Below are 273,701 nucleotides of genomic sequence, written 5' to 3'. Positions count from 1 at the left end.
ACAAGTGCGAAAAGTGGTTTTTCCAACACGAACACAAGTGCGAAAGTGGTTTTTCAACACAAACACAAGTGCGAAAAGTGGTTTTTCCACACTAATACAAGTGCAAAAGTGGTTTCCTGCACCAACACAAGTGCGAAAAGTGGTTTTTCAACACGAACACAAGTGCGAAAAGTGGTTTTTCAACACTAACACAAGTGCGAAAAGTGGTTTTTCAACACTATCACAAGTGCAAAAAGTGTTTTTTCCACACTAATACAAGTGCAAAAGTGGTTTCCTGCACCAACACAAGTGCGAAAAGTGGATTTTCAACACTAACACAAGTGCGAAAAGTGGATTTTCAACACTAACACAAGTGCGAAAAGTGGGTTTCCTTCACTAACACAAGTGCGAAAAGTGGTTTTTCAACACTAACACAAGTGCGAAAAGTGGTTTTTCAACACTAACACAAGTGCGAAAAGTGGTTTTTCCACACTAATACAAGTGCAAAAGTTGTTTCCTGCACCAACACAAGTGCGAAAAGTGGTTTTTCAACACTAACACAAGTGCGAAAAGTGGTTTTTCAACACTATCACAAGTGCAAAAAAGTGTTTTTTCCACACTAATACAAGTGCAAAAGTGGTTTCCTGCACCAACACAAGTGCGAAAAGTGGTTTTTCAACACTAACACAAGCGCGAAAAGTGGTTTTTCACCACTATCACAAGTGCAAAAAGTGTTTTTTCCACACTAATACAAGTGCAAAAGTGGTTTCCTGCACCAACACAAGTGCGAAAAGTGGGTTTTCAACACTAACACAAGTGCAAAAAGTGGTTTTTCAACACTATCACAAGTGCAAAAAGTGTTTTTTCAACACTAACACAAGTGCGAAAAGTGGCTTTTCAACACTATCACAAGTGCAAAAAGTGTTTTTTCACACTAATACAAGTGCAAAAGTGGTTTCCTGCACCAACACAAGTGCGAAAAGTGGTTTTTCAACACTAACACAAGTGCGAAAAGTGGTTTTTCAACACTATCACAAGTGCAAAAAGTGTTTTTTCCACACTAATACAAGTGCAAAAGTGGTTTCCTGCACCAACACAAGTGCGAAAAAGTGGTTTTTCAACACTAACACAAGTGCGAAAAGTGGTTTTTTCAACACTATCACAAGTGCAAAAAGTGTTTTTTCCACACGAATACAAGTGCAAAAGTGGTTTCCTGCACCAACACAAGTGCGAAAAGTGGGTTTTTCAACTCTAACACAAGTGCGAAAAGTGGTTTTTCAACACTATCACAAGTGCAAAAAGTGTTTTTTCCACACTAATACAAGTGCAAAAGTGGTTTCCTGCACCAACACAAGTGGGAAAAGTGGATTTTCAACACTAACACACGTGCGAAAAGTGGGTTTTCAACACTAACACAAGTGTGAAAAGTGGTTTCCTTCACAAACACCAGTGCGAAAAGTGGTTTTTCAACACTAACACAAGTGCGAAAAGTGGTTTTTCAACACTAACACAAGTGCGAAAAGTGGTTTTTCCACACTAATACAAGTGCAAAAGTGGTTTCCTGCACCAACACAAGTGCGTTTTCCACACTAATACAAGTGCAAAAGTGGTTTCCTGCACCAACACAGGTGCGAAAAGTGGTTTTTCAACACTATCACAAGTGCAAAAAGTGTTTTTTCCACACTAATACAAGTGCAAAAGTGGTTTCCTGCACCAACACAAGTGCGAAAAGTGGATTTTCAACAATAACAAGTGCGAAAAGTGGGTTTTCAACACTAACACAAGTGCGAAAAGTGTTTTTTCAACACTATCACAAGTGCAAAAAGTGTTTTTTCAACACTAACACAAGTGCGAAAAGTGGATTTTCAAAACTAACACAAGTGCGAAAAGTGTTTTTCAACACTATCACAAGTGCAAAAAAGTGTTTTTTCCACACTAATACAAGTGCAAAAGTGGTTTCTTGCACCAACACAAGTGCGAAAAGTGGTTTTTCAACACTAACACAACTGCGAAAAGTGGTTTTTCAACACTAACACAAGTGCGAAAAGTCGTTTTTCAACACTAACACAAGTGCAAAAAGTGTTTTTTCCACACTAATACAAGTGCAAAAGTGGTTTCCTGCACCAACACAAGTGCGAAACGTGGTTTTTCAACACAAACACAAGTGCGAAAAGTGTTTTTTCCACACTAATACAAGTGCAAAAGTGGTTTCCTGCACCAACACAAGTGCGAAAAGTGGTTTTTCAACACTAACACAAGTGCAAAAAGTGTTTTTTCCACACTAATACAAGTGCAAAAGTGGTTTCCTGCACCAACACCAAGTGCGAAAAGTCGTTTTTCAACACTAACACAAGTGCAAAAAGTGTTTTTTTCCACACTAATACAAGTGCAAAAGTGGTTTCCTGCACCAACACAAGTGCGAAAAGTGGTTTTTCAACACTATCACAAGTGCAAAAAGTGTTTTTTCCACACTAATACAAGTGCAAAAGTGGTTTCCTGCACCAACACAAGTGCGAAAAGTAGTTTTTCAACACTAACACAAGTGCGAAAAGTGGTTTTTCAACACTAACACAAGTGCGAAAAGTGGTTTTTCAACACTAACACAAGTGCGAAAAGTCGTTTTTCAACACTATCACAAGTGCAAAAAGTGTTTTTTCCACACTAATACAAGTGCAAAAGTGGTTTCCTGCACCAACACAAGTGCGTAAAGTGGATTTTCAACACTACCACAAGTGCGAAAAGTGGGTTTTCAACACTAACACAAGTGTGAAAAGTGGTTTCCTTCATGAACACAAGTGCGAAAAGTGGTTTTTCAACACTAACACAAGTGCAAAAAGTGGTTTTTCAACACTAACACAAGTGCGAAAAGTGGTTTTCCACACGAATACAAGTGCAAAAGTGGTTTCCTGCACCAACACAAGTGCGAAAAGTGGTTTTTCAACACTATCACAAGTGCAAAAAGTGTTTTTTCCACACTAATACAAGTGCAAAAGTGGTTTCCTGCACCAACACAAGTGCGTAAAGTGGATTTTCAACACTAACACAAGTGCGAAAAGTGGTTATCAACACTAACACAAGTGCGAAAAGTGGTTTCCTTCACTAACACAAGTGCGAAAAGTGGTTTTTCAACACTATCACAAGTGCAAAAAGTGTTTTTTGCACACTAATACAAGTACAAAAGTCGTTTCCTGCACCAACACAAGTGCGAAAAGTGGTTTTTCAACACTAACACAAGTGCGAAAAGTGGTTTTTCACACGAACACAAGTGCGAAAAGTGGTTTTTCAACACTAACAAGTGCGAAAAGTCGTTTTTCAACACTAACACAAGTGCGAAAAGTGGTTTTTCCACACTAATACAAGTGCAAAAGTGGTTTCCTGCACCAACACAAGTGCGTAAAGTGGATTTTCAACACTAACACAAGTGTGAAAAGTGGTTTTTCAACACTAACACAAGTGCGAAAAGTCGTTTTTCAACACTATCACAAGTGCAAAAAGTGTTTTTTCCACACTAATACAAGTGCAAAAGTGGTTCCTGCACCAACACAAGTGCGAAAAGTGGATTTTCAACACTAACACCAGTGCGAAAAGTGGGTTTTCAACACTAACACAAGTGTGAAAAGTGGTTTCCCTTCACTAACACAAGTGCGAAAAGTGGTTTTTCAACACTAACACAAGTGCGAAAAGTGGTTTTTCAACACTAACACAAGTGCGAAAAGTGGTTTTTCCACACTAATACAAGTGCAAAAGTGGTTTCCTGCACCAACACAAGTGCGAAAAGTGGTTTTTCAACACTAACACAAGTGCGAAAAGTGGTTTTTCAACACTATCACAAGTGCAAAAAGTGTTTTTTCCACACTAATACAAGTGCAAAAGTGGTTTCCTGCACCAACACAAGTGCGAAAAGTGGTTTTTCAACACTAACACAAGTGCGAAAAGTGGGTTTTCAACACTAACACAAGTGCGAAAAGTGGGTTTTCAACACTAACACAAGTGCGAAAAGTGGTTTTCTGCACCAACACAAGTGCGAAAAGTGGTTTTTCAACACTAACACAAGTGCGAAAAGTGGTTTTTCAACACTATCACAAGTGCAAAAAGTGGTTTCCTGCACCAACACAAGTGCGAAAAGTGGTTTCCTGCACCAACACAAGTGCGAAAAGTGGTTTCCTGCACCAACACAAGTGCGAAAAGTGGTTTCCTGCACCAACACAAGTGCGAAAAGTGGTTTTTTCAACACTAACACAAGTGCGAAAAGTGGTTTTTCAACACTAACACAAGTGCGAAAAGTGGTTTCCTGCACCAACACAAGTGCGAAAAGTGGTTTTTCAACACTAACACAAGTGCGAAAAGTGGTTTTTCAACACTATCACAAGTGCAAAAGTGGTTTCCTGCACCAACACAAGTGCGTAAAGTGGATTTTCAACACTAACACAAGTGCGAAAAGTGGGTTATCAACACTAACACAAGTGCGAAAAGTGGTTTCCTTCACTAACACAAGTGCGAAAAGTGGTTTTTCAACACTATCACAAGTGCAAAAAGTGTTTTTTGCACACTAATACAAGTACAAAAGTCGTTTCCTGCACCAACACAAGTGCGAAAAGTGGTTTTTCAACACTAACACAAGTGCAAAAGTGGTTTTTCAACACGAACACAAGTGCGAAAAGTGGTTTTTCAACACTAACACAAGTGCGAAAAGTCGTTTTTCAACACTAACACAAGTGCGAAAAGTGGTTTTTCCACACTAATACAAGTGCAAAAGTGGTTTCCTGCACCAACACAAGTGCGTAAAGTGGATTTTCAACACTAACACAAGTGTGAAAAGTGGTTTTTCAACACTAACACAAGTGCGAAAAGTGGTTTTTCAACACTATCACAAGTGCAAAAAGTGTTTTTTCCACACTAATACAAGTGCAAAAGTGGTTTCCTGCACCAACACAAGTGCGAAAAGTGGATTTTCAACACTAACACAAGTGCGAAAAGTGGGTTTTCAACACTAACACAAGTGTGAAAAGTGGTTTCCTTCACTAACACAAGTGCGAAAAGTGGTTTTTCAACACTAACACAAGTGCGAAAAGTGGTTTTTCCACACTAACACAAGTGCGAAAAGTGGTTTTTCCACACTAATACAAGTGCAAAAGTGGTTTCCTGCACCAACACAAGTGCAAAAAGTGGTTTTTTCAACACTAACACAAGTGCGAAAAGTGGGGGTTTTTTCAACACTATCACAAGTGCAAAAAGTGTTTTTTCCACACTAATACAAGTGCAAAAGTGGTTTCCTGCACCAACACAAGTGCGAAAAGTGGTTTTTCAACACTAACACAAGTGCGAAAAGTGGGTTTTCAACACTAACACAAGTGCGAAAAGTGGTTTCCTTCACTAACACAAATGCGAAAGTGGTTTTTCAACACTAACACAAGTGCGAAAAGTGTTTTTTGAACACTAACACAAGTGCGAAAAGTGGTTTTTCCACACGAATACAAGTGCAAAAGTGGTTTCCTGCACCAACCCAAGTGCGAAAAGTGGTTTTTCAACACTAACACAAGTGCGAAAAGTGGTTTTTCAACACTAACACAAGTGCAAAAAGTGGTTTTTCAACACTATCACAAGTGCAAAAACTGTTTTTTCAACACTAACACAAGTGCGACAAGTGGATTTTCAACACTAACACAAGTGCGAAAAGTGGGTTTTCAACACTAACACAAGTGCGAAAAGTGGTTTCCTTCACTAACACAAGTGCGAAAAGTGGTTTTTCAACACTAACACAAGTGCAAAAAGAAAACCACTTTTCGCACTTATGTTAGTGTTGAAAAACCACTTTTCGCACTTGTGTTGGTGCAGGAAACCACTTTTGCACTTGTATTAGTGTGGAAAAAACACTTTTTGCACTTGTGATAGTGTTGAAAAACCACTTTTCGCACTTGTGTTAGTGTTGAAAACCCACTTTTCGCACTTGTGTTGGTGCAGGAAACCACTTTTGCACTTGTATTAGTGTGGAAAAACTTTTTGCACTTGTGATAGTGTTGAAAAACCACTTTTCGCACTTGTGTTAGTGTTGAAAAACCACTTTTCGCACTTGTGTTGGTGCAGGAAACCACTTTTGCACTTGTATTAGTGTGGAAAAAACCCTTTTTGCACTTGTGATAGTGTTGAAAAACCACTTTTCGCACTTGTGTTAGTGTTGAAAACCCACTTTTCGCACTTGTGTTAGTGTTGAAAAACCACTTTTCGCACTTGTGTTGGTGCAGGAAACCACTTTTGCACTTATATTAGTGTGGGAAAAACACTTTTTGCACTTGTGTTAGTGTTGAAAAACCACTTTTCGCACTTGTGTTAGTGTTGAAAAACGACTTTTCGCACTTGTGTTGGTGCAGGAAACCACTTTTGCACTTGTATTGGTGTGGAAAAAACACTTTTTGCACTTGTGATAGTGTTGAAAAACCACTTTTCGCACTTGTGTTAGTGTTGAAAAACCACTTTTCGCACTTGTGTTGGTGCAGGAAACCACTTTTGCACTTGTATTAGTGTGGAAAAACACTTTTTGCACTTGTGATAGTGTTGAAAAACCACTTTTCGCACTTGTGTTAGTGTTGAAAACCCACTTTTCGCACTTGTGTTGGTGCAGGAAACCACTTTTGCACTTGTATTAGTGTGGAAAAACTTTTTGCACTTGTGATAGTGTTGAAAAACCACTTTTCGCACTTGTGTTAGTGTTGAAAAACCACTTTTCGCACTTGTGTTGGTGCAGGAAACCACTTTTGCACTTGTATTAGTGTGGAAAAAACACTTTTTGCACTTGTGATAGTGTTGAAAAACCACTTTTCGCACTTGTGTTAGTGTTGAAAAACCACTTTTCGCACTTGTGTTAGTGTTGAAAAACCACTTTTCGCACTTGTGTTGGTGCAGGAAAACACTTTTGCACTTGTATTAGTGTGGAAAAAACACTTTTTGCACTTGTGATAGTGTTGAAAAACCACTTTTCGCACTTGTGTTAGTGTTGAAAAACCACTTTTCGCACTTGTGTTAGTGTGGAAAACCCACTTTTCGCACTTGTGTTATTGTTGAAAAACCACTTTTCGCACTTGTGTTAGTGTTGAAAAAACACTTTTCGCACTTGTGTTAGTGAAGGAAACCACTTTTCGCACTTGTGTTAGTGTTGAAAACCCACTTTTCGCACTTGTGTTAGTGTTGAAAATCCACTTTTCGCACTTGTGTTGGTGCAGGAAACCACTTTTGCACTTGTATTAGTGTTGAAAAACCACTTTTCGCACTTGTGTTAGTGTTGAAAACCCACTTTTCGCACTTGTGTTAATTTTGAAAAACCACTTTTCGCACTTGTGTTGGTGCAGGAAACCACTTTTGCACTTATATTAGTGTGGAAAAAACACTTTTTGCACTTGTGATAGTGTTGAAAAACCACTTTTCGCACTTGTGTTAGTGTTGAAAATCCACTTTTCGCACTTGTGTTGGTGCAGGAAACCACTTTTGCACTTGTATTAGTGTGGAAAAAACACTTTTTGCACTTGTGATAGTGTTGAAAAACCACTTTTCGCACTTGTGTTAGTGTTGAAAAACCACTTTTCGCACTTGTGTTGGTGCAGGAAACCACTTTTGCACTTGTATTAGTGTGGAAAAAACACTTTTTGCACTTATGATAGTGTTGAAAACCCACTTTTCGCACTTGTGTTAGTGTTGAAAAACCACTTTTCGCACTTGTGTTGGTGCAGGAAACCACTTTTGCACTTGTATTAGTGTGGAAAAAACACTTTTTGCACTTGTGATAGTGTTGAAAAACCACTTTTCGCACTTGTGTTAGTGTTGAAAAACCACTTTTCACACTTGTGTTGGTGCAGGAAACCACTTTTGCACTTGTATTAGTGTGGAAAAACCACTTTTCGCACTTGTGTTATTGTTGAAAAACCACTTTTCGCACTTGTGTTAGTGTTGAAAAACCACTTTTCGCACTTGTGTTAGTGTTGAAAAACCACTTTTCGCACTTGTGTTAGTGTTGAAAAACCACTTTTGCACTTGTGTTGGTGCAGGAAACCACTTTTGCACTTGTATTAGTGTGGAAAAACCACTTTTCGCACTTGTTTTATTGTTGAAAACCCACTTTTCGCACTTGTGTTAGTGTTGAAAAACCACTATTTCGCACTTGTGTTAGTGAAGGAAACCACTTTCCGCACTTGTGTTATTGTTGAAAACCCACTTTTCACACTTGTGTTAGTGTTGAAAATCCACTTTTCGCACTTGTGTTGGTGCAGGAAACCACTTTTGCACTTGTATTAGTGTGGAAAAAACACTTTTTGCACTTGTGATAGTGTTGAAAAACCACTTTTCGCACTTGTGTTAGTGTTGAAAAACCACTTTTCGCACTTGTGTTGGTGCAGGAAACCACTTTTGCACTTGTATTAGTGTGGAAAAAACACTTTTTGCACTTATGATAGTGTTGAAAACCCACTTTTCGCACTTGTGTTAGTGTTGAAAAACCACTTTTCGCACTTGTGTTGGTGCAGGAAACCACTTTTGCACTTGTATTAGTGTGGAAAAAACACTTTTTGCACTTGTGATAGTGTTGAAAAACCACTTTTCGCACTTGTGTTAGTGTTGAAAAACCACTTTTCACACTTGTGTTGGTGCAGGAAACCACTTTTGCACTTGTATTAGTGTGGAAAAACCACTTTTCGCACTTGTGTTATTGTTGAAAAACCACTTTTCGCACTTGTGTTAGTGTTGAAAAACCACTTTTCGCACTTGTGTTAGTGTTGAAAAACCACTTTTGCACTTGTGTTGGTGCAGGAAACCACTTTTGCACTTGTATTAGTGTGGAAAAACCACTTTTCGCACTTGTTTTATTGTTGAAAACCCACTTTTCGCACTTGTGTTAGTGTTGAAAAACCACTATTTCGCACTTGTGTTAGTGAAGGAAACCACTTTCCGCACTTGTGTTATTGTTGAAAACCCACTTTTCACACTTGTGTTAGTGTTGAAAATCCACTTTTCGCACTTGTGTTGTTGCAGGAAACCACTTTTGCACTTGTATTAGTGTGGAAAAAACACTTTTTGCACTTGTGTTAATGTTGAAAAACCACTTTTTGCACTTGTGATAGTGTTGCAAAACCACTTTTCGCACTTGTGTTAGTGTTAAAAACCCACTTTTCGCACTTGTGTTAGTGTTGAGAAACCACTTTTCGCACTTGTGTTGGTGCAGGAAACCACTTTTGCACTTGTATTAGTGTGGAAAAAACACTTTTTGCACTTGTGATAGTGTTGAAAAACCACTTTTCGCACTTGTGTTAGTGTTGAAAACCCACTTTTCGCACTTGTGTTAGTGTTGAGAAACCACTTTTCGCACTTGTGTTGGTGCAGGAAACCACTTTTGCACTTGTATTAGTGTGGAAAAAACACTTTTTGCACTTGTGATAGTGTTGAAAAACCACTTTTCGCATTTGTGTTTGTGTTGAAAAACCACTTTTCGCACTTGTGTTCGTGCAGGAAACCACTTTTGCACTTGTATTAGTGTAGAAAAACCACTTTTCGCACTTGTGTTAGTGTTGAAAAACCACTTTTCGCACTTGTGTTAGTGTTGATAAACCACTTTTCGCACTTGTGTTGGTGCAGGAAACCACTTTTGCACTTGTATTAGTGTGGAAAAACCACTTTTCGCACTTGTGTTAGTGTTGAAAACCCACTTTTCGCACTTGTGTTAGTGTTGAAAATCCACTTTTCGCACTTGTGTTGGTGCAGGAAACCACTTTTGCACTTGTATTAGTGTGGAAAAAACACTTTTTGCACTTGTGATAGTGTTGAAAATCCACTTTTCGCACTTGTGTTGGTGCAGGAAACCTCTTTTGCACTTGTATTCGTGTGGAAAAACCACTTTTCGCACCTGCTTTAGTGTTGAAAAACCACTTTTCGCACTTGTGTTTGTGTTGAAAAACCACTTTTCGCACTTGTGTTTGTGCACGAAACCACTTTTGCACTTGTATTAGTGTGGAAAAAACACTTTTTGCACTTGTGATAGTGTTGAAAAACCACTTTTCGCACTTGTGTTAGTGTTGAAAAACCACTTTTCGCACTTGTGTTGGTGCAGGAAACCACTTTTGCACTTGTATTGGTGTGGAAAAAACACTTTTTGCACTTGTGATAGTGTTGAAAAACCACTTTTCGCACTTGTGTTAGTGTTGAAAAACCACTTTTCGCACTTGTGTTGGTGCAGGAAACCACTTTTGCACTTGTATTCGTGTGGAAAACCACTTTTCGCACTTGTGTTAGTGTTGAAAAACCACTTTTCGCACTTGTGTTAGTGTTGAAAAACCACTTTTCGCACTTGTGTTAGTGTTGAAAAACCACTTTTGCACTTGTGTTGGTGCAGGAAACCACTTTTGCACTTGTATTAGTGTGGAAAAACCACTTTTCGCACTTGTTTTAGTGTTGAAAACCCACTTTTCGCACTTGTGTTAGTGTTGAAAAACCACTTTTCGCACTTGTGTTAGTGTTGAAAAACCACTTTTCGCACTTGTGTTAGTGAAGGAAACCACTTTCCGCACTTGTGTTAGTGAAGGAAACCACTTTCCGCACTTGTGTTATTGTTGAAAACCCACTTTTCACACTTGTGTTCGTGTTGAAAAACCACTTTTCGCACTTGTGTTAGTGTTGAAAAACCACTTTTCGCACTTGTGTTGGTGCAGGAAACCACTTTTGCACTTGTATTAGTGTGGAAAAAACACTTTTTGCACTTGTGTTAGTGTTGAAAAAACACTTTTTGCACTTGTGATAGTGTTGAAAAACCACTTTTCGCACTTGTGTTAGTGTTGAAAACCCACTTTTCGCACTTGTGTTAGTGTTGAAAAACCACTTTTCACACTTGTGTTGGTGCAGGAAACCACTTTTGCACTTGTATTAGTGTGGAAAAAACACTTTTTGCACTTGTGATAGTGTTGAAAAACCACTTTTCGCACTTGTGTTTGTGTTGAAAAACCACTTTTCGCACTTGTGTTCGTGCAGGAAACCACTTTTGCACTTGTATTAGTGTAGAAAAACCACTTTTCGCACTTGTGTTAGTCCAAACGAGAGGTCAGTCCAAACGAGAGGTCAGTCCAAACGAGAGGTCAGTCCAAACGAGAGGTCAGTCCAAACGAGAGGTCAGTCCAAACGAGAGGGCAGTCCAAACGAGAGAGCGGTCCAAATGAGAGGGCGGTCCAATGAAAGAAGGGATCCAAAACGAGAGGGAGGTCCAAACGAGAAACGAGGAGGGCAAAATGCCGGCCAGCCAGTTCTTTTATTGGCTGTCTCGTGATGTCATCGGTCCTTTTCACCAACCCCCACAGGTCACCGCTACATTGTCCAGCTCTCCACCAATGCCCGCAGGCCACCCTTCCGATGTCATTGGTGTGCCCTGCCAATCAGTCCTCTGCTTCCCTCTCAGCCTTCCCTCTCAGCCTTCCCTCCACCAATCCGCGGGAAGCTTCTTGCCCCGCTCCTGGCCAATCACCAGTCCTTCCTTACTTTCGCCTTTTGTTGGTCGACTCCTGCCCAATAGCAAGTCCTTCTGGGTGTGGCTCCTGGCCTGCCTGTGCTATGTGTGTTGCTTGTCAAGTTGGTGATGTAGCTGGCTGCGGTTCCATCAGTAGTGCCCCGAACTGGCTTCCGGTGAGATTTATTATTATTTATGTTGTAGATAATGGGCCTTCCTCACTAGTGTCTATGTTGCAGTGACAAAAGAGCCAAAGGATAGATCACATGGGGTAAGACTTTCAAGGGATAATTTGCCCTTATGCCCTAATCTAGTAAACAACCCCCGCCCCCTTGTGACAGTGACGAATATACACTTAATCCAACATTCGGGATAAACAGGTCCTCTACTTATTACATGGGGTGATTCTTCTTCTTCATGATAGTCGGAGCATGATACCTACACAGATCTACCTGATCTGTATATCACTCTACCCCAAAATTCATAAAACATCCCCCCACCTGGAACCGTAGCCCCTGCTAGGTTCACTGCAGGCGGTACCATTCCAGTCTTAACACTTACTGGCTCACACTTAATTAGCCTATTAAATAAATCAGGAGGGCTGTGGGAAGTGAGCCGAAGCTACCTACCTATGCTCATTAACATGCTACCCCCTTAAACAACCATGCATTTCAAATATGTACAATCATTGAAGTTTGTGCCTAACTTCTGGGGAGGAAGAGAAAAACAACACTTAAACCTAACTTAACCACAACCCTCAACCAAAAAACTTGCAAAAACCCCAATAAACATTTGTACAACCACTGGTTGACCGCATCCCCCGGTGGATGCCTCAGGACTCAACGGTACCTGTGGGGCCATCCCAATGCGCCCCAAATTTCCACAGGCCCTGTCCTGGTGTTAGAGGTGAGTGACATGTCTCGGTGGATTTCGCCCACATTCATTCAACACAAACCCATAACCACTCACACATTCCAAAAATCATCACAACACAAGAATCACAACAAAGCACTTATTTCACCCCCCTTGCAGGACCATGGCACAGATGTCATACACATGTGTGTGTGTTTCTACTGGGCAGCAGGGAGGTACCGCATGAGCAAGATGGTGGGGGCGCTTCAGACTGTGGTGCCCGCAGTCCTAAAAATAAGTCACCCGACTTACAACTACTTCACTCCCCCCCTCCCCCCCTTACCTCTTGGCCCATGACAGCCAAACAGCTCCTTGCGCTGTCATCCTGCCGGTGGGCGTCTCCACACACCAGGCTCTGTTGCCTCTGGCTTCCTTGCAGCCTCACGGGTCGCCGGGAGTCTCTCACCCCAGGGCGCCCAATAAACCCCACCACCGACGGGCTCCAATTTCCAGACACCACTGGCTGCCAGGGGTAATCACTGCAGAGGGGGGCCGCACTCATCGCTCCTCCAGAGCTTGATCCGTACCTGCAGACACACACACACACCTTCCCCATCCACAAAATCCACAAAAACATTTCCTCCCCCACTGCCATTCAATTCTCCACCACATATTTTCGTGCAGGGATGGTCCCAAAAATATGTTTCCAACAGTTGCTGCCGTGGCATGCTTTCATGTGAAATCCCCAATTCACATTTCACCAACACATTTCAATAATCAGTCACTCATATTTCAATTTTCATCCTCCACGACCACACAAAAACACAAAACCTCCACATGAAAACAAACGCCACCCACAAGACTGTGTGTCCACACATTCCATTCCCTCACCAGCCATGCCATCACTATCACCCGCCCCCTTCTCCAAATTACATGTCCCAAATTTCTCAAGCAAGTACTGAAGCCTGGGACAGTAAACATCAAGGCCTTACCTCTACGTTGATGTGCAGGTATTTGCAGGTTGGTTGGGTCCAAGAGTGCCATCCACTCTACAGAATCCCAAAATTTATCCCATTGGACCAATCAAATTTCTCCAAATTGCACATTTCTCCCTACTGTACTGGCAGGTATGTGGATCTGCCTCCAACAGTGATCTGTACTACATAACTACATGTGGCCACGACAGCTCTGCACCTCAACCGTGCAAGGGTCATCGGGACAAGCTGAGCAGTCGAAACGTCAACATGGCCCATGAATGTCCATAAGGGTGTGACCCACCATCCATCCTTCGGCCCCCTGCGAGGAACACAGCTGCTCTATCCCCAGCTGGCCAATGTGGTGAGCATGGGCACCTGCTGCCAACACAACCATTCCCCAAAAACATCGGCCCTGCGGGCAGCGGTCACAGAGCGTGGCATCCACATCACGTCACCTGCACCGCCCACATCCCCCAGTCCACACAATTGCAGCCCCCAGTGCCCACCCACACTTGACCACGCCAAGGTCTAGCAGACAGCCATGCTCCACCAGGAGACTCACCGAGAAGACATGATACACACACCTCGGACACCCATAGCACCACGTTGACCCCCAGACTACCCAACGACATCCCCACAACTCCGCATCCCAAATATCGGTGCAGTTGCCCCCATTGCCAGTTGAAGGCTGTGTCCTGTTACTCTATCAATTTTATTCCCATTCTCCAACACTTTGGTCTAACACACCTGGATCAATAATAGTGCCGCTGCTGTCAGTGTCCACCTTGGCCTCACAAAATTCACCCTTAAATTTACATCTATCCCTCAGATTACACATGCCAAATATTTTTCACATTTTACTAATCTCACCAAAGAAGGGTGCTTCTCCATACACCTGCCAGCCGAGCATGGCCCATGTGCTCGGCTTGTTACAAATTCCCATTCAGCAATCCCATGGCTCTCTTCCCAAGCTGAGAGTCCACAAATCACAGTGAAACATCTGTGGAAGATTATTCTCACACAATCATTTTCCACAAATGCCCCAATTGTTGTCCAGTAGACCATATCCATCCCTGTCCATGCGGTACGACCCGCGTCCATAGACCAGCACAGCATGGCAGGTCAACACATGCTGGCTGTCCCAGAGTCCCAGAGTCTCAGGGAGAGGGTGTCAGGTCGATGGCCAGGCGGTCACCACATCAGGCCCATGTTGGCTGTCCACGATGCCACCACTAAAGCTCGACCTACAAAACCTCCCCCTAGTGGTCCTCATAATACGCCTTCCCAGGCCTGTGAGAAACGACCTCAGCCCCCCCTAGTGGTCTTAACCCCCACCTGGGTCTGGTGACCCTGCCGGCCCGAGACACTCGCTCAGGCAGCGCCCCAATGAACAAGGGATGCCACATTCCACCAGACCCCCCATGGGGCCCAGGTCGCACCATGACACACATTGTCAGACCCCACATCCCAATCTCGCCAGCACAGTCCCCCCCCCCCCCCCCCCCCCCCGCTGGCTGGCATCACCAAATTTCGAAAGGGGCACATTTTCCCCGAGGCCATCCCCAATGACCTCTCCTAGTCCAAATTCCACAGCCCGGGAACCAACTCCCACCATGGCTGCTCCAAATCCAATTCCAATTTCCATTTGATTTTAAATTTTCTTTTAAAAATTATTTCTTCCTCCCGTGCCAAACCGCAGCTGCAGGTAACAACCCCCTCCTCAGGTTGTTCTGCCCCTGCCTGCAGCTGTTCCAAATTCCCAACGGGGACCAGATCCTCCGAGGCTCTATTTCACGACGTTTCGGTATCCAAATCCAACTCGGAGCCAAAACACATCCAAAACACAAAACACAGCCAAAACACAAAACACATCAGAGCCCTACTGGGTATCCAGTTTCGGAGCCTCTGGTGCCCAATCATTGTTCGTGGTGAGGGTCCCCTCGGTCACTCTATCCTCATCAATAGACTGACTCACCTCAACCCCCAAGCTCCCTTGGGCCTGGTCAACCTATCCCTCGATGGTACTGTCACAGGTATTCAGCCGCTCCTGTCCAAATTCATTCACATCATCATCACACTCAATCAGTTCTGGCCCCCACAGGCCATCATCAATAAATACCCGGTCCAGCTCCGTTACACGGATCTCCAAGCTTGTTACGCCCTGTTGGTGTGTTGCAGCATCCAAACCAGCCCGATAACCTTCCAGGCCTTCATGTAGCAAACATTCCCCATTTAAATTTGCACACTCCCCATTTACCTCCAAATTTCTTTCCCAAACTTCCCCATTTCCTTTTGAGTTTTCCCAATGTACCTCTTGACACTCCCCATTTACCTGTAGACACTCCCCATTTGCCTGAAGACACTCTCCATTTACCTCCAATTGTTCATTCCTCTCCCTTATTTCATTCCCCTGTTCACTCATTTGTTCATTCATTCCCTTTATCTTAACTTCCAACCGATCACTCATCTCATTTATTTCCTTCCCCTGTTCACTCATTCATTCATTCATTCCACATGGGGTTTTCGTTTCTTTAATCTGGGTATCCAATCTTTCACTACCGGCATCACTTTCCTCTTTCATTTCATTGATTTCTTTACTCATTCCCCTCATAATATCACTCATGCCCCTTAATAATTTTAACATGGCCTGGAAAGACATAGGACACGTCTCCTGGCCCAATCGCTTTGGAACAGGGGAGGATCCACCAGTATGCTCCACCCCGTCTATCTCCAGCCCACTTACAACGCTCCCAGCATCTTCGCTCTGCCCTTCCATAGGACACACCCCCTCCATCCGTCGAGAGGAGGTCGTTCCCCGCGCGTATTTTACCTCAAACTATTTAAATTTAACGACGCGCCGTGTGCGTCCTTCCCACTCCAATCGACGAGAAAAAATATATACAGTCACGTGAAAAAGTAAGTACGCCCCATGTAAAGTTTTGACTTTTTCAACATACAGCTATTTGATCTTCATTTCAACAATATTGATAGATAAAGGTGATATAATATAACAAATATCATGAAACATTTACATTTTGTAGTCCATTGTATAATTTAAATAAACATAGGGTAGGTGGGGGTAATATGGTCCCCCTAAGCCAAAGTCCCGATAGAGACTATACAAATAATTAAGGAATATTTCCAAATAATGGTTTATTTAGACAACCAGACAGACGACATCCCCGTGCAGTTTGGGTTGAATAAAATCAAAGACATATGATTGAGGGGACAAATAATAATATGCCATCAGTGTCCATATTCCCCACGTTGTTTGGAATATGGACCCCCCATTGGGGTAAGATGTACCGCGGGTCCATATTACCTCAATGTGGTAAGCCCAGTTTCTTTTCGACAAATGTTCCCTGGGACAAATGTTACTTTCCGATTTTTCAGTGAACAACAACCTTAGCGACACTCGTCACAGACGAAAGCACCTATACCCTCATAGTCAGTTTCGTTTTCGTGGGCCCATTGCTTGCATTCACTGCAATGGATCCAAGAAAACTCAGGTGGATCAACAAATAACTCATTGCAATATATGCAGTAGAAATTAGCCTTTACTTGGCTTTACTTTAAACACAGCAACACAGCCTTTTTAAACACAGCCTTTACTTGCCTCTACCTGCCCCTACAGTGACCAATTACAAATTTTATTCAAAAGAATTAGGCATAACAATAAAGGTCAGATTTGTACATCGTGGAATTACGTTGAAATTGCGTTGATTACGCTTTTTCGGGGCGAGTTAAATCTCCGACAGTGCATAGTCACTGTCAGATTTTCATACAGAATCAAGTGTACATGTTATCGGCTGTTAACAAACAGCCGATACTTGACGGCTACTTGGACCATGCCTAGTTTTGCTTAGTCACATATTTCGGTGCAGAAAAATTTATTTGTTTCAAATTTTGACAGTGAACATGCTGTTTTGTGGACTTATTCGATAAGCTTCCTGTGTGGGGAATATGGACATCGACCACGGGGAATATGGACATGGGTCCATATTAGACACTACCAAAGGGTCCATATTCCCCACACCATGCCTCTCGATCATGTCAGCATGCCCAGTACATATGGGCTGGGATGGAGTTTTCTACACACAGTGGTGCTGTAGACAGCTCTCACGTGTACTCAGCCATGGACACCACTCCTCAAACAAGCTAGTGACTACATGTACATACACAGTACTGCATGCTTATGAATTGTAAAATTTGAGATGAAAACTTTTGGAAGTTTGCACTTACCATCATGAAAGAGATTGAATCGACTGCAGTTGTTCACTTGCTGGTCGGCCATACTTGTTTATCCTGTGATATGGAGACGAGGCTTGATGCAGTGCATCATGGGAAATTCAGTGGGGTCCATATTCCCCCGGGGTCCATATTACACCCACCCACTATAAATGCAAATTTCACATGTGGAAAAAGTAAGTACACCCCATTAAATGTTTAAAAAAAAATGTTTTTAACATATGTCTGGCTCCGGAAACCCAAAAGCACTCTTCTCGACAATAAACAAACTCCTCCGCCCCCTGAACACCACCACCCAGTCATTCACAGTAGACAACTGCATCTCCTTCCTCTCTTTCTTCCAACGCAAAATTGACAACATCTACAACAGCTTGACCACCGCCGCACCCGCTCCCCCTCCAACCACCTGCCCCCCCTTGTCCTGCCATCCCCTGTCTCGGTTCTCCCCAATCTCTCCTACTGACCTCTCTGAACTCCTCATAGGAATGAAAACTGCCACCTGCACTCTTGACCCCATCCCCTCCAGCTTTGTCAAAGCCTCCCTCCCTGCTCTCTCTCCACTTATCATTGCAACAATAAACTCCTCCCTGTCTACAGGCATCGTCCCACCTTCCCTCAAAATTGCTGCTGTTACCCCCATTCTAAAAAAACCTGGTCTAAACCCTGACACCCTAAACAACTTCAGACCCATCTCCAACCTACCCTTTCTGTCAAAAGTTTTGGAACGCGCTGTAGCCACTCAACTCAAACATCATCTCTCTGCCAATAACTTGTATGAAACATTCCAATCCGGATTCCGCTCCAACCACAGTACTGAAACTGCTCTCCTCAAAATCACCAACGACCTTCTCCTCTCCTCTGACGCTGGCAACCTCAACATTCTCGTCCTCCTCGACCTCAGCGCTGCCTTTGACACCATCGATCACACTATCCTCCTCACCCGACTTGAATCCACCTTTAACGTCACCGGCACTGCCCTCTCTTGGATTAAATCATACCTCTCTGACAGATGCCAGTTCATCTCCATCAATAACTGCAAATCCCCCACTGCTCCCCTCCCCCAAGGTGTCCCCCAAGGTTCAGTTCTTGGCCCCCTCCTCTTCATCCTTTACCTGTCCCCGCTCGGTCACTTAATCCGCCGTCATGGTCTCCAATTCCACTGCTTTGCCGATGACATCCAGCTTTTCATCTCCACCAAGTCCGTCTCCACCGACACCCACTCTATCCTGACAAACTGCATCACTGAAATAAAATCCTGGCTTCAAATCAACTTCCTCAAGCTTAACTGTGATAAATCTGAAATAATCATCATTGGCCCAAAAACGCTCACAAAATCCACCCATAACTTTGCCCTCAACATCGACGGTATCCCAGTATCCACCTCCCCTCACATCCGGAATCTTGGCGTCATCTTTGACCAAACCCTTTCCTTCGACAAATACACTAAACAGATCACAAAGTCAGCCTTCTTTCACCTGAAAAACATTGCCCGTCTCCGCTCATCCCTCTCCTCCACGGCTGCAGAAACCCTCATCCACGCCTTCATCACCTCCCGTCTGGACTACTGCAATAGCCTCCTCTATGGTTCACCCTCAAAAATCACCAATAAACTCCAATACATTCAGAACTCCGCTGCCCGTCTACTCACTCATTCCCGGACCCGTGACCACATCACCCCCGTCCTTTACAAGCTTCACTGGCTCCCCATCCCCCAGAGAATCCAGTACAAAATCCTCCTCTTGACATACAAAGCCCTCCATAACCTGGCCCCATCCTACCTGGCTGACCTCCTCTCCAGACACACTCCCACCCGCAACCTCCGCTCTGCTGGTACCAACCTCCTGACCCCCTCCATCCGGACCAAATTCAGATCCTGGGGGGACAGGGCCTTCTCCATCGCTGCTCCCACCCTCTGGAACTCACTACCTCACACCATCAGAGACTCCTCCTCACTCACCACATTCAAAACATCACTAAAGACCCACCTGTTCAACGCTGCATTCAACATTCAACCCACAGCATTTAACCCCTGACTATCTCTTCTCCTTCTCCCTCCTTTTGCTTTAAATATTTCCCTATTGATTCTTGTCTTGTCTTTTTGATTCTTGTCTTATATATATGCCGTATATCGCTGCTGTTTGTTTTCTTGATTCTTGTCTTTTTGCAATTGTTGTTTTCATGTATTGTTATGCATTATGTTTTCCACTCTGTCAAAGCGCCTTTGGGCTTCTGGAAAAGCGCTATACAAAATAAATGAATTATTATTATTATTATTATATGTGGACATATCAATATTTGACCTTCATTTAAACAGTATCTATAGATAAAGGTGACATATAAAGGTAAATATCGGAAAAACGAAGGTGATGGCAAGTGGTAAAGCATGTGGTGAGGTGGAAAGAACTGGGAAGTGGCCATGTGCTGTGTGCAGGAAGGGTGTCGGAGTGAACTCCATTCAATGTACAATGTGCGCTGAGTGGGTTCATCAAAAATGTAGTGGTCTGAGAGGGTCATTTACCAGTGTGGCAGCTACATTCAAATGTAAGGTGTGCACAGAGGGAGCTGCAGATGGAGGAAATGTTGAGTTGGATCTTGGAAATGGCGTGAAGCTGGAAGGTGTGAAAACATTTTGTTACCAAGGAGACATTCTGAATGGAGAAGGTGGATCAGACTCGGCAACGGTTGCTAAAGTGAGATGTGCATGGAAGAAGTTTCGGGAACTGAGTGGCGTGCTGACGAGGAGGGGAGTGTCCTTGAAGCTGAAGGGAAAGGTGTATGCTGCATGTGTGAGAAGTGTTATTATTTATGGGAGCGAGACATGGGTAATGAACGTAGAGCAGCAACGAAGGCTGGAAAGGGTGGAAATGTGAATGGTTCGGTGGATGTGTGGAGTATTGTTGAGAGAGAGGAAGACAAATGATGAATTGTGAAAGATGATGGGAATAGAATAGAATATGTGATGGATGCTGTGAAGAGAAACAGTTTGAGATGGTTTGGTCATGCGTTGAAGAAGGATGAAAGTGACTGGTTGAGAAGAGTGATGGAAATGAATGTAGAAGGAAGTCGAGGACGGGGAAGACCGAGAAAGACTTGGCTAAAGATGGTCGAAGAAGAAATGCGGGCAAGGCGGTTAACAAGGGGAGATGCAGAAAATAGGGCAAAATGGAGAAGATTGTCATGGGGACCGCAAGGCTAACCCCCACTCTTGCAGGGAAAATAGCCTTAAAATGCATGTTGTTGTTTGTTGTATAGATAAAGGTGATCTAATTGAACAAAAAAAAATGAAAAATTGACTTTACAATAATTTATTCAACAAAAATTTAACAGAGATGCCATTTCCCTCTGTCGAAAAAGTAAGTACACCCTTGGCTCTAATGGGTGGTATTGCCCCCTTTGGCAGAAACAACCTCAAGTAGGCGTTTCTTATAACTGTCTACCAGTCTCTGACATCGACTGGGAGAAATTTTTGCCCACTCCTCCATGCAGAATTATTTCAGCTGTGCGATGTTTGAGGGGTTTCTTGCATGCACAGCTCATTTCAAATCCCCCCACAACATCTCAATGTGATTTAGATCCAGGCTTTGACGTGGCTATTCCAGAGCCCTCCATTTCTTTCTCTTCAGCCATTCCTTGGTGGATGTACTGGTATGTTTCGGGTCTTTGTCATGTTGCAAGGCCCACCTTCGGTTGAGCTTCAACTCTCCAACAGATGGCCTCACATTATCCTCAAGCACCCTCTGGTACAATGAAGAATTCATCGTGGATTATATGACTGTGAGATGCCCAGGCCCTGATGCAGCAAAGCTGCCCCAAACCATAATATTTTCACCAGCATTCTTTGCAGTTGGTATCAGGTTCTTGTGGTAAAATGCTGTCTTTGGTTTTGGCCAAACATGTCTTCTGGTACTGTGGCCAAATAGCTCTACCTTTGACTCATCTGTCCAGAGCGCATTGTTCCAGAAGTGCTGGTCTTTGCCTAGGTGTTCATTGGGAAACTTTAGTCTTGCCCTAATGTTCTTTCTGGACAGCAAAGGTTTCCTTCTGGCACACCTCCCATGTAGATCAAATTTGAGCAGCCTCTTTCTAATGGTAGATGAGTGCACTTTGACATCAACAGTGGCAAGAGCTACCTGTCGGTCCCGCGATGACATTCTGGGGTTCTGAGAGACTTCTTTCAGCAACTTGCGGTCTGTTCTCGGGCTGAACTTGCTGGGGCGGCCTGGCCTGAACAAGTTGGCAGTTATTTGGAATCTTTTCCACTTGTAGATGATCTTCCGGACAGTCGAATGATTGATTTGAAATTGTTTGGAGATCTTTTTAAATCCCTTCCCAGACTCGTAGGCATCTATAACTTTCTTTCTGAAGGCCTCAGAGAGCTCTTTTGATCTTGGCATGGTGAGGCCGCACACTTCAACAACAAAGAGCAAACCAAACTAAATGTCTGATGTTTAAATAAGACAGGTTCCCCCAAGATCCTCTCTAACGATGTTCTAATCATTTGCACCTGAGCTGGTGCACCTGATTCTAATTTTAGGTATTTGAAGTGGTGATAAATGTAGGGGTGTACTTACTTTTTCCACATGCGAAATTTGCATTTATGTTTATTTAAATTATACAATGGACTACAAAATGTCAATGTTTCATGATATTTGTTATATTATATCACCTTTATCTGTCAATATTGTTGAAATTAAGATCAAATAGCTGTATGTTCAAAAAGTCAAAACTTTACATGGGGTGTACTTACTTTTTCACGTGACTGTATATATATCGCCTCGGTCCGATGAAAATTTCAAATCCAAATCCTCCACTCTTGACACCAAATTTACTGCAGAGGGTTCAAATCCCACTCCTCGACAACATTTATCAAACAACAAACAACAACATGCATTTTAAGGCCATTTTCCCTACAAGAGCGGGGGTTAGCCTTGCGGTCCCCATGACAATCTTCTCCAACTTGCCCTATTTTCTGCATCTCTCCTTGTTAACCCCCTTGCCTGCATTTCTTCTTCCACCATCTTTAGCCAAGTCTTTCTCGGTCTTCCCCGTCCTCTACTTCCTTCTACATTCATTTCCATCACTCTTCTCAACCAGTCACTTTCATCCTTCCTCAACACATGACCAAACCATCTCAACCTGTTCCTCTTCACAGCATCAATCACAGGCTCTATTCCCATCATCTTTCGCAATTCATCATTTGTCTTCCTCTCTCTCAACGATACTCCACACATCCATCGAACCATTCGCATTTCCACCCTTTCCATCCTTCGTTGCTGCTCTACGTTCATTACCCATGTCTCGCTCCCATAAATCATAACACTTCTCACACATGCAGCGTACACCTTTCCCTTCAGCTTCAACGACACACCCCTCCTCATCAGCACGCCACTCAGTTCCCAAAACTTCTTCCATGCACATCTCACGCTAGCAACCGTTGCCGAGTCTGATCCACCTTCTCCATTCAGCATGTCTCCGAGGTAGCAACAACAACATCTCGACAACATTTATCGAGGTATCAAAAAGTTTGTATCCCACTCCTGACACCATTTGTCACGTGACTCCCCTTTGGTTAATACCGGGGAAATCACAGATACCCAAATCATGTTTTATCGTGGGGACTTATCTCAACTCGGCTGGGGTGTCAGGGATTGTCAGGCCCCAAGCGCAGTCCGGATGCGGCTCCGGTGTTGGTGGGAGTAAGGCCGCCCGGTTGTTGGCGCGAACTAGGCCTCGACACATGATTGTTCCGCACGCTGCTCGGGCAGCATACGCTGCAGCGGCAAGTCTCGCTTGTATGCTCGTCGCTCGCACGTGAGGTCCCTTACGTGAACGCAGGGAAGGAGAATCGTCAGCGCCCCATCGTCTACACCGTCCGTCGTCGCCCAACAAGCAAGGGTCCAGGGTCAAGAAGGTGATCCAAACGAGAAGCGATCCAAAAACAAGAAGGCAGTCCAAACGAGAGAGGACAAAATGCCGGCTAGAGAGTCGTTTTATGACTCATCTAGTGACTTCACCGGCACTTTTCAACAATGGCCGCGTCACTTCTCTCTGGTGTCATCAGTCAGTCGCCAATCAGTATGTCGCTTCTTGCTCCCTTCCTTCCACCAATCCGACGGGAGCTTCTTGCACTGCCCCTGGCCAATCACCAGTCCTTCCTTACTTTAGCCTTTGGTTGGTCGACTCCTGCCCAATAGCGAGTCCTTCTGGGCATGGCTCCCAGCCTGCCTGTGCGATGAGTGTTGATATGCCCGTTTGTGATGTAGCTGGCTGCGGCTCCATCGGCAATGCCCCGAACTGGCTTCCAGTGAGTTTTGTTGTGGGCGGAATTTAATTAGTGTGTGTGCTAATGGGCCCTACTAATCTACGTGTCTGTGTGCGTTGCCATACGGGACAATGGATAGATTACAGGTCTCACGAGCAGGGGAATTGGCATAATCCCTACTCTCGTTATCACAAGGATCAACCTTGTATGGTCACAAAGATACACTTGCGCGAACAAACCACCTTAACAAACTTATTACATGTGGGGTTCGCTATCACGATAATCGGACCATGATACCTACACAGATCTACCTGATCTATATATCACTCTACCCCAAAATTCATAATGGTAATCATCAGAATTTATACAAACAAACAAAAAATACTTATTTTGGGGGAATACCTCACCCACCGTCTAGCGAGTCAGGAACATGGCTTGGAAACATGGCCTTTTAACATCATAGACGACCTTAGACCCTGATTTTTTTCATGCCGTGAACAAACTTTGGTGCATCACGGGTGATGCAGATTGTGGTCAAGTTTCATCGAAATTGCATGTGTAATTTCTGAGAAGAAAGCAAATACCTATTTTGGGGAGAAATCCCCCCTCCCGTACACACCAAAGGGGATTTTTTTTTTTGATGCCGTGAACATATTTGGGTACAGCATGGGTGGTGAAGGATGTGGTCAAGTTTCATTGAAATCATGTGTGTAGTTTCAGAGAAGAAAGCAAATTCCTATTTTTGGGGGGAGAGGGGGGGGGTCAAACGTGGATCCACTTTGACCCCCACCCCCGGTAGTTCCCTTCGCTCCCGATTTTTTTTAATGCCGTGAACAAACTTTAGTCACAACATAACAAATATCATTTGTGCCAAGTTTGATCACAATCCCATCAGCGGGTTCGGAGAAGAAGTTGCAAATGTTTACGGACGGACGGACGGACTGATGGACTGACGGACGAATGGACTGATGGCCGGACGAGACGCGCCATCGCATAAGCTCCCCGGAACTTTGTTCCAGGTGAGCTAAATATTGACTATCCTCTAGGCCTGCTTCCATTTGCGGCAGGCCACTGGGTGCGCACAGAGCTCAGAGAACACAAAGACGTCTTGTCGGTTCATCACCGGGGATGGCATGTAGAGTTCTAGGAGGCTGGCCACGAACGACCAGACACTCCTGGTGATGGGGCAGTCCCACAGGAAGTGCTGGACAGTTTCATGCCCTGTGAATTGGAGTCGGGGATTTTGGACAGAAGTGTTCAGGTACCAATGGTACTGAAACACCCAGACCGGTAGATACAATCGTGGTCACCCTGGCACGTGATGTTTTTGTGGGCATTTAAATAAAAGGGAGCCAAAACAATCCAGTAAATATTTTCGGGGGTACATGCCACGAGAGGGTGTATGTGACTCCTCCACTGCTTCAGTGATTTGGCCAGGGTCAGAAACAAGGCCTCACCAACATATCACTGAAATCACCATACTGTTAATGGCGTACAATCCAGTTCCGGTATGATAAACTTGTGTTTTACAAGTGTTGTGATTGTGCATTTTTGGAGTAGTGCACGCATGTTATTTATACAATTTTTTGGAATTACGTGACTCGAGTGCGTGAGTAACTGTGCGATTAAATTTTCGCACTGAACAACATGAAAATGGGTTCGCGATAAAGCCCGGATTCCGGCTAGATTGCCTTCCCTCTTCCTCCCCTCCCTCTCCTTCACTTTCCAGAAACCCTCCATGTTAGCATCGTGCAGGTAGTGATGTGTTTCGTATTTTGTGCGTGAATTGTGCCGCTGTAATAAGCGTAACCCTTGCAATCGGGACTGGAAAGCATCCGTGGATTAGAAAAGTTGGTAGTGCGAGCAAAAGACAGAAGAAGGCCATCACTGTTGGAGTAATAAACATAGGGGGCAATACCCCTGGTGCTCACCTGGTGGAAAAAAACAGTATACTACACCGACTAAAGATATTTTAAACCAATTTGAATGGTTTCTAAAAGACAGAGCAGCATGTAGAATCACACTAACATAATCATAAGACTTTAAACAAACAAACAAAAAAAATACCTATTTTGGGGAGCAACCAATTGCCACCCGGAGACTATGAGGGTGCATAAAGGAGCGCCGATTTGATTCATGCAGCTGCATGAAGAAGTAAATGCATTTTAATCTATATATGTAGAGCACCCTTTATATGAACTTTTCTAGAGCATTACTTGGTTCTTCATAAGAACACAAGGGTAGTGCAGCATGCACACGATATTTTTAAAATGTCCCTTATTTTCTATCATGTGGCATTTTCCAGAAGCCATGGAATCTCCCTTCTTTTCTATTCTTCAACATTTTCCACAAGCTATGGATTGTCCCTCTTTTATTTAGTTTGCCACATGGGACTTACCACAGAAAGGGTTCTTTTCTATGCCCCTGGCATTTCCCCCAATAATGTCTTCCATTTTCTATGGCCACTGCAAGTGGCCATCATAACAACGGATGAAAAAATACATGGAGACATCACATACATCAATTATATTACACAAATTAAAAACCAACCTATTTCCTGTGGTCTGTAAGGGTGTCCTGCCCGATACTGTAAACCATCTCTCCCATTGCTCGTCATGAAATACGGTATCAATCCAATCCTGGACAAAGAAACTAATTTGCTGCCATTCTTTTTGTGCCTTTTTCATTCTCTCAGAACGCAACTTCATTCTATATTGATTACTACCGGAGTCAGCATTTTTCTCTGTCCAACTTTTTGGGGTTTGCCTAGGTGGAATTTGTTTCGAAAGCCATTAATTAGATGTATTGGCCGATGTATATTCCAAGTTTCAGCTAGTTTCAATCCACAGCCTTTGAGATATGAGCGCCAACACATTTCGGGTGAACGGATGGACAGACACCACATAAACGGATGGACAGACAGACTGATAGACACCAACATTGATTCGAGGGTTTTCCTTAATAAAACTCAAAAATGCAGAAACGAACGTTGCTGGAGTTTGGAACATATTACCTCGACGTACAAAGCATTTACTTCTGAAATTTGCAGATATCCAGAGGAAGCCGATAAACTAATTTTCAGTCCCTATGGTATCAACTTATATTAATGCATATACATAGGTAGTAGCTACATGCCTGGCGGTTGTTCACTTATATTCAATCAGTGTTAATTAACGTGTTGTACATCACTCACTACATGAACATTGTGAGAATAGTCTCATCCAGTGTGGCAATAAGCATTTCTAGGCCTACGAATAGTATTTGCAATGTACATCCGGAAACGACAATTCTGAAGTGATTCTTCACCGTTGAGAAATGGGGCCAAAAACAATATAGGCCGAAAGCATGATATCTCAAAACGTTGTGGATGGATTTGCACAAAACTAGGTGGCCATGGTTTTCTGGAAATTTTAGGAGCTTTTTAGGAAAAACTTTAGGAATTTTTTAGGAAATTTTAGGAAACCCAGCAGGGAAATTTTAGGAAAATTTTTAGGAAAAACCCAGCAGGTTTGCTTTTCTTAACGGTATCAAAAATCTATTTTTAAAAAACCCAAAAAACACATTCAGTTCTTTGTTTATTCCTTAAAAATCAATATAATCACATCAAAGAAAAATTTTTTTTATTTTTATTGTGTTGACCTTGAAAGAGGAAATCGCACAGTATGTGGAGACAATGTGCAAGGATCGGGATTACGCATTGCAGGTGCAGATGGCAAGAATACAGCCCCTCAAAGCAAACCATGAATTGTTGAGTCCAGTAAAGGTAAGGTTGTGTGTACTGGAGCATGTGCATGCTGTAAAAGGATGCATACCGAGCTTTGGGAGAATAAATAACCTGAGGTTTCTTGGTGTGTCGAGTGTGCCAGCGTGAGTGCAAAGGAGTTTCGGGAGCATGCAGAATGGAGTAGATGAATGAAGGAATGAGTGAAGAGTGAGCATCAGATCAGACGGCAGAAGCGACGAGCTGGACAGATAGAAGGAATGAGTTCCCCCTGTGCAGGACACCGCAGGGATCTGGGTCATTCACCACGTATCGGTCCCTCAAGGACAGGCATGCTGGATTCAAACCATGGCAAGCAAAATGATGCAGTTGACCCCATCTGACGGAAGGAGCGACCTGAGGGAGTTAACCCAAAGACCCTCAAGACCCTTTCAGATTCCCAGACCAATCCCTTTAGACCCTTAGACCTCAACACCATTTAGACCCCCTGACACTCTCCAGGCAGATCAGACAGCTTGAAGTCTTGACCATTTAGACGTTTAGAGCTTTAGACCACTTGGACCTTTTTAAATTACAAATAAATAATATCACCAATGTTGCACAAATAAATTTGTCCAAATAAATGTTTGCATTATGATTCGTGTAAATCATGACAACACAGAAACTCATGCACAACAACACAACAAGTCTCTCAGTCCATGTCATTATCCTCAGATAAAAGAAGCCTGGGCCTCTGTGGTGACGTGTGATGAGATTGTCGCGAGCCTATCCTCGCTCGTATACAGTGCCTTCAGAAAGTATTCACACCCCTTGACTTTTTTCACACTTTGTTTTTGTCACTTGTTTTTGACACATAAAACCCGATAAAGACAAAGTGCGATTTTACTTTTAGAAATTTTCACAAACTAATCACAAATCTCAATCACAATCGCAGCACTTCACAAATCTCTGCTTTATGGGAGAGTGACCAGATGGAAGCCATACCTGAAAAAAAGGACATTACAGTACACCTAGAGTTTGTAAAAAGGCAAGTGAGACTCTTAGAGCATGAGGTAAAAGATTATTTGGTCTGATGAGACTACAATTAAACTCCTTGGCCTGAATGCAAAGTGCTACGTCTGGCGGATATTGAGCAAAGCTCATCATCCATTTAACATCATCCCTACCTTGAAGCATGGTGGTGGCAACATCATGCTGTGGGGATGCTTTTCAGTGGCAGGGACTGGGAGACTGGTAAGGATAGAGGGAACAATGAATTGAGCTAAATACAGGCAAATCCTTTCGGAGAACCTGCTTCAGAGTGCAAAAGATTTTAGACTGCGGCAAAGATTTATGTTCCAACAGGACAATGACCCCAAGCATACAGCCAAAGCAACACTGGAATGGCTTTAGAACAAGAATGTGAAAGTCCTTGAGTGGCCCAGCCAAAGCCCAGACTTGAATTCCATTGAGAATCTGTGGAAAGACTTGAAGATTGTTGTTCACCGACGCTCCCCATCCAACTTGACAGAGCTTGAGGAAATCTGCAAGGAAGAATGGGAGAAACTCCCCAAATCCAGATGTGCAAAACTGATGCAGACATACCCAAGAAGACTCGAAGCTGTAATCACTGCCAAAGGCGCTTCTACAAAGTATTGCCTCAGGGGGTTGAATACTTAAGTAAACTAGATATTTCTTTAATTCATTTTTAATTGTTTTGTTAAAATTTCTAAGAAAATAATTCCACTTTGACATTATGGGGTATTATGTGTGGATTTCTGACAAAAATTCTCAATTTAATCCATTTTAAATTCACGCTGTAACACAACAAAATGTGAAAAAAGTCAAGGGGGTATGAATACTTTCTGAAGGCACTGTGGGTATATATATATATATATATTGTTACTGACGCGGCTTAGATGTTATTTACCGAGCGGTTTGGTATGACCACGTCTGCACAAGTTACCCGATTATACCCGAACGTTGACTAATCGCGCTACGCTAGATCAATGAAGGAAAAGACACACGGCTGGGATTAAAATGACACGACACCAGGGATACGGTTCTCAAGACCTCCGGAGGAGATTATATTAAGGCGGAAGGTTAGATTACAACTACAAGAGGGACATCATAGAAAGACAGGCACTTAGACACACTTATATTATTCCCGACAGACCACAGATAAACAGGACAAAAACTGACTCACACGGGGATTGATGGCAAGGAAAGCGGGTATTCGATGGCCAGCACAAGGTGCACCTTGTGCTCAGGGACAGGATAGCGCGGCCCAAAAGATGCAGGAGGTCTCTCAGCGCTCGGAGGTGGCTCTCTTGTCTTCTCAAGCTCGGGGCGCATCTGACGTCACGTCCGGTAAGTGGCTGTGTATATCCGGCGGGGAGTGACACGCCCTCGACTCGTTAGCTCCGCCCCAGATGGAATCGGCTCGTTGCTTCTCATTGGGTGCATGCGGGGGGGTTACCGGCTCCGCCCTTGACGAGGGGCTGACAGGGAGCCCCTTCGTGGTAACCCCGTGGAGCGCATGGTCATGGCGGCTAACCGAGCTGGTGGGAGGACGCACACTCCCCCCGCGCGCCGTGGTTGTAGTTGTTGTTGTAGCTGTAGTTGTTGTTGTTGTTGTTGTTGTTTGGGGAAGAAGATGGAAGGAGGTATGGGAAGGTCCTAAACTCACTACTGGTGCCATATAATCACATTCTGGTGCAACGAAGAGTCATAATTAATGGAAACGAGTCCTTAACTGACATAGACTAAGAATAACTAGCAAGATGTCCGAAAGTTGTCTACGTGAGATGCGGTGGACCTGGGCACGACATTTAATGGGGGAAAAAGGGGAAGGTCGGTTCTACAGAGTGTTGTTTACAGACAATGGGACTAGGGAATGGGGGATTGGGGATAGTTGGGGAGTATTGGGGAAATAGGGGAATATTTACAAGCGGATATGGAGGCCAAATTCCATATTCGCAACATTGCACCCTTCTCTACCCTCGGGGCGTCCCGACCCGATAAATTTTTACCTATTTTAGTGTGGCACTCAGATGTAGTTCCCTCTACTATTAACTCTACCCTGAGTGCGACAGTTTTACAGATATTCACAAATGAGTAAATATGTCCCCCTGCGACGTTGCACCCTTCTCCTCACAGAAACACACCCACAGGATAACCGAATCCGGAAAGAATCCTCAAACTAAACATACAGCCGGTAGGGAGCATTATTTACACAAGACTACACTGATATTTACACTACGATCCAGGACCTGTTTTTGGAGGAACACATGCAGATGTTATGCATAGAGAGAGCACGCATGCCAGCATCGATACACCAACCCACGAGTGCTCTGTGGCCTACGGCCTTTAATAATGTGCAGAGCACCCCTTCCAAGCATCAAAAGCACCACCCCATCATGTACAGTCAGCACCATCCGGTGCACCAATAAAGTGTCTATAAATCACCGGTGGTGTCGCAGCCGGCCGATGTTCTGCCGCTGGTCTTGCCTTCATGTGGTGCACTTGGCCTTCTTACTTCTTTCAAAAATAAAGAAAGGCGCCAACCGCGTCCATTTCTGTATTGTGGCCGTCAGGGGCCAACTATAAGTGGTTCACCTTGTATGGCATAGGTGCCACGTTGACCCATAGGTCCATCCATGGGTGGTGCTTGGCTGCAAAAGAACTGCGGTCCTTTGTGGGTGGCCACAAACATTGCGGTCCATATGGTGTATCGATCCAAGCAGCAAGCAGCGAAAGTGCAGGCCCACAACTGCGAAGCCAGCACCTCTCTCTCCTCTCTCTCTACCCCAAAGCCAGATCCTCGGAGGTGGGAGACAAAAGAAGCAGACAAGTGAGTAAGGTGGTAAGGGCGCAAAAGTGCACGCAATACAAGATGATGCACACTGGGGGCACATGGGAACCAGGTGAGACAGGTACGTTCCTATCGTATGCCCCCCCCCCCCCACCAGGTAACCTACATGGCCCCTCCCTTACCCCTTACTGCATCCACAAAACACAACACTACCCATAAACATCTACTTTACAAATCAACAAACGTCCCTACTGTCTTCCCCGTTCCTCCCATAAACCAAATTCGTCTTCTCTCCCTCCTAACCAATCAAATTTGCCATTTTCAACTCTCATCAAAATTTGCCATCTCCAACTCAACATCATAATTTGCTATCACCAATTCATCATCAGTCCCTCCTAGGGAGGGAGAGATGGAATCACCCCAATGTCTCATCCACGTCGTGATGCGTCTCACAAATCCTCACAGCAATCCTTACTTCTGCAACACAAACAAAGAAAACACAGGTGTGGAGTCATCATCATCACCACAGGTAAGTGGCTGCGTATGGTGCGACAGGTTCATCAATCCTAACTATTTCCTAAATGACTTTAACAACTTTACACTACCCGGGGTCTTTCTCCGGCCAAACCATTGGCCCTCTTACACTATGGGTTCTAAAAACCAATTCCCATTGGCCAAACTGTGGTGCTTTTCAATTTGGGGTCTCACTCCCCCGATTCATCTCCCGGTGCCCTCGCACAATTTCTGGGCCGCGACGTGTACCTCTCCCAGTGGGTCTACCCACCTGCACACCTCCACCACTGCAGTTGCCTCCGAGCTTACCTGCTCCTTACCCTAACCTAACTACCTGGGGAAGGCCCTCTGGCGCTCTCCCCACTCGGTGCCCTCTCTGGCACTGGGCTACCCGGGTCCGTCCTCCGGATCCTCGGGCCCCATCCACAACTAACGGCTCCCAGAGCCCACCTGCGGCCTCACCTGGCCGACATCCTCACAGTGGTGGAGTGCCCAACCAACTACACACACTAACAGGCTACACGCCCAGCCATTTCCACGACACTAATGCACCCATCCACAACACCATTCTGCAACCGCACCACAAATGCCAATATCCAACCACAATTTACCTATACCCTCTACCTAACACTTACACTACCCGCCCCGGGTACTCGTGAAAGGGGTCCACTCTTCCCCCATCCACACCTTCGCACCATGCACACCACTCCGTACCACTTACTCCAACTCTCTCCACACACCTGTACTTGCACACCTGTGCTCTCACACCTGGTGCCACCTGCACCCTTCTCTCCCCAAGCGCATTCGCGCTGATCCACAACACTCATTACTCACACACTGCTCCACACACCTGTCCAGTTGCACACCTGTGCAATCACACCTGTTCAATCCTCACACAGCATCATCTCATCTAACTACTCCCTTCTGAAACTTGCGCTTCCCAGTCGTCCCTTTAAACTATTGCGCTCCCACGTCATTATCATCCACACTAATCTACCTGCGTCCCCACTACAGGTATCAGTCACTAACTAAACTTAACGTCACCTAATGTCATCTTTCTAGATCCCTACAATATAACCTAACCCACCCGGGCTAGTTTTCACTGCCGTACACCCCATAAGCTATTGCGCATTTGCCCCACTATGGGAAGGGTGGCAGGGATGCCCCCCTTACCCATCGGGTCCATCGCTCACTACCAATTTTGCACATCAAATTTCAACAAATCAAAAATTTGGCCAATCACTACCCATCATCTGCCAATCACTACTGCCAATCCCTTGCCAATCATCAAATTTTGTTTTTCTCTAATTTTGGGTCCAAAACACTAACCTCATCACCCAGTCTACTCACTAATGCCTCTCGGTGCGCCAATTCCTGTCCAAAGCCCGGCTTTGTAAAGCCGAGCAATGAATGCGGGTTGTTTGGTGCCAGCGGCTGGATACATCCCGCATTCGGTGCAGGGAAGGAGGTTTACCCGGGCCGAGATCCCACGCACCATCTCGGCACGGAGCCATCCCATGGCTCGATCTCGGCCTGCCGGAATGCCTCAACAAAAAGTGGTCGCCATGACGACCCTTCCTATCCAGCCGCCCGCTCCGCCTAGTGGAGCACGGACGCGGCCGTTCAAAGCGAGGCCCAGCACGCACCGAGGGCCCGATTCGGCTATAAGTCGTTCTAAACTCTACCCCGTCTAACGTCGATGCTTCACCTGGACGTTTACACCCCGCAGCCCGTTCCTTGCTCACACATCCAGCCGTGCCCATGCTCCTCGTACCTTTCCTTACACACCCAGGTACACCCATTCCACTCACAGCCTTGGTCACACACCTGACCACCGAACACTTTGGCACACATTCGTTGCTCGCACACCTCACCAATACACCGCTTCGCGCCCCCTCCTCGGTCACCTCCTCTGTGACAATCACAGGTGTTCCCTCATTCGCACACCCAACCAAGTGCCTCACCACCAACTCCAGCGTGCATTCCCACTCACGCTCTACCATTCCAGGTGTGCATCCTCGCTCACCTGTCACAACCAACTCACGCTCCTTGTCACTCTCACTACTCTCACCACCACTCTTGACCACGCACTCACCCTTACTCTTGACAGCGCACTCTTTCCTCATGCACCCGTCCGTTACACACCTTTCTCACGCACACTCTTGCGCACACTCTCCCGTCACACCCTCTGTAACACTCACCACAGGCATGCATTCTTCCTTGCCTTTGACAGCGCACTCTCTCCCCATGCACCTGTCCGTCACACACCTTTCTCGCGCACACTCTTGCGCACACTCTCCCGTCACACCCTCTGTAACACTCACCACACCGCGCTTCCATGTGCCCCCTCGCACACGCGCTACGACCGACTCACTCTCGCCAGCACCCTCACTCCTTGGCACGCACTTTTTCCTCACACACCCCAGAGTCGGACTTTCTTGCACACCTCCTTTTTCGCACACCAGACCTGTCGCACACTTCACCAACGGCCTCTCACGAACACCCGGGTCTATCTCGACCCCCAAACTTCTTAAATCCCCTGGCGCATCATACGCACGACCATATTGGTCACCACTTACACCGGGTCCTCTTCCTCTTCGCTTCTCCTCCATCACCTGCGAATCCCTCATCCGGTTAATGAGCACATCATCACGATCCAAACACAGACTTCGGACCAATTCTTTTATCTCCTCTTTTATCTCTTTCTTATCCCCTCTCCGTCGCTTCTTAATTTCGCTCATCCCTTCTTCCACTTCTTCTAATTTGTGCTTCACCTCTTTTATTCCCTGGTATGTCTCCTCAAGCTCGTCCTCCAAGGCTACCTTGACCGTTTCCATGTGCGTCCTCACCTGCCGGTCCTTCGTCTCCATTACCTCTATCACCTCGTCCAACCTCGTTGTCAGTCCCTCACGTACCATCTGACATTCCCTCTTCGTCGCTATCAAGTCATCTTTTAGTTCTTTCTGTGTCGCCTTTAACCCTCCTAATACCGCAGTGTTCCTTTGAACCTGCTCCGTTAGTCCTTTTTGTCCCTCCGTCAGCTGTTCCACCTCCTGCGTCAGGACCTCTATGCCCCCTTGTAACTTTACAGTCCCCTTTCTCACCTCCTTCTCCATGTGCTCCTTACAGTGCCTCACCTCCTCGTGCACTCCTCCGACCTCCTCACCCACTCCTCTTCTGATCTCCTCTCCCATCACTTGCATCTCCTGCATCTCCTGCCCAGATGCCACCCTCATCTGCTCCTTTTCCTCCCTGTGAGCATCCAGTTTGGTTTCTACCCCCATTCTGACCCCCTCTATCTGCCGCCCCATTTGGTTAACTTCCCTTTCCGCTAGGTCCCTCATGTCCCTCAATTTGCCTTTCATGGTGTTTTCTAACCCCTCTAACCCTTTTTGCATCCCTTCCATTTGATTCTCTTGAGCGGCCATTCTGTTTTCTACCCCCATTAACCCCTCCTGTATTTCCCCTAATCTATTGTCTAATTTCCCAAATTTCTCGTCTAATCCCTTAAAATTATTGTCTAATCCCTCACCGGTACCCCTTGCTTCGTCCCTCATTACCCCCAATTTGCCTTCCAATCGCTCACTATTAGCATCCATCCGGTTCCCCATTAACCCCATCATTCTGCTTTCCATTTCTTCGCTATTCTTGTCCATAAGGGCCTTCATTTGTAGAAAAAAAAGGTTCAAATCCACCAGGGGCGCTGCCACGGTCGCGGGCGTGGACGCCGTGGCCATCTGCGAGGCGCCATTTTGCGCGCCCGCTACTTCGTGCGTGACGGCGCTATTTTGCGAACCTGCTACCCTCGCTGCTTCGCTCTCCTCGCGTCCCTCAATTTGGTCCTGGACCGACCCTGCCTCACTCTCCACTACCGGGACCCAGCTGTCTTGGTCTGCCATAGCGCGACTTTCAAAATTCGGGTTTTTATTTTCGTAAAACAAATTCAAATTTCGCCGTTATAATTTCGCGCGGGAAACGCGCTCCGAATCGATTCTACTACAAATTTGGGCCTAATAACGCGCGGGAAACGCGCTCCGAATCGATTCTACTACAAATTTGGGCCTAATAAATTTAGTCCCGGGTTCGAATTCCACTCCTCGACACCAATTGTTACTGACGCGGCTTAGATGTTATTTACCGAGCGGTTTGGTATGACCACGTCTGCACAAGTTACCCGATTATACCCGAACGTTGACTAATCGCGCTACGCTAGATCAATGAAGGAAAAGACACACGGCTGGGATTAAAATGACACGACACCAGGGATACGATTCTCAAGACCTCCGGAGGAGATTATATTAAGGCGGAAGGTTAGATTACAACTACAAGAGGGACATCATAGAAAGACAGGCACTTAGACACACTTATATTATTCCCGACAGACCACAGATAAACAGGACAAAAACTGACTCACACGGGGATTGATGGCAAGGAAAGCGGGTATTCGATGGCCAGCACAAGGTGCACCTTGTGCTCAGGGACAGGATAGCGCGGCCAAAAAGATGCAGGAGGTCTCTCAGCGCTCGGAGGTGGCTCTCTTGTCTTCTCAAGCTCGGGGCGCATCTGACGTCACGTCCGGTAAGTGGCTGTGTATATCCGGCGGGGAGTGACACGCCCTCGGCTCGTTAGCTCCGCCCCAGATGGAATCGGCTCGTTGCTTCTCATTGGGTGCATGCGGGGGGGTTACCGGCTCCGCCCTTGACGAGGGGCTGACAGGGAGCCCCTTCGTGGTAACCCCGTGGAGCGCATGGTCATGGCGGCTAACCGAGCTGGTGGGAGGACGCACACTCCCCCCGCGCGCCGTGGTTGTAGTTGTTGTTGTAGCTGTAGTTGTTGTTGTTGTTGTTGTTTGGGGAAGAAGATGGAAGGAGGTATGGGAAGGTCCTAAACTCACTACTGGTGCCATATAATCACATTCTGGTGCAACGAAGAGTCATAATTAATGGAAACGAGTCCTTAACTGACATAGACTAAGAATAACTAGCAAGATGTCCGAAAGTTGTCTACGTGAGATGCGGTGGACCTGGGCACGACATTTAATGGGGGAAAAAGGGGAAGGTCGGTTCTACAGAGTGTTGTTTACAGACAATGGGACTAGGGAATGGGGGATTGGGGATAGTTGGGGAGTATTGGGGAAATAGGGGAATATTTACAAGCGGATATGGAGGCCAAATTCCATATTCGCAACAATATATATATATATATATATATATATATATATATATATATATATATATATATATATATATATATATATATATATATATATATGTCAGCCATTAGGGTTTAAACCCCATGACTCAATTGATCATAAACATCTGAAATTATATATCGTGCTTCTGAAAAACTGATTTGAACTCAGCTGCAGGCAGAGGCGAGTGGACAAAATGTGGTTTCGAGGCTCGACGTGCAGGGTGGATCCTTAGCCCAGTAAGCAAGTCCTTGAATGTATGTGCCAAACAGTAGATAATATGCTCGCGACCCACGTATAGGGAAAACATGTCGCCAAACGCCTTCTTCGCAAAGGGAATAATTAATTATATATCTTTGTAGTTTCTAGTATGTCTCCTAAAAACAAAGACGTAACCAACCTCGGGAGAAATATAGACATTACATATCCTCGATTGTTATTGTATTCAGCACGTGTATCCAATCATTCATCTACCATTTAGCCTAGTGTATGAGAATATTTACTTCGGGCTGCGCTCGGGTCTGATATGTTTAGATAAAGAGCCAAAAAAGCTCAGCCCATCCAATGCTTACATCTGTTTGTCTAAGTTTGGCCTTCTGTAGGAAGGGACAATGGGAGGTGTTGTCGTTATGGCCCAGGGTTTGCTATGTCTTTAGCGCAGATTCTTGTCTGATATTTTGCTATAAATGAAATGACTTTTTGCTTATTTTTCAGCGAGTGTCTTAAGGAATTGCCCGCTGCGTGTTAGGCGGTGCATTCTTGAGCCTCGCTCCACACTGTGTGTTTGTAATCGATCCCATTAAACATTGTTGCTCTGATTCTTCTTCTTCTTCCTTCCCTTGAGGTCTTCGACCGACAATTTTGGTGTCAGAAGTGGGATCATCCAAGTGTGCAGACGAGGTGGATCCTCACGTTCCAGGTCGGGAAGGAGGCCTGCCGGCACCTAATTTGGGTTAGCAATTTTTGCACATCGAAATTGAAGCCTCCTGCCTTGCTTTGGACGTGTGGACCTCTGTCGGCTGTACCACCTGGCTTGCATTCCGAACCATATTTAGTTTAAACCAGAGCAGCAGTGGGTAATGAATCGATTATACAGGGCGCCCGAGATAAGGAGGGATATCCCTCAGGTAAGCTTCCTGCGTGGGAAGCAGGTAGACCCATATGTGGGTGATAGATAATAGGTGTTAAGTTACTCCGGCGTGAGAACTGCGTTTAAGGTTAGGAATCGGGGGGCGACCCGATCTTAGGACTACCAGGAGGGACTAGCCCAAGAAAGGTAGGACGATGAGTATTTTAAGTTAAGCTACGCACTGGATGTGTTGGAGTGAGCACAGGTATTTGTGTATAAGGGAATGAATGATCTGTCATTGCAGCGTGTATTTGTGTTTATGGTGTGAGTCATTGAAGTGTGTCATGGATTGACAAGGGGTTCCCCAAATTGCCTACGGGCGTTGGGCAATCCGGATGAGTAAAATTGGGAGTGAAAGTCAAAAATGATAGGCTGTCAACCGACTGGGTGTTTATTCAACGGCATGGCCGGGGCTTGTATTTGGCCGACATGGGATGGCAGAATGCGTTGAATGAAGGCAAGAATGACATGTGATGCTGACGTGAGTCCAATCGGAAGGATGGATGGTTATGGTTTCACCCGGTCCGTTTATCTGTCTGTCTGTCTGTCTGTGAATGGAAATTGAACTGGACTTCGACATAAGGCAGGTGGGTGATCACCTGCTGTGAATTGTGGTGGAACATTTGTGACGTCCCCTAATACGAGGGGACGAATTGGTTTGTAAATGTGTTGTGCAGGTACTTTCTCTGTAGGTAGCTAAATTCTACCTGGGATAAGTTCAGGTGGAGAAGGGGAGTTGTCTCTGATGCCTTGCTCCACGGGGCAGGAATATTGTTGTCAAGTCTCATGTAACCTTGGTTAACGTATATCTACGGACAAGAGCTGCACTTTATTTTAGTAAGTGACTGGGAAAGTTTGTTTTAAAAGGTGCCAGCGGAGTTGTTTAGAGTTATGGAGGTCACAACTCGCTGGAACCTCTTTATTTATGTTTGGCTGACTTACATTGGCTAGTGTATGAGAAAAGGGGGCCTGAAAATGCTTTGATTTTTTCGTGGATTGCCCATTGGGCATGTTTAGGATTTAATAGAGTGGTGGAGTTCTGTGAAATATGATGACGTTGTCTTATGGACACTTTGTGAGTGGCTAGACACGTGCCTGAAAAGGGAAATTGTATTCATAACTCATGTGGGTTGTGTCTGAAGAAAAGGTTTAAAAGGAAGTGAGAAGAAGGTCATGGAAAGTGCAAAGATGATTGGAGTGGAAAGTCGAATCAGATGGATTACTTGTCAATGACAGGTGACTGCAGGAATTGATGAGAAAGTGGAGGAAAAGGTTATAAAAGTTGATGGAAAAGACAAGAAATAAAGAAAAGTGGTTAGTTATGGACTGTTGTTTTGTGATAAGAAGGTGATTGGGGGCTGGTGAAGATTGGATCACGGCTCTGCAGACGAGGTGAACAGAACTCCACCAGGTATGTGGGAATCACATCAATTAAATTATTGCTCAAAGGGAGGTGATAGAGCAAAATGAAGAAGATTGTCATGTGGACCGCAAGGCTAACCTCCGCTCTTGCAGGGAAATGGCTTTGGGAGGCTAGTTGTTGTTTTTGGTAGACTCTAGGTTCTAAAACCTAAGGCAAAATGCATAGGAGGGTAAAATTGGTGATTGCGAATGGAGATTAGTTAGAGAACTTGGAGACGATTTCGTTATTTTTCAGATAATTTTTCCAGTGGGTTTATACTGGTGTGAAATTCGCGTATCTAGGAAGGAAGGGAAAAAAATGTCCAGGTATTGATAGGATAGCAGTGACAATTTATACAGACTCGGCATACGCACACGGAGTGGTCCACGACAAAGGGGCCATATGGAAAATGAGAGGGTTCCTCACTTCAGCGGGAGCACTCATTAAAAATGGGGACTTAGTGCGAAATCTGCTTCATAGTATTATGCTTCCACGTGAAATAGCTGTAGTTAAATGCCGAGGTCACCAGCGTACAGACGACGCTGTGGCCCGTGGAAACGCCCGAGCCGACGAAGACGAAGCAGCAGCACTAGCGGCAAACCAACAGGTTGGGTATAATATGCCAGTAGTTACGCGCAAACAGGGCGCTAAAGCGACCGCCCAGACAGACGTTCCGACATCCGCACCTTCAGAGTTCGATGTAATACAATTACAAGCCGCGGCCTCAAACGTAGAACATCAAGATTGGATTAAATTGGGAGCTCAGCGCCCTGCAGAAGGACAAATGTGGACGATTAATGACAAACCCATGGCACCGCGAGCTTTATTGCCATGGTTGGCACGCATGGCGCATCAAAATGGCCATGTGTGCCATAGGGGGGTGATGAGGCAGGTCACTTCCACCTGGGCAGCACCAGGCCTTTCGACTGTGGTTACCATGGTCTGTCGCTCGTGCGCTATATGTCAACGGTATCGGCGCCAGTGGATATGGCAGCCCTTGAATTACCTATCATGGATGACATGCTTCTAAAGTTTTGCATAGGTTTGTCCCATGTGGCACGCAGCATACATGAACGCGTTCGGGAGGCCCTGCCGGAGCCAACAAGCAAGCCTATCCACACCGTCGAGGCAGGAGATTAAGTGCTGGTGAAGCATTTCACCCGTAAGACTGCGCTCGAACCAAGGTGGACGGGGCCATACCAAGTTCTTCTGATCACACCAACAGCGGTGTTTTGTGAGGGCAAGTCGTCCTGGGTACATGCCACACATTGTAAGTTGGCCATACCCACAAACACAGACACCTCAAACGCACCACCACAGATCGAGGATGCTGCACCACCGCCTGTTAGGGGTGGCAATCACACTTAGTTTAATATACTGCTTTGCCAGCACTGGGGACACGAGGGCATGGGCGAACACGGAGACATATGCATATGGCGACCAAACCGTTAAGGTCTACCGGCAGAGAGTTATCTGGGGTCAAAGGATAAATATACCCTGCTGCCATGTAAAGGAAGACGTATGGACACGGATAATGTGGAGGGCGTTGTACACAGACTCACATGGAAGGAAGACAGGTTTTGCTGCCCTCAGTCGTCTGAAGCAAGCGCCACGACAAGGCAGCGCACCAATAGTAAACATGGCCAGGCCAGGTTACAAATGGGGAAAGGACTCGAACAATTTAACCACGCATGTATTACTGAACAGCGGCACTACTCTGATACTACAATGTGAATTCATGACGTCACAGACCCCCTACGACTATAGGCCACCATGCATCTCATACATATTAATTCCGCACCGACGGATCGAAAGCAGGAAAAAGCCAAAGGAAAATACGTATTGGACAGTGACCCGTGCAATGGCGAAGGTACAGAACCGATCACGTTGTTGGATGTGCATGCATTTTCCCCACACCAGTACGACAGGGATAGAAATGGTAGTGCTGCCCCTGTCCCTACAAGATATGTGCTCAGGACCCTTGCGTACCCCATGTCTGACCACAACCTTGGAACTGATAGGCCCAAAATCCCCAGCAGTGTGTTCCCGGGAGTTTCGATATACCCCACCCATTAAGCAGGCTTTGTTAGACAAACCACCTGATCCAGTCTGGGTGACAGAGCAAAAGGGACGGGTGTGTCTTATAGGAAAGGGACACGTTCAGATGGGAACCTCGGAATGTACCCATACCCTGCCATCCGACACCAGAGGGAGAGAAAAGGGAGGCCCCCTTGTAATAACCATAGATGACCAGGCCCAGCATAACGTAACCAAGCTAACCATATCTTGGGGAACACCAAGCGCCACCCGCGTTGAGATCGGTAAATGCATGGCCTCGGCCCTTATCCCACCCCATGGAGTAATGTTTATTTGCGGAAATAAAGCATATCCATACTTACCCGACCAGTGGGGAGGGACTTGTTATCTGGGATCCATTTTTCCCAAGGTAAATTTGGTAAATCATGTATTATTAGATGTAGGGAAGATGATTAAAAGGAAGGTATTTTCGGAAATTGGTGAAAGTAAATATGGCATTTGAATTTCCAGACACGACACAGGAAATGCGGCTATGAATAAGCCAACCATCTGAGAGATAAGGTAACTAAATGCCAATTAGTGGGACGGGGGGCTAGGAATTTGACCATGGTGTGTGTAAGAAAGTATTTTACAGGATGGAAAGTGAAGAAGCCGCCGACAACGACTATGGTTCTGACCACAAAGGCCGTCGACCTGAATGGGCCCTTCAACAAGGCAGTTGTGACCAGCGCTCCAGAAAATTGTATTGAATTTTGTGATGACTGTGATACTTGTGTTGATCCCATGTGGGAACTGGCTGCTGCCTGTATTGATTTTTGTGATGACTGTGATACTTGTGTGGCAAGAGGAGGTGGCTTTAGGGATCTATGATTCCTGGCTTGAAATCGATGAACCTATTGATGCTTGGAATTCTGATAATGATGATTTTAGTTGGGATGATTATACCTGTGATTTAGAAAGTGTAGATTCTTTTAAAGGTTATTGCTATTATGCCAGCAGTAAGGAGCGGATGGCAAACATGTATCCGGAAGAACCACCCTCACCACCACTTACACCACCCAGCAATCACATGTACAAAGCTTGATGGCATTGGACGTCGATTGTTTGCCCTAATTCGCGAGGACCACGCCTGCATAAAGAGGGCCCCTAAATCTGGCTGGCAACCGGGTCGCACTTACGCCGCTGCGAGGGTGGATTCGGAATCCGGCCGGGCGGCAGCAATCTCTTACCCAGGCGCCGTCGTCGCGAATTATGGCTAACAATTCATACGTTGAATGTTAGACGGCCAGTTAGGGCCGATATCTTTCTTGAGCATGCGTGACGCTGTGTCGTGCCTGGCATGTGACTAATTGGGATGCTGACCACTGGGGTATACGGTGTCTTTCCAAGGAGTTGTCTTGTAAAGACAAAGGAAGGAACTGTCAGCCATTAGGGTTTAAACCCCATGACTCAATTGATCATAAACATCTGAAATTATATATCGTGCTTCTGAAAAACTGATTTGAACTCAGCTGCAGGCAGAGGCGAGTGGACAAAATGTGGTTTCGAGGCTCGACGTGCAGGGTGGATCCTTAGCCCAGTAAGCAAGTCCTTGAATGTATGTGCCAAACAGTAGATAATATGCTCGCGACCCACGTATAGGGAAAACATGTCGCCAAACGCCTTCTTCGCAAAGGGAATAATTAATTATATATCTTTGTAGTTTCTAGTATGTCTCCTAAAAACAAAGACGTAACCAACCTCGGGAGAAATATAGACATTACATATCCTCGATTGTTATTGTATTCAGCACGTGTATCCAATCATTCATCTACCATTTAGCCTAGTGTATGAGAATATTTACTTCGGGCTGCGCTCGGGTCTGATATGTTTAGATAAAGAGCCAAAAAAGCTCAGCCCATCCAATGCTTACATCTGTTTGTCTAAGTTTGGCCTTCTGTAGGAAGGGACAATGGGAGGTGTTGTCGTTATGGCCCAGGGTTTGCTATGTCTTTAGCGCAGATTCTTGTCTGATATTTTGCTATAAATGAAATGACTTTTTGCTTATTTTTCAGCGAGTGTCTTAAGGAATTGCCCGCTGCGTGTTAGGCGGTGCATTCTTGAGCCTCGCTCCACACTGTGTGTTTGTAATCGATCCCATTAAACATTGTTGCTCTGATTCTTCTTCTTCTTCCTTCCCTTGAGGTCTTCGACCGACATATATATATATATATATATATATATATATTATAAAGCTCTTTCGAACCACTGACTGACTAATTGAATGACTGCTATTCTAATGTTCGGTACCTTCCGGGTATCGTCGAAAGCTGAAATTTGGTAAGCCGACAGAACGAGGCCTGTACATTGGGAAAAAATCACAGAACCATCGGAAAGAATCTGTAAATTAAAATTTACGTTAAAAATAACCTTCAACTCATTCGTAAAAAAAACAAAAACAAACCTCAATCGATATGTAGCATTTGAAAATTGCAATTTCTATAATTGTAAGCTGTGAAATAAACATGACAATAATGTTCTTGAAGGAAAAAAGAAAAGTGTCTGTAAATGAAAAATTACATTAAAAACCGTAAAAGCGCCCGTTATAAAAACCCCAAAAACCTCAATCGATATCTGGCATTTGAAAAGTGTGATTTCTAAAAGTGTAAATTGTGAAATAAAACCCTTAATGAATGAAACTTTACGTGGAAAACTGTAAACGCGTCCATTAAAAAAAGACCAGACGCCATCAGGAGACAGGTTTGAGAGTTCAGTCTTGAGAGTAGAGAGATTTTGTTTCCTGGTTCTCCTGAGGGTAGACACACTTGTTCCAAGCTTTGTTGAAGGAAATGAGATTGCCTTTTGTTGGATTTGCCTTCCATTAGGCAAAGTAAAGTTGTTTCAGGGCAACTGCCTCCACAAGATTCAGTGTACCATGGTTGGGAGGAAGGGTATGACAACTGAAGACGAGATGGGATAAATCTGTGCATGAGAGAGAGCAATTTACTTTGGAAGAATTCCCAGGATGAGTTGATGTCAGAGGCAGTAGAGATGGGAGACCAGTCCAGAAGTTTGATGGCTGCTTGAAGACCATGCCAGTCGGCCTGAGTGAAATGCCAGACTCGTCGACGCTGAGGAGGCTCTCTGAGAAGAGCAGATGCAGATCGGGCAGAGGGCAGATGTCCACTTTAACAAGCAAATGATCAGATGAACTGATTGGAGCAGAAGAAGAACAGCAGATATTTGGAGGGAAGTTCATCATAACCCAGTCAAGAAGATATGATGTACCATTGGCTGAGATCCAGCTCGGGAAATTGACAGATTGTGTCAGTCCCAATGAGTCGCAGAAGTCCTTTGCTGAAGTGCCATGGCTGGTGCGAGGAGTACCTACACCCAGCCAGCTGGCATGATGATTGAAGTCGCCACATATGAAGAAGTGAGAGTTGGGATGAGTGGACAGGAGGTGGTCCATTTGATCAGACAGGGAGTTGTCAACAGCGTCATCACTGTTTGGTGGACGGCACAACACACAGATGAACAAAAGGTGGGAGCGGAGGGGGAGCCATAGCCAGAGGTACTCTTGGGGGTCTGGGGAGAGAGGGTAGTGCAGGGAGAGTGAGGAAGACAGTTTTTGATAAAGATAGCAACTCCACCACCAGGACGAGACTCAGGTCTATCATACTGGAGGAGGAGGGAGTAATCAGGGAGAGATACGAAGGAGTCAGAGACATCTTGAAGGAGGAAAGTTTTTGTTAAGCAGATCAAGTGTGGTTTGTCAGAAGCAACCTGTATGGAGAGATCAGTCAGGTTTGAGCAGATGTTTGTGGTTCTCACCGTTAACGAAGAGGGAGGTAGAGCATCGGATACAGGAGAGGGGAGGGAGGGGGGGGGGGGTACACTTTAGGTACACTTTGTGAATGTCGTACACTTTAGGTTTACCAACCAATTTTTTTTTTACTACTTCGCCAATGTGGTGTAACTATTCGAGCTAGTCAGGTTCACTATGTCAATAAATTATATTTCGTTCAAAATCATGGTAGATTAGCAAACCTATACATTTTTGGAAAGGTTATAGCATAATGAAACTAAAAAATCAATGTTTACATTTGGAGAGATACCTGTATGGCGGCCATTTTGGATTTTCAAAATGGCCACTGTAAAATACATATTTTGTTCTATTTCTGCCTCTAATTACCCTAAAAACTTTTTAAAATATACTAAACCTATATTTTCATGGAAAGGAATCCAATGAAAGTATCAAATTAGTGCTATGGGGAATGGTAAGACACGAATCAAAGGTTTTCAATTGCAAAATACTGTCTTTATATTCGCGATAAGTTGCATAATCAAATACATGTTATCATTTTGTACAGGCAGTTAATAACATCAAAATGTGTCACAATAATTCATATCACCAAACATACACAGGCAGTCAGCAAAATCATATATATACACATGCAGTCAGTATAACTTCACATCTACACAGGCAGTCAATGACAAAATATACACAGGCAGTCAATGGCATCAAACATACACGATTACAGAATATGCCATTTAGAGTTCGTCATCACTGTCCTGTGTGTCGTATCCGACAATATAGTCCGCATCGTTTTCACAGTCCGTTCCACACAAGCAAAGGTCGGTCAAATTGATTGGCAAATCGAATTGGTCGAATGGTCGATCGAATCGAATTCGATGAATCGAATCGATCGAATTGGTCGAATGGAATTGGTCGATTGGTCGAATTGGTCGAATCGAATTGGTCGGAATTGGCAAATGTAAACATTGATTTTCAGATTTTCCATGTAATAACGTTTCCAAAAATGTATAGGTTTGCTAATCTACCATGATTTTGAACGAAAAAACATAGTGAACCTGACTATACTGCTCCGTGCAGTTTGTGACATTTCTCATTTTGATTCCAATTATATTCGTCGCTTTGTGGATGGGTTTAATCAAATGACAGAAACATTAGCATTTCCCAACCCCCCCCCCCCCTCCCACTACCCATTCTCCCCAACTCACAACCCCCTCCCACCACCCGTTCACCCAACCCCTCTCACACACCCATTCACTCCAATCCCCACCACCATTCACGAGATGCCTCCACTGCAGGGTTGCCGTGCGGAAGGGACTAGATAGGTGAATGCCAGAATTCCTTCTGGTGAACACCTAAGATAGTCCAGGTGTCCGATGAACAACCCAAGTGGGAGGCGTACATATTCTGCCCGGTGTGGGTGAAAACCCACTCCCGGACTTAAGGCTCCTTGAGGCGCACGGCCACAGGGCCCTTTGCCATCATTGTCGATGTTTTGACGAGCACCATGCGCAGTGTTCCAGGGCGAATCAAATACAGTATTCAGTTTTCATTCATGAATTCCCTTGGAGTTCCCTTCGTAAAAATGCAAAGTTTTGGGCCACTAGGTTTCATCATTTTGGAATTCTGGAGAACACACACACATACATTGACATTTATTATTATGGATAACAGATAGATCGATAGATTTGAGCTTCAGATTCTTTCATTTCAACATCTGTCCAGGCCATAACGTTTTTACCAATTGAGCTTTTGTCATAAAATTTTCAGCAAACCTTTATTCTGACAATAGAGAGAATACCTAGTAATAAAATTGTACACCGCTCCTTTCCTATTCCATCTCCAGGCGCTGCATGACGTCACCGTCGGGAACCGAATGGGGCCCAGCGATGACGCACGCTTAAAGGGAGTACTCAGTTTCTTTCTTGTTTACTTGTTTTCCTTCCTGCTTTCCTGTTTGTTTGCCCGAGCGATATCTCAGCCATCCTTTGAGCTAGGAAGCTGAAATTTTGGCACAATAGTGAGCATGTGCTTTGGCAAAAACAGTATTTTTTTGCTTTTTGATAAATCAATTAATTGATTTGTTACTTAATTATTATCGATTAATAAAGTACTTATTTATTTCCTTTCTCATCTGGGCAATATCTCAGGCACCTTTTGAGCTAGGAAGCTGATATTTGGACACGTTAATGACCAAATGATTTGGCTGCAAAGGGTATTTTTGATTTATTGATTAATCAATTAATCGATTAATTCTTTAATTATTCGATTTATGGCTTAATTAATTAATTTCTTTAAAGTTACAGATTCGGATGAAACGGTGGTGGTTTAGGTTTTCTTTGAGGCAATTGATAAATAATTTTATTATTTTACCATTATTATTTATTTATTTTCATTATTAATCACTTATTTATTTTGTTTCTCATCTGGGCAATATCTCTGACACCTTTTCAGCTTGGAAGCTGATATTCGGACATGACAGTGACCAATTTATGTGGCTATAAAGGACATTTTTGATTTATTGATTAATCAATTCATCGATTTATTATTTATTTATTTATCAATTTATTAATTATTTTTTCGAGTAATGACTTATTTAATTAATTTTCTAAAAGTTACAGCTTCGGATGAAACACTGGTGCTTTTCGTATGCTATTGTTACGTTTGTAGGGGGTAGGCAGTGATCACCTTAGTCCAGGTAGAATTGCATAGGTAGCATGCTCCGAATGTCATGAAGCCATCTTGATGTACATAAGTCAGGCCGTATGTTGTGTAAGCGTGTATCTTCGTTCCCATCACGAGGGTGGGGTTTTGTTAATTAGTTAGCGATTATGGGTAATTAATCCCCTGTATGTAATGACCTCTGTTATTTTTCCTCTGTTCCTTATGACACCAGCAGCACACACACCGAGACAGAAATCGCACATCGATAACATTAAATAATAGCAACCGGAACAAGACATTCAACTACTGCTGGCAATGCCAGCCGCGACATCGCAAGACAAGCAGGCAGGTCCGGGAGGCTACGCCCCGAAGAGCAGTGATTGGCCCGGGATTTTTTTTTTTTTTTTTTTTTTTTGTATACAGCGTCGAGGCTCGTGAAAGAGCTAACATTTATCAAACAAACAAATCAAACAAACAAGCAAACAAAGTATATAAAAAGGGGAGCGGTCGACAACATGGGGAGAGAAGGGGAGGAAGCACACAAACACAACATTTGAGAGCAGGGACATCGGGAGATGTTTTTGGAGGGAGAGGGCCTGGAGGGAGGCAGGATAGGTATAAAACACAAGGACACCAAGGACTTCCAGGAAAGAAGTCAAAAGTAACCTCAAAAAAGTGGATTTGGGGTGAAATTAGCTGGGGTAGAAAAGATCAAGGTTTTGGATTGGGGAAGATGAGATTTTTATTTTTATTTTTTTTGTATACAAGATCGAGGCTCGTGAAAGAGCGAACATTAATCACACAGAAAGACAAACCGACACATAAAACATATAACATCGGGAGCGGTAGACAAGATGGGGAGAGAGGAGGAAGGACACAAACACAACATTATTTTGAGAGCAGGGACCGAGAGATATGGAGACATCGAGAGATCTGTGGGAGGGAGAGGGCATTGGGGGGGGTGCATGGGAAGGGGGGGGTGGGAGAGGTATAAAACATATGGACACTGCCAGGACTTCCAGGAAAGAAGTTGGAATTTCAAACAAGGTGGATCTGGGGTGAATTAGCGGGGGTAGAAAAGATCAAGGTTTTGGATGGGGGAAGATAAGAGATGGTGGTGAACAGCTGTTTTAAAGACCTGGAGGGACGAGTGGGATTGAAGGGAGTGAGGGAGTTTGTTCCAGAGGCGGCAGAAAAGAGGTATGAAAGAGTGAAGGTGAGCAGAGAGCCGAGATTTCGGCAGTTTAACCATCAGGGGTTGCTGGCAGATCTTGTGCGACCTGTAGGAATATTTGGGGGACAGAGCACAGAGAGAGCTGGGGGTGCAAGGCCGGGGAGGAGTCGGTAGAAGACAGAAAGACCACCTACCTGCCTGCGGTGAGTGAGTGAAAGGCCCTCAGAGATAGCTTCATCGCGGGAGATTCCAATAATTCTAAAAGCTTTGGTTTCGCCAGCGTGAAGCCGAGCTAGGTGTGAGGCAGGAGCACCGGCCCAGAGGGGAGAACAGTATTCCATTGAGCTGCGGATGAAAGCCTTGTATGTGGTGAGGAGCTCAGGTGTGCCGAGGAAGGACTTCGCACGAAGGAGGATGCCCAGTCGGCGACTGGCTTTGGAGGCCAGCTTGGAAATGTGGTTTTCCCAAGAAAGATCATGGCAGATAGTGAGACCCAAAAGCTTGAGCGACAGAACTTCTTGGAGAGGATTATTCAGAAAGTAGATGGGAGGGTTGTCCAGTCGGGCTTTTCGGAGAGACATAGTAAGAGTGTGAGATTTGTCAGGATTGAAAGACATGTTCCACTTGTTTGACCAGTCTGTGATTTTGTCCAGGTCTGCAGAGAGTGAGGAGGCTGCAGACTGCCGATCTGAGGTATGAGGAATGGAGCGGCAGAGAGTGGAGTCATCAGCAAAGAGATAGAGAGGATTTTCAAGAGAGTCAGAGAGATCATTGATGAAGACCAGAAAAAGCACAGGGCCCAGAACACTGCCTTGGGGAACTCCAGCCTGAACAGGAAGAGGAGATGAGAGAAACCCATTCAGGGCCACACGTTGATGACGACTAGAGAGGAAGTCCGCCAGCCATGCATGGAGATTTCCATGGATACCAAAGGAGGAGAGTTTGGTGAGCAGAGCGGGGTGCCAGACCGTATCGAAGGCACGTGATATGTCGAGGGAGACAGCTCTAATTTCCTGTTTGGCATTGAGGACCTCCATCCATTGTTGAGACAGCAGAAGCAGCATGTCCAGAGTAGAGTGACCTGGTCTGAAACCAAATTGATGATCAGAGATCAAGCCATTGGAGAAGAGGAAAGATTTCATATCTGAAGCAATGATGGATTCCATGACTTTGTTGATAATTGGGAGAAGGCTGATTGGTCTGTAGTTGCCAGGATCTGTTTATGCACCTTTTTGTGCAAAGCGGTGATGTTGGCTGATTTCCAAGCAGATGGCAGTTGATCTTGAGCAAAAGAGAGGGTGAAGAGAACAGAGAGAGGGAGTGAAAGAGCGGAAGAACAGGATTTTAGGACCCGTGGGCTGATGCCGTCAGGTCCAGTTGCAGAATCAGAGTCGAGGGTTGACAGAAACTTTTCCACCTTGTCAGGCAGAAAGGTCACGGAGTCCAGGAGCAGCTGGGTACGACTGGGTATGGTGGGTACAGAGAGGGATGGGTTTGGGACACAAGATTTAGAGGCAAACACAGAGTTGAGGCATTCAGCTTTTTCACGTGCGGAGTCAGCTGTGTAGCCATTTGAGGTAAGGGAGGGGATGGAGGGGGAACAAACACCAAACTGGTTGCAGAGACCGGTTGCAGAGAGAGAAACACCGGTTGCAGAGAAAATGGATTTTAAAGGGAATAAACCAACAAAAATGTGGTAGAAGAATAATAGATGGGTCAATATACGATGTTTCGAAGAGCATGTGTGGTGAAGCGGTACTCTATGGTATCAACTTTGGACATCTCGACAATGTTCAGTTCAGAAATGTTTTGCCTTTTGACAAGATGCATCGTCTTCCTCCCTGGGGTCAAAGTAGCAATCATGCCCATCCCGTGGAATGTACCTTTCCCTTTTAATGGATGAATGAACTGTCGCACGCACCCTTCGGTTAACACCAGGGCTCGCGGATGGACCAGAACGGATTTACTTGAGGCGACGACCAAACACGGATTCGGCTATAAAACGCGGGAGGAAGAAGGAAATTGGAAGCTGCTGTAAAAGCGCATACCTGTGGAAGGCGAACGAACTCAAACGGCATACGATTTGCAAGACCCCTCCATTTATCACTACTTCAAATACCTAAAATTAGAATCAGGTGCACCAGCTCAGGTGCAAATGATCAGAACATCGTTCGAGAGGATCTTGGAGAAACCTGTCTTATTTAAACCTCAGACATTTAGTTTGGTTTGCTCTTTGTTGTTGAAGTGTGCGGCGTCACCATGCCGAGATCAAAAGAGCTCTCTGAGACCTTCAGAAAGAAGGTTATAGATGCCTATGAGTCTGGGAAGGGATTTATAAAGATCTCCAAACAATTTGAAATCAATCATTCGACTGTCCGGAAGATCATCTACAAGTGGAGAAGATTCCAAACAACTGCCAACTTGTTCAGGCCAGGCCGCCCCAGCAAGTTCAGCCCGAGAGCAGACCGCAACATGCTGAAAGTAGTCTCTGAGAACCCCAGAATGTCATCACGGGACATACAGGTAGCTCTTGCCACTGTTGATGTCAAAGTGCACCAGTCTACCATGAGAAAGAGGCTGCACAAATTTGATCTACATGGGAGGTGTGCCAGGAGGAAACCTTTGCTGTCCAGAAAGAACATCAGGGCAAGACTAAAGTTTGCCAATGAACACCTAAGCAAAGACCAGCACTTCTGGAACAATGTGCTCTGGGCAGATGAGTCAAAGGTAGAGCTATTTGGCCACAGTACCAGAAGACATGTTTGGCAAAAACCAAAGACAGCATTTGACCACAAGAACCTGATATCAACTGAAAAGCATGGTGGTGGAAATATTATGGTTTGGGGCAGCTTTGCTGCATCAGGGCCTGGGCAGCTCACCATCATAGAATCCACGATGAATTCTTCATTGCACCAGAGGGTGCTTGAGGATAATGTGAGGCCATCTGTCAGAAAGTTGAAGCTCAACCGAAGGTGGACCTTGCAACATGACAATGACCCTGAACATACCAGTAAATCCACCAAGGAATGGCTGAAAATAAAGAAATGGAGGGTTCTGGAATGGCCAAGTCAAAGCCCGGATCTAAATCCCATCGAGATGTTGTGGGGGGATTTGAAACAAGCTGTGCATGCAAGAAACCCCTCAAACATCGCACAGCTGAAAGAATTTTGCATGGAGGAGTGGGCAAAAATTTCTCCCAGTCGATGTCAGAGACTGGTAGACAGTTATAAGAAACGCCTACTTGAGGTTGTTTCTGCCAAAGGGGGCAATACCACCTATTAGAGCCAAGGGTGGACTTACTTTCTCCACATGCGAAATTTGCATTTATGTTTAATTAAATTATACAATGGATTACAAAATGTAAATGTTTCATGATATTTGTTATATTATATCACCTTTATCTATCAATATTGTTGAAATGAAGATCAAATAGCTGTATGTTGAAATATGTTGAAGAAGTCAAAACTTTACACGGGGTGTACTTACTTTTTCACGTGACTGTATAAGAGATGTCTGTCTGTGTCGCCATTTTTCTCAGAGATGGCTGAACAGATCTTCGTCAAACTTTCAGAGGTTCATCAGTGAGTGCCTGGGAGTGTTTTAGGCCAAAAAAAAAAGATTATGAAAAAATTAACTCAAAAACAAAATTTTGTTTTTTTTGGAGTTTAAATAAAAATAATTGCTTGATAGTGCCTAAGCGTTTTAAAATTAATGACAGTTATATACAAGTACACATTCGCATAAATAAATAGAAAACAATCACCAGACATTTGGATACAAATAAATCAAACAATTCCGGAAGTGTACGAATTTGGTAGTACGGCTTCTTCTTCTTCCTGTTCGGCATCACACAACTCAGAAACGAGATGAACGCCACATTGACGAGCATATATTTAACGAAAAGGTGATGAACCCCCTTCCACCCCCCCTCCCTCCTCTCCTTCCCCCCTCCTCCCCTTCCCCTCCCCCATTCCCCCCTTCACTCCACCCTAACCCCCCTACTTCTCCCCCTATACCCCTTCCTCCTCTCCCCCCCCCCGGCCGGCAACGCCGGGTACTTCTGCTTGTTATACATAAATGCACCAAGTTTGAAGAAGATCCCTTCAGCCATTCTCAAGTTATCACGGTAACGAAAACCTATCATGGACGGACGGACAGATAGACAGCTGACGGACAACCGACAAACATCATGCCTCCGGCGACTTCGTCGGTGGAAGCATAAAAAATAAAATGCTGCATAAATAATTCAAAATTCTCCAGGCACAGTGCAATGTTAATTGGTCAAGTCATTCTCATGTTGTTAACCAAAAGTGTCACCACTTGGCTGTTTACTATCAAGGGAACTTATCTTGTAGATTCTTAACGATCTTCATGTTCCCAACACGTGAGTATATAAAGTACAACAACTCGGTGCCTTGCATTGATGTGGAGGTGCGGTGGTGAAGACAAGATTCGGATCAGCACCAAAACTCAGGTGAGGTGATAAGTTACTTACCTGTAATGAGTTTATACATATTCTTACATAATTGTATGTAAAGATAAAGAAAGGTCACAAAATTCAGCCAAATAACAATTTTACGTTTAACTAGTAGCTACAGAATACTAACATTTTAATACTTTCGTACATTTTGTCTTTCCGCAATAGAATATCATTTACACTCATTAAAGTTCGGCTTACTGTATGTACATTAAAACTTGTTCAAGGATTCTGCCTTGATGGATTCTGCTTGAAACAATAGATAATTTAATGATACCGATTAATTAAACACATGATCTGCTCCAAACTGGGTGGTGAGGAGTGTGGGAGAGGTATTTTAAACATGGCTATTTACACATGTAAACAAGTATGGTGAACGAGAACGACACTCGGTAACTAGTATGGTTAACTGCAACGACACTCGGTAACTAGTATGGTTAACGAGAATGACACTCGGTAACTAGTATGGTCAACTAGAACGATACTCGGTACCTCGTATGGTTAACTAGAACGATACTCGGTAACTAGTATGGTTAACTAGAGACACCCAGCAACTAGTATGATTAACAAGAACGGCACTCGGTAACTAGTATGGTTAACTGGAACGACACTCGGTAACTAGTATGGTTAACTGGAACGACACTCGGTAACTAGTATGGTTAACTGGAACGATACTTGGTAACTAGTATGGTTAACTAGAATGATACTCGGTAACTAGTGTGGTTAACTAGAACGATACTCGGTAACTAGTATGGTTAACTAGAGACACCCAGCAACTAGTATGATTAACAAGAACGGCACTCGGTAACTAGTATGGTTAACTGGAACGACACTCGGTAACTAGTATGGTTAACTGGAACGACACTCGGTAACTAGTATGGTTAACTGGAACGATACTTGGTAACTAGTATGGTTAACTAGAATGATACTCGGTAACTAGTGTGGTTAACTAGAAATACACCCGGCAACTAGTATGGTTAACGAGAACGATACTCGGTAACTAGTATGGTTAACGAGAACGACACTCGGTAACTAGTATGGTTAACTAGAAAGACACCCGGCAACTAGTATGGTTAACTGGAACGACACTCGGTAACTAGTATGGTTAACTGGAACGACACTCAGTAACTAGTATGGTTAACTAGAACGATACTCGGTAATTAGTATGGTTAACTAGAATGGCACTCGAAAACACATATGGTTAACTCATACAGTACTCGGTAACAAGAATGGTTAACTGGAACTGCATATATGTATGTATGTATGTGTGTGTATGTTTGTGTATGTATGTGTGTGTGTGTGTGTGTATGTATGTATGTGTGTGTGTATGTATGTATGTATGTGTGTGTGTGTGTATGTATGTTGGGTTTCATAAGGTGAAACGAAACGCTCCCCTGTCTCAAAGTATCCACCTTCATGCATGCGTGTGTGTGTATGTGTATATGTATGTGTGTGTGTATGTATGTGTGTGTATGTGTGTATATATATATATATATATGTATGTGTAATCGGCCCTTCAACCTCGATACGGTCAGCCAAGGTGGGCCAGGAAGGGCACATACGCCTCCACATGCAGCAACTCCACCGGGATGCGTACACACCCCACCCATATATATGTATATCTATATATATATCTATATATATCTATATATATATATATATGTGTGTGTGTGTGTGTGTGTGTGTGTGTGTGTGTGTGTGTGTGTGTGTGTGTGTGTGTGTGTGTGTGTGTGTGTGTGTGTGTGTGTGTGTGTGTGTGTGTGTGTGTGTGTGTGTGTGTGTGTGTGTGTGTGTGTATGGATATCGGTATGGATATATGTATGCATGCATGTATGTATGTATGTACGTACGTCCTGAAAGAGAATATCTATATCACATATGAGCTGTATCATATATGAATGTATGTGAGCTAAAATATCATATTTATGGTATTTACGGGGACCTCCGTTTTACTCGGTCGTGGACAGGTACTTTAGCTCGTAATGATGACATAAATCATCCAGGAAAACAAATTAGAGACCGACGGTGGCATGTTGGTGCATCATTTCGAAACTGTTAAAATCAGTTGTATATTAATGATCACCACAATGGTAACATCTATCTATAATTCCAGTAATCTCTGTGTGTATGTGTGTGTGTATGTATGCGACAACGATTTCTCGACAACTACCGGTCCGATATACTTGAAACTTGCCAGGTATATTGCTGGGGACCCGAGGATGTGCCTTTTCAAGGTTTGAAATTAATCGGACAAGTACTTACCGAGCTATGGCGATTTAGCCGTTCGCCGTTCGCTTTGGCGTTGCGAATGGACCAAACCATTGCATGTAAATAGAGGGGGGGGTTCTGTGGTCGTTGCGAATGGACCAAACCATTCATGTAAATAGAGGGGGGGGGGGGGGATTGTCACTGTACTCGCAAGCCGTTCGCCGTTCGCTTTGGCGTTGCGAATGGACCAAAACATTTCATGTAAATAGAGGGGGGGGATATAATTTTAGATATATATATAGTACGGGCATATATATAGTACGGGCATGCCCTAGTTTTAAACAAATAGCACTGCGACTGCACCTCATCTCACATCATCCTGAATACATCGTTTGTGTTCATCGTGCCCAACATTATCTCACGTAACCACAAACTTTAACTCATTCGCACAGGAATGGTTGTTATCTTTTGGTTCTCTTTGTGGATTGATTCACATTTCATATCTCGGTGAATTTTGTGGAGTGCAGTCTGTGGAATGAAAAACTAGTGCAACGTGAAGAGTTCAACATTGTTGTGGAGGAACTTGTGGTTGCATTATGCAGCCTGTAGCTGCTGGTTGCATCATTTTCTGGAAATGCGGCCGTGCTGCTGATGTGGTGTTCATGTACACTGGCAGACACCCATCTCACCAGTAAGCTGGTGCCTCTCTACAGTGCGTATCAAAAAAAGGTAATCCGAATTCAAGGGGTTAATATGCAAAGGTTATTTAGTTTGATAATTTACATGTGGTTTACCAATTATGAGGAGATCCTCAGCTTTCCATTGATGCCTTTCATGCATCATTGTTGTCACACATGACCGAGTACATGTTCATTGAAAATGAGAAGTTCAAATCGCATTTTTACAAGTTTGGCTAATTGGTGCAAGACAGTTTGAAATGGACGCATTACAAGTCGACTGCCAAGTTGATTATGTAAAATTGCTAAGCTGGTCTGGTAATCATCAGTTGCGTCATCCTTTGTTTAAGATGGGCCTACAGTGTATGGGTTTAGAGACAGTCCGAGTCATTGAAAAGATGGTTCAACTTACTACTGAAAAGCGGACCTTCGTGGTTGCATCCTTTCACCAAACTGGAAGTTTGCAGCGAACCAGTGATGCGTTCAGGAAACGTTTCCCAGAACGGGAGCCTCCAGGAGCCAAAACCATCTGGGCGAATGTTAGAAAATACCAAGAGCATGGCACTAGCCTCAACCGTAACAAGGGGAATTCTGGTGGAAGGCGCACTGGGCGATCGGAAATTAACATTGCAGCAGTAAGGCAGTAAGTTTTGGAGCATCCTAGGGATACCAGCGCAAGACGAAATGGGATGGGATTGCCTTCGGCAACATTCAGCCGAATCACAAGACTGGACCTCCACCAACATCCATATCGGATTCACATCCGGCATCAACTTACGCCAGGGGATTTTGCCAGGAGGCTGCTACTTGCTGGATGGTTGATAGCACGTTGCAAAGCAGATGTCAATTTCCTGCGGTATCTTGTTATCGGCGACGAAGCTGCTTTCGCCATGGACGGCAAGGTCAATACCCATAATGTTCTTGAATATGCACCGACAGGACAACCCCCGGAATTTAATTTTGACACCAACATGAATCGACAAAAGTGGACTGTTTGGTTGGGACTTTGTGGAAATGGTCATTTTTCTTTCAAAGGAATGTCAATGGTAACAAGTATCTGCAGATGATCAATGATGAAGTTTAACCGCAACTGGAGGAGAACGTTGAGCAACAGGTTCATGGTGTCTTCAGATATCTCTGGTGGGCCCAACACGGCACCCCAGCACATCGTCTTATTGCTGTCCGAGATCGACTGAGGGAACTCTTTGGAGACCGAGTCATCGCCCTCAACCATGCAGTGGAATGGCCGCCAAGATCACCTGACCTCACACCATGTGATTATTTCCTTTGGGGACATTTAAAGAACAAGGTGTTCGTAACTTCTCCCCGTGATCTTGACGAATTGCAGGGCCGTATTCGACATGAAGTGGATGCTTTGCGCAATGACCCGGCTATGGTGAGACGAGCAGTTCAGGGCATGCCCCACCGCTGTGAGCTTCGTGTTGAAAGGGGAGGTGGACATGTTGAAGGTGTGGGTGCATAAAGGCCAATAATGCCTGAGAAAAGTTCACATCTGACGTTCATTTTGCACCAATTATACTGACTTGCATCGATAAGCCAAACTTGTAAAAATGCGATTTGAACTTGTCATTTTCAATGAACATGTACTCGGTCATGTGTGACAGCAATGATGCATAGAAGGTATCAATGGAAAGCTGAGGATCTCCTCTTAATTAGTAAACCACATGTAAATTGTCAAAATAAATAACCTTTGCATATTAATCACTTGAATTCGGATTACCTTTTTTTTGATACGCACTGTACAACCAGTTATCTGGTACCCATTTTGCCGACCTCGGAAGGATGACAGGCTGAGTCAACCCCACCTGGCGTTAATTCAACGAGATTCTAACTCAGGGCCTTAGGATCCCAAGCCCGCCACCCTAACCATTAGGCCAACACTAGGTATACCTAGCTCAAATAAAGCAACCGGTCATTCATTTCATTGATAATTTTTCCAGTAGCCCAGGAGCATTAGCCAAAAATGAAGGGGAAGCCTATAAGAAATTAGTAGAAAGCTGATTTTTTTTGCACAGAGCTCCAGAATGTTATGTGGATACCCACAGTACAAAGTCCCACGAGTCCCACCTTGTGGCATTTTCAAAATTCAAGATGTCCGCCGGTTAGACAGAAAATGCATAAATTGCAATAACTTCAGCCTAGAACCTCATAAAAGTATACTTTTTATGTCTAAATATTGAAAATGATATCTTGTGGATGCAAGGCGGGGTGTGGAAAACGATGCACTTGCTACAAGTCTGGTCTGGAGTGTACCCTCTTGTGTACTGTTTGTAATGGCCATAATTGCAAAAACTCTCGGGACATTGATTGAGAGGGTAATAACAGTGTTTAAGTCAGGAATAAAAAAAGTGACATTCAGTTAACACGGTACTGTCCAAAACACTAGAATCAGGTTGGGATGACTGGGATCAAAGAGTTGGTCAGCTTTTGTGTCGTATTGTAATTAAATGTCAAATCACCATGTGTTGTTGACCTCTTGCAGGCCTTGTGGTCACAATGTGAAACATTTTGCATTAAATAAAATAATAGCAAATTAAACTTATCATGATTTTGATGTTTTTTTGCATTACAGCAGCGGCAATTTTGTCAGCCATCTTGGATTATATCTACATATCATTATCCGAGGTCACTGAAATATATTCTGTTAAAATCCTAGTGTGCTAAAACATATATTTAGCTACGAAAAGTACACTTTTAATGAGGTTCTAGGCAGAAGTTATCCATATTTATGTATTTTCCATCCAACCGGCGGCCATCTTGAATTTTGAAAATGCCACAAGGTGGGACTCGTGGGACTTTATATTGTGGGTATCCACATGGTATTCTGAAGCTCTGTGCAAACAAATCAGCTTTCTACTAATTTCTTCTAGGTCCTAACCTAATGCTCCTGGGCTACAGCCTGAAAAGATTTTAACCCACAGATATAACAAATTGAAACATGAATAATGCAACATAAACTTGGAATTTTTGTCTTTATAGATTAAGCGACATTGACATCAGGGTACTTGTTTTGAACATCCACAAAAGTACCATGGAGGAGAAAAATGAAAAAACTTCAACTGGATTCCACAAAAATGTGAATCAGACTGATCCGTACATGTACCCCATGTTCATCACCCTGGATGCCTCTTCGTTCCCCCATGAGGGACCCTGGAGGGTGATCATCCACTCCTTGGTACCTCTGGCTCTGTTCGCTGTGATGTTAAACCTGGGGGTGCTCGGAGCCTGCGTGATGCGGCGTTTTGATAAATCCATGGTGTTTTACATCGCACTTTGTGTCATCGCAAATGTACTTTGGAGTTTTGTGACAACCTACACCTTTGTACGTGGTCTCTTGGTTGTGAAAAGACGTATATACTTTGCAGTTTGTCTCATTCACGTGTACTTCATTGATTGTATTGCTCTTTCTCAATTCCTAATCCAGTGGTTAATGGATATCGACAGATACTGGGCCATTATCCACCCATATTCACATGCTGCTTGGACTGTGAACAGAAAGGGAATGATGTTTCCAGCCTTCTGTGTCACCACCATAGCAATTACAATTTTGTGTAATCCCATTTTTGCATCACATTTGCATTTCTGCAAAAAAGAATTGAGAATTTCAGAACCGTTTTGCATGATGGGATTTCTCTTTAAAATCTCTTGTGGAGGAAAAACCGTTGCAAACATAATTATTCTCATGATCGCATACTCTGTGTACATATTATCAACCACTACAATCATTTTCACCTCCTGGAGAATCATCAGCTTGTGTAGAAAATCCAGTTCAAGCACATTCAGGAACAAGGCCCTGCACACGTGCTGCACACAGATCATGGTGTTTGTTTTGAAGGTGGGATCAAGGCTGGCATTTGTGATATCGGTGAGATTAGAAGATCATAGTTCTTCATTCCGATTAATCCTCTACATCCTTTGTTTATTTACATCACCCTTAGCTGATCCGCTCATCTACGGCTTGAGGACAAAAGAAATCCGACTGCCCCTCATTCACCTTTATCAACGATGGAACAAACACTGTTCTTTATTTCCTGTTGTGAAAAAAAACCCAATTATGAAATGACGAATATAAAATAACTATAACTAAATGATTCTGTGATGATACAAACTTTCATCAATGTCACAAAGAAACTAATTCTGAATGAATAGTTTGATTTTCCTTGTAAAACGCTTTCCCAGTACAAGTCTCAAAGCCATAATATTGGACTGACAAAGTTCGCTGCTGTTCACCTGAATAAGAAGCATAAGCAAGTCGTTTAAAAATATCTTGATAAATACTGATCGTTCAGTTAAAGCTGAGCCATAAAAATGTTTCTCATTGTCGCAGCAGAATAAATAATTGTAGATGGCAGTTTGATGTTCACAAAATGATTGAATAAACTTTAAATCCAACATTTAAAGGTGATACAAACATAAATCAATGTGTATATCCCTCCAGAAATTGTTGTGATGAATAGAATTCTGAGAAATGGTTGTGTTGTGCTTTCAAAACAAATCAATGAAATTTAGGTTTAATTGAAAAGACACAAAATAAGTAGTCCAAGGATAAAATAGTTCAGTTCCAATGACATTAAAATTATAAAAAGGAATATATATATATTTTTATATACAGACTTGGCATTTAATATGGAATTTTTTTTTTTTTCTTGACTTGGGTTTACTTTCTTAACTCAGTATATCAATCTGGTGAGTTTCTTTTACACTTTGGTGATTTATTTGTTAAAAGAACCATATCACTGATTGTCTGTCGCAGCAAGAAGTCAACAACAGGATTATATCACAGGTGGCGTGGCAAAATGTACGGAAGGTGCATTTGATGATTGGCTTCACAGTCGGGTATACAAGGGTTGTTGCGTTCTGTATTAGTGGAAAACAACTGCTGCACGTCTCCAAAAGTTATTGCCGCTTCCTCTGGAGATGGTCCGTCAACTCGACAATGCTGTTTGTCATGGAGTGGTGGCTTTACGAAATTACGGCATGAAACAGCGTGCTATTGCTCAGCATTATGGCATCACTCAAGGTCAGGCTTCAAAGATCCTGAAACGAAATGCTCAGAGGGGTGTCCCTACTCCAATACTGAGGACAGGACGTCCCCGCAGAACCACAAGGAGGGATGATCGCCAGCTGCACCGGTTCGTCCGCAATGGCCGTACCAAGTCAGCTAATCGGCTTAGGGCTGAGTGGCAGCAACTGACAAATGTGCCTGTATCCAGAAAGCTAGTCAACCAACGACTGGTTCAAGCAGGCTGTCGTGCCAGGCGTCCCCTGAGAAAGCCACGCCTGACCAGACAACACCACCAGCGCCGATTGCAGTGGGCCAGAGAGCACCGTCAATGATGCAGCCAAGACACTGGAATCACGTGATCTTCAGCGACGAGTCTAGATTTCTGGTCTATCGTCAAGATGGCCGCGTCCAAGTGCGCAGACAATTGCTTGAAGCCTACAACAAAGATTGTATAGTGCCAAGATTCCAAGCTGGAGGTGGTGGGGTGACCATTTGGGCTGCTTTTCATGCAGGGGGCAAAACTGACCTGGTTGTTCTGAATGGAAACCTGAACCAGCAAGTACAGGGCCATTCTGGAAGAAACATTGCTTCCATTTGCTCGTGCAGCCTTTCGAGGAAACTTTATCTTCCAAGATGACAATGCACGGCCTCATCGTGCTCGCATGATCCAACACTTTCTTGCTGACCGTGGTGTAGAGCATATGGAGTGGCCTGCCATGTCCCTGGATATAAATCCGATAGAGAACTTGTGGGCAGAATTAACGCGTCAAATCGACCACTTGGACCAGCAGCCGACCTCTGTGCATGAATTGCAGCAGGCTATTGTCACTGCATGGCAAGAGATTCCTGTCCAAACCTTGGCAAATCTCGTGAACGGCATGCCTCAACGTGTACCTGCTCTCCTGAATGCTCGTGGGGGTTACACGAAGTACTGAACTGTAATTTTACTGTCCGTAATCCTTGTCGTAATTTAACTTCTTTTTTTCTTTTTTTTTGTATACAAGGTCGAGGCTCGAGAAAGAGCTAACATTTATCAAACAAACAAATCAAACAAACAAGCAAACAAAGTATATAAAAAGGGGAGTGGTCGACAAGATGGGGAGAGAAGGGGAGGAAGCACACAAACACAACATTTGAGAGCAGGGACACCGGGAGATGTTTTTGGAGGGAGAAGGCCTGGGAGGAGGCAGGATAGGTATAAAATGCAAGTACACCATGGACTTCCAGGAAAGAAGTCAAAAGTCACCTCAAAAAAGTGGATTTGGGGTGAAATTAGCAGGGGTAGAAAAGATCAAGGTTTTGGATTGGGGAAGATAAGAGATGGTGGTGAACAGCCGTTTTAAAGACCTGGAGGGAGGAGTGGGATTGAAGAGAGTGAGGGAGTTTGTTCCAGAGGTGGGAGAAAACAGGAATGAAGGAGTGAAGGTGAGCAGAGAGTCTTGATTTTGGCAGTTTAACCATAAGAGGGTTGCAGGCAGATCTTGTGCGACCTGCAGAAATATTTGGGGGACAGAGCCCAGAGAGAGATGGGGGAGCAAGGCCGGAGAGGAGTCGGTAGAAGACGGAAAGACCACCAACCTGCCTGCAGTGATTAAGTGAAAGGCCCTCAGAGATAGCGTCATCGCGGGAGATTCCAATGATTCTGAACGCTTTGGTTTCAACAGCGTGAAGACGAGCTAGGTGTGAGGCAGGAGCACCAGCCCAGAGGGGAGAGCAGTACTCCATTGAGCTGCGGATGAAAGCCTTGTATGTGGCGAGGAGCTCAGGTGTGCCAAGGAAGGACTTCGCACGACGGAGGATGCCCAGTCGGCGACTGGCTTTGGAGGCCAGCTTGGAAATGTGGTTTTCCCAGGAAAGATCATGGCAGATAGTGAGACCCAAAAGCTTGAGTGACAGAACTTCTTGGAGAGGATTATTCAGAAAGTAGATGGGAGGGTTGTCCAGTCGGGCTTTTCGGAGAGACATCGTAAGAGTGTGAGATTTGTCAGGATTGAAAGACATGTTCCACTTGTTTGCCCAGTCTGTGATTTTGTCCAGGTCTGCAGAGAGTGAAGAGGCTGCTGACTGCTGATCTGAGGGATGAGGAATGGAGCGGCAGAGAGTGGAGTCATCAGCAAAGAGATAGAGAGGATTTTCAAGAGAGTCAGAGAGATCATTGATGAAGACCAGAAAAAGCACAGGGCCCAGAACACTACCTTGGGGAACTCCAGCCTGAACAGGAAGAGGAGATGAGAGAAACCCATTCAGGGCCACATGTTCCTTTCGACCAGAGAGGAAGTCCGCAAGCCATGAGTGGAGATTTCCATGGATACCATAGGAGGAGAGTTTGGTGAGCAGAGCCGGGTGCCAGACCGTATCGAAGGCATGTGATATGTCAAGTGAGACAGCTCTGATTTCCTGTTTGGCATTGAGGACCTCCATCCATTGTTGAGACAGCAGAAGCAACATGTCCAGAGTAGAATGACCTGGTCTGAATCCAAATTGATGATCAGAGATCAAGCCATTGGAGAAGAGGAAGGATTTGATATATGGAGCAATGATGGATTCCATGACTTTGCTGATAATTGGAAGCAGGGTGATTGGTCTGTAGTTGCAAGGCTCTGTTTTTGCACCTTTTTTGTGTAAAGCGGTAATGTTTGCTGATTTCCAAGATGCTGGCAGATGACCTTGGGCAAAAGAGAGGGTGTGCTCGTGGGGGTTACACGTGGGCAGAATTGCCCACGTGTAACCCTCTCTCTGTGCTAACTAACAAAAGCACAGAGAGAGGGTGAGATAGAGCGGCAGAGCAGGATTTTAGGACCCGTGGGCTGATGCCTTCTGGTCCAGTTGCAGAATAAGAGTCGAGGTTTGACAGCAACTTCTCGACCTTGTCAGGAGAGAAGGACACATAGTCCAGGAGCAGTGGTGGGTTTGGGACTGGGAAAGGTGGGAACAGAGAGAGATGGGTTTGGGACACAAGGTTTTGAGGCAAACACAGAGTTGAAGCATTCGGCTTTGTCACGTGCCGTGTCAACTGTGTAGCCATTTGAGGTAAGGGAGGGGATGGAGGGGAACAAACACCAGAAACGGATTTGACCAGACGCCACCAGGATTTGGAGGAAGGAGACAGGTTTGAGAGTTCAATCTTGAGTGTGGAGAGATCGTGCTTCCTGGCACTCTTGAGGGTAGACACACACTTGTTCCGTGCTTGGTGGAAGGAACTGAGATTGCCTTCAGTTGGATTTGCCTTCCAAGAGGCAAAGGCATGTTGTTTCAGGGCAACTGCCTCACCACAAGATGCAGTGTACCATGGCCGGGAGGAAGGGTAAGACAACTGAAGAAGAGATGGGATAAATCTGTGCATGAGAGCAGTTTGCTTTGGAAGAATTACCAGGAAGAATTTATGTCAGAGGTAGTAGAGATGGGAGACCAGTCCAGATGATTGATGGCTGCTTGCAGACCGTGCCAGTCAGCCTGATTGAAATGCCAGACTCGTCGGCGCTGAGGAGGCTCTCTGAGAATGGCCAGAGAGATGTCCACTTTAACAAGCACATGATCAGAAGAACCGATTGGAGCAGAAGAGGAGCAGCAGACATTTGCAGGGAAGTTAGTCATAACCAAGTCCAGAAGAGAAGATACTCCATTGCCTGAGATCCGGGTCGGGAAATTGACAGATTGTGTCAGTCCAAATGAGTCGCAGAAGTCCTTTGCTGAGGTGCCATGGCTGGGGAGAGACGTACCCACACCCAGCCAGCTGGCATGATGACAGTTGAAGTCGCCACATATGAGGAAGAGAGAGTTTAGATGAGTTGATAGAAGTTGGTCCATGTTGTCCGACAGCGAAATGTAAATGGAGTCATCACTGTTTGGAGGACGGTACAGAACACATATGAACAAAAGGTGGGAGCGGAGAGGAAGCCGTAGCCAGAGGTACTCCTGGGGGTGGGGTGGAGAGAGGGCAGTACAAGGAGAGTGAGGAAGAGAGTTTTTGATAAAGATAGCCACCCTACCACCAGGACGAGGCTCAGGTCTATCATACCGGAGGAGGGCGTAACCAGGAAGAGATATTAAGGAATCAGAGACATCGTGAAGGAGGAAAGTTTCTGTTAAGCAGATCAAGTCTGGATTGTCAGAAGCAATCTGAATGGATAGATCAATCAGGTTTGAGCGAAGGCCCCAGATGTTTGAGGTCCATACCGTTAATGAGGAGAGAGGGGGAGCATCGGGTGCAGGACAGGGGAGGGGAGGGGTAGGGTCAGATGAAGGATGAGTGGGGGAGGTAGGAAGAGCAGTTGATAGTGTGGCAGAGATTACAGAAGAGTTAAAATCCTCTTTATCTCTTTGCTGATGACTCTACTCTCTGTCGCTCTATTCTTCATCCCTAAGATCGGCAGTCTGCAGCCTCCTCACTCTCTGCAGACCTTGACAAAATCACAGACTGGGCAAACAAGTGGAACATGTCTTTCAATCCTGACAAATCTCACACTCTTACGATGTCTCTCCGAAAAGACCGACTGGACAACCCTCCCATCCACTTTCTGAATAATCCTCTCCAAGAAGTTCTGTCACTCAAGCTTTTGGGTCTCACTATCTGCCATGATCTTTCCTGGGAAAACCACATTTCAAATCTGGCCTCCAAAGCCAGTCGCCGACTGGGCATCCTCCGTCGTGCGAAGTCCTTCCTTGGCACACCTGAGCTCCTCACCACATACAAGGCTTTCATCTGCAGCTCAATGGAATACTGCTCTCCCCTCTGGGCTGGTGCTCCTGCCTCACACCTAGCTCGCCTTCCCGCTGTTGAAACCAAAGCATTCAGAATCATTGGAATCTCACGCGATGAAGCTAACTCCAAGGGCCTCTCGCTCACTCACCGCAGGCAGGTTGGTGGTCTTTCCGTCTTCTACCGACTCGTCTCTGGCCTTGACACCCCCAGCTCTCTCTGGGCTCTGTCCCGCAAATATTCCTACAGGTCGCACAAGATCTGCCTGCAACCCTCTTATGGTTAAACTGCCAAAATCAAGACTCTCTGCTCACCTTCACTCCTTCATTCCTCTTTTCTCCCGCCTCTGGAACAAACTCCCTCACTCTCTTCAATCCCACTCCACCCTCCAAGTCTTTAAAACAGCTGTTCACCACCATCTCTTATCTTCCCCCATCCAAAACGTTGATATTTTCTACCCCCACCCCAATTCCACTTTTTTGAAATACCAACTTCTGTCCAGGAAGTCCTTGGTGTCCTTGTGTTTTATACTTCTCCCTCCCCCCCACCCCCCTTTCCCATGCCTCCTCCCCCCGGGCCCTCTCCCTTCCACACATCGCCCTGCTCTCGGATGTTGTGTTTGTGTGCCTCCCCTTCTCTCCCCATCTTGTCTTCCGCTCCCTCTTTTTGGGTATTTTGTTTGTCTGGTTGATTTGTTTGTGAAGTAAATGTTCGCTCTTTCACGAGCCTCGATTCAGTCTACAAAAAAAAAGAAGAAAAAAAAAGAAGAGTTACACGAAAGGGAAGGATGAGGAGGACGAAAGGTTTGATGGTGATGGGATGAGGCACAGTGAGGGGTTGTTTGAGGGGGGTGCAGAGGAAGGTCAAAGGTTGGGGGAGGTGAAGGTATGAGATAGAAGGGAGACGAAGTGGGGAGGAGGCAGCTTTGAGAAGGAGGTGTGAGGAGGGAGAATTTGGGAGGGATGGTTGGGGGGTAGATTTGAAGGCGAGGGGTTGTGGGGGAGTTTTGAATGGGAGGGGCAAGGGGGGAGTTTAGGAGGGGAAGGGCAAGGGGGGAGTTTAGGAGGAGAGGGGCAAGGGGGGAGTTTAGGAGGGGAGGGGCAAGGGGGGAGATTTGGAGGGGAGGGGCAAGGGAGGAGATTTGGAGGGTAGGGGCAAGGGGGACGTTTAAAAAGTGAATGATTAATGAAAGATGAACATTTATAACAAATTGGGTTTGTTGTGATTTTCAAGTTAGCGATCCGTTTAAGAACGATGGAGGAGGGGTGGAATGAACGAGAATTTAGAGCATGGAGTGAGAAAGAATTAGAAGAGATTGAATATTTTTTTGAAATGGAATGCATTGAAGAGGAAATTGAAAGGAGCCTTTTAAATAGGAAGAAAAACAGCGTGTTGTAATAAACCAATGAATAAAACACTGAAGGGGAAAGTTTAAACATATTTAAACAGAACCGTGAAGAACAATCTTATATTCACAAAAATACCACCAGGGAGAGGGAACCAAGAGGGACATCACGAGTCACTTGAACAGGGCAAAAGGTGGAAGGCAAGGGGATAATGGGGGCGGGGCGGGACAGCGCACATGGACAGAGGCGCACGATTGAACAAAAGCACATGAGGAGAAAGGGAAATGTTTTTTTGGGGGGGGGTGGGGGGGCTATAACGTCAGACAAAGAGAAGATGTTTGGTGAAGTTTGGGGAAGAAGGGAAAATCAAAAAACCTAGCAAAACAGCGAAGGAAGGAACAAACTTCGACAGGGGAAGCCTGAGGCTGCAAGGCCTCACTCACGACGCGGCAAACAACAACAACAACAACAGGCATTTTAAGGCCATTTTCGCTGCTAGAGCAGGGGTTAGCCTTACGGTCCCCATGATGATCTTCTCCATTTTGCCCTATTTTCTGCATCTCCCCTTGCTAACCCCCTTGCCCGCATTTCTTCTTTGACCATCTTCAGCCATGTCTTTCTCGGTCTTCCCCATCCTCTACTTCCTTCCACATTCATTTCCATCACTCTTCTCAACCAGTCACTTTCATCCTTCCTCAACACATGACCAAACCATCTCAACCTGATTCTCTTCACAGCATCCATCACAGGCTCTATTCCCATCATCTTTCGCAATTCATCATTTGGCTTCCTCTCTCTCAACGATACTCTGCACATCCACCGAACCATTCGCATTTCCACCCTTTCCAGCCTTCGTTGCTGCTCGACGTTCATTAGCCATGTCTCGCTCCCAAAAATCATAACACTTCACACATGCAGCATACACCTTTCCCTTCAGCTTCAACGACACTCCCCTCCTCGTCAGCACGCCACTCAGTTCCCGAAACTTTTTCCATGCACATCTCACTCTTGCAACCGTTGCCGAGTCTGATCCACCTTCTCCATTCAGCATGTCTCCTAGGTAACAAAATGTTTTCACACCTTCCAGCTTCATGCCATCTCCAAGATCTAACTCAACATTTCCTCCATCTGCAGCTCCCTCTGTGCACACCTTACACTTGAATGTAGCTGCCACACTGGTTAATGACCCTCTCAAACCACTACATTTTTGATGAACCCATTCAGCGCACATTGTACATTGAATTGAGTTCACTCCGACAACCTTCCTGCACATAGCACATGGCCACTTCCCAGTTCTTTCCACCTCACCACATGCTTTACCACTTGCCATCAACTTCGTTTTTCCGATATTCACCTTCAGACCTTTTGTCTCCATACATTCCTTCCACTTGTTCATCTTCTCCTTCAGTCCATCCATACTTTCCGCAATCAACACCAGATCATCTGCACACAACAACTCCCACGGTAAACCCTCCTTTATGTTCCGAGACAGCACCTCCATCACAGCTACAAATAGTAGTGGACTTAGTACCGACCCCTGATGCACTCCTACCTTCACCTCAAACTCACCACTGTTCCCGTCCTTCGTCCTTACAGCTGTGCGCGCTCTTTTGTGCATTGCCATCACTACTCTGATCAACCATTCCTCCACTCCTAACTTCCTCAATGCCCATGTCACTACTTCACGTGGAACCCTATCGAATGATTTCTCCAGATCAACAAACCCAAGAAACAACTTCTTCCTCTTCTCCATGTACTTCTCCTGCTGCACAATAAAAAGCACGTGTGTCGTTCCTCTTCCTGGCATAAATCCAAACTGCATTTCGTCATTCTTCACTTTCTTCCTTATCCTCCTCTCCAACACCCTTTCCAATACCTTCATTCCATGCTCTAATAACTTTATCGCTCGATCCGAGCCACAGTCCAGTGGGTCACCTTTCCCCTTGTATAGAGGGACGAGGGTACTCAGTTCCCAATCCACTGGAATGCGGCCTTCTTTCACCACCAGATTACAGATCTCTTTCATTCTCTTCACACCCCAACTTCCTGCTGCCTTCAACATATCTCCCACAACTCCCATCGGCCCTCCCGCTTTTCTACTCTTCATTGCTTTTATCGCTTCCTCAACTTCCTTCTCGGTTATCTTCTCTACCGGTCCTAAAACTGGGTTACTCTCCATGTTGCCATCCCATTCCTTCTCTGCATTCAACAGTATTTCCATATATCTCTTCCATCTTCCTTTAATTCCATCTGGGTCCACAACGATTTGTCCCACTTCATCCGTCAAGCAACTCAATTGCGACGCGGCAAACAAACGATTAATTTATGAAAGATAAACACCGAGAAACTTCCAAGGGGCACACTAAGTTCACACACCGAAAGATAAATAGTTTCGACAAAATACAATTGTGAACAGACTTAACTTTGAAAACGTGGAGACCGTGTGGAGCTTCAAAAATCCCTGCCGTCATCTCCAATCCTTCCTTCTCCAGGGAAGGTTTCAGTTTTCCTTCCCCCTTTTATTCGGGGAGGTTCCACACCCCCTCGGTCGCTTGCTGGTGGTGTTCCCGATCCGTCCTTGGTCACGTGGGCCTGTTCCTTTGGCCACGCCTTCCTGCTCATTAGTAATGGCTTCCCTTAACCACACGAAGGTTTGAAATCCTGCCTTCTCTCAACGCATATTTGGTCTCTATTATTACACAATGGGAAGGGGCTAATCTTTACATTCAATAAAAAATAACTAACTACTGCAGGCTACATGTTGTCGTGCAATTAACTATAGGGGTTTGCCTTTATGGCAAAACCGCAACAATATATACATGTAACCCAGTGTTACCTGTCGCATGGTCGGATTGTAGGTGACGAAACCAACACCCCTCACTGGTTTTGCGAGTGGGGAGGGTGACTGACACTCTGCCAGGACCAAAAACAACATCTGGCAAAGGGCGGATGAGCTCCCATTGGGAGCCAACAGCCACCCAGTAAGGAGATGGTGTCTACCAAAAGACACCCATCTTGTTTGGACCGGTTGTAGTCATATAAAAGACTTTTAAAATGGTATGTGCTACTTCCTTGCTTGAAAAGGTCGAGCACGGACAATCCCCTTCAGTTGGCATGCATGTGCAGGAGGAAATTCCTTTTGAGGAAATGCCCCGCTGAGTATGGTGAGAAAAGCGGCACCATTGTTCTGACGTTGCTGGTACCTAAAGTATCACGGGAAATGACTGTGACGGCACTTCCCCCAAGCTCGGTGGCTGTGTTAAGTGTTTGTCTTGTCAGTATATCTTTGTGTGTGTGTGTGTCAGTGTGTGTCAGTGTGTGGCAGTGTGTGGCAGTGTGTGGCAGTGTGTGGCAGTGTGTGGCAGTCAACGTCAGCTCTATTATGAGCTTTAGCCCATGTCTAAAAATAAATAAATAAAAGATTAAAGAACATGTTGGGCTGTAATGGAGTGAATGAATGAATGAATGATCGTTTTAAGGCCATTTTCCCCGCTAGAGCGGGGTTAGCCTTGCGGGCCCCATGACAATCATGGTTCCCTGTTTGAGGCAATGTTTTTATGGCTGGATGCCCTTCCCGACGCCAACCCTTAGTCACCTCTTACGATGCGCAGGGATACGGTGTACCTATTCTAAACCGGGGTACACACCGGGATCATTCATCCCAGCAAGCTGGTACTCAATTTTCCGACCTCGGAAGGATGACAGGCTGAGTCAACCCCCCTGGTGTTCATTTAGCGAACGACCGGGATTCGAACCCAGGATCCTAGGATCCCAAGCCGGCACCCCAACCGCTAAGCACCACTCACTGTTGAAGCCATGACCGGGAGAAATCACATATGATGCCCCAAGACATATGTTACAAACCTTATCCAGTACACACACACACACAATCTGGTGCCCACAAAAATCAGACATGCAATGTGATACATCATTCATGCATAAAGATTCATTTAAGCACATTGAAAGCAAAAGATCACTGCGGCCTAGGTAGTGGACTACTTTGAGGCCAAACTAGTGGTCTGCTCATGAGCATGGGATGCGTTAAGCAAAGAATGCCTAAAGGATATCAGGTTTCCTCCAAAGTTATTTCAGTCCAGTGTTGAACAACAGAAGGGACTGTTTAAAAAGGTAATTATACGTTGGATGGAATTGACTGCATAGTCTGTGGTTATAATAATTTTTACTTCTGGGAGGTGTGCCATACGAAACGCACTGATAAACCATTTATACACCTTCACACTACGTTTGTCGAAGGTAGAAGACCTCCTTGGGTGAAGGGGTGTGGGGGGTGGGAGTCGCAACTTCCTTCATATGTCCCTTTAAGTCGCTGAAACTATTTGTATGCCCCTTTGTCCCTCTGGAAAGTTTGGTTGAGATTGGTTAAGTAACAACCAAATGCATCACTGTCAGTCGGACATCCCAGCCAGCATGTCCAGCTGGGGCCCATATGAGTCCTATGTGGGCTAACTTGTGGGTCCCACGTGTGTTTCCCCACTTAGGCCCCAGCTGGATTTGTCCACAGGCTCCACCCAGGGGCCAACTGGGTTGCCCACGTGGGCAGTGCATGGGCTTTTCATGGGCTATCCCACATAGGCTGGACATGGGATTTGCATGGGTTATACATGGATTTTTCTTGGGCCTCAGGTGAATGTAAATGGGGGTGTAAATCAATCCTGCATTCGCTACAACATCACATCTGCTTTCCTGTCAGTAGAAATATATAATGGAGTGTATTTTTTGAGAGGCTTTTGCTTGAAGTGAACTTAAAGAACATCCTAACTTGGATCTGTCAAAACAAGCTAATAATGGTAAATAATGTAAAAATTCAATGGTGTTCCTGCGCCATTTGATATATCTTGGAACATCTTGCTGTGGTATTCCTGCTTCCAGAATACCAAGGGTGTGAACCTCTGAAAGCTTGATGAAGATACGATCCGTTAACCCATCCCTGAGAGAAATGGCGACGCGACAAGACAAGACACGACACACACACCTCTCTAATAGTATGTAGGCCTATAGATTTACTAAAAATCAAACTTTCAACCCTCTATATTTAACCACCATCCGAAGTATCATAAAATTGACGATTCGAGTATTATCGATCGACATCAGGGTCTACAACATGGCTGCTGATTGGAAACTACAATGTTTCTCACAACGGAATGATTCACTTCAGGCAACAACAAACTCACGTTTAAAAACTGTTGTTGAACTGGTCTCGATAACACGTTGGCAGCCAGCTGCCATTTTTTTAAACTTCTGAAACTAACATTAGCTTGGCCCACTTGGGACCAACACAGGGCCCAGTTCAAAGCCCTCTCAAAGACCAGTTCAGGTCACCTAACCGACGAAAACCCACGTAGGCCACAACCAGCTTTGTACGGTGGGATATGACATCAAAGAGGGTCGTTCTTGTTGTAGAATGACATTGGCAGCCCAGATGAGACCCATGTGGAACCCAGTTAAAAAACCCTTAAAAAACCAAAACCCACCTTCACCCATCTAAACCACCTATTTCCCAGCTGGGCCCCAGCTGTACATGCTGGCTGGTAGGTTTCCTTCAACTCGGAATATAATGGAGATTTATGATTATTTTGACAAAATAAGAGGATTCTGCATATAAATTATTCAAACAAGTATGACACATAGTAAACTATTGTTTAAAAATAAATACCACAGAAAAGATTTGAAATTCTCCAGGCACAGGGTAATGTTAATTAGTGAAGTCATTCTCATGTTATTAACCAAAAGTGTCACAACTTAGCTGTTTCCTATCAAGGGAACTTATCTTATAGATTCTTAACGATCTTCAAGTTCCCAACACGTGAGTATATAAAGTACAACAACAAGGTGCCTTGCATCGATGTGGAGATGCGGTGAAGACATTCAGGTCAGCGACTAAACCCAGGTAAGGTGATAAGTTAATTAAATGGCATTAGTTTATAAGGTTTGATTAATGGTTGTTGTATAATTTTTTTTGAAGATAAAGAAAGATAACAAAATGTATCCAAAATACAATTAAATGTTTAAATAATACACAACATGACCTTATAATACCGTCACATGTTTTGTGTTTCTTCTTTAAAATAACATCAATGAAGAGTAAATTAAAACCTGTTGTAGAAAAGGAGCTGTTGCGTACAACCGAGAATTTAATTACACCGATTAATCAAACTCGGTCTCATCTCAGTCTCATCATACCTGCTCTCACCTGCGTTGTGAGGGGATGGAGAGGGAAACTTAAACATGTGTGTTCATGCCTGCAAACAAATATGGTCAATAAGTCAGAGTTCCGGAATAAAACAATCATTGGTAAGACATGATTGGGATTAATTTAAATCTGATCAAAAACAAACACTCAAACTTGTTGAAAGGTAAATATTTGTTTTGTTTAACTAAGTTTATGTTCAGTTCTGCCTGCTCACAGACAGTCAGATGAGAAACATTTATCTGCCTGAGGTTTGAAATATACACACTTTTCAAGTAATATTCTGACATCCTTAATCAAAAAACAAGGGAAAGTCTTTTCAGTTGAGAAAGTGCTGATGTCAATAAACATGTAAAGTGCTCGAACACAACCAACATTTTCAATTATAACATCATCGCTTTGTGCTTACAACTAAATATTACATTTAGGATAAAAAAAAATTGAAGCATTTTTCATTTTAAAATAAAACTTGTATTCTCTATCTCTTATCACTCCTTCGTCAATAATTTCCTCCACGATAAACCTCAACCACTGGGATGCTCAGAGTGTAATTAATATAGAAATGCACAAAAAAGAAAACAAGGAGCGGATACTGCAGGTCCCCTGCCTATTGGGTGGTATCAGGAATACATCTGTGTGATATTAAAGCGAAATGTGCTATGATTTTTGGAATATCGCACCCACAAGCCAAGTTACCGAGGCGTTTTAAAAATAGAGCATTTGCACCAAATAATGCTCGTCTTATGTTGTTGAATGAAATGATAATGATATTACATCCAATGATCACCACCACTATATACCCCATAGCATTAATAATGCAGACATAATTAATTTAATGCAATAATGACACAAATCATCCATGAAAACAAAGTATCGACTGAAATTTGAATCTCAGAAACCTAATTTGTGTTTAGATAAAGATAAGAAGAGGTGATCAGGTGAGAATACAGGTATACATCAAGAGCAGAATACTTGAAAGAGAAGATCACAATGTAATCAGGAACATGGGAAACGGGATCACGTTGGTGATCATTTTGAAACGCTGTCAAAAATAATTGTATATTAATGATCACTACAATGTTAACATTATAAACAAATAGCACTGACTGCACCTCATCTCACATCATCAGGAATATATAATTTGTGTTCATTGTGTCTAACATTATCATACATCACCAAAAGATTGAAATCATTTGAAGGAATCTTTGTGGAACGCTTTGCATCTTCTTATAATAATAATAATAATGCATTTATTTTATATAGCGCTTTTCAGGAAGCCCAAAGACGCTTTGACAGAGTGCAAAACATAACGCATAGCAAAACATAAAGACAATTGCAAAAAAAGAAGAATCAATAGGGAAATATTCAAAGCACAAAGGAGGGAGAAGGAGAGGAGATAGTCAGGGGTTAGATGCTGTGGGTTAAATGTTGAATGCAGTGTTGAACAGGTGGGTCTTGAGTGATGTTTTGAATGTGGTGAGTGAGGAGGAGTCTCTGATGGTGTGAGGTAGCGAGTTCCAGAGGGTGGGAGCAGCGATGGAGAAGGCCCTGTCCCCCCAGGATCTAAATTTGGTCCGGATGGGGGGGGTCAGGAGGTTGGTACCAGCAGAGCGGAGGTTGCGGGTGGGAGTGTGTCTGGAGAGGAGGTCAGCCAGGTAGGATGGGGCCAGGTTATGGAGGGCTTTGTAGGTCAAGAGGAGGATTTTGTACTGGATTCTCTGGGAGATGGGGAGCCAGTGAAGCTTGTAAAGGACGGGGGTGATGTGGTCACGGGTCCGGGAATGGGTGAGTAGACGGGCAGCGGAGTTCTGAATGTATTGGAGTTTATTGGTGATTGTTGAGGGTGAACCATAAAGGAGGCTATTGCAGTAGTCCAGACGGGAAGTGATGAAGGCGTGGATGAGGGTTTCTGCAGCCACAGAGGAGAGGGATGGACGGAGACGGGCGATGTTTTTCAGGTGGAAGAAGGCTGTCTTTGTGATCTGTTTAGTGTATTTGTCGAAGGAGAGGGTTTGGTCAAAGATGATGCCAAGATTCCGGATGTGAGGGGAGGTGGACACTGGGAAACCGTCGATGTTGAGGGCAAAGTTATGGGTGGACTTGGTGAGCGTTTTTGGGCCAATGATGATTATTTCAGATTTATCACAGTTAAGTTTGAGGAAGTTGATTTGAAGCCAGGATTTTATTTCAGTGATGCAGTTTGTCAGGATAGAGTGGGTGGCGGTGGAGATGGACTTGGTGGAGATGAAAAGCTGGATGTCATCGGCGAAGCAGTGGAATTGGAGACCATGACGGCGGATTAAGTGACCGAGGGGGGACAGGTAAAGGATAAAGAGGAGGGGGCCAAGAACTGAACCTTGGGGGACACCTTGGGGGAGGGGAGCAGTGGGGGATTTGCAGTTATTGATGGAGATGAACTGACGTCTGTCAGAGAGGTATGATTTAATCCAAGAGAGGGCAGTGCCGGTAATGTTAAAGGTGGTTTCAAGTCGGGTGAGGAGGATGGTGTGATCGATGGTGTCAAAGGCAGCGCTGAGGTCGAGGAGGATGAGAATGTTGAGGTTGCCAGCATCAGAGGAGAGGAGAAGGTCGTTGGTGATTTTGAGGAGAGCAGTTTCAGTACTGTGGTTGGACCGGAATCCGGATTGGAATGTTTCATACAGGTTATTGGCAGAGAGGTGATGCTTGAGTTGAGTGGCTACAGCGCGTTCCAAAACCTTTGACAGAAAGGGTAGGTTGGAGATGGGTCTGAAGTTATTTAGGGTGTCAGGGTTTAGTCCAGGTTTTTTCAGAATGGGGGTAACAGCAGCAATTTTGAGGGATGGTGGGACGATGCCTGTAGACAGGGAGGAGTTTATTGTTGCAATGATAAGTGGAGAAAGAGCAGGAAGGGAGGCCTTGACAAAGCTGGAGGGGATGGGGTCAAGAGTGCAGGTGGCAGTTTTCATTCCGATGAGGAGTTCAGAGAGGTCAGTAGGGGAGACTGGGGAGAATTGAGACAGGGGATGGCAGGATAAGGGGGGGCAGGTGGTTTGAGGGGGAGCGGGTGCGGCGGTGGTCAAGCTGTTGTAGATGTTTTCAATTTTGCGTTGGAAGAATGAAAGGAAGGAGATGCAGTTGTCTATTGTGAATGACTGGGTGGTGGTGTTCAGGGGGCTGAGGAGTTTGTTTATTGTAGAGAAGAGTGCTTTTGGGTTTCCGGAGCCAGAGTGGATAATTTGAGAGTAGTAGGCGGAGCGGGCGCGGGAGAGGGCATCTTTATAGTGTTGTATGTGGTCCTTGTAGGCCTGGGAGTGAACTGTGAGACCTGTTTTATTGCGGAGTCTTTCAAGTTGGCGAGCACGAGTTTTCATTAGGCGGAGCTCAGGGGTAAACCAGGGAGCAGAATGGGTGAAAGAAACTGTTTTGGTTTTTATAGGCGCAATTTGGTCAAGGCAGGAAGAGAGAGTGTGGTTGTAGTAGTCAGTGAGGTCAGAAGGGGTGTGGAGGTCAACGAAGGGAGAAGTGGACATTTTTTCAGAGAGGGTCGATGAGAATGAGGCAGGTGAAAAAGCGTTTAGCTTACGGAAGTTGATAGTGCGATAATGCCTTGGTGCTGGGGTGGGGATGTTGATGGTCAGAGTGATGGCTAGGTGGTCAGAGAGAGTGAGGTCGGAGCCAGAGAGATGGTGCAAAATTAGTCCAGTAGAGCAGACAAGGTCCAAAATGTGACCACGGTTATGGGTAGGAAAGTTGACATGTTGAGTGAGGTTAAAGCAGGTGAGTAAATCAGTGAAGTCAGTGGTTAGCGTGGAGTCAGTGGAGTCCATGTGGATATTGAAATCACCAAGGAGGAGGATTGAGGGGGAGAGGGAACATAGCTGGGTCAGAAAGTAGGAGAAGTCAGACAGGAATGATGGGTGTGGTTTGGGAGGGCGGTAGACAACAGCCATGACTGACTGTGTGTGACCAGAGAGTTTAAAAGCCAGGTGTTCAAATGATGGAGCAGATGAGATGGAGATGAGGTTGGTCTTGATGTCTTGTCGGTGAATAACGGCAATTCCACCACCTCGGCCCTCCGAGCGTGGTTTATTGATGTAAGAATATCCATTGGGTGTGGTGAGGTTGAGCGTGTAGTAGTCCAGTGGTTGTTGCCAGGTCTCAGTGAGACAGAGAAAGTCCAGTTTATTTTCCAGGATGTAGTCGTTCAGGATGAGGCATTTGTTGTTGAGGGACCGGGTATTGAACAGGGTGAGCTTGATGTTGTTTTGTACGGCGGGTATGAATCCAGGTGATTTGGCCAGGGTTCGCAGACAGGAGGTGCGATTTTGTGCGTTGTTGTGACCAGGTGTGTTGGGACGATGAGTGGGAGTGCGCTGAGCCGACCAGAGGATGGGGATGGAGTGACCTGATTGTAAATAAACAAACTTACGACCGGAGCCACGGTGAATGTACCTGGGTCGACGCAGGAGTCCATTCGATCTGATTGCAGAGATGCATGATGGGGTGGAGCGGGTTTTAAGCAGGAGAAGCCTTGCGGCAGAGTACCGCAGAGCCATGCCAGCAGGAGCGAAGGCAAAGCGAGCACGCGGCCAAGGGTGAGGAGGCGAAACAATCGACACAACCAACGGGAGTGGGCCCGAGGAAACAGCGATGGAGCCGAGCAGGTGAAGCCCGGAGCAGCAGAGCAGAGCCGGGACCGCGCAGAGGAAGACTCAATGGCCATAAATCCGCCACGACCACCAGGAAAGCAAGACACGGACAATGGTCCAGTCAGAGAAGCGGCGAGCAAACGACGCCAGCGTCCTCTCACGACCGGACCGGAAAACGGAAGTTTGCATAAAAGTATTTGCATAAAATGAATCGATTCACATTTTGGTGAATTCTGTTTCAGGTCATCTGTGGAATGAAAAAGTTGTGCAACGTGAAGAGTTTAACATTGTGGTGGAAGAACTGCAGATGTACCAGAAAACAGGGTTATTTTCCCAAAAGTAACACACTCCCCTCTAAGCTGTCTAACCAGGGTTCGAATCTCAACCAGGTTATAAACTACAACCCGGTGTTCCCCAGGTCAGGTGATTTATCAATGTGTGTGCCATCCCTCGGATGGACGTTGAACTGGTTGGATGGACGATTGACCAATTAACACAACCCGTTTCATGGTACCTTGATAGATTAGTTCCAAAAGTTGTCGCTTGGAGCGTTTTCAGGAAGTACTTCAAAAAATTTGACAACTACCTGGAACTCAATAGTGCTGATCCTGTGTTGCTTAAATAAAGCAACAGATACTATTTATTTCCTTGATAATTTTTCTGGCCTGAAAAGATTTGGACCTACAGGTTTGACAAATTGAGAAAAAAACTAATTTTTTGACATCAACTTGGATTTATTTGCCTTTCTAGATTAAACAACAATGACAACAAGGCCCTCGTTTTGAACAACATCCACAAAAGTACCATGGAGCAGAAAAATCAAAACACTTCAAATGAATTTCACAAAATTGTGAATGAGACTGATCCATACATACAACCCATGTTCATCACCCTGGACACCTCTTCGTTCCCCCATGAGGGACCCTGGAGGGTGATCATCTACTGCTTGGTACCTCTGGCTCTGTTCGCTGTGATGTTAAACCTGGGGGTGCTCGGAGCCTGCGTGATGCGGCGTTTTGATAAATCCATGGTGTTTTACATCGCACTCTGCGTCATCGCAGATGTCCTTTGGGTTTGTCTGGGCATGGCCACTTTTATACCTGCACTTTTGGTTGTGAAAAGACGTATATTTTTTTCCGAATGTCTCATTCACGCGTACTCCATCGATTGTATTGCTCTTTCTCAATTCCTAATCCAGTGGTTAATGGATATCGACAGATACTGTGCCATTATCCGCCCATATTCACATGCTGCTTGGACTGTGAACAGAAAGGGAATGATGTTTCCAGCCTTTTGTGTCATCACCATGGCAATTACAATTTTGTGTAATCCCATTTTTGCATCACATTTGCATTTCTGCGAAAAAGAATTGACAATTTCAGAACCGTTTTGCAAGATGGGATTTCTCCTTAAAATCTCTTGTGGAGGAAAAACCGTTGCAAACATAATTATTCTCATGATCGCATACTCTGTGTACATATTATCAACCACAACAATTATTTTCACCTCCTGGAGAATCATCAGCTTGTGTAGAAAATCCAGTTCAAGCACATTCAGGAACAAGGCCCTGCACACGTGCTGCACACAGATCATGGTGTTTGTTTTGAAGGTGGGATCAAGGCTGGCATTTGTGATATCGGTGAGGTTAGAAGATCATAGTTCTTCATTCCGATTAATCCTCTACATCCTTTGTTTATTTACATCACCCTTAGCTGATCCGCTCATATACGGCTTGAGGACAAAGGAAATCCGACTGCCCCTCATTCACCTTTATCAACGATGGAACAAACACTGTTCTTTATTTCCTGTTGTGAAAAAAAACCCAATTATGAAATGACGAATATAAAATACTACAACTAAATGATTCTGTGATTATTATACAAACTTTCATCAATGTCACAAAGAAACAATAATTCCGAATGAATCGCTTGATTTTCCTTATAAAACGCTTTCCCAGTACAAGTCTCAAAGGCTTTCCCAGTGGCATTAGAATGACAGAAAGTTCGTTGCTATTCACCTGAATAAGAAAATATATATATAAATAAATAAATAAAAAAAGTAAATTTAAATGCAAATTATAAATTAAATGATAATAATTGCAGATGGTAAAGCAAGTCCATTTAAAACATCTTGATAAATACTGATCGTTTCGTTAAAGCTCAGCCATTATGTTTCTCATAGTCGCAGCAGAATAAAGAATTGTAGATGGCAGTTTGATGTTCACAAAATGATTGAGGAAACTTTAAATCCAACATTTAAAGGTGATACAAACATAAATCAATGTGAATATCCCTCCAGAAATTGTTGTGATGAATACAATTCTGAGAAATGGTTGTGTTGTGCTTTCAAAACAAATCAATGAAATTTAGGTTTAATTGAAAAGACACAAAATAAGTAGTCCAAGGATAAAATAGTTCAGTTCCAATGAAAACAAAATAATTTTAAAAAGAATATAAATATATATACACTACCGGTCAAAAGTTTTAGAACACCTCAATTTTTCCAGTTTTTATTGAAATTTACGGTTTAATGTCCAGTGATTAACCTGAAATGGTACAAAGGTAAGCAGTAAACTGCTCGAGGTTAAAAAAAAAGTTTAGGCAAGCAAAAACGGGAAAATAATGTAAATTGCACAGTTCTATCGTAAAAAATGGCCTTCTTCAGGGAACAAGTAATGGGTGAACAACTTACAGCTGTTCTGAAGCAATGTAAGTAAATTAAGCCTTGAAAGTTGATGCAGACAATTCCTACAGGTGTCCCAACCTCTGCTGATTACTTGATTACAAACCCCCTGTCTGTATAAAAGCAGTATTGGAACAGACTGTTATTACACCCTCTGAAGCATTATTTGGACAATATTGCACTGCAGGAAGTAGTATATTGGAAACTGGAGGAAACTCTGACAGGAAGAGGTCTGGCAGACCCAAAGCCACAACAGAATGAGAAGACAAGTTTCTGAGAGTCAACAGCTTGCGTGATAGGCGGCTCACAGGACAACAGCTTCAAGCACAATTTAACACTGGTCGAAGTAAGCAAGTCTCAGTTTCAACTGTGAAGAGAAGACTTCGAGCTGCAGGTTTGACAGGTTGAGTGGCAGTAAGAAAGCCATTGCTAAGATGTAAAAATAAGAAAAACAGGCTTGCTGGGCCATGAAGCACCGCCAGTGGACTACTGAAGACTGGAAGAAGGTCTTATGGCCTGATGAATCAAAATTTGAAATCTTTGGTTCATCACGCAGGGTTTTTGTACACCGTCGAGTAGGCAAAAGGATGGTTCCTCAGTGTGTAACACCAACTGTCAAACATGGAGGAGGAAGCGTGATGGTCTGGGGCTCTTTTGCTGGATCCAGAGTCGGCGACTTGCACAGAGTGACTGGCACCCTGAACCAAAAGGGCTACCACAGCATTTTGCAGTGCCATGCAATACCCTCTGGTATACATCTAGTTGGTCAGGGGTTCATCCCACAGCAAGATAATGACCTGAAACACACCTCCAGGCTACGTCAAAACTACCTTCGAGGAAAAGAACAAGACGGAAGGCTTCAAATCATGGAATGGCCAGCACAGTCTCCAAAATTAAACCCCATCGAGCTGGTTTGGGATGAACTGGACAGAAGGGTGAAAGCAAGGCAACCGACAAGTGCAACACATTTGTGGGAACTTCTGCAACAGTGTTGGGAAGAACTTCCCGAACAATATTTGATTTCCATTGGAGAAAGAATGCCACGAGTATGTTCGGCGGTTATTTCTGCAAAAGGTGGCAACTTTGCTGTCTTTTCAGAGTACATCGAGACTTTAAACTGCGTAAATTTCAATAAAAACTGGAAAAATTGAGGTGTTCTAAAACTTTTGACCGGTAGTGTGTATGCATATACTGTACAAGTCCACAACAAATATAAATCACACAATAAAATCATGTAGATAATATATAATAGCAAATGATAATTGAAACTGTGCAAATATCTAAAAGCCAGTATATAAAAGCTGAATCATCAAAAGAACAGGAGATGGTTTATATCTGATTCTTATTTGAGCCATATGTAGTTGTGGAAGTTTCTGAGCGTGCGACTGGATATAATACAGAGAGATTGGGGCGAAAGATGATGATGCTGCTTGGAGGTGAACAATGATTTAACAATACAACAACACACAACATGCATTTTAAAGGCCATTTTCCCTGCTTGAGCGGGGGACAGCCTTGCGGTCCCCATGACAATCTTCTCCATTTTGCCCTATTTTCTGCATCTCTCCTTGTTAACCCCCTTGCCTGCATTTCTTCTTCCACCATCTTTAGCCAAGTCTTTCTCGGTGTTCCCCGTCCTCTACTTCCTTCTACATTCATTTCCATCACTCTTCTCAACCAGTCACTTTCATCCTTCCTCAACATGACCAAACCATCTCAACCTGTTCCTCTTCACAGCATCAATCACAGGCTCTATTCCCATCATCTTTCGCAATTCATCTGTCTTCCTCTCTCTCAACGATACTCCACACATCCATCGAACCATTTGCATTTCCACCCTTTCCAACCTTCGTTGCTGCTCTACGTTCATTACGCATGTCTCGCTCCCATAAATCATAACACTTCTCACACATGCAGCATACACCTTTCCCTTCAGCTTCAATGACATTCCCCTCATCAGCACGCCACTCAGTTCCCGAAACTTCTTCCGTGCACATCTCACTCGAGCAAACGTTGCCGAGTCTGAACCATCTTCTCCATTCATCATGTCTCCGAGGTAGCAAAATGTTTTCACACCTTCCAGCTTCACGCCGTCTCCAAGATCCAACTCAACATTTCCTCCATCTGCAGCTCCCTCTGTGCACACCTTACATTTGAATGTAGCTGCCACACTGGTTAATGACCCTCTCAGACCACTACATTTTTGATGAACCCACTCAGCACACATTGTACATTGAATGGAGTTCACTCCGACACCCTTCCTACACACAGCACAGGGCCACTTCCCAGTTCTTTCCACCTCACCACATGCTTTACCACTTGCCATCACCTTCGTCTTTCCGATATTCACCTTCAGACCTTTTGTCTCTATACATTCCTTCCACATGTTCGTCTTTTCCTTCAGTCCATCCATACTTTCCGCAATCAACACCAGATCATCTGCAGACAACTCCCACGGTAAATCCTCCTTTACGTTCTGAGCCAGCACCTCCATCACAGCGACAAATAGTAGTGGACTTAGTACCGACCCCTGATGCACTCCCACCTTCACCTCAAACTCACCATTGTTCCCGTCCTTCGTCCTTACAGCTGTGCGCGCTCTTATGTACATTGCCATCACTACTCTGATCAACCATTCCTCCACTCCTAACTTCCTCAATGCCCATGTCAATACTTTGCGTGGAACCCTATCGAATGCTTTCTCCAGATCAACAAACCCAAGAAACAACTTCTTCCTCTTCTCCATGTACTTCTCCTGCAACTGCCTCACAATGAAAAGCGCGTCTGTCGTTCCTCTTCCTGGCATAAATCCAAACTGCATTTCGTCGATCTTCACTTTCTTCCTTATATTCCTCTCCAACACCCTTTCCAATACCTTCATTCCATGCTCCAATAACGTTATCGCTCGGTACGAGCCACACTCCAGAGGGTCACCTTTCCCCTTGTATAGAGGGACGAGGGTACTCAGTTCCCAATCCACTGGAATGCGGCCTTCTTTCACCACCAGATTACAGATCTCTGTCATTCTCTTCACACCCCAACTTCCTGCTGCCTTCAACATATCTCCCACAACTCCCGTCGGCCCTCCCGCTTTTCTACTCTTCATTGCTTTTATCGCTTCCTCAACTTCCTTCTCAGTTATCTTCTCTGCCGGTCCTAAAACTGGGTTACTCTCTATGTTGCCATCCCATTCATTCTCTGTATTCAACAGCATTTCCATATATCTTTTCCATCTTCCTTTAATTCCATCTGGGTCGACAACGATTTGTCCCACTTCATCCTTCAAGCCACTCACCCCCCATCACATCACACCTCTTTCGCTATCTGCTTTGCAATCCTGAATACTGCTCTCTGACCCTCTTCCGAATCCAAGCGTTCTCCGAACATTTTCCTACATGCCTCCTGCGCCTTTGCTACCTCTTTCTTTAACAATGCAGATTATAATTCAATTCCGCCTATCAGAAAGCGAGATAACATTAAAAGTATTCAAAAGTTCACCACAGGACAAGATGTTCGGAAAAGCAATAATGTCTCGCACTCAATTCTGAATGTGTTTAATACATTGGGTTTCAGCAACAGCAATGCCAGAACACCACAAAGGTGCTCCAAATTCAAGCATCGGAAGAATGACGAAGAAATGAAATGTGCATAAATTTACATTTAGTTGGATTCAGCTTCATGTCATTAACATGATACCAATCAGTAAGAGATTGTGACGTGACGTGATGTGACGAAGACCAAGGCTAAGATCATCAGCATATTTGCAGCGATTAGCTTAAGTGATAGTTGCATCATTAACCATTGGCAAGAAAATAAAAGGACCTAGTTTTGTTCCCTGCGGAACACCACACGTTAGATCAAGAGAAGTTGATCTGTGATATCGAAAAGTTTGTGATTGATGAGTTTAAAAAAAAATACAGATTGCAGTCAAAACCAGGAGATCAACACCAAGTTGGATCAGCTTTACAATCGCAATAATAAGATTTACATGATCAAAAGCCTAAGTACAGTCGGTGCACAAGTTTATATCGTTAAACACCAGAAACACGAGAACTTGCTCAATAATTAGAGGGAGAGTAGATTCTGGCAAATGAAGAGTTCATACAGATAAATTCAGAGGAGGTGCAGTCACGTGAAAAAGGAAGTACACCCTATGTAAAGTTTTGACTTTTTCAACATATTTCAACATACAGCTATTTGATCTTCATTTCAACAATATTGATAGATAAAGGTGATATAATACAACAAATATGAAACATTTACATTTTGTAGTCTATTGTATAATTTAAATTAACATAAATGCAAATTTTGCATGTGGAAAAAGCAAGTACACCCCTACAATTATAACTACTTCAAATACCTAAAATTAGAATCAGGTGCACCAGCTCAGGTGCAAATGATTAGAACATTGCAAGAGAGGATCTTGGAGGAACCTGTCTTATTTAAACCTCAGACATTTCGTTTTGTTTGCCCTTTGTTGTTGAAGTGTGTGGCGTCACCATGCCTAGATCAAAAGAGCTCTCTGAGGCCTTCAGAAAGAAGGTTATAGATGCCTATGAGTCTGGGAAGGGATTTAAAAAGATCTCCAAACAATTTGAAATCAATCATTCGACTGTCCGGAAGATCATCTACAAGTGGAGCAGATTCTAAACAATTGCCAACTTGTTCAGGCCAGGCCGCCCCAGCAAGTTCAGCCCGAGAGCAGACCGCAAGAATGTCATCATGGGACCTACAGGTAGCTCTTGCCACTGTTGATGTCAAAGTGCACGAGTCTACCATTAGAAAGAGGCTGCACAAATTTGATCTACATGGGAGGTGTGCCAGGAGGAAACCTTTGCTGTCCAGAAAGAACAACAGGGCAAGACTAAAGTTTGCCAATGAACACCTCGGCAAAGACCCGCACTTCTGGAACAATGTGCTCTGGACAGATGAGTCAAAGGGAGAGCTATTTGGCCACAGTACCAGAAGACATGTTTGGTGAAAACCAAAGACAGCATTTGACCACAAGAACCTGATACCAACTGTAAAGCATGGTGGTGGAAATATTATGGTTTGGGGGCAGCTTTGCTGCATCAGGGCCTGGGCAGCTCACCATCATAGAAGCCATTATGAATTCTTCATTGTACCAGAGGGTGCTTGAGGGTAATGTGAGGCCATATGTCAGAAAGTTGAAGCTCAACCGAAGGTGGACCTTTCAACATGACAATGACCCTAAACATACCAGTAAATCCTTCAAGGAATGGCTGGAAAAGTAAGAAATGGAGGGTTCTGGAATGGCCAAATCAAAGCCCGGATCTAAATCCCATTGAGATGTTGTGGGGGGATTTGAAACGAGCTGTGCATGCAAGAAACCCCTCAAACATCGCACAGCTGAAAGAATTCTGCATGGAGGAGTGGGCAAAAATTTCTCCCAGTCGATGTCAGAGACTGGTAGACAGTTATAAGGAATGCCTACTTGAGGTTGTTTCTGCCAAAGGGGGCAATACCACCTATTAGAGCCAAGGGTGTACTTACTTTTTCCACATGCGAAATTTGCATTTATGTTTATTTAAATTATACAATGGACTACAAAATGTAAATGTTTCATGATATTTGTTGTATTATGTCACCTTTATCCATCAATATTGTTGAAATGAAGATCAAATAGCTGTATGTTGAAATATGTTGAAAAAGTCAAAACTTTACATGGGGTGTACTTACTTTTTCACATGAATGTATATCAACAAATTTGGGCAAAAAGTGAATTTATTTCATTCGCAGATTGAAATAACGATCTATTACTTTCAGGTAGAGAAAATGATTGCTTTTCAAGTCCAGTTAAATGCTGGATTTGTTTCTGCCATTTACCTGGTTCCCTCTACCACCAAAGGTGGATAGAGGTTGTTTTCACCCCTGTCTGTTTGTCTGTCCGTTTGTGAACAAAATATCTCAAAAAGTTGTGGATGGATCTAGACGAAATTTGGCAGAGACGTCGCATATGTGACAAGGACGAAATTATTTGATTTTGGTGAAGATCTGGATTCGGATCCGGCTACGAGAATTTTAAAGCGATTCTCCAGCATTGGGAGGTGGGGCCAAAAACGATCCATAGCAGGACATCTCAAAAAGTTGTGGACGTATTTGAACGACAATGGTGGACCGGTTGGGTGTCTGACAAGAACTATTTGATTCGATTTTGGTGAAGACCCGAATATGGATTCGTATATGAGAAGTATTTAATTTTTCAAGTGATTCTTCACCATTGGGAGATGTGGCCAAAAACTATACATTTTTATTTTGTATACAATATAGAGGCTCGTGTAAGAGCTAAAACATAGCAGGATATCTCAAAAAGTTATGGATGGATTTGGATGAAACTTGTTGGACAGGTTGTATGTGTGACAAGGAAGAATCGATTCAATTTTGGTGAAGATCCGGATTCAGCTAGAAGAATTTTTAGTGATTTTTCACCATTGAGTGATATGGCCAACCAGGCGGAGGTTTGCTTTCTACTGAATGCCGTTCTAGTTCTGTTTGTTTTCGGTGGACTGTTCTTTAAAATGCTTTCCAAGAATAAGCATCAAGTCAAAAACGTTTTTACTGAATTTTGTTTCCATGAACACAATTCTTCATATCAGGCAAGAATACATTGAATTCACATAGTTTACCAATAAATCAACAATACATCTAGGGAGGTTGGAGTGTCACTTTACCATATGCTTCTGTGCGTATAATCTGCGTGAATACTTCTTTAAATATGTATCTGATACTCTGCCCTCTTAGCAGTATATACAGTACGCGCCAGAAGTAACCGAGCTTCCACGGTCCGCGGATAACCCTGTCTCACATCATCCGCGCCCACATTCAACCGTGCATAAATTTGCATATTTAATGAGGTTCCCAGTCACATAATATGTGTACACTGGAGGGGACTATAGGTTTGCACTCCGTCCCTCCGTCTGTCAGTCTGTCAGTCTGTCACGCAAGGAACAGTTTTCCAGACTTTTTTTTCTAAACTCTTCATGCTAATGATTTCAAACTTGGTACATGGTTTCCTCATGATAAGTTACAGATCAAGTTCTAACTTCACGACGTTTCGATCATTTTTGACAAAGTTATAGCACTTTGAACTTTGGTAATTTCCCCAACAGCATTCCGGACTATAATTTGGAGTGCGGTAAGTCAAAGCTGTTAATATTCCTTGTTTCAACTCCAATTTACATTGTTTCCACTTTGAGTGAGAGGTCGGGGTCTGTGCAACCATTCATAAACTTTATTTGGTGCAAATTGGATAATTTTTAGCTGAGTTACCTCAGACCGTGAGTTGGTAATTATATAATTCACACATAGTGCAATACGCGCGGGCTGATCCACGGAGCGACCTTGCAGGCTTATTTTAACTCTGATTTACATTCTTTTTTCCCCTTTTAGTGAGAAGTAGGGGGTCTCTGCAACCATTCATGAACTTTATTTGGTGCAAATCGGATAATTTTTAGCCGAGTTACCTCAGACCGTGAGCTGGTAATTATATAATTCACACAGTGCAATACGTGCAGGCTGCTCCACGGAGCGACCTTGCGGGCTTATTAGTCCCCTACCGGTGTACACCGGAGGGAACTTATAGGTTTGCACTCCGTCTGTCAGTCAGTCCGTCAGTCAGTCCGTCAGTCCATCCGTCACGCAAAGAACACGTCCATTAATGGCGTCAAGCCCCTCCATGTCAGTCAGTACCATCCCCACTCTTCTGCTCTGCCCTCGTCCTGCCCCTTCTCAGCTTCCCTCCCCCCAAACTTTCCCCCTCCCCTTCCCAGATTCGACCCCTCTCTGATATATCCGGACCAAGCAAGGTGAAATAATAACCATGGGAACAGCACAATCACACACTGATGACCACGATCATATGTCGTTGGTTCCCAAAGAAAGTGTATTTAACAGTGCACCGGCAGAGGAAGTACGACAAGTAATGAATAAAATAAACTGTTGCGTAGAATTACATGAGTTATTGTCGAATTGAATTATTGGGAAGAGCAAAGACCCATAAATAAGTCAGTGAGTAGCATAAGTTCACACCTTGTCTGCAGACACCCATACTTTGTCTGTGGCCTCAAGTCACAAGCGTTATCCACGGCCACCCACACCTTGAGAGTCGAGGAGGTTCGAGCGTGGGAGCGAGTCGAGGGGTTCGAGCGTGGGAGTGAGTCGAGGAGGATCGAGGGTGGGAGTGAGTCGAGGAGGCTCGAGCGTGGGAGTCGAGCAGGTTCGAGCGTAGGAGTCAAGGAGGTTTGAGTGTGGGAGTCGACAAGTGTATTTTCGCGAGTGTGATGAGGGTTGAACTGAGTGACTTTTGAACTGTGAATTTTGTGAAAGAATCGAGTGAATTTTGTGAAAAGCATTTATTTACCTGTTGTAAGCTGAATAAGCACGAGTTTAATGCATAAAGGTGAGTGGGGAGAGAGGGACATAAGGAAGGGGAGAAGTGGGGGAGAGGAAGGAAAGACTGAGGAAGTGAGTGGGTGGAGGGAGGAAGAGAAGAGTGAGTGATTGGGGTGGAGTTGGGATGGGTGCCTCGAGGATGGGGGAGAGGAGTCGAGTGTGATGGGAGGGAGGTGGGCAAGGAGCGAGTGGAGAAAGAGTGGAATGTGTGCGTGCGCGCACATAGGATTATGATAACTGGGTGATGTAGTCGGTCTCGTGGATCAGCCACAGCAGCACTGTTGATTGATGACAAGAGCGTCCCAAACTTATGAAGATGGTACTGGCTCTGCAAGAGCGGGCAGGGGTTCCAAAGCGAGATCCGGCTCGGTATTTTGAATGTGGGACTGATGGAGGGGAGAGGGGTCGAGGTGGAGATGATGGAGAATGGTGTGTAGAAGGAATTCAGGGACACACTGGAGAGGATGATGGGAATGGTTGAGATGAAGGTGATGCTGTGCATTGCGGGGGACTTTAACGTGCATGTCGGAGTCGCGGAGCCGGGTGAAGAAGAATAGAGGGTCAAAAGCTGGTGGCGAGGTATGGGATTGGCCATAGCTGGTTCATTCTTTCAAAAGTGGGAAAGCCAGAAGATTACCTCTTGGAATGGACAGCACAGAACACAGAATTGGATTTGGTGGTGGTAAGGAAGCGACAGTTGTGGAGGGTTAAGTATTGCAAGGCTTCTCGCAGCAAGAGACGTGACAACTAATAGGTCCGTCAGCAAAGTTATGGATAGGCTCTTCCAGTATACAATACGACTTGTCAAGTATGTGTGTGTACGATTAACATGCAGTACAACATGTCACTCACGTACAAGTGTGTATATAATATACAGTATAATATGTCACGTATACAATGTGTATATAATATACAGTATAATATGTCACGTACACAAAGTGTGTATATAATATACAGTATAATATGTCACGTACACAATGTGCGTATATAATATGCAGTAAATTACGTCACATATACAATGTGTGTATATAATATGCAATGCAATGTCACGTATATGTGCAAAAATCACAATTGTGCATCTGTACGGGGTAAAACGCAATGCATGTGTTTATGTGTAGTGTGTGTCATTGGTTGTTATCTCAATAATTTGGGTTTTAGATGGTGTAACGGCATCCTCCGAGGATTCAAAGTATCCACCCCGCTTCAGTGTAAGATTGCGATTCATGGACTAAGTTGTGAAGTTGTTTTGTTCTCAGAGTTTTGTTCCAAAAGCTCTTTTCAGGATCGTCAATGGGCCACATACAGCCTCCAACTGTAGTTTGTTTATGGTAATGTGTGTATGTGTGTGTGCTTGGCGTGTGCGCCACCGCACACACGGGGCGCCACCGCACACACGAAGCGCCACCACCGATCCTCATCTCCACTCACGAGTTTCTGAGACTAAACAGAGCTTTCCCTGGTCCCAAAGCATCCATCTACACCCCAGCAACGAACAACAACTCGTCGACCAAGCAGTCTCCTTATCCGTGCTTCGTTTACCCCCTCCGTTCCAAAAGTAGCCTGCGAGGTACGCCCGTTTTCTTCCCTCTCGGTCTCTTCCCTCTCGATCTCATCGTTCCCTGATGGGATAGAGTCGGCAAAACGCAGCAAGCTGCAAGGCAAGGTCACCAAGCCACATCCCAAACACATCTCCATCGGCGCAACTGCAGGTGACCCCCACCCCCACTACAGCTGCTGCCCCAGGCTTGGTTCTCGCTGCCATCGAAGCGGTTGCATTCGGTGTGGGACTGGATCCCACGAAGCTCAGTCCCTTGCGGGCAGAACATGGGAAAAAAAAAAAAAAGTCGCCAAAGCTTGGGTTTTCGTTCTCAGCATGATGGGATTGGAAAAAAATTAAAAAACCACAAGGCCAAGTCGTGTACCAAACGATCCGCATGAATCGGTGTGCCACGTGTGCAACCATCTGTCTCACCAAAGCTGCCATGCACGACTCGGTTCAGATTGCCATCAAAGCTATTGCGTTTGGCACAGTCCTCGATCCCATAGGTCTCTGTCTCTCTGTCTCTCTGTCTCTCTGTCTCTCATCCTCAACTGTCGAAACTTTGCAAGAGGGAGTTCACTGAAGCTCGACCTTCCTACCCGGCAGCACGGGGTCCACAAACCCCACCAAGCTGCAAGGCCAGACCACGTCACGTCACAAACGCATGTCGGACAGCATGATACCAGGCATCTCGTCTCGTCAAAGCTTCCGTTTCCGGGTTAGTCTTCACTGCTGTCCAAACTGATGTATTCAACGCAGCCCTGGGTCCTCTCCATCCCAGGCAAGGAGGTAGCAAATGAGGATGAGGACAGACAATGTGTCAAACACAACACACACAACAACAGGCATTTTAAGGCCATTTTCTCTGCTAGAGCAGGGTTTAGCCAGACCATGTCTCAAAGAAGTACCAAAAACGACAAGCTGATGACATTGTATCTTTCCTGTTCTTAAGAATAAGGCATGTATAGCATTTGGTGTGATTCATCAAAGGCAGTTTTGATTGGTTTGCATAATGTGTTATGAAAACAAAGTTACAACAACACTCGGTAGAACCCATACCTCTGCCAGGCTGAACAGTTTAGGTTTTGGATCCCATTGGTTGACCGGAACTACTTACATGCAGACCTTAACCACAAATTGAAGCACCTCCGTCTCGTCACTTGCCCAACTCATCCAGGGAAGTTGTCATAATCGGTCCACAATTTTGAAATATCGTGTTGTGCGAGTGCATGCATGACCTGGTGACCCACCTTGCTTATCATATGCACAACTCCCCTCCTAATGTAACCCGTACACAAAAAGTTCATTTTTGGTCTTACGTGGAGACTTACATGGAGATACGTAAGTAATTGGTCTTTCGTGGAGAGAAACCTTTCCACTCATTCTCACCCTATGGACATCACTTCAATTATATCGCCAAATATTCAATAACTTTTTCCAAGGGCGGGGGAGTGGCATATCATCCCTTTTAGTCGAGACCTACCCAGGACTTAACCCGGAAAAATGTACAGGTCCTCCCAAAGCCCAATTGTCCAACACCTCTTCTCTCCAGTGGCCACAGCTCTCAAATGATAGTAAGGGGGGAGCATTTGTACTTTCAAAAGCAATTATTTTACTTTTAAATACCCCTCTATTGTGGTTCCACCAACCAATTTCACTTGCCACCCCATGTTCTGGAGCCACCCTTGAATTTGGACTTGGGCCTCAGTTTTGCAATTCTGTGCTACAGTACAAATTATTGGGGTGGGGAGTATAATTCAACTTTGTTTTTGCTTATATTATGCATTCTCTAAAGCATTTGTTGTAAAAAAAGGAGGAGGGGTGTGGGGAGCATGTTACAATATATGGAACAGATTGTATTCAGCAACCGGGTTTATTCAGCCCATAAGTACAGGTGGCTTTGTTGAGCATTTCTGTGGCTGAATTTGATCGCACTGCAAAATCTTTAAACCAAGACAAAACCCCTGGCACCACCATACGATTGGTCATCAATATTTAAAAAGGGTGCTTTCTGCAGGTCACCCAAAGCAGAGGGACGGCCAGCGGACCCCAAAGGCAAAATATGTTATGAAGGTTGGGTTAAATTGGAGCAATGCTAATCCCATTGTATAAAATGAAACAAAATGGTTGGAAAGACTGCAAAAGGAGACAGGGTCAGGCACTTGAAAGATGGACAATGATCCTCCAATTTCTTTTCACACAAAGGATGTTTGGTGGGGGGATTGATAGGGGAAGAAGCAGAGCAAGATAGATATGTACTGTATATATATTTCGATTACAACAGTGATATTACAGCAAGACATTATCGGTTAATGGACTTATACAAACATGCATTTAAATGGAGTAACCAAAATAGACAGAATATAAAAGTTTCCAGGATTCTTCACAAGGATTCATCTCTAGTTGGTGCTATGATCATAGGGAAGATAGAGATGAGGACTGGTGAGGACACAGAAACAGGATGTGACTGACAAGTGGGGAGTAAAATAACAAGGTAAAGGAGTGAGAACACGTGTTTGAAGACATGGAAAAGGCAAGGAATGCATAGTTACATAATGGCAGGGAGTCTGGAATATTTAAGGTACTCCGGTGGGTATCAAAAACCTGGCAGGAAGAGGCAATTAAGCCACAAAGCGAATCTGTCTGCCCTGGTTGGCACAGCAGAAGTGTGTCAGCCAGGAAACCTGAGGGCAAATAAAGATTTAAAATCCATCTTCAAAGTTGCAACAGCAAGTAATGTCTGCAAGCCATAAAGGTTTTAAAAGAACGTAAATGTAAAAGATTCGAAACTGCTGGCCATGTCTTAAAAGGCAAAAGTTGACAAAATTTGCACAGAATCAACGATGATGTGACTCTGCCACATTTGCAGCCACAATCTCAAGGCCTCACATCATGTGCCAAGAACCAAGATCCAACGTGAGCAGGAACACAGATTTCTCATCTTCTTGGACAAGGTACTTGGGTGCTGTAAATGGGCTGCTGCATTCGAAGGTCATTGCGACGAGTGCCCGGATTTGAGAAAACAAGACAACACAAATTGAATGAGAAGGCCCGAGTTGGTACTAGGCCTGCTTCAACAACCTTTGGAGTGCCTGTAGGAGTTCCTTGAAGGTTGCTCGCCTGGTGGGTTCTAGATTCCAGCACTCACGCATCATGTCATATATCGCTGGTGGACACTGGTCAGGTGCATCCATGCGATGCCCTCTCTGTATGTGTACGACAACATCTTTCAGGGGCTGTGGAAAGGTATTGGGGTGGAGAAGATGGCATTAAAGTAAAGCGGATGAGCAAAACTAGTTTGCATGCATTGACAATGAGCATGATGGTAAGAACAATACATCTTAGGCTTTAAATGAATATGTAAGGATCTAAAAAAAGGTCACATCTTTACATCCACATGAGGATGTGAATGATCGATGTTTTATAATACGGAATAACAACACAATCCAAGGATAACACCATAATAAAGTGTTAATGTGAAGGCTAACTAACAGCCGAGTGAACCCTAAAGCGGGCGTGCACATAGGCACACAGATTTAGTCATCAGGTCTTGAAGATGTTGGGTTTGAAAAAAGTGACGTATGAGATTTAAAAGTTTTAACGCAAAATATCAATGCTTATTGTGGAACCATTCTTCATACCTACTACTGTACTCGTGTCAGCCACAAGGCATAGGTACGTACCACTCGTGGGTATGGCACACGGCCAAATGAATAAATCTCCCAAAGTAGAACTCCATAGCTCCACACGTCTGATTGGGATGTGAAACTCTGGATGTTAAAGGTAGAAAATATGAAATTATGTATCAAGAGTCGAATGGGAAACACAACATAATCACTCTCCACCTTCCCTCACCATTTCACAAGCAAACAAAATTGGTTAAAAAAAAGGTTAATAAAAGGTAACCAATCATAAATCGACATTGTTGTACACCACTCCTTTCCTATTCCATCTCCAGGCGCTGCATGACATCGCCAGGCACCAAAAGGGGCCCAGTGTTCATGAGTGATGAAAGGGAGTACTCAGTTTTCATTTAGTTAGTTTGTTTGCTTGTTTGTTTGTTTTCTTTCTTGTTTGTTTGTCAGGGCAATATCTCAGCCAAACGATGAGCTAGGAAGCTGAATTTTGGACACAATCGTGAGCACTTGTTTTGGGAAAAACGTTTTTTTTTAAATTAATCAATTAATTGATGAATTACTTAATTATGATCGATTTATTAACGGGTACCTCGCTAGGACAGCATATAAAACGAAAAACAAGTTCCGTGAAGCCATACATACGTCCGTCCATCCATCTGTGAAGCCGTAAAACTGTGCGATTATATGTCGATTAATTACACACAATTTGAAAACCGGTTGCTATATTGTGGAGGTAATGACGGGTGTCATGAACACACCCCTCCCCCCCCCCCCCCCCGGCCCCCCCCACCCCCAAGACTCTTTTAAGACAGTTTATCTTTAGGACCCTTTAAATACTTTAAAAACCTTTAGATCCATACCCCCTTCCAGCCATTCCACCTTCCATATATATATACACACAGACTTGGGATTTAATATGGATTATTTTTTTTTTCTTGACTTGGGTTTACTTTCTGAACTCAGTATATCAATCTGGTGAGTTTATTTTACCCTTTGGTGATGTCTTTGTTGAAAGAACCAAGTCACTGATTGTCTTTCGCAGCAAGAAGTCAATAACAGGATTATATCACAGGTGGCATGACAAAATGTAAGGACAGGCACATTTGACGATTGGCTTCACAATCGGGTATATAAGTGTTGTTGCGTTCTGTATTAGTGGAAAACAACTGCTGCACGTCTACAAAAATTATTGCCGCTTCCTCTGGAGATAGTCCGTCAACTTGACAATGCTGTTTGTCATGGAGTGGTGGCTTTACGAAATTCTGGCATGAAACAGCGTGCTATTGCTCGGCAGTATGGCATCACTCAAGGTCAGGTGTCAAAGATCCTGAAACGAAATGCTCAGAGGGGTGTCCCTACTCCATTACCGAGGCCAGGACGTCCACACAGAACGACAAGGAGAGATGATTGCCAGCTGCACCGGTTAGTCTGCAATGGCCGTACCAAGTCAGCTAATTATCGGCTTAGGGCTGAGTGGCAGCAACTGACAAATGTGCCTGTATCCAGAAGGCTAGTCATCCAACGACTGGTTCAAGCAGGCTATCGTGCCAGGAGTCCCCTGAGAAAGCCACGCCTGACCAGACAATACAGCCAGCGCCTATTGCAGTGGGCCAGAGAGCACCGTCAATGGCAACCAGGACACTGGAATCACGTAACCTTCAGTGACGAGTCTAGATTTCTGGTCTATCGTCAAGATGGCCGCGTCCGAGTGCGCAGACAAGTGCATGAAGCCCACAACGAAGATTGTATAGTGCCAAGAGTCCAAGCTGGAGGTGGTGGGGTGACCGTTTGGGCTGTTTTTCATGCAGGGGGCAAAACTGACCTGATTGTTCTGAATGGAAACCTGAACCAGTTCAAGTACAGGGTCATTCTGGAAGAAACATTGCTTCCATTTGCTCGTGCAGCCTTTCGAGGAAACTTTGTCTTCCAAGATGACAATGCACGGCCTCATCGTGCTCGCATGATCCAACACTTTCTTGCTGACCGTGGTGTGGAGCATATGGAGTGGCCTGCCATGTCCCCGGATATGAATCTGATAGAGAACTTGTGGGCAGAATTAACGCGTCAAATCAACAACTTGGACCAGCAGCCGACATCTGTGCGTGAATTGCAGCAGCCTATTGTCACTGCATGGCAAGCGATTCCTGTCCAAACCTTGGCAAATCTCGTGAACAGCATGCCTCAACGTGTCCGTGCTCTCCTGAATGCTCGGGGTGGGGGGGTGGGGAGGGGGGGGTTACACGAAGTACTGAACTGTAATTTGACTGTCCATAATCCCAGTCATAATTTAGCTTTTGTTGAAAAAAAATTTCACTAATGTGCAAGATAAAGGGATATTTTGGAAAACGTACAGAAGTTTAACACAGTACTGTCCGTGAATTGAGTTTGATATCAGTTTACATCACTTTCAAGGATCAATTTATTTGCTTAGAAATGTCAAATGTGGTTTTTGTTTCTTTTAAAGGTCACATTAACAAAATCTAGAATAATTTCAACATAATTCCAATGAACTTTTGGTTCTAAGTCATCTTGAAAAGTAAGTTCACCCCCACAAAAAAAATATTCCATATTAAATGCCGTCTATATATATATATTGTTACGGATCTCGGGGGTCGGCGCTCCCCTTATCAAGGGGGGGTTAATCCCCTTGTCTTTTTAGCTGGACGCCCCGAGTCCTGGGGGTTATAACATCCTTCCCGGCGTGGCGTGAGATAGGGTTTGTTAGGCCTAGGGGTTCACTACTACCCAGGTGCCAACGCCGGCCGGAAACGAGGGAATAACTCCCGCTCGAACCACGGATACGTTGGAAAATGCCGAGCGGTTAGCAATCCGCGATCCGAGCTGTTAACAATGAGACTAAACCCGATTCTGAGCGGTTCCTAATCGTGCCACAGGTACTCAATTGAGAAAAGACGAAAGCGAAGGGATTAAGACGAAACCAGAAAGAACAGGTGAATTTATTACAAACAAAAAGAGGAAAGGAAAGAATGTACAAGAAAGGAAGAAGAAGAAGCAGGACACAGGGCAGTCTTAAAGCAGTCTTATTCTATATCCCAGACAAACATACACACTCACACGGGGATTGTAGCTGGTAGGTGGTCAGGTTGAGGGTCCGGTGATGGGGTCCAGGCTCCAGGTGAGGCTCCAGTCCAGGCTCCGGTTCAGCGGGCGAAAACCCGGCAGGCAGCTCCGCGTATCTTGGAAACGCGACCGGACCTTCCATATAGGGGGGGTTGGGGGGGAAGGGAGGGAGGCTGGTGTCCCGTACGTGTGCGCTCCTGGACAAGTCCGTTAATAAGCGTGTCTCCAACCAAACTCGTGCGCATTTCCCAATCAGACTCGTATAAGGGCGTCTCCAACCTGAGTCCTTTTTACCGCCAACCTTCCACTCGAGTGCTGCCGTCTCTCTCTTTCGCAAATGTGCGCTCCTGGATCAAATCCTCTGTAATGCACTCTCCCGACCAAGTCCAACCAGCGCTCTCTCATCAAAAGAAGTTCAACCAGCGCTCTCTTATCAAAAGAAATCCGTGAAAGGGCTTTGCGTTCGCGCTTATATAACGCGCCACGCGATCACTACGCGGGCCTCAAGGCCACGCCTGTCGGTGATGTTACATCAGCCCTGGTTGGCTGGTGAGGGCTTACCGGCCACGCCTTTGACGGCTGGTTGACAAGCCACACCTTCTTCTTGGCGTTCCGCCCCCTTTTTCCTCGGGCCTGACCGCATGGTTTATGGTGGCGCTTGAGCGAACGCTAAGGCACCGACTGTAGGGGGCGCATAATGGCGTAGCTTGGAGAGGGAGGTCGCAAAATGGACGGAATGGGCCCAATCTTATTTGATTGACGCAACGCATATTAAACTATTGGAAACACGGCCTTATCTAAAACACATAATAATGAAATAACTAAAGTTCTATGGTGGCCTCCGTGTTGCTTGTGGACTAACTAGGGGTGCTACCTTTAACCTTTTAATAATGGGATATTTACAAGTAATTATTTACAAGTGGGGATTCTAAAACCGCAACACTGCACCCTCACTTTTTCCAGGCTCATCCCGAGCCGAGACAAAAGGAACTATCTTTTAAATTAGTGTGACACTTAGGTGTGGTTACCCTCTACTTTTAACCTCACCCTGAGTGCGACAGTTTTAACACTGGATATGTCCCACCTGCTGCGTTGCATCCTACCTAACCGACTCACGCCCAAATTTACCGAATTGCGGAATCGTCTTCAAACTACACATAATGGGGAGCATTATTTACAAAACACTAATTATTTACAAACTGCAACCCAGGACCTGTCTTTTGTGGGAAAAGAGAAGATGTTTTTGATAAGGGGAAGTTGCCATTGCCCTGCACTGCACCGATACACCATACCCATATGCACCAATAAAATGCACCATAATAATAAAAAAATGCACCAATAAGCACCAGCACCAAAACATTTCAAAATTAATAAATGAGGTCTGATGTCTTCTCTGCTGGGCCGATGTATCTTGCTTGATCTTCATATTCTTACTTGATGTTATTTTATTATTAATAAAAAGGGCACACACCGCGTCTGCTTTTTATTATTGATATGGCCAGCAGGGCCAACTGAGGTGGTCCACTGCTGGGCATGGATGCCACTTAAAACAGAGGTCCACAAGGCAGATACCGCTGGCAACAATGGGCGGTCCCAGCAGAGGTGCCAGGCCACAGAACGTGTGGGCCATATGGTGCATCAGTGCAGGCAGGAGGCAGCAAGGGTGCAGGCACACAACTCACAGCACCTGCACACACTCCCCTCGGGCACAAAAGAACATGGTCCATGAGTGGGGAAGGAGGACAAAGCAGATCAGCGGGGAAAGGGCGCAAGGGTACACATAAAAACAATGCAATGCGACATGAAGGGCGCGGGAGAGCGAGCTGAGAAAGCTCGTCCCTAGTGTTCGTCACCCCCCATGTCACCTACTCTACCCTTGCCCCTACCCCGTATTTACACAATCTATAACTTTACAAATTCTGTCTCTACTGTCACGTCTTTCCCATTCTCCTAATGCCAAATTCGTCATCAATCCTTCCTAAGGAGGAAGAGATAGAATCACAAACAATGTCTCACCCACGTCAAGATGCGTCTTTCATTCCAAATGTTTGCACAATCTGGTGTGGAGTCTTATCACCCAGGTGAGTGGATGCAGATGGTGCGAAGAGATTTTCTCCTCGCTATACTTCTAATTGACATTAACCATTTACTCTACCCGGGGTCTTGCCCTGCAAATCCATTGGCCATCATGACTCGATGCGGTTCTAAAAACCAATTCCCATTGACCAAACTGTGGTGCTCACCAATTTGGGGTCTCACTCCCCCGATTTTTCCATCTGTGCCCTCGCACAATTTCGGGGCTGGGTCGTGTGGCTCACCAGCAGGTCCGCTCACCTGCACACCTCTGCCACTGTAGTTGCCACCCGAGCTTACCTAGCTTCTTCCTATCCTAACCTGGAGCAGGCCCTCTGGCTCCCTTACCCCACTAATGCCCCCTCTGGCATCGGGCTATCCTCTCTCGGGATCCACGGGCCCCACTGAACTCTACTACCTGGCTCCCAGAGCCTACCTGGCCGACAGACTACCAGTGGCGGAGTGCTCAACCAACCATCTATATAATAATAGCGTAAGGACTCGACTTTGTTATCCCTTTTACGCCGCACCCAGTGACCCGATGCCCACGGCACTAATGGATTTACGATCTCCGAACCGTGCTCTTTGTTTATCACCGAGTGGACAATCCTGAGCATGCATTTGTGCCGGTGTCGTAGATAGCGGTGTACGCTAACCTCATCAGGTGGGTTTACCATAATTTCTTCCATATACTGTGATTACAACGAAGTGAAACCGATCAGCAGCCCATCAGTATCGTATCTATATCAGTATCATCAGTATCGTATTACGAATCCATTCATTTTTCAAAAGTATATCGTAGCATTGTCATTTAAGTAGATTGCAATAAATACGTTGTTCATATACGCACTCTTCATTCTCATCTTTCTTCCTAACTCTTACTCAGACAAGCAAATCCCCTAAGGCCATCCATAATGGTACACTCTATCCATACACCACATCCTCCCTTCCGTGGATGTTCCACGGGTTTCGGCTAGTACTCATCAACAGGCCACACGCCCAGCCATTTCACTTTACTTATGCACCAAACCAAGCAATACCTTGCTACTTTCAGCACCACAGATGTCAATATCCAACCACAATTTACCTACTCACTCTACCTAACTTAAAAACTACCCTCCCCGGGTACTCGTGAAGGGGTCCATCCTTCCCCCATCCTCTCCTTTGCACCATGCACTCCACCCCACGCACTCCACACCATTCATTCCATACCACCAAGCTCTACTTGAACACCATGCAAGCCAATGCACTCATTGTCATTAACACACACACATCTCTTTCACGAGCATTGCCTCATTTGCTAAACAGCACTATAAGGACTTCCATTCGCAATGCCTCATTTCATCACCCTCACCACAAAGATTCTCATGCACACAGCATCATCTGGCTATCTACTCCCTTCTAATACTAGTGCTCCCCGTCATCCCTTATACGAAGCACATCCCACGTCATTATCATCCAACTACTCTACTCTACGTCCTCACTACCTGAACAAAAGTCACGACTTAAATCTCGGTCACCTATTGTCATTTCTAGGTCCCTATACATTTATCCTAACCCTCCCGGGCTAGTTTGTACTGCCACCCCATAAATCTATAGCTCCTTTGCCCAAATGATGCGAGGGATGGTAGAGCCACCATCCCTCGACATCGGGCATCTCATTCGCCATGACTATCACTATTCGTTCACTACACTTGAGCCTCTCGGTGCGGAAATACATTTTTCACAGCTCGGCTTCGAAAAGCGAGCTATGTGTGCGGATGGTCAGTCTCCTGTAGGTTGGGTCTGTCCGGCAGTTTCGATTCTGGGGAGGAGGCATAACCGGTCCGAGGTTCCAAAGTCCATCTTGGCGCAGACCCTTTCGGTCTCCGGCCCGATGACCCAACCTCGCCCGGTCGGAGCACCACGCCCGCCAGGGGGCGAAGGTCCGACCTGCCCTTTCTCCCCCGGAATCGTGCCGCTCGCCGCGATGGCACGGCACCGACCATACAGGGCGGAGCCCGGCCCGAATCATGCACGGCGCTCCGTGCAGGAGCGACGCGGCAACGATCCCTGCCGGCCCCCGCAGCACACAAAGAACACCACGCCCCGATAGCTCGCGTCGGCTATACGTCGATGCTCCACTCGCATGCCCACACCACGCGTTCCTTTTCCCACTCTCACCTCCCATACACTCCGTCAATTCCGCCACCGCACTCTCTCGTGCACACCACTCAGGCACACTCACACACTCCGTTACACACCTCTCTCGCGCACCTTCTTGCGCACACTCTCCCGGTACGTACTCCATACCACACATGGGTGCGCACTCTGTTGCACACCCACTCAGCGCACACCTACCCACGGGTGTGCACTCTTTTGCACACCCAATAACGTGCTCTGGTGTGCACTCTCGCACACTCTCCACAACCAACTCAGGTGTGCATCCTCGCACACGCTCCTCATCCATCTCACTCTCACACATACACTCCCTTGTGCATTCTCCCTCACTTTCTGTAATACACTCACGCTCTGGCACCATTCGCACACGCGCACCATTTCCACTAACACAGCGCACCACGGACCTTCTACGAGCGCCCGGGTGACGTCTGGATCCCAAGCGCGCGAAACATCCCCTCGCGCCAAACACTTTTGCGCCAAATCTCCTCGCGCCATATACAGCCTGGCTTACCTTCGGGATCCTTTTCTCCACACGCACCTGCAAATCTTTATGAGGATTAGCAAGTACGGCATCATGATGCGAACACAGACTTTGGACATATTCCATTTTTCCCTCGCGGTTGCTCTTCTAAGTCCACCGTCTGCTTAATCCCAATTTCCACTATAATTTCTTGGATTTCACTTTCTTTTTTCTCGACGACCGCTGGCGCTAATAAAATGTTCTCTTCTACTTCGGCGGTCGCCGGCTTCCCCATACCCCGGGTCGCAATTTCTGCCCCGGTCCACGTAACTGCGCCTTGCTCAGCCTAGCTTAACCCGCGCTTCTCAAGCCGCGTTACCTCGTTGCGTACCCCCGCAACCTTTCCGCCCGATCTGCGGTCTCTGTCTCTGTCTCTGTCTCTGTCTCTGTCTCTCCCCATCTGTCTCATCTCATACTGGGCCTCCTCCCTCGCTAACCCATCGTTTATTTCCTTCACTTGGCCATTCACGTCCTCCAATTGACCCCCTAATTTACTTTCTAACCCCCCAATTTGACCTCCCAATTGCTCCCTCATTCTATTTACCATTCCCTCACTATCGGCCCTCATTTCTCCCATCTCCTTACTCAATCCCCCAATTTTCCTATCTAATCCCCAATTTGGCTTCCCATATCATTTCTCAATCCACCAATTTGCTCCTGCATTTTGTCCACCCCCAATTGTATGGCTGCCTGTATCTGTGCCATGAAGGCTTGCATGTCTACCCCCCCCCCCCCCACCCCCCATTTGTGCAGCGGGCGCGGCCCTCGTCGCCATGTGCGAGGCGCCGCCATTTTGTGCGCCTGCAACCCCCACTAACGCACCCTCATTCCTTTCCTCCTCCATCTCTCCCAAATGTTCTTCCCTGTGGGCCTGGGTTGCCTCTAACTCCTCTTCTATTTCCCCCACCGGCATCCGACCGCCTTGGTTATCCATGGCACGATTCAAAATTGAGATGTTAATAAAATTTTGGCCGCTCATAATTTTGACCAAAATTTTTTAGATATAAAAAATTTGGTTCGGGTCCAAATCCCGCTCCCAGACACAAATTTTTACGGCCAATAGCACAATTGGTGTCCAAAATTTGGTCTACAAAATTTAGTCCCGGGTTCCAAATCCCAATTCCTGACTACCAATTGTTACGGATCCCAGGGGTCGGCTGTCCCCTTATCAAGGGGGGGTTAATCCCCTTGTCGTTTTAGCTGGCCGTCCCGAGTCCTTGGAAGTTATAACGTCCTTCCCGGCGCCACGTTAGATAGGGTTTGTTAGGCCTCGAGGTTCACTACTACCTAAGTACCAACGCCGGCCGGAAACGAGGGAATAACTCCCACTCGAACCATGGATACGATGGAAAATTCCGAGCGGATAGCAAGCCGCGATTAACCAAGAGACTAAACCCGATTCTGAGCGGTTCCTAATCGTGCCACAGGTACTCAATTGAGAAAAGATGAAAGCGAAGGGATTAAAACGAAACCAGAAAGAACAGATGAATTTATTACAAACAAAAAGAGGAAAGGAAAGAATGTACAAGAAAGTGTTACATGCTCCTCCCCGACCCCCTGGTCACGGTGTACCTCCGAGCCCCAAAAGGAGTCACGGCAGAAAAATGTTATCCTGTGTCCAAAAAATCAATGGTGAAACCACACCAATTGCAAATAATACCAACACCAATAATACAAACAAATATTGTATTAAAAATCACACAAAAATAACAGTACAACAATAATAGGAATCAAGAGTTCAATCAATATCTACTCACTGTGCTCCAAGTGAGTGGCAACAAACCTTCCCCAATGTCTCTATATTCCCGTCTTCGAGCTCAGAGTTGGTCCCCTCCAGTGATCAACGGAACGATGTCGAATCAAAACCAGAATCTCGTTCAGAGGACGGGCACAGACACGCCGCCCAAAACGGCACAATGGCGCACGCGGCCCAAAACAGAGAAAAAGGTCACGTGGTTAAAGCAGCACAAAGGCGCACTCGCAGCGACTGGGAAATCCAACTGCACCTTCCAGGTATGAACTTTCACTGTTCACGGTCGGCGAGCCGCAAAGTAATCGTCAAAAGCCTCGGTGCCGACACACACCACAGATACGTCTGAAAGCGGTGGAAACGGTTGACGAAGCAAGGAAAGTTTGCTCGACGCGCGAAGCGCACGAGTCAAAATGGCCGACGGCGCGTGGTTCTCGAGTCGTCATGACCCAGCGATGATTCTTCGGAATCTAACGCCAAACCTGACACGCAGGATGATCAATCACAGCGATAACAACTTTATCGCAGGAATTCCTTTTTCCCAGGAAACCCAAAGTACGTGACTCTTGCTCGACAACGTTCGTTGCAGACCGCAAAGCAACCAAATTCTTCACCGACTCTCTCGCTCCCTCTTCCTCTTCTCTCCCTCGTCTTCCGGTTCGGTTTTCGGTATCATTTAAAGTTAACCTTTTTAACTTTTGATAACTGTTCATAAACAATAAACCTTTGGAAGACAATAATGGTACATATAATAGAAGACAATAGTGGAGAAAACCTCAACAACGGAAGTGACGAATCCGTAACAAAAGGAAGAAGAAGCAGGACACAGGGCAGTCTTAAAGCAGTCTTATTCTATACCCCAGACAAACATACACACTCACACGGGGATTGTAGCTGGTAGGTGGTCAGGTCGAGGGTCCGGTGATGGGGTCCAGGCTCCGGTTCAGTGGGCGAAAACCCAGCAGGCAGCTCCGCGTATCTTAGAAACGCGACCGGACCTTCCATATAGCGGGGGGGGGGGGGGGGGGGGAGGTGCTGAGTGCTGCCGTATCTCTCTTTCGCAAATGTGCGCTCCTGGATCAAGTCCTCTGTAATGCACTCTCCCGAACAAGGCCAACCAGCGCTCTCTCATCGAAAGAAGTTCAACCAGCGCGCTCTCATCAAAAGAAGTCCAATCAGCGCTCTCTCATCAAAATAAGTCCGTGAAAGGGCTTTGCGTTCGCGCTTATATAACGCGCCACTCGATCACTACGCGGGCCTCAAGGCCACGCCTGTCGGTGATGTTACATCAGCCCTGGTTGGCTGGTGAGGGCTTACCAGCCACGCCTTTGATGGCTGGTTGACAGGCCACACCTTCTTCTTGGCGTTCCGCCCCCTTTTTCTTCGGGCCTGACCACATGGTTTATGGCGGCGCTTGAGCGAATGCTAAGGCACCTCACAGCCACGAAACCGACTGTAGGGGCACGTAATGGCGTCGCTTGGAGAGGGAGGTCGCAAAATGGATGGAATGGGCCTAATCTTATTTGATTGACGCAACGCAGATTCAACTATTGGAAACACGGCCTTATCTAAAACACATAATAATGAAATAACTAAAGTTCTATGGTGGCCTACGTGTTGCTTGTGGTCTAACTAGGGGTGCTACCTTTAACCTTTTAATAATGGGATATTTACAAGTAATTATTTACAAGTGATCGTTCTAAAACCACAACTATATAGTATGTGTGTATATATATATATATATATATATATCCACGATATCCATTTTTCCGTTCTCCAACCTATCGCTTTGTCTTTAAAAAACTCAACGTTTCGGCCAGCAACCCAGCGTGCGCTGAGCCTCCACTAGCCTTCATCAAGATGATGGCTTCTTGATATATATATATATATATACTGTATATATATATACACACAGTAGATATAAGATTAAAAACACCTCACAGCCACAAAACACGAAATTAAAAACACTTCACAGCCACGAAACACGAAATTAAAAACACCTCACAGCCACAAAACACGAAATTAAAAACACCTCACAGCCACGTGATTTAAAAACACCTCACCACCACATCATTTTACACCTCACCACCACATAATTCAAAATACCTCACCACCACGTGATTCAAAACCACCACCACGTTATTAAAAACACTTCACAATCACGGAAATAAAAGTTTCAGGGAGTAGTTCAGTGACAACAGACACTGCTCAGATATGTAGATATATCGATAAATAAACCTGAAAATCGCAGAGCCAGAATTATTTTTCTGATCTGGGAAGCCCATGTGAGGTTTCTTCTTATTCAGCCTCTTACAACCCTGGGTATGCGATCTTTTTTTTTTTAAAGTTCGAATTTTGCCAAATCTGTTTTGTTTGTTTGTTCATATACCTCAGCCATTGACAAATCTGGAATTATAATTTTATTTGAGGTTCAAATTAACCCGGGACATTGTGTCAAACGATGCCTGCAAGTCTATGCATGTGATAAATAATTAATTAATCGTCCACAGACGAAGACTTCTACTTCACGCAATAACAACTTCCAGCTTCCAGACCGTACATCCAATCTTCAAATTTTGCACACTTGTTACTCTTCATGACTTCTACTACAGTATGAAGTTTCACATCGATCAATGAAGTGGTTCAAGGGATATAAATGTTTTTATTATTTGCGTTTAATTAACGATATCTGCCAAACCACGTGACCTATCGCAAATTCCAAAAGGACATTTTAGTAGACTGATATGCTGAACAGATTTGTGAAGTTTCCCCTCGATTGGATCACAAATGAGGGAGGAGCTCGGTTTTAAATGTTTGTGCTTAAAAACGTCATAACTCTGAAACCATGTGATGCATGACATCATGCTCGCTGGCTTTTTTGTTCATCATGGGTATGCGATTCTGCCTGCAAAGTTTGGCCTCGATCTGTTCAGGCGTTTTGGAGAAAATGGGATTTTAGTGTTTTTCACTCAAAGCAATATGGCGGCCGAACCACGTGACCTGACGTCATAATTACCATTAAAATATTCTGCAGACCGTGTCCCTCCTATGGTAAAAATTTGCTCTCAATCGGTCCAATTATTGCAGAGAAAATGGTTTTTAAGGGAAAACAGAAAAAAAAATTCCCAAAAAAACTTCCTGGATCCGGAATAATTTCCTGAGCTTTACCAAAAACTAATCAATTCTTCCTCATCCCAAGTGCAATCATCCCACCAAATTTCATCCAAATCCGTTCAGAACTTTTCCAGATATCTTGTTAACGAATGCACGCACTCACAGACGCCTCCTTGGCGGGAGTAATAACCATAGAATTAGGACCAACAACTTTTTTTCAACATAATTAATACACAAAATCAACCACAGCGAAGAACCTACCAATATCCGTAACTTATTATGAGTAGTGTAATTTGAGGGGTTGAACCCTCCCCCCCCCCCCCCCCCCCCCCCCCCCCCCTCCCCTCATAGACCTACTTAGCATTTTTAATGCCGTGAACAAATTTGGTACATCACGGGTGATGAAGGTTGTGGTCACGTTTCATCAAAATTGTGTGTATTTTCTGGGAAGAAATAAAATGTCTATTTGGGGGGGGGGGGCAACCCCCTCCTACCCCCCAGTAAACTGCCTCAAACCCCAATGTTTTTAATGCCATAAACAAGCATTGGTACATCACAGGTGATGCACGGAACGTTGTGGTCAAGTTTCATTGGAATTTTAAGTGTATTTTCTGGGAAGAAATAAAATGTCTATTTGGGGGGGGGCAACCCCCTCCCACCCCCCAGTAAACTGCCTTAAACCCCAATGTTTTTAATGCCATAAACAAGCATTGGTACATCACAGGTGATGCACGGAATGTTGTGGTCAAGTTTCATTGGAATTTTAAGTGTAGTTTCTGAGTAGAAAGCAAATTCCTATTTTATGGGGTTAAACCAGGATCCACTTTGACCCCCGGTAGACCCACTTTAGACCCCGATTCTTTAAAGCCATGAAAACAAACGAGTTGCAACATACAAGGAATCATGACAGCCAAGTTTGGTCACAATCCCATCAGCAGTTTCAGAGAAGTTGCAAGTGTCTACGGACTGACGGACGGACGTCCCGCCATCCAATAACCTCCCCCAGAACTACGTTCCAGGTGAGCTAAAAAGGTGTGAAAACTGATCCTCTCAACCACAGACCTATTAGCTTACTTCCGGAACAAACTTCCAGAACAAAGAACAAACTTCCACATTCTCTTCAATCTCATTCTTCCCTCCAAATCTCAAAACACAGCTGCTCACTACAATCTTAGATCATCTTCCATCCAAAACCATAATCTTTCCTACCTTCCACCTCCAACCCCACCACCCTCCAATTTTCAGGTACTTCCTTCCTCAGAACTTGCTTCTGCATCCATCTTGTACATCCCTACCCCTCATTCCTCCCCACACCCATTGTTTGTTGTTTTTTTTGTTTGTTTTTTGTATACAAGATCGAGGCTCGTGAAAGAGCTAACATTAATCACACAGAAAGACAAACCGACACATAAAACATATAACATGGGGAGCGGTAGACAAGATGGGGCGAGAGGGGGAGGAACACAAACACAACATCTGAGAGCAGGGACATCGAGAGATCTGTGGGAGGGAGAGGGCTTTGGGGGGGGGTGGGGGGGTGGAGGGGGTGGGAGAGGTATAAAACATATGGACACTGCCGGGACTTCCAGGAAAGAAGTTGGAATTTCAAACAAGGTGGATCTGGGGTGAATTAGCGGGGGTAGAAAAGATCAAGGTTTTGGATGGGGGAAGATAAGAGATGGTGGTGAACAGCTGTTTTAAAGACCTGGAGGGAGGAGTGGGATTGAAGGGAGTGTGGGAGTTTGTTCCAGAGGCAGGAGAAAAGAGGAATGAAAGAGTGAAGGTGAGCAGAGAGCCGAGATTTCGGCAGTTTAACCATCAGAGGGTTGCTGGCAGATCTTGTGTGACCTGGAGGAATATTTGGGGGACAAAGCACAGAGAGAGCTGGGGCAGCAAGGCCGGAGAGGAGTCGGTAGAAGACCACCTACCTGTCTGCGGTGAGTGAGTGAAAGGCCCTCGGAGATAGCTTCATCACGGGAGATTCCAATGATTCTGAAAATCTTTTGTCAAAGTCTCCCTCTAGTTTGTCCTCAAACTCTATTATTGGGGTTTTCCCCCTTTCCCTACTGTTCCTTTTGTTATGTTGTGTCCTGATCCGTTCGGTGTTCCAGCTCTTCCACAAGCCTAGACTCTGTGTACCAAAAAAATGCACAAAAGGCATCGTTTGTGTTTGATATATTTTGAAAGTCATGTATTGTTGAAAGTCAATTTATTATAATTTTCCCATTTATCTAATGACTTACATTGGATATATTTTTCTGCAATTGTTCAAAGCAAAATCTTTTTCATGTATCAAAATCGTTAATAAAAATTATAATAAAGCTTTTTCTTTTTTTCTTTTTTACATGATTTAAGGCACATAATGGACCTGCCACATCTCACACACAAGGATATACAGACGATTATACGAGAAAACACAGGACTGTTAGATGAGACAAACAGAAACTGAGCTTGGTTGAATGGCCGTCACTTCCAGGAGCACTTTGGGTACCAGTGGTCATAAAAATGGAGCCGCCTTTCTCACCGCACTCAGCAGAGCATTTCCGAAGGAGGAATTTCCTCCTCACCATGGATGCCAACCTATGGGAATGGTCCGTGCTCTATCCTTTCAAAATGCTGCACGTCAAGCAAGGAACACATACCCCTTTTTTAAAGTCTTTGCTTTGACTTGGCTGGGGTTGAAGCTGCTGACCCCTCCCATACAACTTCGTTCCAGGTGAGCTAAAAAATCAAAAAGCATCCGTCCACAACTTTTTGAGATATCCTGCTATGTATCGTTTTTGGCCCCATCTCTCAATGGTGAGGAACCACTTTAAAAATTCGACAAGCTGGATACGAATCTTCACCAAAATTGAATCGATTCTTCCAAGTTACACACACAACCTCTCCATCAAGTTTCATCCAAATCCATCCATAACTTTTTGAGATACTCCACTCTATGTTGGTTTTAGCCTGATCTCTCAATGTTGAAGAATCACTTAAAAATTAAATAATTCTCATATCTAATGAATCTGAAGGTATTTCAGATTCTCATATCTAATGGCTAATCCAACGAAAAGCAATCTCAGTTCCTTTCACAAATCTCGGAACAAATGTGTGTCTACCCACAGGAGAGCTAGGAAACACGCTCTCTCTACTCTCAAACCTGTCTCCCTCCTCCAAATCCTGGTGGCGTCTGGTCAAATCTGTTTCTGGTGTTTGTTCCCCCTCCATCCCCTCCCTTACCTCAAACGGCTACACAGCTGACTCTGCACGTGAAAAAGCTGAATGCCTCAACTCTGTTTACCTAAAAATCTTGGGTCCCAAACCCGTCTATGTCTTTACCCACCGCACCCAGCTGCTCCTTGGCTCTGTGTCCTCTCCTGACAAGGTGGAGAAGTTTCTGTCAAACCTCGAGAGAAGTGTCTGATTCTGCAACTGGACCAGACGGCATCAGCCCACGGGTCCTAAAATCCTGCTCTGCCGCTCCATCTCACTCTCTCTCTGTCATCTTCCATCTGCTTGGAAATCAGCGAACATCACCGCTTTACATAAGGTGCAAAAACAGATCCTTGCAACTACAGATCAATCAGCCTGCTCCCAATAATCAGCAAGGTCATGGAATCAATCATTGCTTCTGACATAAAATCCTTCCTCTTCTCCAATGGCTTGATCTCTGATCATCAATTTGGAGTCAGACCAGGTCATTCTTACCTGGACATGCTGCTTCTGCTGTCTCAACAATGGATGGAGGTCCTCAATGCCAAACAGGAAATCAGAGCCGTCTCCCTTGACATATCTTGTGCCTTCGATACGGTCTGGCACCCCACCCTGCTCAAACTCTCTCCTATGGTATCCATGGAAACCTCCACACATGGCTTGAACACTTCCTTTCTGGTCGCAGTCGAGATGTGGCCCTGAATGGAATTCTCTCTTCTCCCCTTCCTGTTCAGGCTGGAATTCCTCAAGGCAGTGTTCTGGGCCCTGTGCTTTTTCTGGTCTTTATCAATTATCTCTCCGACTCTCTGGAACATCCTCTCTATCTCTTTGCTGATGACTCCACTCTCTGCCGCTCCACACCTCATCCCTCAGATCGGCCATCTGCAGCCTCCTCACTCTCTGCAGACCTGGTCAAAATCAAAGACTGGTCAAACAAGTGGAACATGTTTTTCAATCCTGACATATCTCACACTCTCACTATGTGTCTTTGAAAAGAACGACTGGACAACCCTCCCATCTACTTTCTCAACAATCCTTTCCAAGAAGTTCTGTCACTCAATCTCTTGGGTCTCACAATCTGCCATGATCTTTCCTGGGAAAAACATATCCCAAGCCTGCGTGCTAACCGCTAAGCCAAGACCAGGCTTAAAAAAATAATAATATATATATCGCTTTATATCCCCTTTCTCTAAACCTCTTTCTAAAAAATATATCGCTACAGGGCACCCAATCCAGGCACGTTATATATCGCTTTTCGCCTGATCTCTCAATGGTGAAGAATCACTTAAAAATTAAATAATTATCGCATCCAAATCCATATTCAGGTCTTCACCAAAATCGACTCGATTAGTCCTTGTCACACACACACACAATCAGTCCACAAAGTTTCGTCCAAATCCATCCACAACTTTGTGAGATAACCTGCTATGTATTTTTTTTTGGCTCTTTCTCCCAATGGTGAAGAATCACTTGAAAAATTATAGTAGCCGAATCCGAATCCGGATCTTCACCAAAATGTAATCATTTCGTCCTTGTCACAAACGCTACATCTCTGCCAAATTTCGTCCACAACTTTTTGAGATATCTTGTTCACAAACAAACTGACAGACAGGGGTGAAAACATAACCTCCATCCACCTTTGGTGGTGGAGGTAATGAACCTGACCTCATGACAAGCATTTTCCTACAAGTATTAGCTTAGGCTGGAATCACATTATATTCCTTACATGGTAACACAATTCCTTCCCCCCACCCCTTGCTCCCCACATCCCCAAATACATTTTCGGCAACAATGATGTCACTTTCTGAGAATCTGGATTCTCACCAATTTATTTTGCAACTGATCTGAAGTATTATTTTTATTTCTCATCTCAGGATGAATTTTGCTGTTCTTTACCATAACATGACAACGAATCTGCTTTTGTGACAGTTCCTACTCCCCAACCCTCCTCCAAAGTCATGCAATTATTTTACTCATCACAATCCGAACGGTCATTGCAAAACTTACATTTTGCTTCAGAGCCTCTGGTGCCGTCCACTTCACAGGAAGCTTTTCAGAATCCCCAGAAACAAGAGCCTGCTGTTTGGCTAAGCCAAAGTCGCTAACCTTGGCCACTGAATCATCAGACACGAGCACATTTCGTGCAGCTAAGTCACGATGTACCACCCTCCGCGACTCCAGATATTCCATGCCATGACAAACATGCCTGAAGGAAAAAATATATAACCGATTAGCAGGAAGAATTTAATAGTAGGACAAATTTATATTCACTCTTGTTGCAAGAATCACAGTGCAGAGAAAGAAAATAGAAAATTCAATTTGGCGTGAATGAATCAATGGACATGCCTCTGCCTGTGTTATATGCCAACCAACTTTGATGTTTGAGAGAGGGCGAGGAGAGGGGGAGAGGAGAGACAGAGGATGAGGGGGGAGAGACAGACAGGGAGAGAGGGAGTGGGAAAGAAGGTGGGGTAAGGGGGTGGGTGAGACGGGGAGAAGGAGAGAGAGAAAGGGGGGAAAGGAGAGAGAGGGGGGAGGAGAGAGGGGGGGAGGAGAGAGAGAGGGAAAGGAGAGAGAGAGGGAAAGGGGGGAGGAGAGAGAGGGAAAGGGGGGAAAGGAGAGAGAGAAAGGGGGGAGGAGAGAGAGGGGGGAGGAGAGAGGGGGGAGGAGAGAGAGAGGGAAAGGAGAGAGAGAGGGAAAGGAGAGAGAGAGGGAAAGGAGAGAGAGAGGGAAAGGGGGGAGGAGAGAGAGGGAAAGGGGGGAGGAGAGAGAGGGAAAGGGGGGAGGAGAGAGAGGGAAAGGGGGGAGGAGAGAGAGGGGGGAGGAGAGAGGGGGAAGGAGAGAGAGGGGGGAGGAGAGAGGGGGAAGGAGAGAGAGAGGGAAAGGAGAGAGAGAGGGAAAGGAGAGAGAGAGGGAAAGGAGAGAGAGAGGGAAAGGAGAGAGAGAGGGAAAGGTGAGAGGGAGGGAAAGGAGAGAGAGGGAAAGGAGAGGGAGGGAAAGGAGAGAGAGAGGGAAAGGAGAGAGAGAGGGAAAGGAGAGAGAGAGAGAGGGAAAGGAGAGAGAGAGAGGGAAAGGAGAGAGAGAGAGGGAAAGGAGAGAGAGAGAGGGAAAGGAGAGACAGAGAGAGGGAAAGGAGAGAGAGAGAGGGAAAGGAGAGACAGAGAGAGGGAAAGGAGAGAGAGAGAGAGAGAGAGAGAGAGGGGGAACGGAGAGAGAGAGAGAGGGAAAGGAGAGAGAGAGAGGGAAAGGAGAGAGAGAGAGGGAAAGGAGAGACAGAGAGAGGGAAAGGAGAGAGAGAGAGAGAAAGGGAAAGGAGAGAGAGAGAGAGGGAACGGAGAGAGAGAGAGAGAGAGGGAAAGGAGAGAGAGAGAGAGGGAAAGGAGAGAGAGAGGGAAAGGAGAGAGAGAGGGAAAGGAGAGAGAGAGAGAGAGAGAGAGGGAACGGAGAGAGAGAGAGAGGGAAAGGAGAGAGAGAGAGGGAAAGGAGAGACAGAGAGAGGGAAAGGAGAGACAGAGAGAGGGAAAGGAGAGAGAGAGAGGGAAAGGAGAGACAGAGAGAGGGAAAGGAGAGAGAGAGAGAGAAAGGGAAAGGAGAGAGAGAGAGAGGGAACGGAGAGAGAGAGAGAGAGGGAAAGGAGAGAGAGAGAGAGGGAAAGGAGAGAGAGAGGGAAAGGAGAGAGAGAGGGAAAGGAGAGAGAGAGGGAAAGGAGAGAGAGAGGGAAAGGAGAGAGGGAAAGGAGAGAGAGAGAGGGGGGAGAGAGAGGGGGGAGAGAGGAGAATGAGAGAGAGAGGGGAGGGGGAAAGAGAAGAGGGAAGGGGGGGGGGCAATTGTTAAGATCGGTAAAGGTTTCTCGGTAAAAGCCCAATGGTTTCATCAATTTACAAAAAATAAAAAATAAAGAGACGGAAGGCAACTCAAACACGAAGAGGCAAGGCACAATGCTGTGAAAAATATCACAACAGGAGTCTTACAAAGCAAATTTCAGGAGGTCCTTTTGTGTGATGACCGAGCGACCACGTGACCTCAAGTAGTCAACGAGACTGCCCTGAAATAAAATGGGGAACGGTGGGAATCGGTGATGTTAAAATGCTGCGTCAGAGAAAGTAAACTAAATGAGGCATTGGTTAAGGAAAAATATTTAAATGCAAGCAAAACAGCATGAGCTGAAAGACAACCTTGCCCATGAATTCGGTAACGATATAGAGGTATTTGTCAATCACCACTCCCAGCAACTGCACGAGGTTGGGATGGCGCAATTCGCTGGATGGGAGAAAGGGAAAAAATAAGAAAACTGAACATTTTTGGTTTGATGTTGAAGTAAATCGACGAAAAAGTAAAGTTAAAAAAAACCTCAGGACTAATTTTCCATTTATTTTTGCTCTAAAATAAAAACAGATAAGCACAAATAATTTTAGCATCAAAACTAATAAAAACAAAAGGAAAATAAATGGTGATGGTCTTCATTGTTTTCATCAGAAGTTTTCGAAATCGGACAGACTTCCTTAGGAATAAAGCAAACGGTGAATAAAGTAAGCAATAAAGGAAGCACAGACGAGAATGGTACCCAGGAGAGTGCACACCTCCGCCAGGCTTAACACTTTGCGTTTCATATCCCACCGATAGGCCGGATCTGCATCCGGACCTCAACCAAAATCGAATCGTTTTACAGCGTAGCCCATAGGGCAAAGCCGTCTTGAAGAGCGTTTGTCCGTATGTATGTATGTATGTATGTATGTATGTATGTATGTATGTATGTATGTATGTCCCCTCAAACGTATACCAATCAGAGCTGAGGATCTGGTCACATGACAGGGTGATGTGATTACGTCTGATGTCATTACAACTGTGCTGCGGCTGGCTCTTCACACACCGCCATATTGATTCATATGCCGTTCAGGCCGAACATATCGTCGAACCTGTCATATATCACAATCGCCATGCTCTACCTCGACATTTTTCATTCAGTGTGAAACACAAACAAACCGATTGTAAAAATAACCATCATATATCGAAAGCATCGGCGTTACGTCTCTTCCAACAAAACGGTACGTACCCAACCCTTGTGGGGTATACTCTAGATTACAGGAGATCTTCCCTCAGTTCTGCAAGTAAAACTTACCTCACGGATGTCTGGATTCCTCCAAATTTCTTTGTTTAATGTTATAAACAGCATTAGCGACTGTTTAAAAAGCTAATCGTACGTGTTTGTGGTTTAGAATATTTTACAAGCCCGGCTACGCCGCTGTTAGACTTTCGGTCTTGTTTTTTGTATACGTGTTTTGTAAACGAGTCAAGGCTCGTGAAAGAGCTAACACATTAAACACGAAAACATGCACGGACACATAAACCGTACAATAAAAGGGAGTGGGAGACAAGAGGAAGAGAGAGAGGTAAGCATAAAAGCACAACAGTGGAGAACAATTAATTCTTGCCTCACATCGGGTCAGAGATTAAATCGGGTCATAGGCCATATACCAAGTTTCAAAAAAAAATTCAGAGGTTTTCGAGAAAATTATGTCCATTTTTTTCCCCCTTTATCCCAATATGACTGCCATACCTACCATGTGACAGATGACATCATACATTTAATTCTTCACTCACATCGGGTCATAGATCAGATATATGAAGTTTCAGATTTTTGGGTAAGGATTTCAATTCAACTAATTATGGCTGGAATACCACTTCACCAATGACATCATTGTTATCACCCTATGTACCCCATGGGGAGTTGATAACAAATGCCAAGTTTCACATTTTTTTTCGTTGAGCAGTTTCGGAGAAAATGTCCAATTTTTCCTTCAATCCAATATGGCTGCCATACCATGTGACCGATGACAGAGTTGGCAAGGAAATATTGTGAAGTTAATGGGAGTGGGGAACCTAAAGATTACCTTAGAACAGAACTTTATAGAGTAGCATGATCTGTGTGCGAGTGGGTGGCCAATCTCAATGTAACAAGTAGGGACACACATCAGCTTAAAGATTGTCTGTTTGATTGTGTACCATACGGAGGATGGTGCTTGTAATCGATAGTGCAGGATTAAGTGAAGGAACAGTGTGTAAAACCTCCTGTAACCATCTACTAGGTAACTCGGGGCACCGGTGAGGAGGAAGTGGCAGAGCTAAGGATGCCACCAAGAGAAGAGGAGAGAAGAGTGAGGCAGTTAGGAATGGGACTCTGCGAGGCAAGGAGAGAGGGGACGGAACTATATAATCGTCTCATGAAGGGCGTGGAGCCCAATGCTTCACGGTGTGGAGGTTTGCCCGGGGAGAAGGGGGCGGAGCTGAGAGGCACGAGGGATGGTGGAGTTCTGAGGAGGGGGCGGGGCATTGACCAGGAAAAATGGGGAGGAGCCTGTGATGCGAGGTTGAGGATTGCACCAGGAGATGAAGCAGTACACTGCAAGTAAAGGAGTTCGATTTAACTGTTACTGCAAGAACACATTCATCCTGAGGTTATTGGGGAGGGCCAGAGGGCTGAGAGAACTGAGGGAGCGAGGCCTAGGGATACGAGACAAAAAAAACAATTGAAAGAAAGAAATAAAAAGCATTCATGATAAAATCTGTTTAAGAACTTTTTAACCAGAGCCATGTAGGATTTTCTTTTCTTTCATACAAACGCTGCATTTTTCAAATTTTGTATAGAAAATTCTAAGTTCAAGGAAGTGCCAGTACAACAAAGAGCAAGTTTATGTCAAGTCAATGTCACTGCGTCACCAACGTCATCACTGAGGCCTCTGCTAAGAAGGACTGTGCGGTGGCATCATGCTTTATGCACTTCACAGCCACCTTTTGTTGTCTGTACCGCCCCTCCACAACATCTGTGAAAGGATTTGAGGGATGGGGTGAAAAAAAAGAAGAAAAAAAAGGGACAAAGTTGAAATATTAACTGGAATGTGGAAAGCATCCGACATTAATGTCATCTTTCCTTCACCCCAAATAAATTTTCCCGCTTATTTTTCTTTTCTTTCCCAAAGACGGAATCGGAGACATGCACAAAACATTTGTGGACAAAAGAAAAGGAGGGGTGCATTCAGGGAATCAAACATTCGCCATGTGTGCAAATATATTCTGGAAACAGTTGCTAACAGTGGCCTTGTACAGTCCTCATGCAGTGATCCTCAACTCTCAACGCTCTGCCCCCTCCCTTCCAACACCCACATCATTAAGCATGTGCTAACTCATTTGACATCCATACATACATCGCTCAAATTTGTTTCTGAATCAGCACAAGAGTTAACACATCATACTGTTTGGCATGGAATCTAAATCACAAGCGTCTGACATCCATATGCAAAACAAAGCATCTTCATGCACAAGTTACAGGCACAGATACTGTACTATATTATACAGGCAACTATTTAACAAAATATCATAGAAAACCTCAGTTGATGTTGGAATGTCAAACTTATCTATCCCACGTGGTTCTGCAAAATTGACTTCCGGGTCATCGTCAGAGAACATGTGGCTCTGCAATGCAACTCATCTATACCACCAAAGATAAGGATACCATCCGGATTTTTTTTTCGTTCTGTTGTCGCTTGCACCATTCAAGAGTTACATTTTTACCTCCGCCACAGAAGGTGGATGGAGGTTTATGTTTTCACCCCTGTCTGTCTGTGGAAAAAATTATCTCAAAAAGTTGTGGACGGATTTTGACGAAATTTGGCCGAGGTCGTGTATGTGAGGAGGAGGAAATGATTCGATTTTGGTGAAGATCTGGATTCGGCCAGTAGAATTTTTAAGTGATTCTTCACCATTGTGAGACAGGGCCAAAAATTTTCTATAGCAGGATATCTCAGAAAGTTATGGACTGATTTAGACGAATCCCCCAGCCCTCTCCCTTCCACACATCTCCCTGCTCTCAAATGTTGTGTTTGTGTGCTTCCCTTTCTCTCCCCATCTTGTTTTCCGCTCCCTCTTTTTATATATTTTGTTTGTCTGGTTGATTTGGTTGTGAAGTAAATGTTAGCTCTTTCACGAGCCTCGATTCAGTATACAACAAACAACAACAACAACAACAACAACAACAACAACAACAACAACAACAACAACAACAAAAAAAAAAAAATAACTTGGTGGAGAGATTGGGTATGTGACAAGACCGAATCGATTCAATTTTGGTGAATACGTGAATATGGATTCGGATACGATAATTATTTAATTTTTTAAGTGATTCTTCACCATTGAGAGATCAGGCGAAAAGCGATATATAACGTGGTATTTTTAAAAGTTGTGGACGAGTTATGACTAAACTTGGGCGATGAGTTGGTTAGGTGACAAGAACAAGCCAATTAGATTTTGGTTGATGTCCGAATCCAGTTCCGGCCCATCAGTGGGATACAAAACAAAATGTTCAGCCTGCCAGAGGTATGTGTTCTACCGAGTGCCATTCTAGTTGGTGTTTTGTATAAACGCTTATGTTGCTGTTCGTCTTTGTTCTCATCAGTATAAACTACACTCTGCTCTAACACCCTTTCATTTTTATTTATTTTTTCCAAATGATCTTTTCCACCCTTAGAGAATGGTCGCCAAAGCACATAAACATTTCCCCTGCCATAGTGGAGAGGTTCCTTGTTCAGCCTTACACAACTCTTCTGCAATGACTCCTGATTACATAAGTGCTTTAAGTCTGGTCTGATCAAACCCTCTCTCCTATTTTTATAAGTTATTATTGGATGGGCAACTTCCTCGATCCTGGAAAGTCCGATGCATGAAAAGGTTCTAAAATGGACCCCCTCAACTGCACGCCCAACAGCCTTTGATAACTTATCATAAGCAATGTAATTGAGTCAATCATTACACAGCAGCCCGGGGCGTACCCTGGTTAGAATAGGTACACCGTATCCCTGCGTGTCGTAAGAGGCGACTAAGAGGGTTGGCGTCAGGAAGGGCATCCAGCCATAAAAACATTGCCCCAAAAAGAGAACCATGACAATTACCACTACATATAGGCAGGGTACAGCCAGAAGTGGAGATCGGTTTCTGAGGTTTGGGACATGGAATGTAGGGACAATGACAGGGAGATCAGGTGAAGTGGTGGAAGTATTGGTCAGAAAAAGAGTGGATTTATGTTGTGTGCAGGAGACGAGATGGAAGGGAAGTGGTGTGAGAATGGTGAAGGGTAGGCAGGGACAGAAATACAAGTTTATGTGGCAAGGGTGCCTGGAGGGTGTGAATGGTGTTGGTGTCCTGTTTTCTGAGGAGTTTGTAGACAGTGTGGTGAGTGTGAATAGAGTGAGTGATAGGTTGATGATGGTGAAAATGACGATTGGAAAGCTCTTGGTGAACGTCATCTCGGGGATATGCTCCGCAGGTTAGTCGGAGCGATGAAGAGAAGGACAAGTTCTGGTGTGCGATAGAGAAGCTGATGGAAAACGTGAAAGATGAGGAAGTTGTTGTGGTAGGAGACCTAAATGGACATGTGGGAAGGAGTATGGATGGTTTTGAGGGAGTTCATGGGGGTTACGGATATGGTGTGATAAATAGAGAAGGTGAAAGGATTTTGGAGTTTGCTGATGGAGCTGATTTGTTGATTTGTAATACTCAGTCGGAGAAAGGGGATAATAAGCTTGTTACATACACGTCAGGTGGGTCGACGACAACCGTTGACTACCTGATGGTGCATAGGTGAGATAGGGCGCACCTCCGGGACACAAAGGTGATCCTATTTCACAGGAGGCTGTTTCACAGCACCACTTGGTTGTCTGCGACATAAGGGTGAAAGGTGCGTGGAGAGCTCTGCGGGTGAAGTACCAACCGAGAATGAAGGTGCGGAGGTTGAAAGAGGTGACAGTAAGGGAGGCATTAAAAGAGAGGCTGAGTAGGGTAGAGGATGATGTGGGTGAGCTTGAACGTGGTTGGATGTCAATGAAAGATAGTCTGTTGGGAGCCGTTGGTGAGGTATGTGGATGGACAAAAGGTCCACCGAGGCACTCGAAAACATGGTGGTGGGATGATGAAGTTGGAAAGAGGATTGACGAGAAGAGGAAGAAGTTCAAGGAGTGGCAGAAGGCGAAGGGTAAGGGAGCAGAAAAAGCAGAGCACGAAAGTTATAAGGCAGCCAAGAAGGCTGCAAAGAAAGAGGTAGCAAAGGCGCAGGAGGCATGTGGGAAAATGTTTGGAGAACGCTTGGATTCGGAAGAGGGTCAGAGAGCGGTATTCAGGATTGCAAAGCAGATAGCGAAAGAGGTGTGATGTGATGGGGGTGAGTTGCTTGAAGGATGAAGTGGGACAAATCGTTGTGGACCCAGATAGAATTAAAGGAAGATGGAAAAGATATATGGAAATGCTGTTGAATACAGAGAATGAATGGGATGGCAACATAGAGAGTAACCTAGTTTTAGGACCGGCAGAGAAGATAACTGAGAAGGAAGTTGAGGAAGCGATAAAAGTAATGAAGAGTAGAAAAGCGGGAGGGCCAACCGGAGTTGTGGGAGATATGTTGAAGGCAGCAGGAAGTTGGGGTGTGAAGAGAATGACAGAGATCTGTAATCTGGTGGTGAAAGAAGGCCGCATTCCAGTGGATTGGGAAGTGAGTACCCTCGTCCCTCCATACAAGGGGAAAGGTGACCCTCTGGAGTGTGGCTCGTACCGAGCGATAAAGTTATTGGAGCATGGAATGAAGGTAATGGAAACGGTGTTGGAGAGGAGGATGAGGAAGAAGGTGAAGATCGACGAAATGCAGTTTCGATTTATGCCAGGAAGAGGTACGACAGACGCGCTCTTTATTGTCAGGCAGTTGCAGGAGAAGTACATGGAGAAGAGGAAGAAGTTGTTTCTTGGGTTTGTTGATCTGGAGAAAGCATTCGATCGGGTTCCACACGAAGTATTGACATGGGCATTGAGGAAGTTAGAAGTGGAGGAATGGTTGATCAGCGTCGTGATGGCAATGCACAAAAGAGCGAGCACAGCTGTAAGGACGAAGGACGGGAACAGTGGTGAGTTTGAGGTGAAGGTGGGAGTGCATCAGGGGTCGGTACTAAGTCCACTACTATTTGTGGTTGTGATGGAGGTGCTGGCTCAGAACGTAAAGGAGGGTTTACCGTGGGAGTTGTTGTATGCAGATGATCTGGTGTTGATTGCGGAAAGTATGGATGGACTGAAGGAAAAGATGAACAAGTGGAAGGAATATATGGAGACAAAAGGTCTGAAGGTGAATATAGGAAAGACGAAGGTGATGGCAAGTGGTAGCGCATGTGGTGAGGTGGAAAGAACTGCGAAGTGGCCATGTGCTGTGTGCAGGAAGGGTGTCGGAGTGAACTCCATTCAATGCACAATGTGCGCTGAGTGGGTTCATCAAAAATGTAGTGGTCTGAGAGGAGGGTCAATAACCAGTGTGGCAGCTACATTCAAATGTAAGGTGTGCACAGAGGGAGCTGCAGATGGAGGAAATGTTGAGTTGGATCTTGGAGACGGCGTGAAGCTGGAAGGTGTGAAAACATTTTGCTACCTCGGAGACATGCTGAATGGAGAAGGTGGATCAGACTCGGCAACGGTTGCAAGAGTGAGATGTGCATGGAAGAAGTTTCGGGAACTGAGTGGCGTGCTGATCAGGAGGGGAGTGTCGTTGAAGCTGAAGGGAAAGATGTATGCTGCATGTGTGAGAAGTGTTATGATTTATGGGAGCGAGACATGGGTCATGAATGTAGAGCAGCAACGAAGGCTGGAAAGGGTGGAAATGCGAATGGTTCGGTGGATGTGCTGAGTATTGTTGAGAGAGAGAAAGACAAATGATGAATTGTGAAAGATGATGGGAATAGAGCCTGTGATTGATGCTGTGAAGAGGAACAGATTGAGATGGTTTGGTCATGTGTTGAGGAAGGATGAAAGTGACTGGTTGAGAAGAGTGATGGAAATGAATGTGGAAGGAAGTAGTGGACGGGGAAGACCGAGAAAGACTTGGCTGAAGATGGTGGAAGAAGAAATGCGGGCAAGGGGGATAACAAGGAGAGATGCAGAAAATAGGGCAAAATGGAGAAGATTGTCATGCCGTCATGGGGACCGCAAGGCTAACCCCCGCTCTAGCAGGGAAAATGCATGTTGTTGTGTTGTTTGTATTACACAGCAGACCTGAGATGTTACAACTTCTCAAACTTACAAATTTTTGACAACCAGTTTGTCTTCCGACCTGGCCACTGAAGATTGGACAATGGACATGCTCCTCCTGACAGAAGTGGGTGGATAGGTTCATCTCTATGGATGTCTCTTCAGCCTTAAATACTGGCATTTACCCTCGATTTCTTTTGTGGTCTTCAATTGGTATTCAGAGATTTCAACGGAGCATTGCCAGATGGTGAAATTCACCAGCAGATTTGGGAAATGTGGTGAAATTTCAGAGCTCCTGATGGAAAAAGGGATGAACTGTACCAGACAAAATCTGGTGAAATCTGTCTTCGTACACACAAAAATAAATAAACAAATAATATAATTGTGTTTCTCTGAAAGTGTAAGAAAATATAAACTTTAATTAATGTTAGCCAACTTAGCCTGGCCAACAAAGATTCTAGGCAAAGCTGTCGAATCCAGTCTGTCAGGCCACAACGTTTCCACCAGAGGAAATTTCCAAAATCAAGACTCACTAATCACCTCCACTCTCACATTTATCTTTTCTCCCGCCTCTGGAACAAACTCCTCCACTTTCTTCAATCCCACTCCTCCCTCCAAGTCTTTAAAACAGCCGTTAACCACCATCTCTTATCTTCCGCCATCCAAAACCTTGATAATTTCTACCCCCGTTAATTCACCCCAGATCCACTTTTTCGAAATACCGACTTCTTTCCTGGAAATCCTAGCAGTGTCCATGTGTTTGATACCTCTCCCTTCCCATGCCTCACGCTCCATGTGAAATGTTGATGACTGCCTGGTGTCACAAGCATTTTGGAATCTGGCAACGTTGATTCAGGGCACCCAATCCAAGTGGTTCTCCAATTTCCTCTCGAAGTGGAAACAGTGGATGACCCTTGATGACGTCCTTTCCCATGATCATTCCCTTAAGGCTTGGGTTGGGAAAGACCACGGGGCTTGTTGATTACCTGCATTAATTCAACCCCTCATTCTCCAGATTGAGGAATTGCTCCTTATCCATTGTCTCGTCCTCACTTTCAAATGTACTGCACATCACTATATCATGCACTCACCCATGCATATCCACAATATGTTTCACACACAGTATGATTTTCCATTTCAAAGCACATTTCCATCATGTGCCTTCGATACAGTCTGGCACCCCACCCTGCTCACCAAACTCTCCTCTTATGGTATCCACGGAAACCTACACGCATGTCTTGCGGACTTTCTCACCGGTCGCAGTCAACGTGTGGCCCTGAATGGGGTTCTCTCAACTCCCCTTCCTGTTGAGACTGGAGTTCCCCAAGGCAGTGTTCTGGGCCCTGTGCTTTCTCTGGTCTTCATGAACGATCTCTCCAACTCTCTAGAAAATCCTCTCTATCTCTTTGCTGATGACTCCACTCTCTGCCACTCCATATCTCAACCCTCAGATTGGCAGTTTGCAGCCTCCTCACTCTCTGCAGACCTGGACAAAATCACAAACTGGTAAAACAAGTGGAACATGTCTTTCAATCCTGACAAATCTCACACTCTAACTTTGTCTCTCCGAAAAAAACCGGCTGGACAACCCTCCCATCTACTTTCTGAACAATCCTCTTGAAGAAGTTCTGTCACTCACAATCCTCTTGAAGAAGTTCTGTCACTCAAGCTTTTGGGTCTCACTATCTGCCAAGATCTTTCCTGGGAAAACCGCATTTCCAAGGTGGCCTCCAAAGCCAGTCGCCGACTGGGCATCCTCAGGTTGTGGGTCTTTCTATCTTCTACCGACATCTCTCCGGGCTTGCACCCCCAGCTCTGCCTGTGCTCTATCCCCCAAATATTCCTTCAGGACGAACAAGTTCTGCCAGCAACCCTCTTCTGTTCAAAACGCCAAAATCGAGACTCTCTGCTCACCTTCACCCTTTTATTCCTCTTTTCTCCCACCTCTGGAACAAACTCCCACTCTCTTCAATCCCTCTCCTCCCTCCAGGTCTTTAAATCAGCTGTTCACCACCATCTCGTCTTCCCCCATCCAAAACATGGATCTTTTCTACCCCCGTTAAAACCCCCCAAATCCGCCTCTTTCAATTACCAACTTCTTTCCTGAAATTCCGAGTTGTGAAATTTCTAGTTGTGTTCATTTGCTTTATATCGTGTACCCCTCCCTCCTCTCCAGCCCTCCCCCTTCCACAGATCTACCTACGTCCTTGTTCGCCACTGTTGTTGTGCTTGTGTGCTTTCCCCTCTATCCCCCCTCTTGTCTCCCGCTCCCTTCATTGTGTGTTTTATGTGTCTGTGCATGTTTTCATGTTCAATGTGTTAGCTCTTACACGAGCCTCGATTCTGTTAAAAAAAAAAAATCCTGTTCCTCTGCAGTGCATTCTTTTGAACTTTATCCTCTTTGTGCATATCCACCCTCCCCACACCGCTTCAGTAGTTTGTATGCCGACTGCCGCCTTTCAGCTTCACACCGAGCCTAACCCCCTTGTATAAAACTTTATTCTGCACTTACTAATATTCAGTTGTGTTACATGGAATGAGGGTGAGTGCAGGAGGGGAAGGAGGATCCATAGCTAGCCTGTGATAAGTGTAACATGGTCCGTGCATTTTGAATAAGTTACATTGCCATGTAACAGAGACCTGCCAGAACAAGTTGTTTTGTTACACGTGATGCTGAGGCAGCGTATGCAATTTTTATTCAGAATAGTCAAGATAATATTGTATGCGTAAACACCTTTTGTTTACGGGCAGGGCCAGTTGAGGACTTCCCATCACAGAGGTATACACTTCAAAAAGGCTGATCATGATCTCTCTGGACAATGTATGCAAGCCATGGTGGCATAATGTGCTGTAGGTCACAGTGGCAGGAAAACATTTATTTTTATTGGGGTCACCTCAAGGGGAGCGGGGTGTAGGGGAGAGGGGGAGAGGGGGGGGCTGGAGGATGACTGTCCAGAAGAACGAGAAAAAGCACCGAGAAAGAGAAGTCACACCAGAGCTCCCGGAGTGCAGGAGGACTCGAGGGTGAAGATGAAAACTTGAGAGCACGGAGAGCAGACCAGGAGGACTCGTGTGAAGAAGTGTGGTGGAAAGGACAGAGGGGGTCACGAGGGCTGGTTCAGGGTGCACGTTTTGCGGTCCTCATTGTTGCTGGTGCTCCCCGAGGCTAGCTTGTCTTGGGCTTACTTTGATGACGTTGGCTCACTTTGTCTCTGGCAGTCTGTTTCGTTGTTGCTCAGGGTGGACGGTTCTCTGAAACGTGGACACCATTTTCAAGTGGCAAAATAGTCTTCCACACCACGCATTGCCAAATGAAAGTCCTTGCCAGTAATTTTAACGTTTTTGCACGTGCAATATGTGGTGCCTAGTGTAGGTTCTAATTTGCTCTTTATTTCACAATTGTATACAAGTTTGCACGTTCCCTTTTTCCTCTGTGTCTTTTGATTTGCATGGTTTGTTCTGAACCGCTTGTCCCGTCCACCTTTTTCCTCATATTCTTGATAAAGCTTTTTAAAAGGTAGGAAACGTGTTCGATCCACCTGCCTCATGTGCGTGTGCCATCAACTTCAGGTTATTTGAGCAACCATGGGGAATGGTAAAGAGTAGATTAATTCAAGTGAATGCAGTAAGTAATTAAAAACCGTTTGGCCATTTCATGGGACAAAGGATCATGGTGCAGGCGACCCATGTCATGCCTATATCTTAATAACCGAAATAATGACAGTTTTGCTATAAACACACTATTTTAACCTCGGTTTACTAATGTTTGGAAGAAACTAAGCTTTTATTTTTTTCATGTCAATGGTACACAAGTCTGCATACTCAATAAAAGTCTCTTACCTCCAAATTCTCCTTTGCCGATAACTGCTCCAAGATCCAACTCTGACTGGTTGATGAGCCAGCCAGCTACAAATGAGGGAAGGGGAAGGAGAGATAAGGGGAAAAAAGTCGAGGTCGTGTAAGTAAGTGTTGTTGAGGGAAAATAAATCTTCATAAGCAACCAACTAACCAGCCATGCCCATCAAAAATTCTTCTCATATACTCACCACCAGAAACATTTAATTCATGAGCATCTGCTTTACACTAGATGGCATGACCAACATCCAAGTGCCTTACATTATGATATGCAAATTGTAGACTTTCATGTTTAACATGGAACTCACATCTGAACGAATAAAATGACGCTTTTGGTTCCTTGATAAAAAGAGAACAATTATAACAACAAATGACAACTTTGAGTTCAAACAGAGATAAGCCAGTTAAGAAATTAGCAGAAAAAGAAAACAAATATAAATAAATAGCCCTGTCGGGACCGACGATTATTTCCCCACTGTTAAGGTTTTAAAAGAAATTACCTGAAGGCAAAACAGCCCCTTTTCAGCCTCTTATAGAGGCAGATCCGGATGGGGAGCACAACCCCATGATTTCTTAACGTTTTGATTTATCGCCCTAAATTTGGTCCTTATTGGTTATGTATTTGAGAGGACAATGTGTTTTCGTGAATACGATGGATTAGGGGAGGCAGCCCATGGCCCCTTTGGAGATATGGCCTTGAGGAGCACAACTTAAGGTTAGGGCATGGTCATGATGCTGCATGGCCAATTTGGTCTGGATCCGGTGGTCAGTTTCTGAGAAGATTTTTGAATGAAACACCAATATTTGGGCCTTTTACCTCCTACAAATGGGTGGAATTGGATGGGGACTACAACCACGTAAGATCTTACTGTCCTGATGCCTTGTAAAAAATTTGGTCCATAAAAATCGGTCAGGTAGCTTTTGTAAGATGTTTCGTCAAATATTAACAGACATACATACAGACATACAGATGGCCACCAGGACCCATTCTATGAGGTTATTGCGGAGATATAACCTAATAAGTCAAGGTAATTGGGGCAAACGTAAATATAGCTCGGCCCATCGTGACCGTGCTATACATTGGCATTAATTTACTGCAGATAGGGCGAATGACACAGCTAACCGAAACCAAGGACTTTCCCTGCAGTACCAACACAATGACTAACCATACTGTAAAATGCAATGGCATTTTTAATGTCTATATATAAACAGATTGGCTGCATCAAAACAGAAGTTTCAGTTGAAAATAATTTACCCCAATGAGAATCAAATTCATAATTGGACATAAAACAATCATAATTTGACGTTGCGATGTCGACCGATATGCCTCAGCCCACATTATTACATCATTATACATACTTTTACCAAGTTTGATTTACATCCCTTCAACTGTTCTCAAGTATCACATTTATACCTGGCCTAACCTCTGACCTCTTGGTGCCAAAATCTAATCAGTTCATCGCTGCATCATTATACATACTTGTACCAAGTTTGACATGGATCCCTTCCGCTGTTCTTAAGTTATCATGGTAACGAAAACCAATCGAGGACTCTTAGCCGGGCGAATAGACAGCCGGATGGGCAACCCGAAAACATGCCTCCAGCGACTTCATCCGCAGAGGCATAAAGACAGGCGGATAATCTGTTAGCAGACCTGACTGATCGATTTTTATTCCAAACACCACCAAGTAAGAACCGTGCACACAATTACAATTCTGAATATGAAAGATTACATTGAACAAGTCATTGCAAAGGAAAAAAAAAAAATAGTAATAGGCGCCCACAACCATCCTTGACCAGTGGACTGTCGGCCGAGGCCCTCACTTTTTTTTCACAGCCATCCCTTTTTTTTAACCTTTATTCAATTCTAAAATTTGTTTTCTCCGCAACCACTTTACGCGTTCGACAATAAATTTTCAAAATAGAAGAACCGACCCATGGAGACTTTTTTTTTTAAACAAAGTTACGGAGTGATTCGATCAATCAAAAAATGCGGCCGGCATTACAAAAAGTCTGTTTTATGTAGGTCCTCCCTTCGCTCGGCAGACTAAAAAGGCACAAGGCAATAATTCAAGAAGACAGAAGGCAAACCAAATTGGCCAATTGATCATTTGGAATATATCAATACCTCTGGCAAACACGTCCTGAGCGGCCAAAACACCTTCTATTGACTTTGGCTTGGATAACCGTGTGCAGAGACCATCTTCATCCTGACTGTAGTGCTACGAAAAAAAGAAACAAAGAAGTATGGCACAACAATATTGTGGTTAATATCAAATTACAAAGGCAGCATGAATGAAAGACGATGTCTCAATAAAGTTCACCCTTTGAGACACGATGAGAAAATGGAACAAAAGCGACAATAAACAAGCATATTGTCGCGCAACCGCCTTTAATTAATATCAGGCTGTCACGGATGCCGATCGCGAAGGCTTTAACCCCTGAGGCGAGAACTCAATGGCGGATTCCAAAACCAAAAGTTACCCCAAGCGCGCGGGATGGAGGGGCGCGGCGAGAGCCCTGCAGCCGTACCTGTTTAAATCAATCACCCAGAAAACTGCATTCAGGTATATGTACAAAAATAATGCAAGGGTTTATTAAATAAAGGGAGAGACAGGAAAAGCACGCGCTGGTAAATCTAATGCCTAAGTCGGGATCCCGCACACCAGACCTCAAACACGAACAGGGGGATGAAATATGAAAGAAACACGTTCGTTATGTTATTGTGAACGCGGAGCTCGGTCTTATCTGGTCTCGTCATCTTCTAGTGTAACACGGTCCCACTCCAAGCCTCTCGCCGCTCCCACGAGGTCCGTGCACCAAGCTCCAAAGCACCGAGCACTGCTCCAAGCACCAGCACCGCCCCAAGCACCACGAGGTCCCACAGCAGGACAGCGAGCTCCACTCAGGCTACACCTCAGCCCAACTCGGGCTGCGCAAGACGAAAAAGAGCTGCAATAGCGAGTCACTTTTCTGCGTCTCTCAAACCACTGCCAGAAGCAACTGCTCTGAACAAACTGCATGCACTCCAGCGAACTCTCCACTCAACTCCAACTCGTCTCTCCTCTCAACTCGTCTCAGGAATGCAACTGCTTTCCCAACTTGACTTGCACCGGGACTCAACTCTGCGCACGAAAAGTCCAACTCTGCTGCCCAAACGAACTGCCCTCTCAACTGCCCGAAATGGCGTTCGGCCCTCGTTAATGTCCTTCTTCGTGACGTCAGCCTTGGCACACTGCCAACCAATCGGTCTCCTCCACCGACTCGCTGGCTCGTCCAGGTGCACGCCCACTGCGTCACTCCCACGCCCGCTCCTGGTGTCATAGCGCATGCTATTCGAGGTGGATAGGCCTGTCGGAGGTGTAAGTGGCGGCGGCCATGTGGCGGTGTCCTGGCCTGGTTTCTTCCTAAGTCATGTCAGGGGGAGGGCGTTATTTAGTGTTGCACTAAGGATCTGTCGGAATGTCTATGTGGTGTGCAGTGCCAAAAGGGACAAAGGTTTGGCTAACCAGGTGAGACATACAAGGGGCCTGCCTCATGTCCCGACTCCGATTCCTTAATCCCGACACTAATCACTCGAACCTCCTGGTAGATTCACAATTGTACATCTTAACCGACAAAACGCCGACACATGAAATTACAGGGTAGTTTTCCTTACCGCGACACCTCGAAGCATGTTTCCTACGCAGCTATATCTGCTCTACATATCACTACCCGTCAGACATAACAATGTTATGATTAAACCTAGCAACAAACCAAGATGACAAACACCATAGAGTGTTGGAAAAGCTTAGCGGATCAGTAATTGATGCCGTTAAGGAAAACGATTATGTTCGTATAGCTGAAGTACAATGTTGAAAAGGAAAGAAAATAACAGCCACCTGATTCACAAGCAATTCAAAAAGATGTTTAAAATACAAGAAAACAAACACGACATCATAAGAATAACCAAAGCTTGTGTATTTTAAAGTTCTGATGTACCATTAGTCCCATAATCGTATTATATCATGTTTGTTTTCTTGTATTTTAATGTTCTGTAGTACGAAGCATCTGTTCATTCATCAAGACGTAACAACAACAAAATATTCATGTTCCAAATTCATAATGCAAAGCAAACTAAATTGACCAATTGAAATAAAATGGAGAAAATCCTTTTGTAATGTTCACATTACGACAAACTAATTCCCACAAACCTCGACGAGCTTGATTAAGTTTTCGAAGTAACTTTCCTCATCGATTGTAAGGCGTGGGGGACAATTGATTATACGGTAGTGCTCCACCTTTCCAGCAGCGCACACGCACAGAGTATAGTCCCCTGGGTAGTTGGTGCTTTCCCGCACCAAGAACAAGCCAGTCTCTGCAGGGACCAGCAGATTCTCGGCCTGTTCACGTGATATCTTGCCGTGAAACCAACTTTAGGGTTGAGTGGGAAGTTGGGGGTGGGGTTAGAATGCAAAATAGATGGAGATTACAACTTTGTAATGTGGTATTCTAAAAAGTTGAAAGTTTATGTGATCATACCTAAAATTACAAGTAAAAGCAAAATAAACTCTCAAAACAAAGAATGCTTCAATCATTATAGAGAACGTCTCAAAAATTGACAATTAATATGTCAACAATGGCCTGCAAGACAAGCCCAACACACAAATTATTAGCCCCCATTGGACTTGGTCCAAAATGGGGGCTTATGGATTGGGTCTCGTCCGTCCATCCGCAACCATATCTCGGAAATGTACGGACCGATTTTGTTCCATCTTGGCAAAATGACAATACATCATAATATACACATGCACATCATTTTGTTTGGAGACCAGATCCCAGATGGCCAACTGGCGGCCATTTTGTTACTTAAATGTGTCCTGAAACATTTCTTGAGCATGCATGGTCCGTCGACCGAGGCCCTCACGATTTTGTTCAAAATTGGCAAAAGCATAGCACATGATGGCACATACATGCACCTCACTTTATTTTGTGATCTCAGTACACAATATTACTAACACCACGGGGGCTCTAACATTTTATGTCTTTTTCTTCTTGTGTCATCTGACATTAAAAATCGAGTCGTTTCAGGCGAATAGGAGTTTGGTTAGAAAAAGCAAGAAGGACTGCCATTGAAACAAAGTCTGGCATTTATATATCTGACATTATTTTGATCAAGAAAGACCTTCAGAAAATGTTGACAAGACTGCCAATTCGATGTTTTAGGAAAGAAAATCATGAAATATGATGACTACAACAAATTACAATTGAGAGTACGTGGCATTAAAATTATGTGACAATTGAAATCCAACAACAATTATTCAACATGTTCAAGGTGAAATCGCATCTTCGTGCACAAAAATATGGACATTGTCTTGGCAGAAGTAATTGTACAAGCTTGCTGATAGTTTACATTTTACATTAACTGTCTGGTCAAAGTTAAAGTATATTTTTTGCAGGCAATCACCAACAAAACATGACACTACCTATCTTTATAGTGACAGACAAAATTCATAAATCCAAATTCTACAAAATGTAATTTTATCCAGGAATCTTTGTACTTCTGCAAACAAGTAAAGGAAAAAAAATAAAGCATCTCGCAACACACAACACACACACGGAGGGGCACTTGCCTGAGAGTGGCCTCACCTGGGTTAGACTGGAAACCCAGCTATAAACGATTAACCTGGTATTAACCAGACGAGGCAAGGCATCAATGTGTGTGCCATCCATTGGAATGGCAATAAGCCAGAGGAACAGTTCGCTAGAATTAGATGTCGACGGACATTAAATATCACATTTGGTCTTGCAAGAATACTAAAAGTAATTGTTATTGCCAGAACTGCACCAAAATTCCAAATTATATCCCCATTCCAAAAAGACAAGCAGCGTGGTGATCTATTCTTTCCATTCAGTCAAGCTTTATTTATCTAACAATGAATTTAATTGTCAGTCCCAACAGCCATGCAACAGGATGGATGGAGACGATGCACACAATGAAGAGGTTACTGGTTGTTCTTTTTATAATCTAGCATTATTTAAAATGATTGCAAAAAAGTGGATATCGTATTGTCAGCAAGATCAATTTTAACTGCACCGTGGAGGGCGATTCCACCCAACAAAAACATTGGCACATCATTCCCAAGTCAGACTATGCCATGAAAAGATGAAAATAACCATTCTACCACTCCCTTGGTTGGAGATAAGCAACCACCCCACCCCTGCAGTGTTTATTTGTACAAAAATGTACCTTTTGTCTATACGTTTCATACGAGATACTGTTGGACCCCGTTTATGCCAGCGTTCCTGAAAGGGAAAGCAAACTCATAGTTCCCTCTGGTGAAACCGGTAGGGGAATAACAAACAACATTTCATAGTTTTTTTTTTTTTCTTACCCTTAGTACCTCTTTTGAAGGCAGCCACAACTTGTAACGAACGTCTATTTTTATGGCGTAGCACATAAAGCAAAGCAGTCTATAACAGTGTTTGTCTGACCGTATATCCCCTCAAACGTACACCAATCAGAGCTGAAGATCTGGTCACATGACAGGGGTGATATGATGTCATTACGGCAGTATGGTGGCCGACTCAGCACACCGCCATTTTGATTCCAATTTCGTTCAGGCCGAACATATCGTCGAACCTGTCATATATCACAATTTCCATGCTCCACCTTCATGTTTTTCATTCATTGTGAAAGACAAAAAAAACCGATCGTTAACCCTTTGAGTACGGATGTCGGATGACGTCCAGTGCCGCAACCCGTGGAAAAGTTTTGTGTACGGATGACGTTACTACAAGTCATCGACTATACCTATAAATAGATCGTCAGTACGTGGTTGCATTCCCGTACCAAAATGCCAAATTAATCCCGTTTTATCAAATTTATTGAGGTTCGATCATTTCTTTTTAATTTGTTTAGGTTTCTGGGGATCCCGGGATTAGAAAAAAAAAATCCCGTACTCAAAGGGTTAAAATGACCATCAAATATCAAAACGCATTGGTGTTATGAGTCTTCCAATGACAGTACTTATAGGCCTTAAGCTTCATGCCTTTATGGACACCTTCAGGCCGCTTCGGACAAATTAGCCCAGGTTTGTTAATACAGCAGTATTGCTTTCGTAATAATAATAGCGTTAATACTAATAATATAGTAAATATAATCATAACACTACAATCCTTTGTCGTTATTGCAAAGTTTCCAGATTGAAGCAGTGTATGGTCGATTCATTGTTGACTCAAAACGTAGAATAAATCAGTGTCTCAATGCAAAAAAAAAATCATTCTCAGATTATTTTCTAACTGGTGTTCCCACCCAGGTCATACTCTTCAACTAAAGTATCAAACAAGCCCGGCTACGCCGATGTTAGACTTTCGGACTTGTTTATATGTGGAACACACCGTAATCGGAGGCAAACCTAACCCGGCGACATCAACCACACATTCACCAGGGTCCTTTCAACGAATAACATTTAATTTCACTTCCAAGGTAACACTTTTACACTGCCTCTTAGCCAATATACAGTACAGTACATTTCCTTATGTGCGATTCAAAGTAGTTTACGACAGGGTAGGTGGGTGGAGGGAAGGCTTAGGCGACAGTTACGAGAAAGGACGGATGATGCCAGCGACATAAATGTGTGTTGAGACGATGCAAATCAGGTGGTGGTATTAACAACGTGAAGACGCATTTGCAAACTATGTAAAAAAAAAAAAGGAGACATAAATCGGGATATTACTTGAGTATATACTGTTGTGGAGTTATTTTTGAAAGGATTGCACTACCATCTGAACAGTACCTGATATCGATTTTACCTGGAAATACTTTCACAAAAGCCTACTTCCTCTCATACACTACTTTATCGCATCCCACATGTGGCTATCCTATCCGTCACTCAATGCCTGAATGCACTGAATCATGTAGCGAGGCAGTTGCACTTGGACAGCTTGCTTTCTCAACATGAAAAGCTAACCCAACTGGTGGCGACTTCAGTTCATTACGTAAGGATCACAAAAAGGTGCGTGCCCATCCCAAGGCATGCCAGAAAATACCATTTTGCAAATTTCAAGGCTAAACTCTCAAACCAGTCTCATTCATCCAAGTCCTGCCTCCTGGCCTTGTCTGGTCTATCTCTGTTGTGTGTTTCCCCTCAATCCCAGCATGCACAACAAATGGCATCACTGCAGACTCTGCCTGAGATAATGCAAAATGTCTAAAGTATGTTTGCCTCCAAATACTGTGCACCCAACACTAACCCCATCTTACCCCTCATACCCACTGTCTTCTGGACTGTGTATCCTTCTCACCTGAGAAGGTAGAGAAAGTTCTGTTCAGCCTTGACCCTGCTCCAGTGACATGCCTAGATGGCATCAGTTGCTTCCCATTTGTCTGCCTTATACAGTCTGTCCTTCTGCTTTGGTAGCCTCCCATCAGCCTGAAAGTCAGCAAACATTACTCTAACATACAATAAGGATGCAAAAAAACAGATCCAATCAACGACAGAGCAGTGAGCTTGCTTTCAATTGCAAGCAAAGTCATGGAATCCATCATTTGTTCCAATGTCAAACCTTGGCTGTTTTCAAGGAGCCCAATCTCTCTCACCATTAGTTTGGATTCCGTCCCAGTCAACCTCCGAAGCAATGGTAAGCAAAAAAATAATTATAATAATAATAATAATAATCAAGAGGTGAGTAAAGTCTCCTTGGGCATATCTCGTGTGTTTGACAGTCAAAGGTCTTGCTTTGCTGGCCAAGCTCTGGCTGTGGTAAAGAATGCTGCATTCATTCCTAGATTTCTGACTTCCTCCACCAACGGTCAACAGGTTGCTCCCATTGGAACCTTTTCCTCCCTCTTTTAGAGGAGGCTGATGTCCTCCAAGGCATTCATAGGCCATATACTGATGATTTTTTTATTCACAAGCTGTGGCGAGCCAAGCTGTGAATAAAAACTGATTGGGCTGATGAGACTATGTGCCGTGGACAAGTCGGCAGTTAGATGGGGTCTCACAAACCAACGGATTTGAATCCCTGCAAGTGCCAAATGGAAAGGCAGCCCACCAGTGGCAGACAACCAATGAACAGCGAGGGTGACATCACACACCAGACTAAAAATGCCAGTTGCGATCACGATTGCTCCATCTCTCTCCGTGAGTTTCCATTCTCTCGGCCAACTCTACAATCGACCACCCTGCCACCCTTTACGACTCACTGACTAGCTCTCCCCATCACCCCTCCTCCTGGCCTGCAAGGCGCCCCTCTGTTGTTCCACGCACACACTGTCCTATCCAGGTACTGAAGAACAGAGCATTCCTTTTATACGGCAAGCACAGGGTGACCCACCTCACGGACGCTGGCATGCGGCATGGGGTGGAGGAAACCTGTTTGCCTGATCCAGACTAGCCCATAGCGTCTGGGGCAAAGAAATGCCTCACGTAACCCTAACAGCAATCTCTTCTCCTTTCATGTGTCCTGTGCTTCTCACATGTATACGACAGAAGTAGGCATCAATCCGTTTCAATCTCAGAATAAATGTGTTGACAATCAGGGTTTTTCATTCTTCCTGTACCCATCTTGCCTCCACCATGTTCCTGTGCTATTTTCATTACAGATTAAACCTGCAATTTTTTTTTCATATTTCAGGTGACTTGGATCAAGGATGTTGCCTCCAATAGACCGATTGGGAATCATAAGTATGGCTTTTTTTGGTGCATCAATATTATAATTGTTAACCTTGGTGCCATTTGTGGGTCGAATTGAAAATCAACTACACACAAGGTCTTTCTGTGGAATTTAAATAGGGCTCTCGGTCTGAATCCTTTCGGAACCGACCCGGTTTTGTTAACACAAATGATATTCATTCTTAACAGCTTGTTCTAGCATGATTTGAAATGTTAGCAATAGACTGTAACCCCTCCACACTCAAAATATGATCTGAAGTCTACAGTCCGAGAATCTTCCATGGAGGGGACAAAATAAGTGCCACTTTAATTTTTTGCCCAAAACTGCCTGCCTGCCCACTCACTCCCTTTGCCTGCTTTGTTACGGATCCGTCACATCCGCCTTTGTTGTTATTATATACTTGTAGGATTTATAGTTTCAGGTAATATTGTTAAGACTTTTGTGTGAAATGGAGATGACTTTAGTAAAAGGTAAAACTAAATGTTTGTGAAGCAGAAAGGAAGACGCGGCAAAGAGGCCGGAAGAGGAGAGTGGAGGAGCTTGGCAGAGAAGAGACGGCCATGAGAGAGATACAGCCGTGAATCGCATCGAGGCTGCGAGTGGACTTTTTTTTGATATTGGTCGCGAATGAGTTGAGGCTTCCCGTGAAAGGGATTGCCCGTGACATCGTCCGATATTGCGATTGCAATGAAACCTGCGTCTCAGGTTTTATTACCAAACGTGTTATTGTTGGAGAAAAATAAAGCGCCTCCCTTGCAGGGTCATACGCCATTTTGTCCTCGAAGAGACTGTCTGCTTGGTGCATCTTGTTTTGTCGTTGGGATTTCCATATCAACCTCATAGTGTTGATTGCCGTTGGTTTACCTATCGGCTCAATTCCCATAATCGACCTCTCACCTCTTAACTCGTCTGCAGCCATGCCAATACCTGCCTATTGTCGTCATTCTGCAGGACTTCAACCAGCGTGGTGATCAGTACACAGACTTTGGGGAATGTTACCTTCCACTCACGTTGGCGTATCGTGAGTTTATTGCTTTGAGAACATTGGGGGAATGATGGTACCGTCATGTGTTGTTCATTTGATGCCAGTGATATTTTCATTGTACTTTCTTTAAGAGTGTTATTATTGTGTGTGTGAGTTCTTAAAACAATTACTTATTTTGTTCGACACAATTGCATTGGTGTGGTTTTACCATGGTTTATTAGACCACTCAAAAGAAATCTTTCTGCCATGTTCCCGCTCCAGACTCTGAGGTGCACTGTAACCGGGGTTTGGGGAGGCAATACGTAAAAGCTTCCACATTTGAAACTTTTAAGCATAAACAGTGGAACACAAATGAAACGGGAATGAAAAGTGTTGTCACTTCGTACGAGGAGTTCTCAAACACGCAGGGCTGGATATGGACTCAGGGCAAGTGTCATCACACGAGTCCCCAGGAGGTATGTTACACGTTTGGGTGACATTTCGTAAGAGTGCATGTCCGAAACATGCGAGCAAATTGGGAGGTGGAGCCATAGCATATAACGAGCGTAAAATACGAAACAAGTGTGTGGTGAGGTATTACTGTCGTTTATTTCACTCGTTGCTAACATTATGCCGTCACTGTTAAATTTTTCATTCAATAAAAAGTGATTTCCTTCCGACGTGTGTCAATATTTTCTGTGTTCTCTATGACTGATGCACAGCATTTCGGTGAAGCTGCTTCATCAAGTTAACTTGTGCACATCAACTTAACAAGCTTCAGGGATGGAAACAAAATGTATGCTTTTAGGCCATGGCACTTACGGCATCATGCTCAGTTTGTCCGTTCTGATGGCTTCTCTTTTCTGCACATAATTTGAGGGAATGAGACCTTGCCCACCTTCCTCATTTCTTGCCATGTACCAGTTGGGATCCTTTAAGAAAAAAAATAAGGATAAAATGAAAAATAAAATGCATTAAACTTAAAACACCGTGAAAAGGAGAATAATATCCTTCGTTCCTTATCCCCTCCCCTCCCTCCACCCCCCCCCCCCCCCCCAAATAATCCTTCCTCAATTGTGGCAGCTCTTCTAGCTAAGAAACCCTGCTAAAAATAAGAACAACCTTGCAGGGCTCAAAGTTCAATTATGTAGGCAAGTGCACCAATGGGGCAAACCTTCAATTTGTAGGTACACTGCTAAAAAGCCAAGGGCCAGCAGAAAAAAAGAATGCCCAGACACACCAATTACAAGATATTTGTGGTTAAGTAAATCAATCTGAAAAGAAGATATTTGAAATACTTAAAACACAAATACAGAAAAAAGCTTCACTGTAATTATTTATTCATTAAACAGATTCAGAGATTCAAAATACAGGGATGGGGGGAGGGGGGGGGATTGCTGAAACGTATGCGCGATATAAATGGGTCTCTAATCTAAAATTGTACCAACCTTGGAGAAAATAATGTGGTCAATTCCTACCGGGACATTCACTTTCACACAGGCAGCCACAGTGGTCGAACCAAGAGAGAACGTTTAAGCGTGAACATCTGGGTATATTGCCCAAATACTGAAATCATGCTCGCTGAAAGGTAAATGGGACACCTTCGCTGGTTAAATATAAAGGAGAATAGCTTCACTGGTCAGGACACCTCACATGCATGGCAGACCATAGAATCCCAAGAGCACTGTTCTATGGACAACTTAAATTTGATACAGTCATGTGGTGGGAAAACAATGCACTACAAGGACATCCTCAAGTCTACACTCAAGTTTTGTGCCATCCCAGTTGTCACCTGGAAACATCAGGCCACAAACGGGTCAGCCTGGCATAACATTTGCCGCAAAGGCATGGAGCACTTTCAATGTGGGAGACTTGCCATCGAGAGACAGCGGATACAAAAAAGGAAAACCTGCCAACATCCATCTCCGCAAGGACCAGTCTATACCTGCGATGTTTGTGGTAGATGCTGTGGGTCCCGCATTGGACTATACAGCCATCGCACAATGCTTAGTGAGCACGCCAACGAAGGGAAGAGATTCGTCGATAGCGACGACTCACACCATCAAATGGGACAAAAATGGGTCTTTTTCTGACCATTTCGATACGTATTAGGAAACGATACAAACAAATACAAATACCAAAATAGAAAACGTTAAACGTTTAGTTTTATAATTTAAATTCCAAGGTTATTACATCTGCCAATTGTTTTCTTTAGAATACATGGGCTAAGGCTCATCATAGAACGAGTGAACGAATGAGCACGCACACGCATACACACACACATACACACACACATACACCCAAACACTTAACCCAAACATTTAACACAGCCACTAAGCTTGGCGAAAGTGTCGTCGCTGATGTTACTTCCAGATACTTCTGGATACCAGTGACGTTACAACAATGGCGTCACTTTTCTCACCGTGCTTAACGGGGAATTTCCTCAGGAGGAATTTATTATGATTTTTATTGACTTATCTGAAATACTTAAAAATAGATCATTTCATGAATGTGCTGTGCAGGTGAAACAAACACCCCAGCAAAGAGAACTATTGAGAATCTATATTATTATTGCTTAGCCAAAATCTGGCATGTGGGGATATTTATTCGACTTCGTACCTTGGGCTCGAGTACCATTAGTCAGTGTTAATTGATTAAGACAAAAAATAAATTCCACAAAAATAATCCTCTCGCACAAAGAATATTATGGAACTGCTTCAAAAAAAAAAAAAGTTACTAAAATCTTGGCCCATTATTAATACTGTAACGATTTTGAGAAGTGTGTAACGATTTTGGGAAGTGTGTAACGAATTTGAGAAGTGTAACGGTTTTTTGAGAAGTGTAACAATTTTGGAGGAAGTGTAACGAATGTGAAAACGTTACAATGTGAACGTTACAAACGTACGGTACCACCCTGTTAATGTAAATAATGGTCGCAGTCAGCGTCCTAGTTAATTGCATGGAATATACACGCAGGTCACGATATATCTTTTAAATAGTGTATTTCCTTATTCCATGTAGGCTAAGTATGTGTTTTCCCACTAGATTGACTTTGCATTGTATCAAACAAAATAAGCGTAGGCCCTTCCAATTTCCCCAAAACCTCCCTTCCAATTGCCTTCCGCATTTTGGCTGGTTTTCTTCAAACCACCATTGGCCACGAGGTAAGGTTGGGGAAGAAAGGCGTGTCTCCACCTCGTCATAAGAAGCAAGGAGTGAACCAGCCCTAACAGCCAATCAACACCGCGGTGAGTGACCCGGTAGGCGCGCCCTCGGAGTCGGCGGCTTGATTTCGCTGGAGGTGATAAAAGCGACTGCAGGGGACTGCTTTACGAGTCCAGATGAGAGATGACTGGAGAGGAGCAACGAGGCTGCACCAAAGAGAGGCCTTGAGAGATACGCTGGGGGATGACCTGGAAGAGGAGCGCAATCCACCGCAAGCCCTACCTACCTACCTACCTGCCTGCCTGCAATACCCCCCTGTCGTTGGAGAGACGCGCTGAACGGAGGGAGACGGCTCCACCCCAGGAAGAGGAGCAGGTGTGCCGAGCCAGCGCGTGACGGCCGCGGATACGCGACGGAGGTTTTCCCGCCAAAACCGCGAGGGGTGCTGCGGCCTCCGACCTTGCCTTCCTCCACGCGTCCACCTCAGCTATTCCTTCCTGCAATATCCACCGTGTGAGTGTGAACGTCCTGTCCTACTCGTTTGTCTTGGGGATTAAGTAAATGAAATAGAATAAGTTAACAATGCACTGTGTGACTGCTCTTTTCCATCTATTGCTGTAAATAATATTGGTCGCTCTAAAATATTGCTTGTGTGTGTATAATAAATCTGTTCTTCCTCCGTATTCTTCTTCTTCTTTTTCATTCTCTTGCGATCGCTTTAGAGATTTCCCGATTGAATATCCGTGGGGCGATCTGGTCAACGTCGGGTGAAATCGGGTTTTAATCGGGGAGTAACTGTTCGGACGCGGTTAAATACACCACCGCTCGGTCCATATAACATCTAAAAGCCGCGTCTGTAACAATTGGTTGTCAGGAGTTGGGATTCGGACCTGGGACTAAATTTGTTAGGCCCAAATTTTGGAACACCAATTGTGTTATAGTAACAATTGGTGTCGGGGAGTGAGATCGACCCGGAGCGCGCTGCACGCGCTCAAAATTATAAAGCGGACGAAATTGTGTTGTTTTATAAAACCCGAATTTTTAGATCGCGCCATGGACAATCAAGGCGATCGGATGTCGGTGGGGGAGATAGACGGGTTAGGGGTAACCCAGGAACCAGGGGAAATGTATGTGGAAGAAAGGGAGGAGGAAAATGGCAATGTGGTTGCGGGAATTTCAGGTGCACAAAATGGCGCTCTAGCGCACGTGATTACAGCGGCGCCACATTTAGCCACGCCCATGGTCGCGGTAGTCGAACCGGAGATGCCAATGGATTTGAACCTTTTTTTTATACAAATGAAGGCCCTTATGGCCCAGAATAGTGAGCAAATGGGGGTAATGGGAAACCAAATGGGGGTAATGAGGAACCAATTGGGGGTAATGGGGAACCGGATGGATGCTCAGGGTGAGCGATTGGAGGACCAAATGGGGGTAATGGGGAACCGGATGGATGCTCAGGGTGAGCGATTGGAGGGCCAAATGAGGGGTACCGGTGAGGGATTAGACAAGAAATTTGAGGGATTAGACAAGAAATTTGAGGGGTTAGACAATGGGATAGAAGGGGTGAAAAATGGGTTAATGGGGTTAGAAAATAGGATGGAGGACAAATTGCGGGAAATAGGGGAACAATCCGCCCGGGAAATCGAACAGATGGGGAACCAGATGGAGGAAATACGACGAGGGGTGAGTGAGGAGGTCTCGGGGCTACGCGAGGAGGTAAAGCGAGGCGAAAAGCGTATCGAGAAAGAGGTGAGAAATAATACGGCAAAGTTACAAGGGGGAATAGAAGATCTGACGGAGGAGGTGGAGCAGCTGACAGAGGGACAAACTAAGTTAGTGGAGCAGGTTCAAAAGAACACGGCGGTACTAGGAGGGTTAAAGGCGACACAAAAAGAAATTAAAAACGAATTAATAGCGACGCAGAGGCAATGTCAGATGGTACGGGAGGAACTGACAATGAGGGTGGAAGAGGTGACAGAAGCAATGGAGACGAAGGACCGGGAGGTAAGGACGCACGTAGAAACGGTCACGGTAGCCTTAGAGGACGAACTTGAGGAGACGCACCGGGAAATAAAAGAGGTTAAACAAAAATTAGAGGAAGTGGGAGAAGAGGTGAGTGAAATTAAGAAGGGACGGACAGAAACTAAGAGAGAAATCCGGGAGGAGGTGATGGAATGTGTACAAGGTCTGTGTTCAAATCATGATGCGGTGCTCACTAACCAAATAAAAAGTTTGCAGGTGGCAGAGAAGGTGCGACGAGGTACGGAGGTGAGTGGCAATGTACATGATGTGAGGGGAGATTCAGTCGGCTTGGGGATTGGTTTGGATCCGGGTGCTCGTGAAAGGCCGTTGGTGAGGTGTGTGACAGGACAGGTGTGCGAAAAAAGGGGTGTGCGAGAATGTCCGACCATGGGGTGTGTGAGGAAAAAGTGCACGCCGAGGAGTGAGTGTGCCGTCAAGAGTGAATTGGTCAAAGCGCGTGTGCGAGGGAGCACAGGGAAGCGCGGTGTGGTGAGTGTTACGGAGGAAGTAACGAAAAAGTGTGCGCGGGAGGACGCGCGAGAAAGGTGTGTAACGGACGGGTGCATGGGGAAAGCGCATGCTGTCAAGAGTAAGGGAGAATGCATGCCTGTGGTGAGTGTTACGGAGGAAGTAACGAAGAAGTGTGCGCGGGAGGATGCGCGAGAAAGGTGTGTAACGGACGGGTGCATGGGGAAAGCGCATGCTGTCAAGAGTAAGGGTGAGTGCGCGACTGAGAGTGGAGGTGAGAGTAGTGAGAGTGAAACGGAGCGTGAGCTGGTTGTGATAGGTGAGCGAGGATGTACACCTGGGATGGAAGGATGCACACCTGGAATGGTAGAGCGTGAGTGGGAATGCACGCTGGAATTGGTAGTGAGACACGTGGTTGGGTGTGCGGGTGAGAGCACACCTGTGATTGTCACAAAGGAGGTGACCGAGAAAGGGGCGCGAAGCGGTGTATTGGTGAGGTGTGCGAGCAACGAATGTGTGCCAAAGTGTTCGGTGGTCAGGTGTGTGACCAAGTCGGTGAGCGGAGTGAGTGTACCGAGGTGTGAAAGAAAAGGTACGAGGAGAATGGGAACGGCTGCATGTATGAGCAAGAAAGAGGTAGCGTATGCATGTAAGCCTGCAGGTGAAGCGTCGACGGTAACCGGGTTAAAGGTTAGGTCGACTTTTAGCCGGATCGGGCCCTCGGTGCGTGCCGGGCTTCGCGTGCCGCGAGAACCAGCGGAGATCCGAGCCACGGCGGGTTCGAAAGGACCGCCGTGCGCGATCCACGCTGGGCCTCGCGTGGAGCGGCCGCGTCCGGGCTCCACAAGGCGGAGCGGGCAGCTCGATAGGAAGGGTCGTCATGGCGACCACTTTCTATTGAGACGTGCCGGCAGGTCGAGATCGGGACATTGGATGGCTCCACGCCGAAGTGGTGCATGGGATCTCGGCCCGGGTAAGCCTCCGTCCCTGCCCCGAATGCGGGACGTATCCAGCCGCTGGCAAAAAAAAAAAAAACGACCCGCGTTCATTGCTCGGCTGTACGAAGCCGGGCTGTAGATGTGAATTGGCGCACCGAGAGGATGTAATAAGTAGACGGGTGATGTGAATTGGCGCACCGAGAGGATGTAATAAGTAGACGGGTGATGGTGATAGTGATAGTAGTGATTTGAAACGAAATTTAGAAAAGTGAATAGAATTGGCAGTAAATGGAAAATTTTTGAATTGTTGGATTTGGACGAGCGAAATTGGTAGTGAGAGACCCCCGATGTGGTGGGATGGCAAATCCACCATCCCTCACAGGTGGGGGCAAATGCGCTATAGATTATGGGGTTTATGGCAGTGAAAACGAGCCAGGGAGGGCTTGGATAATGATAGGGATCTAGCGAAGATGACCTTAGGTAACGATAAGGTTAGTTAGTGACTGATACCTGTAGTGGGGACGCAGGTAGGTTAGTGTGGTTGATAATGACGTGGGAGCGCAATAGTTAAAGGGACGACTGGGAAGCGCAAGTTTCAGAAGGGAGTAGTTAGCTGAGATGATGCTGTGTGTGTGAGAATTGAACAGGTGTGATTGCACAGGTGTGCAACTGAACAGGTGTGTGGAGCAGTGTATGAGGGAGTAGTGGTGATTGCGTGTTGTGTTGACCAAATGGTCCAGGAAGAAAGGAGGGTGCAGGTGGCACCAGGTATGATTGCACAGGTGTGCAACGACAGGTGAATGAAAGACAGGTGTATGGAATAAATGGTATGGAGTATTGGAATGGATGGTCGTGGAGTGAGTATGGTGGAAATTGTGGAGTGGAGTGGATGGTGCGAAGGTGTGAATGGGGGAAGAGTGGACCCCCATCACGGATACCCGGGGCGGGTAGTGTAAGTGTTAGGTAGAGGGTATAGGTAAATTGTAGTTGGATATTGGCATCTGTGGTGCGGGTGACAGAATGGTATGTGGATGGGTGCGTTGGTGTTGTGGAAATGGCTGGGCGTGTAGCCTGTTAGTGTGTGTAGTTGGTTTGGGCACTCCACCACTGTGAGGATGTCGGCCAGGTGAGGCCGCAGGTGGGCTCTGGGAGCCGGTAGTAGTTGTTGTGGATGGGGCCCGAGGATCCGGAGGACGGACCCGGGTAGCCCAGTGCCAGAGGGCACCATGGGGTGACAGAGCCAGGAGAGGGGCTGTCCCCAGGTAGTTAGGTTAGGGTGAGGAGCTAGGTAAGCTCGGGTGGCAACTACAGTGGTGGAGGTGTGCAGGTGGGTAGACCTGTTGGGAGAGGTACACGTCGCAGCCCAGAAATTGTGCTAGAGCACCGGGAGATGAATCGGGGGAGTGAGACCCCAAATTGAGGAGCACCACAGTTTGGCCAATGGGAATTGGTTATTAGAACCCATAGTGTAAGTTGGCCAATGGATTGGCAGGGAAAGACCCCGGGTAGTGTAAAGTGTGTTAAAGTCATTTAGAGGATAGTTAGGATGAAGGATCTCCTCGCACCATCTGCATCCACTCACCTGAGGTGACAGGTACTCCACACCATGCCATGTTTTGATTATTTTTTATGATGCAAATGTTTGGATTGTGAGACGCATCATGACGTGGGTGTGACATTGTGCGTAATTCCATCTCTTCCTCCTTATGAGGATTGATGATGAATTTGGTGATGGCAAATTTTGAAGTAAAGGGATTGTGGGGACGAATTTGGTATAGGGGAAATATGGGGAAGACGTGACAGTAGTGACGAATTTGTAAATGTGTAGATTTTTGTACATATGGGGTGAGAACAAGGGTAGGGTAGGTGACAGGGGGGTGACGTACGGTAGGGACGAGCTTTCTCACTTCGGCCTCCGTACGCATTTCACCTTGCATTGCCTTATTGACGTGTACCCTTGTGACCTTACCCCTCGCTCAATTGTCTTTCTTTTGTCTCCCACATGACCTGTGCGCCATTGGGTGCCGATGGGAGCATGCGTGAGGTGGCCATTGTGCGCCCGAGATTCCCAGAACCAGCATGCATTGCGTTGATGTACCACTTTATGGACCGCTGTTCTGCGGCCAAGTACCACTTGATGGACCCCAGGTTCTGGGGCAGGGCACCTCTGTTGGAAACCGGCCATAGTGGCCAGGGAATCTTGCTTGCGGACCTCGGTAAGGTGGCACCTCTGCCAAACAGATGGACCACCCTTAGTTGGCCCCTGAGGCCCTAAATAAAAATGGACACAAGTTGTGCTTTTTATTATGTCCAAATAGGCCGCATGAAGCCAGAAGACGTCGGGAAGAACATCGGCCCAGCAGAGAAAGAGAAGACCACCACCAGTTCTTTTGTTGTGTTTATTATGAGCCATGGTGACTGCGCACTGGTTGGTGCTTTTGGGTGCTTTGTGGTGTTTGGTGCTTTTGGGTGCTTTGGTGGTACTGGTACTGGTGCATCGATGCAATGCGTGCTGTCTCCTCCCTCCCAACAGGAATTTGTTTTTCTTGTTCCCTAAAAAGAAAAAAAAAAGAAAAACACAGGTCCTGGGTTGCGTTGTAAATAAGAAATCACGTCATTGTAAATAATGCTCCCCACCGTAAATGTATAGTTTGAGAATAATCCCGTAATTCGGTTAGCTGTGGGCTTGAGTCTGTTAGACAGGATGCAATGCAATAGGGGGACATACGTATTTGTGTTTTAAAATTGTCACACTCAGGGTCAGGTTAATTGTAGAGGGAATTACACCTACGTGCCACACTAAGTTAAAGTTTAATAGGTCCGAGGACGGACCTGAAGAAAGGGGGGTGCAGTGTAACGATTTTGAGAAGTGTGTAACGATTTTGGGAAGTGTGTAACGAATTTGAGAAGTGTAACGGTTTTTTGAGAAGTGTAACAATTTTGGAGGAAGTGTAACGAATGTGAAAACGTTACAATGTGAACGTTACAAACGTACGGTACCACCCTGTTAATGTAAATAATGGTCGCAGTCAGCGTCCTAGTTAATTGCATGGAATATACACGCAGGTCACGATATATCTTTTAAATAGTGTATTTCCTTATTCCATGTAGGCTAAGTATGTGTTTTCCCACTAGATTGACTTTGCATTGTATCAAACAAAATAAGCGTAGGCCCTTCCAATTTCCCCAAAACCTCCCTTCCAATTGCCTTCCGCATTTTGGCTGGTTTTCTTCAAACCACCATTGGCCACGAGGTAAGGTTGGGGAAGAAAGGCGTGTCTCCACCTCGTCATAAGAAGCAAGGAGTGAACCAGCCCTAACAGCCAATCAACACCGCGGTGAGTGACCCGGTAGGCGCGCCCTCGGAGTCGGCGGCTTGATTTCGCTGGAGGTGATAAAAGCGACTGCAGGGGACTGCTTTACGAGTCCAGATGAGAGATGACTGGAGAGGAGCAACGAGGCTGCACCAAAGAGAGGCCTTGAGAGATACGCTGGGGGATGACCTGGAAGAGGAGCGCAATCCACCGCAAGCCCTACCTACCTACCTACCTGCCTGCCTGCAATACCCCCCTGTCGTTGGAGAGACGCGCTGAACGGAGGGAGACGGCTCCACCCCAGGAAGAGGAGCAGGTGTGCCGAGCCAGCGCGTGACGGCCGCGGATACGCGACGGAGGTTTTCCCGCCAAAACCGCGAGGGGTGCTGCGGCCTCCGACCTTGCCTTCCTCCACGCGTCCACCTCAGCTATTCCTTCCTGCAATATCCACCGTGTGAGTGTGAACGTCCTGTCCTACTCGTTTGTCTTGGGGATTAAGTAAATGAAATAGAATAAGTTAACAATGCACTGTGTGACTGCTCTTTTCCATCTATTGCTGTAAATAATATTGGTCGCTCTAAAATATTGCTTGTGTGTGTATAATAAATCTGTTCTTCCTCCGTATTCTTCTTCTTCTTTTTCATTCTCTTGCGATCGCTTTAGAGATTTCCCGATTGAATATCCGTGGGGCGATCTGGTCAACGTCGGGTGAAATCGGGTTTTAATCGGGGAGTAACTGTTCGGACGCGGTTAAATACACCACCGCTCGGTCCATATAACATCTAAAAGCCGCGTCTGTAACAATACATTTCATAATAATGGTGATAATAAGCAGAGATATCTACAACAATAGTTGTTTTTTTTTTACCAAACAATTGCTCCATTACCTGCATGACATGGACGATTGTCAGCACTTCTCCTTTAACAAAGGACAGGTCATCACTAGCCGTGCCAGGGTAATTGTATCGAGCCACGCACTGCGTGCCCTGCGGCCAAATCTACCAATGGGCGGGCAGAAAGATAGAAACACAAAATACCAAGACAAAACATAATTTCACATTAGTTCATTCGAAATAATAATGACTTAATCATACATCTTGCTCAATACGACATTCATTTAGTACTAACCAACTAGTGTGCACACAAAGAACGTTTCACAAGAGAACGTAAAATAAAGAAATAAAATTCATAATTTTGTAAATCGCATCCTTACAAAAAGATAACTTTATTGTTCTTGTTGTACAAGTGCAAGTATTGTTCCTCGAAGCCATCCTGCCAACCCCAATAAAATAATTGTTGGTGTAAATACCAATTCATCAAAAAAGAAAAGAAAAAGAAATGCATATTCGAAATAATAATCGTAATAAAAAATGGCTGCCAGACCATGTAATCAATGACATTTAAATCATCAAACTACATTCCTAAATGTTCGTTGGTCATGTGTGTGAAGTTTCATAATCGATCTAGTAAGCCATTCTGGAGAAGATACAATTGCAACAATTATTCTTCAAAAAATATGGCTGCCAGACGATGTGAACAATGAGGTTTAAATTTACAATGTACAGTACCTATAGAAGGTGTACAACCCCTTTCAATATTTTCACCTTTTGTTGCCGTATTAGCCTGTAATTTAAATGCATTAAATCAGACATTTTCCACCTCTATTTACACATCATAATCCACAACTTCCACGTGAAAAACAAATTCTACAAATTTCAGAAACTTAATTAAAAATAGAAAACTAGAATATATTGGTGTGTTATATTTGTGCATTTTTGGAGTAATGCGTGCCTGTCATTTATACCATTGTTTGGAATCACTTGACTAAAGTGCGTGAGTAACGGTGCGGTTCAATTTTTGCACTGAACAACATGAAAACGTGTTCGTGATAACACCCGGATTCCAGCTAGATTGCCTTCCCTCTTCCTCGCCTTTCCCTCCCTCAGTTTCTGGAAACCCTCCATGTTAGCACAGTGCATGTAGTGATGCGTTTCCTATTTTGCGTGTGAATTGTGTCACTGTAATAAACGTAACATTTGCAATCATGACTGTAAAGCGTCCGTGGAGTAGCAAGGTTGATAGTGCGAGCAAAAGACAGAAGGCCATCACTATTGAAGTAATAAAAATGGATGTTTCAGGACGGTATGAAAGTGGTGATCGTACAGGTGATATGAGGACCAGGGTGTATTATGGCTGAAGAACGTTTGCAAACCTGATAATGATTTAATGATTTGCAGGTGAAATCAACTGATAATGATCAGATGACTGTATAGGAATTCTGGAATGCCTTTAAAATAAGGGATGTTCGATGTAATGTTGAGTGTTGGAGGGAAGTCATCCGTTCCTGTATGAATGGTGTATGGGGGAAATTTTGCCCTCAATTTGTTCACAATGTTAAGGGATTCAACGAGAATAATGATGTGTTGAAAAAATGACATAACATCGTCAAAATGGCCAAGACAGACTGCAGGCATTGATGAGGTGGAGGGGCCTATTTGGAGGGTAATGGGTAATGTGGAGGAGGGTAATGTAGACGAGTTGCTGGACTCGAACCAGGAGGAGCTCTCAGATTAAGACCTTCTACTGCTGGAGGAGCCCCAGGTGGATCTTAAACATTATAATTTAAACAAAAGAAACCACTAATAGTAAAAATAGGACAATACGATGAGGATTGACACAGCACTCACCCTACCCTCTGCCTCTTATAATGGGAAATTCGTTTTAATTTACACGCTTTTCATTCACAAAATTTGCTCATCACTTGCTCTCAGGCTGAAGAGGAGGAGCTTAACCTAGGAGGATGATATTGGGGACTTCGCGATCAGCCCGTATTGGGCCCACAGGTTCATGGCACACCATGATCTGTCGGTTCGAGAGTGCACACACATGACATCTCCCAACATGCAACGATGACAACTGATAAGACTATGCACTTCCAGTTCTAAATCAATCAAGCTTTGCCAGGAGCATGAATTTTTTCTTTTTTAATGGGTAAAAAAACATGGGTGCAGTGAATACACGGTCAATACACCGTTAAATATGGTACACCTATCACTTGTTGCTAAACACATTAATGCATTGTAAACCATGATGAAACCACACTAAGATTTTCTAGCATTGGTCTTAAATAAAATAAAGCCATACACAGGGCGTTTAAAAAGAAAAAAGTGGACTATTTGAACGTTTTATTGTCGGGACATTATAAAAGGTAGCACGTTCAGTGATACATTGATGGATACACCATGCCATTTTCAAATCACTAATTTTATTGTTTGCAATTCACATTTTCAATGTGTGCTCCCACATCTGTTCAAATAGGCTTTTTCCTGACTCAGAAATTCTCCACAACTTGTCTGCAAGTGACTGGAGTGGTAGCCCGACGGTAGTGCTCCACCTCCTGCTTCAGGACAACCAGGGTTTGAGGTTTGTTTGATGATTCAGGACATAAACATGACCTTTGGCAACACCCAAAAAAAAAAAATGCAATGTATTCAAATCCGTGCTGTGGGGAGCAAACTCATGCGCTGTGCGGCCAAGCTGATGACACAATTTCCAAACATCTAGTGGAGCAACTTGACACCATCCTGCATGAACTATGAAAGTCTGAGTTGGTTTGGAGATAGTAGTTGAGTGAAATCAGTGTCGAATCGGCATAAGATCTTGCGGTACTGCTCAATGTTGACCGTCAACGTCTTACCATTGGCATCATCGAACCAATACAGTCCCAGCATATCCCATATGGCATTCAATGCACCGAAGCAAGTGGACTGGGGGCCCTTGAGAGACATCTCAGACACCTCCTCAGGAGGCTCGGCACCCCAGATGTTGTGAATGTTGACAGCCCCATTCAAATGGAAGTGTGCTCCATCATAAAATTGCATCTGACAATGTCTGTAGAGCCCCAATCAAAGTGAAAGTCGATTTGAAACTTGCACCACTATTGAAAATTTGGTGAAAATACGATTTAAAACAAAACTTAAAAAGAAAATACGCCAGCAAAAAACAAAATTGTCGGGCATCACACACGCAAGCGTGCAACTTAAGGTGAAAAATCGTCGAAATGCAGATGACATTGCAAAAAACAATTATCGGACATCAATTTAAAAAAATGAAATCGTCAACATATCTTATTCCCTATAGAGAGTATTTGACAATGAGCCTTGTTTGAACTTTTTCCCAATGAGCCTTGTTTGAACTTTTTCCATTGAGCAGTTTGGGAGAGAGGTTTAACGTTTTTCCAAGATGACATCCGTAATACGTGACCGATGACGTCATAATTTTGAATTAAAAAATTCTACAGACAAAGGTGCTCCTATGGTAAAATTCCGTGTCAATCGCACCAACAGTTGCTGAAAAAATGAATTTTTAAAATGCAGACATACGCCATACGTACGCACCCAATGCTTCACCCTGCTTTCGCATCGTGAGCGCAGAGTAAAAAAAAGGTTTATTTATGTTACTATACAGACTGCCACAACTGTGTACGTACACAACATGACCAAAAGTATGTGGACACTCGAACATCAAACATCATATTCCAAAATCATGGTCAATAATATAGAGTTGGTCACCCCTTTACTGCAATAACAGCCTACACTATTCTGGGAAGGCTTTTCACGAGATGTTGGAACATTGCTACAGAGATTTGCTTCCATTCAGCCACAAGATCATTAGTGAGATCGTGCACTGATGTTCAGCGATACGGCCTGGCTCCCAGTCGGCTTTCCAATAAATCCCAAAGGTGTTTGATGGGGTTGAGGTCAGGCCTCTGTGCAGGCCAGTCAAGTTGTTACACACCGATCTCGATAAACCATTTCTGTATGGACCTCACTTTGTGCACGGGGCCATTGTCATGCTGAAACAGGAAAGGGCCTTCCCCAAACTGTTGCCACAAAGTTGGAAGCACACAATCATCTAGAATGTCATTGTATGCTGTAGCGTTAAGATTTCCCTTCACTGGAACTAAGGGGCATAGCCCGAACTACAGACTTGGCATTTAATATGGAATATTTTTTTTGTGGGGGTGAACTTACTTTTCAAGATGTCTTAGAACCAAAAGTTCATTGGAATTATGTTGAAATTATTCTAGATTTTGTTAATGTGACCTGTAAAAGAAACAAAAACCACATTTGACATTTCGAAACAAATAAATTGGTCCTTGAAAGTGATGTAAACTGATATCGAACTCAATTCATGGACAGTACTGTGTTAAACTTCTGTACGTTTTCCAGAAGTATCTCTTTATTTTGCACATTAGCCAAAAATTCTTTAAACAAAAACAAAAGTTAAATTACGACTGGGATTACGGACAGTAAAATTACAGTTCAGTACTTCATGTAACCCTCACGAGCATTCAGGAGAGCACGTACACGTTGAGGCATGCTGTTCACGAGATTTGCCAAGGTTTGGACAGGAATCGCTTGCCATGCAGTGACAATAGCCTGCTGCAATTCACGCACAGAGGTCGGCTGCTGGTCCAAGTGGTCGATTTGACGCGTTAATTCTGCCCACAAGTTCTCTATCGGATTCATATCCGGGGACATGGCAGGCCACTCCATATGCTCTACACCACGGTCAGCAAGAAAGTGTTGGATCATGCGAGCACGATGAGGCCGTGCATTGTCATCTTGGAAGATAAAGTTTCCTCGAAAGGCTGCACGAGCAAATGGAAGCAATGTTTCTTCCAGAATGGCCCTGTACTTGCTGGTTCAGGTTTCCATTCAGAACAACCAGGTCAGTTTTGCCCCCTGCATGAAAAGCAGCCCAAACGGTCAACCCACCACCTCCAGTTTGGACTCTTGGCACTATACAATCTTTGTCGGCTTCATGCACTTGTCTGCGCACTCGGACGCGGCCATCTTGACGATAGACCAGAAATCTAGACTCGTCACTGAAGGTCACGTGATTCCAGTGTCCTGGCTGCCATTGATGGTGCTCTCTGGCCCACTGCAATCGGCGCTGGCGGTGTTGTCTGGTCAGGCGTGGCTTTCTCAGGGGACGCCTGGCACGATAGCCTGCTTGAACCAGTCGTTGGTTGACTAGCCTTCTGGATACTGGCACATTTGTCAGTTGCTGCCACTCAGCGGTTTTGCTGACTTGGTACGGCCATTGCGGACTAACCGGTGCAGCTGGCGATCATCCTTCCTTGTGGTTCTGCGGGGACGTCCTGGCCTCGGTATTGGAGTAGGGACACCCCTCCGAGCATTTCATTTCAGGATCTTTGACACCTGACCTTGAGTGATGCCATACTGCCGAGCAATAGCACGCCGTTTCATGCCGTAATTTCGTAAAGCCACCACTCCATGACAAACAGCATTGTCGAGTTGACGGACCATCTCCAGAGGTAGCGGCAATAACTTTTGGAGACGTGCAGCAGTTGTTTTCCACTAATACAGAACGCAACAACCCTTGTATGCCCGACTGTGAAGCCAATCATCAAATGCACATGTCCATACATTTTGCCACGCCACCTGTGATATAATCCTGTTGTTGACTTCTTGCTGCGACAGACAATCAGTGACATGGTTCTTTTAACAAATAAATCACCGAAGGGTAAAATAAACTCACCAGATTGATATACTGAGTTAAGAAAGTAAACCCAAGTCAAGAAAAAAAAAATATTCCATATTAAATTCCATGTCTATGAAAAACAGCCCCAGACCATTATTCCTCCTCCACCAAACTTTACAGTTGGCACTATGCATTCGTGCAGGTAGCGTTCTCCTGACATCTACCAAACCCAGATTCATCCGTCGGACTGCCAGATGGTGAAGCGTGATTCATCACTCCAGAGAATGCATTTCCACTGCTCCAGAGTCCAATGGTGGCGAGATTCACACCACTCCAGCTGACGCTTGGCATTGCGCATGGTGATCTTGGGTTTGTGTGCGGCTGCTCGGTCATGGAAACCCATTTCATGAAGATTCCGACGAACAGTTGTTGGGCTGACGTTGCTTCCAGAGGCAGTTTGGAACTCGGTATTGAGTGTTGCAACTGAGGACAGATGATTTTCACGCGCTAAGCGCTTCAGCACTTGGCGGTCCCGTTCTGTGAGCTTGTGTGGCTTACCACTTCATGGCCGAGCTGTTGTTGCTCCCAGACGTTTCCACTTCACAATAACAGCACTTAGAGTTGACCGGGGCAGCTCTAGCATGGCAGAAATTTGATGAACTGACTTGTTGGAAAGGTGGCATCCTACGACGGTGCCACATTGAAAGTCACACTGAGCTCTTTACTACGGCCCATTCTACTGACAATGTTTATCTATGGAGATTTAATGGCTGTGTGCTTGATTATAAATGCCTGTCAGCCATGGGTGTGGCTGAAACAGCCAAATCCACTAATAAGAAGGGGTGTCCGCATAGTTTTGGTGATGTAGTGTACCTTCTTTGGAGTTGTAGCAGTCGATCAAGACCTATCAAGTAAAGTTATAATATATCAAGACAATTTTTGATCACAACTTTCCCAGAGCTTGCGGTTTATAAATGTATTTATATCTTGTACTCTGCATTTCTGTCACCCTGATCGCAAAATGGAACACTCGGGGTGTTATGGAGGATTTTAAGTGCAGAGACTTGAAAAACATTGTATTTATTTTCTAATGCAAGTGCACAAACAAATGCTTTCCCTCTCCCATCCCCCCACACCCCAATCGACACCAGGAAACAGCATATATTTTTTGAAAACAAATAAAGCACTTTTTACCTTCGCAAAAGCGGAAGGTTATGTTTTGATCGCTGTGTATTTATTTGTATGTCTGTGTGTGTGTGTGTGTGTATGTTATTCGCATAACTCAAAAAGTATTCAACCGAATTGCATGAAATTTGGTGGGATGATTGGTTATTATACGGGACACATTTGATTAGATTTTGGGAGCAATCGGGTCAAAGGTCAAGGTCAAGGTCACGAAAAGGTCAAAATCGTATTTTAGTACAGTACAGAACAGTAGCTGCGGCGAAGGTATGCGCTCTACCGAGTGCCCGTTCTAGTTTGCAAATATCATCGTCTCTAAGATTAGGACTGCATTTGTGACGACGTCATCTGTGGTCTTATCTGAAAACAAAGATAACTGGAACTACACCCTCCCCCCCAACCCCCCCACCAAAAAGGATGCCATTGATCCATCAAATTGTCCATTTCATCAAGATTAAAATTGACGATCTTGATCAAAGCTCAGGTTAATATGATGAAAAGTGACGATTTTTAAATGAAAATTAATTTTAGAAGTTTCACCTTGAGTTGATCTTTGACCTTTGGATCTCAAAAATAGTTGGTTTGCCAATTCAGTGAGGCACGATGCAAATGCTATTAAATTTTCAAGTCAATCAGGTGAAAATTAACGGTTTTTCAGACGAAAATCGATTTTGGAAATTTGACGTCAAAAATAGTTGGTTTCCCTATTTACTGACTCGATGTGCAAATTATGTTCAATTTTCAATTCAATCGGATGAAAATTGACGGTTTTTCAGATTAAAATTGATTTTCGAAATTTGACCTTGAGTTGACCTTTGACCTCAAAAATAGTTCGTTTCCCAATTTTACAAGTAAGCAAAAAACCCCAAAAATCCCAAAGATTTTGCAAGTAAAACAATATGTGAAAACATAACCTTCATCTCCCTAAGGTGGTGGAGGTAATAAATTGGACAAACATATGGCTTTGCCAATATAAACTTGTGCAATGCAAACACGAAACGAATAAAGCAGAAACTTTTTCAGTATAGTCAGTGTGTATAAAATTGAAGTTGGCTATTTTCACTTTGAAATAACATTTACAGAATTATAATATTGCCTGCAAATCAAATATTCAAACAAAACCCCACATCTCACCTCCAAAGTCGACATAACACCTCCGGGGCCCGGCTAACCGAGGTCACATCAGTACAAAGAGAGCCGGCATCATATTCTGCAGGATGGTGAAAACGTAATTTAAAGAGAAGGCAGAGAAGGAAACAAGTGTATAATATATGTGAAAGCACAAATTAACAGCAACAGCATATCTTTCAACTTGATTCACCAGGCATTGCTCGATGGGCAAGATGAAATCACCTTTAAAGCAAATAAAAGCTATTCTTGGAGACTATGAACCCTAAAATTGAGGATCCGGTGGGTGATATTACCACAGAGGAGCAAAACAAATTTGAGAACTACCTGCAGGACCTGTTACACAAAATCAGTCACTTCTGCAGAGTGACAAACAAGCCTTACAAATACAATCCAAAAGCTTAACAAGGCTCAACAAACCTAGCCGTCACATGCCAAGTGCAAAAAAAATCCTCAGATATAGACTACAGTCAACTAGAAATGAGACATTAACTTGATCTTGGTAATCAACGCCATAATACTTTTGGAAAAGATCAATACGAGATGCGGCAAGATTGAAAAAAACAAAACATGCAGCTCAAGTACAAGCAACTTCTGGAACATAAAAAGTTATTTTGATTCTAAAATCTAATTTCAATATCTGCATGCTGCAACTTTGGAAATACAGTGCATTCAGAAAGTATTCAGATCCCTTCACTTTTTTCACATTTTGTTATGTTGCAGCCTTATGCTGAAATCGTTTAAATTCATTTTTTCCCTCATCAATCTACACTCAATACCCCATAATGACAAAGAGAAAACAGGATTTTAGAAAGTTTTGCAAATTTATTAAAAAGAAAAAACTGAAATATCACATTTACATAAGTATTCATACGCTTTGCTATGACACTTGAAATTTAGCTCAGGTGCCTCCCATTTCTCTTGATCATCTTTGAGTTTCTACACCTTGATTGGAGTCCACCTGTGGTACATTCAATTGATTGGACATGATTTGGAAAGGCACACACCTGTCTATATAAGCAGGACAGGACCTGCTTCTACATTCACTGCTGTATGCTTTGCGTTTTCATGGCTTTCGCGGAATATCTGGTCATTCTCACTGTGCATACCTTCACGTGACATCCTGTCATTCACACTTTGCATACCTTCATGCGAGATCCGTCATTCACACTGTGCATACCTTCATGTGATATCCCGTCATTCACACTGTGCATACCTTCACATGATATCCCGCCATTCACACTGTGCATACCTTCACGTGATATTCCGTCATTCACACTGTGCATACCTTCACTTGATATCCCGCCATTCACACTGTGCATACCTTCACGTGATATCCCGCCATTCACACTGTGCATACCTTCATGTGATATGCCGTCATTCACAATGTACACACCTTCACGTGATATCCCGCCGCTGTTCACAGGTAAACAAAGTTTTGTGGGATATCTCATCATTCACACTGTGAACAGCTTCATGTGATATTCCACCAGCTGCATAACATGTCATCCCCGTGAGTTACTGTACAGAATGAAAACACTCCAGAGTATCTATTAGTGCAATTAGCTGTCTCCCTTTCCCCATTAAAACAATGGCACTGCATGCATTCGTGGATTTTCATCGACATTCGCGGGGTTTGCCTCATCATTCACGGTTTGTTCCTCGATATTTGCGGATTTTTCGATTCGGGAACCAATCCCCCCTTTTCCATTGAAACAATGCCCCGCCATTCGCAGTTTCGCAATTTGCGGCATTTTCCATGAACGTAACCCCCGCGAATAGCGGGGTCCAACTGCAGAAGTATACAGTACAGCATATCTGGTAATCATTATGCACATTCATAGAATAGCTTCCCGTTATGGTTTCTTTGCAAATGCACAAGTTTTGTCAGCTCCATGATATCCTCTCTAAAAGGTACATTAACCGTATTGGTTGTTCTCTGTACAATCAGTCTCATTGTGATTGTCTACACACGTCTACTTGTCGTTACTTACATTATACATTATGCCTCAAAGGATGCATGCCTGTGAGTATTAAAAAAGAAAACGAGAAAAAGTCACTAAAAACATAATATATATCTTACTATATAATTCACCAAATGTCTGTCCGTCTGTCTGTCTGTCTGTCTGTTCGAAGGTACCGCAAAAACGGCCGAACCGATCGCAACGATATTTTGGGTGGGTAATCCTGGGATCCCTAGAGTAAAATAGGGTATATTGTTTTTCCAATTTCAGCTTTGGCCTCCAGCATTTTCAAGTTTGGACTCCTGCATAACGTTATTTTCCCGGGTGCCGCACAAACGGCTGCACCGATCGCTGCACAGCTGCACCGATTGGACTCGGTGACCTCGGACAAAGACTTTTTATAAGGACATGGGTTGAATCCCTGCTTGAGAGAATGCCAACCCCCTTCCCGCCATTACAGTCGTCTCTCCAACTCACAATCCCACGAGATATGTGGAAAGGACGACCCAAAACCAATTATCTTCTTTTTGATTCATATATAAACATCATTAAAAGTAAATAATGACCTCGGCCAAAGTTCAAACGATGCGAGTTTAATCTCTCCATGAGAGAATTCCACATAGCTATTTGGGCGGTGTATACGCTAACAGATCGCTGTCTCCATCGATCTTGCCAAGGCCGTAACACCTATCGGTTCAAAATCCTTTTAACTGTTGACTTGGTAGTTTGTACAATGAAGGAAACATTAACAATGTTGTTAAAAATTTATTTTGTGATTAATTTGTGATTGGAGTTATGTTGTTTGGAATGAAAAAAGATATCGAGTTGAAGTAAATGACGACATGCCGTGATGGTTTCTACTTTCTAAACGTGAACTTCGCGGATCGCCATAATTACCCAGATTCGCCACGGGCCCACAATCGATGTTGCTATACGTGAACGTACCCGTTTGTTTGCGAACGGGTACGTCTTTCATGGAAGTCCTTCACGAACTTGCTGTCCATGTCTGACGAGTGACTGAAGGTGCTACAGGAATGTGGAATTTATTGGTTTCATGCTTTTGCATTCGCTGCATCTCCATTGCCTGTTTGCTTCTGGCCTCCCACCCGTGCATAGCACGGGTATCTCACTGGTATATTTAAACACAAACCCCCGTCACATTAATCTCATTCTTCAAATTCCTTCTCCATTTTTAATCCTAAAAGCATCTTCCTTACAACCAACCAACTTATTTTGAACAAGGAGAAAAAGTCAAAATGTCATAGCCCCCATGGTTTTAGTAATTTTGCTGTATGGAGTTAAAGGAAACCAGTTGGCCATCTCTGGTCGGATTACAAAACAAAATCTTCTGTACATGTATGCACTCATGTATTGTCTTTGTGCAAAGTTTGAACAAAATTGTACCATGCATGTTCAAAAAATGGTTGGGCACATGTTTAAGTCACAAAATTGCCGCCAGTCTACCGGTCGGCCATCTTTGATCAGATCACAAAATAAAGTGAGGTGAACGTGTAAGCCATCATGTACCGTGTTTGTTCTAAGTTCGAACAAAATCAGGCCATGCATGCTCGATATATGTTTGGGGACACGTTTAACAAAATGGCCGCCAGTCAGCCACGTTGGATCTGATCTCGAAACAAAATAACGTGCATATGTGAGCTGTCATTCATTATCTGTGTGCCAAATTTGGACAACAGCAAATGCTTCGTACAATATTCCTTACCTTGAGTTTCCCTCATGGCTCACTCGCAAATCCCATCTCTTGCTGTGTTCATTTAGCATTACTTTTGCATGCTTTTAATAAATCTTCCCTTTACCTGGTTGTGATTTCTTTGTTTGACAGAACTTAGGAACAATACAAGAAACCAAGTATAAAAAAGTGTGAGCTTGTGGCGGACACAAGCAAGAGGACACGAATTCAACGCACCAGCAGGTGGCGCGAACGTCCAGGCGGGGAACTGGAGGGCATGCGCCGCCTATTGACCGATCGGCCACGCCCGGGGACTAGGCGTGGCCTCGGCACATATATGCGGGCTCCAAGCTCGAGCCTGCCCAGTGCTACAGTTTGAGCTTTCTTAATAAAGACTCTTTTGGTTATCAAACGCGTTGTGGCCTACCTCTTTGGCAAGCAAGTTGTGTGCGTAGCACCACACCACTGGTGACCCCGATTGGTTCAGCCGTTGCTGTCCACCGAACGCGCCCACGGTAAAACTCCCAGAGTTTGGGAAGCACAGGCCGATGTGTGGTTCGTGCAGGCCGAAGCACAATTTCAGCTTCGAGGCATAATGGCGGACGAGACCCGTGAATACCACGTGGTCACCTCCCTCGGGCCCGGCACTGCCGCCCGAGTCGTGTCCATCCTGCGGCACACCCGCCGGCCGACCACAAGTACGGGGCGCTCAAACGTCTCATCGCCACGTTCGGCCTCACGGAGATCGAACGGGCCGACCGCCTCCTGGACCTTCCCGAACTCGGCGACACACGACCATCCGTGCGGATGGATCATATGCTGTCGTTGCTGGGTGAACAAGCCCCGGATTTCTTATTTCGGGCGCTTTTCCTACGCCAGCTACCCGCACAGGTACGCCTCGCGCTGGCCGGTTCCAAAATAAAAGAACCCCGCGCCCTGGCTGTAGAGGCCGACAAGTTCTTCGCGGCTTACGACACGCGGTCAGGTTACGGTGCGGCCGTCGTGGATCCCGAGGCTGATGCTGCTGCTGCTGCGTCCCTCGTGGCCGCTGCCGCGCCCCCCCCCCCCCCCCCCACCGCCACCACCGCCGCCGAGAAAACCGCGGCCGCCGAAGCCCCCGCCGCCGCAAGCCTGGTGCTCTTACCACGCCAGGTTCGGCCACAACGCTAGGAAGTGTGGCCCGCCGTGCTCGTTTGACAAGTCGGGAAACTACCGGGCCGGCGCTCGGTAGCTGCCCCGAGCGTCGGCCATTCCGGCAGCCTCCTCTTTATCACGGACACCTTGTCCGGGCGCCGTTTCCTCTGCGATACAGGAGCGCAGGTAAGCGTCATCCCAGCCTACACGTCTGACAAGCGAACCGCGGGCCGGAGCCCCGCGTTGCTTGCCGCCAACGGTACACCCATCCGCACGTTCGGGAAGCGCTGCCTCTCCCTGCGGTTCGGCGGGCAGCGCTTTCAATGGTCGTTCGTGACCGCCAGCGTGCCGATGGCATTGCTCGGTGCGGACTTCCTATGTGCGAATGGGCTGTTGGTCGACGTAAAGCACAGACGGCTCGTCCAGGCCGAAACCTTTAGCTCACTCGCTTGTTCGCTGAGCAGCTCGTTGAGCGGCTCGCCAAGCGGCTTGCCAAGCGGCTTGCTGGAGGGTTCCGTCCCGGCGAGTTTAGTTTGCACGCTTCCGGCAGCGGACGACTTTACCCGCCTCCTCGCCAGTTTCCCGGCCATCACGCGGCCCACCTTTTCAGCAGTGGCCGTTCAACACGGGGTGGAGCATCACATCCCCACGGTCTGGCCGCCGGTCTATGCCCGGGCACGCCGACTCGAGCCCACGAAGCTCGCGGTGGTGAAAGCGGAGTTCACCACGCTGGAGCGGCTGGGGATCGTGCGGCGCTCCAACAGCCCGTGGGCTTCCCCGCTGCACATCGTGCCGAAGCCCGGCGGGGGATGGCGGCCGTGCGGGGACTACCGCCGGCTCAACGATGCCACCACCCCCGACCGCTACCCGATCCCACACATTCAGGACTTCTCCGCCCGGTTGGCCAACACGACCGTGTTTTCGAAGGTGGACCTCATCCGGGGCTACCATCAGGTCCCCGTCCAACCGGTCGACGTCCCGAAGATGGCCGTCATCACCCCTTTCGGCCTCTTCGAATTTCTGAGGATGCCCTTCGGGTTGAAGAATGCGGCTCAGGCGTTCCAGCGGCTTATGGATAGCGTCTTGCGCAACTTACCTTTCCTGTTCGTCTACCTGGACGACATCCTAGTCGTGAGCGCGTCCCGGGAGGAGCACCTGCTCCACCTCCGCACGCTTTTCGAACGCCTGGGCCAGCATGGCCTAATCATCAACACTGCCAAGTGCCGTTTCGGTGTCACCACCATCGACTTCTTGGGGCACCGCATCACCGAGCACGGGGCCGTCACGTTACCGGCCAAGGTGGAGGCGGTCAGGGATTTCCCGCGGCCCCGCACGATCAAGGGGCTCCAGGAGTTCCTGGGCATGGTAAACTTTTACCACCGCTTCGTGCCCCACGTCGCCCAGCTCCTCCGGCCCCTTGCATGAGGCCCTCCAGGGGCAAGCCGGGCAAAGGTGACATCGTAAGGTCGGAGCCGATGGCCGCGGCGTTCGCGGGCGCAAAACTGGCTCTGGCCGACGCCACCATGCTGGCGCACCCGGCGCCCGATGCACCGATCGCCCTCACCACCGACGCGTCGGATTACGCGGTGGGCGCGGTGCACGAGCAATGGGTGCGTGGTGCTTGGCAACCGCTGGCGTTTTTCAGCCGGCAGCTTCGCCCGCACGAACGCTGGTACAGCACCTTCGACCGCGAGTTGCTCGGACTCCACCTGGCGGTCCGACACTTCCGCCATCTGCTGGAGGGCCGCCCGTTCACGGCCTTCGTTGACCACAAGCCCCTTGTGTTCGCGATGGCCAAGGTCGCCGAGCCTTGGTCGGCACGGCAGCAGCGCCACCTCTCTGCCGTGTCCGAGTACATGACGGACATCCGTCACGTGGCGGGTAAGGACAACCCGGTGGCGGATTGCCTTTCCCGGTCCGTCGTGCACGCGGTCCACCTCGGGGTCGACTATGCCCGGATGGCGGAGGCCCAGACCGCCGAACCCGGCGTCCAGGCCTTGCGGACCGCCGTCATGGGCCTCCGCGTCACCGAGGTGCCGTTCGACGTCACGGGCACGGCCCTCCTATGCGACGTCTCCCTCGGGCGGCCTCACCCCATCGTGCCCACTGGCTGGCAGCGCCCGGTGTTTTTACGCCATCCACGGCCTGTCCCACCCTGGCGCGAGGGCATCCCAGAAACTCATCGGGGCAAAGTTCGTCTGGCATGGCCTCCAGAAGGACGTCCGCGACTGGGCCAGGACGTGCCTCGCGTGCCAGCGCGCAAAGGTCCACCGCCACACCCAGGCACCGTTGGCCCCGTTGGCCCCGTTCACGGTGCCCGAGCGGCGGTTCGACCACGTGCACGTCGAGCCCGAGCGGCGGTTCGACCACGTGCACGTCGACTTGGTGGGGCCTCTGCCCCCCTCGCGAGGGTTCACCCACCTCCTCACCATGGTCGACCGCACCACACGGTGGCCGGAGGCCGTCCCATTGGCGGCAACGTCTGCGGCGGCGCAAGCCTTTATCGCCACTTGGGTTGCCCGGTTCGGTGCCCCCTCGGGCATCTCGTCCGACCGCGGCCCCCAGTTCACCTCAGAGCTCTGGGCCGCGGTGGCACAAGGGCTCGGGGTGAAACTACACCGCACCACGGCCTACCACCCCCAGGCCAATGGCCTGTGTGAGCGCTTTCATCGCTCCATGAAGGCCGCGCTGCGGGCCAGCCTCTGCGATGGCGGCTGGGTCAACAAACTCCCCTGGGTCCTGCTGGGCCTCAGGACGGCGCCCAAAGACGACCTGCGTGCGTCCTCGGCGGAGCTTGTCTTCGGGCAACCACTGCGGGTACCGGGTGATTTATCCCTGACTCCACGGCTCCTTGGTCCGTGGCACAACAGCACTCCACCCTTCAGGAGACCGCCCGGAGGTTCGCCCCGGTGCCAACGGCACACCACAGTTGCCCACCTTCCCACGTCGCCCCGGAGCTTCGCACGGCAAAGTACGTGTTCATCCGGCACGACACCCACCGGGCACCGCTACGGCCCCCGTACGATGGACCCTTCCGCGTGTTGGAGACCGGGGACAAATTTTTCACGGTCGACATCGGCGGTGCCCCGGATCGCATTTCCATGGACCGCCTCAAGCCGGCCCATCTCGATCCGGACCACCCCCCGCCAGCGGCTCTGCCTCCGCGTCGAGGCCGCCCCCCGGCGGTCGGACCCCCGGCACCCCCGCCAGCAGCTCTTCCTCTGCGTCGAGGCCGCCCCCCAGCGGTCGGACCCCCGGCACCCTCCAGCCCCGCCACCCCCCAGACCGGCACCCATTGCCAGGGGGCGTTTCGGCTGGGTCATCCGGCTTCCCTGCAAACTCACCCTTCAGGTGCGCGGGAATTCTGGGGGGGCACGTGTGGCGGACACAAGCAAGAGGACACAAATTCAACGCACCAGCAGGTGGCGCGAACGTCCAGGCGGGGAACTGGAAGGCATGGCCCGCCTATTGACCGATCGGCCACGCCCGGGGAGTAGGCGTGGCCCCGGCACATATATGCGGGCTCCAAGATCAAGCCCGCCCAGTGCTACAGTTTGAGCTTTCTTAATAAAGACTCTTTTGGTTATCAAACGCGTTGTGGCCTACCTCTTTGGCAAGCAAGTTGTGTGCGTAGCACCACACTTCAAGCTCACTGTCATTAACCTTGACATTTCTGCATCTCCAACAACTTCTCCTTCCACCAATATGGGTGTGGGGTACCTCCTGTGCCCCCAGCCAGGTATTATCCAACCTAGATTTCTGCAACTGCTACGTCCTCTCTATTGGACCTGATAATGAATAACTTTCCAACCAACCAGTCCTGTTCCTCTGAAAACTTTGTCAAGGCTCATAGTTCTATGGTTATTATTAGAGAGACTTCACTGCCACAGAACGCATTTGTTGGCAATGACCAAATGCCAGTGACTGTGATTCACACACTCACAAAAGGATAGGACTGCTTTCTTTACAGCATCTGGTATCGATTCCACCTGGGAATACATTCACAAAAACGTATTCTACTTCATGTACTGGTTAATCCCATCCTGTCTGATGCTGCCTCATCCTTCATCCTGAAACACTGAATCCTGCCGTGAGGCTGTTGGGGTCAAACAGCTTACCTCTAAAGATGGAAGGCAAAGCAGACCGAGGGAAATTTTGGTCACTCCACTAGGCTCACAAAAGTGTTTCCATCTTAGGCAAGTCAGAAAACATAATCCTGCTAAAAACAAAGCCAAACTATCCAACCATCCTCCTTCCACAAAGCCCTGGTTGTTCCCCAACCACAATGTCCCAGTTGTATGCTCTTCCTCTATCCACTCCCTCACATCAGACTTTGCTGCTCAGTGTTTCTGCTCCAATGGGGGGGGGGGGGAAACAAACAAAAAAAAGGCCGCTGGGTGTTTGCCTCCAAATCTCCTGTATCCATCACTTTATGACTTGCAAAAGTAGAGAAAGTTCTGTCCAGCCGAAGCTCTTCACCGGTGACAGGCCAGTGGCCATGTTCTCAAATCCACAGCTCTGATGCCCTTGTTTTCTCTCTTTATCTGCACACTTAGCCTGTCATTCAGACATCTTGTTTTCAGGCTCGTTTCAAATGAGCAGGTGTGATGGACATCAAAGGAAGGTTGGGTGACATTGTATCAGGTCATGGTACATGTAGGAGAAAATTATAAGGAGAGTTTACTCTGAAGATTTGAAAAATAACTACAGGATGTAGGGTAGACTGAAAGAAAAGGGTCGTTAGTTAATGCAATTACCCCGCGCATGCAAAACGAAAGGTGGGGTTAAGCAATTAGATCACTTTGTATGTCTGTTTCTACAAATGCCAGTTTATGATAGAGGAACAACTTGATTTCAATTGAATATTATATTTTTAACACTAATCAGAACACCTGTATTTTGAGCACCTGTAGTTTATCAGTATTTAAACAAAATATTACGGAATTTCACACAATCTCGACCAAATCAAATTTGCTGAATGCAGACTCCACCCAAGCCCTTTTTAGTCCATGTTAGACTTAGTCCAGAATTGAGGCTTATGGATTGGGTCTCGTCCGTCCGTTTGTGTGAGCACTCACAACCATATATTGGAAATGTATGGACAGATTTTGTTCATACTTGGCAGAAAGAGAATACATTACGGAAAACATATTCACATCATTTTGTTTCATGATGCAATCAAAGATTTGACGACTGGTGGCCATTTTCGTTGTAAAAAACCTGATATTGAACACATCCTCAACCACTTCTCGGACATGCATTTAACGATCTTGTTCAAATTTTGCACACAGATGAGGAATGATGGGTTAGTTACATATGCACATCATTTTTTTTCGATTTCAGATGCAAGATGGCCGACTGGCGACCATTTTGTTACTTAAACGTGTCCCCAACCATTTCTTGAACATGCATGGACCGATTTTGTTCAAACTCGACACAAAGACAATACATGAGAGAATGCATTTGTAGAAGATTTATTTTGTAATCCGACCAAAGATTGCCGACTGGCAGCCATTACCTCTGCACAGCAAAATTACTAAAACCATGGGGGATATGACATTTTATGTAATTTTCTTCTTGTTTTCCTCAACACAGTGCTTGATATGTTGCTCTATGATCTCTGTAATGTTATTTGAACTCTGTAAACGAAATGTATAGATGTGATAGAAAGGAAAACAGGAAGGGGGAGGGAGTGGTGCTAGGGGAAGGTATGGCAATCTCGGTAAAAGGCAATAGTGTATCGAGAGAAAGGGGTGACATTAAGGAAGGAATTAATGTAGAAGATTTTGTGTCGATCAAGTAGGGATTGTAAAAATAGCAAGATACTTGTGTGATGCATTTATAGATCTCCCGGTATGAGTGAATAAAGGAAAGACGGTTCATGAAGAATTCAGAAAAGCCTTTGGAAAGGGAATAGCGATAATGGGGTGATTTCATTTTTGCCAGGAATGGAATGAGTCCAGGAACAGGAATGAGTCCAGGAACAGGAATGAGTCCAGGAACAGGAATGAGTCCAGGAACAGGAATGAGTCCAGGAACAGGAATGAGTCCAGGAACAGGAATGAGTCCAGGAACAGGCATGAGTCCAGGAACAGGAATGAGTCCAGGAACAGGAATGAGTCCAGGAACTCATCATCTGGACTGGTCTCCCATCTCTACAGCCTCCGACATAAACTCATCCTGGGAATTCTTCCAAAGTAAATTGCTCTCTCTCATGCACAGATTTATCCCATCTAGTCTTCAGTTGTCATACCCTTCCTCCCGTCCATGGTACACCGAATCTTGTGGTGAGGCTGTTGCCCAGAAACAACTTGCCTTCGTCTCCTGGAAAGCAAATCCAACGGAAGGAAATCTCATTTCCTTTCACAAAGCCCGAAACAAGTGTGTGTCCACCCTCAGGAGAGCCAGGAAACAATATCTCTCCGTTCTTAAGACCAAACTCTCTTATCTGCCTCCCTCTTCCGATCCTGGTGGCGTCTGGTCAAATCTGTTTCTGGTGTTTGTTCCCCCTCCATTCCCTCCCTCACCTCAAACGGTTACACAGCTGACTCCGCACGTGAAAAAGCTGAATGCCTCAACTCTGTGTTTGCCTCTAAATCTTGTGTCCCAAACCCATCCCTCTCTGTACCCACCGTACCCAGTTGCTCGTGGACTCTGTGTCCTTCCCTCCTGACAAGGTGGCAAAGTTTCCGTCAACCCTCGACTCTGATTCTGCAACTGGACCTGATGGCATCAGCCCACGGGTCCTAAAATCCTGTTCTTCCGCTCTTTCACTCCCTCTCTCTGTTCTCTTCACCCTCTCTTTTGCTCAAGGTCATCTGCCATCTGCTTGGAAATCAGCCAACATCACCGCTTTGCACAAAAAAATGTGCAAAAACAGATCCTAGCAACTACAGACCAATCAGCCTTCTCCCAATTATCAGCAAAGTCATGGAATCCATCATTGCTTCAGATATGAAATCTTTCCTCTTCTCCAATGGCTTGATCTCTGATCATCAATTTGGTTTCAGACCAGGTCACTCGACTCTAGACATGCTGCTTCTGCTTTCTCAACAATGGATGGAGGTCCTCAATGCCAAACAGGAAATTAGAGCTGTCTCCCTTGACATATCACATGCCTTCGATATGGTCTGGCACCCCGCTCTGCTCACCAAACTCTCCTCCTTTGGTATCCATGGAAATCTCCACGCATGGCTGGCGGACTTCCTCTCTAGTCGTAGTCAACGTGTGGCCCTGAATGGGTTTCTCTAATCTCCTCTTCCTGTTCAGGCTGGAGTTCCCCAAGGCAGTGTTCTGGGCCCTGTGCTTTTTCTGGTCTTCATCAATGATCTCTCTGACTCTCTCGAAAATCCTCTCTATCTCTATCTCTTTGCTGATGACTCTACTCTCTGTCGCTCCATTCCTCATCCCTCAGATCGGCAGTCTGCAGCCTCCTCACTCTCTGCAGACCTGGACAAAATCACAGACTGGGCAAACAAGTGGAACATGTCTTTCAATCCTGACAAATCTCACACTCTTACGATGTCTCTCTGAAAAGACCAACTGGACAACCCTCCCATCCACTTCCTGAATAATCCTCTCCAAGAAGTTCTGTCACTCAAGCTTTTGGGTCTCACTATCTGCCATGATCTTTCCTGGGAAAACCACATTTGAAATCTGGCCTCCAAAGCCAGTCGCCGACTGAGCATCCTCCGTCGTGTGAAGTCCTTCCTTGGCACACCTGAGCTCCTCACCACATACAAGGCTTTCATCCGCAGCTCAATGGAATACTTCTCTCCCCTCTGGGCTGGTGCTCCTGTCTCACACCTAGCTTATCTTCATGCTGTTGAAACCAAAGCTTTCAGAATCATTGGAATCTCCCGCGATGAAGCTAACTCCAAGGGCCTTTCACTCACTCACCGCAGGCAGGTTGGTGGTCTTTCCGTCTTCCACCGACTCCTCTCTGGCCTTGCCCCCCTGGCTCTCTCTCCCAAATATTCCTGCAGGTCACACAAGATCTGCCTACAACCCTCTTATGGTTAAACTGCCAAAATCAAGACTCTCTGCTCACCTTCAATCCTTCACTCCTTCATTCCTTCATTCCTTCATTCCTCTTTTCTCCCACCTCTGGAACAAACTCCCTCACTCAATTCAATCCCACTCCACCCTCCAGGTCTTTAAAACAGCTGTTCACCACCATCTCTTATCTTCCCCCATCCAAAACCTTGATCTTTTCTACCCCCGCTAATTTCACCCCAAATCCACTTTTTTGAAATACCAACTTCTGTCCTGGAAGTCCTTGGTGTCCTTGTGTTTTATACTTCTCCCACCCCACCCCTCCCTTCCCACGCCTCCTCCCCCCAAGCCCTCTCCCTCCCACACATTTCCCTGCTCTCAAATGTTGTGTTTGTGTGCTTCCCCTTCTCTCCCCATCTTGTCTTCCGCTCCCTCTTTTTATACATTTTGTTTGTCGGGTTGATTTGTTTGTGAAATAAATGTTAGCTATTTCACGAGCCTCGATTCAGTATACAAAAAAAAAAAAAAAAAAAGTGAAGATGGGAGAGCCACTGAGTGACCATAACATAGTGTATGCAAAAATACTGTTGAAAGTTGGTGATTGGGATAGTATACAAGGCTGTTACATTTCAGGAAGGCTAACTTTGAGGGTGTGAGGAGAGTTAGGTGCTCGCCATTGGGGAAAGCTAAAGGGAGCAGTCTGCATCAGAGAAATGGCAACCCTCAAGTTGCAAATGTATTCCAGTGAGATATAAGGTTGGAGGCAGAAAAAGACCAGGGTGGTTCAGTAGGGGGGGGGGGGGGGTAAAGAGTGTGAGTAACGATAACAAGAAATTATTCATTAGGTATTAAATAACAAGATTTGAGTCAGACTCAAATCAGCATAGAAGTAGAGGCAAGTGAAGATAACTCAGCAAGCCAAAGTAGAATATCAAAAAGTTGTCTCCTCCTCTGCCCTTTATAAAGGGCGAGGTCCAATAACACCAAGCTCCTGCCCTGCCTTGACCACAATACTTCACCACTTCCCTCTCAGCCAACTCTCTCCATCCTCCAAACACCCCACCTTCCTTGTATCCCTCTTCATACAATACTCCTATCTCAACCTCAGTCTACCTCTTTTCCACCTAACTTGTTCCCTCAACTTATCTGCTTCTCTGCCATTTTCCCTTCCCCCATCCACACCAAGTGTCCAGCCCATCTCAGTTGACATTTCACCAATCTCCCCGTCAAGCGCATCTGCACAACAATCTCCTCCCTCAGTTCATCCATTCTCCTTCTATCCACCCTCTTCCTGCAATCTTCCTGACCCAGTTGTTCTCACAAACGTGCAGCCTCTGTTGTCTCTCTGTCAGTGCCACAGACTCCAGTCCGTAAAGGTAGACCGGCGTTACACAAGACATCAGAACCTTTTCTTTCAATCGCATTGAAACTGTTGTCTGCCATTAAACCCTCATCCACATGTTCGCACCCACCTGAAGCCTCCTCCACACCTCTGCCTCTGACTTACCATCCCCGGTCATTGTTCTAACCAGATACTCAAACCTAATTTCCTCGTCTGATCTTCCCCACTAACCTGATATTCATTTATTTTCTCTGCTGCCTGACCCACATCACTTCCTTCTTCTCAATGCTCATTTTCAGTCCACGTTTCTGAAATTCCCCCTTCCACTCCCCCAGTACTTCCTGCACTCCCGTCCACTCTCCACCACAACAGACACATCGTCCGCATTCAATAGCCTCCCTTTTATGTTTACCTTCCTGCTTACTCCTCATTCATTCATTCATATTACCAGCTCCATCACCATGATGAACAGGAGTGGGCTGAAACCACTTCCCTGCCTTAAACCAATATTCTACCTGATCTCCGAAAACCCAGGACCAACAAAAACTCTTCCCATCATCCCCTTGAACATCCCTTCCACCAACCTAAATTCTGCCTCTGACACTCCCATCCATCTCTGTGTCACCATCACCATCTCTCTTGGGGCAGTGTTGTAGGCCTTCTCCAGGTCCACAAATCCCACTGCAATTTCACCTTGCACCTCCAACCTCTTCTCCACCAGCTGTCTCAGCACAAACATCGCATCTGTCATTCCCATACCCTTTCTAAACATGTGCTGCTCTTCTCCGATCTCATTCTCCACACTTCTTTATCCTCCTGTCCAGAACCCTCTCCAGCACCTTCATAACATGACTAAAGAGTGTAATGCCCCTGCACTTCCCCAGATCTTGAACATTATTCCCCCTCCCTTTCCATAATCAGCACAATTGACCATGTCCTCCACTCCTCTGGAATTGATCCATCTCATACATTAAACATCCTTTTCGTCCACCTGACTCCAACTTCTCCCGCTGCAATTATCATCTCTGATCTCTGTACACACCTTATCAATGCTTGGCACCTACCTATTTTTCACCTTTTCAATACTGTCCACACTTCCTCTTCTGTGATCTCCACCAACTCCACATAACTCGATAGCTTTGCCCATACGGGTGCAGCAACACTGCATCCGGCTGCCTTCCTCTATCCTTTATTTTCTATATCCTCTTCCAAACCTTCTCACCAACTGCCTTCACTACTTCTTCCATCCACCAAACCTGATTTCTATCCCACAACGATGGACCCTTTCCTGAAGAGCTTCCACACACCACTTCTTCAATTCTCCTAAGTGCCTTGCCGCACTTCTTCCACTCCTTCACCAAACCTTCCGCTTCTTCGCTAAGTTCCTCATTGTCTCCTTGTACTCTATGGTGCCGTTTACTGTGCACTTCCCACACCCAATAACCTTCAGACCCTGCTCTTTACATCCGGCCTTTTCTTTATCCTCACCACAAACACCACAGGCTCGTGCTGGGTGGTAACAGGCTCCATAGCCACTGCCTTGAAATACTTAACCCTCCACAGAGCTGTCACTTCCTTTCCACCACCATATCCAGTTCTGTTCTATCCACTCTGATAGGTAATCTTATGGCTTTCCCACTTTTGAAAGAATGAACCAGCTATGGCCATCCCATTCCTTGCCACCAGTTCTTCACCCTCTTCTCTATTCCTTGTTCCCCAACCAAATTTACCAAACACATTCCTCTTAAAAGATTGGACAAAAATATTAAACATAATAACAAGACATTCTTAAAATACACAACAGGTATGGAACAGGTGAAGGGAAGTGTGGGCCCATTAAAGAAAAGCACAGAAAGATTGGTCAGCGATATGGCAAGCTTCAACAATTTTTGCTTCAACATTCACACAAGAACAGTCAGGTGGATTACCAATAGCTGAGGGTAGGGTATCTATCTCACAGGTGTCGATGAAAGGGCTTTTAGAGGAAATCAAAGTACGAGTGGAAGTTGGGAAGAGGCAAGTACGAAAAAGTTGAGAAATGATAAACCCAGATAATATGTATTCAACAGTTTTGAGGGAGGTGGTAGAGAAGAACAACTGTTGCAACTGTTGCAAATCTGTAGAACTGTTGCAAATCCAAGAATATACGATATATTGTTCACGTTGTCCACAATCATTTATTGTACAAAACCCAACCTGCTTATTCCTGTTTGAAAAGTTTGGCAACTGAGACAGGAACAACTTATAGCAACAGGCGACAAATATGCACTTCCTGCAAAGCTTGACAACTTGAGCCAAAAATAGATTTTAGGCAAAGCAGAGTTCCTGTCTGAAGTGCACGCCAGCTCACAATTCACAATCTGAACTATTGAAGACACGAGAGAAAGCAGCTGTTCGGAAATGCAATTGGGAATTTTTTCTGTTTTGTTTTAAATGCACACGAGGATCTCTGTCATGAATTCAGCATTCAACAGTCATGCCACAGTGCTTTTGTCGTAAACCTTTTTGGATTGGATTCACCCTATTTGCTTTCCAGGGTGCCTTGGACATTTTCCAGGGGGTCTTGGACAAGGAAACGTGCTAGGCGGTTGGGTATTGCCTTTGCCAGTGGTTGTCAGGGCAACAATTTGGAATTTGCACAGGGTGTTGCTGACTATAACAAACTTTTTTTTTTTAACACACTGGGATCTTTAACCTCTGAGCAATGTTGTTAGACAGGTTTCAACAAGCATGGCTCAAAGCAAAAACGAAACATCATCACAAACTGGATGTACAAAATACTTTAAAAGATTCCAAAGCTGAAAAGAAAAAGAAAACCCTGACTTTCTTTTCATAAAATAAAATCCTCAACTCTAATCTACTTTCATCTTCAAACCCGAAAACCCAATTATTTCTCTGCCTTTTACGAGAATGGCCTGATAGGAAAAAAGGTGGTCATCTCAGACGCAGTAAAACACCCAACATCATCGATGGGTGTTCACCCGATGTTCTGAATAGTCTCAAAAGACTAAATATTTGAGTATACGGTATACTAAAATCGGTCCAGGCAATTTGTGCAAAAGAGGTTTGTGCCTTTTATCAACTAGTACACCTACTCCTCACGGAAGCAATAGGATAGGTCATATTATTATTAACCTCTGTGGGGTATATAGATTACAGTAGATCTGCACTCAGGTCCGTTCGTCTGTGGTAGACCCAATAAGCTGAGATTGCCTCATGGATGTCGCAATTCCTCCAAAATTCCTTTCAGTTTAGTGTTAAATAGCAGTAGTGACTGTTTAAAATGATAATCATTCGTGTTTGTGGTTTATGATAGCTTTTACTTCTGGTCGGCTTGACACCACAAAACACCACAATAAGCTGTTTATTCACGTTAACACATTTGTCCAAGGAGGAAAAATCCCTTGGTGAGTACAACAAGTCAGACAAAGGTTCAAGACCAACTGACTTTTTTTTTTTCCTCATTTACCAGTCAATCGTCATCAAAACAACTCATCTTCCTCCTCAGTGTTCAAAAGCTCACAGTGGCTAAAACCAGGACCATTACTAGTACCCAATTACTGAAAACTAAAACACACAGAAATAAAACAATTGCAATAAAAGAACCCCAGTCGATTAGCAATTAATTTGCTTGTTAAAGTGGACATCTCTCTGGCCATTCTCAGAGAGCCTCCTCAGCACCAACGAGTCTGGCATTTCACTCAGGCTGACTGGCCCGGTCTTCAAGCAGCTATCAATCAGAAGGTCTCCCATCTCTACTGCCTCAAACAACTCTTCCTGGGAATTCTTCCAAAGTAAACTGCTCTCTCTCATGCACAGATTTATCCCATCTCGTCTGCAGTCGTCATACCCTTCCTCCCATCCATAGTTCACTGAAGCTTGTGGTGAGGCAGTTGCAATGAAATGACTTGCCTTCACCTCATGGAAGGCTAATCCAACTGAAGGCAATCTCCATTCCTTTCACAAAGCTCAGAACAAGTGTGTGTCTACCCTCAGGAGTGCCAGGAAACAATATCTCTCTACTCTCAAGACTGAACTATCAAACTTCTCTCCCTCCTCCAAATCCTGGTTGTCTGGTCAAATCTGTTTCTGCTGTTTTTCCCCTTCCATCCCCTCCCTTAACTCAAATGGCTATGCAGTTGACTCCGTACGTGAAAAAGCCGAATGCCTCAACTCTGTGTTTGCTTCAAAATCTTGTGTGCCAAACCCATCTCTCTCTGTACCCACCTTACCCAGTCGAACCCAGCTGATCTTGGACTCTGTGTCCTTCTCTCCTGACAAGGTGGATAAGTTTCTGTCAAACCTCGACTCCGATTCTGCAACTGGACCAGACGGCATCAGCCCACGGGTCCGAAAATCCTGCTCTACCGCTCTAACCCACCCTTTCTCTGTTATTTTCACCCTCTTTTGCTCAAGGTCATCTGCCATGTGCTTGGAAATCAGCTAATATTACCGCTTTACACAAAAAAGATGCTAAAACAGATCCTTGCAGCTATATAGACCAATCAGCCTGCTCCCAATAATCAGCAAGGTGAAAGAATCCATTATCGCTTCTGACATCAAATCCTTCCTCTTCTCAAATGGCTTGATCTCGGATCATCAATTTGGTTTCAGACCAGGTCATTCTCCTCTGGACATGCTGCTTCTCCTGTCTCAACAATGGCTGGAGATCCACAATGCCAAACAGGAAAACAGAGCTGTCTCCCTTGACATATCACGTGCCTTCGATACAGTCTGGCACCCCGCCCTGCTCACCAAACTCTCCTCATGTTATCCATGGAAACCTGCACGCATGGCTTGCGGACTTCGTCACAGGTCGCAGTCAACATGTGGCCCGAAATAGAATTCTCTCATCTCCCCTTCCTTTTCAGGCTGGAGTCCTCAAGGCAGTGTTCTGGGCCCTGTGCTTTTTCTGGTCTTCATTAATGATCTCTCCGACTGTCTAGAAAATCCCCTCTATCTCTTTGCTAATGACTTCACTCTCTGCCGCTCCCTATCTCAACCCTCAGATTGGTAGGCAGCAGCCTCACTCTCTGCAGACGTGGACAATATCACAAACGGGTCAAACAAGTGGAACACGTCTTTCAATCCTGACAAATCTCACACTCTCACTTTGTCTCTCCGAAAAGACCGTCTCGACAACCCTCCCATCTACAGACTTGGCATTTAATATGGAATATTTTTTTTTTCTTGACTTGGGTTTACTTTCTTAACTCAGTATATAAATCTGGTGAGTTTTTTACACTTTGGTGATTTATTTGTTAAAAGAACCATGTCACTGATTGTCAGTCGCAGCAAGAAGTCAACAACAGGATTATATCACAGGTGGCGTGGGAAAATGTACGGACAGGTGCATTTGATGATTGGCTTCACAGTCGGGTATACAAGGGTTGTTGCATTCTGTATTAGTGGAAAACAACTGCTGCACGTCTCCAAAAGTTATTGCCGCTTCCTCTGAAGATGGTCCGTCAACTCGACAATGCTGTTTGTCATGGAGTGGTGGCTTTACGAAATTACGGCATGAAACAGTGTGCTATTGCTCGGCAGTATGGCATCACTCAAGGTCAGGTGTCAAAGATCCTGAAACAAAATGCTCAGAGGGGTGTCCCTACTCCAATACCGAGGCCAGGACGTCACCACAGAACCACAAGGAGGGATGATCGCCAGCTGCACCGGTTAATCCGCAATGGCCGTACCAAGTCAGCTAATCGGCTGAGGGCTGAGTGGCAGCAACTGACAAATGTGCCTGTATCCAGAAGGCTAGTCAACCAACGACTGGTTCAAGCAGGCTATCGTGCCAGGCATCCCCCGAGAAAGCCACACCTGACAAGACAACACCGCCAGCGCCGATTGCAGTGGGCCAGAGAGCACCGTCAATGGCAGCCAGGACACTGGAATCACGTGATCTTCAGTGACGAGTCTAGATTTCTGGTCTATCGTTAAGATGGCCGCGTCCGAGTGCGCAGACAAGTGCATGAAGCCTACAACAAAGATTGTATAGTGCCAAGAATCCAAGCTGGAGGTGGTGGGGTGACCGTTTGGGCTGCTTTTCATGCAGGGGGCAAAACTGACATAGTTGTTCTGAATGGAAACCTGAACCAGTTCAAGTACAAGGCCATTCTGGAAGAAACATTGCTTCCATTTGCTCGTGCAGCCTTTCGAGGAAACTTTGTCTTCCAAGATGACAATGCACGGCCTCATCGTGCTCGCATGATCCAACAATTTCTTGCTGACCGTGGTGTGGAGCATATGGAGTGGCCTGCCATGTCCCTGGATATAAATCCGACAGAGAACTTGTGGGCAGAATTAACGCGTCAAATCAACCACTTGGACCAGTAGCCGACCTGTGTGCGTGAATTGCAGCAGGCTATTGTCACTGCATGGCAAGCGATTACTGTCCAAACCTTGGCAAATCTCTTGAACAGCATGCCTCAACGTGTACATGCTATCCTGAATGCTCGTGGGGGTTACACGAAGTACTGAACTGTAATTTTACTGTCCGTAATCCCAGTCGTAATTTAACTTTTGTTTTTGTTAAAAAAAAAATTTTGGGCTAATGTGCAAAATAAAGATACTTCTGGAAAACGTACAGAAGTTTAACACAGTACTGTCCATGAATTGAGTTCGATATCAGTTTACATCACTTTCAAGGATCAATTTATTTGTTTCGAAATGTCAAATGTGGTTTTTGTTGTCCCCCGTCGCTCAGCGGAGCGAAAGGGGGACTATGGCTTTCCCCTCCGTCCGTGTGTCCGTCCGTCCGTCCGTCCGTGCGTGTGTGTGTGCGTGGGCATGCGTAAGCGAAGGACCACATTCGAATTTAGTGTGTGGGTGCAACCCACGTCAAAATCCAAGATGGCCACCACCATGTATGTCTGAACCTTGTAACCTGCATATCTTGAAAAATAAGCGAAGTACCAATGTCTAATCTGGTGTGGGTGTATCTAGGCACAAGGAAGAATGCTGTTTAAAATCGGGTCGCCACATTAAAAGCCAAGATGGCCGCCGCCATGTATGTCTGAAACTTGATGAACATCTTGAAAAATAAGCGAAGTACCAACTTCTAATTTGGCGTGTGGGTGTATCTCGGCATGAGGACGAACGCTATTGAAAATTGGGTCGCCACGTCAAAATCCAAGATGGCCACCACCATATATATGTCTGAAACTTGTGAGCGAAATATCTCGAAAAATAAGCGAAGTACCAACTTCTAATCTGGTGTGTGGGTGTATCTAGGCACAAGGAAGAACGCTGTTTAAAATTCGGTCGCCACGTCAAAATCCAAGATGGCCGCCGCCATGTATATGTCTGATGCCATGTATGTCTGAACCTTGTAACCTGCATATTGTTACAGACGTGGCTTGGATGTTATTTACCGAGCGGTTTTATGGTATGACCACGTCTGCACAAGTTACCCGATTGTGCCCGAACGTTGACTAATCGCGCTATGCTAGACCAATGAAGGAAAAAGAAGACACACGGCTGGAATTAATACGACACGACACCAGGGATACGGTTCTCAAAGGTTGTTATTACAATAATGCGGAAGGTTTAGATTACAGGGACAAGAGGGAAACATAGGAAGGTGGGCACTTAAACACACTTATATTAACCCCAACAGACGACAAATAAACGGGACAAGGCTCACTCACACGGGGTTTGATTGCAACGAAAGCGGGTAGCGATCGCTCCAGGTGCACCTGGGCTCAGGGCAGGATCACGTACGGTCCAGTTTAAGAGATGCGGTGGAGGTATTGCAGCGCTCGAGGGGTGGCGACTTCTCTCTCCAGGCTGGGGGCGCATCTGACGTCACATCCGGCGCGGGGCCGCGTATATCCGGCGGGGAGTGACACGCCCTCGGCTCGTTAGCTCCGCCTCGTGGAATCGGCACGTTGCTTCTCATTGGGTGCGTGGGGGGGTTACTGGCTCCGCCCCTGACGAGGAGCTGACAGCCAGCCCCTTCGGGGTAACGCCGTGGAGCGTATGGTCATGGCGGGTAACCGAGCCGGTGTGAGGACGCACACTCCCCGCCCCTCTGTTGTTGTAGTCGTAGTTGTAGTTGTAATTGTTGTTATTGTTGTTGTTGTTTGGGGAAGAAGATGGGAGGAGGTATGGGAAAGGTCCTAAACTCACTACTGATGCCATATAATCACATTCTGGTGCAACGAAGAGTCATAATTAATGGAAACGAGGCCTTAACTGACATAGATTAAGAATAACTAGGAAGATGTCCGAAAGTTGTCTACGTGTGGTGCGGTGGACCTGGGCACGACATTTAATGGGGGAATAAGGGGAGGGTCGGCTCTACTGATTGTTATTTACATGCAATGGGACTAGGGAATGGGGGATCGGGGAAAGTTGGGGAGTATTGGAGAAAATAGGGGAATATTTACAAGCGGATATGGAGGCCAAATTCCATATTCGCAACAATATCTTGAAAAATAAGCGAAGTACCAACTTCTCATCTGGTGTGTGGGTGTATCTAGGCATAAGGAAGAACGCTATTGAAAATTGGGTCGCCACATCAAAATCCAAGATGGCCGCCACGATATATGTCCGACACTTGTGAGATGAATATCTTGAAAAATAAGCGAAGTACCAACTTCTAATTTGGTGTGTGGGTGTATCTCGCCATGAGGAAGAACGCGATTGAAAATTGGGTCGCCACGTGAAAATCCAAGATGGCCGCCACCATATATATGTCTGACCCTTGTGAGCGAAATATCTTGGAAAATAAGCGAAGTACCAACTTCTAATCTGGTGTCTCGGTGTATCTAGGCATAAGGAAGAACGTTATTGAAAATTGGGTCGCCATGTCAAAATCCAAGATGGCCACCGCCACGTATGTCCTAACCTTGTGAGATGAATATTGTTGTGGATATGAGAATGTTTTTTTATTTTGTTGTTGTGGTAAAATGTTGTTGTAAAAGGTTGTTGTAAAATATCACCCCTCCTCCCTCCGTTTGTGGTTGTATAAAGGTCAAAGGGCGTTTCCGTAGTTAGTCCATAAAACATACATGCAGGACACGATATATCCTTTCTTTTGACAGTTATATCTTATTCTGTGTATTAGTGTAAGGCTGTGTCTTCCATTAATTGAAATACTCCATTGCACCAGTGAAAGAGATAGATTCCCTTCATTCCCATTCCCAAAACCTCCATTCCCCCTCTCGTCACTGCTGAGCCCTCGATTACCAATTACCTCCGATCCAATTGCCGCCATTAACCACGAGGCATTGAGTCGGAGAAGAAAGGCGTGTCGCACCTCGTCAGAGGGGAGGAGGGGCGCGCCCGCCCGTCGTCATCCAGGGCGGAGCCCGAGGGTCGCGCGACCAACCAGGGCCGAGGTGAGCACCCCCGATGGGCGTGTCCAAAGCGCCGGGGGCGTGATCGCTGGGGGCGCTATAAAAAGCGCAACCGGAAGTGAGTAGAGAGAGATGCACTCTGGGTTGGACTGAGTCGGTCGCAAAAGAGAGAGAAGGGTTGTTGAGGGAGAAGAGTTGGTTGAGGAGTTGGTTGCAAGGTTGTTGGTTGCGGTGAGGAGTCGGTGGTGAGGAGTGAAAGAAGCAAGGAAGAGTTGAGGGTTTGGACCAGACAAGTCCTGAGAACGTAGCGGACAGAGGCCGCAGCCGCAAGACCACCCAACCGCCAAAGGGGGCCTGAACGGCGGTTTGGAGCAGGGCCAAAGAGGAACGGCGGCTGCTGAACGCGCCGGTTGTGCTGCGGGACCCCCCCTTGGACCTCTCCCTCTCCCTCCAGCCATCCACCTTCTGCCATTCCTGGCATCCCCCGCGTGAGTCAGCGTTCTGTTTGTTCTGTCCTGGGATAAGTTAAGCCTGTAGGTAAGCTAAATTTGCACTGTGTCACCTGCGTCTTATGACTATGTGTTGTAAATAAAACTTGATTGCCCCTTTTTGCTTGTGTGTGTAAATAATAAAACCCATTACTCGTCTGTACGTCTTCTCGTTTTATTCCTTTTCCTCTTTGCATTCGTCGTTTTTGTCTTTTCCCCTCATTGAGCAGCTGCGGTGCGATCCGGCCAAAGTCTGGGTGAATCGGGTGAGTTTTTGTTAGGTCGCGGTTTTAAACCACCGCTCGGTCTATAACATCATAACCGCGATCAGTAACAATTGGTGTCTGGGAGTGGAATTCGGGTCCCGAACCAAATTTTTAAAACATCTAAAAAAAAATTTTGGTCAAAATTACGAGCTGCCGAAATTTGGTTTTTTTAAAGCAAAACCCGAATTTTGAAATCGCGCCATGGCTGTTCAAGGCGACGGGATGCCGGTGGGAGAGATAGACGGGGTAGAATCGACCCAGGACTTAGGAAAAAAAATGGTGGAGGAGAGTAAAGAAGGTGTGGTTGCGGGAATATCAGGTGCACAAAATGGCAGCCTCCCGTACGTGACGGCGATAGCCGGACCCGCAGTGCCAATGGACTGGGGTGTTTGCATGATGCATTTCAGTGCCGCTCTGAGGGGTGACAGTAAGGGATTTGATGCAATGATGGCTACCCAGGGGCTAGACGCGGAAAAAGCGAGGCACGAAGCAAGGTACAACCCGATTGGATTTGAGGAGCAAATAAACGCCACGGTAAAAAGAATACAGGAAGACATTGACCGCAGGTTGGGCGAGCAGGTCCCACGGGTGCACGGGGAGGTAACGCGTGTCGAAAAGCGCTGGTTGAGCGAAGCGGAGGAAAGCACGGGTACAATGACGGGGGTAGAAATCGCGACACGGGGTTTGGAAAAGCCGGCGACCGATGAAGTAGAGGGAATTTTATTAAAGCCAACAGTCGCCGAGGTTAATAAAGAAAAAGCAGTAGCGGGAATTAAAATTGAAGAGATGACGGAGGTAACCCGGGAATTGCAGGGAGAAATGGATTATGTACAAAGTCCCTGCTCAAATCATGATGCTGTACTCGCTAACCCGAATGGAAGTTTGCAGGTTCGCGTGGAGAAAAGGATCCCCCAGGTGAGTCGTGCTGTATATTGTGCGGGTAGATTTTGCAGGAGGATGTTTAGCGACAAAAGAATTTTCGCGCGCTTGGGATCGAGGAAGCATCCGGGCGTTGGTGAAGGGTCCCGTGTGAGTGGAAATGGCACGCGTGGGAGGAAAAAGTGTGCGTCGGCGAGTGGGTGTGTTATAAAGTGTGGGAGTGAAACCGAGTGCGAGCGAGAATGCACGTCGGGGTGTACGGCGAGTGACACGAATAGTGAGTTGGTGGTGGCGCAGGTGCGAGAGGGCACATCGGAGCGCGAGTGTGAAACCGAGTGCGAGCGAGAATGCACGTCGGGGTGTACGAAGTGTGACACGAATAGTGAGTTGGTGGTGGCGCAGGTGCGAGAGGGCACATCGGAGCGCGAGTGTGAAACCGAGTGCGAGCGAGAATGCACGTCGGGGTGTACGGAGTGTGACACGAATAGTGAGTTGGTGATGGCGCAGGTGCGAGAGGGCACATCGGAGCGCGAGTGTGAAACCGAGTGCGAGCGAGAATGCACGTCGGGGTGTACGAAGTGTGACACGGAGAGTAAGGTGGTGGTGGAACGTGTGCGAGAAAGCACACCTGAATTGGTCATGGCGCGGGTGTGGGAGAGCCCATGTGAGCGCGTTAGTGGGTGGATGCAAGAGTGCACGCCCATGGTGAGTGTTACGGAGGACGTAACGGAGGAGAGGTGTGGACCGAAGTGTGCGCAAGAGGTGTGGTGTGTAACAGAGAGAGCGTTGGTGGAATGTACGGACGGCGTTGGAACGCCAGGTTTTGTGAGGGTGAAAGGGGTAGCGTATGCTTGTAAGCATGCAAGTGAAGCATCGATGGTAACCGGTTTAGTGGTTAGAGCGACGGATAGCCGATGCGAGCACTCGGTGCGAGGGGTGCTTGGTTGGGTGCGAGGCCCGGCGTCGATCGAAGCTGCGTCGTTTCTCTTCGAAGCGTCGTTGCCGATTCGGGCTTGGCCCCGCCCCACACGGTCGAGTCCGGGCTTTGTCGGGCGAGGCGACCGGTCCGGTTCGAGGGCGAGTGGGAGGAAGCGGAACGGTGCCCCCTCGTGGGGACGGGGTTCCGACCGGGGGAGATGGAGCCATCGGGCCCGGGACCGCAAGGTGCCGCGCCGAGATGGTGCGTGGAATCTCGGTCCAACCAAACCACCTCCCTTGAACCGAAAGCCGGACGGATTCAACCTGCAGGCAACCAAACCACCCGAATTCATTGCTCGGCTTTACGAAGCCGAGTTTAATGATGTCATGACGCACCGAGGCTAGGATATAGCGGACTGTGATGATGGTGATCGTGATAGTAATAGTGTTTTGGGCCCAAAATTAGAGAAAAACAAAATTTGATGATTGGCAAAGGATTGGCAGTAATGATTGGCAGATGATGAGTAGTGATTGGCAAATTTTTGATTGGTTGGAATTTAGGTGTACAAAATTGATAGTGAGAGACCCCCGATGTGGTGGGATGGCAAATCCACCATCCCTCACAGACGTGGGGCAAAGGAGCTATAGTTTATGGGGTGTATGGCAGTGAAAACTAGCCCGGGTGGGTTAGGTTATATTGTAGGGATCTAGAAGAGATTGACATTAGGTAACGTTAAGGTTAGTTAGTGACTGATACCTGTAGTGGGGACGCAGGTAGATTAGTGTGGATGATAATGACGTGGGAGCGCAATAGTTTAAAGGGACGACTGGGAAGCGCAAGTTTCAGAAGGGAGTAGTTAGCTGAGATGATGCCGTGTGTGTGAGGATTGAACAGGTGAGAATTGGACAGGTGTGATTGCACAGGTGTGCAACTGAACAGGTGTGTGGAGCAGTGTATGAGGGAGTAGTGGTGATTGTGTGTTGTGTTGACCAACTGGTCCAGGAAGAGGAGGAGGGTGCAGGTGGCACCAGGTAGGATTGCACAGGTGTGCAACAACAGGTGTATGTGGTTGTATGGAATAAATGGTATGGAGTAGTGGAATGGATGGTAGTGGAGTGAGAATGGTGGAAATTGTGGAGTGGAGTGGATGGTGCAAAGGTGTGAATGGGGGAAGAGTGGACCCCCATCACGGATACCCGGGGCGGGTAGTGTAAGTGTTAGGTAGAGGGTACAGGTAAATTGTAGTTGGATATTGGCATCTGTGGTGCGGGTGACAGAATGGTATGTGGATGGGTGCGTTGGTGTTGTGGAAATGGCTGGGCGTGTAGCCTGTTAGTGTGTGTAGTTGGTTGGGCGCTCCACCACTGTGAGGATGTCGGCCAGGTGAGGCCGCAGGTGGGCTCTGGGAGCCGGTAGTAGTTGTTGTGGATGGGGCCCGAGGATCCGGAGGACGGACCCGGGTAGCCCAGTGCCAGAGGGCACCGAGTGGGGTGACAGAGCCAGGAGGGGCCTGCCCCAGTTAGATAGGTTAGGGTGAGGAGCTAGGTAAGCTCGGGTGGCAACTGCAGTGGTGGAGGTGTGCAGGTGGGTAGACCCACTGGGAGAGGTACACGTCGCAGCCCAGAAATTGTGCTAGAGCACCGGGAGATGAATCGGGGGAGTGAGACCCCAAATTGAGAAGCACCACAGTTTGGCCAATGGGAATTGGTTTTTAGAACCCATAGTGTAAGAGGGCCAATGGTTTGGCCGGAGAAAGAACCCGGGTAGTGTAAAGTGTGTTAAAATCATTTAGAGGATAGTTAGGATGAAGGATCTCCTCGCACCATCTGCATCCACTCACCTGAGGTGACAGGTACTCCACACCATGCCATGTTTAATTATTTTTACTGTGCAAATGTTTGGAATGTGAGACGCATCATGACGTGGGTGTGACATTGTGCGTAATTCCATCTCTTCCTCCTTATGAGGATTGATGATGAATTGATGATGGCAAATTTTTGAAGTAGAGGGATTGTGGTGACGAATTTGGTATAGGGGAAATATGGGGAAGACGTGACAGTAGTGACGAATTGGTAATGTGTAGATTTTGTACATATGGCGTAAGGGCAAGGGTAGGCTAGGTGACAGGGGGGTGACGTACGGTAGGGACGAGCTTTCTCACTTCGCCCTCCGTACGCATTTTGCCTTGCATTGCCTTTTTGACGTGTACCCTTGAGACCTTACCCCTCGCTCATCTGTCTTGTCCCCCCTTTTTGTCTCCCACATGAGGACCTGAGCGCCGTTGGGCGCCGAGGGGAGCGTGCGTGGGTCGGCCATTGTGCGCCCGAAATTCCCAGAACCAGCTGTCTGCATCGATGCACCACGTTATGGACCACATGTCAGTGGCCGAGCACCACTTATGGACCCCATGGGTTGGGGCAAGGCCCCTCTGCTGGAACCGGCCATGAGGGCCCGAAATCTTGCTGGCGGACCTTGGCCACAGGGCACCGATGCCCCACAGGTGAACCACACTAGTCGGCCCTGTGGGCCATAAATAAAATCAAATAAAAAAAGGACACATTGGGCACACTTTATTGAAAATAGGCCGCCAGTAAGCAAAGCAAAAGAATGACAACATCTGGAAGAACAAATAATAACCAGCAGAGGGAGCCGAAGAGCAAGAGATCACCTGCAGGGTTTGGGTTTGTTGGATTTATTTTATTGATGAACAGTGGTGACTGCACTGATTGGTGCTTGAGGGTGTGTTGGTGCGTTATAGGTGCTTTCATGGTGCATTGATGCAGAGCAGACTGTCCTCCCCCCAGAAAGAACAATTACAGGTCCTGGGTTAGTTTTGTAAATAAAAATAGCGTCAATTGTAAATAATGCTTCCCACCGTCAGTGTGTAGTTTGAAGACCATTCCGCAATTCGGTTAACTGTGGGCGTAAGTCTGTTAGGCAGGGTGCAATGGAGCAGCGGGACACATTTATTTATGTTTTAAAACTGTCGCACTCAGGGTCAGGCTAAAAGTAGAGGGAACTACACCTACATGCCACACTAAGGTAAAAGTAATAGGCCCGGGACGTGCCTAAGGGGAGGAGGGTGCAGTGTTGTGGATATGAGAATGTTTTTTTATTTTGTTGTTGTGGTAAAACGTTGTTGTAAAAGGTTGTTGTAAAATATCACCCCTCCTCCCTCCGTTTGTGGTTGTATAAAGGTCAAAGGGCGTTTCCGTAGTTAGTCCATAAAACATACATGCAGGACACGATATATCCTTTCTTTTGACAGTTATATCTTATTCTGTGTATTAGTGTAAGGCTGTGTCTTCCATTAATTGAAATACTCCATTGCACCAGTGAAAGAGATAGATTCCCTTCATTCCCATTCCCAAAACCTCCATTCCCCCTCTCGTCACTGCTGAGCCCTCGATTACCAATTACCTCCGATCCAATTGCCGCCATTAACCACGAGGCATTGAGTCGGAGAAGAAAGGCGTGTCGCACCTCGTCAGAGGGGAGGAGGGGCGCGCCCGCCCGTCGTCATCCAGGGCGGAGCCCGAGGGTCGCGCGACCAACCAGGGCCGAGGTGAGCACCCCCGATGGGCGTGTCCAAAGCGCCGGGGGCGTGATCGCTGGGGGCGCTATAAAAAGCGCAACCGGAAGTGAGTAGAGAGAGATGCACTCTGGGTTGGACTGAGTCGGTCGCAAAAGAGAGAGAAGGGTTGTTGAGGGAGAAGAGTTGGTTGAGGAGTTGGTTGCAAGGTTGTTGGTTGCGGTGAGGAGTCGGTGGTGAGGAGTGAAAGAAGCAAGGAAGAGTTGAGGGTTTGGACCAGACAAGTCCTGAGAACGTAGCGGACAGAGGCCGCAGCCGCAAGACCACCCAACCGCCAAAGGGGGCCTGAACGGCGGTTTGGAGCAGGGCCAAAGAGGAACGGCGGCTGCTGAACGCGCCGGTTGTGCTGCGGGACCCCCCCTTGGACCTCTCCCTCTCCCTCCAGCCATCCACCTTCTGCCATTCCTGGCATCCCCCGCGTGAGTCAGCGTTCTGTTTGTTCTGTCCTGGGATAAGTTAAGCCTGTAGGTAAGCTAAATTTGCACTGTGTCACCTGCGTCTTATGACTATGTGTTGTAAATAAAACTTGATTGCCCCTTTTTGCTTGTGTGTGTAAATAATAAAACCCATTACTCGTCTGTACGTCTTCTCGTTTTATTCCTTTTCCTCTTTGCATTCGTCGTTTTTGTCTTTTCCCCTCATTGAGCAGCTGCGGTGCGATCCGGCCAAAGTCTGGGTGAATCGGGTGAGTTTTTGTTAGGTCGCGGTTTTAAACCACCGCTCGGTCTATAACATCATAACCGCGATCTGTAACAATATCTTGACAAATAAGCGAAGTACCAACTTCTAATTTGGTGTGTGGGTATATCTCGCGATTAGGAAGAACGCTATTGAAAATTGGGTTGCCACGTCAAATTTCAAGATGGCCACCACCATATATATGTCTGAACATTGTGAGCGAAATATCTCGAAAAATAAGCGAAGTACCAACTTCTAATCTGGTGTGTGGGTGTATCTAGGCACACGGAAGAACGCTGTTTAAAATTGGGTCGCCACGTCAAAATCCAAGATGGCCGCCTCCATGTTTGTCTGACCCTTGTGAGCGAAATATCATATCATAGCATGTTTTCTGCGTGTTTCACTTTGTCAACTCATCACTTCCCCGACCGGGGACCTAGGCGTAACGCTTGTTTCTTTTAAAGGTCACATTAACAAAATCTAGAATTATTTCAACATAATTCCAATGAACTTTTGGTTCTAAGACATCTTGAAAAGTAAGTTCATCCACACAAAAAAAATATTCCATATTAAATGCCAAGTCTGTACTTTCTGAACAATACCCTTGAAGTTCTGCCACTCAAACTTTTGGGTCTCTCTCTCTGCCATCTTTCCTGGGAAAACCACATTTCCAAGGTGGCCTCCAAAGCCTGTCGCCGAGTGGGCATCCTCCTCGCTGGGCATCCTCTGTCGTGCAAAGTCTTTTCTGGGCACTTCCGAGGTCCTCTCCACATGCAACACTTTCATCCGCAGGTCAATGGAGTACTGCTTTTCCCTCTGGGCTGATGCTCCTGCCTCACACCTAGCTCGGCACACGCGTTTGAAACCAAAGCATTCAGAATCATTGGAATCTCCCACGACGAAGCTGATTCTGAGGGCCTTTCTCTCTCTCTCACCGCAGGCAGGTAGGTGGTCTTTCTGTCTTCTACCAACTCCTCTCTGGCCTTGCTCTCCCTGCTCTGTCTGTGCTCTGTCCCCCAAATATCCCTGCAGGATGCACAAGATCTGGCAGCAACCCTCTTCTGGTGAAACTACCAAAATCACGACTCTCTGAACACCTTCACTCTTTCATTCCTCTTTTCTCCCACCTCTGGAACAAACTCCCACACTTTCTTCAATCTCTCTCCTCCCTCCAGGTCTTTAAAACAGGTGTTCACCACCATCTCTTGTCTTCCCCCATCCAAAACCTCGATCTTTTCTACCCACATTAAAACACCCTTTTCAATTCCCAATTTCTTTCCTGAAATTCCTAGTAGTGTTCATTTGCTTTATACCGTGTACCCTCCCTCCTCCCCAGCCCTCCCCCTTCCACAGATCTCTCGACATCCCTGTTCTCTACTGCTGTTGTGTTTGTGCGCTTCCCTCTCTCCCCCTCTTGTCTCTCGCTCCCTTCATTGTATGTGTTATGTGTCTGTGCATGTTTTCATGTTCAAAGTGTTAGCTCTTGCCGAGCCTCAATTCTGTATGCAAAAAAAATATAAAAAATAAAAAATAAATGAACCCGACAACTCAAACTCTCACAGGAGACTCAAACTTTAAACATCATTGAGATGCTTGGGCAGTCTCTTTGCACGAGAAGAGTGACAAATGGGTGGTGCGACTACTTGTGTAGAGACTGCTTCAGTCTGCAAAGCTGAGGATGTTTGTTAAGCTGGATCTTAAGACCGAGGTATTGTTGTGGAGTGATTTTCCAACTGGTCTTCCACTGGGAGTGGGGTAACAAGTGGAGGAGGCTCAATGGTCTTCCAGAGGTGCTTGCGGTTGCAGCGGTAAACCTTGCCGTCTTGTGTCATCACGCGATATGAGCGGTGAGAATGGTTTATAGCATCGATGACTGCTGGCTCCCAGACCTTTCTGGTTTCATGTGGATGATTCAGCTGGAGCAAATAGTGGGAACTCTTTGGAGTTCCGGTCATAAAATGTATTCGCCACCCGCTGACGCTGTACCAATAGTTGCCGTGCATCTGCCGGGATATGCGGTTGCAAGAGTCCCTCTGTCGTCTGAGCCTTTGATTCATCAATATCTGAGCTGGAGAGTAATGTAGTCTTGCTGTGGGAGTGTTCCTGCCCGTCAGCAAGGTCAAATCCAAATCCTCACCCGATTCTAGACGCTTCTTCCGTATTGTATGTTTGGCCTGTGCATTTGATTTGGCATATGTGGGACTTGGTCGTAATATGAAATCCCCATTCTTAAGTGAATCTTTTTAATTCTGCATTTGTGAATGGCATGTTGTTAGCTACCTGTTCCTGGGGAATGCAGTGTCTGACAAAAATAGTCTTGAGTGCATAAATGACGTGCTTTGCAGAAAGCCCAGGCAACTGAAGCACCTCTGGGCATTTTGAGAAATTGTCCACGACGAGCAAATGTTTCCCTTCCATTTGGAAGAGGTCAGCTCCGACTTTCTGCTGGAGTCCTTGTGGAACTTACGGTGGCATGAACAGTTCTTTACAGTTGGCTGGTCTGAGCTTTGCACACGCTGGATATTTGGTTCCAAGTTTCTCAATGCCACTGCTCATTCCAGGCCAAAACCACTTGACGGGCTCGAGCTTTCCTTTTCCTTTCCTTTTTTCTCATCCAAAATGCCCTTCACGGATCATAACGAGTACGTTACGACATTGTGCTTTAGGGATTATTCTGCGATCCCCAGAAAAGCGCAGACCATGGGCAAAGTACAGTTCATGTCTGGTGTCCCAATATGGCTTGATTATGGGCAGCAAGTTTTGCAGGCCAATGTATAGCATTACTAAGTGCTCATTTCAAATTTACCCCTCTAAAAATGTTATTCAATTGGAATATTTTAAATTAAATAATAATAATAATAATACTTTCATTACCTCTGCCACCAATGGTAAAGGAGGTTAGGTTTTCACCCATATCTGTTTGTCTGCAAGCAGGATATCTCAAAAAGGTTATGGATGGATTCAGATGAAACTTGGTGGATGAGCCGATTAGGTGACAAAAACAAGCCGATTTGATTTTGATTCAGGTCCCTATGTGCTCCAAGTGCCAGTCGATGTGCATTCTTTGCTGACTAACCAAAATTTTATGACATCAGATGTAATAAAATGTCTCAAAAAAAATTTGTGCTCAAATATATCTATTCAATACTTTATAAAAAGGTTCCTGGTTATGTTGAGTCAACTATTTGCTCAAACATTTTCGTCTTGCACAAAACCGTTGTCAATGGTGTAAAAATATAAAGAGCAAACAAACATGACAAAGATCTCACTTTATTCACCATGTACCCTCTTTTTCACGCCCTCCTACCAACCATGCCGACTTTTTAAACACAAAAAGGACTTTTGTTTGAGCACAAAACAAAGTTATGTTGTGATTGTCCGAGTCATAAAAAAATCTCTCATCAGAAGAACGACTAAGACGAGCTCGAGCTGGGGGGGAAAAAAAAAACCTCCCCTCCTATTGAAGGGGTGGCGAAGGGGAGATTGGAACTTTCAGTGCATCATCAAACCTCAGTTTATTTGTAAAACTGAATTTTCAAATTCCACCTGAGAATTCAATAAGATTGTTTTTCACAGCTTTGTTGAAATATTATTTAAATATGTTTAAACTTTCCCCTGCAATGTTTTATTCAGTGGTATATCACAACACACTGTTTTTCTTCCTATTGAAAATGCTTTTTTCAATTTCCTCTTCAAAAAAAATTCAATCTCTTACAATTCTTCCTCCCGACATGCTCTAAATTCACCTTCATTCCACCCCTCTATCGTTTTGAAATGGATCTCAGACTTGAAAATCACAATAAACCCAATTTGTTATATATGTTTGTTTTTCATTCATTGTCCATTTTCAAATCACCCCCTCACAAACTCCCTCCTCCCCTCCAAATCTCCCCCCTTGCCCATCCCCTCCTAAACTCCCCCCTCACAATTTCCCGCTTTGCCCCTCCCCTTCAAATCTACCCCCTCCCCTGCAAGACTCCCCCCTCACCCCTCACCCCTCCCCTTCAAAACTCCCCCTCACCCCTCCCCATCAAACCTCACCCCTCCCCTTCAAAACTCCCCCATCCCCTCCCCTTCAAATCTCCCAAACCCCTACCATATTTCTCCAATTCTCCCCCCTCCCCCTTTTCCTCAAAGCTGCCTCCTCCCCACTTCATCTCCCTTCCATCTCATACCTCCACCTCCTCCAAACTTCTACTTTCCTCTGCCCCCCCCCCTAAAACAATCCCTCACTGTGCCGCATCCCATCACCATCAAACCTTTTGTCCTCTTCATCCTTCCCTTTCTTGTAACTCTTCTGTAATCTCTGACACACGATCAACAGCTCTCCCTACCTCACCCTCTCATCCTTCATCTGACCCTACCCCTCCCTTCCCCTGTCCTGCACCCGATGCTCCCCCTCCCTCTTCCTCTTCATTAACGGAATGGACCTCAAACATCCGGGGCCTTCGCTCAAACCTGATTGATCTCTCCATACAGGTTGCTTCTGACAATCCAGACTTGATCTGCTGAACAGAAACTTTCCTCCTTCAAGATGTCTCTGATTCCTTAATATCTCTTCCTGGTTACTCCCTCCTTCGGTATGATAGACCTGAGCCTCGTCCTGGTGGTGGGGTTGCTATCTTTATCAAAAACTCTTCCTCACTCTCCTTGCACTGCCCTCTCTCCACCCTACCACCAGGAGTACCTCTGGCTATGGCTCCCTCTCCGCTCCCACCTTTTGTTCATATGTGTTCTGCACTGTCCTCCAAACAGTGATGACTCCATTTAGATTTAGATTTCGCTGTCTGACAACATGGACCAACTTCTATCCACTCATCCCAACATTAGCTTCCTAATATGTGGCAACTTCAACTGTCATCCCGACCCGGATCGCAGTCAATGGAGTTTCTTCTCTTCTGGACTTGCTTATGACAAACTTCCCTGCAAATGCCTGCTGCTCTTCTTCTGCTCCAATCGGTTCTTCTGCTCATGTGCTTGTTCAAGTGAATATCTCTCTGGCCATTTTCAGAGAGCCTCCTCAGCATCGACAAGTCTGGCATTTCACTCAGGCCGACTGGCACAGTCTTCAAGCAGCCATCAATCATCTGGACTGGTCTCCCATCTCTACTGCCTCTGACATCAATTCTTCCTGGGAATTCTTCCAAAGTAAACTGCTCTCTCTCATGCACAGATTTATCCCATCTCGTCTTCAGTTGTCATACCCTTCCTCCCGTCCATGGTACACTGAGTCATGTGGTAAGGCAGTTGCTTAAACAACTTGCCTTTGCCTCTTGGAAGGCGAATCCAACTGAAGGCAATCTCAGTTCCTTCCATCAAGCTCGGAACAAGTATGTGTGTCTACCCCCAGGAGTGCCAGGAAGCACGATCTCTCCACACTCAACAATGAACTCTCAAACCTGTCTCCTTCCTCCAAATCCTGGTGGCAGCTAGTCAAATCTGTTTCTAGTGTTTGTTCCCCCTCCACCCCCTCCCTTACCTCAAATGGCTACACAGTTGACACTGCACGTGACAAAGCCGAATGCCTCAACTCTGTGTTTGCCTCAAAATCTTGTGTCCCAAACCCATATCTCTCTGTACCCACCTCACCCAGTCGAACCCAGCTGCTCCTGGACTCTGTGTCCTTCTCTCCTGACAAGGTGGAGAAGTTTTTGTCAAACCTTGACTGATTCTGCAACTGGACCAGACGGCATCAGCCCACGGGTCCTAAAATCCTGCTCTGCCGCTCTATCTCACCCTCTCTCTGTTCTCTTCACCCTCTCTTTTGTTCAAGGTTAACTGCCATCATATTGCAAATCAACAAACATTACCGCTTTACACAAAAAAGGTGCAAAAACAGATCCTTGCAACGACAGACCAATCAGCCTGTTCCCAATTATCAGCAAAGTCATGGAATCCATCATTGCTTCGGATATCAAATCGTTCCTCTTCTCCAATGGCTTGATCTCTAATCATCAATTTGGATTCAGACCAGGTCATTCTACTCTGGACATGCTGCTTCTGCTGTCTCAATAATGGATGGAGGTCCTCAATGCCAAACAAGAAATCAGAGCTGTCTCCATTGACAAATCACGTGCCTTCGATGCGGTCTGGCACCCCACTCTGCTCACCAAACACTCTTCGTATATTATCCATGGAAATCTCCATGCATAGCTTGCGGACTTCCTCTCTGGTCGTAGTCAACGTGTGGCCCTGAATGGATTTCTCTCATCTCCCCTTCCTGTTCAGGCTGGAGTTCCCCAAGGCAGCGTTCTGGGCCCTGTGCCTTTTCTGGTCTTCATCAATAATCTCTCCGACTCCCTGGAAAATCCTCTCTATCTCTTTGCTGATGATTCCCCTCTCTGCCGCTCCATTCCTCATCCCTCAGTCCGGCAGTCTGCAGCCTCCTCACTCTCTGCTGACCTGGACAAAATCACAGACTGGTCAAACAAGTGGAACATGTCCTTCAATCCTGACAAATCTCACACTCTTACTATGCCTCTCCGAAAAGAATGACTGGACAACCCTCCCATCTACTTTCTCAACAATCCTCTCCAAGAAGTTCTGTCACTCAAGCTTTTGGGTCTCACTATCTGCCATGATCTTTCCTGGGAAAACCACATTTCCAAGCTGGCCTCCAAAGCCAGTCGCCGACTAGGCATCCTCCGTCGTGCGAAGTCCTTCCTTGGCACACCTGAGCTCCTCACCACATACAAGGCTTTCATCTGCAGCTCAATGGAATACTGCTCTCCCCTCTGGGCCGGTGCTCCACCTAGCTCGGTTTCACACTGTTGAAACCAAAGCTTTCAGAATCATTGGAATCTCCCGCGATGAAGCTAACTCCGAGAGCCTTTCACTCACTCACCACAGGCAGGTTGGTGGTCTTTCTGTCTTCTACCGACTCCTCTCCGGCCGTGCTCATCCAGCTCTCTCTGTGCTCTGTCCCCCAAATATTCCTGCAGGTCGCACAAGATCTGCCGGCAACCCTCTTATGGTTAAACTGCCAAAATCAAGACTCTCTGCTCACCTTCACTCTTTCATTCCTCTTTTCTCCCACCTCTGCAGCAAACTCCCTCACTCTCTTCAATCCTACTCCCCCCTCCAGGTCTTTAAAACAGCTGTTCACCACCATCTCTTATCTTCCCCCATCCAAAACCTTGATCTTTTCTACCCCCGCTAATTCACCCCAGATCCACTTTTTTGAAATACCAACTTCCTTCAAGGAAATCCTTGCAGTGTCCATGTGTTGAAACTTCTGCCACCTCCCCCCAAGCCCTCTCCCTCCCACAGATCTCCCAATCTCCCTGCTCGCAAATGTTATGTTCGTGCGCTTCCCCCACTCCCCGTCTTGTCTACCGCTCCCCTTATTGTATGTTTTGTGTGTCTGTTCGATTTTTTTTGTGTGATGAATGTTAGCTCTTTCGCGAGCCTCGATCTTGCACACACACAAAAAAAAAAAATTCTTTAAAACACCATTTGGATCTTTTTTCAGTCAACGCCACATTGCGTCATGCAGTATCCAATCCCACTGAATGGAAAATAGCAGCTACCTTATAGTGGGGTTACCTTCCTTGCACCCCATAACTATTTTGTGGAGAACAAAGTTTGAAGATGGATTTAGGTACTTTGGGACATCATCTTTAAAATGAGCTTCCACACACCTCACGAAACAATGTGGAACATAGGGGGTTTTTCCAAAATGGCCACCATGATAATATTAAGATTTCGGTCGGTTTCAAGCCCATGGTGTCTATTCTGGGTTCTGCGGAGTTCTAAATCCATCTGACATATGTACAACTCCCAACGGTATTCAGCAATACCTGGGGACTTGCATTTAATATCATCTCGGGCCGGCAAGCAGATACTATGATATAATATTTACCCATTTGCTATGACCATCAACAAGTCTCAGGGACAGTCTCTCAAGGTTGCTGGAGTTGACCGGACAAGCCCACGTTTCTCTCATGGTCAACTCTACGTTGCATGCTCACGTGTTGGGGCAAGCACACATCTTTTCATCAGAACACCAAACGGCAGAACAAGAAATGTTGTCTACCCCAGAGCTCTTGCTGACTAAAACACGTCTGTTCATATTTTACCTAGGCAGCGCTGGTGGCCCAGTGGATCATGTGCTTGCTTGCCACGCAGACGATCTGCGTTCCAATCCCAGCAGCGGCAAAAATTTGTGAAGCCACCAAATGTGGCCCGTTCTGAGATTATAGTCCCTAAATGGATTGAACTTGGACCTAAATCACCAACTCACTCACTCTTTTTTTTAACTTAAATGACTTCACTTAAAGCAAGTTCTTATGTTATGTACATATAATTACATACAACATGAACTACATAACAACTTGCTTCAAGTCAAGTCATTTACTTTCTACATATTTGGAACCCAGGCAACGCCGGGTACCTTTGCCAGTAATAATAAAGAAATAAAAATAAAAATTAGCCAATAAATTCCATGTTCCTGTGCCACCTTCAGTCGAACATCAGGCTGGTTAGTGAAGGACTTGGGCAAAACACTTACTGCAGCTGAATGTTTCTCTACGCGGTCAATGGCAAAACTGCAAACGGCTAATACCACGGGTGGAAATCCTCACTTCATTTCCTTCGAGCTCATTAGCTACATTTGCATTCCAAACAGCACAATTCCAATCACAAATTAATACTATAGCATTAGCATCACAAAAACAATGTTATAAACACTCGTGCATTAAACAAATACAGACGCCATTCTGACGTGATAACCAATGCAGCCGAATCTGCCGGCGAGACCAAATCTGGATACATAACACTTTGTATGGATCCAAAATCAAAATTGTGTTGAGGAATTTATGTACTCCCCTCCCCCTCCCTGAGACCCCAAAACATTATGCAGAAGGTTTGGCAGGGCTAGCCCAAAAACTGAGGAAGTAGTTTAGGAACGGACAGACAGACACTCTTGATTTATAATATAGATTGGACAAGTCCATGATCCTTTTCAACATTCGCATTGCCCAAAACAGTCTAACAGTCCAACAACATGAGAAGGTAACACTGCAATGTGCCAAGGTCAGATAATTGAGTGTCGGTTGTTGCTTCCTTTACAACATAAACTCGTGCGAGAACCATAACAGCACTCGGTGGAGCTCATACTTCCAGTAGGCTGAACAGTTTATGTTTTGTATCGCACTGATAGGCCGGATCTGGATTTGGACCTGAACCAAAATTCAATCGGCTTGTTCTTGTCAACTACCAAAATCATCCACGAAGTGTTGCTTTAACATGTACACAACTTTTTGAAATACCGTGCTTCATATAGTTTTTGGCCCAATCTCTCAATTGTCAAGAATCACTTCGACACTTATAATATCCAGATCCTCAACAAAATTTAATCAATTCGTCCTTATCACACCCAATATGCCCACCAGGTTTCGTCCGAATCTATCAATAACTTTGTGAACTATCCTGCTCACAAACCTTCGGTGGCGGGAAAAATAATTGGGCGAATAGCAATGGAGAGAAACGTGGGGATTGCTTTCTTTCTTTTTTTTTGCAGCTTTACAGCTTTATTCAGACCTTCATTTTTTTTTTTTTGTTCTTACACAGAGCTAAGGCTCATGGAAGAGTTAGAACACAGACTAGATCATGGCACAACATAAGAGGGAACAGCAGAAATAGAATGGGGAAATGCCAAGCAGAGACGGCCAAATAAAGGACGTGGGTAAGGGATAACGCAAAGGGGGCCCAAGATGGATAAAAAAGCAAAATTTAGGGGGTGAGGTGGGGGGTTGGGGTATAGAGGTGGTTTAATGGGAGGAGAAGAGATCATGCTTTTGAATTCTGGATCACCATGCTCTGAGACTGTGGTGAGCAACTGTCTTGAAGACCTGGAGGGAAGGAAGAGATTGGAGAGAATATGGAAGTTGGTTCAACAGGTGGGGAAAAAAAGGAATAAATGAGTGGAGGTGATTCTGGATTTTGGGAGCTTCTCCAAAAGGGGTTGCTGGTGCACCACATGGGCTGTGCAGATAGATACCTGCGGAGGATGGGATAAAGCATGAAGAGGGCAGAAGGTGCAACATCAAAAATGAGGCGGAAGAAGACAGATAACATCAAGCGGTCAGCGATGATGCAGCGATCGGACAACAGACTCGGCTTCATCACGCGGGATTCCAATGATCGTGAAAGCCTTGGTTTCCACAGTGTCCAGCTGAGCAGGATGTGGGGCAGGGGAGCCAGCCCAAAGGGGAGAGCAGTAATCCATCAAGCTGTGGATGAAGGCCTTTTAGGTATACAAGAGTGCAGGTGTGCCAAGGAAGGACGCCCTGTTAGTGACTGGCATTGAAAGCCAACTTTGAAATGTGGCTTGCCCGAAAGAGATCTTGGCTGAGTGAGAAACCTAAGAGTTTGAGTGATTAGCTTCTTCAATAGGGGTTTTTTTTTTGTATACCAAGACGAGGCTCGCATAACAGCTAACACATATAACTAGAGGTTCCAGGGAATCTGAACTCAACTGGTCTATATCAATATGGTTAGAATATGCATAATAGAACCACAAACTATATAGTTTATATGTGCTAAAAATATGGTATAACAGGTAACAGTAGAACAGGTATAACAGGTAAAAACAGGTATAAGAAGTGCTACAGTGAAATCATCGATGCTACAGTGAATTACATGCAGTCCACTTCTTCCACAACCAACGTCAATCTGTTTTTTTTTTTTTTTTCAAAAACACCATATATTTTCACCTTTTTAAGGAAGACATCAAAATGGCTGACAAATTTATCAAATAAACTTCATGTAATGATGCATCATGTGCAGTTTCACCATTTAGGTTCCTCCCTGTTTCCTGTATGTTAATCTATTGGCGTTTCTTGCATTCACGGATGACATTTATAATATAGAGAGATTAAATTACTGGCTCTGTTGAGCTTCCCAATAAAAAACTAGAGGTTCCAGGGAACCTGAACTCAACTGGTCTATATCAATAGGGTTAGAATATGCATAATAGAACCACAAACTATATAGTTTATATGTGCTAAAGAGGGACAGTAACATTGAAGGTATCTCATGTTTAAACAGGAAACTAGAAAAAATTGAGTTTTAAGTGAGGCATGAAAAGAAAAACTACAATTACTTTTCTCAGATTTCAGACTTGAATTTATGACATGTGTTGAGGTTTGTTACAAACTGTCTACACACCAAGTTTCAGCCTTCGAGCTACATTAGGAAGTACCAGATTGACAAAAATTGATTTTTCAATATGGCCGCCCTGCCGCGACCATTTTTGGGCGTGCAACGCCCAAATGCAATCCCAAACTAGTTTATGTCTTAAAGATGCTGCATAACAAGTTTCATCAAATTTTATCAATATTTGTGACTTTGAGCGTAGACGTCGAATTGTTTACAGACAGACAGACGGACGACGGACACTGGGTGTCGACAAAAACTCAGCTGGGCATAGTCCAGTTGAGTTAACAAAGGGAGCGAGAAACAATAGGAGAAGAGATAGGGAAGCACAACAACAGCAGAGGTCAGGCATATCAGGTGATCTGTGGAAGGGAGAAGGCCAGGGCAGGGTACACAGGATAAACAAGATGGACACGACAAGGACTTTCAGGAGAGAAAACAGAATTTGAAGTAAGGTAGATTTGGGGAGGATGAACGAGGGTAGAAAAGATCAAGGTTTTTAGATGGGGGAGATAAGAGATGGTGGTGAACAGCTGTTTTAAAGATCTGGACGGAGGAGTGGGAATGAAGACAGTGAGGGAGTTTGTTCAAGAGGTGGGAGTGAAGAGGAAGAAGGAACAGAGGCCAAACAGTTCAATCTTGGTTTCATCAGACCACAGAATCTTGTTTCTCTCAGTCTGAAAGTCCTTTAGGTGCTTTTTTGCAAACTCCAAGCGGGCTTTCATGTGTCTTTCACCGAGGAGAGGCTTCCGTCTGGCCACTCTGCCATAAAGCCCAGATCGGTGGAGTGTTGCAGTGATGGTTGTCCTTCTGGAAGTTTCTCCCATCTCCACACAGGATCTCTGGAGCTCAGCCAGTGACCATCGGGTTCTTGGTCACCTCTTTTACCAAGGCCCTTCTCCCCCGATTGCTCAGTTTGGGCGGGCGGCCAGCTCTAGGAGGGTCCTGGTTGTTCCAAACTTCTTCCATTTAAGAATTATGGAGGCCAATGTGCTCTTGGGAACCTTCAATGCAGCAGAAACTTTTTTGTCGGCTTCCCCAGATCTGTGCCTCGACACAATCCTGTCTCTGAGCTCTGCACTGCAGGCAGTTCCTTCGACCTCATGGCTTGGTTTTTGCTCTGATATGCATTGTCAGCTGAGACCTTATATAGACAGGTGTGTGCCTTTCCAAATCAGTCCAATCAATTGAATTTACCACAGGTGGACTCCAATCAAAGTGTAGAAACATCTCAAAGATGTCAGGGTGAAATGCGAGGCATCTGATCTAAATTTCAAGTGTCACAGCAAAGGGTATGAATACTTATGTAAATGTGATATCAGTTTTTTCTTTTTAATAAATTTGCAAAACTTACTAAAATCTTGTTTTCTCTCTGTCATTATGGGGTATTGAGTGGATTGATGAGGGAAAAAATGAATTTAAACGATTTCAGCATGAGGCTGCAACATAACAAAATGTGAAAAAAGTGAAGGGGTCTGAATACTTTCTGAATGCACTGTATATGGATATTAGCAGGCCTTATGGGTAGCATAAGTATGGATGGGTGATTGTATGTAGCCTATGTGTGTGGATCGACATGTCTTCAAGATGGCCTCATCAGAAGACATATGCGAGGTCGCAGTTTGTTCATTCATTACCTGACCCCCATGTGCACCCCCTAACGGACACCCATAAATGGTGAATGGAATTAGATTCGATGTATGTGTTGTTTATAAAGCACAGGCATCATGGGCCAAAAATGACCTTGTCCAACAAGTCTTCAAAATGTGATGCTGCTGTGGGACAACTTGGCTGCATTATTGCTTTATTTATTTATTTATTTATTTATTTATTTATTTAAAGGCACAACACAAACATTAATCGATAGGGTAACTACTTTGTAGTTTTAACCACCCAATTGCATAAAGATCCTGACAAAGCCCCACAAAAGTCAATTTTTTTTACCCCTCCTCACCTTTTCTCTTTTACTTCATGTGTCTTGGATGTTTTCTTGTTATTTTTGTTTATTTCCATTTTCATTTTGTTTTGCTTTATCCTGATATTTTTCTAACTTTCTCTGAGCCCCTTACCAAGAGTGGCTGTATGCCTCGTCTGGGGCGATATCCATATGAAAAAATAAATATATATTCGCATCTACAAAATTTATGTTCCTTGGTCAATGTGATCCTCAACAATATTCAGAGCATCAGCAATCCTAACATCAAAGGAATACATCAGCTGCCTCCAGCAAGCATATATCCATGACATCAACAACCATGCGGGTAAAGTGGCTACGTGGTTCAAAAGGAAATGCCGATGAGCCCAGTCATTCCAGAAATTAAACCTTGCAGTAAGCACGACCAATGCCCAAACTGAGCACTCAATATCTATGTCACATTTTAAAGTGACATCAAAACTAACACGAAGGTGCACCAATAGACTAAATCCCAACGACACTGGGCAACGCCACCATTTCCCAAAATGTGCTCGGCCAGTGTGCCGGGTGTTATCAAGACGCTGCATGCAAGCTGCGATTGCAGATAGGATACAGCCCACGCAACAAGCAAGGCATTCGATAAAGCACAAGGTCACAAGTCAATCACTGTATGGCACACAAACAGACCTGTGCCATTTAAACCACAAACTCGTAACCAGTAAATACAATCTTACACGTTTCAGTTTATTTTTAAAAAAACATTTATATTTAACTGATTTGAAATACTGCGCCAGATACTGTCTCAAAAACAAAATGAGAAACAGTAATAAACTACCAAGGTGTTTTGACAAGAAACAACCAGCAAAATGAAAGTGCCCAAACAAAGCAAGACGATGACCCAACCTCAAAACCACAAGCAACGTCACCCAATACAAAAATACAAGGCCCAAAACATACAAACCCAAAACCAGGTAATCAGAGAACAAGGCCATCATCAAGGGTGAATGGAGGTGAACATGGATCAAGGGTGAACAAAAAAGACACAGAAGATCACACTGCCATAGCAGAAGCCATCACCATGACTTTTGTGAACATTGGAAATGGGATTGCGGCTTTGGACCCAGCGAATCTTCCTGCATATTTACCGTTACCGCCAACCGCCATGCCTAATGTCCAACCTTGGCACACCGATCAGGAACTCTGAAAAACTAAAGTTTGGAACAGTCCAGGTCCTGATGGTATCTCAGCAAGATTGCTTTGAGAATTTGTGCTCGAGCGTAGTATGCCTCTTTGCGAGATAATCACCTGTACCTCCGAGCAAAGTACTGTACTTTTCCAGTGGAAACAGTCGATTGTGGTACCCATTCCCAAAACCACAGCACCTGAACTTGACAAAATGAGGCCTGTCTCGCTCACAAAGCATTTCGCCAAACTGGCTAAGTTCTTCATGCACAGATGGCTGTTATCAGACAATCGACGTAACATCAATCCACAACAGTTCGGAAACCGTGAAGGGGTCTAAACTGCCCACTACTTACTCGATCTTTTGAACAATCTTAAAATACAAGTAAATAAACCAAGAAAGGTGTTGACTCTTGCGTTCACAGCTTTTCTGAGGCCCTCGACCTTGTCGACCATAACATTGCCATCAGAAAGTTGAATGAACTTGGTGCAAGACCACATTTGAACCCTTGGAAGTGTTTGACACCACCGTAGCAGGAGTTTCACAAGGGACTCGAATAGGATCTTTGATCTACTCGAAACTCGAATCTCCGACCCAGTTCCTCGATGGAAACACGTAGATGATTTAACCATTGCCGAGAGTAGCCGTGTCACATCACCCAGTGTTGCTCCGGACAATCGGACATGGTAGAATCGCTTCAGGTATGGTGCCAGCAGTCAAATGTGCGACGGAATCCAGCAGAGTGCCAACTCATGTGCTGTTTTGCACGCAATCCACCTGCCCAAGGTCCCGTGCAAATCAATGGCATGCGGCTCCAGGTCTGCGACAGCATGAAACCTATTGGCGTAATAATCCAGAAACATCTCAAATGGAATAAATATGTTCAGTACATTGCATCCGAAGCCTCGCGCACGATGTACGTTCTTCGTGTCCGAAATCGCTTTGGTTCCTCGAAGGATGACCTGACAAGGATGACGACGAAGGATGTACAAGTCGTACACGAGACCACTTCTTGAGAGACCTGCACAAATCGTATGACAATGCTCTTCAGGAACTTAAGCTACAGACTGAGTCTTCGGCATGTTGAACTATTTTCCAAATTTTCGAACATCTGCGACAGATTCCCACAATGGCTGCCACCAAAGCGGTCTGAGCAACGGCAACTACGCCATTGTGACAGGTACAGGGAAATCAGATGCAGACCTAAAAGATGGCAAAGAAGCTCGGTGCCGTACCTTTGCAGACTTATGAATGATTCACAAGAACAAATTTTATTCATTCCCATTGTCATGTATGATAAGAATTGTATTGAATATGGTTCCAATCAGTCATGTATTTGCTTCTTGATATTAATGCTACATTTGACAATTGTATTGAATATTGCTCCAATTTATTGTTTTAACTCATTATATTTTATTGTAAGTATTTGATCACAATTTGGCTGGTGGCCACGATGAAAACAGCAATAAGACCCATTATATTATTCGATACAACAAAAACTAAAACCAATACTACGACTGCCGTCAGAATCACAGGCTCGTTGAATCCTCCAGACGTTTGACATGATGACATGTCACATGTCGTTAAAACCCAATGAAGTCGACAATCAATGACCTATTATGGTTGTTGTTTGACAATGTATATTTTATAGCACCGTAGGATTACAAGTTCGCAAAACGCACTTCCATGAAATAATTAAACACGAGTTATCGACAAGGAACTTCAACGCCAGAGGCAGCAATTAGGCCCAGCAAGGGTTGACAACCTATGGTTGTTCGTTTGTGCTCATATCCTTTTAAATGCTGAGAATCAAGAAAGGAAACAATTCTTCGCATTTATTAACTCTTTGGTATGACTCGGCCGAGATTACAACCACCTTACACCGACCTCGCGCACACCCAGTAGACGCTCTCACTCTTACATCAACTTTGCACACCCACAGCGGATACTCTCCCCTTACACAGACTTCACACACTCACAGTGGACGCTCTCCCCCTTACACTGACCTCGCAGTGGATGTTCTCCCCCTGACACCGACCTCACACCCTTAAAGTGGACGCTCTCCCCCTGACACCGACCTCGCACCCTCAAAGTGGACGCTCTCACCCTCACACTGACCTCGCACACTCACAGTGGACGCTCTCCCCCTTACACTGACCTTGCACACTCAAAGTGGACGCTCTCCCATTTACACTGACCTCACACACCCACAGTGGAAGCTCTCCCCCTGACACCGACCTTGCACACTCAAAGTGGACGCTCTCCACCGACACAGACCTCGCACACTCACAGTGGACGCCCTCCCCCTTACACCGACCTCGCACACTCAAAGTGGACGCTCTCCCCCTTACACCGACCTCGCACACAAAGTGGACGCTCTCACCTTTGCACTGACCTCGCACACTCAAAGTGGACGCTCTCCCCCATGCACTGACCTCGCACACTCAAATAGGACGCTCTCCCCCTTACACTGACCTCGCACACTCAAAGTGGATGCTCTCCCCCTTATACCGACCTCACACACTCAAAGTGGATGCTCTCCCCCTTACACTGACCTCGCACACTCAAAGTGGACGCTCTCCCCCATGCACTGACCTCGCACACTCAAAGTGGATGCTGTCCCCCTTACACTGACCTCGCACACTCAAAGTGGATGCTCTCCCCCTTACACTGACCTCGCACACTCAAATAGGACGCTCTCCCCCTTACACTGACCTCGCACACTCAAAGTGGACGCTCTCCCCCATGCACTGACCTCACACACTCAAAGTGGATGCTCTCCCCCTTACACTGACCTCGCACACTCAAATAGGACGCTCTCCCCCTTACACTGACCTCGCACACTCAAAGTGGACGCTCTCCCCCATGCACTGACCTCGCACACTCAAAGTGGATGCTCTCCCCCTTACACCGACCTCGCACACAAAGTGGACGCTCTCCCCCATGCACCGACCTCGCACACTCAAATAGGACGCTCTCCCCCTTACACTGACCTCGCACACCCAGATACTCACCCTTACACTAACGCTGAGGTCGCACACTCAAAGTGGACGCTCTCCCCCTTACATTGACCTCGCACACTCAAAGTGGACGCTCTCCCCCTGACACTGACCTCGCACACTCAAAGTGGACGCTCTCCCCCTGACACTGACCTCACACACTCAAAGTGGACGCTCTCCCCCATGCACTGACCTCGCACACTCAAAGTGGATGCTCTCCCCCTTACACTGACCTCGCACACTCAAATAGGACGCTCTCCCCCTTACACTGACCTCGCACACTCAAAGTGGACGCTCTCCCCCATGCACTGACCTCACACACTCAAAGTGGATGCTCTCCCCCTTACACTGACCTCGCACACACAAAGTGGACGCTCTCCCCCATGCACTGACCTCGCACACTCAAATAGGACGCTCTCCCCCTTACACTGACCTCGCACACACAAAGTGGACACTCTCCCCCATGCACCGACCTCGCACACTCAAATAGGACGCTCTCCCCCTTACACTGACCTCGCACACCCAGATACTCACCCTTACACTAACGCTGACGTCGCACACTCAAAGTGGACGCTCTCCCCCTTACATTGACCTCGCACACTCAAAGTGGACGCTCTCCCCCTGACACTGACCTCGCACACTCAAAGTGGACGCTCTCCCCCTGACACTGACCTCGCACACCCAGAGGATACTCACCTTTACACAGACCTCGCACACTCAAAGTGGACGCTCTCCCCCTTACACTGACCTCGCACACACAAAGTGGACGCTCTCCCCCTTACACTGACCTCGCACACACAAAGTGGACGCTCTCCCCCTTACACTGACCTCGCACACACAAAGTGGACGCTCTCCCCCTTACACTGACATCGCACACTCAAAGTGGACGCTCTCCCACTTACACTGACATCGCACACACAACGTGGACGCTCTCCCCCTTACACTGACATCGCACACCCACAGAGGATACTCACCCTTACAATGACCTCGCTTGCATCGGTAAAACGTGCCTCACAATCACATACACACGTCGGTACCTGCAGGCTAATTACATTTGCTTACCTTTGCCAGACGGGACGAGACGACACAGGACGCTTTGTACAAATGTCACCATCAAACTCACCTGTTCAAGTCGCCGCATTTATTGGTATTTAAGTTTTAACATCAATCATCATCCCGGAAACAATTATTTTCCCCAAAAACGTTCTTCCCACGAATTCCCGGAGACATCGAGGAAATGGAAAAGTTGAGTTTCCATAACACAACGGAAACACCGAGGAATATATGCTGGAACTGCGAGGCCCTCGTCTCGCCTAGCTGACTGTGCCGGAGAGGCGCGGCCTCGCCAGGGGGAGCAACACAAGGCAACACCGAGGCTCAGCGAGAGGCCTGAACTCGGTGAAGCCTGAGCGCGGTAAACGCGCAACCCAACACAAATTACGCAGCCGTACCTCGAATTTTCGCGTCCGCCGGCGAGGGAACTTCTGAAAGCGGCCGATGAAACCCCGATGAAGAGAGCACCGGCGAAACAACCTTCGCAGATAAATCGATAAACGAATGGAACGTCGTTTCCGGTTACTGAGGACCAAGGCGGGGCAAATAAGATATTCTTCTTCCTCCTAAACTTTCTCCTCTTCTTCTTCTTCTTCTTCTTCTGCAATATGAATTTATGCCGTTTTCATCGCAGACAAACTCTAAATATGCCACGCCCCAAATTTTCGACAAGTTACCAAGGAATCAACAGGTTTCCCAATAATTACTCCCGCCAGGGAGTAATGCATTCGATCGTGTGTGTGTGTGTGTGTGTGTGTGTGTGTGTGTGTGTGTGTGTGTGTGTGTGTGTGTGTGTGTGTGTTCGTGTGTTCGTGAACAAGATATCTGGAAAAGTTCTGAACGGATTTGGATGAAAGTTGGTGGGATGATTGCCCTTGGGATAAGGAAGAATTGATTAGTTTTTGGTGAAGCTCAGGATAATATTCCGGGTCCAGGAATTTTTTGAAGGATTGTTTACCATTGGAAGATAGGGCTCATTTTTTTTAAACATTATCTTCTATATATAACATTGTGATATGAAAATAGTTTCCATATTTGTTGTAAATGTAGTTTAAACTCGTGGTTATGCATTAGAGCGGTGTATTTTGTTAGCAGCGTCGTCTTCAAGGTTCTTTTTTTTTCTAATAAAGACATATTCTATCATTTTAAAACGACCAAGGTGTGTATTAGGTTTCCCCGTTTCATAAAATCTATCGTTTGATACGTATAATGCTTTAAAACTGTTTTTTTTTTTTTTAACCTCAGAAGAGATATTGTGGCGGACAGGAAAGCTCACTGGCATGATGGCATAATTCCGCGCACCAAATGGGCGGCGGCCATGCCCGAGGGGTAGGCGTGGCCACGGGATATACACCGGGCGCGCAGCCCGGAGCGCTCCAGTGCTACAGTGGAGCTCTTGTAATAAAGACTCTTTGAACTTACCGCGTTGTCCGCTTCCTCCTTGCTAAACAAGTAGCACGCGTAGCACCGCGCTTCATTGGTGACCCTCGACGTGATGGTCAGCCGTCGCTGACCACCCGAACCCGCCACAGCAATGGCAACCAACGCGGTCACAATCAAACTCTCCGAGTTCTGGGAGGCTCAAGCTGAAGTTTGGTTCCTGCAGGCAGAAGCCCAGTTCCGACTTCGAGGCATCACGGTGGACGAGACCATGTATTGCCACGTGGTCGCCTCCCTCGGGCCCGGCACGGCCGCCCGCGTCATGTCGGTCCTGAGGAACCCACCGGCGGCGGCAGGTACGAGGCCATCAAGCGTCTCCTCCTCGCCACGTTCGGCCTCACGGTGGACGCACGGGCCGACCGCCTCCTGGACCTCCCCGAGCTCGGTGACACGCGACCGTCGGTCCGCATGGACCATATGCTGTCGCTGATGGGCGACGAAACCCCGACCGCTCTATTCCGGGCGTTATTTCGACGCCAGCTGCCGGCACGAGTACGCCTCGCTTTGGCCATTTGTGCGACGACGGAACCCCGAGCTCTCGCTGCCGAGGCCGACAAGTTCTTCACAGCTTTTTTCTTCACGGCTTCACGGTAGTGGCACTGAGCGCCGGCCATTCAAACAGCCGACTGTTCATCACGGACAGCTTGTCCGGGCGCCGTTACCTGTGCAACACGGGAGCGCAGGTGAGTGTCGTTCCCGCCGGTACGTCCGACAAGCAGACCGCGGGCCGGGGCCCCGCGCTGCTTGCTGCCAACGGTACGTCCATTCACACATACAGAAAACGCTGCCTTTCTCTGCGGTTCGGAGGGCAGGTTTTCCGGTGGTCGTTCATCACTGCCGACGTGCCTATGGCACTGCTTGGCGCGGACTTCCTCTGTGCCAATGGCCTGTTGGTGGACGTAAAGCACAGAAGGCTTGTCCAGGCCGAGACGTTCAGCTCGCTCGCTTGCGCGCTGCCCGCCTCGTTGAGCAGCTCCCGGAGCGGCTCGCCGAGCGGCTCGCTGAGCGGTTCGGTTCCGGCCAGGTTGATCTGTACGCTTCCGGCAGCGGACGTATTCACCCGCCCCCTCGCCGGCTTCCCGGCCCTCACGCGGCCCCCTTCTCGGCGGGGGCCATCAAGCACGGGGTGGAACACCACATCCCCACCGCCGGGCCACCGGTCTACGCCTGGGCACGCCGCCTTGAGCCGACGAAGCTCGCGGTAGCTAAAGCAGAGTTCGCTATGCTGGAGCGGCTCGGCATCGTGCGGCGCTCCGAGAGTGCCTGGGCGTCACCGCTCCACATCGTGCCAAAGCCCGGCGGGGGATGGCGACTGTGCGGGGACTACCGGCGCCTCAACGATGCCACCACCCCCGACCGCTACCCCGTCCCTCACATTCAGGACTTCTCCGCCCGGTTGGCGGGCATGTCCTTCTTTTCAAAGGTGGACCTCATACGCGGCTACTATCAGGTCCCCGTCAGGCTGGAGGACATCCCGAAGACGGCGGTCATCACGCCATTCAGACTTTTCGAATTTCTTCGGATGCCCTTCGGTTTGAAGAATGCGGCTCAGGCGTTCCAGCGACTAATGGACACCGTCTTGCGCGACTTGGATTTTCTGTACGTCTACCTGGACGACATCCTCGTCACCAGTGCGTCCCGCGAAGAGCACCTTCACCATCTCCGCACGCTTTTTGAATGCCTGGGCCGGCATGGCCTCATCGTGAACCCCGCCAAGTGCCGGCTCGGCGTCGCCGACATCGACTTTTTGGGGCACCGCGCCAACAGGCACAGGGCCGTCCCCCTACCGGCCAAGGTGGAGGCGGAGAAGGGGTTTCCGCGCCCCCGCACGATCAAGGGGCTCCAGGAGTTCTTGGGCATGGTAAACTTTTACCATCGGTTCCTGCCCCGCATCGCCCAGCTCCTGCGCCCCTTGCACGAGGCCCTCCGAGGGAAGCCAGGCAAAGGTGACGTTACCTGGACCGAGCAGATTGACGCGGCGTTCGCGGGCGCGAAGCTCGCCTTGGCTAACGCCACCATGCTCGCGCACCCAGCGCCCGATGCACCGATCGCCCTCACCACCGACGCCTCGGACTACGCGGTGGGCGCGGTGCACGAGCAATGGGTGCGTGGTGCCTGGCAACCGCTGGCGTTCTTCAGCTGGCAGCCTCGCCCGCCCGAACGCCGTTATAGTACCTTCGACCGCGAGTTGCTCGGGCTTCACCTGGCGGTCAGGCACTTCCGCCATCTGCTCGAGGGCCGTGCGTTCACGGCCTTCGTCGACCACAAGCCACTGGTCTTCGCGATGGGCAAGGTCGCTGAGCCGTGGTAGGCCCGGCAGCAGCGTCACCTCTCGGCCGTGTCCGAATATACGACGGACATCCGGCACGTCGCGGGGAAGGACAACCCGGTGGCAGATTGCCTTTCCCGGTCCGTCGCCCACGCAGTCCACCTTGGCATCAACTATGCCCGGATGGCGGCGGACCAGGCCGCCGACCCCGGCGTCCAGGCCTTGCGGACCGCCGCCACGGGCCTCCGCGTCACCAAGGTTCTTTCTACAATGGAAATCAAATATTGTTCGGGAAGTTCTTCCCAACACTGTTGCAGAAGTTCCCACAAATGTGTTGCACTTGTAGGTTGCTTTGCTTTCACCCTTCTGTCCAGATCATCCCAAACCAGCTCGATAGGGTTTAAGTCTGGAGACTGCTGGCCATTCCATGATTTGAAGCCTACCATGTTGTTCTTTTCCTCAAAGGTAGTTTTGACATGGCCTGGAGATGTGTTTAGGGTCATTATCTTGCTGTAGGATGAACCCCTGACCAACTAGGCATATACCAGAGGGTATTGCCTGGCACTGAAAAATGCTGTGGTGGCCCTTTTGGTTCAGGGTGCCAGTCACTCTGTGCAAGTCGCTGACTCTGGATCCAGCAAAAGAGCCCCAGGCCATTATGCTTCCTCCTCCATGTTTGACAGTTGGTGTTACACACTGAGGAACCATCCTTTCGCCTACTCGACGGCATACAAAAACCCTGCGTGTTGAACCAGATTTCAAATTGAGTAATCGGTCCATAAGACCTTCTTCCAGTCTTCAGTAGTCCACTGGTCTTGCTTCATGGCCCAGGCAAGCCTCTTTTTCTTATTTTACCATCTTAGCAATGGCTTTCTTACTGCCACTCGACCTGTCAAACCTGCAGCTCGAAGTCTTCTCTTCACAGTTAAAACTGAGACTTGATAACTTCGACCAGTGTTAAGCTGTGCTTGAATCTGTTGTCCTGTGAGCCGCCTATCACACAAGCTGTTGACTCTCAGAAACTTGTCTTCTGATTCTGTTGTGGCTTTGGGTCTGCCAGACCTCTTCTTGTCAGAGTTTCCTCCAGTTTCCAAGTGCCTTATGTAGGAAACTGTACTCACTGACACCTTGGCTTTCTTTGCGATTTATTTGCAATGATTCTTTGATTTCTTTTTCATCTCCAATTGTTTATTTGTTCTATGCTTAATTTCAGAGTACATTGAGACATTAAACTGCGTAAATTTCAATAAAAACTGGAAAAATTGAGGTGTTCTAAAACTTTTGACCGGTAGTGTACAAAGAGATGGACTAATAAACTTTTTAAAATCGTTGATGTAATGGATACAGTTCCTTGGACTTATAAATTATATGATTTGAATGGGTAAGAAATCTTGGGTTCATTTTATTCACAGGAATTACAAAAAACAAAGCTGATAAACCAACAAAGCACATCCACGTCCATACCATAACACATCCATCTGTACCTTAATCCACCCCACCCAGATTAGTTAATTAATTCCCCACACAAAGCTCATTTATTTAATTAGTAGTAATAAAAAAATTCATAAGCAACGCCCAAACAACCTACGCCCACACAAACCACGCCCACACAAACCACGTCCACACAAACCACGCCCACACAGACCACATCTCCACAGACCACACCTACACAGACCACACCCACACAGACCACACCCACACAAACCACATCCACAATCCCCATCATCCCCCACTCCTTTGTGCGCACCCAACCTTGACCCACCCACCCCACCTTCCTCACCACACACACAGGGAGGGGTAGGGGTGGGATGAGGGGGGTGATGAGTCATTGGCAGGAGCGCATTTTCCCCTTCTATTTTTCCTTTATTCTCTTTTTGTAATTAATAATTACATAATTGTAGACAAAACAAAATATAATTAAAACCATACAACATTAAAATCTTTTTATTATTTCGCAATTTTCTTGGGGTAAGAGTAGATATTCAGTTTCCTCCCAGCATGGATTGAAGTCAGCTCCACTAGATGTTTTGAGGTCTTCAATCTCCTTCTGTTTAACATAGAGGAGAGCATATAATAATTATAGGGAAGAGATAAAGTGTAATGGGTGAGCTAAACGATTACAGATTAAAGCATTTACCTCTATAAAGTTGAGTTTTGCATCGAGATGAAGGTTTAACCCAACACAGGTTGGTAATGTGGAAGATAAATCAGGGTTGTCAGCTCCAACTATCATCTCTGTTATTGAAGTAATGTTCTGTTGGAAAACAAAGTGGGAAACTATAACATTTGTAATAAGTAATGTTGAATCTTGCCTCTAGTTTATCAAGATGGGAATTTTAAACTCACATGGGTAGGGCATGGATCGACACTCCTCGGAACTTCAAGGTTGTGAAATTCGTTGGTTTTATCATCAAACATCATGTTGTTTGGTTGGTTTTTAATGCTGGAAATAAAACAAGCAGTTAGTTAAAGTTAATAACACTTAGTATCAAAGTTTGTGAATAATTAAATATATCTCTTACCTCTCGCATAACATCTCATACAAGGTGTTTAATTCGTTGTCAGTCCTTTGTTCTGTTGAGCTTTTAGGGCCCGCTCAAAGGCCTGCCTTTTTTACGATTAAAAAAGGAAAAAAATCAAACATTTGAACAGCCTTGGATGTGCACCTTGACCCCACGGCCAAGCCACAACGTCTATCAAGGCTGTCCCAATAACATTACACATGCACCTCAGCCCAAAGGCTGAAGCACATGGTCATTCAAACACATGCATCCTGACCCCGAGGGGCCACAATGCATGGTCATACAATCATACAATTGGACCACTCCTCTCAATAGGAGTGAGTCCACTGACGATGCATTACTCCTGTCAGCACCAACGCAGAATTTCTCCTGCGAGGAGAAATCTCCCCAGCTTTGGGGAATATTAAAGGGTAAGAGGTCTTTCAAACACTGTGCCATTTCATTATGTAGCCCCCTCCGAACTTCAGTCAGTTCTGTAAGGGTTTCATTCATATTCTCCCATTGTTGGTGATAATCATTGGCTTCATTTTAAACATCAGCCATCAACTTTGGCATTGAGGAGAGACTGTTAAAAAAGAAAAAAACAATAATTGTTAATCATGTAGTTATTTGGTTCTATAATCAAACAATGTATAACTAATCGTTGAAAAAAAAACAAAAAAAAACTTACCTCTTTTGTGAAAAAGATTGAAACTTGGCTGGTTGTAAAGAATCATCTTCAAAGTTGAAAGGCATTCTTTGAATGGAGCAAGCTCAAGTGAGATTCAGTTAATATAGCTTGAGTGTTGGGCCTTTGAGAAGACTGGTTGGTTGGCGTGGTTTCCTTTAGAAATTACCTGGGCATGCCTGGGCAAGCTGAAGATGATGTAATATTGACAGCCGTGATACCAAAACTGAGAGTAAAACTCTTCAAGGGATTAATATTTTTTTAAAGTAGCAGTCAAACAGGTTTTCATTGGAATGGATTAACATATACAACCCTGGTATAAGTATAAATGGGAAAACATCATGAATGTAAGAAATATCAAATAAGTATTGTTGAAGAAATACTGGGTGAAGGTAAATAAAACAAATAAGCGAATAAATTTAAATACGAATAAGTTAGAGGCTCTGTACGAGTATAATGAAAAATGGGGAGAGTTAATATGTTAAAAGAGGGAGAAAAAAGAAGTAATTTTTCAAGAGAGGGGGTTTGAGTCAATAAGTTTCCTTAATTTTCCCCATTGCCTTTAATGTTAAATTTTAAGGTGTCCCCAAACCCCTCTTTTCCCCATACTTATATTTTTTATACATAGAGTATAAATTATTAATAAATGAATGTACAACCATTTTTCCAAGAATGTAGTTTTAAAACAAATGATCCATGGAAGAAGAAATTTTTCCAAGATTTGGCATTTGGGAAACGGGGGTTAATATTTTAATCGTAAAGAAAAATTAATTATATTTACACCAAATGGGGAATTCATCCTTTCTAAAAAAAATTCAATGGAAGATAAATAATCATTTGAAAAGTTATTCTGGGGGGAAACTAATTATTTTCAACTAGAACAAATAATTAAAGCCAATAAGAAAAATATTACCAGAAAAAATAAAATTAAAATGTTTTTTTTTTTTATTCGTAGTTTGAATATTCAAACTATACAAAATTTAGAAGTAATAAATAATACATTACTCATGATACTTCTCCTTAACACCGATGTTCTGTCAATAGCCTGAAATAGGTCTAACTAATTTTTAGATATCAATGGTTAAAGATTATTTAGATATGTAATTATGTACACACACGTGGTGTGAGTGAGGAGGATCTGGGGAAATTTAAAAAAATTGGGGAAATTATACGATTGAAAAAATTTAATAATTGAAATAATTGAAAATTGGAAATTAAATTGAAAATAATTTTTTTGGGGAAAATTGAAAAATTGAAAATGAAATAAATTTTTGGGGGAAATTGAAAAATTGAAAAATGAACCATGTTGGACCATAGTGGACCATGTTGAACCACATTGAACCATCGTTGGTGTGCTTTGAGCCAGAAACATTTCCATACTACTCACCCCGCTTTGATACCACCCCGCTTTAACCCTTTGAGTTCGGATGACGTCCAGTGCCGCAACCCGCGGAAAAGCTTTGTGTACGGATGACGTTACTACATGTGTATGTGTACATATGTGTATATCTGTATGTGTATATGTGTGTGTGTGTATGTATGTATGTGTATATATGTGTGTAGGTGTATATGTGTGTATGTGTATATGTGTATGCATGTGTCAGTGTACGTGTGTGTGTGTGCGTGTGTGTATGTGTATGTGTATGTGTATGTGTATGTGTATGTGTATGTGTATGTGTATGTGTGTGTGTGTGTGTGTGTGTGTGTGTGTGTGTGTGTGTGTGTGTGTGTGTATATGTGTGCATGTGTGTCAGTGTACGTGTGTGTGTACATGTGTGGATGTGTATGTGTGCGTGACGTGGGAGGGAGAGGATTTGAGCTCTTGAAGTTACATTTTACATACGATGTAATAACACATTTCAAACTGTATTTCCCATGTGCACGCACATGCATTCACATGTTATCAGAAGTAAATACATTGCCAGTAACCATTTTGTGAAACTGCATGTGCATGTGCAGCATCGAACTCAATATGTCCAAATGTCACACACGTCCATGCCCATGGGATTCCCACGGGTGACCCCACCAGTGTCGGTATAATAGTTATAACACAAACCTTATCAAATCATTATAACGAAAATTATAACGACAGGAATCTTCTTATTACAATAGAGCAAACGTATATCTGTTGGAACCCATCTGTGGATCGGTCCCATCGGCCGATGGGTCTGACCCGTTTGCGGATGCACGAGAAATGACAATGCAGACCCATCGGTCGATGGGTCTGCGCCATCTGCGGATGTGTTGTTCACCTTGAAGGAATGTGTATGCATCAATGGTGGATGAGTATGTTTATTTGAACCTAAAAATAAGCAATTGATGTCATAAATGTTTATAAAGCAGTCCGTGACATGTGGTTTGTTTAAGATAATGTCGCTCCATTTAAAAACGCTGGTCTACTTCGCTGGTGGCACTGGCAGTGTGTTGGGTTGACAAAAACCAAAAATGTATTGACAAAATGTATAAATAGATGGGTAGAAATAGATAATAAAACATTTTAAAATCATCTCTGTTAAATTCCTACCACATGTAATTCCAATGACTGTGTACCCGATTGAAGAGCACCATTCTGTCAACACATTCCTTCAAGGTGAACAACACATCCGCAGATGGCGCAGACCCATCGGCCGATGGGTCTGCATTGTCATTTCTCGTGCATCCACAGATGGGTCGCCCATCGGCCGGTCAGACCCATCGGCCGATGGGACCGATCCACAGATGGGTTCCAACATATCGTTATGTGTGTCGTTATGTCCTTATGTTTATGTGCGACGAAAACGTCTTCTTCAAATAAAATTCCCACCCTCTTAATTAACCTTCTTAATTGCGTTAAGACTGCTGAGACCCCTCAGACCTTTGAGGACCCTTTAATTTCCCCAAGACCCTTCATACCACCAAGACCCCTGAAGACCCAAAACACCCCCAAGACCCAAAACACCCCCAAGACCCAAAACACCCCGAAGACCCAAAACACCCCGACGACCCAAAACACCCCGAAGACCCAAAACACCCCGAAGACACAAAACACCCCGAAGACCCAAAACACCCCGAAGACCCAAAACACCCCGAAGACCCAAAACACCCCGAAGACCCAAAACACCCTGAAGACCCAAAACATCCAGAAGACCCAAAACATCCCAAAGACCCAAAACACCCCGAAGACCCGAAACACCCCGAAGACCCAAAACACCCCCAAGACCCAAAACACACAGAAGACCCAAAACATCCTGAAGACCCGAAACACCCTGAAGACCCGAAACACCCCGAAGACCCGAAACACCCCGAAGACCCAAAACACCCCGAAGACCCAAAACACCCCGAAGACCCAAAACACCCCCAAGACCCAAAACACACAGAAGACCCAAAACATCCTGAAGACCCAAAACATCCTGAAGATGAAAGAGGTGCGGCACAGAAATCATTTTCTGGACATATTTGGGAGGCACACTTCATGGTCCATATCCTCATCCTCTGCCAGAAACCAGTAACGAAGACAATTCTTGTGCTGGTGAAATGACATGGAGGACAAATAAATAAAAATGGGGCATTTTCTCACATGTTGGCATCAACATCCACCTTTCTTAAAGTGAATAATAATTTTGTATGTAGCCTGTAGGTTGCATTACCCTTGGGAGTGCGGCTGTGCCGCTGTTAAAGTAAATAATCCGTAATGTCTTCCTCCAGCCGAAACACCCCGAAGACCCGAAACACCCCGAAGACCCAAAACACCCCGAAGACCCAAAACACCCCGAAGACCCAAAACACCCCGAAGACCCAAAACACCCCCAAGACCCAAAACACCCCCAAGACCCAAAACACACAGAAGACCCAAAACATCCTGAAGACCCAAAACATCCTGAAGACCCAAAACATCCTGAAGATGAAAGAGGTGCGGCACAGAAATCATTTTCTGGACATATTTGGGAGGCACACTTCATGGTCCATATCCTCATCCTCTGCCAGAAACCAGTAACGAAGACAATTCTTGTGCTGGTGAAATGACATGGAGGACAAATAAATAAAAATGGGGCATTTTCTCACATGTTGGCATCAACATCCACCTTTCTTAAAGTGAATAATAATTTTGTATGTAGCCTGTAGGTTGCATTACCCTTGGGAGTGCGGCTGTGCCGCTGTTAAAGTAAATAATCCGTAATGTCTTCCTCCAGTCTATTAACCACTACTACTTTCGTCTTCGAATGATGAACGGTGTTTCTTGAACAGTTTACCAAAGATCTTCTTTTTCAAGCCATTTAAGAAAGAATGCTTCTTCCGTGATTTCACTGCAAAAGGTACACAAATATTTTGGGTCAAAATCGAGTGATGTGGTCTTGCTGAAACTAAACCAACTTATCAAAACCAAGCAACTGCATAAAAAAGGAAATATTATTCTCCCCTTCGCCCCCCCAACAAAAACATTTTCTTTGTAATAAGGTACTTGTGAATCTAATCTCGACATCGTAAGTAGGCTCATATGTGAAATGAAATATGACTTCCTCCAAGTTTTTACCTCACAACAGTTAGAGATTGTGTGGATTTTTTTGATGCATCCCTTCATTCTCTTATTATTCTTTAATATAATTGTCATTCACTTGATCTTAAACTACAGTGAAACTTCAATGTAATCGCCCCACCAAGAAAAATTTAGTTTTGAACAATCAATGGATTCATGACCATCTTCATATATTGATGTTCACTGAAGGAAATGTTGTTGTCAAACTGTAGCAAAAAACATCATCTTCATTTCCATGCAGTTCATGTCAAATGCATTCTTTACCATGGACTTGCAACATAAGAAAATGATTCAGGAATGTTGAAGCAGAAAAAAAAGTTGTTTCCCTCGTGAAAATATCCAGACTCATAATTTTACCATTTGTGTTTTCTTTCCCCTCAAAAGAATGTCAAGGATCTACAAGTAGTGTCAGTAGTTAGAGATTGTGCCAACATTTAAATTTTCTCCGCATAGTCCTCTCCTGATGTAATGTTGGTGGGATCAACAAAATGTGAATTACACCAGTGTGGGCAACAATCCAAAACTAGAACGGCACTGGGTTTAGCACATTCCTCCACTAGGCTGAACAGTTTACGTTTTGTATCCCACTGATAAGCCGCACCTGAATCTCGACCTGAACCCAAATCAAATTGGCTGGTTATTGTCACCTTCCCAATTCATCCACCTGGTTTTGTCATAACTTATACACGACTGTTTAAAATGTCATGCTATATATCGTTTTGGCTCTATCACAAACCTTAATCGAGTTATAGTGAAACATGTTAAAATGTCTAAAATTAAGTCATGACATGACAAATGAAGTCAAAAAATTCAGGTTTTCTTACCTTTGCCAGTGTTGCCCTCACTGTCCGTACTGGTGTCCTTTTGTTCATGGTCAGTTGTCGACTGAAACAAAATATGGAGAATTCTACCTCAGAACAAACATCAATCTGAAATTGCCCGAGGCAAGACAACGAAACTAGAACAGCACTCGGTAGAGCACATAATCTCATCTTCCATGCCCATTATGAACAAAAATACCACACACACACACACACACACACACACACACACACACACACACACACACACACACACACACACACACACACACACAGCAATAGTCTTGTAACCACTGTGGGGTGAGACAAGCTATCCCTCTGAATTGTTTCGACACGACTGGTGAACGTTTCAGTGTGCGTATGTGTGTTTCATTTTGGAGACTCTGCCTGTGGGGTCTATCTTGGAGACTCTTCCTATCTCGGAGACTCTGCTTATGGATTAGGCAAAGAACACTCTTTGGATCGTAAACCAATGAACATTGTTCTTTGCTTGATGGTGCTTGATGAAAGGTAAGTTCAGTTGATTGGAAATAAATTAAATTGTATATATGTTATTTAATTCAATATTAGATATGTAATATATTTATTTTACATATATTTCAGCAATATCAAGAAAGTTCGAGAAAGAAAATGCTGGAAAATTCTTCCTCCCCATTTCTACTTCTTCAAATTTGAAAGCCTTGAAAGACAGAATTAATATATATATATATATATATATATATATATATATATATATATATATATATATATATATACATGGTGAGTCAAAAGTAGCGCCTGATTTCTGTTTTTTCGGCTGTCAGATTCTTTCTGGAATGTCATGTTGTGAATAATTGCCTTGCAGATTATTAATTTTCTTAATTTATTTATTTTTGTTTTTGTTTTGCAGGTTATTGCTGAGAGTTTGGAAAGTTACTGAAGTTGCACCAAATTGAACCATGAATTACCTTTCAATGAATCAACGCATTGCGGCCGTGAAACATTACTACAAATGTAATGAACAACCAACGATGGCGGCATGCCGTTTGGCACAGGAATTCGATATTAACCCACCCCAGGGAAGAAACATACGATTGATTGTCGAGAAATTTGAAGCAACAGGGTCGGTCGCCACTGCAAAGAAGTCCGGTCGTCCGAAAACGGCAACGAATGTAGCTAAGGGTTTCCCCCGTAATAATTTTCCGTAATAATTTTCCCCCGAATAAATGGTTCGATAAACATGTCATTCATTTATTTCTACCTTCTTGTACACTGTAATACAAATGGCAAACAATCAACTGACAGATATATATATATATATATATACAGACTTGGCATTTAATATGGAATATTTTTTTTTTTCTTGACTTGGGTTTACTTTCTTAACTCAGTATATCAATCTGGTGAGTTTCTTTTACACTTTGGTGATTTATTTGTAAAAAGAACCTTGTCACTGATTGTCTGTCGCAGCAAGAAGTCAACAACAGGATTATATCACAGGTGGCTGTGGCAAAATGTACGGACAGGTGTATTTGATGATTGGCTTCACAGTCGGGTATACAAGGGTTGTTGCATTCTGTATTAGTGGAAAACAACTGCTGCACGTCTCCAAAAGTTATTGCCGCTTCCTCTGGAGCTGGTCCGTCAACTCCACAATGCTGTTTGTCATGGAGTGGTGGCTTTACGAAATTACGGCATGAAACAGCGGGCTATTGCTCGGCAGTATGGCATCACTCAAGGTCAGGTGTCAAAAATCCTGAAACGAAATACTCAGAGGGGTGTCCCTACTCCAATCCCGAGGCCAGGACGTCCTCGCAGAACCACAAGGAGGGATGATCGCCAGCTGCACCGGTTAGTCCGCAATGGTCATACCAAGTCAGCGAATCGGCTTAGGGCTGAGTGGCAGCAACTGACAAATGTGCCTGTATCCAGAAGGCTAGTCAACCAACGACTGGTTCAAGCAGGCTATCGTGCCAGGCGTCCACTGAGAAAGCCACGCCTGACCAGACAACACCGCCAGCGCCGATTGCAGTGGGCTAGAGAGCACCGTCAATGGCAGCCAGGACACTGGAATCACATGATCTTCAGTGACGAGTCTATATTTCTGGTCTATCGTCAAGATGGCCGCGTCCGAGTGCGCAGACAAGTGCATGAAGCCTACAACAAAGATTGTATATTGCCAAGAGTCCAAGCTGGAGGTGGTGGGGTGACCGTTTTGGCTGCTTTTCATGCAGGGGGCAAAACTGACCTGGTTGTTCTGAATGGAAACCTGAACCAGTTCAAGTACAGGGCCATTCTGGAAGAAACATTGCTTCCATTTGCTCGTGCAGCCTTTCGAGGAAACTTTGTCTTCCAAGATGACAATGCACGGCCTCATTGTGGTCGCATGATCCAACACTTTCTTACTGACCGTGGTGTAGAGCATATGGAGTGGCCTGCCATGTCCCCGGATATGAATCCGATAGAGAACTTGTGGGCAGAATTAACGCGTCAAATCGACCACTTGGACCAGCAGCCGACCTCTGTGCGTGAAATGCAGCAGGCTATTGTCACTGCATGGCAAGCGATTCATGTCCAAACCTTGGCAAATCTCGTGAACAGCATGCCTCAACGTGTACGTGCTCTCCTGAATGCTCGTGGGGGTTACACGAAGTACTGAACTGTAATTTTACTCTCCGTAATCCCAGTCGTAATTGTACACCGCTCCTTTCCTATGCCATCTCCAGGCATTGCAAATCGTCATTGCTGGGCACCGAAGGGGGCTCGGCAGTGATGCACGCTGAAAGAGAGTACTCAGTTTTCACTCTGGTTGTTTGTTTTCTTGCTTTCTTGTTTGTTTTTGTTTGTTTGTTTGTCCGGGCGATATCTCAGCCATCCTTTGAGATAGGAAGCTGAAATTTCGGGACAACAGTGAGCAAGTCCTTTGTCAAAAACTGTATTTTTTGTTTTTTGATTAATCAATTAATTGAGGAGTTATTTAATTATTAGCGATTAATTAAGTACTTATTTACTTAATTAAGTATCCCAGTGTGTACCCTGGATAAGAATAGGTACACCGTATCCCTGCGTGTCGTAAGAGGCGACTAAGAAGGCTGGCGTCAGGAAGGGCATCCGGCTATAAAAACATTGCCTCAAAAAGAGAACCATGACAATTACAAGTACATATGGGCAGGGTGGAGCCCGAAGTGGAGATCGGTTTCTGAGGTTTGGGACATGGAATGTAAGGACAATGACAGGGAGATCAGGAGAAGTGGTGGAAGTATTGGTCAGAAGAAGAGTGGACATATGTTGTGTGCAAGAGACGAGATGGAAGGGAAGTGGTGTGAGAATGGTGAAGGGTAGGCAGGGACAGAAAAACAAGTTTGTGTGGCAAGGGTGCCCGGAGGGCATGAATGGTGTTGGTGTCCTGTTTTCTCAGGAGTTTGTAGACAGTGTGGTGAGTGTGACTAGAGTGAGTGATAGGTTGATGATGGTGAAAATGATGATTGGAAAGCTCTTGGTGAATGTCATCTCGGGATATGCTCCGCAGGTTGGTCGAAGCGATGAAGAGAAGGACAAGTTCTGGTGTGCGATAGAGAAGCTGATGGAAAACGTGAAAGATGAGGAAGTTGTTGTGGTAGGAGGAGACCTAAATGGACATGTGGGAAGGAGTATGGATGGTTTTGAGGGAGTTCATGGGGGTTACGGATATGGTGTGAGAAATGGAGAAGGTGAAAGGATTTTGGAGTTTGCTGATGGAGCTGATTTGTAATACTCAGTTCCAGAAAGAGGATAATAAGCTTGTTACATACACGTCAGGTGGGTCGACGACAACCGTCGACTACCTGATGGTGCGTAGGCGAGATAGGGGGCACCTCCGGGACACAAAGGTGATCCCGGGGGAGGAGGCTGTTTCACAGCACCACTTGGTTGTCTGCGACGTACGGGTGAAAGGTGCGAGGAGAGCTCGGCGGGTGAAGTACCAACCGAGAATGAAGGTGTGGAGGTTGAAAGAGGTGACAGTAAGGGAGGCATTAAAAGAGAGGCTGAGTAGGGTCGAGGATGATGTGGTTGAGCTTGAAAGTGGTTGGATGTCAATGAAAGCTAGTCTGTTGGGAGCCGTTGGTGAGGTATGTGGATGGACAAAAGGACCACCGAGGCACTCAGAAATATGGTGGTGGGATGATGAAGTTGGAAAGAGGATTGACGAGAAGAGCAAGAAGTTCAAGGAGTGGCAGAAGGCGAAGGGTACGGGAGCAGAAACAGCAGAGCATGAAAGTTATAAGGCAGCCAGGAAGGCTGCAAAGAAGGAGGTAGCAAAGGCGCAGGAGGCATGAAGGAAAATGTTCGGAGAACGCATGGATTCGGAAGAGGGTCAGAAAGCAGTATTCAGGATTGCAAAGCAGATAGCGAAAGAGAGGTGTGATGTGATGGGGGTGAGTTGCTTGAAGGATGAAGTGGGACAAATCGTTGTCGACCCAGATGAAATTAAAGGAAGATGGAAAAGATATATGGAAATGCTGTTGAATACAGAGAATGAATGGGATGGCAACATAGAGAGTAACCCAGATTTAGGACCGGCAGAGAAGATAACTGAGAAGGAAGTTGAGGAAGCGATAAAAGCAATGAAGGGTAGAAAAGCGGGAGGGCCGACGGGAGTTGTGGGAGATATGTTGAAGGCGGCAGGAAGTTGGGGTGTGAAGAGAATGACAGAGATCTGTAATCTGGTGGTGAAAGAAGGCCGCATTCCAGTGGATTGGGAACTGAGTACCCTAGTCCCTCTATACAAGGAGAAAGGTGACCCTCTGGAGTGTGGCTCGTACCGAGCGATAAAGTTATTGGAGCATGGAATGAAGGTATTGGAAAGGGTGTTGGAGAGGAGGATAAGGAAGAAAGTGAAGATCGACGAAATGCAGTTTGGATTCATGCCAGGAAGAGGAACGACAGACGCGCTTTTCATTGTGAGGCAGTTGCAGGAGAACTTCATGGAGAAGAGGAAGAAGTTGTTTCTTGGGTTTGTTGATCTGGAGAAAGCATTCGATCGGGTTCCACACAAAGTATTGACATGGGCATTGAGGAAGTTAGGCGTGGAGGAATGGTTGATCAGAGTAGTGATGGCAATGTACAAAAGAGCGCGCACAGCTGTAAGGACGAAGGACGGGAACAGTGGTGAGTTTGAGGTGAAGGTGGGAGTGCATCAGGGGTCGGTACTAAGTCCACTACTATTTGTAGCTGTGATGGAGGTGCTGGCTCAGAACGTAAAGGAGGGTTTACCGTGGGAGTTGTTGTATGCAGATGATCTGGTGTTGATTGCGGAAAGTATGGATGGACTGAAGGAAAAGATGAACACGTGGAAGGAATGTATGGAGACAAAAGGTCTGAAGGTGAATATCGGAAAAACGAAGGTGATGGCAAGTGGTAAAGCATGTGGTGAGGTGGAAAGAACTGGGAAGTGGCCCTGTGCTGTGTGAAGGAAGGGTGTCGGAGTGAACTCCATTCAGTGTACAATGTGCGCTGAGTGGGTTCATCAAAAATGTAGTGGTCTGAGAGGGTCATTAACCAGTGTGGCAGCTACATTCAAATGTAAGGTGTGCACAGAGGGAGCTGTAGATGGAGGAAATGTTGAGTTGGATCTTGGAGACGGCGTGAAGCTGGAAGGTGTGAAAACATTTTGCTACCTCAGAGACATGCTGAATGGAGAAGGTGGATCAGACTCGGCAACGGTTGCTCGAGTGAGATGTGCATGGAAGAAGTTTCGGGAACTGAGTGGCGTGCTGATGATGAGGGGAGTGTCGTTGAAGCTGAAGGGAAAGGTGTTTGCTGCATGTGTGAGAAGTGTTATGATTTATGGGAGCGAGACATGGGTAATGAACGTAGAGCAGCAACGAAGGTTGGAAAGGGTGGAAATGCGAATGGTTCGACGGATGTGCGGAGTATCGTTGAGAGAGAGGAAGACAAATGATGAATTGCGAAAGATGATGGGAATGGAGCCTGTGATTGATGCTGTGAAGAGGAACAGGTTGAGATGGTTTGGTCATGTGTTGAGGAAGGATGAAAGTGACTGGTTGAGAAGAGTGATGGAAATGAATGTAGAAGGAAGTAGAAGACGGGGAAGACCGAGAAAGACTTGGCTGAAGATGGTGGAAGAAGAAATGCGGGCAAGCGGGTTAACAAGGAGAGATGCAGAAAATAGGGCAAAATGGAGAAGATTGTCATGGGGACCGCAAGGCTAACCCCCGCTCTAGCAGGGAAAATGGCCTTTAAAATGCATGTTGTTGTTGTTGTTGTTGTTGTAAGTACTTATTTAATTAATGAAATTTCCTTTCTCTTCTGACCATTAACTCAGGCACCTTTTGAGTTAGGAAGCTGATATTTGGACATGCCAATGACCAGGTGATTTGGCGGCAAAGGCTATTTTTGATTTATTAATTAATCAATTAATCGATTAATTATTTAATTATTCGATTAATGACAAAAAAAAATATTTTTTTTAAGTTACAGATTCTGATGAAATGGTGGTGGTTTATGTGTTCTGGTGGTGGTTTATTTTTTTATGATTATTATTTATTTATTTTCATTATTAATCATTTACTTATTTTCTTTTTCATTTGGCCAATATCTCAGGCACCTTTTGAGCTCAGAAGCTAATATTTGGACATGAGTGACCAAGTGATGTGGCTATCAAGGATATTTTTGATTTATTGATTAATCAATTAATCAATGTATCGATTAATTATTTAATTATTCGATTAATTACTTTAAAAAAAAAATTTCCCCCAGTTACAGATTCTCATGAAATGGTGGTGGTTTATGTGTTCTGTGACCGAATTGATTGATAATTTAATTTTTTATGATTATTATTTATTTATTTTCATTATTAATCATTTATTTATTTTCTTTCTCATTTGGCCAATATCTCAGGCACCTTTTGAGCTGGGAAGCTAATATTTGGACATGACAGTGACCAAGTGATGTGGCTATCAAGGATATTTCTGATTTATTGATTAATCGATGAATTACTTATTGATGAATCAATTAATTATTTAATTTTTTATTAATGACTTATTTGATTCAATTTCTAAAAGATACATCTTCGGATGAAGCACGAGTGGTTTTGTTTTGGTATTAGCCAATTGATTAAGAAAATATTTTGTGATAATCTTTTATTGATTTTAATTATACAATTAATCAATCAATTAGTGTACACCTCTCCCTCCCAATGCAGCATCTATGAGCTGCACTGCGGTATTGCCGGGCGCCGAAGGCGCCCCGGCAATGCCGCGCTGTAGGATATTTAATTATTTGGCATGGGGACGGTGTACTTTGAATGTATGTGTACTTGTTTAACTTTTGTTTTTGTTAAAAAAAATTTGGCTAATGTGCAAAATAAAGAGATACTTCTGGAAAACGAGCACAGTACTGTCCATGAATTGAGTTCGATATCAGTTCACATCACTTTCAAGGATCAATTTATTTGTTTCGAAATGTCAAATGTGGTTTTTGTTTCTTTTAAAGGTCACATTAACAAAATCTAGAATAATTTCAACATAATTCCAATGAACTTTTGGTTCTAAGACATCTTGAAAAGTAAGTTCACCCCCACAAAAAAAATATTCCATATTAAATGCCAAGTCTGTATATATACATATATATATATATATATATATATATATATATATATATATATATATATATATATATGTATATATATGTATATATATATGTATATATATATATATATATATACATATATATATATGTATATATATATATATATATATATACATATATATATATATATATATATATATATATATATATATATATATATATATATATATATATATAGGGGCTGCAAAAGTAGGTATACAGTAATGAAAAACAAAACGTGTGCACAAAACGTATTTTATTGATTATACAAGCATATCACAGTTATTGGAGCATGGAATGAAGGTATTGGAAAGGGTGTTGGAGAGGAGGATAAAGAAGAAAGTGAAGATCGACGAAATGCAGTTTGGATTTATGCCAGGAAGAGGAACGACAGATGCGCTTTTCATTGTGAGGCAGTTGCAGGAGACGTACATGGATAAGAGGAAGAAGTTGTTTTTTGGGTTTGTTGATCTGGAGAAAGCATTCGATAGGGTTCCACGCAAAGTATTGACATGGGCATTGAGGAAGTTAGGAGTGGAGGAATGGTTGATCAGAGTAGTGATGGCAATGTACAAAAGAGCACGCACAGCTGTAAGGACGAAGGACGGGAACAGTGGTGAGTTTGAGGTGAAGGTGGGAGTGCATCAGGGGTCGGTACTAAGTCCACTACTATTTGTAGCTGTGATGGAGGTGCTAGCTCAGACCGTAAAGGAGGGTTTACCGTGGGAGTTGTTGTATGCAGATGATCTGGTGTTGATTGCGGAAAGTATGGATGGACTGAAGGAAAAGATGAACAAGTGGAAGGAATGTATGGAGACAAAAGGTCTGAAGGTGAATATCGGAAAGACAAAGGTGATGGCAAGTGGTAAAGCATGTGGTGAGGTGGAAAGAACTGGGAAGTGTCCGTGTGCTGTGTGCAGGAAGGGTGTCGGAGTGAACGCCATTCAATGTACAATGTGCGCTGAGTGGGTTCATCAAAAATGTAGTGGTCTGAGAGGGTCATTAACCAGTGTGGCAGCTACATTCAAATGTAAGGTGTGCACAGAGGGAGCTGCAGATGGAGGAAATGTTGAGTTGGATCTTGGAGACGGCGTGAAGCTGGAAGGTGTGAAAACATTTTGCTACCTCGGAGACATGCTGAATGGAGAAGGTGGATCAGACTCGGCAACGGTTGCTCGAGTGAGATGTGCATGGAAGAAGTTTCGGGAACTGAGTGGCGTGCTGATGAGGAGGAGAGTGTCGCTGAAGCTGAAGGGAAAGGTGTATGCTGCATGTGTGAGAAGTGTTATGATTTATGGGAGCGAGACATGGGTAATGAACGTGGAGCAGCAACGAAGGCTGGAAAGGGTGACAATGCGAATGGTTCGATGGATGTGCGGATTATCGTTGAGAGAGAGGAAGACAAATGATGAATTGCGAAAGATGATGGGAATATTGCCTGTGATTGATGCTGTGAAGAGGAACAGGTTGAGATGGTTTGGTCATGTATTGAGGAAGGATGAAAGTGACTGGTTGAGAAGAGTGATGGAAGTTAATGTAGAAGGAAGTAGAGGACGGGGAAGACCGAGAAAGACTTGGCTAAAGATGGTGGAAGAAGAAATGCGGGCAAGGGGGTTAACAAGGAGAGATGCAGAAAATAGGGCAAAATGGAGAAGATTGTCATGGGGACCGCAAGGCTAACCCCCGCTCTAGCAGGGAACATGGCCTTAAAATGCATGTTGTTGTGTGTTGTTGTATACAAGCATATCAATAATAACATATCAATAATAAACATATCAATAATAAACATATTAATCCCTGTGGTGAAAATGTAAGTTGAACCCAGGTGTGACGCTCACTTAAACCGCTGGGCGGTGTCTATAAGACCTCGGGACGTCCGCGACTCGAGGCCACTCCTGCGAGTTTATACAATGACATGTAGAATTGAATGGTACGTACCCACTTATATTCTAGGCTTGCTTGCATTGACTGATATATCCAATCTTTCTCATATGATGCCTTGATCCTGACATATATGTTGCATGGTGTATTTTACAGGATGATGTTACGATCTAATTGAAATTAAACCTATCTATGGGACGAGTTGTGGATTTGGTTGATTTTCACAACACTTAATTTCAATTATGATCTTCGGAAATGGCGGGACATGAGTCTTGCGATGGCCGGATGAACGCAGATCACAGACGAGCGTTCCCGACACTCTCCGTGCTCCTGCGAGGCCCACCTCGGAGAAGAATGACCGGCAGAGGACCTGTCGAGCTAGCTCCAGCTACGGAGCTCCGACTACTCTCGCCGCCGGTCTGCCACAAAAGGACCGGATGCGATGGGGACCTTGCAAGCCTTTTGCGGGACCGCGTCGTCAAAACGCGAACTGCTCTCCTGAGGCCCGAACGCCGGAGCAGGCATGACGGACTCCGGCAAGACGCCTGGAGAACGATGCTACTGGGCAACGTCCTGCAGCCGAAACCCCGTCGGAACGACGGACCCGCTTGGAGCCGACGGCCCGACCAACTGATTTGCGTGCCTCGGCCCGAGATGAGATGACCACGCGAGTGTTCACGACTCCCTTGACTGTCATGCCGCGCTCGGAAGCACCTCCACGCGCGAATCGCGCACGCGGCACCTGTCGCGTGCACTGCTCTGTGAGGCCTATGATTCCGATCGCTGCTCGGAATCACCTCCTCCTACGCGACGCCGCACGCTGCACCCGTCGCGTGCACTACTCTGTGAGGCCTACGAGAGGCCTACGATTCCGATCGCTGCTCGGAATCACCTCCTCCTAAACGCAGCCACGCTGCGCCCAACGCGGGCACCACTCTGCGAGGCCGGCGATTCCAATCGCTGCACGTCGGAATCACCTCCTCCCACGCGAAGCCACGCTGCGCCCAACACGGGCACCACTCTGCGAGGCCGGCGATTCCAATCGCTGCCCGTCGGAATCACCTCCTACGCGCGAATCGCGCGCTACCCCATCGCAGGCACAACCCGATCAATCGCTGCTCGGTGGAATCACCTCCTACGCGCAAATCGCGCACTGCGCCCTTCGCGGGCACCACTCTGCGAGGCCGGCGATTCTGATCGCGGCTCGTCGAAATCCCACCTACATGTGGCTACTCAACGAGGCCGGCGAACTCCGCTGCCCGGAATCGCCTCAATGGAGGCTCGCTTGGCACCATTCGAGGACTCGCCGCAGCACGCATGAGTTTCTAAGGACGTCGAGCGGGACCTTCATAGCCTTTCACGACACTCGGGCTCATGCTTATGATAGATGATCATATACCATGTGTATTCTATATGACTAACTATGTCTAAAACTCCGGACAAAACACGGCCCGAAAGCTAAACAAACGAGACGCTACTTCAGGGCGTGATATGTATTCGATCCTTTGACCCGAAAGCTAACAAACGAGACGCTACTTCAGGGCGTGATATGTATTCGATCCTTTGACCCGAAAGCTAATAAACGAGACGCTACTTCAGGGCGTGATATGTATTCGATCCTCTGACCCGAAAGCTAACAAACGAGACACTACTTCAGGGCGTGATATGTATTCGATCCTTTGACCCGACAGCTAAACAAACGAGACGCTACTTCAGGTCGTGCAGTCTATCGCTGCCAAGCATGCTCGCCCTCTCGACTCGGCGAAGCCGCACTGGTTCAACGGGCCGAGCTCAACTTTCGGTTTCCCTCGTACACGGTGCGCCCTAGATAATACTTTTCACTCGTCGGCCGGGTTCGTATTCCGTACACCGATCTCGAGCCCGCTCGAATGCTGCTGCCCAATGGACGCGAGACTTTAGATTTCGGAGTGCTACTTTACTCCGTCTGGGGATACCGCTCAGCTGGAACTCACCGTGAAACCCGCCCGCACGCGCCCGAACCAATTGATGACGTCATCGACTAAATCACGCGTTTGCTTTACAGCGCCATTTAACTGTTTCCCACGCTTGCGTCATCAGAGTTCGTCTACCTGGGTACCTCTACAGATAGCAGAAATACTCAATCTGACCGCCCCTGCCCGAAAGTGCGTGTCATAACGTGGCGGCCTTCGAGGGCGACTAGCCAACATCGAGGACTTATGCCGTTAATTGATAAGGCGCGGGGCATTTGGGGGTGCACGGTGACCCCATGACACGGTGACATTGAGCGTTGCGCCCGACTCCCTCATCTCCTGAGCAAGCCACGTGGGCACCGGCCCGCCGGATCGCCCTTGACTCTGGGCTTGTTGCTTCTAGGACAGGTCTCTTGGCTCGCCTCCACATATTTCGAGACTGCGAGACGCCTCGCCCGGCCGCTGCCTGATTGTGTTCCCTCTGACCCAGACTGTGAAGGTCGCTCGACTTCGGTGCGCGGTGCGCGGCTGTTATCTCACACTTCACGACGGGGGGGGGGGGGGATGGAGGTGAGATGATGGTCCATCCATCCGGGCCATCCTCTTGGATGTCGATCCATCTATCTGGGCCATCCTCTTGGCTGTCGATCCATCCATCCGGGCCATCCTCTTGGATGTCGATCCATCCATCCGGGCCATCCTCTTGGCTGTCGATCCATCCATCCGGGCCATCCTCTTGGATGTCGATCCATCCATCCGGGCCATTCTCTTGGATGTCGATCCATCCGGGACGTTTTCCATTTCTCGATCTCGACGTTTTCTCTCCGGGACAATCCCTCCGGGACGGTAGCCGGTATAGCCGGTATCGCCGCGTAGTCAATAGGACGGGCCATGGATACAATCCATCCGGGACGTCTCTCGGTAGCCGGTACGGCCGAATGGGCCATGGATGGACAATCCATCCGGGACGTTCTCTCGGTAGCCGGTAGCCGGTATAGCCGATCTTCTCCGATCCTCTGCGCGCTGTGCTGCAGGTCGGGAGATTCTGCGCGCTTCGCTGGGAAGGCGCATTTCGGTCGTTTTGTGCGTCGTCGTAACTGCCATGCCGGTCGTTCGGGCAGCCTACGGAGGGCACTCGTGGCAAACGTTTTGCTTGAAACTATTTGCCGGAGCTTGTAATTCGTACGCGCTGCCGTCAGAGAGCGCTCGAGTCTCGTGATTTCAAAACAGGGGGACTCCGGGGTATCGCGTAACTCTCGTTATGGCTCTCGTCGGTTCTCTCCCTCGGCACTTCCATGACATGGATCTAATGTGGATCGACCATGTACCCTTGGGAGCCAAGGCAGGTACAGACTTACTGTAATGGACTTACTGTAATGGCCTCCTGTCATGTAATCGTACTTACTGTTACAACTCCTAGGCCGGTACAGACTTACTGTAATTGACTTACACTGTCATGGCCTCCTGTCATGTAATCTTACTTACTGTTACAGCTTACTGTAAAGAGGCTTACTGATTTACACATCTTCCACATCGACACATCTTCCTGTAATGTGTTGCCTTGCGACGAATAGACATGGCTTACTGATTTACACATCTTCCACATCGACACATCTGCCTGAAATGCGTTGCATTGCGACGAATGGACATTCGCTCTTCGACAAGGTACACCTTATGTAATGAGTTGCATATCGCAAAGGTACACCTTATCCAGCACATAGGCCTGTGAGACTAGACTATTGTGACCCACAGGCTCATCGTCTGCCAGTATCGGACATGTTTGCTAACCAGGCTATGAGTGCGCCTAGAGAACATCTGCCGTCCCTCCCTTCGCCTGATACACCCCTGCCTGAAGCGGTGAGGGCACTGAGGTGCCCCTCCGACACCTGCCTCCAGCGGCTACTCCGAAGCAGGGGACTCCGGATTTGGGGACGTTGTACCCGGTAGTTTCCGAACCTGTGCTGGCAGGGTAATTCGCCACACTGACCTCTACGGATGGACCGACTGACCTGTACTACTGATAATGGATTTGTCTCGTATAGCGCTTTCCAGGAAGCCCTAAAGACGCTTTGACAGTGTGCGAAACATAACACAATGGCGCAAAGACAAGAATCAATAGGGATATTTCTTTGACACCCTAATAATGATATAATGATTTCCTCTACCCATTAATGCTGACGCGCGCTCGTTTCCTGCCTAGTGGCAGCATAGTTCTAACGGCGGGGAGAATGTGGTGAAAATGTAAGTTGAACCCAGGTGTGACGCTCACTTAAACCGCTGGGCGGTGTCTATAAGACCTCGGGACGTCCGCGACTCGAGGCCACTCCTGCGACTTTATACAATGACATGTAGAATTGAATGGTACATACCCACTTATATTCTAGGCTTGCTTGCATTGACTGATACTAGGGCATTGCCCGTACGTGGGTGCCCGTTCCTTGCCCAAAAAAAAAAAAAACGCTACCCGTACGCTCTACCCCGCCCGTACGCCCGTAAACAAAAAATAACAACGCTCTTCGCTTCCGCCCTTCGCTCTGACTGAATTGGGAGAAATAATGCGCATAAGAAATCGAATTACGTACCGTAATGGCGGTCAGCTCGTAACGCGCACACTGTCCGGAAGTTCGCATATCGCATATCTATCTATCTATCTATTAATGCCCATTTATTCAATTATCGCCAACGTATTTTGGCTTTTTGCAATTTAATCGCAAGGAAAAGTAGAAAGAGAAGAGGGAAAAAAAGAAAAGCCTTGCCTTGCTGCAAACAGCTGCTGCAAACAACAACAACATGGAAGGCTGCACTGTCCGGAAGTTGGCATATCGCAGTTACGATTATTTTAGTGTTAATGGCCAATTATTCAATTAGCGCCAACGTATTTTGGCTGTTTGCAATTTAATCGCAAGGAAAAGTAGAAAGAGAAGAGGGAAAAAAAGAAAAGCCTTGCATTAACGCATTAACGCTTGCATTGCATTAACGGTTCGGCACACGTGATAGCTCGCTGCTCTCTGATTGGTTGAAGCGTTTTTTGGACATAGCTCGGTAGGTACTTGTCCGATTAATTACAAACCTTGAAAAGGCACATCCTCGGGTCCCCAGCAATATACCTGGCAAGTTTCAAGTATATCGGACCCGTGGTTGTCGAGAAACAGCGGTCACAGACAAACACACAGACACACAGACACACAGACACACAGACACACAGACACACAGACACACAGACACACAGACACACAGACACACAGACACACAGAGATTGCTGGAATTATAGATAGATATCCAATCTTTCTCATATGATGCCTTGATCCTGACATATATGTTGCATGGTGAATTTTACAGGATGATGTTACGATCTAATTGAAATTAAACCTATCTATGGGACGAGTTGTGGATTTGGTTGATTTTCACAACAATCCCTAAATTACATATTACAAATAATTACATTTACCTAAATTACAAATTACAAATAATTACATAAACGTAATACTAGTATAATCCTTACTGTATACCTACTTTTGCAGCCCCCATATATATATATATATATATATATATATATATATATATATATATATATATATATATATATATATATATATATATATATATATATATGTATATATAAATGAAAAAATATATATATATAAATTGAAATATATATATATATATATAAATTATTGAAAAAAATGTCCAGTTTAACACAAGAACTACCAGCCTCAGCCCCCCTGGCGTTAATTCAGCAATCGACCGGGATTCGAACCCAGGATCCTAGGATCCTAAGCCGGCACCCTAGCCGCTAGCCCAACACCAGGGTATATATAATATTTATATAAATATATATAATATTTTTATATATATATATATATATATATATATATATATATATATATATACAGTGGAACCTCGACTTACGAGTGCCCCAACTTACGAGTTTTTCGAGATACGAGCCGTCACTCTGGCAGTTTATTGCTTTGAGATGCGAGCCGAGATCCGAGTTACGAGCTTTCGCCACCCGGTCACGTGGTTATCTTGCCGTGCACGTACAGTATCTCCGGCGCAAAACGGCTCTCTCAGGGTCAAACTCGGTATCGTTGTGAGCGCACGGTTCAGACCTTCAAGAAAAAGTTTATTTTGTAAAAATCGAGCCACGCGTTCAAAAGATATGACCGGTTTTGTTCGCCGGCACGTCGGCGCTCGAATCGAATCGAGTTAAAACGAACACTGCCGTTGTCGGGTCCGTCTGAGACAACCACCGGGCCTAGAACGCTGGGACCGGTCTCGTTAGATAGGCCTGGATCAGATCTCGAAACGCTGGAAGCTGCACCTCTCTGTGATAATCTTGTGGACCATGACAAGAGATCGTGCGACACGTGGTTATCTTGCCGGGCAAGTACAGTATCTCTGCCGTCAACTTGTTCAGAGTGCCGGCGATAGCTCGCCTTCTCTTTGTGGAAAACACGGTACTGAGAAGAAGAAGAGGATAATGTGCTTGGATATAAAACACGCAATCGTCGAAAAACATGAGCGAGGTGCCGAGGAGGACGTATATAACAGCAGAGGAGAAGAGCATGCCAGGCCACAACTTGTTCAGAGTGCCGGCGATAGCTCGCCTTCTCTTTGTGGAAAACACGGTACTGAGAAGAAGAAGAGGATAATGTGCTTGGATATAAAACACGCAATCGTCGAAAAACATGAGCGAGGTGCCGAGGAGGACGTATATAACAGCAGAGGAGAAGAGCATGCCAGGCCACAACTTGTTCAGAGTGCCGGCGATAGCTCGCCTTCTCTTTGTGGAAAACACGGTGAGATCCTTAACATCCAACAACTAATGGGACGCAAACGGGGCGCCCAGTTTAGCGGTACAACACATTGATGAATCACCCTGCCTGTGATTCACCCATGACAGGTTATAGCTGGGTCGGGATTCAAACCCAGGCTGGACAGTTTAGACTTTAGAGTCAAGTGTGCGTACCTCCAGTCCAGGCCATCCTGCCAACTTGTATGCTGCATACAGGTGAAATATAAAGCGCGAGATATTTTTATATATACTGTATATTTAAAAAAAAATTGGTGTGGTTTTCGGCGGGCTGGAACGGATTAATAGCATTTCAATGCATTTCAATGGGGAAATTTGATTTGAGATACGAGCAATTTGAGTTACGAGCTCGGTCACGGAACGAATTAAACTCGTAAGTCAAGGTTCCACTGTATATATATATATAAATGAAAATATATATATATATATATATATATATATATAAATGAAAATATATATATATATATATATATATATATATAATATATATATATATATATATATATATATATATATATGTCAAGTCGTAGATTTGTTATTGCTTAATGTTCTGTTATAAGACGTCGGTCGAATAATATGTTATGATTTAAATGTTGTTTAAAAAATGTTATTTCATAAGTTAATAAAGGGTTTTTCGCTTTGCTATAGGTTAAATGAGAAAGTACTCGATGCATTCGTGCTGGACAAATGGCTCGTCCTTCGTGTGCCCTCTCGAGGCTAGATAAGCCTGGTCATAAATTCTCTCCCTTCGATCCGCAGACGGCGCCTCGAGCCGCGGGCAGGAGAACGCTTATACGCGCACGGAATGTGTAGCTTTATGTAGAATGCTTGGATTGCAGACATAAACCCTTTGATAGATCATTAAAACATTAATTATATTTCATATAATCACAGCAGCGCCTGAGTTACAATAAACATGCTTCGGACTTATGTTTAAAAGAGAAATGTGAACTGAAGGTGCTTTTGGCACCTGGGACTCTTCAGAGCAACCTCAGTCACTTTACGATCTTATCGGAACCAAAGAATGCAATTCCCTCTTCAGTGAGTTATATTTTCTGTCACCTCGGAGCCCTGAAACACATCTGGTCCGGATTTCGACGGTGCGTGCTGCACTCCCCCAAGATGAAAGAACGGATGACGGTGGGGGCTAGGGATAACGGTGGGAGGAACTCTCGCCAGTTCCTTTGTTCTCTCGGAGATTTTCTGATAAACGTGTCCCTATTTAAGCGGACTGTGAATCAATGCATTCAGGAAGGCTGGACGTGGCATGAAGCTGGTTCGTGCTGTAGAAGTTCGCTTCCTCCGGATCTGTATAAGTGGTATTTTTAATAAAGCTTCGTCATTCTCAAGCTGTTGGTGAACTTCTTTAAGGAACAAAGAGCTGTTTCTTGACATTTTGGTACCAGGAGTGGGGTGCAGCAACACGACAGTGACAGTCGAGGCGAATCCTGAACGACCCGAGGGGGGCTGCCTGAGGCCGGGACGCCGGCACGCTGATTTGTTTAAGGTGAGAATTGTTTTTTTATCAGAGGGCAATCCAAATTCGTACCCCCCTCCTCGAACGGGCACAGTTCGTCTCCCCTGTCTTCTGCGCTGCCTGCACTCCGAACAGAAATTGTAAGTAAAGGCTAATTTTCAGGCCTCAGAATGACGTGTCTTTGTTAAAATCACCAGGATAACATTAAGAGTAACGCTAAAGGATAGGATTTGCGCAGGATATCAGTAAAGATAACGTTAAGAGGGTAACGGATTTAACAGTAAGGTTAACGTTACAGTTAGCACCAAGGGGGAAACGTGAGGTCGGACAGCCATAAAGGTTGAGCCAGGTGGCCAAGATCTTTCCAGGAAGGAACAGCCCAGAGACAAGATGGGGTATGCCATTGCATGCCAGGGAACGAAGGGCTGTGGCTAACTTAGAGGGCCATAGGAACATGGCCAGGAAAAGGAAAACGCGCAGGTACTAGGTAGGCTTGACAAGAAGGAAGCAAGCAACAGAGGTCCAGATAGAAACAGGCCAGGACCAGGTGAACAAGAGAAGGGGCCAGGTAACCACAGGTAAGAAGGACAGAAGTGGTTTTTGAAATATTGAAATTTTAAGCATTGCAGCTATGGTTATTGAAGCTACAAGGACAGAGGACAATTAAGTAAGCAGTTAAGCAAGTAAATCAGCGGTTGATGCCGCTGGACCAGATGCCAGACCAAGAACCCCACCCCCCCCCCCCCCCCCCCCCCCCAAGACCTGAGCTCAGTCCCGGGGCTCTAGGCAACACCCCAACACCCCCGCCCTGCCATACCCGTTCCACCTCAACCCACCCCGTCCAACCCGTCCCAAAAATCCTTTTCCTTGAATGAGAGACGTAATATGAATGAACATAGATTGTACATGGGAGTGGCTGGAGAAAGGCATGATTTGAGTCGATCTGATTTTCGCGCGAAGTCTGGGAGACTCACTGGTATATGAATGAGGAATGAATGTATATTGGGATATTAATTGACGTGTGTATCTGGCCAATGTATTTGTCTGTATGACATATGCAAAGCAGAGGGTTTCGGTGTGAAGCCTTGTAAGTGGTCTGCTTGACGTGCGGGAAATTCAGGCCGGGAATGTCGATTTTAGCGTCTATCCGAGGGACCAGGTGAGGTCCTTAACTGAGTCCGGATTTTCAGTTGTTTGGGAGTGTTTGGGAGCGATTTGATATAAATCGGGTCAGGAGAGCACTCGGAGTGCCCTTGTCGACCTACTGTTGATATGAAGCGGTTTCTTGGAGATGGTTACAAGATGGGCTGCTTTTGTCTGTCGAGTGGCAGTCGGGCAGAAATTTGGAATTTGTTGAACTAAATTCAGAATTTGAATCGAAATGTGTGTTTTACTTGAATTGAAGAGTTCATTCAATGGCAGATATTGTGTATTGTATGTGTGGGGTATAATATCCCTGAGGCAGCTCACCTTTAGGATGATGATGTCATGTAGTGCATTTTGGGTCAGAGAGGTCAAGGTCAGAGATCCTGTTTTTTTGCGATGATTACGAGCTAGGGATGAGTTAATGACAGCTGACTGTTCTGACAGCTCAATGTTATGACAGCTCAATGTTATGACAGCCGACTGGTTGACAGGTGCCAACTCATTTGTAAGGACTCATGTCCCAATGTGAGGTAAACCCCGCCGTGAACGCGAATAGGGCGGCGTGCAGTCTGGTGTTGGGATTCGTGTGGAGGCACGAGGGTGCGCGCCGGGACAGGGGGCGGCGTGGCGTCGCCGCGTTGAGATGGTTGTACCAGGTCGATCGGCGATCTCTGAATTTAAATCGGATTTTTGTCGTGTGCATTGTGAATTTTAGCGTCTATCCGAGGATCCTGGCGATGTTCGTTTAATTAAAGTGTGGTACGAACCTGTGGTTTCCGCCGTGCGGCTCCGTGGAAGTTTGGGTATAGTTATTGTGCGTTCGGGCAGGAGCCGAGTGAGCCGCGAGTCACGTGTGCGCTGTATGGGGGGCTCTCGGTTTTGGGCAGTTGTGGTTTTGAGTTTGTTGAATTGGGTTCGGAGCATGGGATTTGCTCAGAGTGCCGGTGATAACCTGCTTACTCAAAAGGATGTGCCCCGCACGGTGGGAGGTCCGTGAATGGTTGGCAAAGGGTTTCTTGAATTTAATGGCAGGAATTATGCGATTAACGATTATATTGTGTATTGGTGACTTTTGTGGATATGAGTATGTATGAGTATGAATATATCCCTGTGGCCGATGTGACCTTGTGAGTCAATGGGTCGTGTAATGAGAAAGATTACAGATTGCTGGTGTGAAAATAGGTCATGGTGTGAACTGCGGTCAGACAAAGAAATACACACCCTTTGATCTGAAGGGAGAGCGGAGGTTGTGATTGCATTCCTGGTTCGCTGTGTACTGTATGTGGTTGTGTTTGTCTGTCAGTGGAGTTATATTTCAGGATATATTTTTTTCCAGGATATTCAGGATATTTCAGGATATTTCAGGATTATATTTCAGGATGAGGCATGGATTTTAAGGAGGAGGTGTGTGCCCTGAGAAAATTGTGGATCGCGGATTGGGCACTCTGGGTGCGCACTGGGACTGCAGTTGTGTCCAGGTGGTAAGGGTGTTGCATTGTAAAGCGCTGGTTACCCCAATTTGAAGTTTGACCTTTTAAAATTTATTTGACCTTTGTTCGAGATATGTAAGGGAAAGAGGTCAGAGGTAATTCACTAACCTTGGAAGAACGACAGGCTGTCAGTCTACTGGGTGTTGCTTTAACGGTAGGATATAGAACTTAAATCTGGAGAGAATATTGGGACATATATTGTTGGTCAAAACTGAAATCATGTACGTAATTAGTGAACAGAGAATATCGGGACATATACTGTCGGTTAAACCGAAATCATGTACGTAATTAGTGAACAGAGAATATCGAGTTTTTTTTTGTTGTTGTGGTTGTCGTTGATGTCTCGATTCAGGGGACTCAAGAAATAAACAGATTTCCGGTGCCGACCGGAAGCGTCAGGTACAGTACGCTTGAATTTAATTTAACCGGGCCGAGCACAGTGACGTGCTTGATCGAGCTGTGGGGATAGTCATGTTAAATGGAGGACAATTGGGAACATGCAAAGAGATGCAAGTAACATGGATTAAGTTGTGGTATCAAGAGGTGGATGCCGAGGTATATTGCGGTTATTATAACTCGCTGATTATAGGGGGCGCCGGGCGCACCAAGTACAGATCGGGTTGCATGGTGGAGCATGCTTGGAGCATGGAGCAGGGTGGAACACCCCGTGTGGTTGGAGGTTGAAATGCAGTGAATATGCCCGATTTTGGCTTTCCGAGGCTCCGGATGGAAGTTGGCATTTCGATACTGTGGATTATATTGTGCCTGTCTGGAGAGGTGATGTCCTGTGCTGAGGCTGGTGACACGCCTCTGTTATTTGTCTGTCTGTCGGTCTGATTGTAAGTCAGTGGTACGATGGAGGGCTAATTGAGTGCTCAGGCGTCATTGTTCCATGGAGGCAAGTACTGGGCCCAGGTACTCATGGGAATGGATCAAACCTACAAGGAAATTCAGTCGCTGAGGTTGCCAGAACTGAAAATCGAACTCTGGGCTTCTCAAATGGTCACAAAATTTGGACATGGGGAGATGGACAGGACAACAATGGAGTTTATATGGACTGGTTTGGGGCAGTTTCAATCTGACGATTACAGAGTGTTTTGTTCTGTTCACGAAACATGTAAAAATTCATGGAGTTGAAGTGATTTGCAAGAAGGCAGCAGAGTCAGTACTGGGATACAACCTCATCCAGGGGTTTTGGTCCAGCCTGCAAGGAGTCCAGGGGTTTGTTTCAGGGGTTTTGGGGAGGTTTTGGATGCAAAAATGGGATGCTGTGCTCATCTGGATGTAAAATTAATACTGACTACTAGCAGATATATCCATCAAGGACGGGGAATGATGTGCAGTGTGATTGGGTAGGAGGTAAAGGCCATAAAACACCAACCCCATGAGGAACGAAATAAATGGAGACGTCGACAATCACATGATGGTTGGGATTGAAGAACAACCTACTGGGATTTCATGATGTCATCCGGCATGGTGAATGCTTTGATAAAAGTCTACTTTTGACTGGACCAAACGAGATCAAAATTGGAAGTAAATCTAGATACATAAGGTGTGAAATATAGCATAAATAAGCTATAGGAGGTAAATATGGCAGTGTAAGCTCGCTGAGGAAGAGTTACCTGTAGTAGGGGACGTAACAGATGGGTGGATTATAATGACGGGGGAGCGCAATAGTATAAGAGGCGACTGGGAAGCGCAGGTCTCAGAAGGGAGTAGTCAGCTTCGATGATGCAACAGTGTATGAGTGAGTAATTGTGATCTGTTTAAGTGTAAGAGGCGGTGGAGATGGAAGGAGGTGATGAAAGCGTGGATGAGGGTTTCTGCAGCCGTGAAGGAAAGGGATGGACGGAGACGGGCGATGTTTTAAGGTGAAAGAAGGCTGTCTTTATGATCTGTTTAGTGTAGTTGTCAAAGGAGAGGGTTTGGTCAATGAGGATGCCAAGATTCCGGATGTGAGGGAAGGTGGATACTGGAAAACCATCTATGTTGAGGGCAGAGTTATGGGTGGTTGAGGTCGTTGTCGGTTGTGGTTGATCCGAAGCCAGGATTTTATTTCAGTGATGCAGTTTGTCAGGATAGAGCGAATTGTGGTGATTAAGCTGTTGTAGATGCTGTCAATTTTGCTTTGGATGAATGAAAGGAAGGAGATGCAGTTGTCTACTCTGAATGACAGGTGGTGTTATCCAGGGCGCTGAGGAGTTTGTTCACGTTGTAAAGTTTGTTTATTTATTTGTTTATTTAGTTTGTTTATTGTAGAGAAGAGTGCTTTTGGGATTCCGGAGCTAGAGTGGTGATGTTTGAGTTGAGTGGCCACAGCACGTTCCAAAACTTTTGACAGAAAGGGTAGGTTGGAGATGGGTCTGAAGTTATTTAGGGTGTCAGGGTTTAGTCCAGGGTTTTTCCAGAATGGGGGTGAAGTTTCACGAGTTTTTGGGGAAATCGGTATGTGAAGCTGGATTAAGTTGGAACCGCTTGGTGAGCCATGGAGATGGATTGGATGTTTTGTTGTTGGTTGTCTGGGAGTTCGGTTGTTGCATTGCCAAAGGTTTCGGTGTGGTGGACACACTTGTTGTCTGTTGTCTTGTGTGACGTGGGTGGAGATGTATGTGGCTGTGTGTGGCTGCCTGGAGTCGGGAAGGCGGCTACAGTGGTTGATATTGGTTGTGGATTGTCCGGGGTGCTTCGATTTGCATAGGGGGTGAAGATTGGGATATTACATTATTTTGAGTAAGTATTGGCATGAGTAATTACATAAGTAATTATGAGTTATTATGAGTAATTAGTGGTATGAGTATTAGTTATGAGTAAGTGATTATTTTAGTAAAGTTACATGTTTCGCTGTGTTGTGAATCTGCGGACTAGCTAGTTTGATGGGTACCCTGGGGTCTTCAGCGTGGCTATGTGGTTGTCTGTCTGTTACACCGGACTCTTGAATGGGTTTTCATGAGACGAATTTCAGACATAACAGTGAGAATCTATTTTGAGCGAATCACAGTGGGTGAGAAAACATTGTGTGTGACCAGACACCAGAACGGACCATAATTGGAATTGGAATTAGACCAGGTTATTTCTATTATTTGTTTATTCGTGAAAATAAATAAATAATAGGGGGAGGTTCATGGAGGTTAATGGTGGTTTGTTTGTGGTAATTCTAGTTGAAACTCTAGCTGAAGTAATTTTCGTTTAATTTTTATTTTTTATTTATTATTGATGTAGGAAACAGGCAAATGGGATGCTGAGAAAAGGTGTTCTATGAAACTATGAATTGAATGAATTGAATCTATGAATTGGAGACCTGGAGACCAGGTGTTCCCAGGGCGCTTGTGGACCAGGTGTTCCACCAGAGGAAAAAGACCAGGTGTTCCCAGGGCGCTTGTGGACCAGGTGTTCCACCAGAGGAAAAAGACCAGGTGTTCGTGGAGCACTTCACCTGCAAGAACGCCTTGGAACCAAGGTGGAAGGGACCAGTCCAGGTGTTGCTGACTACACCAACGGCAGTCTTTTGCGAGGGCAAGACCTCGTGGATCCACGCCACGCACTGTAAGTTGGCCATACAAGCACCAGACACTACACCACAGCAACCACAGTAAGGATGGGCCTAATCATAGGTACGATACTATTGATAGCGACAGCAGCTAGGGGAAGCTCCGATTCCAATAGATGCGAAAACGAAACCCGACACCTCACCGTAACATGGGGACAAAGAGTATCACTACCATGTTTCGAACAGAAAGCCCTGCACACAAATTGGGTAAGCGTAAAATGGCTAGCACTGTCGGCAGGGCCTGGACGCGTTGGCATTGTACTACGAAAGCAACGAGAGTTCCGGGAAAACGGGCAAGCTAGCATTGAGACCTTGGCCCAACCAGGATACAAATGGGGAACCCCTGATTTTAAGCTACAAACACGCACGCGCCTAGAGAAAGGCATGACTATGCAGGTCCGGTGCAGCGTCTGGACCCCTGGAGCGGCCAGTGGCGAAACTAAACACACACCATGCATCGAATACATACTCACGCCACACCCCCAGGATAAGGCCCCAAAGAAGGGGGAAAACACATATTGGAAAGTGGCCAGGGAGGTGGCAACAATTCAAAATAGGACACACTGCTGGTCGTGCATGCACTTTCCCCAAGCAGGCACCACAGGAATACACATGATAGTGCTACCTTTGTCCCTCAATGACCTCTGCTCACAACCTATCGATTCCCCATGTTTAGTCACCACGCTGGAAAGAGAAGGGGTTGACAACGGCAAGAGTTGCAATCGACAATTTAATTATCGCCCGTCAATGATTGCCCATGTGGCCGAGAGGCCTGCCCCCGTCTGGGTCAAACCACAGAAAGGGACGGTCTGCCTCCAGGGTTCCGGCCACTTGCGTATGGGAGAATCAGAATGCGCCTACACTCTCCCCGGGAAGCTGGGACAAGGGAGCTCGGGGATTACATTACGAATAGTACTGCAAGATAAACACAACCACAACATAACGGCTATAACATTCTCTAGGGGGGTTAGTAGGATTAATGGGGTGGTAAAGGGACTCCGGTGCTTATCCACCCACCTGGTCCCACCCCATGGGACAATGTTTATATGCGGCGACAAGGCTTACCCCTATTTACCAAATAATTGGGGGGCACATGTTATCTGGGTTCAGTCCTTCCTGACGTTGAGATACTGGATGAGCTAGACCCAAAGTCCTTGGACAGGCGTTATAAGAGGTCAGTCATGAACGAAGATGGAACCACTAAACTACACGGGAGCCTATGGGAAAAGGTGTTTGGTTTCTTCTTCCCAGGAGCGGGCACAGTCATGGATAGTTTCCGGATAGATAAATTGGCTTTGGCCCTAGAAAAGGTGGCAAACGACACCGCTACGGCTCATGATATACTATTGGACACGGTAATTCACATGCGTACAATGGTGATGCAGAATCGGGTGGCTTTGGACATGCTCCTGGCAGAGAAAGGAGGGGTATGCGGAATAATAGAGGGAAAATGTTGCACTTACATACCCGATCCATCCGAAGGAGTGTCAGCCGCAATAGTGAGACTAAGGGAAACTAGCCACGCCCTGACGATCGATCGGATCGCGCGCGAGAATTCTTATAAATTTAGCTGGCTCACTGACTGGTTCCGGGGATGGACGGGCACCATAGTGAAGTGGTTATGGACCGCACTGGCTGTGATAATTGGGGTAGTAATTTGGGGGGCACTAATGAAATCTCTAGTCCTCCTCTGTATGAGAAAGTATTTTACAGGATGGAAATTGAAGAAGCCGCCGACAACGACTATGGTTCTGACCACAGAGGCCGTCGACCTGAATGGGCCCTTCAACAAGGCAGTTGTGACCAGCGCTCCAGAAAATTGCATTGATTTTTGTGATGACTGATACTTGTGTTGATCCCATGTGGGAACTGGCTGCTGCCTGTAATGATGTCTGTGATGACTGTGATACTTGTGCTATAAACCCCTTGCGTGTACTGGCTAACGCTGCTTATGTATTACAAGCTGACAGCTGTACACCCCCTTCCGACCCAACTATGGATCTGATTGCGACGCTGGGTCTGGCGGTCGAGGGACCCGACGTGGATATCCTAGACCCGCAAGCCGACCAGGCGTCCTTGGGAGACTCTGACATAAAGGAAGTCCCTCTCTTTACTTCAAAAGTTTTAAGTTCAAATGCTTCAAGTGAATCGGATTTTTACGCTCTGTACCCTGACCAGGAAAATGAGACACAAGATATTGACAATATTATGTATTCCCCAGAACAGCAGCACGTGAGAGATCTCATGGGCATGATCGTTGATTAACTTCGAAGATCTGCAAGGACCGCGTCTGCAAAGGGTGGGGGGAGCAAGTTCCGCAGGGGAGGTCACGGGCCCTCTGGCGGGGCAGAACCTCATCTGGACCAGACGCCTTCGTTGTGGATCCGAAACGTTAATGGACTTTCATGTTCTGAGCCCTCAGGTTCCAAGCACGCACCGCACGACACGTTCGCCAAATGCACGGGCGAGGCGCTTTGGGCGCACGGTCTGCCCTTGGGAGATACCCACATTACACAATTATTTTTCAATAAAGCCCGATGTGGCACGTTGTCTCTTGAGATACTTTGTCTCGACGAGACAAGAGGAAGGAATGTCAAGTCGTAGATTTGTTATTGCTTAATGTTCTGTTATAAGACGTCGGTCGAATAATATGTTATGATTTAAATGTTGTTTAAAAAATGTTATTTCATAAGTTAATAAAGGGTTTTTCGCTTTGCTATAGGTTAAATGAGAAAGTACTCGATGCATTCGTGCTGGACAAATGGCTCGTCCTTCGTGTGCCCTCTCGAGGCTAGATAAGCCTGGTCATAAATTCTCTCCCTTCGATCCGCAGACGGCGCCTCGAGCCGCGGGCAGGAGAACGCTTATACGCGCACGGAATGTGTAGCTTTATGTATAATGCTTGGATTGCAGACATAAACCCTTTGATAGATCATTAAAACATTAATTATATTTCATATAATCACAGCGGCGCCTGAGTTACAATAAACATGCTTCGGACTTATGTTTAAAAGAGAAATGTGAACTGAAGGTGCTTTTGGCACCTGGGACTCTTCAGAGCAACCTCAGTCACTTTACGATCTTATCGGAACCAAAGAATGCAATTCCCTCTTCAGTGAGTTATATTTTCTGTCACCTCGGAGCCCTGAAACACATCTGGTCCGGATTTTGACGGTGCGTGCTGCACTCCCCCAAGATGAAAGAACGGATGACGGTGGGGGCTAGGGATAACGGTGGGAGGAACTCTCGCCAGTTCCTTTGTTCTCTCGGAGATTTTCTGATAAACGTGTCCCTATTTAAGCGGACTGTGAATCAATGCATTCAGGAAGGCTGGACGTGGCATGAAGCTGGTTCGTGCTGTAGAAGTTCGCTTCCTCCGGATCTGTATAAGTGGTATTTTTAATAAAGCTTCGTCATTCTCAAGCTGTTGGTGAACTTCTTTAAGGAACAAAGAGCTGTTTCTTGACATATATATATATATATATATATATATATATATATATATATATATATATATATATATATATATACAGTGAACCCTCGTTTATCGCGGGGGTTACGTTCCAGAACCCCCCGCGATAAACGAAAATCCGCGAAGTAGCGACCATATTTTTTTTTTTTAAATATATATTTTAAAGCATTATGAACTCCCCACACTCTTATTAACCTTTCCCATACTCTTATAAACACTTCCTATACTCTTAAACACTTTTTACACTCTTAAACATACGTAATTTTAACAACATATAAAATTCTAATGGGTACTCACCATTGAAGATACTGTAGCTACCCATGGGTTCCCCAAGCAAGACCAGCATCAGAATCTCCTTGCTCCAGCCGGTGACGTCACCGGCGGGGATTCCCGGCGCGAGAGTGGCTGGTCACGTGACCGCTAAAGCGTGCCGCGCTTTGCGGGTATAATCAGCTACACCTGTTGATCACGTGACCACCGATTCACCGAAGCACGCCACGCTTGAGAGGCGTGGCTTTCGGTTTCTGGTTGTGCTTTATAATGCAGCCCGATAAATGGGCTTTTCAGTGTTCCCGAGTTGGTTTTGAGAATAAATATCTTCTCGGACGAGTTTGTGTCTTGCCCGTCATTTCGTCCGTATCAAGCAAGAGCCCCGGCTCTTCAATACTACAACTTGCGTGATGAAGATGATGATGAATTAGCTGTGCAGTACTGATGACGATGAAGGTGATGACGATGATGAATGTACTGGCGTTTTCCATACGCACGACTCTTTGTCTACCCTTCTACTGTACACTATGTACAGTATTTTATTTCTTGTAATATGTTTTAAATACTGTATTTTTCTTATTTCTTTACGTTTTTTAATTTTTTAGGCTAGAAAATGCTTATTTTACCACAAAAATATTTAAAATAATAGTATATAAAAATACATTTATACCGCAAAATCCCGCGATATAGCGAAAAATCCGCGATATAATTTTACATATACTAGCGAGAAAAAACCGCGATGTACCGAATCCGCGAAAAGTGAACCGCGATATAGCGAGGGATGACTGTATATATATATATATATATATATATATATATATATATATATAAATGAAAAAAAAAAAAATATATATATATATATATATATATATATATATATATATATATATATATATATATATATATATATATATATATAAATGAAAATATATATATATATAAATTGAAACATATATATATATATATATAAATTATTGAAAAAAATGCCTTCAGTTTAACACAAGAACTACCAGCCTCAGCCACCTACCTAATAGCTCAAAAATCTCTGTCCATGAGCGCTGGTCACCGTGACATGTTTACTGTATAGCATGAATACCGTACACTATCTGAAATCGAATGAATGAATGAACAAATGAAAATTTTGGAAATTTCACATGCACTTCCTGTTTCGCAGATTTGGCACACAGAGATGAAATCTCATCAAAACATGTATTGATAATAACTTATCTCAAATTACAATTCATCAATGCTGAACCCATGTGTTTTCTGCAATACATTTCCTTAGCGGTCAAATTGACCGTAGTGGCGGTTTTAGGTAAAATAGCCTGTAACTCAAATGTGCTTGAGGTCAGGAGGTCAAAATTTTGTATGAATATTCAACACCCAGAATCAAGAAAAGTCAAGGAAAATCAAAACTGTGAACAAAAATATTAAACTCATAGTCACCTAACAAACATGTGCTTGCGGTCAAATTGACCGCTCCGGGGGTTCTAGTGTTAAAAATATATAAATATTATATTGGGTTAGGGTTGGGTGAAGGTTAGGTTGGGGTTGGGTTTGGGTTGGGGTTCGGATTTTTAATGTGAGGGTTAGGGTTGGGTTGGGGTTGGGGTTGAGTGAGGGTTGGGTTAGGGCTGGGTTGGGGTTGGGTTAGGGTTGGGGTTGGGCTAGGGTTTTGAATGTAAGGGTTAGGGATGGGTTAGGGTTCGGGATGAATGAATGAATGAATGAATGTCATACCTCACAGACTCATTTATCTTGTAATATCATTGAATTGTTTCAAAAAAAGTTGGAAAAAAAAAAGGAAAAAGATGAACAGAATGGGAGGTTATACAAAGAGATGGAGATAAGAACTTTTTAAAATCGTTGATGTCATGGATGCAGTTGTTTCAACATATGACCTTAAAAATGTACACTCTGCATATGCATGGGTAGGGGATGACATTTGTGAAGTTTCGTGTTGATCGGATAAGGTTCGTTTTCTATCCAAGATGGCTGCCAAACCACGTGACCTACATCATCATCATCATTTTCAAACTAAATGCAACAGTGGTGTTAGATAATATTTGTAAAATTTCGCATCAATAGGGTAAGCGGTTTCAGAGATATAATTATTTAATATTGTCCTTCAATCAAATATGGCTGCCACACCATGTGACTAATGATGTTTTCGTGATCATCTTTTAATCACCATGCCAAGTCAATAACACACATAAAGTTCCGAGTCAATAGATTTGGTGGTTTTGGACAAGATGTTCTTTTAAGGTTTTAGGTTAAATCCAATATGGCTGCCAAACGCTATCTGTCATAAATAGCTAAAACGCTAAATAGCATCACTAAAACGCTGTCTGTCCATGATGTCATGAATTTAATATTTCATTACAAATGTGTCATAGATCATGTGCATGCAATTTCAAATTTGTAGGATAAGGAATTTGATTAAAACATCATTATCATGCTTTTGTTCTCCATTGGGAGTAATTGGCAATGTGCCAAATTTCATATTTTTCCATTCAGCGGTTTCCGAGAAATAATTTTTTTATTATTTGCATTTGATCCAAGATGGCTGCCATACTACGTGACCTATGACATCTTAATTATCATAAAAACATTCTGCATGGGTGCCACTCATACCCTGAAAATTTCATCTCAATTGAACATGTGGTTGCTGAAAAAAACAACGTTTAGCCTGTACGGACAAACGGACAACCCGAAAACATAATACCTCCGGCCACCTGCGGGGGCGGAGGCATAAAAAGGAATATATACCTCGTCTTCACCACTGTTGCTGCTGCTATCATCCGAGGTGATCACTGAGCCGGTGGTGTTATATTTTCCTGGCATTGGCACATCCTTTTCATCAACAAGAAATGCTCTAAGGAAAATTCCCTGGTGGAGCACAAGATCAAATAGGTGTCAATGCAGGGTATAACTGTGTTACAAATAATCATCAGGGGTATTCATACACCTCTGTGCAAAAACACAGATATATTATACATTTGTGAGATTATATTTTTCGAAACCTTTAACTGTCAAAGAAGAACCTCTCCACTTAACTTGAAAGAGCAGAGGTTCTTCTTTGTAAGTTTCAAGATAAAAGTTTCACCCCCTTCCATATTCAAAATACACTACATGACCAAAAGTATGTGGACACTCGAACATCAAACACCTTATTCCAGAATCATGGGCAACAATATGGAGTTGGTCCCGCCCCCCCCCCCCCCCCCCCCCTTTGCTGCTATAACAGCCGACACTCTTCTTGGAAGACTTTCTACTCGATGTCGGAACATTGCTGTGGAGATTTGCTTCCATTCAACCACAAGAGCATTAGTAAGGTCGGGCACTGGTGTTGGGCGATTAGGCATGGCTCGCAGTCAGCGTTGCAATTCATCCCAAATGTGTTCGATGGGGTTTAGGTCAGGGCTCTGTGCAGGCCAGTCAAGTTCTTCCACACTGATCTCGACAAACCATTTCTGTATGGACCTCGCTTTGTGCACGAGAACATTGTCATGCTGAAACAGGAAAGGGCCTTCTCCAAACTGTTGCCACGAAGTTGAAAGCACACAATCATCTAGAATGTCATTGTATGCTGTAGCGTTAAGATTTCCCTTCACTGGAACTAAGGGGCATGGCCCAAACTATGAAAAACAGCCCCAGACCATTATTCCTCCTCCACCGAACTTTACAGTTGGCACTATGCATTCAAGCAGGTAGTGTTCTCCTGGCATCCACCAAACCCAGATTCGTCCATCGGACTGCCAGATGGTGAAGCGTGATTCATCACTCAAGGGAACGCTTTTCCACTTTTCCAGAGTCCAATGGCGGTGAGCTTTACACCACTCCAGCCGATGCTTGGCATTGCGCATGGTGATCTTAGGCTTGTGTGCGGCTGCTCAGCCATGGAAATCCATTTCATGAAGCTCCCGATGAACAGTTGTTGTTCTGCCGTTGCTTCCAGAGGCAGTTTGGAACTCGGTAGTGAGTGTTGCAACCGAGGACAGACTATTTTTACACGCTACGCGCTTCAGCACTCGGCGGTCCCATTCTGTGAGCTTGTGTGGCCTACAACTTTGCGGCTGAGCTGTTATTGCTACTATTGCTACTTGACATTTCCACTTCACAATAACAGCACTTACAGTTGACCGGGGCAGCTCTAGCAGGGCAGAAATTTGACAAACTGACTTGTTGGAAAGGTGGGATCCCATGACGGTGCCACGTTGAAAGTCACTGAGCTCTTCAGTACGGCCCATTCTACTGCCAGTGTTTGTCTGTGGAGATTGCATGGCAGTGTGCTTGATTATATATACACTACTCACAATAAGTTAGGGATATTGGCAGGTTCTTCGGTGTGGTTGATTTTGTGTATCAATTATGTTGAAAAAAGTTGTTGGTCCTAATTTTATGGTTATTAATGAGTGGGGAAAAACACAGCATTCTTGATTTCATGCTTTTGATTCAAGCTTTTGGGTCTCACTATCTGCCATGATCTTTCCTGGGAAAACCACATTTCAAATCTGGCCTCCAAAGCCAGTCGCCGACTGGGCATCCTCCGTCTTGTGAAGTCCTTCCTTGGCACACCTGAGCTCCTCACCACATACAAGGCCTTCATCTGCAGCTCAATTGAATACTCTTCCCCCCTCTGGGCTGGTGCTCCTGCCTCACACCTAGCTTGTATTCACGCTGTTGAAACCAAAGCGTTCAGAATCATTGGAATCTCCCGTGATGAAGCTACCTCCGAGGGCCTTTCACTTACTCACCGCAGGCAGGGTGGTGGTCTTTCTGTCTTCTACCGACTCCTCTCCGGCCTTGCTCCTCCAGCTCTCTGCGTTCTGCCCCCCAAATATTCCTAAAGGTCACACAAGATCTGCCTGCAACACTCATGGTTAAACTGCCAAATCAAGACTCTCTGCTCACCTTCACTCTTTCATTCCTCTTTTCTCCCGCCTCTGGAATAAACTCCCCCACTCCCTCCAATCCCACTCCTCCCTCCAGGTCTTAAAATCAGCTGTTCACCACCATCTGTTGTCTTCCCCCATCCAAAACCTTGATCTTTTCTACCCCCGCTAATTTCACCCCAAATCCTCTTTTTTGAAATACCAACTTCTTTCCTGGAAGTCCTTGGTGTCCTTGTGTTTATATTTCTCCCACCCCCACCCCCCTTCCCACGCCGCCTCCCCCCAAGCCCTCTCCCCACCCCCCCCCCCCCCCCCACACATTCCTGATGTCCCTCACAAATGTTGTGTTTATGTGCTTCCCCTTCTCTCCCCATCTTGTCTACCGCTCCCCTTTTTATATACTTTGTTTGTTTGTCTGTTTGATTTGTTTGTGTGATAAATGTTAGCTCTTTCACGAGCCTCGATTATGTATACAGAAAAAAAAAAAAAAAAACCCGAACCCTAAACCCGATAATAAAAAAAAACTCACTCCCACAATATCCCTAACTTATTGTGAGTCGTGTACCTGTCAGCAATGGGTGTGGCTGAAACAGCCGAATCCACTAATTAGAAGGGGTGTCTGCATACTTTTGGTATACTTCCCCAAACTTTTGGTATGTGTCCGCATACATACCACATACTCCCCCATCCAAAACCTTGATATTTTCTACCCCCGCTAATTTCACCCCAGATCCACTTTTTTGAAATACCAACTTCTTTCCTGAAAGTCCCTGCAGTGTCATTGTGTTTTATACTTCTCCCTTCCAATGCCTCCTCCCCCTAAGCCCTCTCCCTCCCACAGATCTCCTGATGTCCCTGCTCTCAAAAGTTGTTTGTGTGCTTCTCCTTCTATCTCCATCTTGTCTACCGCTGCCTTATTGTCTGTCTGTGTGATTGTGTCTATGTGTGTCTGTTTGATTTTTTTTGTGTGATAAATGTTATCTCTTCCACGAGCCTCGATTCTGTATACAAAAAAAAAAAAAAAAAACTGAAACATGTCAACCAGAAAGACCACTTCATCTCATTGTTCCCTTTAGATCCTCTCTCAATTTGGGAACCTGCTGCCTTATGTCATGGAGTTACATCATGAGACTAATTTTCTGCTTATATATTTTATTCTAAGTAGGGAGGTGCTGTTTCTGCATTGTATCTCCGATAAACACAAAGTGTTCAGCCAGAAAATAAATCATGCCTAAAGTAGTGTTTTCATCACGCCATTCTGGGAAATGTTGACCAAGTGATGCACAGAATGTTGTTGCAACATCTCCGTGACTAACGAGACTTAATAAATCCTCGGGAAAGAAATGCTGATTCTGAGGCTATAGCCTGTGAGACTGAACGTACTATCATCGTGCTTGACGTGAAAAACAACAAGGACTCCCAAATGAAAACACTCACCTTGCTTTGTAAGGTAACCTTATCAAGTTGATCTCTAAATTTGGGCCAATTCCAAAACTCCTCAGGGAGTCTGCTGCTGCGTTGCTCCTTCTTGGCAAGGTTCGGGTTAGTTTTCAACGATCCACTGCTTTGGTTTTTCACTGCAGCTGAAATAGAAAATAAATAGAGGTAATTTACAAACAAATTTATCCTCAATTTTGTGCTATTTAAACAAAGGGGATAAGTAATCACTGTGATATACTTTGTTTACATGGGAAATCATAATGTGGAAAGGCTCATTGGCAGGGATAAGAAGAGGTCAAATTAATTGGGATGGAGGACAAGTCATCATCAATGCCAAAGACCAAGGACACTACACTAATGGCTTTAAGAAAATAGCAGGATTGAGCCAATCGGACTAATGCAGCTTTTGTGGAACAGAAACAGAGAGTACCAGTCACCTCCTTCCGGGATGTGAAAAACCTCATGTCAGAACAGTTGTACACAGAAAGACATGACGGCGTCTGTGGAGTAATCCACCGACACATCTGAACATTCTGGTTCCAGAACAATCATGGAAAAACAAACCAAACCCGATCCTTGAAAATGAACACATAGTGCTCACGCATGACAAGATGATCCCATCAAGTGTAGACATTGCAGGTGAGGCATTACGTCCGGACATAGTGCTCAAACACACAAAAAAAGGAAAAGACGGCATTCTTGATTGAGGTTTTGGTTCAATGACTTTGGACAAAATGCTTCAGAAGCCAAGAAAATGCTCAAATACCAGGAGCTGAAAAATGAGGTCAAGAGGTCTTGGAAATTGAAGAAAGCTGAAATTGTACCAGTGATAGTTGGAGCAACAGGGATGATCAAGAAAACCCTCACTGGGTACTTAAAAAGCATTCCGGGGAATATCACGACAAACGAGCTACAGGTGGAGACTGTCAAGGTTCAGTGAGGATTCTAAAAAGAGCTGTTGGAACGAAGCTATGAGAATGAAGTTTCACAATCTGAAGAATGAAGATTCATGAATAATGATCCGTTACCGAAAGAGGAGGGGAAGATTTTGAGTTCTGGGAGAACTTCCTCCCACCTCCTAAAACCCGCAAATGAAGATATAACAACCAATGGAAACACGGATATTGTGGTGGCGAAATGAGGAGGCGATGGAACCGGTACTCAGTTGAAGACTCAAATCCAGCTGAAGGCAGAAGTCATTTTATATTCAACGTTTAGGCCTGGGTTTGGGCTGAAATGTTTTTTTTAATGAGGCAAGCAGAACTCGCTGGTGGTAGCAGGGGGTGGAGGAGCGGAGCACCCCAAAATGCCCCCAGCCTATGGGCCTGTTATTAATTCCTTGCACTGTACCAGTTATTAACGCACAGGTTGTAAACCTGTGCGTTATAGCGTTTGCCTGGGAATTTCGGGCGCTCAAAAGTGAAGCTAGTTTCTGTCACCCATTTCTGTCGCTCATTTCTGTCGCTCATTTCTGTCGCTCAGATGTGTAAACATGACGTCATCAAATCTATATTTATAGGATAGGTTATAGGAGATATATATGTTATAGGATAGGAATATAGGACCCAAATGACCCAGAGGACCCAAATGACCCAGAGGACCCAAATGACCCAGAGGACCCAAATGACCCAGAGGACCCAAATGACCCAAATGACCCAGAGGACCCAAATGACCCAGAGGACCCAAATGACCCAGAGGACCCAAATGACCCAAATGACCCAGAGGACCCAAATGACCCAGAGGACCCAAATGACCCAGAGGACCCAAATGACCCAGAGGACCCAAATGACCCAGAGGACCCAAATGACCCAGAGGACCCAAATGACCCAGAGGACCCAAATGACCCAGAGGACCCAAATGACCCAGAGGACCCAAATGACCCAGAGGACCCAAATGACCCAAATGACCCAAATGACCCAGAGGACCCAAATGACCCAGAGGACCCAAATGACCCAGGGGACCCAAATGACCCAGAGGACCCAAATGACCCAGAGGACCCAAATGACCCAGAGGACCCAAATGACCCAGAGGACCCAAATGACCCAGAGGACCCAGAGGACCCAGAGGACCCAAATGACCCAGAGGACCCAGAGGACCCAAATGACCCAGAGGACCCAAATGACCCAGAGGACCCAAATGACCCAGAGGACCCAAATGACCCAGAGGACCCAGAGGACCCAGAGGACCCAGAGGACCCAAATGACCCAGAGGACCCAAATGACCCAGAGGACCCAAATGACCCAAATGACCCAGAGGACCCAGAGGACCCAGAGGACCCAAATGACCCAGAGGACCCAAATGACCCAGAGGACCCAAATGACCCAGAGGACCCAAATGCCCCAGAGGACCCAGAGGACCCAAATGACCCAGAGGACCCAAATGACCCAGAGGACCCAAATGACCCAGAGGACCCAAATGACCCAGAGGACCCAAATGACCCAGGGGACCCAAATGACCCAGAGGACCCAAATGACCCAGAGGACCCAAATGACCCAGAGGACCCAAATGACCCAGAGGACCCAAATGACCCAGAGGACCCAAATGACCCAGAGGACCCAGAGGACCCAAATGACCCAGAGGACCCAAATGACCCAGAGGACCCAAATGACCCAGAGGACCCAAATGACCCAGAGGACCCAAATGACCCAGAGGACCCAGAGGACCCAGAGGACCCAAATGACCCAGAGGACCCAGAGGACCCAGAGGACCCAAATGACCCAGAGGACCCAAATGACCCAGAGGACCCAAATGACCCAGAGGACCCAAATGACCCAGAGGACCCAAATGACCCAAATGACCCAGAGGACCCAGAGGACCCAGAGGACCCAAATGACCCAGAGGACCCAAATGACCCAGAGGACCCAAATGACCCAGAGGACCCAAATGACCCAGAGGACCCAAATGCCCCAGAGGACCCAAATGACCCAGAGGACCCAAAGGACCCAAATGACCCAGAGGACCCAAATGACCCAGAGGACCCAAATGACCCAGAGGACCCAAATGACCCAGAGGACCCAAATGACCCAGAGGACCCAGAGGACCCAAATGACCCAGAGGACCCAAATGACCCAGAGGACCCAAATGACCCTCTGGGTCAATAAAAGTTGAAACTGGGCAAATGTCAATGAAAATTTGCCAGACCCAGACCAGAAAATGACCCAGAGGACCCAAATGCCCAGAGGACCCAGAGGACCCTGTGAATGTGAATGAATGTGAACATAATGTGAATACTAGTAGCAATTTTACAAAAACCATGGCATAATTTCAAATCTTGACCCGAGATGATGATTATGCTACATCATAATTTCCATGTGCCAACCTGGGCGGAATCCAAGTGGATTCACTTGTTACAAGATATGATTTTTTCCCCATTGTAGTCAACGGTACCATCATCATCATCAACATCATCATGACTTTACAGCCGTTTCCATGCTTGCATGTGTAAGCCGTGATTCACCTAATGCCTGCTTCGCCAAAAGGCATATTGGAGGCATGTTTTTTGTGGCCGGTTGCCTTCCTGACGCCACCACAGAATCACCTGGGGACCTCGCCTTAGTCTAAAGAGACATACCTTACAAGGCAGCATGGGGATTTGCAATCAGAGTTTCCTTCTCCTAGGTGGACTACCATTCAAGGCCAAAGAGCTGCACCTACCATGGTTAGATTGACGATTGTCACAGCAAGTCCTCACAATAGAGGGCCATGCACACCACACCTTTGGGTATCAACCTACTCTGAGGTATATCACAACAAAGTATTTTTCTGACCTTTATAATTGTGGAATTCATCCTTGGTGCTTTCTTGGTTGATTGTTGGCTGTGGAAAAAAAGGGAAAATTTTTCATCAGTACAATTGTACACTTTAGGCAGCATTGGGCAAGACACAAAGAAACCAGAAGGCACTCGGTGGAGTGCATACCTCCCCACCCCCCAAGGCTGAACAGTTTACATTTTGTATCCCAATGATTAGGCCGGATTTTGATATGGACCTGAACCAAAATCAAATTGGCTTGTTCTTGTCATGTAACCAAGTCATCTACCAAGTTTTGTCATAACTCATCCACAACTTTTTGAAATATCATGCTGTTTGAAATGTATCGTTTTTGGCCCCATCTCTCAAGGGTGAAGAATCACTTTAACAATTCGCAGATCGGGATCTGGAATCGGATCTTCACCAAAATTGATTCAGTCCTTCAGGAGAGCAGCATTAATTCGGCAGCTGGAATTGCCACCATCCATTTGGTCTCATCGTGTCGCAAACATTTAGTCAAATTGGCAAATATGACGACAGGAGTTTAGTGGATAGGAGTCACTTCACTTCTCCTTAATTCATTATATAAACTCTGCGAGCGCAATACCAAACAATATGCAATCCCGAATGATAACAACAGGCATTTTAAGGCCATTTTCTCTGCTAGAGCGGGGAAATCACACAAAGGGCAATCCCAAATGATACCAATCACACGAAGTTTAATTCCAATTATTGCACAACATGATTCCCCCACCACATATGTATTAACAAGAAAATGATGGTTTACAAATCAATTTTGATGTTTCCTTCAAAACTAAGATATTGTGGCATAAACGCTGAAGTCGATTTATGCTGACATCTTTTTGCATTCATTATTTTCCAAAAGGCAAAATCCAGAATATTTTTCATTTGGAAGTCTCACAGAAGATAAAAGGATGACAAATAAATGGACTTGGTCATGAAGAGCAGAGGATGAGCACAAAGGAGGAAGAATAAACTATCATGCTCGTTTAGTCAAAGGAAATTAGTTCGGAAATGAAATTCTTAAAGGAAGTAAGGAAAAGAGAATTAATGTTTAATAAATTAGTTAATTGCTGGTGGAAAGTAAAATATTCACCTTCATTGGGTGAAGCTCTTTTTGATCAGCCAGGCTGGTCAACTCTTCAGCAATCTCCACTGCGCTGCTGCTCGTTGCATTGGTGGAGATCTGCTGCATCTCTTTTGCAGAGACGTCATCTGTATGGTTTTCCCCTGGAGATAAAAATAAACAAGGGTCTCCTGAAAGAACTAACATTAAAAAATAATATATTTTTAGACTTCTGTAAGAACTAATATTATATCTGATTTTTTTTTTTTTAAGGTGGCCATCATTGATTTGTGAGCCAAGGACACGTGAAGGCTATGGGGAGTAATCTACACACCTGGTCTAGTCTGTTCTGCCTAAGATGCCAGTCTGGATAATGTTTGACTCTTCTGTCTGGAACAACGAGTATCATGGGTAGCCTAAACGCCAAAATTCAAAATGAAAACATTCAACTTTTTCTTACCTTTCTGGTCTGAAGAGTCTGCTTCTTTTGAGATAGGTATCAATGGAAGCTGCAGATGTAGTGAATACACACAACACACAAATTAGAATTAGACACACAATGCCAATTAGAACAAGTGAATCCACTTGGATTCCGCCCAGGTTGGCACATGGAAATTATGATGTAGCATAATTATCATCTCGGGTCAAGATTTGAAATTATGCCATGGTTTTTGTAAAATTGCTACTAGTATTCACATTATGTTCACATTCATTCACATTCACAGGGTCCTCTGGGTCCTCTGGGCATTTGGGTCCTCTGGGTCATTTTCTGGTCTGGGTCTGGCAAATTTTCATTGACATTTGCCCAGTTTCAACTTTTATTGACCCAGAGGGTCATTTGGGTCCTCTGGGTCATTTGGGTCCTCTGGGTCCTCTGGGTCCTCTGGGTCATTTGGGTCCTCTGGGTCATTTGGGTCCTCTGGGTCATTTGGGTCCTCTGGGTCATTTGGGTCCTCTGGGTCATTTGGGTCCTCTGGGTCATTTGGGTCCTCTGGGTCATTTGGGTCCCCTGGGTCATTTGGGTCCTCTGGGTCATTTGGGTCATCTGGGTCATTTGGGTCCTCTGGGTCATTTGGGTCCTCTGGGTCATTTGGGTCCTCTGGGTCATTTGGGTCCTCTGGGTCATTTGGGTCCTCTGGGTCATTTGGGTCCTCTGGGTCATTTGGGTCCTCTGGGTCATTTGGGTCCTCTGGGTCATTTGGGTCCTCTGGGTCATTTGGGTCCTCTGGGTCATTTGGGTCCTCTGGGTCATTTGGGTCCTCTGGGTCATTTGGGTCCTCTGGGTCATTTGGGTCCTCTGGGTCCTCTGGGTCCTCTGGGTCATTTGGGTCCTCTGGGTCATTTGGATCCTCTGGGTCATTTGGGTCCTCTGGGTCATTTGGGTCCTCTGGGTCATTTGGGTCCTCTGGGTCAATTGGGTCCTCTGGGTCATTTGGGTCCTCTGGGTCATTTGGGTCCTCTGGGTCATTTGGGTCCTCTGGGCCATTTGGGTCCTCTGGGTCATTTGGGTCCTCTGGGTCATTTGGGTCCTCTGGGTCCTCTGGGTCCTCTGGGTCATTTGGGTCCTCTGGGTCCTCTGGGTCATTTGGGTCCTCTGGGTCATTTGGGTCCTCTGGGTCATTTGGGTCCTCTGGGTCATTTGGGTCCTCTGGGTCATTTGGGTCCTCTGGGTCATTTGGGTCCTCTGGGTCATTTGGGTCCTCTGGGTCATTTGGGTCCTCTGGGTCATTTGGGTCCTCTGGGTCATTTGGGTCCTCTGGGTCATTTGGGTCCTCTGGGTCATTTGGGTCCTCTGGGTCATTTGGGTCCTCTGGGTCATTTGGGTCCTCTGGGTCATTTGGGTCATTTGGGTCCTCTGGGTCATTTGGGTCCTCTGGGTCATTTGGGTCCTCTGGGTCATTTGGGTCATTTGGGTCCTCTGGGTCATTTGGGTCCTCTGGGTCATTTGGGTCCTCTGGGTCATTTGGGTCCTCTGGGTCATTTGGGTCCTCTGGGTCATTTGGGTCCTCTGGGTCATTTGGGTCATTTGGGTCCTCTGGGTCATTTGGGTCCTCTGGGTCATTTGGGTCCTCTGGGTCATTTGGGTCCTCTGGGTCATTTGGGTCCTCTGGGTCATTTGGGTCCTCTGGGTCATTTGGGTCATTTGGGTCCTCTGGGTCATTTGGGTCCTCTGGGTCATTTGGGTCCTCTGGGTCATTTGGGTCCTCTGGGTCATTTGGGTCCTCTGGGTCATTTGGGTCCTATATTCCTATCCGATAACATATATATCTCCTATAACCTATCCTATAAATATAGATTTGATGACGTCATGTTTACACATCTGAGCGACAGAAATGAGCGACAGAAATGAGCGACAGAAATGGGTGACAGAAACTAGCTTCACTTTTGAGCGCCCGAAATTCCCAGGCAAACGCTATAACGCACCAGGTTTACAACCTGTGCGTTAATAATGATAATATTGTGATGTTTGTTAAATCAAAGGGAAGGAAACAGAAAAGGAACAAACCAATAAACAACTTACAAACAACAACAACAACAACAACATGCATTTTAAGGCCATTTTCCCTGCAAGAGCAGGGGTTATCCTTGCGGGCCCCATGACAATCTTCTCCATTTTGCCCTATTTTCTGCATTTCCCCTAGTTAACCCCCTTGCCGGCATTTCTTCTTCCACCACCTTTAGTCAAGTCTTTCTTGGTCTTCCCCATCCTCTACTTCCTGCTTCATTCATTTCCATCATTCTTCTCAACCAGTCACTTTCATCCTTCCTCAACACAGGACCAAACCATCTCAACCTGTTTCTCTTCACAGCATCCATCACAGGCTCGATTCCCATCATCTTTCGCAATTCATTTGTCTTCCTCTCTCTCTCAACGATAGTCCACACATCCACTGAACCATTCGCATTTCCACCCTTTCCAGCCTTCGTTGCTGCTCTACGTTCATTACCCATGTCTCGCTCCAATAAATCATAACACTTCTCACACATGCAGCATACACCTTTCCCCTTCAGCTTCAACGACACTCCTCTCCTTGACAGCACGCCACTGAGTTCCCGAAACTTCTTCCATGCACATCTCACTCCAGCAACCGTTGCCGAGTCTGATCCACCTTCTCCATTCAACATGTCCCTGAGGTAGCAAAATGTTTTCACACCTTCCAGCTTCACGCCATCTCCAAGATCCAACTCAGCATTTCCTACGTCTGCAGCTCCCTCTGTGCACACCTTTCACTTTAATGTAGCTGCCACACTGGTGAATGACCCTCTCAGACCACTACATTTTTGATGAACACACTCAGCGCACATTGTACATTGAATGGAGTTCACTCCGACACCCTTCCTGCACACAGCACACGGCCACTTCCCAGTTCTTTCCACCTCACCACATGCTTTTCCACTTGCCATCATCTTCGTTTTTCTGATACTCACCTTCAGACCTTCTATCTCCATACATTCCTTCCACTTGTTCATCTTCTCCTTCAGTCCATCCATACTTTCCGCAATCAACACCTGATCATCTGCATACAACAACTCCCGCAGTAAACCCTCCTTTACATTCCGAGCCAGCACCTCCATCACAGCTACAAATAGTAGTGGACTTAGTACTGACCCCTGATGCACTCCCACCTTCACCTCAAACTCACCACTGTTCCCGTCCTTCGTCCTTACAGCTGTGCGCGCTCTCTCGTACATTGCCATCACGACTCTGATCAACCATTCCTCCACTCCTAACTTCCTCAATGCCCATGTCACTCCTTCGCGTGGAACCCCATCGAATGCTTTCGCCAGATCAACAAACCCAAGAAACAACTTCTTCCTTTTCTCCATGTACTTCTCCTGCAACTGCCTCACAATAAAAAGCGCGTCTGTCATTCCTCTTCCTGGCCTAAATCCAAACTGCATTTCGTCGATCTTCACTTTCTTCCTTTTCCTCCTCTCCAACACCCTTTCCAATACCTTCATTCCATGCTCCAATAACTTTATCGCTCGATACGAGCCACAGTCCAGAGGGTCACATTTCCCCTTGTATAGAGGGACGAGGGTACTCAGTTCCAAAACCACTGGAATGCGGCCTTCTTTCACCACCAGATTACAGATCTCTGTCATTCTCTTCACACCCCAACTTCCTGCTGCCTTCAATATATGTCTCACAACTCCCGTCGGCCCTCCTGCTTTTCTACTCTTCATTGCTTTTATCGCTTATCAAACTTCCTTCTCAGTTATTTTCTCTGCCGGTCCTTACAAACAATTCCTTAATATAACAACTTACAAACAACAAAATGAAAAATCGGTCAGAGACCGAGGACTTGCCGGAATGTACTTTTTTATCGGCCATTTAGAACAAATATGGCGGCTGAACCACGTGATAGATGACGTCATCATTAACATATTTTATTCCCCATGGAGAGTTCTTTACAATGAGCAATGTCTCAATTTTTTCCATTCTGCACCTTTGGAGATATCGTGGTGCAAAGTTTTGCCGTTTTTCCAAGATGGCGGCCGACCACGTGACTGATGACGTCATCATTAACATGTTTTATTAACGCACAGGTTGTAAACCTGGTGCGTTATAGCGTTTGCCTGGGAATTTCGGGCGCTCAAAAGTGAAGCTAGTTTCTGTCACCCATTTCTGTCGCTCATTTCTGTCGCTCATTTCTGTCGCTCAGATGTGTAAACATGACGTCATCAAATCTATATTTATAGGATAGGTTATAGGAGATATATATGTTATAGGATAGGAATATAGGACCCAAATGACCCAGAGGACCCAAATGACCCAGAGGACCCAAATGACCCAGAGGACCCAAATGACCCAGAGGACCCAAATGACCCAGAGGACCCAAATGACCCAAATGACCCAGAGGACCCAAATGACCCAAAGGACCCAAATGTTCCTTTTCTGTTTCCTTCCCTTTGATTTAACAAACATCACAATATGAGAATTAATGTTTAATAAATTAGTTAATTGCTGGTGGAAAGTAAAATATTCACCTTCATTGGGTGAAGCTCTTTTTGATCAGCCAGGCTGGTCAACTCTTCAGCAATCTCCACTGCGCTGCTGCTCGTTGCATTGGTGGAGATCTGCTGCATCTCTTTTGCAGAGACGTCATCTGTATGGTTTTCCCCTGGAGATAAAAATAAACAAGGGTCTCCTGAAAGAACTAACATTAAAAAATAATATATTTTTAGACTTCTGTAAGAACTAATATTATATCTGATTTTTTTTTTTTTAAGGTGGCCATCATTGATTTGTGAGCCAAGGACACGTGAAGGCTATGGGGAGTAATCTACACACCTGGTCTAGTCTGTTCTGCCTAAGATGCCAGTCTGGATAATGTTTGACTCTTCTGTCTGGAACAACGAGTATCATGGGTAGCCTAAACGCCAAAATTCAAAATGAAAACATTCAACTTTTTCTTACCTTTCTGGTCTGAAGAGTCTGCTTCTTTTGAGATAGGTATCAATGGAAGCTGCAGATGTAGTGAATACACACAACACACAAATTAGAATTAGACACACAATGCCAATTAGAACAAGTGAATCCACTTGGATTCCGCCCAGGTTGGCACATGGAAATTATGATGTAGCATAATTATCATCTCGGGTCAAGATTTGAAATTATGCCATGGTTTTTGTAAAATTGCTACTAGTATTCACATTATGTTCACATTCATTCACATTCACAGGGTCCTCTGGGTCCTCTGGGCATTTGGGTCCTCTGGGTCATTTTCTGGTCTGGGTCTGGCAAATTTTCATTGACATTTGCCCAGTTTCAACTTTTATTGACCCAGAGGGTCATTTGGGTCCTCTGGGTCATTTGGGTCCTCTGGGTCATTTGGGTCCTCTGGGTCCTCTGGGTCATTTGGGTCCTCTGGGTCATTTGGGTCCTCTGGGTCATTTGGGTCCTCTGGGTCATTTGGGTCCTCTGGGTCATTTGGGTCCTCTGGGTCATTTGGGTCCTCTGGGTCATTTGGGTCCCCTGGGTCATTTGGGTCCTCTGGGTCATTTGGGTCCTCTGGGTCATTTTGGGTCCTCTGGGTCATTTGGGTCCTCTGGGTCATTTGGGTCCTCTGGGTCATTTGGGTCCTCTGGGTCATTTGGGTCCTCTGGGTCATTTGGGTCCTCTGGGTCATTTGGGTCCTCTGGGTCATTTGGGTCCTCTGGGTCATTTGGGTCCTCTGGGTCATTTGGGTCCTCTGGGTCATTTGGGTCCTCTGGGTCATTTGGGTCCTCTGGGTCCTCTGGGTCCTCTGGGTCATTTGGGTCCTCTGGGTCATTTGGATCCTCTGGGTCATTTGGGTCCTCTGGGTCATTTGGGTCCTCTGGGTCATTTGGGTCCTCTGGGTCAATTGGGTCCTCTGGGTCATTTGGGTCCTCTGGGTCATTTGGGTCCTCTGGGTCATTTGGGTCCTCTGGGTCATTTGGGTCCTCTGGGTCATTTGGGTCCTCTGGGTCATTTGGGTCCTCTGGGTCCTCTGGGTCATTTGGGTCCTCTGGGTCCTCTGGGTCATTTGGGTCCTCTGGGTCATTTGGGTCCTCTGGGTCATTTGGGTCCTCTGGGTCATTTGGGTCCTCTGGGTCATTTGGGTCCTCTGGGTCATTTGGGTCCTCTGGGTCATTTGGGTCCTCTGGGTCATTTGGGTCCTCTGGGTCATTTGGGTCCTCTGGGTCATTTGGGTCCTCTGGGTCATTTGGGTCCTCTGGGTCATTTGGGTCCTCTGGGTCATTTGGGTCCTCTGGGTCATTTGGGTCCTCTGGGTCATTTGGGTCCTCTGGGTCATTTGGGTCCTCTGGGTCATTTGGGTCATTTGGGTCCTCTGGGTCATTTGGGTCCTCTGGGTCATTTGGGTCCTCTGGGTCATTTGGGTCATTTGGGTCCTCTGGGTCATTTGGGTCCTCTGGGTCATTTGGGTCCTCTGGGTCATTTGGGTCCTCTGGGTCATTTGGGTCCTCTGGGTCATTTGGGTCCTCTGGGTCATTTGGGTCATTTGGGTCCTCTGGGTCATTTGGGTCCTCTGGGTCATTTGGGTCCTCTGGGTCATTTGGGTCCTCTGGGTCATTTGGGTCCTCTGGGTCATTTGGGTCCTCTGGGTCATTTTTTTTTTTTTTTTTTTTTTTTTTTTTTTTTGTATACAATATCGAGGCTCGTGAAAGAGCGAATTTGGGTCCTCTGGGTCATTTGGGTCCTCTGGGTCATTTGGGTCCTCTGGGTCATTTGGGTCCTCTGGGTCATTTGGGTCCTCTGGGTCATTTGGGTCCTATATTCCTATCCGATAACATATATATCTCCTATAACCTATCCTATAAATATAGATTTGATGACGTCATGTTTACACATCTGAGCGACAGAAATGAGCGACAGAAATGAGCGACAGAAATGGGTGACAGAAACTAGCTTCACTTTTGAGCGCCCCAAATTCCCAGGCAAACGCTATAACGCACCAGGTTTACAACCTGTGCGTTAATAATGATAATATTGTGATGTTTGTTAAATCAAAGGGAAGGAAACAGAAAAGGAACAAACCAATAAACAACTTACAAACAACAACAACAACAACAACATGCATTTTAAGGCCATTTTCCCTGCAAGAGCAGGGGTTATCCTTGCGGGCCCCATGACAATCTTCTCCATTTTGCCCTATTTTCTGCATTTCCCCTAGTTAACCCCCTTGCCGGCATTTCTTCTTCCACCACCTTTAGTCAAGTCTTTCTTGGTCTTCCCCATCCTCTACTTCCTGCTTCATTCATTTCCATCATTCTTCTCAACCAGTCACTTTCATCCTTCCTCAACACAGGACCAAACCATCTCAACCTGTTTCTCTTCACAGCATCCATCACAGGCTCGATTCCCATCATCTTTCGCAATTCATTTGTCTTCCTCTCTCTCTCAACGATAGTCCACACATCCACTGAACCATTCGCATTTCCACCCTTTCCAGCCTTCGTTGCTGCTCTACGTTCATTACCCATGTCTCGCTCCAATAAATCATAACACTTCTCACACATGCAGCATACACCTTTCCCCTTCAGCTTCAACGACACTCCTCTCCTTGACAGCACGCCACTGAGTTCCCGAAACTTCTTCCATGCACATCTCACTCCAGCAACCGTTGCCGAGTCTGATCCACCTTCTCCATTCAACATGTCCCTGAGGTAGCAAAATGTTTTCACACCTTCCAGCTTCACGCCATCTCCAAGATCCAACTCAGCATTTCCTACGTCTGCAGCTCCCTCTGTGCACACCTTTCACTTTAATGTAGCTGCCACACTGGTGAATGACCCTCTCAGACCACTACATTTTTGATGAACACACTCAGCGCACATTGTACATTGAATGGAGTTCACTCCGACACCCTTCCTGCACACAGCACACGGCCACTTCCCAGTTCTTTCCACCTCACCACATGCTTTTCCACTTGCCATCATCTTCGTTTTTCTGATACTCACCTTCAGACCTTCTATCTCCATACATTCCTTCCACTTGTTCATCTTCTCCTTCAGTCCATCCATACTTTCCGCAATCAACACCTGATCATCTGCATACAACAACTCCCGCAGTAAACCCTCCTTTACATTCCGAGCCAGCACCTCCATCACAGCTACAAATAGTAGTGGACTTAGTACTGACCCCTGATGCACTCCCACCTTCACCTCAAACTCACCACTGTTCCCGTCCTTCGTCCTTACAGCTGTGCGCGCTCTCTCGTACATTGCCATCACGACTCTGATCAACCATTCCTCCACTCCTAACTTCCTCAATGCCCATGTCACTCCTTCGCGTGGAACCCCATCGAATGCTTTCGCCAGATCAACAAACCCAAGAAACAACTTCTTCCTTTTCTCCATGTACTTCTCCTGCAACTGCCTCACAATAAAAAGCGCGTCTGTCATTCCTCTTCCTGGCCTAAATCCAAACTGCATTTCGTCGATCTTCACTTTCTTCCTTTTCCTCCTCTCCAACACCCTTTCCAATACCTTCATTCCATGCTCCAATAACTTTATCGCTCGATACGAGCCACAGTCCAGAGGGTCACATTTCCCCTTGTATAGAGGGACGAGGGTACTCAGTTCCAAAACCACTGGAATGCGGCCTTCTTTCACCACCAGATTACAGATCTCTGTCATTCTCTTCACACCCCAACTTCCTGCTGCCTTCAATATATGTCTCACAACTCCCGTCGGCCCTCCTGCTTTTCTACTCTTCATTGCTTTTATCGCTTATCAAACTTCCTTCTCAGTTATTTTCTCTGCCGGTCCTTACAAACAATTCCTTAATATAACAACTTACAAACAACAAAATGAAAAATCGGTCAGAGACCGAGGACTTGCCGGAATGTACTTTTTTATCGGCCATTTAGAACAAATATGGCGGCTGAACCACGTGATAGATGACGTCATCATTAACATATTTTATTCCCCATGGAGAGTTCTTTACAATGAGCAATGTCTCAATTTTTTCCATTCTGCACCTTTGGAGATATCGTGGTGCAAAGTTTTGCCGTTTTCCAAGATGGCGGCCGACCACGTGACTGATGACGTCATCATTAACATGTTTTATTAACGCACAGGTTGTAAACCTGGTGCGTTATAGCGTTTGCCTGGGAATTTCGGGCGCTCAAAAGTGAAGCTAGTTTCTGTCACCCATTTCTGTCGCTCATTTCTGTCGCTCATTTCTGTCGCTCAGATGTGTAAACATGACGTCATCAAATCTATATTTATAGGATAGGTTATAGGAGATATATATGTTATAGGATAGGAATATAGGACCCAAATGACCCAGAGGACCCAAATGACCCAGAGGACCCAAATGACCCAGAGGACCCAAATGACCCAGAGGACCCAAATGACCCAGAGGACCCAAATGACCCAAATGACCCAGAGGACCCAAATGACCCAAAGGACCCAAATGTTCCTTTTCTGTTTCCTTCCCTTTGATTTAACAAACATCACAATATGAGAATTAATGTTTAATAAATTAGTTAATTGCTGGTGGAAAGTAAAATATTCACCTTCATTGGGTGAAGCTCTTTTTGATCAGCCAGGCTGGTCAACTCTTCAGCAATCTCCACTGCGCTGCTGCTCGTTGCATTGGTGGAGATCTGCTGCATCTCTTTTGCAGAGACGTCATCTGTATGGTTTTCCCCTGGAGATAAAAATAAACAAGGGTCTCCTGAAAGAACTAACATTAAAAAATAATATATTTTTAGACTTCTGTAAGAACTAATATTATATCTGATTTTTTTTTTTTTAAGGTGGCCATCATTGATTTGTGAGCCAAGGACACGTGAAGGCTATGGGGAGTAATCTACACACCTGGTCTAGTCTGTTCTGCCTAAGATGCCAGTCTGGATAATGTTTGACTCTTCTGTCTGGAACAACGAGTATCATGGGTAGCCTAAACGCCAAAATTCAAAATGAAAACATTCAACTTTTTCTTACCTTTCTGGTCTGAAGAGTCTGCTTCTTTTGAGATAGGTATCAATGGAAGCTGCAGATGTAGTGAATACACACAACACACAAATTAGAATTAGACACACAATGCCAATTAGAACAAGTGAATCCACTTGGATTCCGCCCAGGTTGGCACATGGAAATTATGATGTAGCATAATTATCATCTCGGGTCAAGATTTGAAATTATGCCATGGTTTTTGTAAAATTGCTACTAGTATTCACATTATGTTCACATTCATTCACATTCACAGGGTCCTCTGGGTCCTCTGGGCATTTGGGTCCTCTGGGTCATTTTCTGGTCTGGGTCTGGCAAATTTTCATTGACATTTGCCCAGTTTCAACTTTTATTGACCCAGAGGGTCATTTGGGTCCTCTGGGTCATTTGGGTCCTCTGGGTCCTCTGGGTCCTCTGGGTCATTTGGGTCCTCTGGGTCATTTGGGTCCTCTGGGTCATTTGGGTCCTCTGGGTCATTTGGGTCCTCTGGGTCATTTGGGTCCTCTGGGTCATTTGGGTCCTCTGGGTCATTTGGGTCCTCTGGGTCATTTGGGTCCCCTGGGTCATTTGGGTCCTCTGGGTCATTTGGGTCCTCTGGGTCATTTGGGTCCTCTGGGTCATTTGGGTCCTCTGGGTCATTTGGGTCCTCTGGGTCATTTGGGTCCTCTGGGTCATTTGGGTCCTCTGGGTCATTTGGGTCCTCTGGGTCATTTGGGTCCTCTGGGTCATTTGGGTCCTCTGGGTCATTTGGGTCCTCTGGGTCATTTGGGTCCTCTGGGTCATTTGGGTCCTCTGGGTCATTTGGGTCCTCTGGGTCATTTGGGTCCTCTGGGTCCTCTGGGTCCTCTGGGTCATTTGGGTCCTCTGGGTCATTTGGATCCTCTGGGTCATTTGGGTCCTCTGGGTCATTTGGGTCCTCTGGGTCATTTGGGTCCTCTGGGTCAATTGGGTCCTCTGGGTCATTTGGGTCCTCTGGGTCATTTGGGTCCTCTGGGTCATTTGGGTCCTCTGGGTCATTTGGGTCCTCTGGGTCATTTGGGTCCTCTGGGTCATTTGGGTCCTCTGGGTCATTTGGGTCCTCTGGGTCCTCTGGGTCCTCTGGGTCATTTGGGTCCTCTGGGTCCTCTGGGTCATTTGGGTCCTCTGGGTCATTTGGGTCCTCTGGGTCATTTGGGTCCTCTGGGTCATTTGGGTCCTCTGGGTCATTTGGGTCCTCTGGGTCATTTGGGTCCTCTGGGTCATTTGGGTCCTCTGGGTCATTTGGGTCCTCTGGGTCATTTGGGTCCTCTGGGTCATTTGGGTCCTCTGGGTCATTTGGGTCCTCTGGGTCATTTGGGTCCTCTGGGTCATTTGGGTCCTCTGGGTCATTTGGGTCCTCTGGGTCATTTGGGTCCTCTGGGTCATTTGGGTCATTTGGGTCCTCTGGGTCATTTGGGTCCTCTGGGTCATTTGGGTCCTCTGGGTCATTTGGGTCATTTGGGTCCTCTGGGTCATTTGGGTCCTCTGGGTCATTTGGGTCCTCTGGGTCATTTGGGTCCTCTGGGTCATTTGGGTCCTCTGGGTCATTTGGGTCCTCTGGGTCATTTGGGTCATTTGGGTCCTCTGGGTCATTTGGGTCCTCTGGGTCATTTGGGTCCTCTGGGTCATTTGGGTCCTCTGGGTCATTTGGGTCCTCTGGGTCATTTGGGTCCTCTGGGTCATTTGGGTCATTTGGGTCCTCTGGGTCATTTGGGTCCTCTGGGTCATTTGGGTCCTCTGGGTCATTTGGGTCCTCTGGGTCATTTGGGTCCTCTGGGTCATTTGGGTCCTATATTCCTATCCGATAACATATATATCTCCTATAACCTATCCTATAAATATAGATTTGATGACGTCATGTTTACACATCTGAGCGACAGAAATGAGCGACAGAAATGAGCGACAGAAATGGGTGACAGAAACTAGCTTCACTTTTGAGCGCCCGAAATTCCCAGGCAAACGCTATAACGCACCAGGTTTACAACCTGTGCGTTAATAATGATAATATTGTGATGTTTGTTAAATCAAAGGGAAGGAAACAGAAAAGGAACAAACCAATAAACAACTTACAAACAACAACAACAACAACAACATGCATTTTAAGGCCATTTTCCCTGCAAGAGCAGGGGTTATCCTTGCGGGCCCCATGACAATCTTCTCCATTTTGCCCTATTTTCTGCATTTCCCCTAGTTAACCCCCTTGCCGGCATTTCTTCTTCCACCACCTTTAGTCAAGTCTTTCTTGGTCTTCCCCATCCTCTACTTCCTGCTTCATTCATTTCCATCATTCTTCTCAACCAGTCACTTTCATCCTTCCTCAACACAGGACCAAACCATCTCAACCTGTTTCTCTTCACAGCATCCATCACAGGCTCGATTCCCATCATCTTTCGCAATTCATTTGTCTTCCTCTCTCTCTCAACGATAGTCCACACATCCACTGAACCATTCGCATTTCCACCCTTTCCAGCCTTCGTTGCTGCTCTACGTTCATTACCCATGTCTCGCTCCAATAAATCATAACACTTCTCACACATGCAGCATACACCTTTCCCCTTCAGCTTCAACGACACTCCTCTCCTTGACAGCACGCCACTGAGTTCCCGAAACTTCTTCCATGCACATCTCACTCCAGCAACCGTTGCCGAGTCTGATCCACCTTCTCCATTCAACATGTCCCTGAGGTAGCAAAATGTTTTCACACCTTCCAGCTTCACGCCATCTCCAAGATCCAACTCAGCATTTCCTACGTCTGCAGCTCCCTCTGTGCACACCTTTCACTTTAATGTAGCTGCCACACTGGTGAATGACCCTCTCAGACCACTACATTTTTGATGAACACACTCAGCGCACATTGTACATTGAATGGAGTTCACTCCGACACCCTTCCTGCACACAGCACACGGCCACTTCCCAGTTCTTTCCACCTCACCACATGCTTTTCCACTTGCCATCATCTTCGTTTTTCTGATACTCACCTTCAGACCTTCTATCTCCATACATTCCTTCCACTTGTTCATCTTCTCCTTCAGTCCATCCATACTTTCCGCAATCAACACCTGATCATCTGCATACAACAACTCCCGCAGTAAACCCTCCTTTACATTCCGAGCCAGCACCTCCATCACAGCTACAAATAGTAGTGGACTTAGTACTGACCCCTGATGCACTCCCACCTTCACCTCAAACTCACCACTGTTCCCGTCCTTCGTCCTTACAGCTGTGCGCGCTCTCTCGTACATTGCCATCACGACTCTGATCAACCATTCCTCCACTCCTAACTTCCTCAATGCCCATGTCACTCCTTCGCGTGGAACCCCATCGAATGCTTTCGCCAGATCAACAAACCCAAGAAACAACTTCTTCCTTTTCTCCATGTACTTCTCCTGCAACTGCCTCACAATAAAAAGCGCGTCTGTCATTCCTCTTCCTGGCCTAAATCCAAACTGCATTTCGTCGATCTTCACTTTCTTCCTTTTCCTCCTCTCCAACACCCTTTCCAATACCTTCATTCCATGCTCCAATAACTTTATCGCTCGATACGAGCCACAGTCCAGAGGGTCACATTTCCCCTTGTATAGAGGGACGAGGGTACTCAGTTCCAAAACCACTGGAATGCGGCCTTCTTTCACCACCAGATTACAGATCTCTGTCATTCTCTTCACACCCCAACTTCCTGCTGCCTTCAATATATGTCTCACAACTCCCGTCGGCCCTCCTGCTTTTCTACTCTTCATTGCTTTTATCGCTTATCAAACTTCCTTCTCAGTTATTTTCTCTGCCGGTCCTTACAAACAATTCCTTAATATAACAACTTACAAACAACAAAATGAAAAATCGGTCAGAGACCGAGGACTTGCCGGAATGTACTTTTTTATCGGCCATTTAGAACAAATATGGCGGCTGAACCACGTGATAGATGACGTCATCATTAACATATTTTATTCCCCATGGAGAGTTCTTTACAATGAGCAATGTCTCAATTTTTTCCATTCTGCACCTTTGGAGATATCGTGGTGCAAAGTTTTGCCGTTTTTCCAAGATGGCGGCCGACCACGTGACTGATGACGTCATCATTAACATGTTTTATTAACGCACAGGTTGTAAACCTGGTGCGTTATAGCGTTTGCCTGGGAATTTCGGGCGCTCAAAAGTGAAGCTAGTTTCTGTCACCCATTTCTGTCGCTCATTTCTGTCGCTCATTTCTGTCGCTCAGATGTGTAAACATGACGTCATCAAATCTATATTTATAGGATAGGTTATAGGAGATATATATGTTATAGGATAGGAATATAGGACCCAAATGACCCAGAGGACCCAAATGACCCAGAGGACCCAAATGACCCAGAGGACCCAAATGACCCAGAGGACCCAAATGACCCAGAGGACCCAAATGACCCAAATGACCCAGAGGACCCAAATGACCCAAAGGACCCAAATGTTCCTTTTCTGTTTCCTTCCCTTTGATTTAACAAACATCACAATATGAGAATTAATGTTTAATAAATTAGTTAATTGCTGGTGGAAAGTAAAATATTCACCTTCATTGGGTGAAGCTCTTTTTGATCAGCCAGGCTGGTCAACTCTTCAGCAATCTCCACTGCGCTGCTGCTCGTTGCATTGGTGGAGATCTGCTGCATCTCTTTTGCAGAGACGTCATCTGTATGGTTTTCCCCTGGAGATAAAAATAAACAAGGGTCTCCTGAAAGAACTAACATTAAAAAATAATATATTTTTAGACTTCTGTAAGAACTAATATTATATCTGATTTTTTTTTTTTTAAGGTGGCCATCATTGATTTGTGAGCCAAGGACACGTGAAGGCTATGGGGAGTAATCTACACACCTGGTCTAGTCTGTTCTGCCTAAGATGCCAGTCTGGATAATGTTTGACTCTTCTGTCTGGAACAACGAGTATCATGGGTAGCCTAAACGCCAAAATTCAAAATGAAAACATTCAACTTTTTCTTACCTTTCTGGTCTGAAGAGTCTGCTTCTTTTGAGATAGGTATCAATGGAAGCTGCAGATGTAGTGAATACACACAACACACAAATTAGAATTAGACACACAATGCCAATTAGAACAAGTGAATCCACTTGGATTCCGCCCAGGTTGGCACATGGAAATTATGATGTAGCATAATTATCATCTCGGGTCAAGATTTGAAATTATGCCATGGTTTTTGTAAAATTGCTACTAGTATTCACATTATGTTCACATTCATTCACATTCACAGGGTCCTCTGGGTCCTCTGGGCATTTGGGTCCTCTGGGTCATTTTCTGGTCTGGGTCTGGCAAATTTTCATTGACATTTGCCCAGTTTCAACTTTTATTGACCCAGAGGGTCATTTGGGTCCTCTGGGTCATTTGGGTCCTCTGGGTCATTTGGGTCCTCTGGGTCCTCTGGGTCATTTGGGTCCTCTGGGTCATTTGGGTCCTCTGGGTCATTTGGGTCCTCTGGGTCATTTGGGTCCTCTGGGTCATTTGGGTCCTCTGGGTCATTTGGGTCCTCTGGGTCATTTGGGTCCCCTGGGTCATTTGGGTCCTCTGGGTCATTTGGGTCCTCTGGGTCATTTGGGTCCTCTGGGTCATTTGGGTCCTCTGGGTCATTTGGGTCCTCTGGGTCATTTGGGTCCTCTGGGTCATTTGGGTCCTCTGGGTCATTTGGGTCCTCTGGGTCATTTGGGTCCTCTGGGTCATTTGGGTCCTCTGGGTCATTTGGGTCCTCTGGGTCATTTGGGTCCTCTGGGTCATTTGGGTCCTCTGGGTCATTTGGGTCCTCTGGGTCATTTGGGTCCTCTGGGTCATTTGGGTCCTCTGGGTCCTCTGGGTCCTCTGGGTCATTTGGGTCCTCTGGGTCATTTGGATCCTCTGGGTCATTTGGGTCCTCTGGGTCATTTGGGTCCTCTGGGTCATTTGGGTCCTCTGGGTCAATTGGGTCCTCTGGGTCATTTGGGTCCTCTGGGTCATTTGGGTCCTCTGGGTCATTTGGGTCCTCTGGGTCATTTGGGTCCTCTGGGTCATTTGGGTCCTCTGGGTCCTCTGGGTCCTCTGGGTCATTTGGGTCCTCTGGGTCCTCTGGGTCATTTGGGTCCTCTGGGTCATTTGGGTCCTCTGGGTCATTTGGGTCCTCTGGGTCATTTGGGTCCTCTGGGTCATTTGGGTCCTCTGGGTCATTTGGGTCCTCTGGGTCATTTGGGTCCTCTGGGTCATTTGGGTCCTCTGGGTCATTTGGGTCCTCTGGGTCATTTGGGTCCTCTGGGTCATTTGGGTCCTCTGGGTCATTTGGGTCCTCTGGGTCATTTGGGTCCTCTGGGTCATTTGGGTCCTCTGGGTCATTTGGGTCCTCTGGGTCATTTGGGTCATTTGGGTCCTCTGGGTCATTTGGGTCCTCTGGGTCATTTGGGTCCTCTGGGTCATTTGGGTCATTTGGGTCCTCTGGGTCATTTGGGTCCTCTGGGTCATTTGGGTCCTCTGGGTCATTTGGGTCCTCTGGGTCATTTGGGTCCTCTGGGTCATTTGGGTCCTCTGGGTCATTTGGGTCCTCTGGGTCATTTGGGTCCTCTGGGTCATTTGGGTCATTTGGGTCCTCTGGGTCATTTGGGTCCTCTGGGTCATTTGGGTCCTCTGGGTCATTTGGGTCCTCTGGGTCATTTGGGTCCTCTGGGTCATTTGGGTCCTCTGGGTCATTTGGGTCATTTGGGTCCTCTGGGTCATTTGGGTCCTCTGGGTCATTTGGGTCCTCTGGGTCATTTGGGTCCTCTGGGTCATTTGGGTCCTCTGGGTCATTTGGGTCCTATATTCCTATCCGATAACATATATATCTCCTATAACCTATCCTATAAATATAGATTTGATGACGTCATGTTTACACATCTGAGCGACAGAAATGAGCGACAGAAATGAGCGACAGAAATGGGTGACAGAAACTAGCTTCACTTTTGAGCGCCCGAAATTCCCAGGCAAACGCTATAACGCACCAGGTTTACAACCTGTGCGTTAATAATGATAATATTGTGATGTTTGTTAAATCAAAGGGAAGGAAACAGAAAAGGAACAAACCAATAAACAACTTACAAACAACAACAACAACAACAACATGCATTTTAAGGCCATTTTCCCTGCAAGAGCAGGGGTTATCCTTGCGGGCCCCATGACAATCTTCTCCATTTTGCCCTATTTTCTGCATTTCCCCTAGTTAACCCCCTTGCCGGCATTTCTTCTTCCACCACCTTTAGTCAAGTCTTTCTTGGTCTTCCCCATCCTCTACTTCCTGCTTCATTCATTTCCATCATTCTTCTCAACCAGTCACTTTCATCCTTCCTCAACACAGGACCAAACCATCTCAACCTGTTTCTCTTCACAGCATCCATCACAGGCTCGATTCCCATCATCTTTCGCAATTCATTTGTCTTCCTCTCTCTCTCAACGATAGTCCACACATCCACTGAACCATTCGCATTTCCACCCTTTCCAGCCTTCGTTGCTGCTCTACGTTCATTACCCATGTCTCGCTCCAATAAATCATAACACTTCTCACACATGCAGCATACACCTTTCCCCTTCAGCTTCAACGACACTCCTCTCCTTGACAGCACGCCACTGAGTTCCCGAAACTTCTTCCATGCACATCTCACTCCAGCAACCGTTGCCGAGTCTGATCCACCTTCTCCATTCAACATGTCCCTGAGGTAGCAAAATGTTTTCACACCTTCC

General features: G+C 45.6%; 3 protein-coding genes across 4 annotated transcripts; all 3 read right to left on the bottom strand.

Moving 5' to 3' along the window:
- Positions 1 to 92,968: 92,968 nt before the first annotated feature.
- Positions 92,969 to 205,002, bottom strand: CSK (C-terminal Src kinase). Of its 2 annotated transcripts, XM_068108651.2 has the most exons (13): positions 204,857 to 205,002; positions 155,906 to 155,981; positions 147,967 to 148,077; positions 137,995 to 138,104; positions 130,745 to 130,964; positions 128,680 to 128,773; positions 126,537 to 126,602; positions 117,370 to 117,469; positions 114,824 to 114,908; positions 114,620 to 114,693; positions 112,656 to 112,854; positions 94,798 to 94,884; positions 92,969 to 94,350 (listed from the first exon to the last, which is right to left on the bottom strand). In XM_068108651.2, exons 2-13 carry the CDS (start codon positions 155,918 to 155,920, stop codon positions 94,177 to 94,179), a joined length of 1,335 nt encoding a protein of 444 aa, XP_067964752.1. In that variant the 5' UTR covers positions 155,921 to 155,981; positions 204,857 to 205,002; the 3' UTR covers positions 92,969 to 94,176. The 2 variants fall into 2 exon arrangements, with proteins under 2 accessions (XP_067964752.1, XP_067964753.1); XM_068108652.2 differs by lacking the exons at positions 137,995 to 138,104; positions 147,967 to 148,077; positions 155,906 to 155,981; positions 204,857 to 205,002 and adding an exon at positions 132,781 to 133,603.
- A 4,547-nt stretch (positions 205,003 to 209,549) lies between these two features.
- Positions 209,550 to 213,992, bottom strand: LOC137422031 (uncharacterized). The gene is made up of 4 exons (XM_078768768.1): positions 211,360 to 213,992; positions 210,514 to 210,610; positions 210,305 to 210,421; positions 209,550 to 210,214 (listed from the first exon to the last, which is right to left on the bottom strand). The coding sequence occupies exons 1-4, from the start codon at positions 211,422 to 211,424 to the stop codon at positions 210,101 to 210,103; spliced, it is 393 nt and encodes a 130-aa protein (XP_078624894.1). The 5' UTR covers positions 211,425 to 213,992; the 3' UTR covers positions 209,550 to 210,100.
- Positions 213,993 to 215,058: 1,066 nt separating this feature from the next.
- Positions 215,059 to 271,016, bottom strand: LOC137422000 (uncharacterized). The gene is made up of 14 exons (XM_078768767.1): positions 270,957 to 271,016; positions 270,527 to 270,660; positions 265,959 to 266,007; positions 265,529 to 265,662; positions 260,941 to 260,989; positions 260,511 to 260,644; positions 255,979 to 256,027; positions 255,549 to 255,682; positions 254,449 to 254,497; positions 250,679 to 250,824; positions 247,116 to 247,235; positions 216,694 to 216,754; positions 215,468 to 215,639; positions 215,059 to 215,346 (listed from the first exon to the last, which is right to left on the bottom strand). Exons 2-13 carry the CDS (start codon positions 270,623 to 270,625, stop codon positions 215,530 to 215,532), a joined length of 1,134 nt encoding a protein of 377 aa, XP_078624893.1. The 5' UTR covers positions 270,626 to 270,660; positions 270,957 to 271,016; the 3' UTR covers positions 215,059 to 215,346; positions 215,468 to 215,529.
- Positions 271,017 to 273,701: the final 2,685 nt, after the last annotated feature.

Source organism: Myxine glutinosa, unplaced genomic scaffold (assembly GCF_964187855.1).
Source record: "Myxine glutinosa unplaced genomic scaffold, kmMyxGlut1.1 SCAFFOLD_406, whole genome shotgun sequence".
NCBI lineage: Eukaryota > Metazoa > Chordata > Myxini > Myxiniformes > Myxinidae > Myxine > Myxine glutinosa.
This window is presented reverse-complemented; position numbering and strand designations above follow the sequence as displayed.

What these genes read in the sequence shown, in the direction of transcription:
- LOC137422000 (XM_078768767.1), bottom strand. Translation starts at nt 270,625, where the DNA reads ATGCAGCAGATCTCCACCAATGCAACGAGCAGCAGCGCAGTGGAGATT. An exon ending in AAGAGCTTCACCCAATGAAG is followed by an intron (nt 260,990 to 265,528) that starts GTGAATATTTTA and finishes CTACATCTGCAG; the next exon opens with CTTCCATTGATACCTATCTC. An exon ending in TGAGGGCAACACTGGCAAAG is followed by an intron (nt 215,640 to 216,693) that starts GTAAGAAAACCT and finishes TACCTTTTGCAG; the next exon opens with TGAAATCACGGAAGAAGCAT.
- LOC137422031 (XM_078768768.1), bottom strand. Translation starts at nt 211,424, where the DNA reads ATGCCTTTCAACTTTGAAGATGATTCTTTACAACCAGCCAAGTTTCAA. An exon ending in TCGATCCATGCCCTACCCAT is followed by an intron (nt 210,422 to 210,513) that starts GTGAGTTTAAAA and finishes GTTTTCCAACAG; the next exon opens with AACATTACTTCAATAACAGA. An exon ending in CAAAACTCAACTTTATAGAG is followed by an intron (nt 210,215 to 210,304) that starts GTAAATGCTTTA and finishes TATGTTAAACAG; the next exon opens with AAGGAGATTGAAGACCTCAA.
- CSK (XM_068108651.2), bottom strand. An exon ending in GCAGAGGCCTCAGTGATGAC is followed by an intron (nt 114,909 to 117,369) that starts GTTGGTGACGCA and finishes TCTCCCATCCAG; the next exon opens with CGAATTGCGCCATCCCAACC. An exon ending in CAGAGGCTCTGAAGCAAAAT is followed by an intron (nt 94,885 to 112,655) that starts GTAAGTTTTGCA and finishes TTTAACATCCAG; the next exon opens with AGTTTCACATCCCAATCAGA.